General features: G+C 39.7%; 1 protein-coding gene and 1 long non-coding RNA gene across 6 annotated transcripts; one reads left to right on the top strand and one right to left on the bottom strand.

Annotated features, from left to right (window-relative positions):
* The first annotated feature begins 1,700 nt into the window (after positions 1–1,700).
* LOC109416692 (uncharacterized) lies at positions 1,701–216,840 on the top strand. Of its 5 annotated transcripts, none has more exons than XM_062851985.1 (9): positions 2,158–2,299; positions 89,876–90,858; positions 140,129–140,510; positions 179,319–179,387; positions 201,894–201,946; positions 210,548–210,617; positions 210,681–211,169; positions 211,413–211,874; positions 215,433–216,840. In XM_062851985.1, exons 2-9 carry the CDS (start codon positions 90,818–90,820, stop codon positions 215,517–215,519), a joined length of 1,653 nt encoding a protein of 550 aa, XP_062707969.1. In that variant the 5' UTR covers positions 2,158–2,299; positions 89,876–90,817; the 3' UTR covers positions 215,520–216,840. The 5 variants fall into 5 exon arrangements, with proteins under 5 accessions (XP_062707968.1, XP_062707967.1, XP_062707969.1 ...); XM_029873029.2 differs by lacking the exon at positions 2,158–2,299 and adding an exon at positions 61,090–62,051; XM_062851983.1 differs by lacking the exon at positions 89,876–90,858 and having other exon boundaries at positions 1,707–2,299.
* On the bottom strand, positions 108,957–109,415 carry LOC134287115 (uncharacterized). The gene is made up of 2 exons (XR_009997036.1): positions 109,264–109,415; positions 108,957–109,198 (listed from the first exon to the last, which is right to left on the bottom strand). It is a non-coding gene; the product is annotated as an uncharacterized LOC134287115 (long non-coding RNA).
* Positions 216,841–235,675: the final 18,835 nt, after the last annotated feature.

The raw sequence follows: 235,675 nt of genomic DNA, 5'->3' as shown, positions 1-235,675 counted from the left end.
ACGGTAAAACCCAGAACCATCCGTTCCATAAACTAGAAAGATTTGAAATCAACTGTCTACATTCTGAGAATTTTGGTTGAGAAACAGTTGAGAACTATTGCATTGATGATGAAGAACCTAGGCCGGGCGTGCTAGTGGAATACCTGTAAGTAAAAAAAAATCGGGTATACGTATTTCGACCTCAACTTTAAGGTCGTCTTCAGTGTCTTGTCAAAGAATGCAAATTCTTAGTGGAATTAAAAGCAACAGTACTTAACCCGATTTCATTTTTAATAAGTATAATATGAAAGATTTGAAATAGAGTGAAAAATTAAGGTCAGGCATCCGGATAATCCCGAAAGAAGGTACCTTTGACGTTTGGCCATCCATCTCCAGCGCGACGTAGACCAATGTCTTACACATTCTTCCTGACAAAACTGGCTACAAACTGCATGCACAGAGAAACAGACGTAACACTTAGTAGATAATTCATTAAAAATCATCGTCGCGAAAAGAAGCTTCAAACGGATTTAGGGATCTCCAGGACCACATCTGAAAATTCCCTGAAATCCTGCCCTGCCATAGTCCGCCCTGATACCATATAAATCCTTAAGGCCTCCTGAAACACCTTCAAAAATTTCCTGAATATCTCTGCGACCCACGACAGGAAACTAATAACTATTCTGAAATCCCAGATATGCATTTAAACATCTATGAAAACCCCTGAAACCTCCTGAAATGCCCAGATTTCTTCAGAGATTACCCTTAAACACATTTCAAAGCCCTTATGTAACCCTCAGTAACGCCACCAAACGCTTCTGATTGAAAACACTTGAAACGCCCTTAAATCTCCTTGGAACCCACTGAAATTTGTCTGAAAAGTTACTGAAACCTCTCGAGATCACCTGGCCCTTAAATTCCCTTGAGAGCTCCTAAAACTCTCTGAGACCCTAAAATACCCCTAAAATCCATTTTAAATTCCTCTGTAACTCTTTGGAACGTCCCCAAACCCCCTTCAAACGGCCCTTAAACTCCCTGAATCCCCGTAGGACTTTCACGGAACCCTCTGAACCCTATTGAAGCCTTCTGAATTGCTCTGAAACGCCTCTGAAAATCCTGACCTCTGACATCCTTTAAATGTCCTTGAAAGCCTCGAAAATTCCCTGAAACCCACTGAACTGTTAATGAAAACTTCCTGAGTTGTCATGAGACTCCTTGAAACGCATCTTTAAACACTCTGACTCTTTCTGAGACCTCCTCAAACCTTTTGAGAGCTCTCAAGCACCTCTAAAGTACCCTTAATTACCCTGACATTCTTAACTGCCCTAAAAGTCCTTGGTTCACGAGGAAATCAAAAAAAAACTTGAATACCTATTAAAATACCAATCGTGAAGTTGATATACTCGGTAAACAGTTTGCAGTAATTGTGACGAAGCATTTCGAGCATTATGTAAATATTTTTTAGCGTGTTCCCTTGCTCTTTTCCGTTTAGTTTTCATCATGACCTATAGATGGCTTATGACTCTCAGATAGGCTAACATGGCTCACAAGGGATTTCCATGAAGAACGTATCAAACTCTATCTTATTAATTTACAGTCATGCATTGATGAACTCCAATACCATCATCCCACATAATCGTATATCTCATAATTCAAAAATGCATTCTCGGTACGTCGTGAGTGGATGTGCTATGCTTTATGTTTTACCTTGCAGCTGGCAAACATGCGCCTCGGCCGGCCGGCGTGAACCAACTGCATACATACATAAGAGAAGTTATACGCTTTGGCGGTGTTCGATGACGACCGACAGTGCGGGGTTCTGTTGCGTATCGGTTCGACTGAGTTGATTGCACTTTCCCATTTCTTCCAACGATTGTTGTTTAATTTCTGTGAATTAACTTAATTAGTTTGAAACTTGTTTGAATGTTTCCCACACGTGATGCTGCGCGTTAGTGTTTTGAAGCAAGGATATGCATGTTAATGCTCAGAGGAATAAACCACGCGTATATCCGTTCTAGAAAGCCGTAGTGGGTGTGTTTTGATTGCCATTTGTGGTGCAGTGCCCTCGGTTCGTGTGAGATTGTCTGTGACACGGGAGCAGTGCTAGTGCATTAGGGAGAATGGGATTATTTCCAGATCCTCCTTTGACACCGAAATTGAAAAAGAAACTCTTCCGTAGTTCGTCCACTCGGAAGGCCGACAAGGCCGATCACATCAGTTCTGCTGTTGTGGCAGCTGATAAGAAGCATGTAGTCGGCACTTCATCATGTAGCACTGTAGCAGCGCCTCAACAACTGTCGACTTCGTGGGAGTTCATAAGGTAAGTGCAAGTGTGAAGAAGAAGGAGAGATGGAATTGCCGGAAAGCGACACAACTGATGTGATGTGAATGCAAAATGAGGAAACATTAAAAGATGTGTTTGGGAGTAGCTAATGCCATTAATGTTTTCAATGAAGTAACTTTGATAAGTGAAGGTGCAGTGAAGAGCCGTTGAAGTATGTCTAATTCAGAATTGTTTTGGAGTTCTCTCTACACAGCCCATTAAATGCGGAATATTAAAATTTCTACAGCCAAGAGTTATTAATATCCGGCAAGATGGATCCAGTTTCAAGCGTAGAATATAAATCATAGTTACGTTACTATTTTTTATGAACGCTTTGAGCAAAAAAAAAAAAAAATCTACATATTTAAATATAGTTCCAGCATAAGAAAGATCGCCTTGATCTTTCGGCATATGTAGGAAGCAATAGATGTGAAGTATCTAAATAATGAAACTCTTATCGAAATGATTTCCAAACAGACGAAATGATTATAAAGCATTTAATTAAGTGGATTTATTACAGTTTAAACTAAACGTTTATATCAGAAGTAGTCTCTGTACGATAAAATAATATTTCGTTGGTAACTCTGTTTTCTTTGTATTTGCGTGAATTAACTTATGATTAATTTGCACATGTAGTCACAACAAATCACATCAGAGGTTCGAGTAGTTGGTAAGGCGTGCAGGACATGTTTACGCAACAAAAAAAAACATTGTGTGACATTGCGTAATAAAATTATCTTTTCAATAGGGAATTCGTTCAAAAATATTAGTTGAATCTCATTGAAGAGTTGCATTATACATCAGAAATTCCACCAAGAATTCTACTGTGAACTGCTTCAGTGCTCTTTTCAGAAATCAAACATGAAGATCTAATAGTTACCAATGCTTTTTTGTAGAAGGGTATCTACAAAAAAGTCCAAAATATATTGAATTTATCTTAAGAAATCTAACAAAAAGTACAGAAGAGTTAATAACTAGATATATACTTCACTCAAATATTATCCATAAATTCAACAAAAAAAAACTGGTTTCATGTAGGAAATTTCAGCAAAAGTTTAAATCTACGGAAAATTTTGTTAAAAGCTGGGAACATCTGTGAAAAAATTACAGACGGTCCATGGTAAACTAATCTAAGCTTGGAAAATACTTCTTTAGATAAAAATAAAACTACATGTATTCATTTCAAACTAAGTTTCAAAATATATTTGAAATACTTCTTTGAAAGAATCACTGCTACACTTTGCGGACTAGTTTAAATATGTTCTAACTATCTTTACAGTACAGTAAAACCATCTATAATGCGAATGGAAATTGCCCATCATTGTACCAAATGCTTGAATGCACCATTTTTTGTTTTCGAGTTACAGTTAAACGTACCGCACCCATTATTATGTTTCTATGAAATTTAGCAAAAAAAAAAATAGCAATCATATACCAAAGCGTTTTCAGTCAATTTTGACCAATTTTATGAATCTATTGCAGTGTTGTAGCCGTAAGTTCAAATTATTGCTCCATTCATTCATTTATTTAGTATTACATCAAATTCAAGATAAAACTGAATCAACAATATTTCTCCATAATACACGATTCGTGGCTGCCGTTCTCCATCCTCGGTCACGCCCGATACTCGCCAAGTCACGCTCCACCTGATCCACCCACGACTTGTTGTGCCAACCAGATCAGTCGCGAACACCAACTTTGCAGGGTTGTTGTCCGGCATACTTGCAGCATGCCCTGCCCATCGTATCCTTTCGGCTTTTGCCACCTTTTGGATGCTGGGTTCGCCTTAAAGTGCAGCGAGCTCGTGGTTCATCCTTCTCCACCACACACCATTCTCCTGCACACCGGCGAGCTCCGAGTGCTTGCATGGTCCATGTCTCGTGTCCGTAAAGGCCCACCGGTCTCACTAGCGTTTTGTACATGGTGCATTTGGTGCGTGGGTGAATCTTTTTAGACCGCAGCTTCTTGTGAAGCCCATAGTAGGCCCGACTTCCGCTGATGATGCGCCTACGAATTTCACGATTCACGCTATTGTCAGCCGTCAGTAAGGATCTGAGGTAGACACATTCCTCCACCACCTCGAAGGTATCCCCGTCTATCGTAACATTACATTCGTGCTGAGTTCCGCCCACCAGCATGTACTTTGTTTTTGAGGCATTCACCATCATCCGACCTATGCTGCTTCGCGTTTCAGGCAGGTGTACAGCTCTGCCACCGTTCCAAATATTCTGGCGATAATGTCCATGTCGTCCGCAAAGCACACACATCGACCGGATTTTGTGAAAATCGTACCCCGACTCGTCGCATCACACCTTCCAGAGCGATGTTGAAGAGTAGGCATGAGAGTCCATCACCTTGTCGAAGACCCCAGCGAGATTCGAATGAACTGGATAGTTCACCCGAAACCCTTACGCAGTTTTGCACACCACCGTCTATTGTTGCTTTAATCAGTATAGTCAGCTTCCCAGGAAAGCTGTTTTCGCCCATAATTTTCCATAGCTCTGCGCGGTCGATACTGTCGTATGCCGCTTTGAAGTCGATGAATCTGGTATTCACAGCATTTCTGGAAGATTTTCCGTACGGTGAAGATCTGGTCCGTTGTCGACCAGCCGGCTTGATAACTTCCCACGAACTCATTCGTTGTAGGTGACAGACGACGGAAGATGATCTGCGATAGCACTTTGTAGACCGCTTTAAAAATAGTTACCACTCTGAATCTCGCATTCCAAATAGTCGCCTTTTTTGTGAATGGGGCAGATGACCCCTCCTTCGACTCCTCCAGTAACTGTTCAGTTTCCCTGATCCTGACTATCAGCCGGTTCAGACAGGTGGCCAACTTTTCTGGGCCCATCTTGGTGAGTTCACCTGCGAAACCATTCTTACCAACTGCTTTGTTGGTTTTGAACTGATGGATGGCATCCTTAATTTCCCTCAGCGTGGAAGTTGGGTTATTTCCGTCCTCTGCTGCACTGACATCGTCGTTTCCTCCATTTCCGTGGTCTCCCATGCCTACGTTCTCCACGCCATCAAAGTGCTGATAGATGTGCTGCTTCCACCTATCGATCACCTCACGCCCATCCGTCAAGAGGCCTCCGTCCTTATCCCTGTACATTTCTGCTCGCGGCACGAAGCCGTTGCTGGTTGTGCTGAACCTTTGGTAGACTTTCATGGGAATGCCACTGCAGTTCCAATTCTTCGCACTCCACTTCTTCCAGGCGGCGCTTTTTCTACCGAAAGAGGCGGGTCTGCTGTTACCGCTTCTGTTTGTAACGTTCCACGTTCTGTCGGAGTTCTTGTTGCAGCATTACCACCCGGGCTGAGTTCTTCTCCTTTACAACCATTTTGCACTCTTCGTCGAACCATTTGTTCCGTCGATTCCGTTCCACGTAGGCGATGGTACTCTCGCATGCGGTCGTTGGCTGCTTTCACTGTACTCCAGCAGTCCTCTAAAGGGGCCTCGTCGAGCTCGCCCTCGTATGGCAACGCGGCCTCAAGATTCTGCGCGTATGCTGAGGCGACATCCGGTTGTTTTAGTCGCTCTAGGTTGTACCGTGGCGGTCGCCGCTACCCTACATTGTTGATGACGGAGAGTTTTGGGCGTAGTTTGACCATCACCAGATAGTGGTCGAAGTCGATGTTGGCGCCACGATAGGTCCTGACGTCGATAATGTCGGAGAAGTGCCGTCCGTCAATCAGAACGTGGTCGATTTGAGATTCTGTCTGCTGTGGTGATATCCAGGTGTAACGATAAGGGAGACTGTGTTGGAAAAAGGTTCTACATATGGCCATGTTTTTGGAGGCGGCGAAATCGATGAGTCGTAGGTAGTTTTGGTTCCTCTGCTGGCGGGTACTGAACTTTCCAATCGTCGGTTTCAATCTCCTATGTCTTATACAGCCTTTATATGTTGTTGAAAAAAGGTAGAAATCAAGCTATTACTTGATTTTTCATCAAATGTAGCACTGACCAAAACAGAAACAAAACATTAGTTTTGACTATAGTATTAGTAGACCACCATGTGAAAAGGACTGAACAACCATTATTGCACGTCTCAGCTTCTTTCGATAAAACTCTTTGGTTTTCACAGCTGCGAACAACTCAAACAACGATTTTTCACAATTTTTGAAATTTATAACGGAATTCACAAACTAAAATAATGTTTCAATTGTAGCTCAAGGCTTATTACACTTCCGATCAAAAGTTTGAGGACTCCCCCTTAAAAAATATGTCATTTTTTAGGCCCATATCTCCACCAATTTGCGTCCAATTTCCAAGCCCAAGTTCTCATTTAAAAGATAATAATTCAAAAAAAAAAAACTTTGACCATTATATAACTTTGAGGTTAAATATATTACCGCACTTATCTTAAAATTTGGTCGTCCCAATTTACAGCGACACTGCCGTAAGTTTATATTCATTTTTTTTAGAAAATTTGGCAAATTTTGGTTAAGTTTATGTACAAACAATTTTGATTTTTTTTTATTTTAATCATCTCCAAAGTTTCTTTGACTTATTATCCTTTGTATGATATCTAGGGTTTTGAAATCAGACGCAAATTGGTGGAGATATGGGCCTAAAATATGACATGTTTTTGAGGAGGTGGCCCCAATCTTTTAATCGGGAGTGTAAGTTTTGCAAATTTACCATCCTCATGATTAGGTTTGTTTGAAACGCACAATCTTACACTTTCTAGCAAGTTTATGTCATTCTTCTGTTTTCAAATTTTATCTTTTTCAACAGTTTTTAATTTCCGAAAAAGAAAATAAACAAAAATTAAATTGATTTAATTTGCTTAAGTAAATTCAAACCCGTTGTTCAGGTCTGATTTTTTTATTTATTTCCACCATCCTTAATACGACGTGAGTGCCATATTAAGTCAGGTATAGATTTATGATCTATGCATCGCATCTATTATAATCAACAATAATGTGCAAAAATCAATAATATTTTGCCGAGTCACACATCAGACACCCAAAACCGCCAGCCTTTCGGTATGATGTCACCAATTTCTTCATACATACATTCCCATTTTACGATTTCTCGGTGGTAGTACGTGTTGCACCGATATGGAAATGCTTCCTACCGCCGTAGAAAATTTCGACAAGTTATAGCGTCAGGATATCCTCCACAAGTTTACAATCGATATACTCATTACGGTTTTGGCACAGACTACCCGGCTCCAAGAAATGGGCGGATATTGGTCACCGTGTCTCACCCAAGGGTGTGCAGCTACACTTTTGTGTAAGGAAATAAGGTTTTGCTTCATTGCAATGCTATCTGCAGTGTTATGAACCTAATGTTAGCTACGTTTGTCAAATAAAAAAAATGTTTTAGACTTTTGTTTCCCTACCTTGAATCCAACGCAGCTCTGTTTGTAGATATTTTGAACGATGTCTTATAAACATCCAGAGTGCAAACATTTTATGTTGGTAAATCTTTTAAATTGAGTGTTCCTCGGTGCACATAAATTTTGATTTATTTGAACACTTTTTGCACGCAATTTTCCACTGCTTGCTTTGGACCACCCAATTCATAGAAAGAGAGACAATGCCACTGTTTTTGTTATTTGATTTCCTTATTTCAACGCGGACGTTTCAATTTCCCTTTATTCTACTTTTTATTTATGTGACGCGACGAATAAACACCTTGATGGCGGAAGGTAGGTACCGTGGAACGCAAGATTCGCATTTGTCGTGATTGCTTTCCATTCCATGCTTGTTTGTTTAATAGAACATATTTGCTCGAAAGACCGACCCATAAAAGTACCGTGAAATTTCTCGCATGTGGATGGTTTTGGACCTAGGTCAGGTTGGCATACATCCAACATTTATGATAACCTGCAAATCAATTGCTTCTATAAAATATGTTTCTCCATCACCCCGATGAAATAGGAATCATTTTTTTAGCAGTGGCGGGGTAAACGTCGAGGGCGACCGACTCACAAGGAATTCAAAGCCACATCGTCTTCAACAACCAAACTCTATCACTTTGCTTTGTTTGTATGAACGTTAACAAAAACAGCAGGCTCATCAGTTTATGTTTGTTGGCGCAAAATGCGAGACGAGTTGAAATTGGATATTTGCTTAGACTAGATCAGTGTTTCATCAACCATGCGCAAAAATAAACTACTGTGATGTATTTGCATAGCAACAAATTTCTTAAAAGGTACTAATCCTCTATTTATTGGAGCAAATTTCGCTCCTGAACAAACATCTGTAATGATAGAATGACAAATAAAATGTCAACATATTATAACGTTACCAGTAAATTGATATGAAATCAAAACTTACACAAACGTTTATATTCTAACATTTTGTTGATTTTTTATTCCACTTCACGACTTTCAGAAGAATTTTCGAACTGCTTTATATTCTATAAAAATACAAATCATTTTTTGTATGATATTAAAATAATGGTGGATAACGACAACCCTAGGGGAGACTGGGGAGACTTGATCCCTTTTTCTTAATTCACCTGAAACTTTAAGAAAAAACATAAAACTAGATCCGATTTCCGTATAAAATAGCAGGTAAACATCTATTGTAAGATAATACACAACAGAAGGCGTTTAAATTATTGTTAAAGTTTTCAAAACTGTGTTTTTATGGAGGCATGTCTTATGACGTATTTTTCAAAAATGGGTGACACTTGATCCCCTTAGTGCACATGGTTTATTTAAAGGGAAAATAATTCCAGAGTCTTCCTATTCATTTTCTTTTCGAGTTTTCTTGTATTTTCTACGAATATGAAGTGTTTGAAATTGTAAGATTTCCTTAAATTTTTAAGGATTTGATGTATTTTCAAAATGGGGAGACTTGATCCCCATTTTCTTGGTTTGTACTAAAGTTATAATTATCTGACACATTTTATCGTTGAATAGACTAGAATTGCAAGTAAATAGGGGCTTCCGAATAGAATTTTATTTTTCACATGTATAATGTGTGTGTAATCCTCGAGGGATCAAGTCTCCCCATGTCACTGTTGTGTATACTAAGCTGAATTAATTAAAATATGTTAACAACAGCCTTATTTGGATAAATAATTTTGAAAGTATTGTATTCAAACTATCTGCTGTGAAATTTTGACACGATTTGGTTCAATTTTCACAAAGTTATTGAGATTTTTCGGAATCGCCTAAAAGATTTCTGAAGGACTGAAAACAAACCATCAGCCGTTAAAAATAATGCAAAATACAATCGAAATCACTTGTAGCCAAAACATAGTCATTTGTCCAGGAGTAGTTTTGGAAAAAATGTGCTAGAAGAAAAATGTTTTTGATTCCGAGCAAATATGGGGGGAGCAAGTCTCCCCAGAGATCAAGTCTCCTCAGTCTCCCCCATAGGCGAAACTACTGGGGGTGCCGGGGGTGCCAGGCACCCCCTAGAATATGAATCCATTACTATGAAATACGGGGTGATAAATAATGAACTAATGAATATTTGTTTGTAGGGCACCCCCTGGAAAAAAATCGTAGTTTCGCCAATGGTCTCCCCTAATATTCTCGTAGGATTTTTTTTTACTTCACTATTATTTACAATCTCTACATTGTTTCCTAATTATTTTAATCGAATTAAAATACATCATTTAAAAGTATTTTTAACATTCGTTGGAATTCAAGAGGTTTTGACATTCAAGTTGAGAAACACTGATCTAGATGTTTCTATATGATTTCCTTGACTTTGACAACTGAACACGGGGAATTGGTTTGAAATCATATTTCACAAGTTAGCACAAATTCCGGTACCGTTAGCTTTCCCATGTCCACGGTTCCCATGTCAGTAGTTTTAAATATGTTCGATTCAGCGCCAATAAACAAAATAATTAGCAAGCTTTATTAGGAACATACTTATAGTCGCTACGGCACAGCGTAAGATAAATTGAAATTAACATGTATATGCATTGAAGTTGAGTCCAGTAGCATCTCGTGTAGAGACCACCATCGGATCCTAAAGGTACTTAATCACGACTGTCCATTTTGTCTCTTCTACTGAAAGCCTTTCAAGTTTTTATCTTGATGCAGTCACTCATTTAACCTAACCACGAAGGGAGCGTCCATTAATAACGTAGCATTTTATTGGGGGGCGGGGGGCGGATTTATTTTGCTGCATTAGGAATCCGGAAGGAGATCAACAGAAGGCTCCTGAAGCTTTTTCAAATTTATAGAAAATGTGTTCCTTAGGACATACGAAAGCAGGAATATGCGTGTTCCTTTGAAATTGCTTTCAACATAGTCGTCGTCGTCGGCGTCGTCATCGTCAAACTGTCACCAAGCAGAGTTCAAGTCTGTCTGCGGCGCCATCGATAGGTAATAAATTGTTGCAGTTGTTGAACCATTGCATCGTGTCGTGATGAACGGTGGCTGGCTACTAGCCAGTGGCTAGTAGTCGAAGAAAAAATGTGTTAACGTGAGATAGATGTGGCACTCATCATGAGGTACGAGACATGTTAGGGAAGTCCTCGTACGTGTATTTTGAATTTTACGTTTACAATAACGATACGATCTGGATTGTACCAACCATTTCAATAGATGGTGCATTTTCTTACACTTTAGTGGTATATGAAACGTATTTCCAATTGGGCATTTTTATATCTTATAATATCACTAGTTAAAAATTAATAAAAAAAAAAACACTTCACTATTCAGTTTTGCAAAAAGAAAAAAAAGAAAAATATAAATTTTTAAAGAAAAACTAGAAAAGGACGAGCAAATTCCTTTCAATTCTATTATTTTGCTTATCTTCGGAATTTGCTTGTCCTTTTCTAGTTTTCATTTTTTGGTTTTCTTTTTGCAAAAGTGAATAGTGGAATGTATTTATTTTATTTTTAACTAGTGATTCTAGCATAAATGTTCTACTAAAAATTCCAAAGTATTAGTGAAGATCTAATAATAGTTTGGAACAAATACTATTTTTTTAAATTAAGCTGTCGATGCAATCAAATAATTTTGCGTATTGCTCTCAACGGTGTGTAGCTTGTAATTTTGACCAGTGTAATCTACCAAGCTCTTCAAAAAGCTTGTAAAAATTGTGTTATCGCTTGCTTTGAACACATCGCTTCTATGTGGGGTGAATATCACAGAATAATCGATAGACACAAAATTGATTCGATGCACCTCTGCACTTCAATGGATTTGGCTAACATTTTGACCAGTGACTTCTCTCAGGATGTCGCTCAAAATATAAAGTGAGATTTTTTTTTATCATCGTACAAATTGGTACCGTCATGCGGGGCTACTTTTGAAATGCGGGGCTACTTTTGACACTTTTGAATATGGATTTTTTTAATTCAAAATATGGTTCAAATCTGTTTGTTGTCTTTGGGACTATTGTGAAGCAATGTTTTTCCCTTTATTTGGTTGACATTGTTTTTCAAGCAGTCCCTTTATTGCTTGTCAGGATGCGGAAAAACATCGAATAAACCAAAAAAAATATACCATGTTTCAGAACATTTGCTCTGTAAGAATTGTTTCTACAGTTCATAAATTTCAAAAGATTGATCAATTCAAAAGGATGTATCAACGTAGCATATACAATCGAATATGTTTCACCTAAATAAATTATTAATGGTCCCTTTTTAAGGCTGTCTATTTTACATTATCACGCTGTTCATAATACCTAAGGTAATGTTCAATTCAATGGTTTCAACTGGCGTATATCCAGATTGCTTGAAACTAGCAATGATCATTCCAATTTTCAAATCAGGTGATGCAGATTGTGCATGTAATTATCGTCCAATTTCCATGTTATCAATATTCAACAAAATATTTGAAAAACTTCTTGTTAACAGATTGTCTTCATTTTTTGAAATAAATAATGTTCTGTATCCACTTCAATACGGCTTTAGAAAAGGATGCAGCACCACTACAGCTGTTGTGGAGTTAGTCGACTTTGTTACTAAACAAATTGAAGCCAAACATGTTGTTGGAGGTCTGTTCATAGATTTAAAGAAAGCTTTCGATACCTTGGACCATACAATTCTTTTACAAAAGCTAGACTGCTATGGAGTTCGGGGTCTCCCGAACAGACTAATAGAAAGTTATTCGACAGGCCGAAAACAATTTGTTGCGATTGATGATGCAATAAGTGAAACACTTGGAATTAACATTGGAAAGCCCCTAGGAAGCAACATAGGTCCACTGCTTTTTCTTATTTATATAAATGATATTGCCAAGCTTAAACTTAAGGGTATTCCCAGGCTTTTCGCTGATGACTCAGCCATATTTTTCCCCGGTTCGTGTCCTAATGCTATTGTTCATGATGTTGAACATGATCTTCGTGTACTTTTTAATTATTTTTGTACGAATCTCGTCTCACTTAACCTTTCAAAAACAAAATTCATGCTATTTCATTCACCAAGAAAAAAAAACATCACCAATAAATAATCCTAAACTGCATCAAACTGTAATCGAATTAGTTCATGAGTATAAATATTTAGGAATTGTTTTAGACCCAACATTATCATGGGTCAATCACATAGCGAATATTGAGAATAAAGTTTCAGTTCTCTGTGGTATTATAAGGAAAGGTAAGGCATTTGTGTCACAGGCTGCACTTCTATAGTATTATTATGCTTGCATTCACTCTATGATGCAATATCTTAATATAGTTTGGGGAAATGCATGTAAATCCAAACCAGCTAGACTTCAAGTGTTGCAAAACCGTTGCTTAAAACATATTTTCAGTCTTCCTCGATTGTACCCGACAGTTAGATTGTACGAAAATCGAAATCATTCTATCCTTCCAGTTCGCGGTCTGTGTGAGCTTCAAACTTGTATATTCGTTCATGATATTATAAATAATGAAAATGTACACAATAATTTACCTATTACATTAAATAATAACGTACATAATACACGGCAAGCATATCATTTGATTCGCACTGGGGCAAAAACTAATCTTGGCCAAAAAAGAATAACGTTCATAGGACCACAAAAGTACAATTTATTGCCAGATGATTTAAAACTTATTAATAACAGAAACATCTTCAAAATTAAACAAAAACTGCACCTTAAAAGAAAAATAATGAATTCCTGTAATATGATCATATCACCATAAACTTCCTACTAACATTCTTCTTAGTATTATTTCATGTTTTGTCTCGTCTAAGTCCCTTCAAAGGATTTTAAATCCACTGGGACTTTTGTTGCTGCTCCTTCTACTATACCTTAAGTGTTATGTTATAGAAAGTATGAATTGTTTGTGTGTATTAACATTATAAGGTGTCCACTACCAGGAGGCTCGATTGAGCTTTTTGGTGTGGGGGTAGTTGGTGGGCCATTAAGAAAAAAAAAGGTAGCACAGAACCATCGAAAAATGCATATATTTATTGAAATAATGTATGATATGGCATACCACAGTATTGGTACAAAGCGGTTTTCTAAATGACCCTGGAATTTTAAATGCAGTTTTTGTTATAGTTTAAAATGTCCAAAGTAGCCCCCATCCAATTCTGTATGAGATATGTCCGATTGGTGTATGAGCAGCTTTTTTGTTTATTGATGGATTCAGCTCAAATTTTGCATGCAACCTACATACTAACTCACGATTATTGTGTGTAAAAATTGTGGAAATTCGTTCACTACTCCGGGAGTTATAATGTCATAAAATTAAAAAAAAACATGAAAAAGTGTATAAGGAAGCCCCGCACGACGGTATGAAGGTTCTCAGAATTCAATGATTTTTTTTTTCATAGGTATACATATACAGTGATATACATTCGTTTAGCCGAGCCCAAACCTTTTCAAAAAAGTGTCAGGAAACTTATACAAAAGACTTTATGATAAAACTTTTTTATCGTAGTAATAGTATATCTAGTACTGCTTCATAAAAATGTGAAACATCACACTTACATATACACTGAAACAAAAACGAGGGTAAAAACCCTTCAAATGTCATTTTTTGCCTAGACAATCGTTTAGCCGAGGTAAATGAAAAATAGGTTTTCAATAGATTTTTTGCAGTTTTGTGAGCATATTTCGGGGATATATCTCAAGGCATTTAGTTTATGACGTGTTAGCAAGATAATTGACATTAAAAGTTTATTTATTTGTGAAATTCAGAGAAATGTAATAAAAAATGTCTCGATAAGGAGAAGCGATGATAAACAAATTTATTTAAGAAAAATGATTTCTGTAAACACTCAAACGTAATCTAGATTAGCAGTTTTGAAAATATGGCACAGAATTATTGTTAGAAATGTTCAAGTTATTTCATAAAATTTCATGAAAAAATAAAGTATATTGATTTTTGGTTGGTTAAACCTTAAAATGGGATTGATAAAAGCTATAATAAGTGGTGCTGCGTTGAAATAAAGACGTGCTCTAATGCCTGTGGAGTATACCTGTTTGATACTAGCAATACCAAATAAGTTAGAAGACTGCTAAGTGAAAGAACTGCATGAAGTGTCAGAATGTTTGTACCCTGTTTATTTAAAAGCAGATGCTCATACAAAAATGCGAGATATGGTCAAACAATTGGCTTGTTTCATTCAATCTGAAGAAATATTTTATAAATGAGTCTTAGTTTTGAACCACATTCATTTTTAACATGATTTATTCGAAAAGAACGTCTAAATTATGAAGGAAGTAGTTCATGCTAGAGATTTGAATACTTTCGGTTCCATTTCTCGAAATGTGAGCCGTCCAATGTATATTATTTCAGCCAGAATACAGTCTAAAAGCTATTGGGAGTTATTAGAAGACGTAATAGTAGTAAACGCTGTGATTCATGCAAGTGAAGCCATCATATTTCATCGAAACAATACTTAAATACGTGATTTTTTTTATGGTTTGCGTTATTTTTTCTGTTAAAAACATTATTTTCGTAAATTTTCAACCTGCACTCGTCATGAAACTTTCATTAGATTCTTTTGAAACACTTTCGATAAAAATAACAACATCAAATCTCAATTTGGAAACATTTACAATATTATGACATATTTTTATAAGATGCATGTAAAGTTAATATGGCAACACCTTCGAAAATGATCAAATTCAATATTCACAAACCGATCTATAATGCAGGTCATCATACAAAATGATTTTGTTGGATATTTTTCGAAATTTGTTAGTTTTTTATTATGGAATTCTGAAAATTGTACAATTTGGCTAAACGAATGTCTAGACAAAAAATTACATTTGAAAGGTTTTTACCCTCGTTTTTGTTTCAGTGTATATGTAAGAGTGATGTATCCCATTTTTATAAAACAGTACTAGATATACTTTTAATCTTTTGTATGAGTTTCCTGACACTTTTTTGAAATTTTTTGGAAATGTTTTTAGAAATTTTTCTGAACTTCCTAAATATTTTTTTTCCGTTTTTTCCAACTGATTTTCCTCAACAGTGGAATGTTTTGTGGAAAACAATTTTCATTTTGTATTTTTTTTTGATTGCTGAGAAAATTTGCTTACGATTTCACAAAAAAAAAAGATTGTGTCTACGCTGCCGTGTACAGCATGGTTGTCCTATGTTTATAGGGATTCCCATAGAGCATAGGTCAATTATGCTGCACAGGACAGTACGATGTTTCATTCTGAAGTTATGATTTTTCAAAGAAAACGGCTCATATAAAACATCTGGGCAATTTCCACAGAATTGGTCATAGCATAGGAACGGAGAAAAACCACATCTTGAAAATTTCACAGAGTAAAGCTCCTTCCAAAAATATTTTTTGAGAATTTTTCCGGACTTCCTAGATAGTTTTTTCCGACTTTTCCAACTGATTTTCCTCAACCGTAGAAAACAGTTTCCATTTTGTTTTTTTTTTTCAATTTGCTTATGATTTCACAAAAAAAAATGTTTCTATGCTTCGTTCTAGTGTTATCATTATGTGGTGTCTGTGGAAAATCTTTGTTTTTCACTAGAGCTTTCCGGAAAATTAGGCGACCTTGATTTTTTTTCAATTTAGTTTTTGTTTATATATATGTTAACCCTACCTGTGGACTAACTTACTGTCCAAATTTGTCAAGAGATTCCTCCAGGGGTCTCCAGTTAGCCTAGTAGTTAAGACTATGGATCGCCAATCCGGAGATAGCGGGTTCGATTCCCGTTCCGGTCGGGAAAATTTTCTCGACTCCCTGGGTGTAGTGTATCATTGTGCTTGCCTCACAATATACAAACTCATGCAATGGCAGGAAAAGAAAGCCCTTCAATCAATAACTGTAGAAATGCTCAAAGAACACTAAGTTGAAGCGATGCAGGCCAAGTGCCAGTGGGACGTAGAGCCATAAAGAAGAAGAAGAACGTAAAACAATTCCCGGAAATTTTTGAAGAAATCAAAGGTGAAATTTCAAATCAAATATTTAGAAATTTTTTTGAAAACATCGTTGGACGAACTTCTGAAAGAATACCTGGGAAGTTTTTATTATTCGGAGGAATTTCTTTCTGGCAGCAGACCTGTAAGAATAGAAATACACTAGAACTGCAATGGCGCTGTAATTACTTCTTCCATTTAATTATTTTAATAAATTTAATTGCAATAGTTGACTATTTTTAAGTGTCCATCTTGTAGAGGATCTTTTGTTTTGGTAAACAAATTTTATTTGACAATTCTAGTACCGCTACTGACGCTGTAAGTAAGGGCATAGCAAACTAGATGCTAGTCATATGAACAGTCGCGACATTGGGCTTCTGTGGCTAGTTTTTCTAATGCTTAAAGTTTCCATTGTCATGAATGCAATCAACGTGTAATTTAAAATTTCTACACTGGGGAATCAAAATAAAACTAATTATGGAGAATGCATTTTAACACTTACTTATTCATAACTGTGACATGACATAACTGAGAATTTTTACTAAGAAACATAACTGGGCCTTAACTACCGATAATACAGTCGGGTCTCCTTTAAGACGCTGCCACCTACTTTATGCCCACCGTAATTCCAACGTTGTCTTTCAACCAATTTATATAGCTCATTTTCGGTATGTGACGAGCCTATAATATAGCCTTACAAGACAGCTGAGAAATTGCAGTGGCGTAAAGTGGGTGGCAGCGTCTTATAGGAGACCCGACTGTACTTCAAATCATTACAAAAGTTGTAATTAGAGATTAATTTGAATCCTATCGATCCGCTTCAATTGTCCATTTAATCGAATTATAATTGTTCACACATCGGTGCATAGATACCAGGCGTCAGGTGGACGATTAGTGTGTTTATTACTCTGAAGGTAATGCGACGCAGTTCCCTTGATGGCATAATTCGTAGGCGTGATGTGATAGATTGACATTGTGTTGTGAAAGTTGAAAGGAGGAAAAATGACTTTTTCAACCCATTTATGTTCTAACGATGGCTATGAACTGAGTTGTATATGTTAAGTAGAGAAAGAAAGAAAGTACCTAGATGGGAAAATACAAGGTAGGAGGAAAAGGATAAGCCAGGGATTGAACCCAGTACCTTCTGCATACGAATCAGAAGCGAATATACTTGAGACATAGTGGACCACCAAGCTCGTCTTAATGTATGGGGATGCAAACAATTGAAAACTCACATATATTTTTTTCAAATGTTCATAAGAGCGTCAAATATCCTTAAACCTTGGGTTTCATTACACATGGAAAAAAATTTAATGCTAAAATATAGTGTTAAATGTATGTATGTAAGTAGAAATAATTAATACATATTAAGTGAAGTAATTTCCAGGAAGCTTGTAACAATGGTCGTCTTTTTTATGGATGGGGGAATCTGGGGGCATTACCCGTATCCTTAGTATTTAGTGCATGTCGTACTACTCCATTGTTATTGAGAGGCAATGAAGCATCGATTTCTGTACAGTTCCTGTTTTGTTATCCCAGAGGTGTAAGAAATCGATTGCGATGAAAAGGTCCCGTTGTCATAGAGATTTAAATCCCAGTGAAAAAGCACCCCTAATCAAACACAATCTATTTGAACTCTGAGAAAAACAAAACGGTGGTACTGTTATTTATCCATGCATCGAAACTCTAGCCCCATCCATGTCTTGCTTCTAGTTTAGTCCCAAGACAACAAAGAAAAACCCGAGACTTCAGGCTAGTTGCAAAACTCTGTCAAATTAGAGAATGTGTTCTGCAATTAGAATGCACGTGAGTCCTTGAATTACCAGAACTTAACAGTCCTTGATGGGTTAGTACGCAATAAGTTATGTAAAGCATGTTTGTTTTCCTAACATCAAGTGTAGTCTCGGGTGGGCAAAGTCCGATTCTTTAACTATCAGCAAGGCAGAATAAATGCAATTTTAGAAACCGTCACCAGTAACAAGGACTTTGTACCATGAATCCTTATTACCAAAACACATTACCCCAACTTGACAAACCGGATGTCACTAGGGTTCGGTTTGGTAGATCTTGAACCGTAACGCAACACATAAAGGCGATCTACCTACGTTACGGGCTCCGTTAAAGATCGAGCATATTTTAAACCCCCTCAACCATTCATCCATCAGCACGGGTCGCCTGACACCTTGGATTGGGGTTCCCTGTTTAGTGGACTTTTACCCCCGGAACAGGTTGTCCGTAGTGTTATTCTTGGCCAATTGAGACAACCGCTACCGACACTACACAGCTATCTAGGCTGATCGGGAAAAAAAGTTAACATTGATGGTTAACTTCATATGGACCCGAACAGCCGTATACTTGTCCTGTACCTGGTCTGTTTATAAAACCTGCCTCAGATATTATAATATAGGAAAACTTGATGATACTATAAAACTGCGATACCATAATTAACAATAGGACAGATCGGTGAAGTACTAGATTTGTAGTAATGAGCTGAATTTTAGTATGGTGAGAAGGTCAATTCTCCGTTTCTGCAATAAAATAGTGCAAAAAGCGTGGGTATTATGATTCCTTGCCTAATTTGATGCTGTTTGAGCAAAACTTTGGGCAACAGTGCTGTTGTTTTCTCCATTTCTTGCACCATAAACAACATAGTTATCCAAAGTTTTGCTCAAACAGCATCAAATTAGGCAAGAAATCATAATACCCATGCTTTTTCTACCATTTCATTGCCGAAACGGAGAATTGACCTTCACACCATACTAAAATTCAGCTCATTACTACAAATCGAGTACTTCACCGATCGTGTCCTATTGCTTTTTTATTGTATTTATACTTGATATTCCCAGAATAAAATGTGCATTGCTTTGTTCATTTCAAACTGATTGATGGTATCCTTAACTTTCCTTAGCGTAGGTGTTAGTTCATTCCCCATTTCTACTGCACTGATGTGACTGTTTCCTCCGTTGCCTTGGTTCGTGCTTACTTTTTCCGCAGCGCCTGACACCTGACCATTGAATTACTAATTCCACATTCCAGTCGCCTCACATCCGTCTGTCAAGTGGCTCTCGTTCTTATTTCCACACATTTCTGCTCGCAGCACAAGACCGCTGAAGTTCTAGAAGAAATTCCGTGTTTCTTCAGTTGATTACTAAAAGCTTTCTCTGTCAATGACCATTTCGCATTTGTACATCGTGCGGCAGATATGTACGAAGATACTCTAGGCCCAATCAAGTCAAGGAATTTTCTGTAATCAAAAGTTCCTGGACTGACCGGAAATCGAACCCCCACGTGTTTACCGCTTCGGCTATGCGCCCTTCTACTGAATGATTGTTCTAGTTAATTATATTAGTTTATATCCTGCACGCATGCGTTTAAAATATGTGTTTTGTTTGCCAAATTCATTCATCGCATGGTGCTAAGTGATTAAACGTGAAGATGTGGCGACGGAATCGGCATTGTCATTTTTCCCAGATTGCTATATCTAATACGTTTATATGATAGTTTTCGTGTGAAAATTATCAGACCGTTGATTCATTCAAGATACGGTTTGGCATCTCTGGTCTCTGTACGGTCCCCGTTAATGTGCCGTCAAAATCCATCGTTTTGTAAATTTGAATAACAGGAAGTCTCTTGTTTCAAGAGACCGCTATTGGATGCAAGACTCACCAGACAAGTCTCGAAGCGGTCGTTTGTAGATTATTCCTTATATGGAACCAGCCAGCGTCGAAGCGATTTCAATAATAATCGGCTGCACCCGTTCCACACCACTACTACCAACTAGTTCACAGACAGTTATAGGGCCCAGCCAGTGCCACTTGATTCCATACATCAATTTAGCGGCTGGCATCTGGCTGTAGGGCTATGGCGAGGAGGGTTCGGTCTTCCTGGTTGCTATTAGTGGTCGCGAAACACTTTTGAGACCATTCTTTGTTTCGTGGAGTGGCGCAAGAACATGTTAGATACCAACTCCAAGCTTTCAAGATGTTATCTACGATTTACTATAGACGAAACCCGAATGAACTTTGAAGGTGGAGCGTGTGTTTGAGTTGCAAAACAAAATGCTTGCGAAATGTGTGGATAGGCGATGCTGAGATGGAACGAAGGCACACGCTTAAAACCTGATCGTGACGTAATTTGCGAAGTCTCTTCACCCAATAACAAGGGATTAGACGGTTAAGATTGATCGTTTATTAGTTAGCCATTTGCGTTAGGCGTTTGAAAAGGTTTTTGACAAGTCATTAATCAATCGGACACCATTTAAATAATGTAGTTTAAGATTATGGTCGGAGCTGTGAGTGATCATAGCCATTAGGAGGACACGTAAAATGCAAGCTTTTGTAGGTCTAAAATTAAGCCTCATAAAAAAATACTATGCAAGCTGCCCATGCATGTGATACTTTCCAAAATTTAACTTATTCAGGGTAATGATTGTCAATCATTGCACTTCGTTTCGCCATCAACAGTTTGGGGCAGTGCTGAAGGCATATAATCAAAAGACCGAACACATTCTTTCTGGTGCAGGTGCAAATGCTTAGTTTATCTTGCACACTTCGTCAGACAGCGTTTGGTTGGCAGCAGCAACAGAAGCTCATATTAGGCGACAGGTGTTGCCTTTACCTGATGGCATGTGATTGACGTAATTTGTGTGTACGCATACGCATGCTGTGCTGAGATGCAAATGTTTAGTAAACCAAAAATGCATTTTTAATCAAGAAGTAAAATCGTCTTGTTTAAGGACAAGGTATTTGGAGTACATAGCTCAAAATTTCTAGAGCACCGTTTTTTAGAACCGTTGAACGGATTTGGATGAAAATGCATCACGCTAATTCTTCAGTGGTTGTCAATAGCGTGATGCATTTTAACCCAAATCCGTTCAACGGTTCTGAAAAACGGTGCTCTAGAAATTTTGAGCAATGTACTCCAAATACCTTGTCCTTAATGCTAATAGTTACATGAATGCATAGTAAAAATTAAAACAAATTGAAATCGTAATGATAACGTGTACAAAAAAAAAACAAAAAAATATTGATTGATAGAGCATCAATTTCCCGGTTCAACAAACTTCCATACAAGGTAGTTATGAATTCAGTCTCATTAACGATGTACACAGGTGACGACGCAGTGACAAGTGCACCATGCAGGAGCCCACGAGACACATTGAATGTCCCGGCCCGGCATACATAATTATGTTGTACCTATCTGTCTGTCTGGTCCTTTGACTCCTGTGTGCAATCTTTGCCGTTTTCTCTTCCTTGCTCAATCTAATTCTCTCTCTTTCTCTTTCGTTGCTCCAAGAGATTGTCCATTTTCACTTGGTCCCTCTGGTTCTCTGTTGTTGTTATGAATGAAGCATGGATATGGATAAACCTAAACAGTTCCGTCAAATGAACCGAAGCAGCCGTGACTATGGTGACCGCTCTCTTGGTTGAGTCGTATACACCAGGCTTCTCAGACTTTTCGAAACGCCGGGCAACATTACAGTGTATGCCGTCATCATTAATTGGGAGAATATTCTCTGTAAAATACCAGTATTAATGTTTCTTACTTGCACCATCCCCTATCTGATTAGAGTTCAAAGCTTAATAAATTACGAAAGAATTTAACATTAGATTATTACATATTATGTTTATTCAATTGTATTATCTTCTTGATGGCGTTACTTCTCAACGGGTACTGAACCTTTTGTCTCAACGTATATTTGCGCTCTATGGCAAATACAAAGCACAATGGACGTGAAGTCTGACTAGATCGAAGGAATCTAAAGGGTATCATTTCAGAGCATGATCTCAGCGAATACTGTACAAGCTGAGAAGCAACAGAATAATACGAAGCGAAATCAATGATTACGGACACTTGTGAACAGAATTCAAAGCTCGGTACGTGGAACTGTTGTTCTCTCAACTCCACCGAGTGCACCCGAATACTCGCTGATCTACTGAAGCACTGCGGGTTCGGTATCGTAGCGTTGCAGAAGGTGTGTTGGACAGGATCCATGGTGCGAACGTTTCGAGGTTATCATACCATCTACCAGAGGCGCAAAATCGGTCGAGGAGCCGATCTACGAGGGAATGCGCAGGGCGATAATCAACAGTCGATTTTTAAACTTCAACTTCCCTGCTCAAGTCAAGAAATCGAAATCATCATAGGAAATCTAAACGCTCAAGTAAGCCAGATGGCAGAATGACGATTCGAAATTTCAGCGTTCACTTCTACCACTACCAGCGTTCAGCGTTCAGACTCTGACTTCTACCAGGTCCTGATGAAATTGAGCTCAAAATTCTCCATCATCAACAATGTGTGGTATAATCTAGAGCGACAGAAGCAAAAAACAGCGATGAATCACGCAGCAGAGAGTACCATCGGGTACGTATAAACGAGTTGACGGAACGAGCGGTTCAAAAAGGAGTGCAGCGCAATTTAATGTCGCAGCAAGGAACCCGACAGAATGTGGCACGATTCAAACAGAAGTGGTAACCACACTCGGCTCTTTCAGGTAAATCAAACAACACGAAAGTTGTACTAGAAGCTCAACCAACATATCCCGCAACAGATGTGGGCTACGAGCCGGAATATGCAAAGCTATAAGGCTTTTGACGGACGGATGTGAGATGATTGAAAGGTAATGAAGGAAACAGCGATGTTAAAGTAGCAGAAAACGTAACTCCCACGTTGAGGGAAGTAAAGGGTGCAATAGACGATTTCAGCTGGTAGGGGTGATATCGTAGCTAAGCTCATCAAGATGGACTAGCAAAGTTGGCCACCAGCTTGCAACTCTACAAACACAAATACAAATTGTCAGGATCCACGAATCCAAACAGCCGTCCGCAATGGGGGGACTAAAGGGAAAAATTTGAAAATTTGCAGACCCTCTTCTCCCAAGGGGGGACCAAAGAGAAAAATTCAAAAAATTGAAAATTAGCGGACCCTCTTCCACCAAGGGGGACCAAAGAGAAAAATTCAAAAATATGAAAATTTGCGGACCCCCTTCCCCCAAGGTGCTGTCTATTAATTATGTAAGGGTTTATAGGGGGAAGAGGGGTTTGAGAAATCGAAAACAAACAAAAATGTTTAGGGTTCTCATACAAAAAATATTACAAGGGGGGTGGGGCTGTCGAAAAATCGTAATTTTTTTCTTACGTAATTAATGGACAGCCCCCAAAGGGGGTCCAAAGAGAAAACTTCAAAAATTTAAAAATTTGTGGGCCCCCTTCCCTACAAGGGGAGACCAAAGGGAAAAATTCAAAAAATCGGAAATTTGCGGACCTTCTTCCCCCAATGGGGGACCAAAGGAACATTTAAAAAAAAATTGAAAATTTGCGACCAAAGGGAAAAATTCGAAGAAAAATTGAAAATTTGCGGACCTTCTTCCCCCAAGGGGGGACCAAAGGAAAAATTCAAAAAATCGGAAATTTGCGGACCTTCTTCCCCCAATGGGGGACCAAAGGGAAATTAAAAAAAAAATTGAAAATTTGTGAACCCTCTTCTCCCAAGGGGGGACCAAAGTGAAAAATTCAAAAATTTGGAAATTTGCGTACCCACTTCCCCCAAGGGGGACCAAAGGGAAAAATTCGAAGAAAAATTGAAAATTTGCGGACCTTCTTCCCCCAAGGGAAAAAATTCAAAATATCGGAAATTTGCGGACATTCTTCCCCCAATGGGGGACCAAAGGGAAATTTAAAAAAAAAATTGAAAATTTGCGAACCCTCTTCTCCCAAGGGGGACCAAAGTGAAAAATTCAAAAATTTGGAAATTTACGGACCCACTTCCCCCAAGGGGGGACCAAAGGGAAAAATTCGAAGAAAAATTGAAAATTTGCGGACCTTCTTCCCCCAAGGGGAGACCAAAGGAAAAAATTCAAAAAATCGGAAATTTGCGGACATTTTTCCCCCAATGGGGGACCAAAGGGAAATTTAAAAAAAAATTGAAAATTTGCGAACCCTCTTCTCCCAAGGGGGGACCAAAGTGAAAAATTCAAAAATTTGGAAATTTGCGGACCCACTTCCCGCAAGGGGGGACCAAAGGGAAAAATTCGAAGAAAAATTGAAAATTTGCGGACCTTCTTCCCCCAATGGGGGACCAAAGGAAAAAATTCAAAAAATCGGAAATTTGCGGACCTTCTTCCCCCAATGGGGGACCAAAGGGAAATTTAAAAAAAAATTGAAAATTTGCGAACCCTCTTCTCCCAAGGGGGGACCAAAGTGAAAAATTCAAAAATTTGGAAATTTGCGGACCCACTTCCCCCAAGGGGGGACCAAAGGGAAAAATTCGAAGAAAAATTGAAAATTTGCGGACCTTCTTCCCCCAAGGGGGGACCAAAGGAAAAAATTCAAAAAATCGGAAATTTGCGGACCTTCTTCCCCCAATGGGGGACCAAAGGGAAATTAATAAGAAAAAATTAAAAATTTGTGAACCCTCTTCTCCCAAGGGGGGACCAAAGTGAAAAATTCAAAAATTTGGAAATTTGCGAACCAACTTCCCCCAAGGGGGGACCAAAGGGAAAAATTCGAAGAAAAATTGAAAATTTGCGGACCTTCTTCCCCCAAGGGGGGACCAAAGGAAAAAATTCAAAAAATCGGAAATTTGCGAACCCTCTTCTCCCAAGAGGGGACCAAAGTGAAAAATTCAAAAATTTGGAAATTTGCGGACCCACTTCCCCCAAGGAGGGACCAAAGGGAAAAATTCGAAGAAAAATTGAAAATTTGCGGACATTCTTCCCCCAAGGGGGGACCAAAGGGAAAAATTCAAAAAATCGGAAATTTGCGAACCCTCTTCTCCCAAGAGGGGACCAAAGTGAAAAATTCAAAAATTTGGAAATTTGCGGACCCACTTCCCCCAAGGGGGGACCAAAGGGAAAAATTCGAAGAAAAATTGAAAATTTGCGGACCTTCTTCCCCCAAGGGGAGACCAAAGGAAAAAATTCAAAAAATCGGAAATTTGCGGACCTTTTTCCCCCAATGGGGGACCAAAGGGAAATTAATAAAAAAAAAATTGAAAATTTGTGAACCCTCTTCTCCCAAGGGGGGACCAAAGTGAAAAATTCAAAAATTTGGAAATTTGCGGACCCACTTCCCCCAAGGGGGGACCAAAGGGAAAAATTCGAAGAAAAATTGAAAATTTGCGGACCTTCTTCCCCCAAGGGGGGACCAAAGAAAAAATTCAAAAAATCGGAAATTTGCGGACATTCTTCCCCCAATGGGGGACCAAAGGGAAATTAAAAAAAAAATTGAAAATTTGCGAACCCTCTTCTCCCAAGGGGGGACCAAAGTGAAAAATTCAAAAATTTGGAAATTTGCGGACCCACTTCCCCCAAGGGGGGACCAAAGGGAAAAATTCGAAGAAAAATTGAAAATTTGCGGACCTTCTTCCCCCAGGGGAGACCAAAGGAAAAAATTCAAAAAATCGGAAATTTGCGGACCTTCTTCCCCCAATGGGGGACCAAAGGGAAATTAAAAAAAAAATTGAAAATTTGCGAACCCTCTTCTCCCAAGGGGGGACCAAAGTGAAAAATTCAAAAATTTGGTAATTTGCGGACCCACTTCCCCCAAGGGGGGACCAAAGGGAAAAATTCGAAGAAAAATTGAAAATTTGCGGACCTTCTTCCCCCAAGGGGGGACCAAATTCAAAAAATCGGAAATTTGCGGACCTTCTTCCCCCAATGGGGGACCAAAGGGAAATTTAAAAAAAAATTGAAAATTTGCGAACCCTCTTCTCCCAAGGGGGGACCAAAGAAAAAAATTCAAAAAATCGGAAATTTGCGAACCCTCTTCTCCCAAGAGGGGACCAAAGTGAAAAATTCAAAAATTTGGAAATTTGCGGACCCACTTCCCCCAAGGGGGGACCAAAGGGAAAAATTCGAAGAAAAATTGAAAATTTGCGGACATTCTTCCCCCAAGGGGGGACCAAAGGGAAATTAAAAAAAAATTGAAAATTTGCGAACCCTCTTCTCCCAAGGGGGGACCAAAGTGAAAAATTCAAAAATTTGGAAATTTGCGGACCCACTTCCCCCAAGGGGGGACCAAAGGGAAAAATTCGAAGAAAAATTGAAAATTGCGGACCTTCTTCCCCCAAGGGGAGACCAAAGGAAAAAATTCAAAAAATCGGAAATTTGCGGACCTTCTTCCCCCAATGGGGGACCAAAGGGAAATTTAAAAAAAAAATTGAAAATTTGCGAACCCTCTTTTCCCAGGGGGGGATTAAAGTGAAAAATTCAAAAATTTGGAAATTTGCGGACCCACTTCCCCCAAGGGGGGACCAAAGGGAAAAATTCGAAGAAAAATTGAAAATTTGCGGACCTTCTTCCCCCAAGGGGGGACCAAAGGAAAAAATTCAAAAATTCGGAAATTTGCGGACCTTTTTCCCCCAATGGGGGACCAAAGGGAAATTTAAAAAAAAAATTGAAAATTTGCGAACCCTCTTCTCCCAAGGGGGGACCAAAGTGAAAAATTCAAAAATTTGGAAATTTGCGGACCCACTTCCCCCAAGGGGGGACCAAAGGGAAAAATTCGAAGAAAAATTGAAAATTTGCGGACCTTCTTCCCCCAAGGGGGGACCAAAGGAAAAAATTCAAAAAATCGGAAAGTGAAAAATTCAAAAATTTAGAAATTTGCGGACCCACTTCCCCCAAGGGGGGACCAAAGGGAAAAATTCGAAGAAAAATTGAAAATTTGCGGACCTTCTTCCCCCAAGGGGGGACCAAAGAAAAAATTCAAAAAATCGGAAATTTGCGGACATTCTTCCCCCAATGGGGGACCAAAGGGAAATTAAAAAAAAAATTGAAAATTTGCGAACCCTCTTCTCCCAAGGGGGGACCAAAGTGAAAAATTCAAAAATTTTGAAATTTGCGGACCCACTTCCCCCAAGGGGGGACCAAAGGGAAAAATTCGAAGAAAAATTGAAAATTTGCGGACCTTCTTCCCCCAAGGGGAGATCAAAGGAAAAAATTCAAAAAATCGGAAATTTGCGGACCTTCTTCCCCCAATGGGGGACCAAAGGGAAATTAAAAAAAAAATTGAAAATTTGCGAACCCTCTTCTCCCAAGGGGGGACCAAAGTGAAAAATTCAAAAATTTGGAAATTTGCGGACCCACTTCCCCCAAGGGGGGACCAAAGGGAAAAATTCGAAGAAAAATTGAAAATTTGCGGACCTTCTTCCCCCAAAGGAAAAAATTCAAAAAATCGGAAATTTGCGAACCCTCTTCTCCCAAGGGGGGACCAAAGGGAAAAAATGAAAATTTGTGGACCCACTTCCCCCAAGGGGGAACCAAAGGGAGAAATTCAAAAAAATGATAAATTGCAGACCCACTTCCTCCAAGGGGGCCAAAGGCAAAAATTCAAAAAATTAAAATTTGCGGACCCATTTTCCCCAAAGGGGAAAAAAATGCGGACCCATTTTCCCCAAAGGGGAAAAAATTGCGGACCCACTTCCTCCAAGGGGAAAAATTCAAAAAGTTCACAATTTTCGGATCCATTTTCCCCAAGAGGGGACCAAAGGGAAAAATTTAAAAAAAAAATGTAAATTTTCGGATCCATTTTTTCCAAGGGGGCCACAGGGACCCATTTCCCCCAAAGAAAACAATTAAAAAAAATTTGCGGACCAACTTCCCCCAAGAGGGAACCAAAGGAAAAAATCAAAAATTTGAAAAATTTGCAAACTTTCTTTCTCCGAGGAAGGACCAGTGAAAACTTCAAAAATTTGAAAATTTGCGAACCCCCTTCCCCCAAAGGGGGCTAATTGGAAAAATTCAAAAAATTGAAAATTTGCGGACCCTCTTCCACCAAGGGGGGACTAAAGGGAAAAATTTGAAAATTTGCAGACCCCCTTCTCCCAAGGGGGGACCAAAGAGAAAAATTCAAAAAATTGAAAATTAGCGGACCCTCTTCCCCCAAGGGGGGACCAAAGAGAAAAATTCAAAAATATGAAAATTTGCGGACCCCCTTCCCCCAAGGTGCTGTCCATTAATTATGTAAGGGTTTATAGGGGGAAGGGGGGTTTGAGAAATCGAAAACAAACAAAAATGTTTAGGGTTCTCATACAAAAAATATTACAAGGGGGGTGGGGCTGTCGAAAAATCGTAATTTTTTTCTTACGTAATTAATGGACAGCCCCCAAAGGGGGTCCAAAGGGAAAACTTCAAAAATTTAAAAATTTGTGGGCCCCCTTCCCTACAAGGGGGGACCAAAGGGAAAAATTCAAAAAATCGAAAATTTGCGGTGGAAGAGGGTCCGCAAATTTTCAATTTTTTGAATTTTTCCCATTAGCTCCCCCTTGGGGGAAGGGGGTTCGCAAATTTTTAAATTTTTGAAGTTTTCCCTGGTCCTTCCTCGGAGAAAGAAAGTTTGCAAATTTTTCAAATTTTTGATTTTTTCCTTTGGTTCCCTCTTGGGGGAAGTTGGTCCGCAAATTTTTAATTGTTTTCTTTGGGGGAAATGGGTCCCTGTGGTCCCCTTGGAAAAAATGGGTCCGCAAATTTTAATTTTTTGAATTTTTGCCTTTGGCCCCCTTGGAGGAAGTGGGTCTGCAATTTATCATTTTTTTGAATTTCTCCCTTTGGTTCCCCCTTGGGGGAAGTGGGTCCACAAATTTTCATTTTTTCCCTTTGGTCCCCCCTTGGGAGAAGAGGGTTCGCAAATTTCCGATTTTTTGATTTTTGATTCCCCCCTTGGGGGAAGAAGGTCCGCAAATTTTCAATTTTTCTTCGAAATTTTCCCTTTGGTCCCCCCTTGGGGGAAGTGGGTCCGCAAATTTCTAAATTTTTGAATTTTTCACTTTGGTCCCCTCTTGGGAGAAGAGGGTTCGCAAATTTCCGATTTTTTGAATTTTTTCCTTTGGTCCCCCCTTGGGGGAAGAAGGTCCGCAAATTTTCAATTTTTCTTCGAATTTTTCCCTTTGGTCCCCCCTTGGGGGAAGTGGGTCCGCAAATTTCCAAATTTTTGAATTTTTCACTTTGGTCCCCCCTTGGGAGAAGAGGGTTCGCAAATTTTCAATTTTTTTTTTTAATTTCCCTTTGGTCCCCCATTGGGGGAAGAAGGTCCGCAAATTTCCGATTTTTTGAATTTTTTCCTTTGGTCTCCCCTTGGGGGAAGAAGGTCCGCAATTTTCAATTTTTCTTCGAATTTTTCCCTTTGGTCCCCCCTTGGGGGAAGTGGGTCCGCAAATTTCCAAATTTTTGAATTTTTCACTTTGGTCCCCCCTTGGGAGAAGAGGGTTCGCAAATTTTCAATTTTTTTTTAATTTCCCTTTGGTCCCCCCTTGGGGGAAGAATGTCCGCAAATTTTCAATTTTTCTTCGAATTTTTCCCTTTGGTCCCCCCTTGGGGGAAGTGGGTCCGCAAATTTCCAAATTTTTGAATTTTTCACTTTGGTCCCCTCTTGGGAGAAGAGGGTTCGCAAATTTCCGATTTTTTGAATTTTTTTCTTTGGTCCCCCCTTGGGAGAAGAGGGTTCGCAAATTTTCAATTTTTTTTTAAATTTCCCTTTGGTCCCCCATTGGGGGAAGAAGGTCCGCAAATTTCCGATTTTTTGAATTTGGTCCCCCCTTGGGGGAAGAAGGTCCGCAAATTTTCAATTTTTCTTCGAATTTTTCCCTTTGGTCCCCCCTTGGGGGAAGTGGGTCCGCAAATTACCAAATTTTTGAATTTTTCACTTTGGTCCCCCCTTGGGAGAAGAGGGTTCGCAAATTTTCAATTTTTTTTTAATTTCCCTTTGGTCCCCCATTGGGGGAAGAAGGTCCGCAAATTTCCGATTTTTTGAATTTTTTCCTTTGGTCTCCCCTTGGGGGAAGAAGGTCCGCAAATTTTCAATTTTTCTTCGAATTTTTCCCTTTGGTCCCCCCTTGGGGGAAGTGGGTCCGCAAATTTCCAAATTTTTGAATTTTTCACTTTGGTCCCCCCTTGGGAGAAGAGGGTTCGCAAATTTTCAATTTTTTTTTTTAATTTCCCTTTGGTCCCCCATTGGGGGAAGAATGTCCGCAAATTTCCGATTTTTTGAATTTTTTCTTTGGTCCCCCCTTGGGGGAAGAAGGTCCGCAAATTTTCAATTTTTCTTCGAATTTTTCCCTTTGGTCCCCCCTTGGGGGAAGTGGGTCCGCAAATTTCCAAATTTTTGAATTTTTCACTTTGGTCCCCCCTTGGGAGAAGAGGGTTCACAAATTTTCAATTTTTTTTTTTATTAATTTCCCTTTGGTCCCCCATTGGGGGAAAAAGGTCCGCAAATTTCCGATTTTTTGAATTTTTTCCTTTGGTCTCCCCTTGGGGGAAGAAGGTCCGCAAATTTTCAATTTTTCTTCGAATTTTTCCCTTTGGTCCCCCCTTGGGGGAAGTGGGTCCGCAAATTTCCAAATTTTTGAATTTTTCACTTTGGTCCCCTCTTGGGAGAAGAGGGTTCGCAAATTTCCGATTTTTTGAATTTTTCCCTTTGGTCCCCCCTTGGGGGAAGAATGTCCGCAAATTTTAAATTTTTCTTCGAATTTTTCCCTTTGGTCCCCCCTTGGGGGAAGTGGGTCCGCAAATTTCTAAATTTTTGAATTTTTCACTTTGGTCCCCTCTTGGGAGAAGAGGGTTCGCAAATTTCCGATTTTTTGAATTTTTTCCTTTGGTCCCCCCTTGGGGGAAGAAGGTCCGCAAATTTTCAATTTTTCTTCGAATTTTTCCCTTTGGTCCCCCCTTGGGGAAAGTGGGTCCGCAAATTTCCAAATTTTTGAATTTTTCACTTTGGTCCCCCCTTGGGAGAAGAGGGTTCGCAAATTTTCAATTTTTTTTTTAAATTTCCCTTTGGTCCCCCATTGGGGGAAAAAGGTCCGCAAATTTCCGAATTTTTGAATTTTTTCCTTTGGTCCCCCCTTGGGGGAAGAAGGTCCGCAAATTTTCAATTTTTCTTCGAATTTTTCCCTTTGGTCCCCCCTTGGGGGAAGTGGGTCCGCAAATTTCCAAATTTTTGCATTTTTCACTTTGGTCCCCCCTTGGGAGAAGAGGGTTCGCAAATTTTCAATTTTTTTTTTAATTTCCCTTTGGTCCCCCATTGGGGGAAGAAGGTCCGCAAATTTCCGATTTTTTGAATTTTTTCCTTTGGTCTCCCCTTGGGGGAAGAAGGTCCGCAAATTTTCAATTTTTCTTCGAATTTTTCCCTTTGGTCCCCCCTTGGGGGAAGTGGGTCCGCAAATTTCCAAATTTTTGAATTTTTCACTTTGGTCCCCCCTTGGGAGAAGAGGGTTCGCAAATTTTCAATTTTTTTTTAATTTCCCTTTGGTCCCCCCTTGGGGGAAGAATGTCCGCAAATTTTCAATTTTTCTTCGAATTTTTCCCTTTGGTCCCCCCTTGGGGGAAGTGGGTCCGCAAATTTCCAAATTTTTGAATTTTTCACTTTGGTCCCCTCTTGGGAGAAGAGGGTTCGCAAATTTCCGATTTTTTGAATTTTTTTCTTTGGTCCCCCCTTGGGAGAAGAGGGTTCGCAAATTTTCAATTTTTTTTTAAATTTCCCTTTGGTCCCCCATTGGGGGAAGAAGGTCCGCAAATTTCCGATTTTTTGAATTTGGTCCCCCCTTGGGGGAAGAATGTCCGCAAATTTTAAATTTTTCTTCGAATTTTTCCCTTTGGTCCCCCCTTGGGGGAAGTGGGTCCGCAAATTTCCAAATTTTTGAATTTTTCACTTTGGTCCCCTCTTGGGAGAAGAGGGTTCGCAAATTTCCGATTTTTTGAATTTTTTCCTTTGGTCCCCCCTTGGGGGAAGAAGGTCCGCAAATTTTCAATTTTTCTTCGAATTTTTCCCTTTGGTCCCCCCTTGGGGGAAGTTGGTCCGCAAATTTCCAAATTTTTGAATTTTTCACTTTGGTCCCCCCTTGGGAGAAGAGGGTTCACAAATTTTTAATTTTTTCTTATTAATTTCCCTTTGGTCCCCCATTGGGGGAAGAAGGTCCGCAAATTTCCGATTTTTTTGAATTTTTTCCTTTGGTCCCCCCTTGGGGGAAGAAGGTCCGCAAATTTTCAATTTTTCTTCGAATTTTTCCCTTTGGTCCCCCCTTGGGGGAAGTGGGTCCGCAAATTTCCAAATTTTTGAATTTTTCACTTTGGTCCCCCCTTGGGAGAAGAGGGTTCGCAAATTTTCAATTTTTTTTTAAATTTCCCTTTGGTCCCCCATTGGGGGAAGAAGGTCCGCAAATTTCCGATTTTTTGAATTTTTTCCTTTGATCCCCCATTGGGGGAAGAAGGTCCGCAAATTTTCAATTTTTCTTCGAATTTTTCCCTTTGGTCCCCCCTTGCGGGAAGTGGGTCCGCAAATTTCCAAATTTTTGAATTTTTCACTTTGGTCCCCCCTTGGGAGAAGAGGGTTCGCAAATTTTCAATTTTTTTTTAAATTTCCCTTTGGTCCCCCATTGGGGGAAAAATGTCCGCAAATTTCCGATTTTTTGAATTTTTTCCTTTGGTCTCCCCTTGGGGGAAGAAGGTCCGCAAATTTTCAATTTTTCTTCGAATTTTTCCCTTTGGTCCCCCCTTGGGGGAAGTGGGTCCGCAAATTTCCAAATTTTTGAATTTTTCACTTTGGTCCTCCCTTGGGAGAAGAGGGTTCGCAAATTTTCAATTTTTTTTTTAAATTTCCCTTTGGTCCCCCATTGGAGGAAGAAGGTCCGCAAATTTCCGATTTTTTGAATTTTTTCCTTTGGTCCCCCCTTGGGGGAAGAAGGTCCGCAAATTTTCAATTTTTCTTCGAATTTTTCCCTTTGGTCCCCCCTTGGGGGAAGTGGGTCCGCAAATTTCCAAATTTTTGAATTTTTCACTTTGGTCCCCCCTTGGGAGAAGAGGGTTCGCAAATTTTCAATTTTTTTTTTTAAATTTCCCTTTGGTCCCCCATTGGGGGAAGAAGGTTTGCAAATTTCCGATTTTTTGAATTTTTTCCTTTGGTCCCCCCTTGGGGGAAGAAGGTCCGCAAATTTTCAATTTTTCTTCGAATTTTTCCCTTTGGTCCCCCCTTGGGGGAAGTGGGTCCGCAAATTTCCAAATTTTTGAATTTTTCACTTTGGTCCCCCCTTGGGAGAAAAGGGTTCGCAAATTTTCAATTTTTTTTCTAAATTTCCCCTTGGTCCCCCATTGGGGGAAGAAGGTCCGCGAATTTCCGGTTTTTTGAATTTTTTCCTTTGGTCCCCCCTTGGGGGAAGAAGGTCCGCAAATTTTCAATTTTTCTTCGAATTTTTCTCTTTGGTCCCCCCTTGGGGGAAGTGGGTCCGCAAATTTCCAAATTTTTGAAGTTTTCACTTTGGTCCCCCCTTGGGAGAAGAGGGTTCGCAAATTTTCAATTTTTTTTTTAAATTTCCCTTTGGTCCCCCATTGGGGGAAGAAGGTTTGCAAATTTCCGATTTTTTGAATTTTTTCCTTTGGGGGAAGAAGGTCCGCAAATTTTCAATTTTTCTTCGAATTTTTCCCTTTGGTCCCCCCTTGGGGGAAGTGGGTCCGCAAATTTCCAAATTTTTGAATTTTTCACTTTGGTCCCCCCTTGGGAGAAAAGGGTTCGCAAATTTTCAATTTTTTTTCTAAATTTCCCCTTGGTCCCCCATTGGGGGAAGAAGGTCCGCAAATTTCCGATTTTTTGAATTTTTTCCTTTGGTCCCCCCTTGGGGGAAGAAGGTCCGCAAAATTTCAATTTTTCTTCGATTTTTTCCCTTTGGTCCCCCCTTGGGGGAAGTGGGTCCGCAAATTTCCAAATTTTTGAATTTTTCACTTTGGTCCCCCCTTGGGGGAAGTGGGTCCGCAAATTTCCAAATTTTTGAATTTTTCACTTTGGTCCCCTCTTGGGAGAAGAGGGTTCGCAAATTTCCGATTTTTTGAATTTTTTCCTTTGGTCCCCCCTTGGGGGAAGAAGGTCCGCAAATTTTCAATTTTTCTTCGATTTTTTCCCTTTGGTCCCCCCTTGGGGGAAGTGGGTCCGCAAATTTCCAAATTTTTGAATTTTTCACTTTGGTCCGATTTTTTGAATTTTTTCCTTTGGTCCCCCCTTGGGGGAAGAAGGTCCGCAAATTTTCAATTTTTCTTCGATTTTTTCCCTTTGGTCCCCCCTTGGGGGAAGTGGGTCCGCAAATTTCCAAATTTTTGAATTTTTCACTTTGGTCCCCCCTTGGGAGAAGAGGGTTCACAAATTTTCAATTCTTTTTTTTAAATTTCCCTTTGGTCCCCCATTGGGGGAAGAAGGTCCGCAAATTTCCGATTTTTCTTCGAATTTTTCCCTTTGGTCCCCCCTTGGGGGAAGTGGGTCCGCAAATTTCCAAATTTTTGAATTTTTCACATTGGTCCCCCCTTGGGAGAAGAGGGTTCGCAAATTTTCAATTTTTTTTTAAATTTCCCTTTGGTCCCCCATTGGGGGAAGAAGGTCCGCAAATTTTCAATTTTTCTTCGAATTTTTCCCTTTGGTCCCCCCTTGGGGGAAGTGGGTCCGCAAATTTCCAAATTTTTGAATTTTTCACTTTGGTCCCCCCTTGGGAGAAGAGGGTTCGCAAATTTTCAATTTTTTTTTTTAATTTCCCTTTGGTCCCCCATTGGGGGAAGAAGGTCCGCAAATTTCCGATTTTTTGAATTTTTTCCTTTGGTCCCCCCTTGGGGGAAGAAGGTCCGCAAATTTTCAATTTTTCTTCGAATTTTTCCCTTTGGTCCCCCCTTGGGGGAAGTGGGTCCGCAAATTTCCAAATTTTTGAATTTTTCACTTTGGTCCCCCCTTGGGAGAAGAGGGTTCGCAAATTTTCAATTTTTTTTTTAAATTTCCCTTTGGTACCCCATTGGGGGAAGAAGGTCCGCAAATTTCCGATTTTTTGAATTTTTTCCTTTGGTCCCCCCTTGGGGGAAGAAGGTCCGCAAATTTTCAATTTTTCTTCGAATTTTTCCCTTTGGTCCCCCACTTGGGGGAAGTGGGTCCGCAAATTTCCAAATTTTTGAATTTTTCACTTTGGTCCCCCCTTGGGAGAAGAGGGTTCGCAAATTTTCAATTTTTTTTTTTAATTTCCCTTTGGTCCCCCATTGGGGGAAGAAGGTCCGCAAATTTCCGATTTTTTGAATTTTGGGGGAAGAAGGTCCGCAAATTTTCAATTTTTCTTCGAATTTTTCCCTTTGGTCCCCCCTTGGGGGAAGTGGGTCCGCAAATTTCCAAATTTTTGAATTTTTCACTTTGGTCCCCCCTTGGGAGAAGAGGGATCGCAAATTTTCAATTTTTTTTTTAAATTTCCCTTTGGTCCCCCATTGGGGGAAGAAGGTCCGCAAATTTCCGATTTTTTGAATTTTTTCCTTTGGTCCCCCCTTGGGGGAAGAAGGTCCGCAAATTTTCAATTTTTCTTCGAATTTTTCCCTTTGGTCCCCCCTTGGGGGAAGTGGGTCCGCAAATTTCCAAATTTTTGAATTTTTCACTTTGGTCCCCCCTTGGGAGAAGAGGGTTCGCAAATTTTCAATTTATTTTTTAAATTTTTCTTTGGTCCCCCATTGGGGGAAGAAGGTCCGCAAATTTCCGATTTTTTGAATTTTTTCCTTTGGTCCCCCCTTGGGGGAAGAAGGTCCGCAAATTTTCAATTTTTCTTCGAATTTTTCCCTTTGGTCCCCCCTTGGGGGAAGTTGGTCCGCAAATTTCCAAATTTTTGAATTTTTCACTTTGGTCCCCCCTTGGGAGAAGAGGGTTCACAAATTTTTAATTTTTTCTTATTAATTTCCCTTTGGTCCCCCATTGGGGGAAGAAGGTCCGCAAATTTCCGATTTTTTGAATTTTTTCCTTTGGTCCCCCCTTGGGGGAAGAAGGTCCGCAAATTTTCAATTTTTCTTCGAATTTTTCCCTTTGGTCCCCCCTTGGGGGAAGTGGCCCGCAAATTTCCAAATTTTTGAATTTTTCACTTTGGTCCCCCCTTGGGAGAAGAGGGTTCGCAAATTTTCAATTTTTTTTTAAATTTCCCTTTGGTCCCCCATTGGGGGAAAAATGTCCGCAAATTTCCGATTTTTTGAATTTTTTCCTTCCCCTTGGGGGAAGAAGGTCCGCAAATTTTCAATTTTTCTTCGAATTTTTCCCTTTGGTCCCCCCTTGGGGGAAGTGGGTCCGCAAATTTCCAAATTTTTGAATTTTTCACTTTGGTCCTCCCTTGGGAGAAGAGGGTTCGCAAATTTTCAATTTTTTTTTTAAATTTCCCTTTGGTCCCCCATTGGAGGAAGAAGGTCCGCAAATTTCCGATTTTTTGAATTTTTTCCTTTGGTCCCCCCTTGGGGGAAGAAGGTCCGCAAATTTTCAATTTTTCTTCGAATTTTTCCCTTTGGTCCCCCCTTGGGGGAAGTGGGTCCGCAAATTTCCAAATTTTTGAATTTTTCACTTTGGTCCCCCCTTGGGAGAAGAGGGTTCGCAAATTTTCAATTTTTTTTTTTAAATTTCCCTTTGGTCCCCCATTGGGGGAAGAAGGTTTGCAAATTTCCGATTTTTTGAATTTTTTCCTTTGGTCCCCCCTTGGGGGAAGAAGGTCCGCAAATTTTCAATTTTTCTTCGAATTTTTCCCTTTGGTCCCCCCTTGGGGGAAGTGGGTCCGCAAATTTCCAAATTTTTGAATTTTTCACTTTGGTCCCCCCTTGGGAGAAAAGGGTTCGCAAATTTTCAATTTTTTTTCTAAATTTCCCCTTGGTCCCCCATTGGGGGAAGAAGGTCCGCAAATTTCCGGTTTTTTGAATTTTTTCCTTTGGTCCCCCCTTGGGGGAAGAAGGTCCGCAAATTTTCAATTTTTCTTCGAATTTTTCTCTTTGGTCCCCCCTTGGGGGAAGTGGGTCCGCAAATTTCCAAATTTTTGAAGTTTTCACTTTGGTCCCCCCTTGGGAGAAGAGGGTTCGCAAATTTTCAATTTTTTTTTTAAATTTCCCTTTGGTCCCCCATTGGGGGAAGAAGGTTTGCAAATTTCCGATTTTTTGAATTTTTTCCTTTGGGGGAAGAAGGTCCGCAAATTTTCAATTTTTCTTCGAATTTTTCCCTTTGGTCCCCCCTTGGGGGAAGTGGGTCCGCAAATTTCCAAATTTTTGAATTTTTCACTTTGGTCCCCCCTTGGGAGAAAAGGGTTCGCAAATTTTCAATTTTTTTTCTAAATTTCCCCTTGGTCCCCCATTGGGGGAAGAAGGTCCGCAAATTTCCGATTTTTTGAATTTTTTCCTTTGGTCCCCCCTTGGGGGAAGAAGGTCCGCAAAATTTCAATTTTTCTTCGATTTTTTCCCTTTGGTCCCCCCTTGGGGGAAGTGGGTCCGCAAATTTCCAAATTTTTGAATTTTTCACTTTGGTCCCCCCTTGGGGGAAGTGGGTCCGCAAATTTCCAAATTTTTGAATTTTTCACTTTGGTCCCCTCTTGGGAGAAGAGGGTTCGCAAATTTCCGATTTTTTGAATTTTTTCCTTTGGTCCCCCCTTGGGGGAAGAAGGTCCGCAAATTTTCAATTTTTCTTCGATTTTTTCCCTTTGGTCCCCCCTTGGGGGAAGTGGGTCCGCAAATTTCCAAATTTTTGAATTTTTCACTTTGGTCCGATTTTTTGAATTTTTTCCTTTGGTCCCCCCTTGGGGGAAGAAGGTCCGCAAATTTTCAATTTTTCTTCGATTTTTTCCCTTTGGTCCCCCCTTGGGGGAAGTGGGTCCGCAAATTTCCAAATTTTTGAATTTTTCACTTTGGTCCCCCCTTGGGAGAAGAGGGTTCACAAATTTTCAATTCTTTTTTTTTAATTTCCCTTTGGTCCCCCATTGGGGGAAGAAGGTCCGCAAATTTCCGATTTTTTGAATTTTTTCCTTTGGTCCCCCCTTGGGGGAAGAAGGTCCGCAAATTTTCAATTTTTCTTCGAATTTTTCCCTTTGGTCCCCCCTTGGGGGAAGTGGGTCCGCAAATTTCCAAATTTTTGAATTTTTCACATTGGTCCCCCCTTGGGAGAAGAGGGTTCGCAAATTTTCAATTTTTTTTTTAAATTTCCCTTTGGTCCCCCATTGGGGGAAGAAGGTCCGCAAATTTCCGATTTTTTTCCCTTTGGTCCCCCATTGGGGGAAGAAGGTCCGCAAATTTCCGATTTTTTGAATTTTTTCCTTTGGTCCCCCCTTGGGGGAAGAAGGTCCGCAAATTTTCAATTTTTCTTCGAATTTTTCCCTTTGGTCCCCCCTTGGGGGAAGTGGGTCCGCAAATTTCCAAATTTTTGAATTTTTCACTTTGGTCCCCCCTTGGGAGAAGAGGGTTCGCAAATTTTCAATTTTTTTTTTAAATTTCCCTTTGGTACCCCATTGGGGGAAGAAGGTCCGCAAATTTCCGATTTTTTGAATTTTTTCCTTTGGTCCCCCCTTGGGGGAAGAAGGTCCGCAAATTTTCAATTTTTCTTCGAATTTTTCCCTTTGGTCCCCCACTTGGGGGAAGTGGGTCCGCAAATTTCCAAATTTTTGAATTTTTCACTTTGGTCCCCCCTTGGGAGAAGAGGGTTCGCAAATTTTCAATTTTTTTTTTTAATTTCCCTTTGGTCCCCCATTGGGGGAAGAAGGTCCGCAAATTTCCGATTTTTTGAATTTTGGGGGAAGAAGGTCCGCAAATTTTCAATTTTTCTTCGAATTTTTCCCTTTGGTCCCCCCTTGGGGGAAGTGGGTCCGCAAATTTCCAAATTTTTGAATTTTTCACTTTGGTCCCCCCTTGGGAGAAGAGGGATCGCAAATTTTCAATTTTTTTTTTAAATTTCCCTTTGGTCCCCCATTGGGGGAAGAAGGTCCGCAAATTTCCGATTTTTTGAATTTTTTCCTTTGGTCTCCCCTTGGGGGAAGAAGGTCCGCAAATTTTCAATTTTTCTTCGAATTTTTCCCTTTGGTCCCCCCTTGGGGGAAGTGGGTCCGCAAATTTCCAAATTTTTGAATTTTTCACTTTGGTCCTCCCTTGGGAGAAGAGGGTTCGCAAATTTTCAATTTTTTTTTTAAATTTCCCTTTGGTCCCCCATTGGAGGAAGAAGGTCCGCAAATTTCCGATTTTTTGAATTTTTTCCTTTGGTCCCCCCTTGGGGGAAGAAGGTCCGCAAATTTTCAATTTTTCTTCGAATTTTTCCCTTTGGTCCCCCCTTGGGGGAAGTGGGTCCGCAAATTTCCAAATTTTTGAATTTTTCACTTTGGTCCCCCCTTGGGAGAAGAGGGTTCGCAAATTTTCAATTTTTTTTTTTAAATTTCCCTTTGGTCCCCCATTGGGGGAAGAAGGTTTGCAAATTTCCGATTTTTTGAATTTTTTCCTTTGGTCCCCCCTTGGGGGAAGAAGGTCCGCAAATTTTCAATTTTTCTTCGAATTTTTCCCTTTGGTCCCCCCTTGGGGGAAGTGGGTCCGCAAATTTCCAAATTTTTGAATTTTTCACTTTGGTCCCCCCTTGGGAGAAAAGGGTTCGCAAATTTTCAATTTTTTTTCTAAATTTCCCCTTGGTCCCCCATTGGGGGAAGAAGGTCCGCAAATTTCCGGTTTTTTGAATTTTTTCCTTTGGGGGAAGAAGGTCCGCAAATTTTCAATTTTTCTTCGAATTTTTCCCTTTGGTCCCCCCTTGGGGGAAGTGGGTCCGCAAATTTCCAAATTTTTGAATTTTTCACTTTGGTCCCCCCTTGGGAGAAAAGGGTTCGCAAATTTTCAATTTTTTTTCTAAATTTCCCCTTGGTCCCCCATTGGGGGAAGAAGGTCCGCAAATTTCCGATTTTTTGAATTTTTTCCTTTGGTTCCCCCTTGGGGGAAGAAGGTCCGCAAAATTTCAATTTTTCTTCGATTTTTTCCCTTTGGTCCCCCCTTGGGGGAAGTGGGTCCGCAAATTTCCAAATTTTTGAATTTTTCACTTTGGTCCCCCCTTGGGGGAAGTGGGTCCGCAAATTTCCAAATTTTTGAATTTTTCACTTTGGTCCCCTCTTGGGAGAAGAGGGTTCGCAAATTTCCGATTTTTTGAATTTTTTCCTTTGGTCCCCCCTTGGGGGAAGAAGGTCCGCAAATTTTCAATTTTTCTTCGATTTTTTCCCTTTGGTCCCCCCTTGGGGGAAGTGGGTACGCAAATTTCCAAATTTTTGAATTTTTCACTTTGGTCCGATTTTTTGATTTTTTTCCTTTGGTCCCCCCTTGGGGGAAGAAGGTCCGCAAATTTTCAATTTTTCTTCGATTTTTTCCCTTTGGTCCCCCCTTGGGGGAAGTGGGTCCGCAAATTTCCAAATTTTTGAATTTTTCACTTTGGTCCCCCCTTGGGAGAAGAGGGTTCACAAATTTTCAATTCTTTTTTTTTAATTTCCCTTTGGTCCCCCATTGGGGGAAGAAGGTCCGCAAATTTCCGATTTTTTGAATTTTTTCCTTTGGTCCCCCCTTGGGGGAAGAAGGTCCGCAAATTTTCAATTTTTCTTCGAATTTTTCCCTTTGGTCCCCCCTTGGGGGAAGTGGGTCCGCAAATTTCCAAATTTTTGAATTTTTCACATTGGTCCCCCCTTGGGAGAAGAGGGTTCGCAAATTTTCAATTTTTTTTTTAAATTTCCCTTTGGTCCCCCATTGGGGGAAGAAGGTCCGCAAATTTCCGATTTTTTTCCCTTTGGTCCCCCATTGGGGGAAGAAGGTCCGCAAATTTCCGATTTTTTGAATTTTTTCCTTTGGTCCCCCCTTGGGGGAAGAAGGTCCGCAAATTTTCAATTTTTCTTCGAATTTTTCCCTTTGGTCCCCCCTTGGGGGAAGTGGGTCCGCAAATTTCCAAATTTTTGAATTTTTCACTTTGGTCCCCCCTTGGGAGAAGAGGGTTCGCAAATTTTCAATTTTTTTTTTTAATTTCCCTTTGGTCCCCCATTGGGGGAAGAAGGTCCGCAAATTTCCGATTTTTTGAATTTTTTCCTTTGGTCCCCCCTTGGGGGAAGAAGGTCCGCAAATTTTCAATTTTTCTTCGAATTTTTCCCTTTGGTCCCCCCTTGGGGGAAGTGGGTCCGCAAATTTCCAAATTTTTGAATTTTTCACTTTGGTCCCCCCTTGGGAGAAGAGGGTTCGCAAATTTTCAATTTTTTTTTTAAATTTCCCTTTGGTACCCCATTGGGGGAAGAAGGTCCGCAAATTTCCGATTTTTTGAATTTTTTCCTTTGGTCCCCCCTTGGGGGAAGAAGGTCCGCAAATTTTCAATTTTTCTTCGAATTTTTCCCTTTGGTCCCCCACTTGGGGGAAGTGGGTCCGCAAATTTCCAAATTTTTGAATTTTTCACTTTGGTCCCCCCTTGGGAGAAGAGGGTTCGCAAATTTTCAATTTTTTTTTTTAATTTCCCTTTGGTCCCCCATTGGGGGAAGAAGGTCCGCAAATTTCCGATTTTTTGAATTTTGGGGGAAGAAGGTCCGCAAATTTTCAATTTTTCTTCGAATTTTTCCCTTTGGTCCCCCCTTGGGGGAAGTGGGTCCGCAAATTTCCAAATTTTTGAATTTTTCACTTTGGTCCCCCCTTGGGAGAAGAGGGATCGCAAATTTTCAATTTTTTTTTTAAATTTCCCTTTGGTCCCCCATTGGGGGAAGAAGGTCCGCAAATTTCCGATTTTTTGAATTTTTTCCTTTGGTCCCCCCTTGGGGGAAGAAGGTCCGCAAATTTTCAATTTTTCTTCGAATTTTTCCCTTTGGTCCCCCCTTGGGGGAAGTGGGTCCGCAAATTTCCAAATTTTTGAATTTTTCACTTTGGTCCCCCCTTGGGAGAAGAGGGTTCGCAAATTTTCAATTTATTTTTTAAATTTTTCTTTGGTCCCCCATTGGGGGAAGAAGGTCCGCAAATTTCCGATTTTTTGAATTTTTTCCTTTGGTCCCCCCTTGGGGGAAGAAGGTCCGCAAATTTTCAATTTTTCTTCGAATTTTTCCCTTTGGTCCCCCCTTGGGGGAAGTGGGTCCGCAAATTTCCAAATTTTTGAATTTTTCACTTTGGTCCCCCCTTGGGAGAAGAGGGTTCGCAAATTTTCAATTTTTTTTTAATTTCCCTTTGGTCCCCCATTGGGGGAAGAAGGTCCGCAAATTTCCGATTTTTTGAATTTTTTCCTTTGGTCCCCCCTTGTGGGAAGAAGGTCCGCAAATTTTCAATTTTTCTTCGAATTTTTCCCTTTGGTCCCCCCTTGGGGGAAGTGGGTCCGCAAATTTCCAAATTTTTGAATTTTTCACTTTGGTCCCCCCTTGGGAGAAGAGGGTTCGCAAATTTTCAATTTATTTTTTAAATTTTTCTTTGGTCCCCCATTGGGGGAAGAAGGTCCGCAAATTTCCGATTTTTTGAATTTTTTCCTTTGGTCCCCCCTTGGGGGAAGAAGGTCCGCAAATTTTCAATTTTTCTTCGAATTTTTCCCTTTGGTCCCCCCTTGGGGGAAGTGGGTCCGCAAATTTCCAAATTTTTGAATTTTTCACTTTGGTCCCCCCTTGGGAGAAGAGGGTTCGCAAATTTTCAATTTTTTTTTTAAATTTCCCTTTGGTCCCCCATTGGGGGAAAAATGTCCGCAAATTTCCGATTTTTTGAATTTTTTCCTTTGGTCCCCCCTTGGGGGAAGAAGGTCCGCAAATTTTCAATTTTTCTTCGAATTTTTCCCTTTGGTCCCCACTTGGGGGAAGTGGGTCCGCAAATTTCCAAATTTTTGAATTTTTCACTTTGGTCCCCCCTTGGGAGAAGAGGGTTCGCAAATTTTCAATTTTTTTTTTTAATTTCCCTTTGGTCCCCCATTGGGGGAAGAAGGTCCGCAAATTTCCGATTTTTTGAATTTTGGGGGAAGAAGGTCCGCAAATTTTCAATTTTTCTTCGAATTTTTCCCTTTGGTCCCCCCTTGGAGGAAGTGGGTCCGCAAATTTCCAAATTTTTGAATTTTTCACTTTGGTCCCCCCTTGGGAGAAGAGGGTACGCAAATTTTCAATTTTTTTTAAAAATTTCCCTTTGGTCCCCCATTGGGGGAAGAAGGTCCGCAAATTTCCGATTTTTTGAATTTTTTCCTTTGGTCCCCCCTTGGGGGAAGAAAGTCCGCAAAATTTCAATTTTTCTTCGAATTTTTCCCTTTGGTCCCCCCTTGGGGGAAGTGGGTCCGCAAATTTCCAAATTTTTGAAGTTTTCACTTTGGTCCCCCCTTGGGGGAAGTGGGTCCGCAAATTTCCAAATTTTTGAATTTTTCACTTTGGTCCCCTCTTGGGAGAAGAGGGTTCGCAAATTTCCGATTTTTTGAATTTTTTCCTTTGGTCCCCCCTTGGGGGAAGAAGGTCCGCAAATTTTCAATTTTTCTTCGATTTTTTCCCTTTGGTCCCCCCTTGGGGGAAGTGGGTCCGCAAATTTCCAAATTTTTGAATTTTTCACTTTGGTCCGATTTTTTGAATTTTTTCCTTTGGTCCCCCCTTGGGGGAAGAAGGTCCGCAAATTTTCAATTTTTCTTCGATTTTTTCCCTTTGGTCCCCCCTTGGGGGAAGTGGGTCCGCAAATTTCCAAATTTTTGAATTTTTCACTTTGGTCCCCCCTTGGGAGAAGAGGGTTCACAAATTTTCAATTCTTTTTTTTTAATTTCCCTTTGGTCCCCCATTGGGGGAAGAAGGTCCGCAAATTTCCGATTTTTTGAATTTTTTCCTTTGGTCCCCCCTTGGGGGAAGAAGGTCCGCAAATTTTCAATTTTTCTTCGAATTTTTCCCTTTGGTCCCCCCTTGGGGGAAGTGGGTCCGCAAATTTCCAAATTTTTGAATTTTTCACATTGGTCCCCCCTTGGGAGAAGAGGGTTCGCAAATTTTCAATTTTTTTTTTAAATTTCCCTTTGGTCCCCCATTGGGGGAAGAAGGTCCGCAAATTTCCGATTTTTTTCCCTTTGGTCCCCCATTGGGGGAAGAAGGTCCGCAAATTTCCGATTTTTTGAATTTTTTCCTTTGGTCCCCCCTTGGGGGAAGAAGGTCCGCAAATTTTCAATTTTTCTTCGAATTTTTCCCTTTGGTCCCCCCTTGGGGGAAGTGGGTCCGCAAATTTCCAAATTTTTGAATTTTTCACTTTGGTCCCCCCTTGGGAGAAGAGGGTTCGCAAATTTTCAATTTTTTTTTTTAATTTCCCTTTGGTCCCCCATTGGGGGAAGAAGGTCCGCAAATTTCCGATTTTTTGAATTTTTTCCTTTGGTCCCCCCTTGGGGGAAGAAGGTCCGCAAATTTTCAATTTTTCTTCGAATTTTTCCCTTTGGTCCCCCCTTGGGGGAAGTGGGTCCGCAAATTTCCAAATTTTTGAATTTTTCACTTTGGTCCCCCCTTGGGAGAAGAGGGTTCGCAAATTTTCAATTTTTTTTTTAAATTTCCCTTTGGTACCCCATTGGGGGAAGAAGGTCCGCAAATTTCCGATTTTTTGAATTTTTTCCTTTGGTCCCCCCTTGGGGGAAGAAGGTCCGCAAATTTTCAATTTTTCTTCGAATTTTTCCCTTTGGTCCCCCACTTGGGGGAAGTGGGTCCGCAAATTTCCAAATTTTTGAATTTTTCACTTTGGTCCCCCCTTGGGAGAAGAGGGTTCGCAAATTTTCAATTTTTTTTTTTAATTTCCCTTTGGTCCCCCATTGGGGGAAGAAGGTCCGCAAATTTCCGATTTTTTGAATTTTGGGGGAAGAAGGTCCGCAAATTTTCAATTTTTCTTCGAATTTTTCCCTTTGGTCCCCCCTTGGGGGAAGTGGGTCCGCAAATTTCCAAATTTTTGAATTTTTCACTTTGGTCCCCCCTTGGGAGAAGAGGGATCGCAAATTTTCAATTTTTTTTTTAAATTTCCCTTTGGTCCCCCATTGGGGGAAGAAGGTCCGCAAATTTCCGATTTTTTGAATTTTTTCCTTTGGTCCCCCCTTGGGGGAAGAAGGTCCGCAAATTTTCAATTTTTCTTCGAATTTTTCCCTTTGGTCCCCCCTTGGGGGAAGTGGGTCCGCAAATTTCCAAATTTTTGAATTTTTCACTTTGGTCCCCCCTTGGGAGAAGAGGGTTCGCAAATTTTCAATTTATTTTTTAAATTTTTCTTTGGTCCCCCATTGGGGGAAGAAGGTCCGCAAATTTCCGATTTTTTGAATTTTTTCCTTTGGTCCCCCCTTGGGGGAAGAAGGTCCGCAAATTTTCAATTTTTCTTCGAATTTTTCCCTTTGGTCCCCCCTTGGGGGAAGTGGGTCCGCAAATTTCCAAATTTTTGAATTTTTCACTTTGGTCCCCCCTTGGGAGAAGAGGGTTCGCAAATTTTCAATTTTTTTTTTAATTTCCCTTTGGTCCCCCATTGGGGGAAGAAGGTCCGCAAATTTCCGATTTTTTGAATTTTTTCCTTTGGTCCCCCCTTGGGGGAAGAAGGTCCGCAAATTTTCAATTTTTCTTCGAATTTTTCCCTTTGGTCCCCCCTTGGGGGAAGTGGGTCCGCAAATTTCCAAATTTTTGAATTTTTCACTTTGGTCCCCCCTTGGGAGAAGAGGGTTCGCAAATTTTCAATTTATTTTTTAAATTTTTCTTTGGTCCCCCATTGGGGGAAGAAGGTCCGCAAATTTCCGATTTTTTGAATTTTTTCCTTTGGTCCCCCCTTGGGGGAAGAAGGTCCGCAAATTTTCAATTTTTCTTCGAATTTTTCCCTTTGGTCCCCCCTTGGGGGAAGTGGGTCCGCAAATTTCCAAATTTTTGAATTTTTCACTTTGGTCCCCCCTTGGGAGAAGAGGGTTCGCAAATTTTCAATTTTTTTTTTAAATTTCCCTTTGGTCCCCCATTGGGGGAAAAATGTCCGCAAATTTCCGATTTTTTGAATTTTTTCCTTTGGTCCCCCCTTGGGGGAAGAAGGTCCGCAAATTTTCAATTTTTCTTCGAATTTTTCCCTTTGGTCCCCACTTGGGGGAAGTGGGTCCGCAAATTTCCAAATTTTTGAATTTTTCACTTTGGTCCCCCCTTGGGAGAAGAGGGTTCGCAAATTTTCAATTTTTTTTTTAATTTCCCTTTGGTCCCCCATTGGGGGAAGAAGGTCCGCAAATTTCCGATTTTTTGAATTTTGGGGGAAGAAGGTCCGCAAATTTTCAATTTTTCTTCGAATTTTTCCCTTTGGTCCCCCCTTGGAGGAAGTGGGTCCGCAAATTTCCAAATTTTTGAATTTTTCACTTTGGTCCCCCCTTGGGAGAAGCGGGTACGCAAATTTTCAATTTTTTTTAAAAATTTCCCTTTGGTCCCCCATTGGGGGAAGAAGGTCCGCAAATTTCCGATTTTTTGAATTTTTTCCTTTGGTCCCCCCTTGGGGGAAGAAAGTCCGCAAAATTTCAATTTTTCTTCGAATTTTTCCCTTTGGTCCCCCCTTGGGGGAAGTGGGTCCGCAAATTTCCAAATTTTTGAAGTTTTCACTTTGGTCCCCCCTTGGGGGAAGTGGGTCCGCAAATTTCCAAATTTTTGAATTTTTCACTTTGGTCCCCTCTTGGGAGAAGAGGGTTCGCAAATTTCCGATTTTTTGAATTTTTTCCTTTGGTCCCCCCTTGGGGGAAGAAGGTCCGCAAATTTACAATTTTTCTTCGATTTTTTCCCTTTGGTCCCCCCTTGGGGGAAGTGGGTCCGCAAATTTCCAAATTTTTGAATTTTTCACTTTGGTCCCCCCTTGGGAGAAGAGGGTTCACAAATTTTCATTTTTTTTTTTTTAATTTCCCTTTGGTCCCCCATTGGGGGAAGAAGGTCCGCAAATTTCCGTTTTTTTGAATTTTTTCCTTTGGTCCCCCCTTGGGGGAAGAAGGTCCGCAAAATTTCAATTTTTCTTCGAATTTTTCTCTTTGGTCCCCCCTTGGGGGAAGTGGGTCCGCAAATTTCCAAATTTTTGAAGTTTTCCCTTTGGTCCCCCCTTGGGGGAAGTGGGCCCGCAAATTTTCAATTTTTTTTCTAAATTTCCCCTTGGTCCCCCATTGGGGGAAGAAGGTCCGCAAATTTCCGGTTTTTTGAATTTTTTCCTTTGGTCCCCCCTTGGGGGAAGAAGGTCCGCAAAATTTCAATTTTTCTTCGAATTTTTCTCTTTGGTCCCCCCTTGGGGGAAGTGGGTCCGCAAATTTCCAAATTTTTGAAGTTTTCACTTTGGTCCCCCCTTGGGAGAAGAGGGTTCGCAAATTTTCAATTTTTTTTTTAAATTTCCCTCTGGTCCCCCATTGGGGGAAGAAGGTTTGCAAATTTCCGATTTTTTGAGTTTTTTCCTTTGGTCCCCCCTTGGGGGAAGAAGGTCCGCAAATTTTCAATTTTTCTTCGAATTTTTCCCTTTGGTCCCCCACTTGGGGGAAGTGGGTCCGCAAATTTCCAAATTTTTGAATTTTTCACTTTGGTCCCCCCTTGGGAGAAGAGGGTTCGCAAATTTTCAATTTTTTTTTTTAATTTCCCTTTGGTCCCCCATTGGGGGAAGAAGGTCCGCAAATTTCCGATTTTTTGAATTTTGGGGGAAGAAGGTCCGCAAATTTTCAATTTTTCTTCGAATTTTTCCCTTTGGTCCCCCCTTGGGGGAAGTGGGTCCGCAAATTTCCAAATTTTTGAATTTTTCACTTTGGTCCCCCCTTGGGAGAAGAGGGATCGCAAATTTTCAATTTTTTTTTTAAATTTCCCTTTGGTCCCCCATTGGGGGAAGAAGGTCCGCAAATTTCCGATTTTTTGAATTTTTTCCTTTGGTCCCCCCTTGGGGGAAGAAGGTCCGCAAATTTTCAATTTTTCTTCGAATTTTTCCCTTTGGTCCCCCCTTGGGGGAAGTGGGTCCGCAAATTTCCAAATTTTTGAATTTTTCACTTTGGTCCCCCCTTGGGAGAAGAGGGTTCGCAAATTTTCAATTTATTTTTTAAATTTTTCTTTGGTCCCCCATTGGGGGAAGAAGGTCCGCAAATTTCCGATTTTTTGAATTTTTTCCTTTGGTCCCCCCTTGGGGGAAGAAGGTCCGCAAATTTTCAATTTTTCTTCGAATTTTTCCCTTTGGTCCCCCCTTGGGGGAAGTGGGTCCGCAAATTTCCAAATTTTTGAATTTTTCACTTTGGTCCCCCCTTGGGAGAAGAGGGTTCGCAAATTTTCAATTTTTTTTTTAATTTCCCTTTGGTCCCTCATTGGGGGAAGAAGGTCCGCAAATTTCCGATTTTTTGAATTTTTTCCTTTGGTCCCCCCTTGGGGGAAGAAGGTCCGCAAATTTTCAATTTTTCTTCGAATTTTTCCCTTTGGTCCCCCCTTGGGGGAAGTGGGTCCGCAAATTTCCAAATTTTTGAATTTTTCACTTTGGTCCCCCCTTGGGAGAAGAGGGTTCGCAAATTTTCAATTTATTTTTTAAATTTTTCTTTGGTCCCCCATTGGGGGAAGAAGGTCCGCAAATTTCCGATTTTTTGAATTTTTTCCTTTGGTCCCCCCTTGGGGGAAGAAGGTCCGCAAATTTTCAATTTTTCTTCGAATTTTTCCCTTTGGTCCCCCCTTGGGGGAAGTGGGTCCGCAAATTTCCAAATTTTTGAATTTTTCACTTTGGTCCCCCCTTGGGAGAAGAGGGTTCGCAAATTTTCAATTTTTTTTTTAAATTTCCCTTTGGTCCCCCATTGGGGGAAAAATGTCCGCAAATTTCCGATTTTTTGAATTTTTTCCTTTGGTCCCCCCTTGGGGGAAGAAGGTCCGCAAATTTTCAATTTTTCTTCGAATTTTTCCCTTTGGTCCCCACTTGGGGGAAGTGGGTCCGCAAATTTCCAAATTTTTGAATTTTTCACTTTGGTCCCCCCTTGGGAGAAGAGGGTTCGCAAATTTTCAATTTTTTTTTTAATTTCCCTTTGGTCCCCCATTGGGGGAAGAAGGTCCGCAAATTTCCGATTTTTTGAATTTTGGGGGAAGAAGGTCCGCAAATTTTCAATTTTTCTTCGAATTTTTCCCTTTGGTCCCCCCTTGGAGGAAGTGGGTCCGCAAATTTCCAAATTTTTGAATTTTTCACTTTGGTCCCCCCTTGGGAGAAGAGGGTACGCAAATTTTCAATTTTTTTTAAAAATTTCCCTTTGGTCCCCCATTGGGGGAAGAAGGTCCGCAAATTTCCGATTTTTTGAATTTTTTCCTTTGGTCCCCCCTTGGGGGAAGAAAGTCCGCAAAATTTCAATTTTTCTTCGAATTTTTCCCTTTGGTCCCCCCTTGGGGGAAGTGGGTCCGCAAATTTCCAAATTTTTGAAGTTTTCACTTTGGTCCCCCCTTGGGGGAAGTGGGTCCGCAAATTTCCAAATTTTTGAATTTTTCACTTTGGTCCCCTCTTGGGAGAAGAGGGTTCGCAAATTTCCGATTTTTTGAATTTTTTCCTTTGGTCCCCCCTTGGGGGAAGAAGGTCCGCAAATTTACAATTTTTCTTCGATTTTTTCCCTTTGGTCCCCCCTTGGGGGAAGTGGGTCCGCAAATTTCCAAATTTTTGAATTTTTCACTTTGGTCCCCCCTTGGGAGAAGAGGGTTCACAAATTTTCATTTTTTTTTTTTTAATTTCCCTTTGGTCCCCCATTGGGGGAAGAAGGTCCGCAAATTTCCGTTTTTTTGAATTTTTTCCTTTGGTCCCCCCTTGGGGGAAGAAGGTCCGCAAAATTTCAATTTTTCTTCGAATTTTTCTCTTTGGTCCCCCCTTGGGGGAAGTGGGTCCGCAAATTTCCAAATTTTTGAAGTTTTCCCTTTGGTCCCCCCTTGGGGGAAGTGGGCCCGCAAATTTTCAATTTTTTTTCTAAATTTCCCCTTGGTCCCCCATTGGGGGAAGAAGGTCCGCAAATTTCCGGTTTTTTGAATTTTTTCCTTTGGTCCCCCCTTGGGGGAAGAAGGTCCGCAAAATTTCAATTTTTCTTCGAATTTTTCTCTTTGGTCCCCCCTTGGGGGAAGTGGGTCCGCAAATTTCCAAATTTTTGAAGTTTTCACTTTGGTCCCCCCTTGGGAGAAGAGGGTTCGCAAATTTTCAATTTTTTTTTTAAATTTCCCTCTGGTCCCCCATTGGGGGAAGAAGGTTTGCAAATTTCCGATTTTTTGAGTTTTTTCCTTTGGGGGAAGAAGGTCCGCAAATTTTCAATTTTTCTTCGAATTTTTCCCTTTGGTCCCCCCTTGGGGGAAGTGGGTCCGCAAATTTCCAAATTTTTGAATTTTTCACTTTGGTCCCCCCTTGGGAGAAAAGGGTTCGCAAATTTTCAATTTTTTTTCTAAATTTCCCCTTGGTCCCCCATTGGGGGAAGAAGGTCCGCAAATTTCCGGTTTTTTGAATTTTTTCCTTTGGTCCCCCCTTGGGGGAAGAAGGTCCGCAAAATTTCAATTTTTCTTCGAATTTTTCTCTTTGGTCCCCCCTTGGGGGAAGTGGGTCCGCAAATTTCCAAATATTTGAAGTTTTCACTTTGGTCCCCCCTCGGGGGAAGTGGGTCCGCAAATTCCCAAATTTTTGAATTTTTCACTTTGGTCCCCTCTTGGGAGAAGAGGGTTCGCAAATTTCCGATTTTTTGAATTTTTTCCTTTGGTCCCCCCTTGGGGGAAGAAGGTCCGCAAATTTTCAATTTTTCTTCGATTTTTTCCCTTTGGTCCCCCCTTGGGGGAAGTGGGTCCGCAAATTTTTAAATTTTTGAATTTTTCACTTTGGTCCCCCCTTGGGAGAAGAGGGTTCACAAATTTTCAATTCTTTTTTTTTAATTTCCCTTTGGTCCCCCATTGGGGGAAGAAGGTCCGCAAATTTCCGATTTTTTGAATTTTTTCCTTTGGTCCCCCCTTGGGGGAAGAAGGTCCGCAAATTTTCAATTTTTCTTCGAATTTTTCCCTTTGGTCCCCCCTTGGGGGAAGTGGGTCCGCAAATTTCCAAATTTTTGAATTTTTCACTTTGGTCCCCCCTTGGGAGAAGAGGGTTCGCAAATTTTCAATTTTTTTTTTAATTTCCCTTTGGTCCCCCATTGGGGGAAGAAGGTCCGCAAATTTCCGATTTTTTGAATTTTTTCCTTTGGTCCCCCCTTGGGGGAAGAAGGTCCGCAAATTTTCAATTTTTCTTCGAATTTTTCCCTTTGGTCCCCCCTTGGGGGAAGTGGGTCCGCAAATTTCCAAATTTTTGAATTTTTCACTTTGGTCCCCCCTTGGGAGAAGAGGGTTCGCAAATTTTCATTTTTTTTTTAAATTTCCCTTTGGTCCCCCATTGGGGGAAGAAGGTCCGCAAATTTCCGATTTTTTGAATTTTTCCCTTTGGTCCCCCCTTGTAGGGAAGGGGGCCCACAAATTTTTAAATTTTTGAAGTTTTCCCTTTGGACCCCCTTTGGGGGCTGTTCATTAATTACGTAAGAAAAAAATTACGATTTTTCGACAGCCCCACCCCCCTTGTAATATTTTTTGTATGAGAACCCTAAACATTTTTGTTTGTTTTCGATTTCTCAAACCCCCCTTCCCCCTATAAACCCTTACATAATTAATAGACAGCACCTTGGGGGAAGGGGGTCCGCAAATTTACATATTTTTGAATTTTTCTCTTTGGTCCCCCCTTCGTGGAAGAGGGTCCGCTAATTTTCAATTTTTTGAATTTTTCTCTTTGGTCCCCCCTTGGGAGAAGAGGGTCTGCAAATTTTCAAATTTTTCCCTTTAGTCCCCCCTTGGTGGAAGAGGGTCCGCAATTTTTCAATTTTTTGAATTTTTCCCATTAGCCCCCCCTTGGGGGAAGGGGGTTCGCAAATTTTCAAATTTTTGATGTTTTCCCTGGTCCTTCCTCGGAGAAAGAAAGTTTGCAAATTTTTCAAATTTTTGATTTTTTCCTTTGGTTCCCTCTTGGGGGAAGTTGGTCCGCAAATTTTTTTTAATTGTTTTCTTTGGGGGAAATGGGTCCCTGTGGCCCCCTTGGAAAAAATGGATCCAAAAATTTACATTTTTTTTTAAATTTTTCCCTTTGGTCCCCTCTTGGGGAAAATGGATCCGAAAATTGTGAACTTTTTGAATTTTTCCCCTTGGAGGAAGTGGGTTCGCAATTTTTTTCCCCTTTGGGGAAAATGGGTCCGCAAATTTTAATTTTTTGAATTTTTGCCTTTGGCCCCCTTGGAGGAAGTGGGTCTGCAATTTATCATTTTTTTGAATTTGGTCCCTTTGGTCCCCCCTTGGGGGAAGTGGGTCCGCAAATTTCCAAATTTTTGAATTTTTCACTTTGGTCCCCCCTTGGGAGAAGAGGGTTCGCAAATTTTCAATTTTTTTTTTAAATTTCCCTTTGATCCCCTCTTGGGGGAAGAAGGTTCGCAAATTTCCGATTTTTTGAATTTTTTCCTTTGGTCCCCCCTTGGGAGAAGAGGGTTCACAAATTTTCAATTTTTCTTCGAATTTTTCCCTTTGGTCCCCCATTGGGGGAAATGGGTCCCTGTGGCCCCCTTGGAAAAAATGGATCCAAAAATTTACATTTTTTTTTAAATTTTTCCCTTTGGTCTTGGGGAAAATGGATCCGAAAATTGTGAACTTTTTGAATTTTTCCTCTTGGAGGAAGTGGGTTCGCAATTTTTTTCCCCTTTGGGGAAAATGGGTCCGCAAAATTTAATTTTTTGAATTTTTGCCTTTGGCCCCCTTGGAGGAAGTGGGTCTGCAATTTATCATTTTTTTGAATTTGGTCCCTTTGGTCCCCCCTTGGGGGAAGTGGGTCCGCAAATTTCCAAATTTTTGAATTTTTCACTTTGGTCCCCCCTTGGGAGAAGAGGGTTCGCAAATTTTCATTTTTTTTTTAAATTTCCCTTTGGTCCCCTCTTGGGGGAAGAAGGTTCGCAAATTTCCGATTTTTTGAATTTTTTCCTTTGGTCCCCCCTTGGGAGAAAAGGGTTCACAAATTTTCAATTTTTTTTTATTAATTTCCCTTTGGTCCCCCATTGGGGGAAATGGGTCCCTGTGGCCCCCTTGGAAAAAATGGATCCAAAAATTTACATTTTTTTTTTAAATTTTTCCCTTTGGTCCCCTCTTGGGGAAAATGGATCCGAAAATTGTGAACTTTTTGAATTTTTCCCCTTGGAGGAAGTGGGTTCGCAATTTTTTTCCCCTTTGGGGAAAATGGGTCCGCAAATTTTATTTTTTTGAATTTTTGCCTTTGGCCCCCTTGGAGGAAGTGGGTCTGCAATTTATCATTTTTTTGAATTTCTCCCTTTGGTTCCCCCTTGGGGGAAGTGGGTCCACAAATTTTCATTTTTTCCCTTTGGTCCCTCATTGGGGGAAGAAGGTCCGCAAATTTCCGATTTTTTGAATTTTTTCCTTTGGTCCCCCTTTGGGGGAAGAAGGTCCGCAAATTTTCAATTTTTCTTCGAATTTTTCCCTTTGGTCCCCCCTTGGGGGAAGTGGGTCCGCAAATTTCCAAATTTTTGAAATTTTCACTTTGGTCCCCCCTTGGGAGAAGAGGGTTCGCAAATTTTCAATTTTTTTTTAAATTTCCCTTTGGTCCCCCATTGGGGGAAGAATGTCCGCAAATTTCCGATTTTTTGAATTTTTTCCTTTGGTCCCCCCTTGGGGGAAGAAGGTCTGCAAATTTTCAATTTTTCTTCGAATTTTTCCCTTGGGAGAAGAGGGTTCGCAAATTTTCAATTTTTTTTTAAATTTCCCTTTGGTCCCCCTTTGGGGGAAGAAGGTCCGCAAATTTCCGATTTTTTGAATTTTTCCCTTTGGTCCCCACTTGTAGGGAAGGGTGCCCACAAATTTTTAAATTTTTGAAGTTTTCCCTTTGGACCCCCTTTGGGGGCTGTCCATTAATTACGTAAGAAAAAAATTACGATTTTTCGACAGCCCCACCCCCCTTGTAATATTTTTTGTATGAGAACCCTAAACATTTTTGTTTGTTTTCGATTTCTCAAACCCCCCTTCCCCCTATAAACCCTTACATAATTAATAGACAGCACCTTGGGGGCGAGGGGCGATTCACTGTACTGCGTAACTGCAGTGAAAATACACGAATGATAAAAATACACAAAAATACATCAATACACAACAAATGCAAAACTGCATAAAAATACGTCACATTCGAAAAAAATACACCAATTCAAAATAAAAGTGCAAAAATTCTCCAATGCACGAAAAATGCGAAAAATACAACAGTACTAAAAAATACGCCATATTCGAAAAAATACGCCAATTCAAAATAAAAATGCAAATCTATTTCAGTACACGAAAAATACAGTTTCAGCACGTTTCAATTCAATTATGGTAATTATTGTGCAATAAATACAGGAGTTCAGAAATGATGAGATGTTTTTGTGACAGACACAGAGACTGACAATCTACCTGGAACTGGATAGAATTGAAACTTCCGTCCGAAACATCCCTGAGTACAATCCGTAAACAGAAAGCATGGGGAAGTTTCAGTTTCGGTCGGGAATATAATGTACAATGGTTCTAAAGTTTTAAGATAAACTTGTGGCGGATCAAATGCAGCATTTAGTGGACCATATGTGAAGAATGCTGACTACGATGCTGGGGGAAGAGTTTACTATAGCCTATAGCTTCCCACATTATTTAAAAGAGGAATCACTCCGGAGAATGGTGCAAGCAAGAGGAATGTCTGTGGAGATTCGCCCAAGAGGAACATCTTGGGACATTCCCCCAAATCAATTCCAACGAAGATTATGTCTTGTGAATATTCCCAGCGAAATTTCTTTTTAGATTTCTCCCAGAGGAATTCCTTCAGATTCCTTAAAGAGGGTTTCCTTCAAAGATTCTTTTCAGAGAAATTTCTTCGAAGGTTCTTCTTAGAAAACGTTTTTCAGAGGTTCCTACAAAGCGATTTTCTACTAAATGAATTTCTTTTGAAATTCTGTCAGGTTAGCCCACCATGATTTAGTATTTCCCATATACGATTGTTGCTCAGGAATGCCTTCTTCAGTTTCTTCATAAATTCCCTCTACGATTCCTCCAGGAACTTCTTGGAGTTTCCTTTAGGAGTTCCATTCGGGAATTCATCCAAGAGTTGATACAAAGATGCCTTGTGGGATTGATACAAAAGGTCCCTCTGATGATCATGGTGGAAAAATTAGGAGGAATTTGTGGATAACCCCCAGAAGGCATTCCAGGGGATGTCCCAGAAGGATCTCAAGAGTAAAATTCTGGATGAATCCCAGGAAGGGCGTACTCCTCCAGCGGGGGCTCTATCAGACTCACGTCAAACTTCGTTCCGAGCGTATTTAGATCGAAACTCTTAAGATCGGCTCTCAAGTACATTGGAGAAGTTGCCGTTTCCAAATATCAGCAATCTTTCAAGCAAATCAGGTCATGCCATTTCGGGTACTCCTCGAACCGGTCGGCCAGTCCGACGTCCCGGATAAAATTCTGTGGCCATCCATGAGGAATCCAAGGAAGAACTTATGTGGGAAGTCCTCGGAAATACCAGAAAAGTCCAGAAGAAAACATCTAGGGGCAAGACACTGTGCAAACGAGAGTAACTCTGAGAAATTCTGAGTAACTCTTCTTACCATTGTTCGACGAAATTTGTTGAAAAACATCCCTAAAACTGCGAGAAAAGCGGGATATCAGGCAATATTGTTTTGTTTTTGCGATAGTATCAAGCAAAACGGGAGCAATCCGGAGAAATTCTGAGCAACTCTGTGATGGAAAATGTACTCTCCAGCACAGTGTCTTGCTCCAAGGAAAACATAAAATAAACTTTTCTGCTTTCTCAAAAAAAAAACAAACTTCTCAGTATGGTCCTCAGCAGCGACGTAAACCTGATTCGCGCAGTTGCATCCTGCAGGATGTCTATACCGAAAGCTTTACTAATAACGGGGTACTCGCAGGGATACTAAGAAGGTTTTTACCGAGGTTTTTACATGCTCTACTCGGGTAATTTAATCAGGATCAGGAACGATTGTCGGTTTTGTTAAAGACAATTAAATGATGAAAAAAATGTAATACTTCGTCGTTTTGACTTAAAGCAGCAATCGAAATATTAAATTTCCAATTTATTTTCGGTTTGTTTACAAGCTTTCAAGTCCTAAATGCAAAGTGTGAAAAATCGATTAAAAATACACGATTATTCGCAAAATGCGCAATAATTGCATAAATACAAATCAATTATAATTTATTCACAAAAGTGCAAAATAATACACTAATGCAAAAAAATACACGTTATTATACCAAAAATACTCAAATTCGATTTTCAATACACAGGGCTGCATCGAAAATACATGAGTGAATCGCCCCTCGCTTGGGGGAAGGGGGTCCGCAAATTTTCATATTTTTGAATTTTTCTCTTTGGTCCCCCCTTGGTGGAAGAGGGTCCGCTAATTTTCAATTTTTTGAATTTTTCTCTTTGGTCCCCCCTTGGGAGAAGAGGGTCTGCAAATTTTCAAATTTTTCCCTTTAGTCCCCCCTTGGTGGAAGAGGGTCCGCAAATTTTCAATTTTTTGAATTTTTCCCATTAGCCTCCCCTTGGGGGAAGGGGGTTCGCAAATTTTCAAATTTTTGAAGTTTTCCCTGGTCCTTCCTCGGAGAAAGAAAGTTTGCAAATTTTTCAAATTTTTGATTTTTTCCTTTGGTTTTCTCTTGGGGGAAGTTGGTCCGCAAATTTTTTTTAATTGTTTTCTTTGGGGGAAATGGGTCCCTGTGGCCCCCTTGGAAAAAATGGATCCAAAAATTTACATTTTTTTTTAAATTTTTCCCTTTGGTCCCCTCTTGGGGAAAATGGATCCGAAAATTGTGAACTTTTTGAATTTTTCCCCTTGGAGGAAGTGGGTCCGCAATTTTTTCCCCCTTTGGGGAAAATGGGTCCGCAAATTTTAATTTTTTGAATTTTTGCCTTTGGCCCCCTTGGAGGAAGTGGGTCTGCAATTTATCATTTTTTTGAATTTCTCCCTTTGGTTCCCCCTTGGGGGAAGTGGGTCCACAAATTTTCATTTTTTCCCTTTGGTCCCTCATTGGGGGAAGAAGGTCCGCAAATTTCCGATTTTTTGAATTTTTTCCTTTGGTCCCCCCTTGGGGGAAGAAGGTCCGCAAATTTTCAATTTTTCTTCGAATTTTTCCCTTTGGTCCCCCCTTGGGGGAAGTGGGTCCGCAAATTTCCAAATTTTTGAATTTTTCACTTTGGTCCCCCCTTGGGAGAAGAGGGTTCGCAAATTTTCAATTTTTTTTTTAAATTTCCCTTTGGTCCCCCATTGGGGGAAGAAGGTCCGCAAATTTCCGATTTTTTGAATTTTTCCCTTTGGTCCCCCCTTGTAGGGAAGGGTGCCCACAAATTTTTAAATTTTTGAAGTTTTCCCTTTGGACCCCCTTTGGGGGCTGTCCATTAATTACGTAAGAAAAAAATTACGATTTTTCGACAGCCCCACCCCCCTTGTAATATTTTTTGTATGAGAACCCTAAACATTTTTGTTTGTTTTCGATTTCTCAAACAGCTACCGGAGAAGCGGAAGGAAGGGGTAATCTGTCACATTCACAAGAAAGGCGGCTATTTGGAGTGAGAACTTCAGTGCGATCACCATTTTGAATTTCACTTACAAACTGCTATTCCAGATCACTTTCCGTCATCTGTCACCTGAAACGAATAAATTTATAGGATGTTATCATCGATGTCAGATTGACAGCGGCCCACATCTTCACCGAACGGCAAATCTTACAGAAATGCCGTGAATAACGCATCACCTGGTCATTGACTTCAACGCGGTATACGACAGTATCGGTCGCACAGAGCTATTGCACATGATGGACGAGAACGGCTTTTCCGTGAAGCTGATCAGGTTGTTAGAGTTTCGGGTAAACTTTCCAGTTCATTCGGATATTGCCTGGGTCTGCTATAAGGTGACAGACTTTTGTACATGAAATTACCAAGGTTTACTTAATTATAATCATAATTGTAATAATCATAATTTGATAAATAACACTACACGAATAAAATGGTATCATACAGCAATTATACAGAATATTGACAGAATGTCATTTTCCTATCATTCGTATTATCATAATCCTGATTATAAATCGATGATACAATGAATCATATCCATGATAGCAGTTATCATTCAAAGGGATTTTATGATAGACCGAATGGTTTGTTAAGTATCGTTACCATTCAAAAATTCCGATTTTCTCGAACAAAATTTTAACAATATTATTCATTTTATAATCACTTTATCATATTTTTTACGATACAGTGAATAATAAAAACAACATTGAAATATTTCATCAAATCGATTTATCGACCAGAAAAATACACACCCCTGCGAGCACTTACCGGGCACTGTCAAGTTGTTGAATCATTATAGGAATAATTGTTTACATTCGTGGTGTTTTTAGTTATTGCTGGATCGGGAATCGAACCGTGTTATTGATGCTTGCTCGTCGCGTGGTGCCTCACTGTCTCCGTACTAGACCAAATTGAATTGGTGGTCGCGAGTGCGTTAAAGTGGAATAGGTTCTAAAAGATTAAATCCTGCTGAGTTTGCAGACTTGCACGTGGGTGTGGGTGGCCGGACAAGAGGGAAGAATCAGCTTAGATTACGTTTTACCAGCATTGACCGCATCGGAAGGTAAGTGACCTACAGCTTAGCTGGATGCAACTGCTCGCCGGAACCAGTAATCGCCGCAGTTATCAGTCGTCACAACTTGAGCCTGAAACAGCCAGCGCTACAGTTATTTTGTGTGCCGAGTTTCGTTCGTGGTACCACAGAGCAACGTATACTTTCGATATTTTATTCTATTTAAGACCTCGGCTATTTAAACTACTCTGCAAGTGGTCAAAGTGTTCAATGAGCACTTCCACAGTTTTTAACTGAGAGCTTCCTCTGCCAATGACCATTTTGCATGTGTATATCGTGTGGCAGGCATGAAGATACTCTATGCCCAAGGAAGTCAAGGAAATTTCCTTTACGAAAAGATCCTGGACCGACCGGGAATCGAACCCGTCACCCTCAGCATGGTCATGCTGAATACCCGTGCGTTTACCGCCTCGGCTATATGGGCCTCTGCAAGTGGTATTGATTCCTGAAATGATTAGAACCTGCAACTTCCAAGGGGTTTCGTAACTCCGCTCGCGCTCAGGAAAGCAATAATACATGCACGCAATCGTAGTGGAAGAAAAGTGAGAAACACAAAAATGCCAATCATCGGCATTGAAAATAAGATAACAATGAATAATATCATGATGGTGTCCTAATTTAAACATTTAATACCGAATATAGTCAACAAACAGTCTAAAACAGTTTTTTTGTCGCTGCAATTTTGTTTCATCCGATTATTAAAAATTATTTAAACATTATTCAACGTATCATTATGATATGTTCAATGATACTTAAATAATTCTGAATGATTGTATTTTTTAAATCCCAATCATTTTATCATAAAACGATTACTGCTTGTATTGTTATCATTTCACCAATGGATATCGTATAATAAGAACGATGGCATGAATAGTATATATCTATGCGGGTAGTTAACAGCATTATTGAACTCTGTAGGCTGATGATCATTTTTGGTGCAGAATCATGCCCTGAGTTTGTAAACGTAAAGAAAAAAAAATACAGTGGTACATTTTTTTTTCAATTTTTCATACAAGACTGGCGATTTTAAATCAATGTTTGTTCTTTTTTAAGCAAAGTTGCACCGTTCATACATCTCATTCCCCCTAACCAATACTCCGATTGAGCTGAAATTGTTACTGGGTAACTCTCGCTGAGACCGGCCCACTATTTACACCTTGTCTTCAAAAATGTTTAAGGTGCCGATTTTCTGAAAGTCCTTGCTAAAAAAGTAAGGAGAATACATTTGGTTACTTAAATTGATGGACCCCTTGTTAGTTAGAGCTACAACATTTTTTGCAGACCCCTCGATTTTGGTCAAATGGTTGCTCATTTAAACCGTTATAACTCGAAAGTTTCTTCAAAAACCACCTCAAAACGAATTGTTGTTGAAAAGAGGAAAGATAGGCTACTATTTACAATAATAAAAAGTTAGGTCGGCCATATTGATTTTGGCCGCCATCTTGGATTTTTATGCCAAAACATTTTTTTCACCATGATGGCAACCACCGATTTTCAAAATTTTTGTATCAATTGAAAGCTGAGACAAAATATTAGAGATGTCTTATTTTCCTATCAAAAGTTATCTACAGTATTGTAAACCATGCCATGCCCTACTGTAACTTGTCAACACTTTATATTTTAATTGTACGTTGAGAATGAAATTTTAAAATGTTTTTTTTTTCTTATTGGAAAAAATTCAAATTTTTATTTTATTTTTGAAATTTTGCTTAATATCTCGACTTTTATGCAGCAAAAATTGTGGTCGTTGATATAAGTTCACGACTTTCATTTTATTTTGATAACTAGTGTAATTATTAAAACTTATAAAAATCCTCTTTAATCTCGCTCAGAGTTTCTCCATGGGCTTCGATTGCATTGGATCACGTTGTAAGCTACAAAAATGAGAAACAAAATTGTATATGTACAGCGTTTGAATCCTTCTTTTTCGAACAGGATAAAATTGGGAGCGCCCTACTAATTAGATGGAACATTCTCTCAATTTAAGGTTTCAAAATTAAATTTTAATGTTTGCCAACATTTCCAAAACAATAAAAATTGAATTTAGAATCTCGGCTTCCATAACCCACCCTAATACACACCTCCACAATATGAAGCAAAATTCAAAATGTTGTGCCTCCAGGCTTCTACGCAAATTCTTCGTTTGTTTTTGCTGGCAATGCTCACTCGACATAGCATTGTTCCGCTTTCAGCAACGTTCCACTCTCTTGCGCATAACTCTCGCGGTATGCTCTCGCAATCAAGCCAATTCGCCACCCAATAGACTTGCACTTCATCCACCCAACGCCAGTTCGGTTCGAGTGAGTCGCGAGGGGGCTTTCGGTCAGCCTACATGTGCCGTTGTTGCGTTGTCTGAAGGTTGGTGTTCTGGTCGCGGTTTATTTTCTCTGTTCGCTTTTATTCGCTGCTGTGCTGGCGCTTGCTGTCTGTCTATTGTTTCTATACAACATAAACGAGTTCGCAGTGTTCGCAGGCTATCAGCGGAAAAGGAAGATGAACCAGTTGTGCTTGGTGAAACCCGCGACGATTGTGTTCTTTATTCTTGCTGTTGCAAACGGATATTCCTCGCCGCGAAGTTGTGGAACCTGCCCCCAATAGTAGGATACGAAAATAGCACAACTTCCGTTCCACTGGCGATTTTATGTGTGTGTTTGTGTATGTTTTTGATTCCGACGATAGAAGAGAAGTGTCACTGGATTGTGGGTCCATCGAGTGTGTGGACAGCCTACGGAAAACGACATCTCAGAAGTTGATCGACTCGGTGCAGGAAGTGCAAAATCAGCGTGGCCCGTGAGTTAACCGCTGCTGTAGTGCACTGGCCGCAGCCGAAAGGAAGTGGAATCTATTTGTCAGAACGAGGAAAAAACGAAAAGTGTGGGCAGAAGAAATCTTGATAAATTAAACCTAAACTAGCAGACGGGCCAAGGGGCGTCCGTTGTGGAATGAAGTGAAAAAAAGTGCAATTTATTTTGTGCTCATATCAGTTATGTTACGTTGCTGACAGCTACCAAAAGGAAACAAGCTTTCGGTGGATTTTCCAGCGGAAAAAAATAATCATTGTTGAACGACGATTCGAAGGGCTAGGGATCGGCAGCAACCTAGACTTTCTTCAGCTTTCGACTCAGGACAACGTGTTCCCATGGTAAGATTCTCGTTACGGGCGATATAATAGATGATGAAGGAAATCATTCTTCATTACAAGATACAAATGATTTTTGCCGGGTTCTTTTCCATCATCACTCTCTTACTGACAACATCTGCTAATACCGTCGCTCTGAGCACTGGCAATGTAGAACATTTGTTGGGATAAATTGTGCCGGAAATCAGAAAACTTTTTCTATTTGTACAATTTATGACATTTATGTGTACTGTTACTCAAATTGTTACTGTAACATTTCCTTTGAAATCAAAGTGAAAAGTAAATAAGAAAGTATATTAAAAAAAAAACTATGATAAGAAACACCAAAAATAACATATACTGATGCTCAACAGCATTACACATAAGAAATTCCTGTCTTCACTTTAAAACTAATGCAAGTAGGAAAAGGGTCTCCAGTTAGCTTAGTGGTTAAGGCTATGGATCGCCAATCCGGACACCGCAGGTTCGATTCCCGTTCCAGTCGGGAAAATTTTCTCGACTCCCTGGGCAATGCCCAGTGGGCGTAGTGTATCACTGTACTTGCCTCACAATATACAAATTCATGCAATGGCAGGCAAAGAAAGCCCTTCAATTAATAACTATGGAAGTGCGTAAAGAGCACTAAGTTGAAGCGAGGCAGGCCAATTCTCAGTGGGGACGTAGAAAAGACATACCTTAGAGGAAATGATGATTGGTATAGTTACCAGAGCAACATTTTCAAGCACAATAAGTTTTGTGGAGCTTCTGAAAATCGTAGTAAAACCAACACTATGTTTAATTGGTTTTATGATGGTTCTTATGTCACTTGAAAGTCTTTTGATCTAAAACTGTTGCTATAGGTTAAGGCATAAGTTATGCAAAAAATCTACGAAAAAAGAAAATTAAAACTTTGATAAAATGGAAATGAGAAATTCTCAGTGGTTGTAAATTGAATGTCGCTACAAAATACACAACTTTACCTAACTTAACATAGCATACACTCGACTAGAGAATATTCAAAATATTCAAATAAAATTTTCTCAAATTAATACTGAAACTTCTACGGAAATTGTTTTTTTTTTTCAAACCGTTCATCAAGAATTTAGCTTGAAATATTGTTCTGCACTTTCAGTTATCCAAGAAAATCTTATTAATGAACAACAATGTTCCCGTATATTATAACTGGTGAACTCACTATAAACTACGAATTATACAAGAAATGTTACCATAGATTTTTCTAGGAACTGCTAGAAATACCTCGCACGGTGCTTCATTTACCGTTATCAACAAAAATATACCATCAAAACCTGAAACGCCATTCTCTTTCTTCATCATTCCTACACCTCTGGACAAATTAAAAAAAAATCGTTAGACGAAATTTTGAGTTACGCCCTTTTAAAGGGCCTAACCCCTAAAAAATGAGGGTTTCTATATAAAAACATCATATTTCATAAAAGAAGCATGCTTCTGCCAACAAAATTTAAAACGCCATTCTTTTTCTTTATCATTCCTACACCTCTGGATAAATTTTTAAAATAATCGTTAGACGACATTTTGAGTTACGCCCTTTTAAAGGGCCTTTAAAAGGGCATAACTCAAAATTTCGTCTAACGATTATTTTTAAAATTTATTCAGAGGTGTAGGAATGATAAAGAAAGAGAATGGCGTTTCAAATTTTGTTGGCAGAAGCATGCTTCTGTTATGAAATATGATGTTTTTCTATAGAAACCCTCATTTTTTAGGGGTTAGGCCTTTTAAAAGGGCGTAACTCAAAAATTCGTCTAACTATTATTTTCAAAATTTGTCCAGAGGTGTAGAAATGATAAAGAAAGAGAATGGCATTTCAAATTTTGATGGCAGAAACATGCTTCTCTTATGAAATATGATGTTTTTCTATAGAAACCCTGATTTTTTAGGGGTTAGGCCCTTTAAAAGGACGTAACTCAAAATTTCGTCTAACGATTTTTTAAAAAAATTGTCCAGAGGTGTAGGAATGATGAAGAAGGAGAATGGCGTTTCAGGTTTTGATGGTATATTTTTTTTTTTTTTGATAATAACGGTAAATGAAGCACCGAGACCTCATGTACTCCACCACCGATTCCAATATAAGAATAAGTTAGTAAGCAGTAAAAGATATCCTTATATTAGGATAAAAAAAACCCCGCTTGTTTTTTGTTTGTTTCGTTGTTTGAGAATGAGGATTTCTTCCAGAGAAAGTTATTCTACGAATAAACGTGAACCTCTTTTTTGAGAAGCATTTCGAGTAACTATCAGCTTAGCTTAGTTATGCTTAGCGTGGACTGACTGCACATTTTATTGATTGCAGTTCCATGGATTGCCTCAAAACCAATGAAAGTTTCACAACTAATCTACAGAATGGTCAACTGTTTGTGGCCATAATCATTCTCATTGTGCAAGTTTCAAAGCATTTCGGGCGACTATCAGCAAGAGAACTGAAATGTATTCTTCGATTCCGCCTCTTCGGTATTTATTATACTGTCACTGGCGCGACAGTAGATTTCCTAATTGTCTGAGAGATCAAACGCTCAGTGGAAACAATTACCGTTCCGTTTACTGATAACATATCAGGCACCAACGCCGAATGCTTTTTTTTTTCGCGAGGGTGGGATTAAGTCCAGCGTGCATGTTTCGATGAGTAAAAAGTAGCATTTAAGATTAAGAATCCCAAAGTAGCTCGTTTCACTGGAATGCATTTGTAAATTATATATAGCTTTGCTTGCAATTGCCATGTATGTTTATATGTTTGTTGTATTTGTTTACGCTATCATTGCCATGGTAAAACTTGACTAGGGTAAACCGCCAATTGTTGAACCAGTACCTGATTTTTTGTTGTCATTTTTTTTGTGCATATTTTATAGATGCGCTGTAAAAATGATGCAATTCGAATGTTGCCAGATATTCGGGCTCGTTTAGAAGATAAGTATCAATGTCAACTTTTTTGCTTGATCAGCCTGAATAGCTATGTGTAGTGTCGGTATCAGTAACTGACAACTGTTGTCTCAATTTCCTAAGAATAACATTGTGGACCACCTGTTCCGGGGAAAAAGTTTAACAGACATGGTACCCTAATCCAAGATGTCAGACGATCCATGCTGATGAATTAATGCTTGAGGGGGTATAAAAGATGCTCGATCTTTGACGGAGCCCGTAACGTAGGTGGATCACGTTTTCGTGTTGCGTTACGGTAAATGATCTACCAAATCGAACCCTAGTGACATCTGGTTTGTCAAGTTGGGATAATGTGTTTTGGTAATAAAGATTCATGGTACAAAGTCCTTGCTACAGTTTCTAAAATTGCATTTATTCTGCCTTGCTGCGGACTACCCGAGACTACACTTGATGTTGGGAAAACAAACATGCTTCGCATATCTAATTGCGTATTAATTAGGACTGTTCAGTTCTGGTAATTCAAGGACTCACATGAATTCTTATTGCATAACACATTCTCTAATTTCACATAGCTTTGCAAATAGCATAAAGTCCCGAGTTTTTCTTTGTTGTCCTGGGACTAAACTAGAAGCAGGACATAGATGGGGCTATAGTTCTGATGCATGGATAAATATCAGTACCACCGTTTTGATTTTCTCTGAAATCAAAGCGATTGTGTTTGATTATGAACGCACTTTTACTGTGATTTAAATAGCTATGAAAACGAAACCTTTTTATTGCATTCTATTTGTTGAATCCCTGAGTTAACAAAACAAATCTGTACAGAAATCGATACTTCATTGCCTCTCAATGACAATGGAGTAGTACATCATGCACTAAATACAAAGGATACGGATATTGCCACAAAAGATCTACAGTACTGGACAGAACAAAGTGCGCATTATTTGCTGTTTTTCATACAAAATGCTCATGTTTGGGAAGTAAAATCACAGCTTTTAATGCACCGAATAATTTCAAATTTTGTCTGAACATTTTTGTTCGCATATTTGGAATATGATCTGTGAAAAAAAGAAAATATTTCTGAGCAAAACTTTTGAAATATCGCAAAATTCGTATGTCCATGAAAACAGCTAAATTTCTATTTTTAAATTGTAAATATTGAAAACGATAAACGGTTTCTTCAGTAAAGTTGTGTGTTTCGTTAGGCTCATCAACTTTTCAGAAGAACATATTTGTCTAAATATTGAAATTTCAAAATTACTCCAAAATCATTTTTTTTCGATTTTTCTCTAAATAAAAGATTTGCGATAACTTACAAAATCTTGCATGGAACAGTTTAAGTTCTTGACAAGTAAAATTTCAAGTTATTAAGAGTGTCCAGCTAAAATTTGAAATCAACCTGTTCACTAGAAGCTGAGATACAGAACTCCTAGTTTTGGCGTTTTATATGTACTGTAAATACTGATCGCAGTGGCTACAGTGGTAACTTCTACAAGTGTTGTGTAAATTGTTTTGATCGTATGCGCTTTCGGGCGACGTTCGATAATATGATGGTATCAAGAATCCTGGTTCGGGTGATTTCGGTGGAGGATTTGGGGATCATTATCAACACAACTGAAAACTACGGCTTTCAGAACACATCGCTTCAGTGGCTGCCAAAGCATTCTCTATGCTGGGTCTTTTTAAAACATAAATTTAAGATGAAGAGCCAGTTATTTCGTTTGTTTCACTTTTTCTTCCACACAGATAAAAATAATGAGATTTACACGGCATGTAAACTTCATTTTAGTCATGTACACTTAGTGTTGTGACGGTTTATATGATATACCATGTAAATTTGTGTTATTTGTCATGTTAACACTGGAAGTCATGCTGAACTACATGACATATAATGGAAGTTTGCTTGATATTTCATGACTTTTACATGATATGTCATGTAAACTTCTGTTATATCCCACGCTCCAATTGTGTGCATCACACGTCACAGAATTTATCACCCTTCCTTCGATCTGTGTAACGTTTCGATTGGGACATTCAATAACTGAATCCCTGAGAAATCATTAAATGAATTCCTGAACTAATCTCGGGATAGAAACCTAGGAAAAATCAATGAAGAAATTCCGGGAAGAATCCCTAATAGAATGTAGGAAATAACTATGAAGGAATCCCGGGAGGAAATCCTTGACAAGATCACAGAATCCTTAACAAATCATGAAATAATTACAGAAATTATCCCTAAAGAAAACACGGGAACGACCAATGGAGGAATCCTGGAAAGAATCCCGAAAGGAATGTTGAAGGAAATAGTTGAAGTAATCAAGAAAAAAATGCCGAAACAAATCCCGAAAATGCCAGTCAAAGTCAATGTAGAAATCCCTAAGGAATCCTTTATGGAAACCTGTGATATATCTCTAAGAAATTTTTAAAGAATCCCATGAGAAATCAATTAAGAAATATCGGAAAGAATCCCAGGAGAAATGCTCGAAAGAATTCCTGGAGAGATCTCTGAAAGAATTCTTGAAGCACCCCTAAAAGGGATCCTACGAAGAATCCTGATTAGAATACCGGGAGAAACTCCTGGAGGAACTCTGGCACGAATTCCAACAGGATTCTTCGGAGGAATTACAAGATGAAACCATGGAGAATTATCGAGAGGAATGCCGAAAAGTTTCATAGATAGATCCCTGTCATCCTACATCTGTGTCAAGTGTTTCGTTTTTACTGGACATCTTTTCGACACATAGCTTTTATACACTTGAACGGTTTTGTTGATGATTCCATCTTTATATCGCTTCAGGGAGCTGACAGCTCACCAAAACAGTCCAAATCTTCACTTTTATTCATGTACAAATTCGGAATCGTCGTCCTGTAATGCAAGAAACCATGACCAGTTCTTAAACATCTCGTCAAATCATGGATTCAAAGCACATTTATTCACAAACGTATATCAGCGGTTTTTCTAGAGGTCTCCAGCTAACCTAGTGATTAAGGTTATGGATCGCCAATCCGGAGGCGGCGGGTTCGATTTTCGTTCCGATCGGGAAAGTTTTTTCAACTCCCTGAGCATAGTGTATCATTGTACTTGCCTCACAATATACAAATTCTTGCAATGGCAGGCAAAGAAAGCCCTTCAATTAATAACTGTGGCTGTGCCCAAAGAACACTAAGTTGAAGCGAGGCAGGCCAAGTCGCAGTGGGGACGTAGAGCCATAAAGAAAAAAAAAGAAGAAAAAGACACCAGTGGTTTTGGAGATTCGCAATATATTTGGACATTTTTCGCAACTGTCGTGCCTGACTACGTTCAAATGTCAACGTGTTTGTGCAAGGTTTCAGTCCTTCTCTTGTCTGTAATCTGAAATTGCTTTTGACACGCCGCTGCCGCATAAGCCGAGTTCTGGTAAAAATGAGCATTATTGATTGAGAGCTTCACCATAAAATATACTTAGAATCCTCTAAGTGGACAACGCTTTAAAATTTGTTCATGAAAACTTTAAACATTTCTTTTAAGTGTGTTCCGAAACGCACTGCATTCAGACAATTTTGGACTTTTATTTCTTGAAATTTCTTTACTGCGTCTAATATTTCACTTTGAACTAACTGAAACTATGCTCCAAGATTACCATCACATTTTTGATTGAATTCAGGCTATAGTTCTCCTGAGAAAACAAAAATAACCTAGAACTCCTCAAATATTTTCCACCTTTTCTCATAGAGTTTTATTTAGGCAGCTTTGTTTGTTTTCCATCTTGATCGCAGCAGAACTGGCTGACTGAAAATCTATAATATTTTCTAGAACAAGCTATTCGTGAAATGCTTGCAACGGTTATATACCTTACGATAATTCCTACATCATATGATAAACTTAACTGAATCCTCCTGAAACAAAAAGTTCATTATCAGTAACCACTAAACACACAAACAGATACACAGAAAAAAAAATCTACATCAAATCTGGATCCTGGAATGTTTCTACGAGAGCCTGGCTACATTTGTTCGGAAAATAGCAAGATCAAAATTTAATGTGGTAGATTATGCGCCGTGACGCACCATTCCAAGATGATCTTCCCACTTAACGGCTACTCACAGAATGTTTTCAGTGTTTTTGTATAAAACCAATCAATTTCTCAAAGAATTCATCCAGATAGGGATCACAGTTTCTTGCTCATTTTTGAAGTTTGTTCATTAATTCAACAAGAATTCACCTCCCAATGGTAAATTAGAGAGTTTTCGACAAATTCCACTGGATTATTCGGAATTCCTTCTAACTGCCATCCATAACTTAAATATTAGCTTAGAAGCACAGACAAACAGACGTTACGCTCTGATAATTCCCATTGTACATTGATTTAACGGTGTATTTAAAAATTTGATAGTTGGTCAACCAGCCATCCGTGGCGTTTGCATCGTTTTTGTTCGAGCTTGACGTTCGCCCTCAACCGCCACCTAGTTGATGGTTGGTCAAACTCAGTCATTTAGCATTGGGCGAACATGTTTCCGTGACTATGATTTGAAACGAAAAATGTTTGAAGTGTTACGTCTGTTTGTTTGTGTTAGAAGTGTTGTACAATTAACTACATGTACTGTGAATCTCGCCAAAACTTCATTCCGAGCATTCATCACAAATGTCTTTAAAAGATTTGTCTGCCATCCATTTTTGTTTTTTTTTTAACAATCAATATATTTCTGTTTAAAGTTTTTCCTGGAATCCTTATTAAAATTTTACCACACAGGAATTCAACGAAAAACTTAATGACAATTTCAACATTGATTGCTATATGTTCATGAAAATTATTTCTTAAACTCAGTTGCCCCAAAATTTAATTTCTATGTCGTATTCCAACACACTAAGTCTGCCGGATCACTAATGACTCTGTTTTTAAATGTATGAGACTAGAACTCAAGGTCAACACTGATGTCCCATTCTCTAACTTTTGTGGCCTTCAGATTTGAAGTGGCTCGTAAAACATTCCAGCAGTTTTACCAAACAAAGCATCGAACTACATCGTTTCTGACAGCAACACGCGATCCCTACGTCATTTCTATAGGTCACGCTGCGCTAAGAGATTGCCAAAACATCACCTTCTTGATCAATTACTGCCTCCGGGTGCACTAATCATGAGTTGATGCGAAGCCCAAGGCATCACCTTTTACGATCGTTTACGATGTTTATTTCCATACACATAGTTTTTTGCACTCCTACTTCTAACTGTATCCGTCGTTGCATGGAACGGTGGCACTATACGACGATGACTATGTATCACCCGGTCTAAACTGGATCCACCGAATTCCATCATATGCTGTGAAGGGGGCTCTAAAAGGGGTCAAGAGACGCCATCCATTCACCTGTACGGTCCTATCTGCACGCCGAGTGTGTCGATGTGCTCAGTGGTGCGTAAAAATCAATCTACGTCCGATGCGCCCCACGATATCATGACATTTTGCATGACAGCGCATAAAGTCAATAACCGTCAGCCGCCTGTACCTATACAGCCGGTTGTAGGTATATCCCCAGCCAACAACCACCAGTCAGCAGTTTATCCATTCCTGGCAGCATACGCCGCATCCAGCAGAAGCGGCCAACGCACACAAGTACAGTGTACTGCAAGTTCATGAAGGCATGTAATTAATCTTGCTTCATCGGTCCACAAGCAAGCAAGCCGTCCAATTTGCTTTGCCGCCCAAACATGTAGGTGCACTTGCCAGGTATGCGGCTCACTCGTAGGGCTGATCAGATTAAAACCACGAAATGGACTCAGACACATACATATATGGTCAGCGCACTTTTTTCTGACAACATAATTGAGACTGCGTTAGATTTTTTAAAAGCATCCTTAATTGATGATTGAAGTAATTGGGATTCGAATCGTATTTTACTTTACCAATAACTCCAGCAAAACGTTTCTCAACACAAAGAAACAAAAAAAAACTACTTTTCAAATTATATTGGAAATTGTCTTTCCATTATCATACCAATAGAAATATTGAGCATTCATCAACTTATCGATTCAAATAAAATATTGGGGAACCTCTGTTCTGCAAGTCGATCAAAAGAGTCGCCACATGGCAGCCGCCATAATAAAATGAATGCAACGCGAAGCATAAAATTGACTCGTGAGTAGTGCACAAATTGCGAAATGATAAAAAGAAATCTTACTCACTGCCATATGATTGTACAGACTTCCGTTGCCAGGGCTAGTTGGATGTGTGGCAATCGATAGAGCACGTCATATGCGTGAGAAAGGCAAAACAAGTGATACCGATTGGACCGGCTCGCATCGCCCGATAAGTAGCGGTCCGGAATTAAGGCTTCTGTCACCCACTAATCCAATTTCACGTGAGCAGGTGCTACGGGCAAATGATAAACGAACCGACGCGACGGTGAATGGCTGAAGCGGAGGAGCCAACCGAGCGTGGAGTCGTCGAAAGTTTATGGAACGAGATAAGCCACCAAAGGTAGTTACATTCCTGCAGCGGAGTGAACGAACGGGTGATTATGACTACATACATATGTTGGTATTTAGGTGCATTGTGCTGATGGTATAGAGTAACGTAAATAGAGGTGAAATCACCAACGATGGACTGTGCAGTAGCTGAAATTCACTTTGGCAGTCAGTGGCATGTGTAATAATGACTATAGACCATTTGATCGAATGCTTTTTCATCGACTGGGTCGTTTATTCGTTTGGTGCTCATGAGTTAATTCCTGAGCGTTAATTGGAACTACAGGGTGGCTCCTAGAGGAGGAACTCCCAGGAGTAATCCCGTGGAATCCAGGAACCCAAGAAACCTCCTGCTAGATTCATAGGAGAAGATCCTGGAGAAATTCCCGAACAAGAGTACTGGTACAACTCCAGCTTCTTAGGTTGGTGTTCTACGGGCACTTTCACATTTATGTTATTTATTATTTATGACCACTCCTGGTAGATTTTCCGAAAAATTGGAGGAATGTCTGTGAAAACCCCAGATGAAACTTCTAAAGGATCGATCAATTGAAAATCGCTTAATTTCCAAAACAGAAAAAGCACTGATATCAAGCACATCGATGTATATAGGAATGTACGATTCGGATACCTATCCTTATTTTTTTTTTATTGGTTAGTTTTGTCAAACGTGCTTTTTCAGTTTTAAACATGCAATCCCCAAAATCAAATGCCAAAAAGTTTTCAAAAGCAATTTCAAGAAATTGCCTGGATTAAATCCAGAATTCTTTACGAATTTCAAAGAAAGCGACATTTATCCACACACAGTTTTTGAAATTTATATGGAGCGTAGCCTTTGACCACGGTTGTCCTGTAGAATTGATTGATTGATTTATCTTTATTTGAGAGACTTTCAGCCCTTGGCTGGTTCGTCTCTTGTCCTGTAGAAATTTACCTTATACTATTTGGTAGACAAGCAAGACCAGTACTTCCTGTAATGTTCAGTGAATAATCGTCACAGGAATTTAAAATGATCGTTGAAAATATGGTGCACTTTGGAGTTCAGCACACCACAAATACGTTTGAAGCATTTAAAGACATGAACCTTTCTTATCATAATCACAATTTACAACCGTGTTTGAAAGATTCAGCTAAATTAAATTACCTTTAACTTTCTCGTATCGGTTACGGCAGTTTTATCTCGCTTTTGAAATTTATCATCCATGTCATCCGCCTAAGAAAGGGGATGGAACCGTACTGCTGTGCAAGTTTGACCTATATAAGGCGGTGGTGTTCATACATTTGCAACGTTTCACCCGCCCAACCCATCCTCGTACCTCTTGGCACCTTGCCCTTATCTGTAGGCTGTCGGTGCGCCGGCAGTAAATTATGCTTACCGAGCATAAAATTTGTGATGATAACATACCGGGGAACACACCTTACGCTTGTGCATATGTGCCCTGTTGGTATGTATGCGGTTACCAACATACGTATGTACAACAGCAGGGGGGGGGAGATAGCGGGAGTCGGCAGTTGACTAGGGCAAATAAAATGAATATGCAACGAGCCAAAGCCACAACGAAAATGAACTCGGCCCAACACTGTGTGTCTGTGTAAACATTCTGTTGCGGCATATTTATGAGCCAACATCATATATAATTAAATTTCCTAAGAGGTGTTACTCTAAGCATTCATGGGATCGAGACCACAAAGGCACAGGCTACACGGCTGTGACTGTCGGCTACAAATGCTGTTGCTCCAACCTGTGCGAGCATGTGACGAGTTTCGTCTGAAACCTTTATGTAGGTTTACCTACCACAGCAGGTATGGCCGGCACTGTCCTAATGAAGACAGTGTGCCCGATTTTCTGTGCTGGCTGGTGGTCGTGATCGGGGTCCCTGTGACAAGTCCACTGCCAGGTGTAATGGTTGTTTGAATTCTTGCTCTGGTCGGTTTTATGTGGAATCAGTTGTCCAGTGCTTGCACGTACTTATTTTGCAGAAATAAATTTCCGAGATAGCATGCGAGATTAATTGGTGCCCTGTGTCTGTAAGTACTACTATCCCACAGTCAGAATGATACTTGAGTTTTAAGTTCTCATTTGTTAATTGAATGGATGCATGTCTGTTTTGATTAACATAATATTGCAACATTGTATTTCATTAAGCATGTAATATTACGTGCTCTGTTCATTTCTAAAAATAAATGAAACTGCAGGAACAATATCAGCAAAAATGAACTGGATAGCTCACCCGAAAGCCTTACGCAGTTTTGCATACCGTCCATCGTTGTTTTAATCTGTCTAGTCAGTTTCCTAGGAAAGCCGTTTTTATCAATGATTCTCCATAGCTTTGTACGGTCGATACTGTCGTATGCCACTTTGAAGTCGTTAAACTGGTGATGCGTTGGGACCTGGTATTCACGGCATTTCTGGAGGATTTGCCGTTCAGTGAAGATTTAGTTCGTTGTCGATCGGCTGTCGATGAAGCCGGCCTGATAACTTACCACGAGCTCATTCTTTTTAGGTGACAGACGACGGAAGATGATCTGGGCTATCACTTTTAGGCAGCATTCAAAATAGTAATCACTATGAAGCTCTCGCATTCTTGTGAATGGGACAGATTACTTGTTCCTTCCATTCCTTTAGTAGCTGTTTCCCAGATCCTGACTATCAACCGGTGCAGACAGGTGGCCAACTTTTCTGGGCCCATCTTGATGAGTTCAGCTGCGATACCATCCTTACCAGCTGCTTTGTTGGTTTTGCGCCGATGAATGGCATCCTTAACATCCCTCAGCGTGGGAATTTTTTCATTTCCATCCTGCGCAAACGACGACGCCAGTTTTTTTTTTCGTTTCCATGATTTCCCGTGCCTACGTTCTCCACGCCATTCAGGTGCTGATCGAAGTGCTGCTTCCACCTTTCGATCACCTCACGTCCGTCCGTCAAAAGGCCTCCGTCTTTATCCCTGCATATTTCGGCTCGCGGCACGAAGCCGTAGCGGGATGTGTTGAGCTTCTGGTAGCACTTCCGTGTTTCTTGGGAACGGCACAGCAGTTCCATTTTTTCGCACTCCACTTTTTCCAGGTGGCGCTTTTTCTCCCGAAACAGGCGGGTCTGCTGTTTCTGCTTCTGTTTGTAACGTTCCACGTTCTGTCGAGTCTCTTGCTGCAGCATTACCGCCCGCGTTGTGTTCTTCACCTTCAAAACCGTCGTGCACGCTTCGTCGAACCATTAGTTCCGTTGATTTCGTTCCACGTACCTGATGGTGTTCTCGGCTGCGTTATTGACGGCTGCTTTCACTATACTCCAGCAGTCCTCTAGAGGGGCCTCATCGAGCTCGCCCTCGTCTGGCAACGCGGCCTCGAGATTCTGCGCGTATGCTGAGGCGACAACCGGTTGTTTTAGTCGCTCTAGGTTGTACCGTGGCGAACGCCGGGGTTTTGGGCGCAGTTTGATCATCACTAGGTAAGTAATGGTCGGGGTCGATGTTGGCGCCACGATAGGTTCTGACATCGATAATGTCGGAGAAGTGCCGTCCGTCAATCAGAACGTGGTCGATTTGCGATTTCGTCTTCTGTGGTGTTCTCCAGGTGTAACCATAAGGGAGACAGCGTTGGAAAAAGGAATGGTATGGCCGTATTTTTGGAGGCGGCGAAATCAATGAGTCACAGGTAGTTTCGGTTTTTCTGCTGGTAGGCACTGAGCGTTTAGATCTCCTATGATGATCTTGACGTCGTGGTTTGGGCAGCGGGCGTACTTGCGTTGGAGCTGCGCGTAAAATGCGTCCTTGTCGTCATCAGTGCTTCCAGAGTGTGGGTTGTGCACGTTTATCATGTTGAAGTTGAAGAATCGGCCCTTGATTCTCAACCTGCACATTCTTTTGTCGATCGGCCACCAACCGATCACGCGCCTCTGCATATCACCCATCACGATGAAAGCTGTTCTCAGCTCGCGTGTGTTGCCGCAACTCTGGTAGATGGTATGATAACTTCTAAACTTTCGCACCATGAATCCTGTCCAACACACCTCATGCAGTGCTATGATGCTGAACCCGCGAAACTTTCAGTAGATCGGCAAGTATTGTAACGGTTCACCTGAGAGCTTGGGATATTGTCAAGCTATCATTGTTTGTCATTTTCAGTGTTGGTTTGAACCGTGAATAGATCGGTCACCGCTTAATTGTACACTCCAATCTGTTAATAAATCAGTTAAAAACGTCAGTTCAAAGTGCTTCTTATTTCATACCGAGACCGTTTCGTTACATCTGGGGGCTCAACCGGGATATACTTCCCACCGAAGTTAATCGAAAATGGACCAGAAAGTTATTGATCTTGAGCAACGGTTATGTCGGCTAGAGCGGATTGTTATAAAGTTAGAAGCTATACTCAAGAATATCTTCAGTGTCGAACTGCTCCAACAGACAACACCCGAGGAGGATGCCGATGGTGGAAACAATAGCAGTGTTTGTTCGCCACAGTCAATGCAGCTACCTCAGCCATCCACAGTCACACTGGATTCTGTACCACGCCTAGAACAAAAAGGGAGAGAGAATATACATGTACCAGTTGCAAGGGCAGATATCACGATTACGACCAATAACATTCAAAAGTCGTGGTTTACTTCAAACAGTGACTTTTTCACAGCAGCGGAGTTTTTGGAACGGTATGAAAAATATTCACGTGTCCAAAATGCTGGAGCCACTGATAGCTGGATGATCACCATGGTATATGATTGCTTGTCTGGATTACCTAAGACTTGGTATCGGATGTATTCTTACAAATTTGTTAGTTGGGATCTCTTCAAAATGCTTTTCCTGAAGCAGTTTTGGGTAAATCGTCGTCAACGAGAATTCAAAAATCTGCTCCACCATGGAACTTATGAGCAAAAGGGTTTAACTTCCAAAATGAGCACGTATTTTGCGAGGATGCTAAGTAAAGCAAGATACATGACGTTGCCGCCTACGGAACGTGAAATCCTATCTCTGTTAGCCGAACACTTTCCAAAACACATCCGAGAGGACCTGCGCCATGCCAACAGAATTGAAACGTTTTACGACTTCTTGATCGAAGAGGATTTAGCGAGAAACAACAAAACTTCAAAGAAACCGTCGTTTGGGGAGCTGAGGATTACCTAGCGTATCTGCTACACGAACTGTCATTACTTGTTGGACAAATAACACTAGTTTACAGCATTTTTGAACTCGGTAAGCTGATGATCGTTTTTGGTGTAGAATCATGCCCTGAGTTCGAAAACGCGAAGGAAAAAAATTACAGTAGAGCGGAAATTTTTTCGACTTTCCATACAAGGTTGATGATTTGAAATCGATTTTTGTTCTATTTTCAAGCAAAGTCGCTCACTTCACACATCTTATTCTCCGTAATCAATGCTCCGATTGAGCTGATTTTTTTACTGTAACTCACCCACATATAATATGTCAAATAAACGTTAAGAAAGAATTTTTAAATTGTTTTTTTTTCTTATTGAAAAAAAATACATTTCTTCATATTTTTTTGGAAATTTAAATTTTTTGAAGCACGGTTTCGAAATCAGCGTTAAATTATGCTTCAAAAATTTTGGTCGTTGACAGAAGTTCACGATTTTCGTGAGAGCTTGGGATATTGTCAAGCGATCATTATTTGTCATTTTCAGTGTTAGTTTGAACCGTGAATAGATCGGCCATCGCTTAATTGTACACTCCAATCTGTTAATAAATCAGTTAAAAACGTCAGTTCAAAGTGCTTCTTATTTCATACCGAGACCGTTTCGTTACAGTATACGTGTGCTCACAATGAAGTTTAGAGATCGGCAATTCCACGTAGAGTAATGCGGTGCAATAGTTCGCACGGGGCAAAAGTTCGTAGTGGGTCTTTCTTTGCGCACGAGTTAAGAACCCAAACAAATCTGTACGGTAACCTGGGATAATACGCACCCCGGGGCAAAACGCCCTCATGCTGTTTCATTACACAGCGAAACAAAAATTAACTTTTGGTCTGTCTCAAGAGCAAACTTATGTGTCTCTGACAAATTTTGGGCCGCTGAATCCGAATCCGGGCTCAGATTTTTTCCAGCACGTCACAATTTTGAGCTATACCCCAATTTATAGGGCAAAATTTGCGATTTTGGGCTTTTTTAACTGCCAGCCATTAAGCATGGACATATTTTTTTTAAGTAATCAAAAGGTAAATTGGTCAATTAAGGAGTGTATCGTAAAGTAGTTGAAAATGTTTACAATAGCCTTAAAAATAGTTTAATACAACTTTTAAGTAATTTTATTTTTGGAGATACTGTATAAATCCTTGAAAAAAGAAATGGCTTTTATGATTTTCTAAAAATGTTCTTTTAACTGGGTTTTAAACCTAGATTACTGAACACATGTTTTTAAATTTTTGCACACCTTCTTAAAAATTGAAATTGTGAAAAAAGTTTGATAATGTTCGAAAATTGTTAAGTTTTTTTTTTGCAAATATAATAAGCTCTAGAATCCCCATGATATAGGCAAATTTTCTTTTTCAAGAAAAATCTCCACTGCATTTAAGCGCAATTCCTAAAAATGAAAAAAGGCCATTTTTTAGGAGCCCCTTTTTTATGCTCCTCTAAATCATGTTTACGCAAATAAAAAATACATAAAATGAAAAATTCGCATTTTTTTTCAAATAGGGTATGTTTTTTAATTTATGGACGAGTAAGTTAGAGCAAGGAATGGAATTTTATAACCTTTTAAGATATTAAAAGCAAACCTTAAAAGTTTGACCAAAAAATAGACGTTTTTTGGAGTGGACCATTTTGTAGATAAGGACTGTTCAATTTATAAAACGGACAACTTGCTGGTGCGATATGTTTTTTATTTTTCAATAAAATCATCATCAGTTTTTTGCATAACTTTCTATAGCTATTCTCAACTGTAGGAAAAATATAACATTAAGCAAAATGTTCTTTATTGTGTAACTAAAGCGGTTTTCGTAAAACATCAATAAAAACCCATTACTCAAAATTCTACATAACTTTCCACATACTTAACATGTATATTTTCATGAAGTTTTCAATACATTGGAATCTTATACTATTCTACTAAAGGTAAAGCTCAATAGTTGGTCAGTAATAATGCACCAAGCAGTCTCCGGCTTGATATAGTAAGTTGATTTATTTTCATAGAAAATATTCAAAAAATGTTCATTTAAGTCCTGTGTTGCAATTACATCATGGATTCGGCTAGAAATTTGTCCAGTGTAGTAGAATGCTGCTCTCTGAATGATACAGAAGAAAAAATATATATAATTGCATTTTTCATCAAAAAAATAATCCATAAAGATGGTCATATTAAAAAAAATCATACTTTTTGCTCCATTGATGCAGATTTTCGACTCTAGCGAATCTTGTTATTATTTTTTTTTTCAACAAAGTTGGTTCTATGTTATTGTACACCTTGTTTAATAATAATCGGATGCAAAGTTTTTATTTCCAACATCATTGTTATGCAAAATATGCATTAGGTTGCATTGTTATTTGGAAGAACCTTCAAAAAACGAAACCGTTTTGATTACTGTGTCTGCAATAGCGCACAGTAACCGAACCAGTAATGCTATTAAGAAGCAGTTTGCTGCATTTAAAACCACATTATTCCCACTTTCGACTGGATGCATAAAAAAAGTGATTATTCAATACTTTCATGCCCATTTTGCTTTACAATTGAATTTTATTGAAAAAAATCGAATCTTACTTGAGACTTTAATATCTCAACACTTAATTTTCCGATTGAGTTTAAATTTTGCCAGAATGTTTATTACTCATGCTGCTGCAGCATGGCACATACTTTTCTGGTATTAAACACGATATACCATATGTAAACAGTAATTTTATATGTATTTTCAATTTTCAGCAATCGAAAAATTCACCTCAGTTAACACCTGGCCGGTTTTCTATAAAATAAAACTATTTTTATTCGATCAAAAAATGATTTCTATAATGAGAGGTGATGTACTGAACAACTAAACAAGGGTGGTTGAATTTGAACTACGCGTCTTCCTTTTATAGCCATGTAAAGTTGTCCGTTTTATAAATTGAACAGTCCTTATATGAGATTTTTCTATCGAAAATATGAATTTTGAAAGTCGGCGTTGAATGATATGTTATGTGTACATACCTGTTAACAAGCATCAATATTTTCCAGATTTTTTATCGCACAAATTTTATTCAGTACAGATTTTTGAAATGTTGAAAAATCCTAATAAAATTGCATTTTGTGCAGATTTTTATTTTGTGAGGTGTTTTCATTTAACCATATTTTCAATAATACTAAACATTTTCCAATTTTTTTCCAAACTATTCTGAACTTAATTATATTGTGAAGCTTTTATAGAAGAACCGAAATGAAAAGACCAACCCAGCTTCGAGATAGAGCATCCTGAACATTTTCAACTACTTTCCGATACACTCCTTAACATCTAAATTAACAACTTATGCAGAATATTTCGTTTTACCGAATCAAATATGATAGATTTAAGCATTTTGTGTTAGTATGTAAACTTGCATGCAACTTTTGGAAGGTGACTTGTATGGGAAATATCGTACCTATCATAAATCGCTTAAAACTATCAAATTCAATTGGGAAATCGAATAATTTTACATGAGTCGTTTATTTAGATGTTAATTGACCAATCTACCTTTTGATTGCCTAAAAAAATATTTCCATGATTGATGACTGGCAGTCAAAAAAGCCCAAAATCGCATATTTTGCCCTATAAATTGAGGTATAGCTCAAAATTCTTACGTGTTGGAGCAAATCTGAACCCAGATTCGGATTCAGCGGCCCAAAATCTGTCAGAGGCACATAAGTTTGCTCGGGAGATGCATACCGTGTAAAAAAGTAGGAATATGATTTCTCGACAAACCATGCAAAAATAAGAGTTTGGATTTTTTTTGTATGGATTTTTTTTTTGCACGGCCGTACAAAAAAAAAATCCGTGCAAATCAAGAATCGGGTGTATAAGTGAAGTTCCATTCAATGCAAGTAAACTAGACGTTAAATTGAGCCGGACAAGCCCAAGCATGCAAAGAATATTCGAATGAATAGCGTGGAAAACTACGATTTTCCACATTTAGAAAGATTGTCGTGCGCTTCAAATGCAATTTAGGCAATTGCGCGCTGATTATATGGAATCAACCTATTAACTGCCATCCGCCTCCTACTCCTTCCATTTGCTGCCGTTAAAAGTAAGATGGAGACGCCCGGTATTTTATTAGAATTCAAAGCGGAAAATACCAGAGGTCGTGTCTCAAGGTGCGTTTTGCCCCCAACAGTTTTTCAGCACCCAAAACATAACACTTTTTCAAATTGTTAATTTGATTCGGTAAAATTGATATTACGCGGACCAAAAGTTGGCGTCTCTTAGTCAAGTAAACTAACTTTCAAAACGCAGGACACCTATAAAATCATCTTAATCTTAGCTATAGGCCACGTTTGTTTAGGGGGTGCATATTACCCCACCTTTCCCTATGGGTTCGACACATAATCAGGTTGGTTACTTGTCAATAAAAAATGGAATGATTTCGTCATGCTATGGCAATGTTATAGATAAAAATGTGTTTTAGGTGTTTTGATACAATTTTTTTGAACCTTTTGGAATAATTATTTGTATTAACAGCAAGAAGAAGAATCTCCTAACCTCTTGATGTCGGAAAATTGTTATTCCATAGTAGTTCGAGAGGTGCACTCGAATAAACAATAAACTACTAGGGCTTCTTGCAGAAAGGAACATTGTAAAAACCTCGACAGTGGGGTAAATGTTCTCACTAGATTACTGAATCTAGTACATCAATATAGTTACAGAATCTTTGTAGCAATGTTGATTCCGTATAGAAACGACTATATATGTCACATATATATATACACATATTAATGTGTAGTTTGCCCCCTCAAATCGTTCCGGCAGAGAGTTTGAACTTAGTTTTGTAAGAAGATCGATTGATAGGCAAACATTTTGTTCACCCATTTAAATAAAAAAAAATAAAAAATAAATGACTAAAAACATTTTAAACATTTTTTTGGTCATCCTCGTCGTGTCTTTACCGTAAATTTTCGTAGCTCTAATGTTCATCTACTTTACCGGGGCCTTTCATAGCTTAGTTTGTAAATTCACAGTTATATGTTTTTTTTTTCATGTATACTGTATTATTGAATTATGAAGTAGCCAAACGACATTTTTTCTATATTATATCAATGATTTTTCTTTCCAGTTGTTTTGGCGCAGAATCATCGGCCATGATGTCCCAGGTTTTATGACGCATTTGTTGCATCCCGTGGCGTTACGTCTATTCATGCAGATGCGTCACAACTTCCTAGGAAGGAAGACATATAAGATTTTATGACGGATCCAAATTTTTGGACTTAATTTCGTATAAAAATGCGTCATGAGGATCGGGACATCTTGGCTCCGAATCAGGGACGTACAATTTCGTTTCAATGATACAATTTCATGCAACATTTGAATGAGTCACTCCAACCGTTTCATACATTTTTCTAATCACTCGTTTCGTTTAAAAAACTTTTCCACTCATCATAGCACTCGGTAGTCTCCCACCCGGTCGCATTGCTTGTGCTTCACCCGGCAGAGCATTAGTGTCTCACTGGTGCGCGCTAGTCTCTCAATGGATACGGGCGCCGATTAATTGGATTTAAGTGGTCGAATTTGTTATCCTCTTTCATAGAACATAATTATCATTCTATTGGCGTGACCACTATTGAAAAATGCGGTTTAAATAGTGTTTTTAGCATGTTGAAGTATTTCAATGACTCATAAATGAAACGAAAATCCAAGTGTATCATTCCATGTTTCATACACACTTGTTTCTGTAGCAGCAGCGAACGAGTGTGTTGTTGGGTGAGAGATGAAGCATCACAGCAGTCCGTTCGTATGGGAAACGATTTGCTACAGCTTTCGCACGTCATGTTTTCCTTTCGAAATTGCACGACCCTGCTCCGAATATTATAACCCAAATCATGCACTGTTAAGTGGCTTATTGTCGGTCTCACTGCCACTCCCATACAAGATTCGGTTTTATTTTTATAATAATAGACAGGTAGTTTTAAGCCTATTTTCCGATTGATCTAACATAAATTCAGCCAATAATTATTCAGCCTGATGTCCATTCAGACTAATCTCTTGCTGCCTAATGATCTTTGAACTGATCACCTAGCATTGAGGGAATGTATCAGAGTGAATATGGAAGAGGGTCTTGAACTTTTTTTTATCTAAATAATTGCTTCTTTAAAAAATAACAGCTTATTTACATTCCAATAAATAACAAACCATAGGGTCATGTGATGATATATTTTTTGTGTATTCAACTCTTTAATTTCTTTAGTGTTGTTCTAGTTAAACATTGAAGATAATTGCTATAGTACTTTGATTTGGCAGTAGAAAAGCTAAGAAATTATAGAAAATATCAAATTTTGGGGAATAGTCCATTCTGGCAAACGGGTTTCCTTCAAATGATTAATTTTGGAAATGATTTTCTGGAAATGATCTATTCTGGCCAATGGTTTTCTGGCAAAAATCATTCCGAAAAATTGATTTTGACAAATGTCGTACAATCATTCTAACATCATGCTTGGGCATTTGCAATCACAGAAAACAGAAGTATAAATCCTTATAGCGCGTTGACCACCTTAGCTGAAAGAGACTTCTCGAATTGGCGCATGCTTGTGTCAATATCCAATCCAGCTTAATTGGACCATGGAGTAATGATCCGGCGAGAAACTGGAAACCTGAACCTAGTGGGGTGCATCACACTGAACATGTGCGTTTATTAGTAGCTACGACGAAGAACTTCTGGCGAAATAAAACGGGTTCCATCCATTGACTGGGAAACGTGTTTCGTATCCAACGTGACGGAGCCAGTCCCGTCCCGTGTTGTTTTGCTGCTTGGTTGAATTTCACGTCTCAAATACTATCTTTCAGCAGCTGTATTCGTCTTCCGATTGGCGGGTGCACAACGGGCAAATGATTGAAAATGAAACTGTTTAATGAATTATCCACCTTTCAAATCATGATTTGACAAATTAGGCGTAGGGTGTTACTATTTTATTTTAATCATCAGATCATTTAGAGTTTGTCCAAGGCCGCTGGTTTAGAGATTTTTTTATATCTTAATTCTTGTAATACCGTTGAGGACTAGGTTGGAATCGTTTCAGCTTCAATGCACACAATAGAAACACGTGTTTGATAAACAAATTGAATTGAAATTTGAATTATGAAAAGAAAGTCACGTGCTCCGGTGAGAATGTAACCCACGACTCCCGATTCGATAGACGGGCACTTCTTTCCTCAAAGCTACCACTACCGTCCCCTGAAGGCACAGAACTGAACTCGATTCCAGTGAGGTTTGTTCCTTTCCACAATCGAAATATCCTTCGGATGGAATTTGATCCTTAGCTTGGAGGAAAGTAGTGCCCGTCTTGTGAATTAGGAGTCGTGGGTTCGGTTCCCACCGGAGTACGTGGATTTCAATTCATAACTCAAGTCTGGATTTGTTCATCAAACACGTGTTTCTGTTGTTTACATGAATGTCCAAGCAATCAAACGTTGTAATTTCTACTTGGCTTGGTTAGTCTAAGCAAAAATCGAGAAATTAACATCGTAGGAGGAATGCATGTAATCAGTTTCGTACCTTTTATTTCCGCCCTATTTTGCTTATCCTTTGACAGATACGCGTATTTCGACTACCACTTGTAATCTTCCTCAGTGTCAGTTATCCACTCGGGCAGAATTAAAAAGTACGAAACTGATTACACTCATTAAAAGAGGGTATTCTGCTTAGAGGGTTCGAAAAGTCGGTAGAGAGATCGTAGGAGGACTAAACAATAAGTCGATAGAACAAAAAACAGTAATCGCTTTGATTGGATCAAAAATGGAAAACTATTTTAATAACTGTTATTTTGTTTTGTGACGATCAACCCATTACCAAACAACAGATGTCATCGTGCTGCCATTCTATTGGACCCCATTCCCACTGCACCATACTAATGACGAATTAGTACATATTTCAAAGTGCATTCCACAATGTTTCCCTTTCGTTCCGTTCTTTTTCATTTCCAAAACACAAATATCGGATTCGGTCGATTGCCAAAGCATGGGTTATAAATAGTTGCACTCCTTCGAACTGAAGCCGGGCCCTCCCTTCTTCGGCTGTCTATGCATCATACCACCACCAGAAACCACGATCGAAGCTGAAACTCTGCACTCCGTGGAGACTGAGAGTAGGCTAGCTTGGAGTTGCGCAAAATGTTTTTATGTGTCGCTGGAAGTATTTTTTACTCTCTCACTTTTGGTTGGCTGTGGTTTCAACAGAGTTGAGTGCCAAGGGGAAGAGGAAGCCCGAGCGGGGAGTGAATACACAAAGATAATTGGGAGATAAATTTAATGTTTAATTTTTAAATTAATACGCAATCTGCGCAAACCAGATTATTTTTTCAGTTTGAATGTTGACGAACGAAAGAGACACTACAGCAAAGGTTTCTAAAATATCTTTCACATCAAAAGGTTTTAGATAAGATAGTAATATTTTTTGAGCTACACAATGGGAAGCAGATTAAGCAGGAAATTTAATTTTACCATAATCATAACTTCTTGATTTACAAACAAAATCTAAGTCTGTTGTCTGTAACATGCCTCAACATTTGATAGGGTGATCCTTAAACCAATAAAACTGTCATCATTTCAACACTATCCCCTGTTCGGGAATGCTGGGATTGCGGTGGCCAATGTGAGTACTCTCCACTCCACCATATAGGTAGGGTAAACAGGTATAATATGCCCCCCCTAAGCAGAAATGGCAATATATCTGAAACTGGCGCCTTATTCCATCTATTGTTCACTGCAAATTGATGTTACTAAAGTTAGTGAAGTGTTGCATGCGAACTTTGCCTTTGGAAAGGTGGCTATGGAAGCTTTGAAACGTTTTTCGAAAACGTTCCAAAATTTGCCTTTTCAAAACAAACGGGGCAATACGCCCCATCAAAAGAAAAACGTCCAGCCCCGTGATAAAACTGTCCCAGGGTATAATTCCACCACATGCTTATCCTAGGAGGGTCTTTCAACAAGTGTTTAACTGCATAAAAGTTGCGAAGTAACACAAGCGAACAGAACTAGCTTCGTTTACAATGAAGTCAGCTCACAAGAGGTAAAATATTACGCCAAAAGCCTCCATTTCAGACTTTTTGATATTTTTATTGCTTTTCTGTACCAATCCACTAACGGACCAGCTTGATGGCAATAATTCTTCAATATTTAAGATTTCTAATCGATCATGCATTCGAAAAGCGCTTGAATCGCTAGAAAATGAAGAGGGGCGTTTTGCCCCGGTGGGGCGCATTATACCCTTTTACCCTATGCAGTATGCGCACCCACTTCCATTTCATCTTCTGTGTGGAAGCTGTTGTACTATGCTACTCAACTGCATCTCACCATACTTGCAGACGACCAGACACGTCTGTCTACTTACTCGGTAGGTATATGGCACTGAGACTCGAATGTGTGGCAAAGCAAATAAAAAAAACCACGAGTACCGCAAAGTGCTCCCGTTCCAATGTCCGTGCTGCCTGGCGAAGCAGTTCAGTTGTTGGAGGTCGTCCCTTGGTTTCATATTGTGTGACATGTTGGGCATGATTTTTTGAGCCCTTCAAATTGATCCTAAACACCGCTTTGGAGAGGTGATATATCTAGATAAATCAACTGGAGAAATGGATTCCAGATGTCGCATTAGAAATAAATTTTAATGTTATTTCTGTGACTGCAAGCCGAAACCATTAGAAGTTCCATCAAAATCAGTCTTCCAATAAACAAATCAAATTTAATGTTTAGTTTATTTTGCAATGTCATGCTTTGAAGAGCTGCCCGAAAGATTTATTAAAAAAAATGATGTGGAATTCCTTATGAGGAAGACAAAAGGGAAGGGAAGCGAAGGCTAAGCTTTTCCCAGAAATACCAAAAAGAATTCTTCAACAGAAATGTTTGGAAATTGCTCAAAAAATGGCGATAATGAAAGAAGAGAAGAAGCTTTATAGAATACACTAATTTTGTTTCTATGTCTTCAATGCATTACGCAAAATTGAAACCTCTTACATACTTCCAAGTTTATTTTAAGTCACAAATCGATATATTTGATAAATGTACAAATATATCAATATTGACAGTATCACAGTTTACGACACGAAGGTGGGTCGGAAGCAGGGAGGGTGCAGGCACGTCAAACTCGAACAAACTACGCCTACCTAACATGCATCGAGCGGGCCTTCCCAAACAACACAATGCGATTTCGCGGGCCATCCCCATCGGCAACACAAACCGATTTCCAAGCAGGATTCGACCAGGCCTCAGGTCGCGTTGCCAGTTGACACTAACACACTCGTAAAAGATGAGCAGTAGGCCTACCTTGCCGCTTGCGGATCCCCTGGTCGGAAGTGCTTTCACATAACTTCTGGAGTCCCGCAAGGTTCCATCCTGCCTGGGTCCGCTGTTATGGAATGTCATGTACGACGAGGTTAGAGTATTCGGTAGGAGTGGAGATTGTCGGTTTTGCAGACAACATTACGCTCGAAGTCTATGGTTAGTCGAATCACAGAGAACAGACATCCAAGTCCAGTTCCGAAACTTTGTAAGGAATTTAACGGCCATTTGAAATCGCCAACACAAGTGGCAATAGCGTGCGCTGCAATCGGTTAATTTCCCATACTAATTTAATTCACCACTTAAAATGTTTCAATTCACCACTGACTGTGGCAATATGGTGTTTGGCGGCGTAAGTGTTTTCATCATATATTGGTTTGCAACCTTACTCAAGTGAAGATTCAAATCCTTACACAACTTTCTGAATGAAATTTGTTCTAGCCTGGATGTCTGCTCTCTGTGGTCGAATGAAGGGGGACGTACATAAATTACGTCACGTTTTTAGGGGGAGGGGAAGTTTTGCTAAGCGTGACGACCCATACAAATAATATTGAGGTCCCATACAAAAAGTGTGACATAGGGTGGAGGGGGTGTTGAAAAAGGTCGATTTTTACGTGACATAATTTGTGTTTCACCCCAAGAAGTGGAGTTGACTACCACCCACTCGATCAATGTTGTCGAAGCGTGGATGAGGTACAGGAAACTGGAGTTGGCTCACCATAAAACTGAGGTGATGTTTGTGAACAACCGAAAGTCGGAGCAGCAAGCGGTGATTAGTGTAGGCGATTGCACTATCACGTCGAAGTGCTCCGTCAAATACTTGGACGTGATGATCGACGATAAGCTCACCTTCGGTAGCCACGTTGATTACGCCTGTAATAGGGCCTCCACAACCATAGTGGCACTGTTCCGGATGATGTCTTATAGCTCTGAGGTGTACGCCAGTAAGCGCAAGCTTCTGGCTAGTGTCGCTTTCTTCATACTAAGGTATGGCGGCCCGGCGTGGGCACTGCGCTATGTACTGAAAGCTACCGTAGTGAGCTGGAAAGTACTTACAGGCTGATGTGCCATAGGGTTGCAAGCGCGTACCGTTCCGTGTCACACGACGCAATCTGCATCATTACTGGTTTGGTGTCTATCGGCATCCTTACAGGGAGGACATGGAGTGCTTCGAAATGCGCGGCACAAGAGGCATACGCAGAACTGCCAGGTTGGCCTCTATGGTCAAACGGCAGTGCGCGTGGGACAGTTCCACCAATGGAAGGTGGACCCATAGGTTTAGAGGCAACGGTGGAACACGTTTTGTTTGTGTGCCCGTGTTTTCGCACAATGTTTAACCGCATGCTTGCCACTTGCGGAGAGGACACAACTCCGGACAATCTTGCCCAGAGGATGTGTAGGGATGAGTTTGGCTGGAATGCCGTTTCAACGGCCATCACCCATATAGTCTGAGAGCTACATAAGAGCTTGTGCGGGGACTCGGAGAATGGCCAGTTCAGATGCGGTACAAGAGGTGGTCCGGACTCCAAAGGTCACATCTATGATGGACTCTGCTCCGTTCTTACTGTAAATATTTTTGTTGTCTTTTTTCGCAACATCCACAGATTCGAGCAGGGCACAGCCTCTTGGGTTGGTCAAGCGGAGCAGCCGTAAGACATCCAGTGACTACGCGATCTAATTTGGACAAGGGGCCACCTGGGAAGGGTATAATAAATACAGTAGGTAATCTTTACTATTGGGAAGCCCTCGTTTGGCGTGGAAACGATATCTTGGGCTGAAAACCGTCCAGTTGTACAGATAGCCGCTACGTCTTGGCTGTATCTGCCATACTATTCCCGTTGTCGGTGGGTAGGCGGTATGCGTCTGCGCGGCAATATCTTCTACGTGTACCTAGGCATTTGGGATCATCCTTGGAACGGCCTCTACTCGCTGCGGAGATTGGGAGCGTTGGCTATGTGACCTTCCTCTTTGTGGGCAGTTTGGAACACCCAGAATTTCCCATCTAGATATTATACTGTTCATTTGTCCTCAGTTCAGCAAGCATGGTTGATTATGTTATTCCTAGGAAGGCACCCAGGCATGACAGGAGAAAAGTCTTTTGATTTCGTTCCATGGAACGCTGCTTCGAAACGTTTCCCGTACAAATCCTAGGTTCAGATCGTACGTCTTCCACCTTGATAGCTTCGGCCGCAAGCGATGAAATAAAATCCCCTTACCTTCAGATAAAGCCTGATACTGCATAAACTAGAATAAAGCTAACTGAGATACGAGGCCATACGACAATTACAAGGCTGAAGAACCACTACTGAAGTCGGTGTTGCAGAGTGAACTACATGCACTTATTTAAGGGGGATATTATAACGAAGCCAAAACCACACCTCAAAATTTAAAATGAATTATCGTTGCACGAAGTCGTCGCTTGAAGCACATGCGAAGTTGCAGCTGCGAAGTAAATTTGAATCTATTTTTTTCTGTTGCGAATCGTTATGCTAATTAAGAACTACAATAAATCCACTGGTCCAAATTGAGTTGCGACATTTCTAAGTAGGTTAAAAATCAATTTTCGCGAAGCTGGTCACTTCGGATTTCAATCAGAAGCTCATATACAAGTCTCAATAACGACGGATTCCTCTGTAAAGTTGGTCCACGTTAAGCACCAGTAGATGCCAAATTGTTCGACTTTACTAAACATAAACCAATGTTTTGTTACTCAGAATTCTTATTACACATAATAGCCACTTTTCTTGTTACGAATGGCACACTCTATTTCATATAGCTTTCCTTCCGTTGAATCCATGAATCGGCCATAAACTGGTCAGTTCTTCAAAGACACGAAACCAACTGAAAATCAAACACCGTTTTACACATAATAAACAGCGCTTCTCCTCCGACGTGATCGGACGACCAATGTGCAACCAGACGTATCCGATCAGAGAGTGATTAAATGGAAAAGAACTCGGGGCAATCACACGTGAATCAACGCACGCGACCCGTTCAATGGGGGTTTGATGTACGCGCTGTGCGTCTAGCATTCGGAGGTGCATAAATTAAGTGTTTATTTTCTCTCCCTTCCAGCAAGCAGCGGTGAAATACAGCGCTAAGCCGAACGCCTCAGACGTGCATAACTTACCGCGTCAATTTACTTTACAACTGTAGCAAATGTGATTCCGGAGACAAACGGCCAGGCATCAGAAAATCCGCAATCCATACGAAGCAGGCGGCGGCGGAGGGATAGAAAAGGCATTCAACACAGACAGCGGGTCTAATCTAAACAATCTCTAATGGACTATGTCGTACTGCAAGGGCTGCTACGATTCCAAGACAGTAAATACACGCGGACGCCTACTTTGGTCAAGTGTGGTGACTGTTCCCGCGTGTGTGTTGGCGTTAGCGTAGGGTCCATGCACGACAACGAGTTGCATTATACCTGGTGACAGCTGTGACATCTACCAGCGAAAAATTAGCATATGGACACAAATCTTCAATCAATGTTCGCCAGTAGCACAAGCAGATGCATGAAAATGAGTTTATAGAGCTATAAAAATCCAACTATGTGACCGTGAATCTATAAATTCTAAGTATACCATATATGCCGGCAAAGAAACGTGATTTAAGCATTAATTTGAAACATTTAGTTTATCTAAGTGTTCGCAAGCATTCAACTTGAGGTGCCCGGCATTCGAGACGACGAAGAAGCCATTGAAATCAATCTTAGTGCGATGTGAGCCAAGAGAGTCGGCAGAAGTGTGTTTCAAAAGTGCTTTCAAGTGTGTAAACAAACAAACGGATCGCGAGAGCTAAGCCGCGAAGATCATCGGCAGCAGAAGAACCTGTTGATTGGAGGGCAAATGCCTTCACTAGCTACCAGTAGTGGGGCAGCTGTTGGTGTAGTTCGGAAGAAGTGAGGCTTACTCTTGCACAGAAAAAGGGTTTGGCTCAACAGCTTCGGTTTTTTGATTCTAATTATTTATGAGGAAGGCGTGCTAAAGTGGCAGAAATTAGGAAACAGCAGAAAAGATGTTGGGAGCACTCAAGCGGCGATGGAGGACCACGCGAAGGTTGGTGATCTCTTTCGTAATGTTCTCTTTTCAGGTTCTTTTGCTATTATTGAATCAAAATATTTGCTTTTGGAATCTATGATACTAAATCAACGAAGTGTTTTGCAAAGAGCTTCGAATGATGTTGTTCTTTAGTACTGTACATCTGAACTCCACAAGCTGTTATGTCGTATGTTTTTTGCGTATGACAATTTCAGGTACACCAATGACGCATGAATAATAAGATTGCTCTTAAATTCATGTCGCAGTGACGGATCAAAGGGAATATGTATCTGGAAAAATTCCTGAAGTTTTAGTCTGTGTTTTAGTTCCTGCAGAAATTTCTGAAGGAATTCTTGCGGGAATAACTGAAAGAACTCATGCAAGGATCTATGGAGGAATTCCTTCAGGAATTTCTGGAGGAATCACTAAGGGAATTTTAACAGTTCCTATGAATAAGTTAAGAAGAGTTTGTTAAAAAATTCCTTCCTATGTATGAGATTAATAAGTAATAGGCTCCCTGAAGGAATTTATTAAAGAGTCCCTAAAAGAATTTCTGGAGAAACCGCTGCAGAAATTTTTAAAAATTTCGTTACAAAATTTAATGCAGAAATTTCTGAAGTAATTTCCGACGGAAAAGATTTTTTGGAAGAATCCGTGGTAGCATTTCAGAAGAAATCCATTGAGAAGTTTTTATAAAAGTGTTCGTGAAAAAAATTCCGGAAGAAACTAGAGAGGACTTCCTTAATGTATCCTTAGAGGATTTTTATAAGCAATCCCTGGCAGAATTCTGAAAAAATCTTTGGTGAACTTTTTAATCAACCATTGGCAAATTTTCTAGAGGAATCCAAGAAATAATTTCTAAAAAGTAAATTTGAAGTAATTTCTTAAAGAATTTTCGCAAAAAAATCTGAAAGATTGCTTGGTATTTTTTTTTTTGATTTTCTAAAGGATTCGCTAGAGGAATCTCTGAAGGAATCCGTGGAACATTAAAAAAAAATATCCGTAGGGATTTCTGAAAGAATTCTGAAGAATCTAAAGTTTCTTAAGTAATTCGTGGATGTTTTTTCATGAAGAATTTTTTGAACAAAACTCTTGAGATTCTGGATGTTTTTGAAAAAAAAAGAAATTATGAAGAATTTTTTTTCATTAATTTATGAAAGAAATCTAATAATGCTTTAAGCAATTTTGGAAGGAATTCTCAGAAGGTTTTCTTAATGTGCTCTAAATTGAACCCTTGATCATCCGCTTGCAATGCAAACAAATAATCCTCGAGACATGAGGCCGCATCAATATGTGTTGATACAGTATGTCATTTATTATTATTATTATTAATTTATTATTGACACTTTACACCGGGGTGCATTCGTGTCCTATGCCATTCTTTGATTGGGTAATTGCTCATTAGTGTGGGACACGCATGTATGGAAAAAATAAATCCTCGCTCCAGTCGACTTTTTAGATCCCATTTAGGTCCTATATGAACTGTACAAAATTTCAGCGCAATCGGTGAAACTATAATTTAGCGCAAGCAGTTCATAGTTTCCATAGGATTTACTATGGGAAAAGTTGCATTTTCAATCAAAAAATCCCAGAGGTCGCTCTTTGTCTCCTTAATTCAAATCGATCAACGTTTCTTATAGAAAAATCATTTGTGAAACTTTCCTTCGAAGACCGCAAAACGATTGGATGCTTGTGGAAAAAGTTATTGATTTATTGCCGATTAGTGATCCAACGAACGGCTTCTTGTTTTGTTTTATCAGCAGCACTGCTGCTGCCGTTATTGCATGGGGTGGCGGGAGGCATCACCACCCCCAGAAACAGCAGCAGCCAAGGCAGCAGCTACAGTGCTGCTAATAAAACAAAACAAAAAGCCGTTCGTTGGATCACTAATCGGTAATAAATCAATAACTTTTTCCACAAGCATCCAATCGTTTTGCGGTCTTCGAAGGAAAGTTTCACAAATGATTTTTCTATAAGAAACGTTGATCGATTTGAATTAAGGAGACAAAGGGCGACCTCTGGGATTTTTTGATTGAAAGTGCAACTTTTCCCATAGTAAATCCTATGAAAACTTTGAACTGCTTGCGCTAAATTATAGTTTCGCCGATTGCGCTGAAATTTTGCACAGTTCATATGGGACCTAAATGGAATCAAAAAATTCCACTGGAGCGAGAATTTGATGTTTGTCCCATACTATTGCTCATGCTGGTTCAGCCAAAACTATCTTACTATCGTAAATCTCATGGAAACATAGTTTCAATTTGCAAACACAACACCACCAGTATCAGTTCGTCTTCCAAGTGCCATTAATCAAGATGATTGATCACCTGGGTTAATGTGTGGCAACTCCCTCCTGACTAGTTTGCAGTAAATATTAGGATTTTCCAATTTAATTTTTCCACATGAGCTATCAGCAGAACATTATGCATGTAAAAGGATAAATCGGTCCGGCCACTCCGGCAAGCAGTTTCACGCCTTCTGTTTGTCGTTTTTGCATACTTCCTTTGCTGCTTCCTCGTGCAAGCGACCGAGCAGCAACCCGGTACGGACCAGAAAAACCAAGCTTCAAGCTTATAGTTAATGCGACTTTAATAGTGGCTTGGCGCATATTAATAGTGCAACGACCACAATCAGCATGTAACAGAAAGACGGAACAGCCCAGACGGAAAATCCTCGAAGGAATGGCAGAAATGCGAAGTGATTTGAATGCAGCTGGTGAGAACCGTGATTCCACTTAGTGCCATTCTTTGCATTCCCATAGCTCCACACGATGCGGTGTTGGAACTTTTCGAAAAAAAGCACAATAAGGATCACTCGCATTGAACGAACATGCACCTTTCTAGCAAACATCGTTCGAAAATTATACTCTTCGTTCTGCTCCTCTGTTGTTTCGTTTTTTAACCCACCCGTCAAATATCCTGTAATAGTATCCTCTTTCGTAAAGCTTTATAAATCATACCAGCACTTCCAACTTGAAACCCCAAGTTTCAGACTTTTCCTCTATTTATAGCGATGAAATAAATAGAGTAGAAAATAGTAGTTGCCTTTTTCCGGAGTTATGACATTACAACTTTCTTCTTCGTTCTATCAGCAGGAATAACAATGCAAGATTTTTTCTCTTTCGAACCAGCAGACCACGTTTCGGTTTATGATGGAAGAAGGCAGGAAGTGATATTCTTGAGAGCTATAGTCATGCCATGTTGTCGGGTGTCGCGACAGTAACGTAAATCGCCGTCATTTCCAGGGGAAAACCGCAAAATTTGGCGTCAGGAGTCCGACCTAGTTTGCTGTTTGCTGAAGATTTTTTTTATGCATCGAGCAACGTTTTGGCATGGAGATAGCATTCCTGATCGTCTCCGTTGGGTACATAGATACATATAACAGCAGCAAAGATGCATCTTGAGTAAAAACAAGTGAAATTAAATCCTTTTTTTGTTGTTGATTTCTTCAACATTTATAAGAATTAGAAACCAAATAGTTTAGCAAATATGCCAAATGAATTGAAACCTATTGAAGTTGATAATTGTGAGACAATGCAATTCGCCCGTTTCGGACATTGTTTCGAAACCTACAAGAGTGATATGATACATTTGTTTGATATGTTGCAAAAATTCTAAATCTTCTAGGTACTAATGTGACTTTGGGTATTTCTGGCAGTTTTGTTTTCTTCGTCATGAGAAATTTTTATAGACTAAATTACTTCAACCATGGACCACATATAATTCAATTTGTGAGGAAAGCAATTTGTCTCAAAGCAAACATTGAGTTGAACAGGTTTTGTAAAACATCCTATAGTGAAGGAAGAACAATGCTGCCGGAATAGTATGAGCTCCTTGAGTTTTAATTCATTTATGAACTTCTACATGCACTTTTTAAATCGTCATCCTACCTATTGCTTCTTTTGTGTAGCTATTAATTGCTTAATTTTGTATAGTTAGTGTTCAGCCAAAAAAATGCTCATGCCCATCGCATGCTACCAGGAAACTGAGTGCATCATGAAGTTTTAAATTGGTGAAAAATCATAGAAATATCAGACGTTATTTTGTGCTAAGATTTTTTTTTAAATTGTATTGATTCATTGGGTCAATAATGCCGTTAAGTCGATTTAGTAAGAAACGAACCAATATGGATTTCTTTTACAAATTGTGGTGGAATATATGGAGGGTTTGCTTGCATTTTTTGGAGCAGTTTCTTTCAAAATACATGGTGTCGAATTTGCCAGGTCTTCAAGGGAAAGTTGGTAACCGAAAAAACTGACAGAGCTCCTAAACTTTTTTCTTTTGAAAGTAATCTCTAACTCTGAGTATTCCTAAGTTTTTGATGGATCGTGAGAAACTTTAAATTAAACCACTGAAAATTATCTAGGAATAAATTACAATTTCTTGGCGAAAACATCGCAGTGTTTTCTGAAGATTTTGTTTTAGGAAACCCTTGAGGGCATAGGTTCCCAAACTTTCAGGTGTATGACCCCCTTTTTCCAGCAGACGTACTTTTCGCAACCCACCATATAAATTCTCTCATTTGTTGTCTATTACAGTAAAATATACGACTGTTCCTTCGCGACCCCCCAGATGAAGACCGGTGACCCCCCTGGGGGGTCGTGACCCACAGTTTGGGATACCATGCTTTAGGGATTGTATTAATAACGGAATTCATTACCCCAGGTGTGGTCGCTTCGTGTACTGAGTTCTGCCACGCATAAGCAGTACTCCATCCTCATCCAAATACGGCCATAGTTTGTGGATGGAACTTGTTTTAGACAGGGAGTGTCGGGCCTCAGCACAGCCCTGCGTTTCCTGCAATTGTTGACGTTCTTCCGGGTAACCTTCATTCTGCGCTTGCTTCCATGGTGCTTTCTCCGCCTGTTGAAGCTCACTTTGGGACAGCATGCCAAGAACCAATGCTTCTCCCTTATGCTGACGGTTATGTTGAGGTTGTCGACGAAACGGAGTACATATGCTTGTGTTCGTTGAAGTCGTTCCCATTTACTGAAGTCGCTCATCCGGGCTTACGATAATACTTCACCGATTCTGACTGATACGAATTGGTGATATCTTCTGTGATCAGAGTTGATCCAAGCAAAGACCGTTCTCGAATCTTTCCAAAAGAATTTGCGATCGACTTGAAATTCGTGAGAATTGATCACCGATTCAGCTAGACAAGTATCCAGAACTGGTGCGTTGAGTTCTAGTCGAGCAACGGAGAGATCCTTGATTAGCACCACCTGACTTTTGCGGATATCAACGTTACTTCCATCCCCTCAGGGCCAAATACTGCAAAATAAGCCACGCAAGCAACGAACGTCAACGAATACGTGGAGTTGCACCGGTCCGTACACTGTATGTTGGAAATAAAGCCTGTATACGCACTAATCGGGACGCGCAGATATACAGCTGTAACTTTGCAATAGATACAATAAAATTGCTCAAATTTGGCCTAATAATATCTCAAGATGTGTTCATTTCACCTACAAAATTACATGTGAATCAGTGCAGTACTTTTTGTTGTAGAAATGAAAAAGTAGAATGTGCGCCATTGAATTTTGTACAGCCCTTAGTTTTGCTTGTCAGCGCTGTTACTTTTGAATTTGGCGAAGGAAATGGCTGAAATTTTGAACACAAACCTCTTAATCTACAATTGTTGGATAGGCAAAATTTCAAAACAATCGATGCAATATCAACAATTTCATAGACGGCAATTAGTCAACACCCTTTATTGTGTCAATTGTACTATTGAAAGTTCTATACCAATAATCATCAAATTTTGCAGGCATAATATACAAATAGTCAACTATCTTCTGTGAAAATTTCATAAAAATTGGCAGAGAAATTCAAAAGTTATGAATAGGCAAACATCGCACATGAAAAACACGAAAATTGTTCACTAACATTCACCTCTATCAATATCAATAGCTTTCAATTCAATTGATCAATGTTGATGAAATTTTGCAAGAAAGTGTCCGTATAAGTATCATAACTGCTAACGAAATTTCATAATTATCGTTATAGAACTTTGAACTGTAGCGTAAAAAAACCATCTATTATTCGAATGAAAATTGGTCACGATTGTACAAAATGCTTAAAACCACATATGTTTGTTTTCCATCCACAGTTAAAAGTAATGCATCGATTTTAATGAAATTTAGCACTTATTTGTAAATAATAAACATACACCAAAGAGTTCATTTGGTCAATTTACCGAATCATTACAGAGCTACAGCCGTACTACTGTGTCCCGATTATTGTGGAGACAGGCTTTAATTACGTGGAATTCACAGTCCTTATAGTGGTTGGAAGCCACTGATCCAAAGCTGCCATTTGTGATACAATGGGTTGTCTATCAGAGTATCACACTCCGTGCCCGCCACCCATGCATCCTGAATTAGAATCCTTTCATGAACGAGGAAGAATGTTATGTGTCTGAGTGTATCAAACAGGCTCACTACAACCTTGAGCATCTCCCGCTTCGTTGGTACGTATTCCGGACAAAAATTTTCGATATACCCTCCTTCGGTGATATCGCGTATGAAAAAACGTCGGCATTGGGGGTCCATTTCATCCCCAAAAGTGGAATCTGACGATTGCAGTTGTGGCCCTTGGGAACAGCTGCATGTAGTCCTGCGCGTTTAAGTTTTTTTTACAAACTAGGCCGATCTCGGGGAACATGTTGACCCAAATGTGGCAACATCGATTATATAAATTTTGGGGTTTTCATCACGGTCTTCTCTCCACAAAAACCGCTGGGCCTGACGATCTTCAGCTCGAATCAGCATCCAGAGAAACATCTCCTTGGTGTCCCCACTAACAGCTATCTTAGGCTCCCTAAAGTGGCTTAGGACGACAACGAACGTTACAAGCAAATCGGGTCCCTTTAGAAGCACCGAATTGAAGGAAATCCCGTGTACCTAAGCTGCAGCGTTGCTTATAAATCGTATTTTGTTGGGCTTCCTAGGGTTGAACACGATACTTAACAGCAGAAACGTTACACTTCCATTATCAGTGGCAGCCAATTCCTCATTGTCCAATCGATCATTCGGTCTATGCTAGATTGGATTCAACGACTTCCGGCACCTAAACCAGATCACCTGGAAACGGTGATCGATTTTGGACTAGTTGTTCAAAATCTGATAGTTCGCCTCCAAGTGACAAAACAAGACAACCATCTGAACACTGCTTCAGGAACTGGTAGCTAAGCTACCGGCGCAACTTCTACTCGATTGGGCTCGGTATAAAATGCTCAACTCTACGCCGACTCTTGCTACTTTCGGCCCTTTCAGGACAGTTGATTCAAGCTGCTAGCGAAGTTTCCTTTAAAGTACCAATCTGGGATTAAATTGATCGCTTTTAAACAACTTTTGCAGATAAAATTTGCAGCAATTCAAATATTGGCAAAAGAATTTCTGCAAAACTATTGATTGATTGATTTATCTTTATTTGAGAGACTTTCAGCCCTTGGCTTCGTTTTGTAAAACTAGTACCGATTGGATCTCTATAAAACTACGTGACAGAATTTTGTCCAACAAATTTAAAGTTTAATAACTTCAAAAAATAAAAATGGTACTTTGGGGCGAAATTGATAAGCATACAATTGAACACCAGTTAGAATAGAAAATAACCCTCTCCATTAAATATTGATATTCTGAACACGAGTAACGCGACAAAACTCTTACTATGTAATTATACATTCAGACGTCCAATGGCAAATTGATATTTCGAAATTGATCAATAATCACCTGAAGGTATGCATTTCCTTTGAAATAAACTAGTTCAACCGCATTAAACAACTTCTTCAACTAAAACTAAAACTTTTGAATCTGATTCATGTCCAGAATAGCTACATGACATCACAATCAAGCTCATACAAAAAAGTGAACACAGAAAGTTCCCTGGTACTCCTAGTGGCAATCGATTGTTTAGTACCCGCGGTACCCACGGGCCCATATAGCCGAGGCGGTAAACGCACGGGTATTCAGCATGACCATGCTGAGGGTGACGGGTTCGATTCTCGGTCGGTCCATGATCTTTTCGTAAAGGAAATTTCCTTGACTTCCTTGGGCATAGAGTATCTTCGTGCCTGCCACACGATATACGCATGCAAAATGGAAGCTGAGAAGCAGGCTTTGTCCCAATGAGGACGTTACGCCAAGAAGAGAGAGAGAGGTTTCGGCTATGTAAGAAATACATTGAAAACCCGTTAAAAAAGCAATACAAGACTAACTTTTTTTAAAAAATGAAAGGTCCACAATCATCTTAGACATCTATGAACCAGATGGCGATCATAAAGACGTGAAGGAATTGCTAATATTGTATTACAGTTTTGTCCGAGAATGATCAATTTCATCCAACTTATCAATTTGACCCCGGTTTACGGTATTGGTAAAGCAAAAAATATAGTACAGACATATCTGGAGATGTTCAATCTGAAGACTAATACGTCTTTACAATAGTATGCATAATAAAGAAAATTTGTATTTTCTTCTCGAAGTCAACATTTGTCGCGACAACCATTGTCTGTCAATACCAAGGTATGTTTCCAATGAAACATTAACATCTAAATGGCAATCGATATATTGTAGATTATACCCCACATTGGACTATCACAGTATTTTAGTACGCCTAAAAAGTGCGATAAAAGTGCACATTAGCCTCGGATCGTTTCGACGTCTTCGGTGCACTTATTCCTTTATTTACAGACGTATTTACGTAGACTCCAACTCGATCCGACGTGGTCCTATGCTGCAATCACACTTTGAAGGTGAGCACACACTGTTGTGTTAGCTGAATTTGGGGTGCTTTCAGCAATATATTTTATATGAATCCCAGTCAGCTCTGTGATAATAAATTGAAAGTAGACCTGAAGGGATTAAAAATTTCTCCATGGGAAATTTTAAATGTTACAGGAAAATGGTCAGAATCAAAGTTAGCATGAGTTAACAATTGGCTACATTGTTGACTTCAGTCAGTTAAGACCAAATAAACTTTTGAGGGATTTCTCACAAAAGAAAAACAAGTGGTGCTATCGGGATATTGAATATATCAGCACTCATCAAATAAAATCCTGCCGTTCAAATTGGACTGAATATATCGTGTTTTAAATTTTTTATCTTTAAAGTGTAAAAGGGTGAAAAGAGTATCATGATTTGTGTTTCTGGGTTTCATGTCATACTAGATTCACTGAATCACGTTATTGGGAATTAAATCACGTTTTGGAATGAGTAGTGAGTGCATTTTGTTTCGCAAATATCACATTGATATTGCGTGTAATTCAAATTTGAGTTTACATAGTCGCATCTAATATGCAGAATCAGTATGCACTGTATTGATGATCTATTCAGTGTCTGTAAAGTGTTCAATTAAAAGTTTAGCTGAGTCTGCCCAAGTGCCTATAAAAACAATAATGGAAAGGCATATGTAGGGTAATTGATTTTCAATTGCGAGTAAGTTTACCAATAATTTATGAACCAGCTTTATTGCACTCCCTGGGGCATAATCGGCTTAGCTGCGGGCACATCCAATTAAACAAATGAAAGACTACAAACTCATAGATTTACCGATGGCCTCTATAGGAGCCATCAATCCCCCACTAATTAGCAACGATAAAAGCATGGCGAAGCAAATATATATAAAAAAAAAAACTGACCCAAGTAAAAGCAGAACCGGGAGCACGAAAAGCCCTCCGATTCAAGCACTAATAAAATGCACACACGAGCAGTCCATTGATCCGAACGGGGAGGGCCGGTTGTCAGCATGTCGGATCGTGAGTCGTCCGTAAAAGAGCCTAGAAACACGCCCAGATTCATTTAGCAAAATTGAATAAATGCTTCAGGCGGGTGGTGTGGTGGTTCGCTCTTTCTGTGGTTTGTCCACTGACTGGTGGTGATGGGGCCACGGTGGTCGGTACACAGCAAATATAACAAATAAAATACATTATCGCTAGAAACCACAAATGTTTGCTCCAGGATAGATCTCTTGGTTCGGGGAAATCACCAACGAATTACTTTTTGTTCGGAGGACCATGCTAGAAAAAGCAGTGTACTTATAAGCAACATTATGCGGGCGAATTATAGAAGCGTACAATGACGCCAAGAGCACTATTTGAAGGAGCAAAATCATGGTTGTATTTTTGTAGAGGATTAAGGCACAGAGTTAATGCTTTTCTTGAACAAGCTTTCACAGTCGACCTAACCACCGAATCAAGCGCTCTGAATGCTCCCGAAACTAAGTTCTCTGCGAAATTCTCTGGATCCTGGAAAATTGGTAAATGTGTATGAATAAATGATATTTGGATGGAAACAACATGATGATTGGTTAAACAACAAGATCTGTCAGCTAGAGACTACATCCCTTCATTGTACACTCTCTCCCGCATGCAACATCGACAATGCCACCATGAACAATACAATGTGCCTCACGGTTGAAAAGTCGATAAATGAGTAGAAAATAAATAATTCTTCGCATGCCCTCCTTCGCAAGAGCTTCCGATACCTAGTAGTTCAACCAGCTGAGCTGGTGATGCACGAAGCACGGTGAGAATGAACCGTTTTGATGATGCTAGAAATTGTTCCTCGCGGAGCCACGTCATTCCTGCGTCTGTCTACCTATACCTATCGAAAATAAATACCGAGCGCTTTTCCTTCGTGCAGCTTCTGGACCGGGGATTGGTTTGCGATGGGCGCTTGTTTTTGTGTTCTTGCCATTCATCCCCAGCTAGACACGATCAATAGCATAATTTGGGGGCATTCGCTCTCAATAGGTCTTTCGTCTAGAGAGGCGCCCTGGACTTTCCTCTGGCAGTCGAACCTCTGATGATCGGTCACGTCAGCCAGCCAGCGTGAAAAAAGGTGTGGGAGAAACATGTCTGTCTGCTCATTTCTGCTCGCTACTTTGGTTCGGGTTTGCCTGTTTGCTGCCAATCTCTAATGCTATTACAATTTTCCCAGACCTCCTCTTTGGCAGAAAGTCACGAAAAAGGTTTAATTTTAAGTCGGTATGTAGAGGGGCTATTTCAATGTTTTCTGAAAATTGCTACTTTCTGCAGATTTCAGCACCAATTTATGGAAAGTTGGAATGGTACAATATGTTATTTGATTTTATTTCGAACTCCTTAATTACACAGCAAGTACAAACAGTTGGATGAATCTGCGTATAAAGTATTACAATCGATCTTTACTGGTTATCTTATAGATTGATGTGAAGTACTCTCGATATAACGAACTCGATATAACGTACATTTTACTTCGAAACAGTGAACAAAACTTAAAAGATTTAATTTTCCCCAGCCAAGTAAACAAAACTAACAAAGTTATGACACGTGTTTATCCACGCTGAAACTTAGATCGTTTGATAATTTAATTTGGCTGGTTTTACAATATAAATTTTGATCGTCTTTCTTTGTTTTTATTAAAGAGACTTTCAGCCCTTGGCTGGTTCGTCGCGATATAAATTTTAAAAAACACAACTGATTTTCATGACTTTGCATGCAGAGTTGCTATCGATCGAGAAGGGTTTGCTACAAAACTGGATAATACACCATATTCTGTTATTGCACGGGGATGATGACTTCTCGATGAATTATGAAAACATAAGTGTTTGATAAAAAAAAATATGGATTTTTTTACATGGCCGTGCAAACAAAAAATCCGTTAAAATCGATACTTGGATGCCAAGGCAAATAAAACGTAACTGATTGGCATCGCAATCGCAACTCTCAGCATTGTCTAGCTGAATACCCGCACGTCTACAGCATCCGCTATATGGACCCTACTGAACTTACTAAAAAATTGAAATAATATGGCATTATCTAGGTTTAGCAGAAACTTCAAGTTTTATATAAACATGACAGCCAAACTAACATTTCACAAGAACTTTTCTTATCAGCAAATTGCGCATGTTCTTCTTTCCTCTTGATCCCCAGCATTGCATAAACTTAGCGTAAACATGCGTCCCCCACATCCAAAGCATTATTCCCATCCTTTTCCGTAAATACCAAACACACACTCGAGTCCAGCATCATTGAATATTTGCTGTTCCAGAAACACGACAATCGAGGCGCCATGTCATCATAAAATCTGTCCTTTTTATCATCCGAAATTGTTTGCGTAACCCAGAAAAGTGACTATTGCTCCGACGAAGCTGTAGGAATTTTATGCTGTTCCGTTCGGCGCGTGGTGGTGGTTGCTAATACACCGCACATCATGCTGCTGCTGCTCTCCATGCGCTCGCTCCCATAAGTGGGGCATTATTATGCTGCATGATGTCGCCTCGTTGCCGCGCTTCCTACTCAGAGCTAGGAGCCTGTCAAATATCGCACCGTTTGGCTATGTACTACAACAATACCATGGCTCCAAAAAAAAAAAAAACGGATGGAGCCGGCTGGGAATAGACATACCGCCGGGAGTGCGATATTATCTGCCGAGTTTGGGGTGTGTGCGATCCGATAAACGGGAAATAAATCAAATAATCGTTGTCTTGTGTTGGCCACGAGAACGCTGCTTCGGTGGAAAATATTTGGACAATCGCTATTTTTCTGCATGGGATTGACAGCCGGGGAATTCAGGAGAGACAATGAAGAATGTTACGGGAATTTGACTATGTAGCGCATAAAATAAATGTATCAACAATAATGTTGTTGGTGATGAAGAATTTATGAGTTTTTGCAGGGTTGCAGAGAAGCATTTCAAATGACGAGCTTGAAGATCTAGTTCTAGTGGATACCGCTTCTGATTTATATGCAAAAGGACCTTTCAATCCCTGGCTCGTTCCTTTCGTTTGACTTTGTAACTTTCTATCTACTTCCTGTACTGCCGTGTGCTGCATAGTCCCATGTTACTTTTTGACGATTTTGACTTTTTTATCACCAAAAGGTCTATTTTTACGTATACTTTCAGAATCTATTCTCGATTAGTATACTTTGTTCAGAAACTCCATGAAAACAACATCAAGTCAATTTGTACCATGTTCAGTTTCGTCATTATAAGTTGTCCCATGTTCCATTTTGAAGCATTAGCTGCCCCATGTTCATTTATTTTTTTCTCTCAAAAGCTTTCCGAACATCTCTGAAGAAATCCTGTACATTCTCCGGATATCCTAATAGCATTTGTGAAATTCAACATGGGGCAGCTTATGATGAAAATTACAACATGGGACAGCTTATACTGAACATCTTACATGGCATGGGACAGCTTATGCCGAGAAAATCTCGAAAATTGCTAGATATCCCGGCAATACAGTCCCCCCAGAGTTTAAAGTCTTAAAAAAAAACAAAGTAAATTGAATGTTTATGAACCTTTTTGTTCGTATTTCAATGATAAATACCAATTCTAACGTTATGCTGATGGATTCACTCTGTGTTTCATTACACTTGTTCGTGGAGAAGGAAACAATGCTGAAACTTAAAACGCTGTTTTGGAAAATAGGACAACTATGCTGCACACGGCAGTGTAGGGAGGAGAGTATTTCTCTCTGAACTATAAACGTATGTTCCTAGCCATCGCTAGAACTAGAAACGAATTGAAGAAATCCGTTTCCCTACCTTACAACTTTCACAACACAGTGTAAAATCAATCATATAACGCCTACAAGGTATGCAATTAAGTGAAATGTTTCGCTTCACAGTAATTTTTACATATACTATCACTTTACGCCTGGCATCCACGCACCAAAGCGTGAACCCTTATGCGAAAGATAAACATCGCACAATCCGGCATCTGCGTGACCTTGTGCAGGCGCAGAGGACTCAACGGACTTTTGGCAACAAGCGATTTCAATCATCATTTCAAGCCTAACTTTACCAATAAAAACTACGAACGGAGAAAATCGAAGGGGAAGTTCTCTGTTCCCATAGCAACTCATACATTGAGCATTTCCGAAACGTGAAAAATCCGGGTATTTTTTCACAAATTATCCCCAAAGTAGAGTGATACAAGTAGTCCCTAACGAAATTCAGCGCCTCATGTGTAAATCCCAGACACGAATGCCACATAAGTGGTAAAGTGTCTTTAATAAATATTAATAATAATAATGTGTAAATCTCTTTTTTATTTACATATGTTGCATACGGTGTTTGGTAAAGTTAGGCTTGATTTCTCTCCCCAACCCCGCATTGATCTGAAACCTGGCATAGCAGGCGTCGTTGTCGCTTGAAAAATAGAAGATCATCAATACTCACACACTGAAGATGCCTGTTAATCCCATTGGTTCCATGTGTAAGTGTAGCTGGTCTGGTGATACTGGAGTAGCAACTACGGGCGGTCATTCAATTTTCATTTTCATTTAGCTGTAAATCGAATTTGACATTTTTTATTTAATATGCGGGTAATTATCGCTGAAACCAGGCCGCAATTTACATAAAGTCTGGGATTTTCAATTTTTCTTGCTTTTTCGCTAGAAAATGATAAAAAAAGGATGAAAACCACTTTGGTTGGGTTAAATTGATGGACCCCTTACTTGCCAAGGGGCTGACAGAGTTACAAAAATGACGATTTATCATGAAATTGCACCTGATTAGTCGCGAAATACCAATTCATGTTGTAACTTGTACAAAACTTCACATTTCTATGAAGGGAAAGTATAGACCTTTCATTTGAAGTTAAAACATTTTTGGCGGTCATCTTGGATTTGGCGGCCATTTTGAATTTTATCATTAATTCGCAATTTTCGCTGTGTTCGCAACCACCGATTTCAAATCTGAACTCATCATTAGGAAGCTGAAAGTCTAAGCTCTTCAAAACATTAACGATAACAGGATCGACGAAATCGCGTGCATGCGTGTTGCGATTTTAATAAAATGTATGGGAGATTGGAAGACTAATTCACGTTTTCATCGATATTTCATTGTTGTGGTCAATTCACACAATTCACATAATTAATGTTTTGAAAAGATTCAAATGTTTCAGCGAGAATTACCCATGTATAATTTTAAATCTTTTTGCATGAATGAAAAGCTAATCATGTAATAGGGGAACTTATGTATGTATTTTCGGCAGTTTTGTTCTCTTGTCATGGTTTTTTTTGCAACCTGTTGAACTAAGAGTTGGCCACAAGGATTTTTCAACCGAGATGAGTTATATGCCCAAATTTCAGGCAATTTGGCCCAAAAAAAATCTCCATGACGAAGAGAACAAACCTGCCGATAAAAACCTTCGTCACCCTATCTTTCGACTATCTGTACTTGAATTTTGACAGCTGGATGAAAGTCGAGATATACAGGGGATACTCAAAATAACTGGGACAGGTAAAATTTTCACTTTTCAAAAAATGTTCAACTAGCTGTAACTTTTCGAAAAGTGCATCAAATATTCCTAAATTTTTACTGTAAGTTCATCAACTAGTTGTGTATCAGTAGTCAAAATTTGGGAAGGATCATTCTACACAAAGCTATAAAGGTTCTAGGAAAAGGTATAATTATCCGATAGCCAATTTTGAGCTGTTATATCTCCGGATTCAATGATCCGAATGCAATGATCCGAATGCAATGAAATTTTGACCATTTATGACTTATATAATGAGCTATTGAAAACATTTGACTAAACCTAAAATTCTTCACACGAAAGAAAATTATTTTTCTAATATAACACCAATTTTTCCAAAACTTCAGCATCGTTTCAAAATTCGAGATAGTTATTATAGTTCATTTGAATTCCCTCTAATTGACTTGAATTTTATTATCTTCGTGTTTCAAAGGTAAACAACCAAATAGCCGGCATTAAATTGGAAAAGTAATGGGATGCATATGAAAAATAGATAAATTTACTGAAAAAAACATGGAATAAATAAAATCGCCATAACTTTTTTTTTCTTATTAATAATTTCAAATAAGGTCAACTATTTTTCAAAGTTCATTATTTTAATCATAAATAATCAAAATTTCATTGCATTCGGGTCATTGAATCCGGAGATATAGCAGCTCAAAGTTGGCTATCGAACAATTATACCCTTTTCTAGAATCTTTATAACTTCGTGTAGAATGGCCCGATCTTTTCCAAATTTTGACCACTGATACACAACTAGTTGATGAGCTTACAGTATAAATATTTGATGCCCTTTTCGAAAAATTACAGCGATTTGAACATTTTTTGAAAAGTGAAAATTTTACCTGTCCCAGTTATTTTGAGTATCCCCTGTAAGTGAGTTTTAGGGACAATCTTCTTAATGTTTTGCGAAATTTGACGCAATGCAAAAATGACGCAGGATTTTTTTTAATAAAGATGAAACAATATAAAAATACTTTCTCAGCTATCATTTGAAATATAAGATGTTAGTGAGTTCTGGTAGGATAAATGCGAATCATAAAAAATGTCAAATTCGATTTACAGCTAAATGAAAATGAAAATTGAATGACCGCCCGTAGTTGCTACTCCAGTATCACCAGACCAGCTACACTTACACATGGAACCAATGGGATTAACAGGCATCTTCAGTGTGTGAGTATTGATGATCTTCTATTTTTCAAGCGACAACGACGCCTGCTATGCCAGGTTTCAGATCAATGCGGGGTTGGGGAGAGAAATCAAGCCTAACTTTACCAAACACCGTATGCAACATATGTAAATAAAAAAGAGATTTACACATTAATATTATTAATATTTATTAAAGACACTTTACCACTTATGTGGCATTCGTGTCTGGGATTTACACATGAGGCGCTGAATTTCGTTAGGGACTACTTGTATCACTCTACTTTGGGGATAATTTGTGAAAAAATACCCGGATTTTTCACGTTTCGGAAATGCTCAATGTATGAGTTGCTATGGGAACAGAGAACTTCCCCTTCGATTTTCTCCGTTCGTAGATTTTATTGGTAAAGTTAGGCTTGAAATGATGATTGAAATCGCTTGTTGCCAAAAGTCCGTTGAGTCCTCTGCGCCTGCACAAGGTCACGCAGATGCCGGATTGTGCGATGTTTATCTTTCGCATAAGAATCATCAGGATAAATCAGCTAAATCGGAGCATTGGTTACGAAAAATGACACGTATGAGGTAAACAACTTTGCTTAAAACATCGATTTGAAATCATAAGCCTTGTATTTTTCTTTTTTCCTTCGCGTTTCAGAACTTAAGGCATAATCTTACACCAACAATGATCAAGCTAAAAAATGCTGCTAACTAGAGTGATTCAAAAATTGTGCACATGAGCAAATTCTCCTATTATGACTACCACTGCAATGGTATAAATTACTTGCATACATAAACTGCAAAAGTCTGCCAGCAATGCTTTTGTGAATTCTTGTCATAACTCCTATACGAATTTTGAGACCATTTACTCGTAATTTATTTATTAATCCTTTAAGAAGTACATGCTGCATTTTTTCTGGAGCGTTCTTTCAAAACGTTTGCGGTAATTTCTGCACAAATTATTTTGGAAATTTCATGCATTTTTGAAATTCCTGCCATAGGTACTCTGGAAACGTTTTCCGTATATTATTTGAAATCTTCTTAGATTATTTATCTGGGAATTGATTCTGTAGTTGCTTTATCATGTTCCCGAATTTCGGAAATTGCGGAAGTTTTTTCCATAGGAATTATTGACCAAATTTTGAAAGAATTTCCGTATGAGTTCAAAAAGGTTTCAGAAGAAATTGTCAAATGAATCCCCAATGGATTTGAAAAGAAAGAAATTAACTAGGGGCGGGACAGTCCAGATGAATATTAATGATATTAGCAGTATTAGAAAGTATTAATCCAAGAGCCAAATGCTTTTAAATCAAGTAAGCCATGCGAAAACCTTTGACAAACAAGCAAGAACGAATGTCAAATTTCTCCAAACACCTGCCAGGGCCCAACCTCGCATAGTTCTAGCTCCAAGGATAGTCCTGTTGTTTGAGAATTGTATACAGGTTCCGGTGTAGCTGTCATTCTATATTAATATACATCAACATTTATGTCTAACGTGACATCAAAACTCCATGAATTACTTGAGTTTCGTCTTTTCTATCGTACCGATAGGATGCTGTATGTATTTTGCATCTAAGATTGATAGATCTAATGAAGAGGTTCCTGAAGGGATTCGTGACTACAGGTCAATAAAGCAGCCCACATGAAAATACTCCATCGACATGGTATTTCCATCATAATCTCTCTGTATTTAAATTACACGAATGGAAAGTAAAAGCATGTAAAATGAGTTTGCAGCAGTTTCTATAAGCTGTACGAAAACGAATTTATATTTGTGTTCGATGGCGTCCACTAGGGTTGATCGTAAGTTTAGCAAGTATACGGTTTTGAATTCTCCATCTGCTGTGTGCTCCAGGAGACGAACACCGATGTTTTCCCAGAAGAACTTCATATAACTTTATCACACATCGGTGGTGGACACATCGTTAACTTCGAAGCATCTCTGCGTTGCATCGCACAAAATCGTAGCTAAAACAAATTAATGATTCTTTACATTTCACCCAGATAAATATGAAATATGAGAAAAAAATTACCGTTCGTGTTTCCATTTCATTGACAAAAGTGGGATTGAAGATAAGTCATGACATACCAAAGAAAAAACGCTACAGTTTTTGATGAGGATTAGCGATCTAATATTTATTAGGAGGTAATAATCCCGGTATTAAGAGGTGTCCCGCCCCTAGGAAATTAAAAGACACGGACAACGTCTTCAGCTTTCGGCTGTACAGACTGTTTTGAACTTAACATTAGACAACGGACAACGGAGCATGCACCAGTGGAAACGGGGAAGAAACTATTCTCACGAAAAGTTTCAACGCCCGAAGCGGGAATCGAACCCTCACCCCATAGCATGGTGCGATTATAAGCTTGGTGACCCAAACCGCACGGCTACGAGGCTCCACGAATTATTAATTAACAAAGAATTATTAATTATTAATTAACAAAGAATTAGAGATGAATTCCCCTTCAGGACTCTACTCTCTAAACAAAATAAAAATTAATAACGAAAATAAAAAAAAATCACTAATTTTAATGAAACTGCAATGGAACAATGAATTTTATAAGGACTTGTAAAAAAATTGTTAAGGAATTCCTAAAAAAAAGTAATCTAAAAAACTGAAAAAGCCAATTTTAAAAGAAATTTTGATTTTTTTAATCTATTCGAAACCAAACCTGTTATGACACCAATTAATTTCTCATTTCTAACAAAAAAGAAACAATATTATATTCTGAGAAGGATCGGAATGAAAATATTAGCATACGCTTAGTAAGGTAACTGATATTTTATAAAAATCACTGTACAATTTCAATTCCCCTTTTTTGTGCTTTTCCATAATGAACAAAGTGCCTTAAATGAAAACACTTGACACCTTGTAACATCTGAACAATTATTACATCTTTTGACAACTCTTGCGTCACATGTGAGCTCCCAGAGATGCAATTTTTGCTTTCACATGACCGTGTCTAATTGCTTCCTGCTGCGCGGTTTTCTCATACTCGTTCAATACCAGAGAACAACATAATTTCATGTTCATATTCTTGTACGCCACCCCGTGATGCCTTAAGCAGCATTTTCTCCATGTTGATACAACGCGACATCAGTAGTGTCGACAATGATCCAGTGTATCTACTTACTGACTGTCTTGCTCAGCAACAACCTTTCCGAGGGGGGAAGAAATCGGCACGCGTTATGCTTCGTGAACGGGTTTAATTAGCATCATAAGTTCTGGTGAAAAGTTCGAATCTTTTCACTGACTTTTCTCCAGGCATTTTTTGTTTTCATACATATGGTATGGCAGAAAGAAATCTGGAACCGAAGGAATACTTGCGTCAATTACATACTTTTATCGAAATCACTTCAAGTTTTTTATTCGTTGCTGCTGGCGAGATAATACCAACTCGACTAAGTATAAGTGCATATTTTCGATGGAAGGAGAATTTTAATGGAACGTTATCTGCAGAACTGCTTGTTTGGAGCGCAAAGTTCCGTTTCTGTCCGCATTTTTGTTGGTTTGACTTGGGGATATCCCCCGTTGAAGAAAGTGGAAGCTACGAGTTGAAAGCGGTCACTGACTGATCGTTGAGCCCTTAAGTACAGGTTTCTGGCTCAACGAGATTGGCATTTCTGTTCGGTGGACCGAGTGCTGACCGAGGCATCCGGATTCACTAACCTGTAGAAATTAATAATTTCAGCTCTAAAAGGTAGCTGAAAGCGAAAACTGCAAGCAACCGAAGTGGGATGATCCCGAAAACGGCGAGGAACACTGAATCAAAGCAAAGAAATCATTAACGGATTTGAATAAATTTGCATCCATAAGTAGCAGCTTGGAAAGGTGAACGGATTTGAACTGCTGCTGGTTCGGGTTATGCATTTCCCAAAATGGACATGCGTGTGATAGAAAACAAAGTGCCCTTTCGCTAATGCTCTCTCTTGCTGTGGTTTTGATGATGGCTCAGCCTTTGAAGGAGTGCACGACTTGTGATTTACTTAAATCACGACGAAACGAAATGCGCTGCTGGATCTGTCAGTGGGGGCATGCCGTCTGGCTTAAGTACGCTTTAAAATACATTACGCAGAACTTAATGACCCCGGCTTCATCGTATCAATGACGAACGAGTTCTTCCTGCATCAGAGACATGCTTCAATTTGATGCGATGAGTATGATGACGTTTATTTATATTCCTTTCCCCAGTGCATGGAGAAACGGTCCGCTGAATGTTTCATCACACATATGACTCACTAAAACGATAATCACAAACAGCAATTACATATTTATAACTCTATCCAAGTATCATTTCGCGAGGTTTGCCTCTGCTGATGTTTGTCTGGATGTTGTGTAAATTGGCTTAGAGTGGACGGTCTACACTGCAACATGCATATATTGGAAGTTTCTGTTAAATGCACCCATCTGGGTAGAGTGTAATAAGATATGAAAACAAATGTCGTTATTAAAATAAAACTGCGAAAACTGAAAAACAGTTTTTAGCAGGAAAAATATATATAAGTTACATTGATCCTCTAAATTTGCATGGAAACCGATTTCGAAAACATTGCTCCTTAAAAAACAGCAATTTTCGAACCTTCTAATAGATTTTTTTTTTCGAATGAGTGTATACAATCAGATTGGTATCTTTTTATTTCGCCCTGTCTTGCTCATCGTTTGACAGATACGCATATTTCGACTTCCACTTGTAATCTTCCTCAGTGACATTGAGGAAGATTACAAATAGTAGTCGAAATACGCGTATCTATCAAAGGATAAGCAAAACAGGGTGGAATTAAAAGGTACAAAACTGATTACACTCATACGGGCATTTAAAGGTTAAACATACCGCTTTAAAAGAGGATTTAAAATGTATTGTAGTGATACTTCGAGCTATTTCTGGTTTTTTTTTTCAAGCTTTAATCTACAGTGCTAAATATCCTAGAAAATTTCCAAGATGTACAAAAAATTAAGTCAATTGATTTGAACTATACTTAGTTGTAGTGGAAAGCGTCAATAATAGGACCCCTTGCCCAGATGGTCCTACACACCCTATACCACCAACGTCACTAACGTGAAGTATGCTTTGGCACAAATCTTTGGCTGTGGAACTAAGGTAATATGACGCACCGCAAAGTGTAGCTAGTTGAAAAATAAAAGAGAAATTTACTTCAAATGACACGGCTCATTTCGCACTTTCGTATGCATCTTGTGTGGGGTAATGAGCATTATGAATCGAGCGCAAATTACGATACGTTGGAGCAAGCCAACGTCAAACCATCAAATTTTTTCTAGAGTTAAGATTTGAAAGTAGTGGTCACCCATAAGAAGGAGCTGATAAACATTAGCTTCACGTAATCTTTGTATGGTACTTTAACCTAGTTGGAGCTCTTCACGGCGTGACCATGTGCTTAAAGATGAGAGGAGGCATGCCTTTATATTTGATATTCCGACGGCAATTAAATCACCGTTCGCAACATTTGATGTTTGCCATCAAAAGGAGCACCTCAATGGTGATCTGGTAATTGCAAATGACTCCGTTGGAAATATGGGTTACACGGACCACATGTTATTGTGCGATGTTAGTTAAAACTGCTCAAATTACTCGAAACGAAATGATAAAATACTTTGACATAGTCCCTACAAAATCTTTACTACTTAATTTTGATAGTCTAATGGCTTTATCGGTAATTTTAAACTCAAAGTGTACAGGAGTAAAGATCAAAGTCATAATAAAATACTAGATTGTATTTTAGGTGATTTTCTACCGGACAACTGTTGGCTTTCTCGGCCAAATAAAGCCGGCCGAAACGTCGGATAATCTAAAACTAGCCGTTTAGATTGACCCTAGACCGAGAAAGCCAACATCTGTGTACTAGATTTTAAAGTATTCGCGAACAAGTGTCAAAACTGTAGGTGTAATTAGGCATAAAGGCCACATTTTAATCAATGAAACTTCTGTCATATGACCCGGCTTGGTTGATGGGTTCACACCATTATGCCAAAACTAGCGCCTGTCTGATCTAGTAGAAAGTGTAAATGTTTTGGTAGTATTAATGTAGTTCAGAAAGTACACTAAATTTCACACAAAATTTCAAAAATATCATATCTTCCTCGTTTCACTGGTGAATTTGCCAAGGAGCTCGTTACAGAATTCCTCCAGAGATTGCTTGAGTATCTAGGAATTCTATTGGGAGTTCCCCCAAGATCTCCAAGATCCACTAAAGAATTGCTCATCGTTGATGAGTCATCGAAAACTTCTCCGTATGTTATACACTAAAACCTCTTTTTATGCGTGTTATTTTTATGCTCTTTTAATTTATGCACCTTTTTTATACCCTGCATAAAAGAGGGAAAGCTACTCAGAACCAATATTTTGTATATTAATATTTAATAATGCCGGGAACTATTCCAACGGCTGCCAAGGGGTGTTTACATAGGAGAGCAAAGGAAGGATACAGGTTTTTTTGTGTGTTTCCGAAGGTCTCAAATGCGTTACATGGGGTCCGAGTGGGTCTTAAGGGGGTTTCGGAGCCATTTCAGGAATTCTCGGAGCATTTTAGGCTGGTTTCAGCGGCGTTACGGAGGCGTTTTTAGGGGTTTTAATTTAGGAGAATTTTTTGAGGCATTTCAGGATGTTTCAGACCATTTTCGGCGTGATTCAGAGGCGTTACGGAAGCGTTACGGAGGAATTTTCGGGGTGTTCGGAGCTTATCAGGTGCGTTACATATAGGGTCCGAGGGGGTTTAAGGAGCATTTTAGAGGCATTTCATGACGTTTCAGAGCATTTTCGGCGGAAAACGCGTTACTTAAGCGTTACGAGGAGTTTCCGTGGGGTTCGGAGCCTGTCAGGTGCGTTACATGGGGTCCGAGGAGGTTTAAGGGGGATTTTGAAGGCATTTCAGGACGTTTCAGAGCATTTTCTGCGAAATTCAGAGGCGTTACGAAAGCGTTACGGAAGAGTTTCAGAGGGTTTAGAGCCTCTCAGGTGCGTTACAAGGGGTCGGAGGGGCTTTAAGGGGGATTTTGAAGGCATTTCAGGACGTTTCAGAGCATTTTCTGCGGAATTCAGAGGCGTTACGAAAGCGTTACGGAAGAGTTTCTGGGGGTTTAGAGCCTCTCAGGTGCGTTACATGGGGTCCTAGTTGGTTTAAAGGGGATTTTGGAGGCATTTCAAGACATTTCAGAGCATTTTCGACGGAATGCAGAGGCGTTACTTATGCGTTACGAGGAGTTTTCGTGGGGTTCGGAGCCTCTCAGGTGCGTTACATGGGGTCCGAGGGGGTTTAAGGGGGGCATTGGCGGCATTTCAGGATGTTTCAGACCATTTTCGGCGTGATTAAGAGGCGTTACGAAAGCGTTACGGAGGAGTTTTCAGGGGTTTAGAAGCCTCCTAGGTGCCTTACATGGGGTCCCCGGGGGGTTTAAGGGGGATTTTTGAGGCATTTCAGGAAGTTTCACAGCAGACTCTGAAATACCTTAATACGCCCCTCAAACCTCTTGCAACGCCCTTTAAAGGCTCCTGAGATCCCTTGAATTGCCCCTTAAGTCCCTTGGAACGCCCCTGAAACCCACTTAATGCTATTGAAATATCCCAGAATTCCCGGTAATCCCATGAAAACACTAAAAAATCTTGACAGAACACTCTTTAAAGGCTCCTCAAATCCCCCGAAACAACCCCTTAAAACGTCCCTGAAGCCCCTTGGAACCCCCTTTTTGAGCTCTCTGGGAACTTTCTGGAAACACCCTTAGCCCCACCTCAACTACCCAGGAGCAAGACCTGTTCTCGCGAAAAAGATTCTCTAAAGCCCAAACTTAATTTATGCATAAATTTCCCTCTTTTTATGCCTTTTTTTAATTTATGCACATTTTTAATTTATGCAGTCCCAGCCATGTGCATAAAAAGAGGTTCTAGTGTACCGATAATTTCTGCAGTTTCTACCCTTCGTGTACCTTATTATTACACCTTCTTATTCCTTATCGGATTCCTATGTAAATTTCTTCAGGGCTTCGTTGGAGATGCCGGCATTCTTTCAGGAAGAAAACAAAAATAGGGATTTTCTCCAGGAACTCGATCGAAGTTTTTTGAATGTACACTTAAGGAACACAACTACAAAATGGGATTTCTTGCAGAGATTCCTGCCAGGAATGCTTGTTATATTGTTTGAGCAACTTCTTCAAGGGCACGTGTTGGAATTTTGCAAGTCTTGTTTTAGATTTTGTTTTCAGAGATGCCGTCAGGAATTCATATTTATCCAGGTATTCCAATGAAAATTTTTCCAGCAAGGTTACTGATAGACGAAAATTCTCGCGAAAGCCAAAAAAATTATTTCAGTGTGTATCGTCCCAAATGTTCATCATAAAAACAACAACTCGTTCATCTGCTCACAAAGGCGTGAATGAACTCATCCAGCGTGAGTGAGATGCCCGCCAACCAACTGGAATGAAAATTGAGAGTGCGCTCTCGAACTATATTCCATTCAACTGCGAAAGATCACCTGCTCGAAAATATCGTGTTGATTCTCAGCTTTCATTCCGATTCCCACTCACGGCGAAAATATCGTCGATTATGGAATCGGCAAGAGCATGAAGAAAGTTTCATCAGAAGCCCGTTTGTGTGCATTAGCGATCGGGGTTATTCAGAAATAAAGTTGTGAAGTTGTTTGGTAGATCGAGGGCTGACCTGTAAGGGTTCGTTCAAATATTACATTAGGGGTGATACACAAATTATGTCACGCAAAAATCGACCTTTTTCAACTCCCTCCCCCTCCCCACTATGTCACACTTTTTGTATGGGACCTCAATATTTTTTGTAAGGTTCGTCACGTTCTGCAAACCCCCCCCCCCCCCCTCCCCTCTAAAAGCGTGACATAAATTGTGTGTGACCCCTAATGGGGAGGAAAGAGGTCTAGCATTGCGTTATGTTTTATGCAAAATTTTGAAAATTTACTGATACAGTAAACGTTCGCTCGGTGCAAACGGTTTAACTGCAATGCTTTTTAACTGCAAGTCCGGTAAGTGCAACAATTTTGCAGTTATCGCACCGCTATCCGTCAAAAACAAAATGACAGCAGGATCCCGATGCACTTTTAGTTGCATTGTGGCGTTTCTGAAGGCATTTTGGCTGCGTTCGACGCCAAATGACAGCAATTTGACGTTGTTATTTGTTGCAGTTAGCGAATTTCATTCGATAACTGAAACGTAAACACGTTGCACTTATCGAACGTCTACTGTACAAAAGTTGTTTCGTGAGGAGAGGGAGGGGCACTAAAATTGTCAAATAATGCTTTCCTTTCGATTGATTAGCAAATATGCCACCAACTAACTCTCAAGTGCATGAAGATTTTTAATCTCGGAATTGATTAATTGATAAATATTGGTTTGGCGAATGGTGTCTCGGTAAAGTTATGAAATATCTCAAGGATTTACTTGATTCGTAAATGTAACAATTCCGATGAGCGGGACAATAAAGCAAACAACTTTGTCCAATACATTATCTCTCTATCTAAATGATCAGGATCATGATATGTGATGCATGAAATTTTAGTATATTTGTACAACTTTTGATTCCTCCCTTCTCCCTCATAGCGCATGTTTTTTTAATTATGTAATTTACGGTCCGTCCCATAATTGTAGGGGAGTCTACGCTTCCTAAAATACTATGGCAGCATCTATTTATTACGAAACGCTAAAATCGGCATTTTAAGTCTCCCTCCCCCCTCCGTAAAGTTTTTTTGTATATTTTTTTTTTTGTATGGGCCGTAACGCTCGGCCGTATTTCCACCTCCCCTAGAGTGTTACGTAATTTGTGGACGGCGCCTATGTACATCTTTTCTAGATACTCCCTTATGCTCTCTACTAGTGTATTTTGTATTACACAATTTACGAGAACAGCCAGTTCTTGCTCGATGGAATGACCTCGCCAATGGCACACACCCTTCGGTTTATTAGCTAGGTATATAAAATACCGTTAGAGTTGCTTACCAATCTCATTTTATTGTAGCGCAATATGAGTCTTACATATGTAAATGCATCAAGGTATAAAAATGTGTATCTTTGGTGAGCATTGTTTATAAACACGGTATCGATACCACGCTGCTTTTCCTTTAAATCGGCACTCGTGGTGATAAATTATCATCAATCGCGGTGAGAAATATCACCCGCGATAAAAACTCCTCGAGTTTTCACTTTCTTCGAATCGTTTATTTTCGAGCAGCTGTGCGAGAGTTGTGATCGATGAATGAACACCACTTCAAGAACATGAGTCACTTTGTTTACATGCGCCACTGCAACCAGCGAGAGTTTTCCGCAGCTAGAGAGTGACAGCTGAGTTCATTGCATTAGCGATCAAAATATACACGGTGAGCTTGAGAATGCCTATCGGTCAAAAAATCGTGGCCAGTGCTGCACGATACGATAATTGGTAACCTTGTTTCCAGGGATTCTTTAGGGGTTTCTTTGGGAAAACCATTTATAAACTTTTTGGGAAATTCATTTTGGATTTTTTTTCAAAGATTTTGGGGGAAATTTTTTGAGATGTTTGTTGGAGAATTAATCCTTTCTCCAAATATTTTCTTGATAAATGCTTTAGAAGATTTCTTCAGGGAACCTCGGGGAGTTTCTCAAAAAAATATTGTTTAATGCTCTCATGAAACCATTGGAACTTCTTTCAGAATACCTGCTGGTAGTTCCTCCATTCCATTGGAGATTTTCTTCAGGGAATCCTTGGGAGATTGCTCCAGGGATTTCATCAAGGGTTTCACTAAATATGTTGTCGGAAATTCTCCAACAAGATTTCAATAGGGAACATTCCATAAATTGGTTTTCGTAAATCCTTTTTGGGAATGCCATGTATGGTTTTTGGTATCCTTTTGGAAAATCAATGAATGTTTCTCCAAGGGTTCATTCGGAAGTTGTTCTAAAATTTCTCTGTAGATTACTAAGCAAACTTCCTGAAGGATTAATTCAAGTATTCTGGATAGAATTTATTTTTTTATTGTTTTACGGGAATTGTTTAGGATTAGCTTTGGCAATTTCTGTAGATTCCTTTGGAGTTCCATTTTTGTTTTTTTTTTTCACTTTGTAAAATTGGGAGTCTCAAACAGTACCAGGAGATGGAGAATTTAATAATGTAAAGATGCAGTAGTTTCCAGGTCTACCAAGAACCGACAATGTTGGGAAGAAGCACAAGTATATTGTCAGAATTGACATCTGAGGCAGCATCACAATCAATATCCTAATAGATGTCCAGAACTCAGTGGTCACCAATCTGGGGTGACGGATCATAATTCGTTGCCATAAATCTATATCATTGGCATTGCTCCTTAGAACGTAGGAACGAAGAACCAAAAAAATAAATACAACCTAACGAGACCACTCCCGGCTTATAACATAGGTGATCCCTGATTGGAAACTGGTCCTAGAGATAGATACGAAAAGATCCTGGAGCAACCAGGAATCTAACCCGTCGTGGACTTACGAAATCTATGCACGTTTACCGATTTTATCCTGGAATATTACTATGATATCTAAATGATTACCCAACGAGATTCCACGGTCACTTACATATCCTTCATACTCTTAAGCCTTTTTAAGCGCGCTTTGACATTGAGCTGCATTTGGCTTCGGCCCATTTGATCTTACACCCTACTTGGCAGAGCGTCGTATCGCATCTTGCCAGCAAATAAAAACATAAATTTCGAACAATCGGTGTCTTTCAGATTCCCTCGGCGTGATTTGATTGACCAAGTGGGCCACACTATTAGCCATATACCTACGCACGTCTCGATGCAATTGTGAGTAATCCACACCAAGTTCGTTGCACCGTCTCTGCTAATGTAGCGGATCTCCTTTGGGCTCTTGTTCGCGGTCGCTCGGCTGTGCGGTGGGACAATCATTCAATTAAATCACTGCTGGCTGATGCTGCGCTGCTGTATACATATCTCGCGCGTAGTAAGTAAACTCGTTTAATGCTAATAGAAATCAACTGAATGGTGACAAGCGCGAAGGAGACAAACGCGCTGAAAGTGAAAGTTTTTGTGAGTATAAATCTAGGCTTACACAGTACTCTGTACTGCTGCTGATGAACGTATATTTGCGGAAGAAATTTATTCCTTCAATCGTTGAGTAACGGTGTTTACACTGGATGGTGGTTTTTCATCACTGAACGAGGCGCGATGCAAAGAATCTGTTCCCACCAGAAGGGCAACACGGCGGCTGCGGCAAACGTTGGATGCACTGCACACAGCTGATGGTGAGGATTATCACAGCTCGCCGCGATGCGGTAATGATGAACGAACCGCCCATGGCATAAGACAAGACGAGTAGAGACAGACAGTTACTGAGAAGTATATACAGAACCACGGCCGTTCGTCCCACGTGGGAAAATACAAATGCTGATGGTGAATTGAAGAGTTACTAGCTGATGAAGGGTATTAAAGAGTACTTATGTTTAAAACACGATTGTGACTTTTATGAGATATCTTCATTGAATGGGATCTTTGCTGGAGAAGCGCTGTGCTACTGTTAAAAATCGCTTAGCATTTCACATTATATGCCTTGTGCATTATTCGTTGGCCTAGTCATCATAATCTGGGCGGCTTGTTTGGTATAAAAGAAATCAATTTTTGCCGATGTCTTTACAGTTTTTCTAGAGGACAAATCCAAATAGTGTTAACGATACACGCATACTTTCACGGAGAATATAATTTTTTAACAAATCTTTATGGAATCAAAACATGGCTGTATAGAAAACCCTTCACAAGTGACAAATATTTTGCTAACAGGCTATCAGCTCAATCTACAATTAAACTGGTTAAACTCGGATTGACTTAGGGTCTGGGACCATTTGGGCGGGGGGCCTATTTTGGGCATTTCCTGCTATAAGTCAGTCAATTTCAAACCAATTGACTTGAATTTTTGAACATGGCATCTCGATCGGTTCAATATTGTGTGAATTATAACAGCAAGTGCCCAAAATAGGTCCTCCTGCTCAAATGGTCCCCGACCCTACTTACTTTACTGGTCAGACCAAGGCCTGCGCGTCCTCTGCTGTACGAAGCAGTTGTCTCCATCCTACTCGGTTCATGGCTCGAGAACCATTTTGGTCGGGTTAATATCTGACATCCTGATGACGTGACCCGCCTACCGTAGCTTCCCGATTTTCGCGGTGTGATCGATGGTTGGTTCTCTTAGCAGCTAAAGCAATTCGTGGTTAATTCGCCTTCTCCAATTCCTGTCTTCCATCTGCACTTCGCCGTAGATGGTACGCAGCACCTTCCGTTCGAAAACTCCAAGGACGCGTTGGTCCTCTGCACGTAGGGTCCATGTTTCGTGCCCATAGAGGACAACCGGTCCAATCATCGTTTTGTTGATAGTCAATTTCATCTGACGGCGAACTTTGTTCGGTCTTAGAGTTCTGCGGAGTCCAAAGTAAGCACGATTTCGATCCACAATGCGTCTCTGAATTTCTCTGCTGGTGTCGTGGTCGGCGGTCATCACCCAAATACACGAATTCTTCAACCACCTCGATTTAATTACCGTCGATAGAAATTCGGAGTGACGGGCGCGGTGATTCTTCCCTGCAGCCCTTTGCCATCATGTACTTTGTCTTCGACACATTAATGACTTATCCGAATCGCCTGGCTTCATTCTTTATTCGGATATACGTTTCCGCCATCGCCTCAAATTTGCGAGCTATAATATTAATATCATCAGCGAAACCAGCGAAAGCAGCTGAACGGACTTCATGAAAATCGTTCCACTCGTGTTTATCCCCGCTCACCTTGTTACACCCTCTAAAGCAATATTGAACAGCAAGCACGAAAGACCATCACCTTGCCGTAACCCTCTGCGAGATTCGAAGGGGCTTGAGAGTGTCCCTCCCAAGTAACAATCCTAATTCTATTTGGTTTTATTTGTTTTATGATAGTTTTATCGGAACATTGTATATTTTAGTTTATCTTATCGGAGTTTCAGCTGAGCACAACTATTCTTCATCAATATGTGGTTTTAAAACACTCAAGAACACTTGAGGTTCAGTTCATAAAACCATAAACACAACAAGAACTGTTGAACTTATTTTCAGTTTTATAAGGTTATTGTAGTTATCTTCAATCATCCGTTCTTGATCAAGAGCAACTGTTCTCGCATGAGAACAGTTTGGTACATGAAAAATACAAGAAAAAATTCAAGCATCAGATTTTGATTATCACCGTTCTATTATTGCTGCCAATCAAGAACACCTACCCGGAAACCCAACCGCGACGCGGTGCAGTGCCAAGTTCCTCCGGTTGCAGCATTCGAAATGAGGTTGGTTTGGCCATCCAGGACGTCGATTCCCTTGTAATCGGGAGTCAAATAATCGACCTGCAAAATCACTTACCTGTTGGAAATGCTGACCGGAGGAATAAGGCGCTGCACTACATCAAGGCCGGTTCCTGAAAAAGGTCTGCCTGGTTGGCAACGGTACCGGGCTGATGATTAAATTTATCGCACGAAGTTCACAAAATCCACCGCGGTGCGATAATTTGTTGTTTGTTTACAATTTGCCGTCACTGGCGTTGCCACGGGGGGGTTTTAGGGTTAAACCCCCCCCCCCCCCCCCCCCCCCCCAACAGAGCCAAAAATTTTGGAACAAATTTTCAGTATAAAGCGCTTTGCGACGAAAAAATTTTTCGGCTGCGCCGCTGTTTTCAAACTACGAATACAATTGCTCATTACTGTTTACAAAATGTAAGTGGCAAATCAAAAAAGGTTTCATTGACCGTTGAAAACCCCTCCCAGTGACAATTTCTGGCTACGCCACTGTTTGGCGTACATGATTTATGACGTTCTCGGCGGAGTTTGCATAAACCTACATCAAGAATGTTATAAACCTGAGTACTCTTGAGTAATACTTCTTACCCTTGCATAAGATGTAATAAATTAAAGACGTTCTTGATGGAGGCCAACCAGGCTGCATTGAGAACGTTATAAATCCTAGTATCCATGGGTTATGCTTTTAGCTCTGGCATGAGTTGGAAGAAATTTAAGACGATCTTATGGTGATGTCGATTAAAACCATCGATGATGGACCGATCACCGGCCTAGATTTCAATGGATGCCATGTTGAGAAAACTCATGAGCAATGTTCGCATGACCTGGAATAATATTTTTTTTAAATTTTATTAGTGCGTTATAATGGAAGCGCGTTGCAATTTTTGGAAGTATCTTGCAACATATATAGTATACGATGAATTTTGCTTGGCATTTGACATCCTTACTACATCCCGGAAATATTTCCAATTTGTGTAATAAAATAATCCCGATTACACTAATGTGTCATTTTCATTGTGTTTTTAATTTCAATTTAATTCACCAAACTTTTCTGTCTACATAAAAGCTGCATCAGCAATAATACTGACAAATTTATTATCGTTTTATATAGGGTATATGTACCATTCCTTGGCCTAATTTGCAAGCCACTTTGACAATTTTGACCATAACTCATGAATTAATAGCACTAGAAATAATATGTTGACCCTATTACACACTCTAGGCAATGCATGTTTCACCAATTGGAAGTAAACAAACGTAAATATTCAAGAATTTACTTGATTAAGTTGAAAGGATTCGATGCGATGGTATGCAACGTTGGTCTATGGTACAAAAATTGGCCTATTAGTGGATACAACGTTGGCCTATTGCTTTCCATGCACTAGGGCCACTAATTATCTCATTTTTTCAATATTTCTGCCGAAGTATTATCTCTGTTTGTTCACCAATCTTACTTTTAAATTACATTTTCGGAGCCAAATTTTCAAAAAAACTATAAATAAAGCACTTAAACTAAAGTTCTTTCTTAATTTAGTAACGAAAACAACGCAACCCTATTATTGTGTTATATTTTTACTGTCACCGCACACAAAATCTTTCTTCCTGTTCGTTCTTTCTGGTTCTTACGCAAGAAATGTTGTTGACGTCTTTTTATCGGTGTTTTTATGTAACTTTACGGATGGGCCAAGATTTGGGTACATAGTGAAAAAAATGTCCTCAATATTCGGCCCACATTCAATTTGTAAAATAGTTATTATTCGTTGAAAACAAATACACAAGCTCTAAATAGCGCCTCTGACCGTCGGATCAAATGTTTAGTTATTGAAAAGTCATTTCGAAAAGTTCCAGAATCATGCCATTTATGATCATGTGTATAGACTACCCACTAAGCCGAAGAATCATGGCGTCTACAAAAGCTAAACAAAGTGATAATTTCATTCAATTTTAATGTTCCAAAGTGCTAAAATTGAAACAAAATGTTGCAGTTGTTTGTCGCATAGCTTTTCCGATATCCAGTTATGCGTGTTTGTTTGAGTTTTTGGTTTACGTTGAGATAGGCCGAACGAGGGGACTATGCCAACAAAGCATCCCGATACCCTATGCCGATTTAAAATCGATGAACGAGTGATGTGCGGGCACGTTGTATTTGCGACATTTCTGCAAGATCTGACGGATGGCGAATATCTGGTCCGTTGTAGCGCGTTCACATGAATAGAGCCTAATATTGCGCAACGATCTCTCTTACAATCTATGATAGACGGCGGCATAAAATTTGGAAGAGTATCTCTTAGGCAGCGCTCGAACGGAAGGTGTTGCGTACCATCTACGGTGAAGTGTAGACGGAAGAGGGGACTTGGAGAAAGCGAAGGAACCACGAGCTGCATGCGAAAATCTGTAGGCAACGGTGATCAGGTCACGTCACGTCGACGTTATGTCGGATAGCAACCCGATTGAAATGGTTCTCGAGTGCCGGCACAAAAAACGTGGTGCGCAGTGTGCTAGGTGGGTCGATCAAGCGGAGGAGGATTTGCGGACCCTTCGAACTGGAGACGCACAGCCATAGACTGAGTAGAATGGAGACGACTCATACGTACAGCAGAGGACATGCAGGCCTCAGTCTGGCCGATAAGGTTAGTAGGGAGAGTAGGTTCGAAGCGTGATAAGGGCGATGCCCTCGAGATCAAGACATACCGAGTTGTAACGGTTGACTATAGTATACCTTGGGATAGTAGAGACATTGATACAAATGGGTTTCAGTGACGGGAAGACGTATGCACGGATGAAAAGAGAAAGCACGAGATAATTCGATAGACTCGGGACTTTGCTCGGGACTGAACGGGGAGTCGGTCAGTTGAGTTCGGACGGTAACCACGATCGGTCGGCTATTGAGCTATAAAGTTTTCAGAGTGTTCATCGGGAGGCGTAGAGTTGAAAGCCAAATCGTACACGAGTCTATGTACAGAGAGGTAAGGCGATGAGAAGCGATTCCAAGTTCACAGATCTTGGAGCCGACGAACGCAGCACTGGACGTACTCGTACCGGCGAAATTATCCTAGAACACAAGCAGGACAAAACGCGTAAGGAAGCCGCCTACAAGTGTCTGGCAGAAAAGGTCCTCGATGAGGGTGTAGAGATGAGGGCTCTAACCGCTGGAGTGACTCTTAAAATCAGAAACATGACGAGATCACTGACCCGACGCATTGCGGTAGCAGTGTGAGATACAGGTGGCCGCTACTGCAGCTGTTCGGCTACGGAAAGGCCCGGCGGGGACACATGTGGCTTTGGCTCAGCTACCTGTGAAGGACGCCAATGAGTTCGTTGAAATAGGGAAGCTGAGAGTGAACTGGTCGGCATGCTCGGATGCTTCAACTGTTTTGAACCAGGACACAAGTTAGGGGGCTGCATAGACTCTGACAGGAGCAAGATTTGTTGGTGATGTGGAGGGGAGGCCATAAAGCTGCACAAAACTTCCCAAGTGTTGTGAGTTGTTTCGCGTACAGCAAGCAATCGACAAGAGGCCCAAAGTGCTCGGCCATCAAAATTTCCTCAGTTGGCAAGTCAAAGTGCAGGTAAATCCCGAGCAGAAGGAAATACCCTACAAATATCTTGCAAAGAACAACCTGTGCTCTAATACCTAAAAGTACTATTATTATATTATGTACTCTACAAAATTTTATGAGAACATGACAATAACAATTCGAGGTATTTGAGCATAGTTTGCTATTGATGTGGTATTTGTTGATTTGGCAGTGATATAACTGAAGAATATGTTTTGCTATTACACCATGGAACTATCGAACAAATGAACAATTTTATAACAAAACATGTTATTGCTTTGCTATTCAATACTTTATGGAGAACAATACAACACTCTAAATTTTAGGTATGCATTCATTATTGAAATAACACTACTTGTTATTTTCTAGGTGTTATGCATACAAAATTATGGTACACTAAAACCTCTGTTTATGCATGTTTTTTTTATGCACTTTTAATTTATGCACCTTTTTTATGCCCTGCATAAAAATAGGGAGAGCTACTCAGAACCAATACTGTGCATAAGAATATTTAATAATGCCAGGAACTATTGCAACGGCGACCGGGAGGTGTTTACAGATGAGAGCAAAGGAAGGTTACAGGTTCGTTTTTGGGCGTGTCCGAAGGTCTCATGTGCGTTACATGGGCTCCGAGTGGGTCTTAAGGGGATATCGGAGCCATTTTGGGAGTCTCAGAATTTTAGGCTGGTTTCAAAGCCGTTATGGAGGCGTTTTTAGGGGTTTTGGTTTAGGAGGATTTTTTTATAGACATTTCAAGATGTTCCAGATCATTTTTGGCGTGATTCAGAGGCGTGACGGAGGAGTTTTCGGGGTGTTCGGAGCCTCTCAGGTGCGTTACATGGGGTCCGAGGGGGTTTAAGGGGGATTTTGGAGGCATTTCAAGACGTTTCAGAGCATTTTCGGCGGGATGCAGAGGCGTTACTTATGCGTTACGGAGGAGTTTTCGGGGTGTTCAGAGCTTCTCAGGTGCGTTACATGGGGTCCGAGGGGGTTTAAGGGGGATTTTGGAGGCATTTCAAGACGTTTCAGAGCATTTTCGGCGGGATGCAGAGGCGTTACTTATGCGTTACGGAGGAGTTTTCGGGGTGTTCAGAGCTTCTCAGGTGCGTTACATGGGGTCCGAGGGGGTTTAAGGGGGATTTTGGAGGCATTTCAAAATGTTTCAGACCATTTTCGGCGTGATTTGGAGGCGTTACGGAAGCGTTACGGAGGAGTTTTCAGAGTGTTCGGAGCCTCTCAGGTGCGTTACATGGGGTCTGAGGGGGTTTAAGGGGGATTTTGGAGGCATTTCAAAATGTTTCAGCCCATTTTCGGCGTGATTTGGAGGCGTTACGGAGGAGTTTTCAGGGTGTTCGGAGCCTCTCAGGTGCGTTACATGGGGTCCGAGGGGGTTTAAGGGGGATTTCGGAGGCATTTCAAGACGTTTCAGAGCATTTTCGGCGGGATGCAGAGGCGTTGCTTAAGCGTTACGAGGAGTTTTCGTGGGATTCGGAGCCTCTCAGGTGCGTTACGTGGGGTCCGAGGGGATTTAAAAGGGATTTTGGAGGCATTTCAAGACGTTTCAGAGCATTTTCGGGGGATTCAGATGCGTTACGGTAGCGTTACGGAGAAGTTCTCTGGGGTTTCAAAGCCTCTCAGGTGCGTTACATGCGGTCGCCGTGGGATTCAAGGGGGATTTTTGAGGCATTTCAGGAAGTTTCAGAGCAGACTCTGAAATACCTTAAATCGCCCCTTAAACCTCATGCACCCTTTAAAGTCTCCTGAGATCCCTTGAATTGCCCCTAAAGCCCCTTGGAACGCCCCTGAAACCCACTTAATACTATTGAAATACCCCAGAATTCTCCGTAATCCAATGAAAATACCAAAAAATCTTGACAGAACACCCTTGTAAGGCTCCTCAAACCCCCCGAAACAACCCCTTAAAACGCCCCTGAAGCCCCTTGGAACCCCCTTTTTGGGCTCTCTGGGAACATTCTGGAAACCCCCTTAGCCCCACCTCATCTGCCCAGGAGCAAGATCTGTTCTCGCAAGCTAGATTTTCTAATTAAAGCCCAAACTTAATTTATGCATAAATTTCCCTCTTTTTATGCATTTTTTAATTTATGCACATTTTTAATTTATGCAGTCCCAGCCATGCGCATAAAAAGAGGTTCCAGTGTATTCGTTTTTGTTATTTTGCCTCTTATGCCCACCTAATGAAGGGCATATCGAGGTATGATAGTATTCAGCATTAAAACCTTGATATGTTATTCAGTAGCTATTTCTTTCTGACCGGGAGTAGCTAAATCTGAACCACTGTTACGCAACCCAGGCACTGGTGTGTCCAAAAGTCGCTTAAAGGAGGATGCATGCATACCGAGCACCAGTCGGTAACGGCAATTGGGTCACAGATAAATCTAAAATTGTGGTAATATACCAAATACTCAGTCCAGGAGTTGTTGGTTACATTTGACGAGAGTCTTTTTCCCCAGCTGCTATGCACCTCCTCGACGATCGACAGAGCAGTTTACGCATTTGGTGTGCTTTAAAACGGCAGATTTGACAGGACGATGACCAGCGGTAGTAGCGAGTGGCTTCAATGCATAGGCAATGGAATGAGGAAGCCGCTTCAGGAGCCAGTTGAATTGGATCTTTCTACTTGAGGAACTAGTCATGCTAAATGACGATTTGGCTTATATTGGTACTGGTCCTTTCTGGAAATGCAGTGAATATTACTTGCTTATGGACGAGAAATCACAAGAATTCTTACATGTATAAAATGTTTGCAACCGTAAAGCAGGCCCTGTTTTATAGACTGTTGCAGAAATTATAAATAAACTAACGATTGACTGCCATTTCAATTTGACCACAATATTTAAAAAAGTTTCTTCTAGCTATTAGAGTAAACATTCTAATGAAGCAAATAATACCAACTTTGTTGATGTTTCTTATAGAAGTTAAAAAAAAAATAGGGCTCTGTAAACTATGTAGATGGTTAAAATTTTAAAATGCACAAAGTGGTCAAAAAAGTAGCATATTAGAGAACAGAAAAATCTCACAAATAAAACATTAAATTTCCAAACCCCATGAAAGTTTCTGTTTCGGTAAAAAAAAAATTCTCGATTAATTAACGCAATTTTCTTTGGAATATTTTAACAAGAATCATAATTACGGACTTTTTCCAATGCAAAAATGTTTGCTTCAAGTTTCTAAACAATACATCCAGTAACAAACTTTAAGCAAATGAATATCTTAATTACTGCTTACTCCATTCGTGTTTATGGTATGATGACAAGCTTTGCCATCTGAAGGATCAAAGGGGCTGGAAAAATAAATTAGTTTAAAACAAATGTGTTCAGAAAGCCAAGAAACGGTAGGTCTTATGTCCAGTAGAAAACCTGAAAAATAATAAACTTGATGTCAGAAAAAATGGTGTTCGAATTCTTTATCGATTTTCAAAAATTTTGATGAAGGGACTTCTTAGACAACTTGTTGAGTAAGCGAAAATGATAAAAAGTTAGATTAAATTTGGTATTAAGTGATAAATAATAATGAAATCATTTAAAAACACCTTTGTGCAAATGAAAATTTTGAAGAATGAAGTTGATTGTTAGAGAACTCAACTGTTCTTCAAAATATCATGACGATTGACTGGAAATACAAAAATATGGGTCACAATATGCTGTATTCTGAATAAAGTTGGTTAAAATCATCAACTGCTCGTTTTATTTAATAAACAATGTGTATTTATCATTTGGCTAGTTGGCCCAGTCTTATTGGGGTCTACAGAACTTCGTATGCAAACCGGCTTAGAATTTCGGGATGTATCATAATTTTATCAATCTTCTAAATAAAACCATCTTCTGACTTGTCAAATAATTGTTTTGAATATTTTTCACTCTCAATGTTTGATCGTCAGAATAAATTATGCTTGGTTATTTATCCAGCCATCAATTGGAAAGATGCAGATATGGAATTCAGATTTGTTTTCCTATTTAATACGTGTCAGGAGACATGCCACGGAAAATTTGTGGTGAATGTGACTGTGATAATGACAAAAACTAAGTGCACCACACAAACTATGCATAATTTGGAAGTTAAATGCATTAAATTTACTCGGTGGAATTGGGTGCACTAAAGGTTTTTTCAACACAGCGGAGTATAAAAGACATTATGTAATTTTTCTGACAAAATAAAATCAGGGAAACGTGTTGTATGGTTTAATTTGATCTTGAGCTGTACGTGAAATCATAAAATTGAGTAATAATTTTTCTGTATTTACATGAATTATCCCGGCTAGGCGACATATTTTTCTGATAAAACTCTGTGTTCCTGATGATTCCTCCAATAGAGCTTATGATAGAACTAGCGGTTTTATCACAGCATTTTTGCCTTTCTTAGTGTTCTGTAGTGTACTGGAAAGGCTATATGTTCACTCCAAAAACGACTTTTTGATAGAAGGCCCGGAGGGTCGAGTCACATATACCAATCAATTCAGCTCGACTAATTGAGGTGATGTCTGTGTGTGTGTATGTATGTGTGTGTGTGTGTGTGTATGTATGTGTGTATGTATGTGTGTGTACAAAAAAACTCACATCACTTTTTGGCAGTAAACCTCAACCGATTTTAATGACCGATGGTTCATTCGACGCGGAATCTGGTCCCATTGTTTCCTATTGAAAATGGTTCGAATCGGTCCAGCCGTTCCGGAGTTATGGCCATTTAGGTGTTCCGGACCGGTACCCCAGGAAGGGGCCGGATATGAAAATGCTACAAACCCATGCATGCGACACATCAAACCATGGCTTTTTCGATAATATGATCAACGGTAAGCTAGAAAACAGTCTCAGACCATATCTGAACCCGTAGTGTTCCGGAACCGGCTCCGGGTGTCCCGCCGGAAGTGGTCAAATATTAAAATGCTACAAACCCATGCATGCGGCATATCAAACAGCAGCTTTTTCGATACCCTGATGAACAGTAAGAAGGAACACATTCTCAGACCATATCGGAAGCGGTAGTATTCCGGAACCGGTTCCAGATGTCCCGCTGGAGGTGGCCAAGTATAAAAGTTAACCAAACCCATGCATGCGACATATCAAATAGTGGCTTTTTTGACATCCTGATGAAAGGTAAGCAGGAAAATATTCTCAGACCATATTTGAACCGGTTGTGTTCCGGAACCGGTTCCGGGTGTCCCGCCGGAAGTGGCCAAATATAAAATTGAACTAAAACCATGCATGTGACATATCAAACCGCGGCTTTTTCGATAACCTGATGACCAGTATGCAGGAAAGCATTCTCAGAACATATCGGAATCAATAGTGTTCCGGAACCGGTTCCAGATGTCCCGCCAGAGGTGGCCAAGTTTAAAAGTTAACCAAACCCATACATGCGACATATCAAATAGTGGCTTTTTTGATATCCTGATGAACAGCCAGCAGGAAAATATTCTGAGACCATATGTATCTGAACCGGTAGTGATCCGGAACCGGTTCCGAGTGTCCCGCCGGAAATGACCAAACAAAAAAGTAAACCAAGCCCATGCGACAAATGAAATCGCGGATTTTTAGGTATCTTGATTTGGCAAAAAAAAAAGGTTCCGGCCATATTTGGAACAACCGGTAGTATTCCTCACCGATTAAGGGTGCCCCATCGGAAGTGGTCAAATGTAAAGGAGAACCAACCCCATAAATAGCTGTTTTGGTAACCTGATGCACGGTTAACAAGAGAAACAATCATAGACCACATTCTGGAAAACCAATACTGTGCCAAAACCGGTTCCAGGTGCTCCGCCGGAAGTGGTCAAATGTAGAACGGAATCAAACGCATACACACCGCGCATTGAATATCGGCCTTTTCGATGACGCGCAGAACGATCAGCAAGAAAAGTCTCAGGCCACTTTAAGACTACCGGTAGTGTACCGGAACCACTTTCGAGTGTCTCACCAGAACGTTAGCAATGAAATAGACACATTCTACCGTGACGTTACAACGTTTTGACGCATTCGGAGTCAGATTTTCCTCTATATCTCATGAAAACGAGCGTAAACCGCAAAATATTTTTTCATATTCGGATTCCTTGTAAAATTTCTGATATATTTGACCTATTGAACATTTGGTTTTCATTAGAAAAACGTGTTCGAAATGCGTATTTGTAGCGTGACGTTACAACGCGCTAGAATCCGACCCTCTCTAACGCTCTACCAACATTTTAAAAAATCTGCTCGGTTTTTAATGATATTCTGAATTTTTTTTCCACCATTGAAATTTATTGGTTTGTTCTTCAATTCAATGGAATAAAACATTCAAATTTCGGATTTATTTTTGAATAATCGACTTTCACATTTCGTGACGTTACAACGCCCGTTCAGTTTCAAACAGGGTTCTGCTCGCGTTGTAACGTCACGAAAATGCACAACATGTTAGAATCAGAATAATCAGCCAAATTTACCCGAATTTGTGAATATATCATTGCATTATCTTCACTGCTTCAACGGGAACTTTATTCTATTGAAAATCCGTTTTGTGATAAATGGCTCGGAGGGCCAAGTTATTGCTAATCAATAGTATGAATACTCCTTCATGAGGGTTAATGACACCGGCACCCATCTTTGGTTTAGTATCACCCATATTCTTCTAGTTTTGTTCCAAAGACTAGCACGCTGAGATCCATTATTTTGCACCACCAGATATTTAAATTTTTTCAGCATATAACTCATCACGCCGTCGAGATAAGGCACATTCTACCCGCTACCGTGACGTTACAACGTTTCTACGCATTCGTAGTCAGATTTTTCACTAAAATTCATAAAAACGACTGTAAACCTCAAAATATTTTATCATATTCAGATTCCTTGACAAATTTCCGATATGTTTGACCTGTTTAACATTTAGTTTTCATTAGAAAAAAATGTTTAAAATGCGTATTTGTAGCGTGACGTTACAACGCGCTAGAATTCGACCCCCTCTACCGTGCAACCAACATCTTGGAAAATTTGCTCGGAGTTTTATTTTAAACTGAAAATTTCTCCCACTATAGAAATTTATTGGTTTGTTCTTCAATGCAGTGAACTAAAACATATACATTGCGGATTCGTTTTTGGATAATCGACATTTACATTTCGTGACGTTACAACGCCCGTTCATTTTCAAACGAGGTTCTGCTCGCGTTGTAACGTCACGAAAATGCACATAATTTTTGAATCAGAATAATCAGACAAAATTGCCAGAATTTGTGAATATATTATTGCATTATTTTCACTGCTTCAACGGGAACTTTATTCTATTAAAAATCCTTTTTGTGATAAATGGCTCGGAGGGTCAAGTTAATGCTATTAGCAGTATGAAAACTACTTCATTAAGGTTATTGGTACCCATCTTCGGCCTAGTACCACCCATATTCATCTGATATTCATTACTTCGCACCGCCAGATATTTAGATTTTGCAGCATAAAACTAATCACGCCGTCGAATCAAACATTTTTTCAATAATTTATGCAATGTCATTGATTCAATTAAAAACGCTTTAAGATGTGCGAGCAGTTATTGTACCAAAGACATACCTGAGGATCTGCATACCACTTAGGGGCATCAATTTCTGTGATTCCAGAGATTACTTAGAGAGTTAGTGTCTTTGGCAAAGTTGTTTGATAAGTCCAAAACTTACAGCTGATTTACTATTGGATGTGAGATTCAGACACACTGGGCGACGCAAATTAAAAGTTTACAATAGTTAAGAATTTCTCAAAATGTTTTCAACAAATTTTGACTAGCTGAGAAACTATTTTTTGACAAAATTTTTGGACACTTTATAAGAAGTTACAACATGTTGAATATTTTTTGAATAAATGTAAAGTGCATGATTTTTCAAAATTTCAACTACCACTAGTCAGTTAGAAACATGAACCAAACGGCTTTTAAATTGAAAATTCTTGACAAGATAAACAACTTTTCCAAAGACATCAACATTCTAAAGTCTAAAGTCTAAGTAATTAGAGTCCTGAGATATATGAGTTTCAATTTTGTAGGTGTTACGTCTGTTTGTCGGTGATTCTTGTTACATCAAAAATAGATGTAACACTGATGTTATGTCCATCCCATATATTTCAAGATCCTAACTATTTAGACAGTTGGTGTCCTCGACAAAATTGTTTGGCTGGTCAAGAACTTTCAATTGATGGGCCGTATGATTTCAAATCCTCCACTAGGAGGCGCTAGAGAGCATACACATTTTTAGTTTTACTTATCTCTCTCTCTCTCTTCTTGGCGTAACGTCCTCAATGGGACAAAGCCTGCTTCTCAGCTTAGTGTTCTATGAGCACTTCCACAGTTATTAACTGAGAGCTTCCTCTGCCAATGACCATTTTGCATGTGTATATCGTGTGGCAGGCACGAAGATACTCTATGCCCAAGGAAGTCAAGGAAATTTCCTTTACGAAAAGATCCTGGACCGACCGGGAATCGAACCCGTCATCCTCAGCATGGTCATGCTGAATACCCGTGCGTTTACCGCCTCGGCTATATGGGCCCTTACTTATCTCAGGATCGTGATTAATTGGAAAGATGGTTGCTTTATTAAAGTTGTTTGGTAGATCACTAGACTTTCAGTTTAATAGCCGTATGGTTTTAGTGTCTGCCACACAGTGGTGGTAGTTGCAAATTTTCAAAAGCGTGCAAATTTTATTGATTACCAAAACACATTCAACAAGCCGTAACTTTTTGTAAAATATATCAAAAATTCTCAAATTTTGACTGATAGTTCCTCATCTTGTTATCTGTAATTTCTACAATTTTGGACTTGATTGGTTAGCTCTGCACTAAGATGGAGCGCTTTAAGCAGAATCATATTTTTGACGGTGTTCTATTAACTCTTATATCTAAGGAATAAGTGAATCAAATCAAATTAAATTTTGAAAGTTAAGAATTATATATTGATCTTTGATTACAATTTGATTTGAATACAATATGTCCAAAGTGAAAAAAGTTCCAGCTCGTAGAATACTTTCAAGAAATTCTAATCCCTTGCCTGCTTTTGCAAAATGGAAACTAAAGTCTTCTAGTAGCAAAATCTCGCATCTATTGGTAAATCAACTGCAAGTCCTTTACTTACCAAACAACTTTGCCGAAGAAATCGTATTTCTATGTAAAAGGGATCCTGAGATGTATGAAATTTAAAATTTGGGTGTCCGGCCATTTGGCCGAATGCCGTTTGGCCGAATGCCGTTTGGCCGAACGCCATTTGGCCGAACGCCATCTGGCCGGAAGGGTCGTTTGGCCGAATGCCGTCTGGCCGAATCATGATCAAAAGAATTCGGAGGAAGTTTTTGACACTCTAGCTGCGAATATGATTATCAGAAGTATTTCCTTTTTTTAATCATAGGCTATTCTTTCGAGTTATACTGAGACGGGGAACAGTGGTATGGTCACTTGGCTTCATCATTCGTTTTTCGGCCAAACGGCATTCGGCCAAATGGAATTCGGCCAAATGACCCTTTCGGCCAAATGGCGTTCGGCCAAATGGCATTCGGCCAAATGGCGTTCGGCCAAATGACCCGGAACCTAAAATTTGTAAGTTCTCTAGCGCCGCCTGTTGGTGGAACTTTAAACCAAACTATCCATCAACTGTAAGTCTTTGACCAACTTAATAACTTTGTAATTTCGTCAGTGTTTCGTCTGTTGGCCACTCATATCACAGAAATTTTCGGTTTGAGTGATATTAGATTACGATTAAAAAATTTTACAATATCGCAGTACAATTACATCGTAGATTTTGGCCAAACACCATCTCCTCCGTCCTCCAAAAGTCTACGTAGTTTATTAACCGACAATGGTACGCAATTTATAAACGATATCTCAAAAAAGAGCTTATACACAACAAGAACGAAACTGTTTTGAATATAGAACTACGTTTGTCCAATTCAGAAGCCGTCCAAGCCAGAAAGATTTGGTCTTTTCCACAGAACTTTTTTTCGTGACGTTACAACGCAAACTTCAACCAGGTGAAACTCAGGCTTCCGTGAACCGATTTTATTTTTTTTTAATCTCATTTGAAAGATCTTTTCGAGTACAAAGAGTATACAAAATTTCATATTTGTAACATTTTCCGTATTCGAATAAAATTTAATAATGTTGATTTTTCGTGACGTTACAACGCAATAAAAACCCATACTATGATCAGCCATATTTCAGAGTTGTAAAGTCTTCCGATTAAAAATCTCTTTATGCTAAAAAATCTACATATATTTATCTACAAATGATGGAAGACTTTTGAAAAATCAGTGTGTTGGTGTTTGAAATACGATAGTTTGGATGAAAAGTGTGCCTAAAAGACTTAAAATCACGATTTTAATGTTAATCTTAATCGTCGTTCAATTTATATTTATTGTCACACTAATATCATGTCGAATACATTTTTGGATGACAAAAGTAATGTAGAATGTGATAAAAATGTCAAATATGTCATAACTTAACTTTGAAAAATTGGTATTGATGATACGGGGCCCGTAGAATGTGTCAATAGTCTCAGACTATATTTGGGAGACCCGGTGTGCTCCGGAACCTGTTCCGGTACCGCATCGAAAGTAACCAAATATACCATGCAACATATTACATCACGGCTTTTTGAATAACCCGAGGAACGGTTAACTAGAAAATAGGCTCACACCACATTACAGACTACCGGTAGGGTTGCACAACCAGCGTTTGGTGCTTCGCCGGAGCTACAAAAGTAAATAAAACCAATGCAAGCGATAAATATGTGTAAGAGAACAAAATCTTACAAATTAAACCCACATACAAACAGACGTCGCACTATACTCACTACATATCGCTCTTGTTTTCAACGGTCAATAAGATATAGCCCAAATGTTCAGAAAAAAATTTGTGATCTGTGATTGTGTAAAGAGTTATAGCTTAGCTTGTTAGTATCGTCTTGATATTGATCAGCCTCCAGTGTTAGCGAAAGTGCTCAACAAAGTGCTCAAGCAGTCAACTGAGAAGTCTGATATTTTTCAGCCCTGCTTATACGTTGGACATAATGTCGGACTATGTGCAATCAATAAGTTTTAAGTCAATTCAAAGATGTCTGATAAAATGCATGCTTTTCTATAAAAATATTCAGATTCAGAAACACTGACTTACGTTGCCGGAAAGATTGTGAGAACATGTTCGACGAGAAAGGCACTATCACCACTAGGTGGATTAATTTGGGTTTTTTGGTTTATGTTACGGCCACGAAATCTTATGTTGGTTTTATGCATTGCCTCACAGTTTTGTGTATTTGTTTACAAAAAAATCTCTCCGACAACAACCTTAAGGGCGGACGGGACGGTCGAGGAAATATCCGCCATTGCTCTGTTTCTACTAAGATGGTAATCTCAGATTCTACTTTATATAATGGAACAAAAATCTATCATTGTGTATGCTCACTTGCAGTGCATATGCTGATTGTTTTTCAACCTCATCTGTGCGATAGAAATCGAGATTACCATCTCCAAAATCACGAGGCAAATTGTTAGAAAGAGAGGGAAGATAGGAAAAATAACACAGCGTCCCGATTCACCTTAAATGCAAGTTTTATTGAAATGGTATATAATAAGTGATAAAACCAATTAATGTCTACTTGCAAGTCTTTAATTGAAGATGTTTATAGATGAAGTTATATGATAGATTTATGGAACGTCAAAGGTTCAAAGTAAAAAACTACCACATAAAACTAATTTAGAACAACTAGCTTTTTTACATGCTCGTATAAAATCAGGATAAAACATGAATAAACCTTCAAGGCATGCTGATTGTTACTTGGGATTGTCCCTATATTTCAGAAACATTTTTTGGGTGGCCATCAAACTAAAGGGTGAGTCGTTAATTATTGTGCCACCCTACCTTCAAGTGATTCGCAAATTGTCTACAGTTAACGAAATGAAACCAAATTTTTACTGTAGTTTCGTATATGTATGTATTTCAACTTTTCGGTATAGGTTCAAATTTAGGATGCGTTTTAGTGAAATTCACGACATTTTCAATTAACGCCCTCCATGTGGACATGTTCAGGCTCCACTTGCAACAAATAATTAAAGCTCACTGGTTTGTTTATGCGCATCGTGCCTGGTTTTCACCCAGCTCCAAGCTTATGTTTCACTGACAACCATTCCTGAAACCTATTGACGAACATTAAGATGATCCGATAATGTATAATCATCAATTGTTCCAAGGCGCGATACCATGATTTTAGATTTTAGCATGTGATTGTACAACATCTTTTTTAGAACTGTGAACTAAATTTATTCTATATCGAGCGGAATCTCACTGATAACTACTCAATTCATTTTATGTAAACAATAGACTCTAAGGAGAAACTGTACAAAATTTGGTTGATTTTGGTGAAGTAGGAAAAAAGTTACGTTAGTTTGAAAATGGCACAATAATTATCGACTCACCCTTTATCACACTTTTAATAACATAGAAGGGTTACAAGAGCGAATGTATAGTTTACATATCTACAAGGCCAGGTCATGGTTCAAAATATTAGGGTTCAATTTCCTACAATACCCACACAATTGCACCAAGCTTTCCTGATCAAATCCCGTACCTGGGCCATTTAACCCACCTGCATATTTAAAAAGGTCAACACAAACCAAGTAATGATTTCCTGATCCGGTAATTATTTCTCCGGAATAGTTTCCATCCCGTACCTCTTCCCTCTTAACTTGGAAAATATGTAACATAGCACAGGTTAGGGCTCTCTATAAAATTTGAATATGAATGCCGCTAGTTTTCGCCTCCTTGCCAAAATATTTCTCTGCCATGCCACAGAACGTAGACCACAATTATGCTAGTTTGTAAATTAATATTTTGCATAATGAAACAACTTTTATAATTAACTTCGTGCCCAGAAGTCAGTCAAACGTTGCCCACCAATCGTCGGGATCACGAAAGGAAGCAAATAAACTTACCCATAAATTCCGAAGGAGAAACTTGGTGAAATAGTTTTCTGAGGGTCAACCCCGGCTGGTTTTCGGGTCAACACTTGAACTACCAACAAAGTGATTAAATTATTTGCATACCAAGTGGGCACAGCTTCTCCTTGGACGATGGTCGTCGGTTCTGAATTGGTGGGGGAAGGTACTATTTCTTAGTAGTGGGAGGTATGAGTTTCGCATTTATCTGTCTTTCTTGTGTTCGTCTTTCCCTTCGGTATCGTACCCTCTTATAACTATTTTGGTTCTGGATTCATTGCAGAGGGGTATTCAGACTATACACAGTAAGGAAATTTTCGGTACAACGTTGTGCGGGTTTGGATTCTCTTCAGTGCATTACTTATTTGATATATGTAGTACTTCAAGTAAAATCATGTTTTCAATAAACAATGGTTGAATATACCCCAAAAATAGTACTACCACAAACTTTTTTTAGAGTTGTGCATCTGATATTTTAGTCTGAATATTTAGGATTAGCAAAATTCAAGCTATTGTTTTATCCCATTGCTCATACTAAATGTTTACGTGAATTTTGAATAACTAGTTGGTTATGTCTTTTCATCCATCCATTCCAAAAACTTGACATGCTTACGTTATTCCTGCTGGCGAAAAAAAAGCGAATTACGGCCCAGCATTATTCACAAACATTCGCCAGGCACGAGCTGTCATAAAAGGGGACATGATGAATCGCAACTCGATATGTCCCACCCGCACACACGATCGGTCTCCACCCCTAGAGGGTGCTGCTGCTGCTGCTGCTTCACAGAGTCCAATTAGGAACGTTTTGCGAGTGCACGCACTCGGGTGAAATTGAAAATTAATGTGTCTATCTGATTTTGACGGGCTTTGGCCAGGATCGGGTATTATATGACGTCCGCTGCTCGACGAGGGTTCTTGAAAGGTTTTATTTTTCCCTTTCAGCAAGTTCGTTTCTCTTCAAAGATTACCATTCCACCGTGAAGGGAGGGAGCCGTTTGTTTGAATTACGAAAAAAGATGACGCATTGGTTGGTCCTGAATAGGCCGTCGGTGAACTAATATATGAGTTAGACGAGAGGATGTCGTTCAGTCAGTGACAGTTGATAACAAATTTTGCAAATGAAAAAATCCCTTTTTCCTGAGACTAATGTAAACAAAAACATCTAAGAGCGTTGTTGATCCAGTCGACAAATTGCAAGAAGCAATATAACTCAGAAATCATTATTCTGTCTGAATTTGACAGTGTGACGAATTTTCATGTCTTTCTTCATTATAGCTAGAATAACACTAGCTGACAAGAATATGTTTCCACTTCGTGTTTGCCTCCCAGATGATAAACGTTTTTTTTTATTGCTATCCAACGCTCCTGGTCTTGATTATTGTAGGCTTTCAGAATGCCAGCAAAGCAAAAAATAAAACAACTGTACATGGACCACAGTAGTTCATTAATTCATTTGATTTGTGCCTCTGAATGTAGTTACTAATTTCAAATTGAAATTAACGATGTTTTACGTTAACTGTTAGGAAAAAACTGCATGTCGTAGGGTTTCACTGCTGTCGAACAACATACTCATTTTAATTTATTTACCTTTCGTAAATGAGAACAAACTTTAATGTCTGATTATTTGTTTTTCATTTTTCATGTACCAAACCATTCAGCCCATGCATTGTGCAAACACCTTGCACCGGTTCTTTATTTGAACAGATTATCATATATGTATGGGATACAAGCATGCATCTGTTATTCCACTAATTAGCATATGATCCGAATGTACACAACTGGTGGCGCGCTTAACGAAGCATGATTAAGTGTTACATTGTCACTACATCTTCGTCGTGCTCTGCTTACATGGTGTCTGACAAGAGTCGATGTACCTATTTATGTTCTGCACATTTATACGCTCCCTATTTGAATTGAATGAAGCAACATAAGCATCGAATCAACTTTGCATACCCAAGGCTTTATTCAAATGGTCTTGGGGTAATTTGTATTTACATCGTATATGACCATTTTGAACGCAACTATAGTATATATACGAAAGGAGGCCATAAGTTGAACTAAAATACTAATCGTTTCTCCATTCAAATTTTATTATCATTGCAGATCTGTATCAGCTGATAACCAGTACGAGGCCGACAGAGAAGGTTCGAATGAAATAATTCCTCCGACGCGGTACGTTGAGTTCCTCAAAGCAGAACGGGATGAGATGCTACCACCCCGATACATCGAAGTGCGCAAAGGACGAATAGTTCTGGAAACACAGAAAGTTATTGATGCAGCAGACATCAAGACTGATGGAAAAGATTCATTTTCACGGTTTGCGAAAAGCAAATTGGTGCTCGGTTCGCCTACGATACCGGAACCTCCTGATGGCTACGTACGGCCCATGATACGAAGTCAACCTCAGTCACCGGTGCATGAGCGTGGAAAGTCGGATAGTATCGGAACCAACTGTTCTTCTCGGTCGGAGCCCTGCAAAAATGCGGTAAGTGGAGAATTTCTGTGCCTGTGGTACATTCCATATGATACTTGAATACAGCTTCGTTAATTTCGCTTAATTGCTTACATTGTTCAATTTGGATACAAATTGATATGAATAGAAATGGCTAACATATGCAATGATTAAAAGCATGAACAATCTTACCTTACTATTGCAAGGGCGATGTGTATCAGACTTCAATTCTGAAGTATGTAAGTTACGCAGTTGCGTTTACAGCTTTTTATGATGATCTGTCAAAAAAGAAACATTGCTAAACATATTGCTAAAGTTTTCCCAATATTGGCCATCAAACTTGTTAAAATAATCTTTGGGCACAATATGTGCACACCTAAAAAAATCATGTAATTTTAGGTGTCCTGAACCTGACATATACGAGTGTCTTCAAAGACACAAACTTAGAGGTCAAAACATGTAAATTTACGTCTCCTAGGACTTATATTTTCTTAGCGTCTAGCAGTCGCTAGAACCGATCTGATGAATAAAACATATAAAAGTATAATATTAACATGCCTGGATTCGAACTTAGGATCTACTGATTGTGAGCCACATCTCTTACCTCTCGACTATTTCACCGAGTTGGAAGGTGGCAGATGAATGTGATACTGATTCTACGTTTCTGGTGAAGTGGATTTGTTGACATCTAACGCAACCAACCAGGACTTACATGATGCGCGTAAAATTGAGTCCAATTTGTGATTCAGTCTTGAAAATGTTTACGTTCATTGATGTTTCTGTCTCGTGCAAATTTCAGAATTTTTAAGTGTGTGCCATTCCATATGAAGCGACAAAGAAAAAGTAAAAACGACCTAATTACGATTCAGACATTTTATACTTCAAGAATTTATTGTCATCTGTCATAATATTCTCCCATTGTTGAAGATCATACACCTAAACCTTGATTTACGTCCACTATTGGCTTAGCGAAAAAAATTCTACCGACAAAATAATGATCAAAACACACATTTTTATATTTTTGTACACTTCTCCTAATCACGAAGATGTTTAAAAAAAAATATAAAACTGTTGAGTTGGCTCATTGTCTTAGCGATAGAATTTTTTGTCGCTCAGCCAGGCATGGACGTAAAAAAAGGACAAGGTGTACACAGAAAAAAAATGTAATTAAAATTCAGCGAGAAATCATGCACATAAAGGGAATGCTACAGTTAGTGCACTTTTACATGAGGTATAATGTAAAATTACATTACCGTCGTGTAAATTTCCGCCAACCATCGCGTAAACCATCATGGACACCAACCGGTTACGTGACGCAAATATAGTTTAGCGTACTCATTACGAGGACCTGGGATCGAATTCCACATCCGACCAACTCTCAAAGTGTTGGTTCTTTCTTCGAAAGGGAAGTCAAGCGTGGGTCCCGAGATGAACTAGATCCGTGTTAAAAATCTCGTTAATAAAAATAGATGTTTTGGACTTCGATATAGAATCGCACCAGGGGTTACTGTTCTGAATTCTTAAAGCTGAGAAAAGATTTTATTACTTTGGCTATTCCACATAAACAGGCAGGCTACTTACAAACTGGTCTGCTCTAGTTTCTAGCCCAACAAATATTTATTACCGGTCTTCGATGGGGTGGCGATCGGTATGCCTATAAAATGGTTTTATCTAGGTGATTTAGATTAATTTATAAAACTTTTTTAAGGATATAAAATAAAATGATATGATCGTCAAACTACCTGAAAACTTCTACCCATCTATGTTTTGTCTATTCAATTTCATAACAGTTTCGTTCATAACTAATCGGACGAAATTAAATTACGAACGTATTCAAAACATGTGTTGCGACGGCAATTTTTGTATTTGGGTGAAACTGACAACTTTTATCATCCAATAGGAATTAAGTGTACTAGAGTTGTTATTAAATTTAGTGTTAAGTTGTGCGTTAAGTCGGAGAATCCGTTAGAGATTAAGAAACTGTCATGTAAGTTATTTATAGGAAAAAAAACACTGTTAAACTATAAAAAAAAAGAAAAAAGGACACGTCTTCGGCCAGAGGCCGCACAGACTGAACATTACTAACATTAGGCAACGGACAACACATATAACACCCAGTGGCCCAGTGGAGAATTTTCCGTTTGACGAAAAGTTTTCGCAGACTGGAGCGGGAATCGAACCCACACAATGCTTACCGCCCGGCCACGAAGCCCACGATTAAAACGAATGCTTTTGAATACAGCATTGAAGTTGTCGTGAAAAAACGCTGCTCTCGATATGTGTTTCATTGATCCAGAGAAAGCTCGCGCCAACAGCGTGCAAAAAATAGTTTTCTACCGTTTTTCGACTGTTAATTTCATCTTCTACTTATGAAATTGCACTCATTTCACTCTCTATTTACTTCACCATACTGTGCAATACTGATTGTGATTGAAAATCATCCACATTTTCGAATTGTGCACATAAGAGATCTAAGAGATCTCGAATAAAATCTGGAACTGCTATTGTTAGACACAAAAACCCTTAACAGTTAAAACATTTGCAAGAGTCGCTCAAGGCTAATCAAGGCTAATCACCTAGGCTTCCTGTAACCCTTAATCTTCATGTATGGAAGTTGTTAAAATGTAAGATGTGATTTGTGCTTTGAACAAAGCCTGTTTGATTGTTACTATTGAAGTGACTTCAATGCTGCGTATGCTTGTTTATTTTTTTTCAATCGCGGGACATTTTAACGATTAAGACAAATGCGGAACATTTCGCGGGACATAATTTGTCGCGGGACATTTGGCCAAAACGCGGGACTGTCCCGCGAAACGCAGGACGTCTGGTCACTTTAAGGTAGGCCTATATTAATGCTTAAAAAATTGGGCACAGAAAAATGAAGAATCATCTGTTTTTATAATACAGTGTTGTAAAGTGCAGGAAAGATACATTAGAACATACCCTTCAAGAGAAATGTACAGTCAAACCATATTAAAGGATGAAAACAAATCGACAGCGGGATGATTTATAAACAACCTTTGAATGTTCTTTAAGAAAAAAAAAAGTAATCCCTGAATAAACCCCTGGAGGAGCTTTTGCAGAAATCCCTTGAGGATTTTTTGAAGGAAACTAAGAAGAAATTTGTAAAGGATTCTTGGAGGAATCTTTGGAGAAATTCCAGGAGCTATTTCAGAAGGAATTCTAGGAGAAATTTCTTGACGAATCCCTAAAGGAAGCTCTGATTAATTGATTGATTGATTAATTGATTGATTGATTGATTTATTAGTCTTTATCTTAAAGACAAAGAAGCTCTGGAAAATTCATGTAGGAATCCCCGGAGGACTCCTTGAAGAAAGCTCTAGAAAATTTCTGGAGGACGCCCAGGGGGAATCCTATGATAAATTCTTGGAGGAATTTCTGGAGCAATCCCTGAAGGACCTTCGGGAGGCATTACCAAAGGAATGCTTGGAAAATGTTTCGCCAGATTTGGGTTTATGCTTTGGACCGCAGGTTTCTGCAAGTGCTGTGGCGAACAAGTGCGACTCAACCTCTTAAGCGATACCAGCTCACCACGGTGGCCTATGAGACGTCCTGCGCACCTCTCCTGGCCACACGTGTGCTTAACCAATTGGAAGAGGACGAAGGACACCAATATCCGCTAGGTGCAAAGGTCATACCGGAAAGATTCTACATGGACGATGCTCTTTAAGGGGAAGACGACCTGGAAACTGCTGTTGAGATAGTGATACAGCTGACGGAGCTACTGCAGCTTGGAGGCTTCAACTTGAGAAAATGGAGACTTCAATGACCATTGGATTCTGGCTCACTTGCTGGATGAATTGAAGGACTTCGCACCGGAAACTGAAATCGACGGTTCCGGAAACATAAAAACGCTTGGTTTGGTGTGGTCGCACGTCAAAATCCCATCGCTTCGGCCCTCCAACAAGGTCTCGAAATGAGTGGTGGCCTCCGAGATGGCACAGTTATTCGACCCGCCTGGACCCGAAAGAGGCAGGTCTGCTGCTTCCACTTCTGTTTGTTTATTGTTTATTGTGTACATTCATCGGACGCCTTGGTCTACATTTCTGTTTGTATCGTTTCACGTTCTGTCGGGTTCCTTGCTGCAGCATAAACGCGCGTGCTGCGTTCTTCTCCTCCAAAATCTCTCTACACTCCTCGTCAAACCATTCGTTACGTCGACTCCATTGATGGCTGCTTTTACTGTCCTACAGCAGTCCTCTAGAAGGGGCCTTATCGAGCTCGCCCTCGTCTGACAACGATGCCTCGAGATTTTCCGCGTATGATGAGGCGACATCCGGTTGCTTCAGTCCTCATCATGGTTGTACCGTGGTGGCCGCTGATACCGTACATTAATGATGACGGAAAGTTTTGGGCGCAGTTTGACAATCACCAGAAAGTGGTCACAGTCGATGTTGTCACGATAGGTCCATTGTCGATATTGTCGAAGAAGTGCCGTCCGTCAATCCCAACGTGGTCGATTTTCGATTTCGTCTGCTGTGGTGATCTCCAGGTGTAACGATAAGGGAAGCTGTGTAGGAAAGGGGTGCTACGTATGACCATGTTTTTGGGGGCGAGGAAATCGATGAGTCGTAGGGCGTTTTCGTTCGTCAGCTGGTGGGCGCTGAACTTTCCATTAGTCGGTCTGAATTCCTTCTCCTGGCCTATCTGAGCATTTAGGCCACCTATGGCAAACTTGACGTCGTGGCTTGGGCAGCGATCGTACTCGCGTTCGAGCTGCGCGTAAAATGAGTGAGGGCTGAGCACGCTTATTATGCTGAAGTTAAAGTATCGGCCCTTGATCCTCAACCTGCACATTCCAAACCTGCGTCAGTCGTTCGTGATAAAATCAGAACAATACTGTATTAATATCAAAATGTTATACATCTTGCTGCTAAAACATATCATGTTTTCGGTTTGTTTTCATTTTTATATTGCTCGGTAGGTATTCTGAGAGAGACATATCTCACACTTGCAAATGTATACAAGAAGATATTCGCACCGACAACAAAGTGTTAATTTTGACTGTAAACGAACCTACCTCCATACCCTAATTTAATTTAGCGTGATAGTAATCATTGCAACCGTTCCCACTCGCTTGCCAGCTGACATTTGCCTGGCTCTGGAAGTTGCTTCTTTCAAAATTGAAAATATTTACCTACAACGGAATGTTTCTTTCCTCTCGCATGTAGTGAATGCTCTCCTACGTTCTAATTTTACCGCGCATTAAAAAGAATAAAATGACAAAAACGGCTCCTCAATAAAAATAGCAGGATGTTCTTCCAGCCGGAACACTTTCGAGTCTTGTGATGTGCACCTCTCGCAGCAGAGAAGCACCCAGCGCATAGTCAGTCGTCGGCAGAATTTCTGTGTTTTGGAAAACGTTTGTTCCACTCTGATGAGCACCTCCGGAGACCTTTTACCCCATTTCGCTGCGTTGGGTATGCTTCCCCCTTCTGGTTGGACCGTGTGAAAGTGGAATAAAGGTTACGGAAGGTTATTGTTTTATATTTTATTTAACAACTGTTTTGCTTAAAAGCATTAATTGCATCCGTCGTCATTTGAATTGGGTCCAGATTTAATTGGCGGAAGTGGTTTTCGCCTTTATCAATGCTTTTTTCTCTATGTTATTCTCATCTCGTCACAGGTACATTACTGGCTATGGTAGTATCTTTGCGGGGTTATATAATATTGGACATGATAGCTATAAGGGTGATTCAATAAATTAATGTTCAGAATCTCCTTAAAAAAATTTAGCCTGATTTGTTGAAACTGCCAAAGCTCTTCAGATTGTTTGAAGGACTAGGGTATTAGTGGTGATACATAAATAACGTCACGTAATAAATCGACTTTTTTTAACCTCTTACCCCCTAATGTCACACTTTTTGTAAGACACTCTTAAGTGGACATTGTTAAACTAAAATAAACCAATTTTGATCTAAAATTTTTGTGAAACTTGTCGAGTTTACTTTCAATTGTGCATACATATTTCAGGGGCACGACAACAAATAACGTGTGTATACATTACTGCTTTTCATTCTCATACATAAAAAGCTTACAGTAACTAAGATCAGGCAAGACTGTCTAATAATGTTTGAGCAAGTGTTTGAAATAAGTGCTCTTGGAGGAATGTGTAGAATGTAGAGGGAAAGGTCAGCTTTTGTGACGCCCATGTTCGGATTATAATTTATTTAAAAATGGAAAATTGCATCCACAACTTAATTAAAAAGAAAGCTTTGTGTCTTGATATAAATTGTAACAAAATACTATCAAAAATTTCTCTTAAAACAATGTTTCGATCATGACGAAACTAATAGGTACCTGATTAAACTGTCCAAGTCCAAGTATGAATGGAATAGTGCCAACACTATGGCGTAGACGTGGACAAGCTTTATCGAGCAACAGATTTATTTCCGGTAATAAATTCGCTTCGTACCGGCTCAACAACCGAAACAGCTTGATCATATCCCACGTTGACCGACATATTCGTGGGGTTTATGGCTCGAAAGCTGCTTTTTTTTTAATGCCTACAACCTCCCACAACAACTTGGCATGTTTAACAGTCCAGCACGTGGGAACGGAAGACTTTTGTTTGTGGCTTCTTTTGCGCGCGGAAATAGCTGCTTTTGTTTGATGATGTTCGTCACAGGTCGCGAAAGCTACGAGTAGTCTTTTCTCCCTTTCGGAATGAATCTATGCGTTACCGTTTGAGGGTTAATGGGCCACTTCAATTACCATAACTACCGTATCGGTGTGTGATTTTGCGTATCTTTGTGGGAGCAGCATAACATATATGTAGACAGGAAATCCCGTGTAAACAAGCTTGTGAATGTGAGTAATGTAGGTGTTGACTACTAAAACTGTTTGATAATAATGGAAGAATACTCACTGAAAAAACATTCATGATAACATCAATTTTCAGTTCACATTCACGGCTGGTGTTCCGCTCAAGTTGGTGAAGGAACACCTTTTATGTGTTGATATATTACCTTTGTTCTTTCATGCCCCTAGGTGAACACAGCTAAAAAGAATGCAATTCAAGCAACGACTTTTAGTGGCTTTTACATAAAAAGTAAAAGAACTTGCCCCAACAAACTGTTATACTTCCTGCACATTTCTTTCCATTGCATATACCGTAAATGATTTCTCAGAAAACGTCGATAATCTGTGTAGACAATGTATTTCTTGCTCTCAAAAGAATGAAGGAAGAACGAGGCAAAAATGTTTCGGGCAACATGAGTTACAACTCTGTGGTTCTGATATTTTGACACCTGGCAAAGCTTACCTTAAGTAGCGAGCATAAATTATAGAGATGTGTTGGTCTTGCTGTGCTCACCTCGCACATATTTATCATTCCAAGCTCAAACCATGTCATGTTTCTGAGCAAGCGTTGATTTTTTTTTTCATTATTATAGAGCTTTGGCATTTCTTAGCAAAAATTGATGAAAATTTTCAGATACCCCGAGCAGTCGGAATGTCAAAGTGGATTAGGCTCTGTGGATCTCATTAGCTGGTTTTTAAAAGTTCATTATATAAGTCATAATTGATCAAAATTTCATTGCATTCGGTTAATTGATTCCGGAGATATAACAGCTCAAAGTTGGCTATCAGATAATTATACCTTTTTCTAGAATCTTTTTAACTTCATGTAGAAAAGGCGGATCTTTTCCAAAATTGGACCACTGATACACAATTAGTTGATGAGCTTACAGTAAAAATTTAAGAATATTCGATGCCCTTTTCGAAAAGTTACAGCTAGTTGAACATTTTTTTAAAAGTGAAAATTTTACTTGTCCCATAGGCCGTCCCTTATTTTGCAAAATTTAGAAATGTCATAAGTTCGTTAGTGGAAAATGATCGTTTTAGCTAAAAAATGATCGCGTTAAAATTTGAAGTCCGTATCTCAAGGCTAAGTGGTCCCTCAAGGGGCCTAAAGTTGACAAAAATTGTATGGGACCAAAAAAACATGAAATTTTTTTCGACAAAAAAAATACGCTACTCTACTAAAACCGGTGCTTTTAGGATCCTAAGGGGCCAAAAATGTGCTTAGATTTGCGATATCTCTACTCGTTTCCAAAATATTAACAAAAAACTACTGAAAAATCAGCATTTTTGATAATTTTTTTTTAGATTCCGAAGAAAACTTACCCTATTTTGTTCAATAACTCAAAACCGAGTGGAGATATCGCAAATCTAAGCACATTTTTGGCCCTATAGGGTTCTAAAATCACCGATTTTAGTAGAATAGCGTATTTTTTTGTCGAAAAAAATTTCATGTTTTTTTGGTCCTATACAATTTTTGACAACTTTAGGCCCCTTGAGGGCCACTTAGCCTTGAGATACGGACTTCAAATTTTGACACGATCATTTCTTAGCTAAAACGATCATTTTCCACTAACGAACTTATAACATTTCCAATTTTTGCAAAATAAGGGACGGCCTATTGTCCCAGTTATTTTGAGTATCCCCTGTATTTGTACCATCCTAATGAGTCTGCTTCGGACGTACTGTCAGTTGTGATGATTCAGGAACCTCCTAACTATACTACAGGTTCCAAGAATCATCGCGTTCAGGATGCTGTTCAGGTCCTTCTCCAATTACAGCTCGTTTAGGAAGGGACATTAGGAGAGATTTAGGGGCAACTCCGGTTACTGAGAGAACAATCGGAATTATACGGACGTCCTCCAGGTGCCACATTTGCTTCAAGTCCTCCGCTAGGTTGTGATACTTGGTTATCTTGCCGGAGAACGTTGTTTAGACATTAGGACAAAGGATGAGGGTTCCCCGCTTCATCCTTTTGTCGTAAACCATAATGTCGGTCCGGTTGGCACGAATGAGGACGTCCGTAATTATCGCGCGATCCCAGTACAGATTTATGCAACTATTTTCCAGAGCCGAATCCGGCTGGTACTTGTAGTAGGGTATAAATCTGTCGACCAAGTTTAGCTTTAAAGCAAGCTGCTGGTGCACAATCTTGGCAACTTCGTTGTGTCGATCGTGGTAGACTGATTCAGCTAACACTGCACTGGACAGCCTGCAACGACTTGGTCGATCGTTTCCCCTACTGTATTCCCGAGCAGAGGGGAATATCAAACTAATAACTATCAAATCACATAATCTGTTTTTATATCTTGTTTTGTTGTTATTAACTTATTGGTGGGTTCGTGGTCGTGCGGCTAGTGTCACCAAGCATTTAGTCGCATCGTGCTAGGAACGCGGGTTCGATTCCCGCCGCAGCTGTCAGGAAAAGTTTTCGGCTGTGCCACTGGGCGTTGCATGCTAGTCCGTTGTCTAGTGTCGTGCTTCCTTCAAAGAGCAAATAGCTCACTGGAAGTACTAAACGTGTCCGTGTCTTTTTAAGGCATTACTTTTCCATAACATTTTTTGTTTGGCAATCTTATTTTGTTATGATCAAGCTATTGATATACACCCATAAAGTAATATTTTAATAATATGTTTTGTTATGGAACAAATTTAGTTATTATTATACCAGATTTACATTGTTAACAGCATATCATCTAATTAGTTCCTCTAATTGGGACTGAACGAGCTTTTCAGCTTATTATTTCATAAACACTATAATAATTATGACCTGTTTTATATTCCTTTATATACGTATATTCGTAGCTATTCCATAGAAATTCGATATAGTGAACCTCAGAATATTGTTCTGCTTGATGAGTTTGTAGTTCATCAAAACTACTTAGAATCATACTTTTTTTTAAATTTCGTCAGGTTTGAGTGACCCACATGCGTACATTAGCGTGGGGCTAATTTTGAAAAACCTCTTCGGGATATAATTTCCCAAGTGGAAAATGATTTTCTGGTCGAAATAAGTGAGCTGTGCAAAAATGAGCGATTTCGGTCGATATTTAGGGGTGATGCAAAGGGTTTAAGTGGAATTTTCAATTAGTTTTATATAATAACTAAAAACGATTTTTGATATATTCTAAACGCTTGTTTTGATATTCATATAGAGTCTTGTACCATTTGGGCAGGTATATCTATTTTGGGCACTTGATGCTATAACTAAGTGAATCAATTGATTTGAATTTTAGTGTAGGGTTTTTGCACATAACTCATCGTGTGCAGATTAGGTATAAAATTGATTTAGTTATAGCGGCAAGTGACCAGAATAGGCACACCTGTCCAAATGGTGCAATACCCTAGCACTCTATTACTTACTTTGTTATTAGTTTGATATCATAACTAATTTTGCTTTCGGATAGTTACCAATAACTTCAAAATAACACTTTTTGTTATTGGAATATTTTCCAAATTTATTGTTATTATGTTGTTATCGAAACTAACAAAACATGTTATTAAATTGGTCTTCCAGGAGTATTTTTTTGTTATGATTTTTGTTATTTTGCCGCTTATGACAGCCAAGTTTATAACATAGTTTGTTATGTTAATAACATGAAAAGAACTGATTTCATTATTCAGTTATTTTGGCAAAATAACACATTTTCTTATGCTGTTGTTATTCCCTTCTGCTCGGGGCACTTCCTACAACGGTCCCCCACGTCTTTGTGCAATATGTACCGCCGATAGTACTTCGTAGCAATTACCTGGTCCTGGATGGCTACCATGAGACTTTCTGTTTCCGAGAAGAGGCCACCATGCACCAGCCACGTGTTCGACGCCGCCTTAACGATGTACTCGAGCTCCAGTTGATGGGGGTGCGTGCCATGCAACACCTTCTCCTTCCACTGCACAGTGGCTGATTTCGTCATTTTAGCGCGCTTAATTAATAACTTTTTTACTATGAAGTTTAGCGTCATGGTGTCTTCGGGAAAGTTTTTCACTATAATAAGGAGCTTCTTTTGAGCTTCTGTGAAAAATGATCAATCCCCCTAAAAGTGAGATAGAAAATTTATTTTTTGAATTTTTCAAGATACGAGGTTGGTGTCTTCACAAAAGTTGTAGAAAATGTAGTTTGGAGCAACTTTGCCCAAGACACCAAGTTTGTAACTCCGTTACTTTTCAAGATACGTTACGTTTTCTTTCATCAGCCCCTTGAAAAAGGTTTTTGCGCAATAACTTCCTAAAAATTGATTCTACAATTTTCTCATATTCTACAAAGAGTTATAGATAATGGAAAAACACACAACTTTGCCGAACATGACATCCCGCTAATTCCAAAATTTAAATAGTTATAACGGTTTTTATAGTTTTTTGGGCCATATTTCAAGCATATATAACTTAGCTATAGGCAATTACATGCAAATTTCCTTTTACGCATGTGAAAGTACATGTAATTGCCTCTCTTAGAAAGCCAAAATCATCAAACTGTAAGAAACTGTAAGATGGTTTTTGTATAGAAACTTACATCCATTTATGTTACTCTTATATGGGATTTATATATATTTTCAACATATTTATTTGACAGTTCATGTCAGCTTGCATTTTTATTGTTATTGTAAGTGTGTGTTAATATTAAGAAAGGTTTGTTGTGTATTCTGGATCATTCATGAAGTACGTTACATAAAAACTCACCAACTACTTCTATTTTCTTACTAACCATAGCTTAACTGCCTTAAGCTATGTTAGTTTGGGAAGCCGAAGTACTCGCGGCTGTTTCGAGGTTAAGGATTGTTCTTCATCATCGGATTTGTGAATTGCGCCGAAATCGTTATTTTGGGTCAATTTCACATCGAATCCATCCACACTAGCATAAAAAAATATTATATTTTTCTCTGCTTCGATATAACGTACCCTTCGACGTAAGGTACGAAGAGAACATTTATTTGTACGTTATATCGAACAGTATCTGTATTCTATTTTACCAGACGTTTCCGGGTCCCTGACATAGATAGCCGCCAATAATAAGAAAAACTTATTAAAGGATTGAATCAAATTTTACGATTGCACAATTGTGTTACAGCTTCACAGCAGATAACGGTACGAAGAAAGTATGTCATCCAGCAATTTTCTTTTATTGAACTTAATAATGAACCTAATTCAGTTCGACGCAACCTATTAAATTCCAAACAATCTTGAAATAATTACTTCTAGCTGTGCCCCTGCAGCTACGAATTCTATCGCATTCTATGCCGTCATCGAAATCCTCTGCGATGAATGCAGAGGAACTCACTGTTAAAAATACCAGCCATCATTTAGAAGCAAAGCAAAGAAAAAAATAATAATGAGCATGCAAAATAAACCGGAATGTGTAAATACGCACTGTTTGGCAACAGTCCGCCGCCGCCGCTGTCGCCGACTGACCGTGGTTGGTGGTGATAGAAGCAACGGAAGAGAGCACCATCCACCACAACACCGTCATAGCATCATCATAAGCCATCATCGCATCGGCCGGCGGAGGGCCGGGGAAGCAAAACAAACAAAACCATTTCTGCTGATGCAGATTTTTGCCTCGACGACGACCGAACCGCACGCTTCGGCATGATTTGGGATGGAGTGGCCCCCACTACCAACCAGACCCGGGGGCCATGTGGGTACGCGTGAAGAAGAATATGCCAGTGACAGGAATAAATGACATTAATCCGCTTTTTCGAGTTTTATTTATGCCCACTCAAATTTATTATCAGTATAAATTAACCGCACAAATTGATTCCTGCGGTATTGTTTGGAACCGTTGCGTAATGTTTTGAACATGATGGGCAGGAATCCTGTTATTTACGTACTGTTAGAATTGTGAATCATGATAACGGTTCGTTTAGGGACAATAAAAATCATGGTTTTTGGTCATTATCAGATGTGTTTTTGTTTGAAAATAAGTAAGCAAGAATGGTTTTAATCTTTATGTGTTATCGTGTTTCACAAAGCCCTAACAACACGGTAGAGCGATATAGCTTAGCAAATTACCGTACTGCATGGTCATGCTAAAAATGACTGGGTTCGACAGACTGCTTGAGGGAGGAGATAACAATAACTAAGCATTTATTCTGAAAATAAAAATCAAGCGATACTCGATATTTTGATAACTATTTTTATATGCCCCATCAAAATGCAAAATCCAGCCAAAAATTGTTGAAGAGAGAGGAGCCAAAAAGTCAAAACTAAATCTGTATCAGCCTAACAAATTTATGAAACTGTGGGCATGTGAGAATAACAGAATAAGCTATTATAGGAAATTGAAAATAAAATAAGCACGAAATAAGCTTTTCACAGATGTTAAAGCTACTGAATAGCAACATTTGCCATTGGGTTGTTGAAACATATCAAATATTGACATTAAAATGGCAAATCAAGTTTATTAAATGCTATGGTTAGGAATTGCAAAACATACCATTATTGAGTTATTGAAAACAGCACAATGAGTCATGAAATAATTCTCTTTACATTCAAAATATTTCAATATTCCAATAACAAAATAATAGTCGTCTTAGTTTTCCGGACGAAAAGTAAATTGCAAACCAGGGAACGAAAAACGGATCACGCCGAAAAACAAACGCTTTGTCCTAAGCGGTGCATGTCGGTAACAAAGGCGCTCCGCAACAAACGCATGTCAGGCGATGAGAGCAATAAAACAAACATCGCTTGCCGTGCGTGTGCTGATATTCCGGCTTTGCTGCTGAAGTTTTCGACCCACATTATCGAATTCATAAGCATTTGGACGAAATATGACTCTTGCAAACCTCAGAGTCTAGTTTCAGTTGTAAAACAATGCGAAAATCACGATGTGAATAGAACGAGACAAATAGTCCTACCGTTTTTGTTTTGAACAAACTCGGAAGCGATTTTGTCATTATCTGCTAACGAAAAAACAAAGCGTTGTTGCTGTGCCCTCTTTGTTGCCTATTTTACGCTTGCGGTGGCATATTTTGCGTACACTGTTGCAAACTAATATCTTATATTGGAAGTTGATTGAAAAATTAAACATTCAATTGTTATTTTTCATAGTTTTGAATTTAACTTGATGATTTTGTGGCTATATCGGTCTTTTTCCATTCATAGTATAAGGGAGTAGAGATCAAAGTGGATAATGAAATGATAGATATGGGTAATTCTCGCTGAGACCGGCCCACTATTTACACCTTGTCTTCAAAAATGTTTAAGGTGCTGATTTTCTGAAAGCCCTCGCCAAAAAAGTAAGAAAAATGCATTTGGTTACTCAAATTGATGGACCCCCCGTTAGTTAGAGCCACAGCAATTTTTGCAGACCCCTCGATTTTGGTCAAATGGTGGCTCATTTAAACCGTGATAACTCGAAAGTTTCTCCAAAAACCACCTCAAAACGAATTGTTGTTGAAAAGAGGAAAGATAGAGCTACTATTTACAATAATAAAAAGTTGGGTCGGCCGTATTGATTTTGGCCGCCATCTTGGATTTTTATACCAAAACATTTTTTTCACCATGAGGGCAACCACCGATTTTCAAAATTTTTACATCAATTGAAAGCTGGGATATTTATACAAAACATATCAAAAAATTAGAGATGTCTTTTTCTTCTTTTAAAAGTTATCTGCCGTTTCGTAAATTATGCCACTTTTGCGCACTGGGCCCGTTTACATAAATGCAGCTATATTTCGCAATGTTTACGAACACGAATTAAAATTCTGAACCCACTAATGGAAAGCTGAAAGTTTAAGCTTCTCAAAACATTAAAAAAGTTATAAAAACAATGCCCGCTTCATTGAGAAACAGGCAAAAACGGAAACGAACCTCCAATTTGGCCAAATTTTGCGGCACGCGCCTTTGTGTATACCTGCAGGCGTAAACTCGGATGCTGTTGTATGTCTTTGCCGGCGCGCTTGGAAATGTATGGAGAAAACGTGGCTTAATTTACAAAACTGCAGATAACTTTTGAAAGAAGAAAAAGACATCTCTAATTTTTTGATATGTTATGTATAAATGTCCCAGCTTTCAATTGATGCAAAAATTTTGAAAATCGGTGGTTGCCCTCATGGTGAAAAAAATGTTTTGGTATAAAAATCCAAGATGGCGACCAAAATCAATATGGCCGACCCAACTTTTTATTATTGTAAATAGTAGCTCTATCTTTCCTCTTTTCAACAACAATTCGTTTTGAGGTGGTTTTTGGAGAAACTTTCGAGTTATCACGGTTTAAATGAGCCACCATTTGCCCATATAGCCGAGGCGGTAAACGCACGGGTATTCAGCATGACCATGCTGAGGGTGACGGGTTCGATTCCCGGTCGGTCCAGGATCTTTTCGTAAAGGAAATTTCCTTGACTTCCTTGGGCATAGAGTATCTTCGTGCCTGCCACACGATATACACATGCAAAATGGTCATTGGCAGAGGAAGCTCTCAGTTAATAACTGTGGAAGTGCTCATAGAACACTAAGCTGAGAAGCAGGCTTTGTCCCAGTGAGGACGTTACGCCAAGAAGAGAGAGAGAGTAGCTCTATCTTTCCTCTTTTCAACAACAATTCGTTTTGAGGTGGTTGTTGGAGAATCTTTCGAGTTATAACGATTTAAATGAGCCACCATTTGACCAAAATCGAGGGGTCTGCAAACATTGTTGTGGCTCTAACTAACGGGGGGTCCATCAATTTGAGTAACCAAATGCATTTTTCTTACTTTTTAGGGGAGGGCTTTCAGAAAATCGGCACCTTAAACATTTTTGAAGACAAGGTGTAAATAGTGGGCCGGTCTCAGCGAGAATTACCCATATGGTAGAATTCGCTAGGTAGCGAACAAGTGTGAAAATTTTATAGAAGGTGAAATTAGGCAAGTAGGCCATGTATTGAACTAATGTATCGAATGCGTGAAACTTCTGCCGAAAAAGACCGCTATAGCCCCAAAATCATCAAGTTATTAATAGAATACGGTCGATAAATCAGAATATGATATAAAAAGTTAGGCTTAAAAAGAAAAGTTTTCATCTCTATGCAAACCGACTGCTACATGTAAGGCCTAGCATAATAGTTCACGATCGTAGCTCAAACCCACAACTGTAGTGCGGAGGTGAAATAATGAAACGAATTTGTTTCCCGTATTTGGTCACCGAATTTCTTTGTAGCTGATCGTAGGAAAATCAATCGTTTTCCTTTCTGCTGAAAGAATCGACTTTCGCCAGCACCTCCCACATCCGCACTGTTGAAAACAGGGCCTACGGAATACCACTCTTCCAGCAAGGCGAGTAAAACACTGAGTTGAACTTTGCTCCATGCTATAAAGCTATACAAAAAAAAACATTTTTTTTAAATAACATTAATTAGAACATAAAAAACACTTACATCTACGGTGCTTTCTACCGTTCGGTCTCCTGTTTTCACTTCTATTCAGTGACATGTATGACGGAACGGAAATGACAGAAAACACAAAGTATGAAACAATACACATGTATACACAATCTACTCCGACACTGCGCAGGGGTTCGCAAACTATATTCTCACGTAACACTACCGATCGATAGAATTTGTGATGAAAACAGAATAATACATAGGCAATCGGGTGTCTGAAACTTTTGCCAGTCTTGGTAAGGTGATATTAACTACCAACCAAGCCGATCTGTTTAAAAGCACAGGTCGTACGGCAGAAGTTTCACGCATTCGATACATGGCCTACTTGCCTTATTTCACCTTCTATAAATTTTTCACACTTGTTCGCTACTTTGCGAATTCTATCATATCTATCATTTCATTATCCACTTTGATTTCTGAGTAGAAAAAGACCGATATAGCCACAAAATCATCAAGTTATTAATAGAATATGGTCGATAAATCAGAAAATTTTGAATATATACTAAATGGCCAGCAAATGACATCTTTTGATACAATATTCTCGAACGGGATTCTCGAAGGACAAAAGATCGAACAGGAGCAGATCGAACATTTTTGCTCCAATTCATCAAAAATGAAAATACTTTTTTTGATACATTTCCCTCCAAATTTTACACTTCGACTTTTCTTTTGACCTTTTGTCATTTATTCATTATATAGGGTATTGATCTATGTATTGATTCCCTCATTAAGCATGTAGCTCCCATTTTCATTCTACGAAAAACAAAGGATTGAAGCGCTGTTTGTTTTGTTTTGTTTGAAGTGAGCACGCATGAAAACAAAATGAACGGAATCAATCAGTGTCGTTATCTCTTGTTTTCAAATAGGATGAATTTGGAAGCGTGAGATTACTGATGGCACTCAAACCCTACGAAGCATTTCGCGAAAGGGCATTTATTATTTTCTGTTCAAATGATAATTTGATTTTGTACTAATTCTAACCACTTAAAAGATCATTCGCACCGCTGGCCCAAATGTGAAAATATAAGAACAGGAACATCTGAATGGTTAGATGCAAGGCAATTGAAAGGTGGAAGCAGCACTTTCACCAACTGAATCGTGAATACCATACCATTAAATGACAAATTATGGACGCAACTGGCTATTCGGGAAGTTTATAAGATTGCTTGAATCAAAGACAGAGATTTTGAAAACTTCGAGAAGCGGATCCATCTGGCTTCTTTGCTTATAGCTACTATCGCCTCAAAAAAAAAATCAAAAAAGATTGTTGAAGAACAATCTAGATTTAAGGTTACACGGCCTGAAGGGCCTTATCATCAGGGGTTGCCCAGCCATCTGGTCACGGCCACGGAAGTCATACGGGGCGGGTTACAACCACCTCCTTTTCCAGGGCCGGCTCTGACAGGACTGATCATGGCAGATACTAAACATCGCGTTTCACGTTTTACACATTTTTTTATCTTCTTCTGTGTGTGGTGTGTCTGGTGTGGATTGTAGGCTGGTCGGTCAAGCTATCTCGGGATCTCGAACTGCTGTAGGATGATATGCTTCTTGGCGTAGGTTGACTGATCGAGGTTTCTCAGCCGGAATCCAATGGATCCTATTGGAACACGAGGGATAGGGGTTTTAGGATTTGGAGTACACACTTGAGATGAACTCTAACGTCATACCTTACTTGCTCGTTTAGCAAACACCACTCTTCTTTCCAAGCCCGTGCACAAGGGGGGTGGGGTGGTCTTGGAGGTTAAACTTCTCATTGGGAAAACCCCTCCCTTAGCGCCACTTCTGTGCACGGGCCTGCTTCTTTCCAACTTCACTTGATTGTAGTAAAGGAATTATTCACTCAAGTAATTGTGAACTTAAAAAAAAACTTGGTCGTATCACTCCAGAGGTTCAAGTCGAAAAGACTAGAACCCCGTTAAGACCTTCCCTAGACCCTTTTTATCGTCTTCCCAAAACCTCCTCGATTCCACTCTCCTGCTCCTACTCACATTCCCAATGCCTACTTTATCCCTCTGGCATCCCGGGATTCCTTGATACTTGGACCATGCTCGAAGAAGAGTATCCGATAGTCGAGTTCTAGAGACAAACTAGCTATACGTGAAGGTCTATAACCCTTAGAGGCGGTTGTGTAAACGGACGGGAAAATACAGATGCTGGGTCGTTCACGAGGACGTTTTAAAGGTATCCCTGCCATATCCGGCGAACAGCATTGGCAGAAAAAAATCCAAACGATCAAGCCAATACTGACAAATTCAGCAATCCTTGAAAGTCAAGCGATTTTTTTCCCAAATTAGTGGATTCCAACGATCGGTACCTCAGTGTGGTTGTTTCACCTGCTAGTACACACTACCTTTTGCCCGTGTAGTTGCCGGCTTAGAATAGCACTACGGACCCCCTGTTCCGGGGGTAAAAGTCCACCAAACAGGGAACCCCAATCCAAGGTGTCAGGCGACCCGTGCTAAGGGATGAATGGTTGAGGGGGTTTAAAACATGCTCGATCTTTAACGGAGCCCTTAACGTGGGTAGATCTCCCTTTTGGGTTGCGTTACGGAGTAAGATCTACCAAACTGAACCCTGGTGATATCCAGCTTGTTAAGCTAGGGTAATGCGTTCTGGTAATAAGGATTCATGGTACAAAGCCCTTGTTACTAGTGACAGTTTCTAAAACTGCATTTATTTTGCCTTACGGATAGTTAAAGACTCGGTTTGTCCTCGCCGAGACTACACTTGATGTAAGAAAAACAAACATGCTTTGCGTATCTAATTGCGTAATAACCTACTAAGGACTGATAAGTACTGGTGATACAAGGACTCACGTGAATTCTTATTACCGTACGCATTCTCTAATTTAACAGCGTTTTGCAACTAGCCTAAAGCCCCGGGTTTTTCAATGTTGTCCTGGGACTAAACTAGAAGCGAGACACGGATGAAGCCAGAGTTCCGATGCATGGACAAATATCAGTTCTACCGTTTAGGTTTTCTCAGAAATAAAATCGATTATGTGTGAACAAGGGCGCACTTTCGCTGGGATTTATTTCCCTGTGAAAACGGAACTTTTTCATCACATTCGATTTGTCGAACCTCTGAGGTAACAAAACAAGATCTGTACAGAAATCGATGCTCCATTGCCTCTCAATGACAATGGAGTAGTACGACATGCACTAAATACTAAGGATACGGGTATTGCTACAAAAGATCTAAATACTGGTCGCAGTGGCTCGTCCGAACAGAAAAAAAAAACACACACACTGCCTTGCAGGCTCAATATTTTTTTCCTCCCCTGTTGGGGCAATTAAGCCACCGCGTCCAATAGGCTGAACTTTTGGCTCAATATACCACATATGTTACCGCAACTACAAAGCACTGTCAGCTATGCTTCATCCCTCATTGTAACGTGATGAACATCAATTTTTATAGTGAAAACTTCCTCCCACCGTATTATTCCTGTGTTGGCCACCTTTAAGATGTTGGATTCATTCTAGAGTGCAACGGTCTTGTAGTTCATCCTTCGCCGGATCCTGGATCAGTTGCTTTATCTAAATTCTCTGAAGTAGCCTTCGCTCTGCCTACGTAGCGATCAAAAACATTCAAATGTTTTGCCATTATAAGCTAAATGTCTAATTGAGCTTCTTTGTTATGTACCAAACTTACAATCATACTTGTTTATTACAAGGATAGTAAAAATATCGCTTGCATTTACATTTTTATTCATTGTACTACGGAAGTTGCTACCTTCTCAGTGTCAACACGATCATAATTTTGTTGTTCACGCAAATGGGATGACCATCAGGCATTGGAATCATGATAATATTCGAATAAATGGACTAAATACCTGTAGCTTAATTCTCTAGAGTTTAAGTTTTGCAGCCCCACTATTAAGACGGGTAGATTTGTGAAAGACTCGTACCATGTCCATCAACTGTAGGTTCATCTATAAACACATTAAGGTTTGAGAAGCTACCCTATGGCCAATGTCTGGCCATAATGTCTACCATTAACTGATGGTTCTAGTAATTTGCATAAAATACGCCATGTATTCCCCGTGGGTGGTGATGGTTCAACAGGGAAGAACAGAAGAAAAAACAACGGTTCCGAAACCAAGATTTATCAATAAAAGAAATCATAAATAAAATTGCGTGTAACGTCATTAGTCTGCAAAGGTACAACCATTTTCATATTTTTTCGTACGTCTGCTGACTCATGCAGTTAAATATAAAACACGAAAACAGGTTTCCCTGTCGCTCAGAAAAGGGTGTTTCGACCTCAACTTTACGCTGAATATTTAGTATTCATGGAACGCCAAATGTGGCGAGAAAGGGTGAAAGCCGGAGCGAGCGGGGCGGGGTACAAAAAGCTAATATATGAATGAATTCACACCAGTCTGCTAGTCTCCAATCGCCGTGAATTGCCGGCTGCCTCTGCCTATTAAACGCACATCGCGTCGGTTTTATGGGATACTCTAGTGTCCTCTAGATATGGCAATGTTTACTTTTAAATATATGTTCTCTCCTAGTGGGGTTGTCGGTGGCGAAGGCGACTGGCCGTGAACACGTTTCGGTATGGTCTCCGCTAAGTAATTTTTCTAACGCTGGATTACTATGGCGTCAGGGCCTGCCTATGTACGAATGTATGGAACTAGGAGCGCGCCCATCGCCAGCAGGGAACGCCTACACCTGTTTCGTCACGAATCTAAAACCATTTGCAAAGTCAAGATTATCTACTTTTTTCGAGTACCTATGTGGAAAGAATTATGCAGGAGATTTGTTCAGGTCCAAAGTTGCTGTGTTTTGTCTTGCTGGAGAGTGCCAATCAACGTCAAGTGTTTTCCCACCTTGACCCTCTATAATTTCTTCATGTTTCATTTTTGGAGATTATCAAGAGCTATCTCTTTGAATGGCGTTTTGTGATTTGTGTAAATGATGAATATCTAACTGTGCATTTTTTGTGAGTTTTATCTGATGTTTTAGCCATCATTCAAATTTGTTTCGCTAATCAAGTTAGACAGTTCTACCTATTTTGCCTTTCTCGTACACTAAGTGTACTGGAAAGGCTATATGTTCACTCCAAAAACGACTTTTTGATAGAAGGCTCGGAGGGTCAAGTCACATATACCAATCAACTCAGCTCGACGAATTGAGGTGATGTCTGTGTGTGTGTGTGTGTGTGTGTGTGTGTGTGTGTGTGTGTGTGTGTGTGCGTGTGTGTGTGTGTGTGTGTGTGTGTGTGTGTGTGTGTGTGTGTGTGTGTGTGTGTGTGTGTGTGTGTGTGTGTGTGTGTGTGTGTGTGTGTGTGTGTGTGTGTGTGTGTGTGTGTGTGTGTGTGTGTGTGTGTGTGTGTGTGTATGTGTGTGTATGTGTGTGTACAAATAAACTCACATCACTTTTTGGCAGTAAACCTCAACCGATTTTAATGACCGACGGTTCATTCGACGCGGAATCTGGTCCCATTGTTTCCTATTGAAAATGGTTCGGATCGGTCCAGTCGTTCCGGAGTTATGGCCATTTACGTGTTCCGGACCAGTACCCTTGGAAGGGGCCATACATAAAAAAGTAACAAACACATACATGCGACACATCAAACTGCGGCATTTTGGATAACCTAATGAACAGTCAGCAAGAAAACAATCTCAGACCATATCTGAACCGGTAGTGTTCCGGAACCGGTTCCGGGAGTCCCACCGGAAGTGGCCAAATATAAAAGTGAACCAAATCCATGCATGCGACACATCAAATTGCGGCATTTTGGATAACCTGATGAACAGTCAGCAAGAAAACAGTCTCAGACCATATCTGAACCGGTAGTGTTCCGGAACCGGTTCCGGGAGTCCCGCCGGAAGTGCCCAAATATAGAAGTGAACCAAATCCATGCATGCGACACATCAAATTGCGGCATTTTGGATAACCTAATGAACAGTCAGCAAGAAAACAGTCTCAGACCATATATGAACCGGTAGTGTTCCGGAACCGGTTCCGGAAGTCCCGCAGGAAGTGGCCAAATATAAAAGTGAACCAAATCCATGCATGCGATATATCAAAGCGCGACTTTTTTGATAACCCAATAACCCAATGGCCTTATAACCCAATAACCCAATGGCCTTATATGAATCGGTAGTGTTTCAGAGCCGGTTCCGGGTGTTCCGCCGGAAGTAGCCGTATATAAAAGTTGATAAAACTCTTGCATGCGGCAAATCATGGCTTTTTCGACAACTTGATGACCGGTTATTGAGGAAGAAGGCTAAGACCACATTATGGACTGTCAGTAGCAGAGTTTCCCATTGCTCATGTGTACATAAATGTGGCAGCCAGCCTCCCACCAAATTGTCTCCCAGCTCTTCAAAGTCGCAGTGTGCTGCGCTGCTAGGAGGCTCACGAAGTCTGGTGGGTGCGAGCTAGGCGCATAGCTCCCGGGGAGCCCGTCTCATGCGCCGCGTGAGCTGTTGGTATCTAAGGTGAAAAACAACTTCTTGGTAACGAAGAACCTCAACAGCTTTTTTTTCGTACACAACTCAAGTGTCTGGTTGGTCTATACGATACGACTAGGGACTCTCAATGCAAATGTTAAGGTATGGTCCAATGCACGAATTTATGCTGGCCTGCTTACTCTCACGCGAAATTTGACGTTTGAGCGGTGCCGACACCGCTCAAACGTCATATTTCGCGTGAGAGTAAGCAGGCCAGAATAAATTCGTGCAGTGGACCATCAATTCTCGTTCGTTTAGGATTTTTTTGTCGTGAAATTTTCTAATTTAATCAGCGCATGAGACGAAGCTCATGAGACACATTTTAAGAAAAATGAGGCGCACAACTTTCAGTCTCACAATGTACAGTGCTCATGGGAGCTCGCTTGCAATGTGGCTCCCGTACCTGGGACTACAGCACGTGTACATCAACTCTGGTCAGTAGTGCCGAAACTAGTTCCCTCCGAAAGCGGATAAATATATGATTGAACCAAACCCATGGCTTTTTTGATAACCTTATAAACTTTAGCAGACTATTTAAGCGACTATCGGTAGTGTTTCGCAACCGGTTCCGGGCCGGAAGTGACACCAAACCCATGCATGCGATACCTCAAATCACGGCTTTTTAGGTAACATGATGAACAGTTGCAAGAAAATAGACGCAAGCCCTATCAGTGTGTTACGGAACTGATCACGGGTGTCCCGCCAGAAATGATCAAATGTAAAAGAGAACCAATACATGCGACATATCGATGACTTATTCAGTAACAAGATAAACGGTTAACCAACAAATAATCTCAGACCATATTTGGGAGAACCGGTAGTGTTCCAGAACTGGTGACAAGACGAGTAACGCATCGGAAGTGGTAAAATATAGAAAGGAACTAAACCATAGTGGCGTTTTTGATAATCTGATGAACGGCCAACAAGAAAATAGTCTCAGGCCACAGTAGTTCGGAATCGGTTGCGGGTGTGATTTGAAAGAAGTGAACCAAAACCATGAATGCGATACATAAAATCGCGGCATTTTCAAAAATTTGCCGAACGGTTAGCAAGAAAATTGCCTCAAATCACATCAATTTCCGGCTTTTCAGGTCACGTGATGAACAATTGACAAAAACATAGTCTAAGACCATATTTGAGACAACCGGAATCAGTTCCAGGTGTCCCGCCGGAAGTAGTCAAACGTAAAATTTAACCAAACCCATGCAAGCTGCACATCAAATAGCGGAATTATAAAGGTTAACAAAATAAATGTCAAAGCGATAAATCAAATTGTGGCTTTTTTGATAGCATGTAAACGTTGGGTAAGATTATAAATGAAGAAATGATCAAAGTCTTCATATATGCGAGAGAACGAAATCTTGACCAAAGCGATCTCTTCAAATCACACCATTTCAGATTCCTGCGGTGTAAATGTATAGTAGGATGGATCAACGTTTTATATAAAAATATAATTTAATCGCGTCAACCTTATACAGTTTTTCAATCTCCAATCTCCTTATGCTTCTAAAATAACTGCTCACAATTTGGGTGCGGCTGGTTGAGCCCTCACTCTTTTCATTGCGATTGAAATTTGAATGGAAAATTTACATTTTCTGCATTTTCCTCGTAGGAAGGTCAAATTTTACATGAATCGTGTTACCAATGATAATAAAATATACAAATATATATGTAGCCTAAAGTGTGCTGAAATAAACATTGGCGAAGATCACAAAGTGATCTGTGATTGTGAATAAAGTTAACCTTCTTCAAGCATTGGCTGACGCTCACCCCGCTGCCGTAGTGGATGGAATGGGGTCACAATGACCCCAATACACGACTAGGGTTAAGGTGGTCAAGCAGTCAACTGAGAGGTCTGATCTTTTTCTGCTCTGTTTTGTTGTTGAACATAACATCGGAATATGTATCATCAACAAGTTTCGAAAATCGTTAAAATTGTTGGTAGTGTAAAGTGTTTTCAGGATTCAGGAACATTTTGGCTAACGTCGAAGAAAAGTTTATGAGTACATATTCGACGAGAAAGGCACTATCACCACTAGGTGGATTAATCTGGTTTTTTTTTTATGGCGTTCGAACTATTTCTGATTCTCCACATTATTTAAATGAGGTTACTGTTTATGAACAGTTGGTCAAGTTTGATATTTGAAAGTGCATGTGTTTTATGCATCCACTACAAGTAATGTAAGCAGTCTAACTATTCTTAAAAGTCAAATCCCAAGAATATATCAAAGGTGGAAAAGATAAAGTACATTTTTCCAACCCATGTTCCTCCCATTCACTTTAGTATATCACAGCTCCTCAAAGTGGCCGGGAAACCAACGAGGGACGAGCAGAAAAGGGAAAAGAACATCAACAATCGCAAAGGAAGATCAAACGACTGCGAATGAGTGGTGTTTTAGACGGTGACGGCAGCATAATCATAATGCGCCCATGCTGGGGCCCCACGACCATTGATCATTTCGTCACTTGGCGCGACGGCGACGACGGTTTGTGTTTGTGCCCGGTGCCACACTGTTGCGGTCGCGTTTTTTCTTCTATTTTCCTTGGATGCTTCTTGTTATTTTTATGCTTTAATGAGAAATTACGAAAATAAACAAAGCTCGCCATCAGGTTGAGAGAAACATAATAAGAATTGAAGGATTTTCGAAGACTTAATGGTTTGGTGGGGAATGTATGATTTAATAAGCTAATCGGTTCTCTACTTGGTGTTCAATTTCTGGCTTAGAATTGAGAGCGTTGGTTAAATTTTGAAAAAGACGTAGATTCAATATCATATTTTCAGTGCTCGAGCACTGATGGCCAGCTTCCTGAATGTTGAACCCATCAAGCGACAATTGTATGACGGTCTAGTTGGTCTCATCGACTCGTACGAGCGAAATCTTCTAAAGCTGCGAAAAATTGGACTGAAGACAGACGTCTGCACTCGCTTGCTTATGCATATTCTGTATGAACGTCTCGATGTTGACAAACAACGGCATTGGGAGCGTGCTCACAACTCTCGTGATGCACCAAAGTACTTGTTGCAGTTTCTGCGGGACCACCTCGCCACCCTACAATCCCTGGTATCCATGAAATACCAAGGTTCGGACTCACGTCAAGATCATGGGAAATGGACGGACAAGTCCAAAGTCGGTTTGACACTCACAACTATCACGATTCAGAAGAAAGTATGTCCACACTGTCCGAAACTAGGTCTAAAATCCTCTCACTCTCCTTTCAAATGCGAATCCTTTATCAGTATACATCCTTACCAACGGCTTAAATCAGTCAGGAAAGCTGGTTTGTGCCTTATTGGTACTAGCTCAGCTTGTCGTGTCTGCGGTCAAAAGCAGCATACGATGCTGCATTTGCGCTCAGCAAGCAACGGACAAGATCACTGGCAATCGCAACCCACCAAACCAGCCATTCCACAAAGTCAACCAACAATCGTTTCCTTGAGAAATTCACAGTTACCAACGCACGCTTCGCTAGCCCGTACTACTTCCGGAAGTAGTGTGATTCTTCTCTCGACTGCTGTCGTCAAGACAGCTGACCAGGGCACCCTCCACAGTATATGCCCTTACTGTGCTAACCGGAGCAATAGCGCGGTGGACCTTGTGTTTCTCCGAGACAATCAGCTGCCCTTCTTCAATCTCATACTTGAGGCTGAATAAGGGCGGGATTATGAAGATGTTATTAATTAGTTTAAATTTTCACCTATATGGTTTCGCATTATGCGTTTTACACAGGGTATTCTGTGCATCCTCGCCTTTGGCGCACTCAAATCGATACCGATATGGCTTTATTGTTGCTGTTTTTTTTTCTGCTGTGATTGTTAAGAGTTTAATCTTGCCTAGTTTGGGTAGTGGCTACGGTTAGGATAGCTCAGATCAATCTTCAGCACAAAAGAACAGCAACGATCAATCTTTGTAGACTTATGCAAAATGGTACAGCCCAAGTGGCGTTAGTCCAAGAACCTTACTTTCGTAAGGGGAATTTCTATCTTGGAAACCTTGTGAATCCGGTGTTTGCTACTTTCAGTAAAAATGAAATGGCAAACTCACGTGTCATGCCTCGAGCATGTGTGCTTGTCAACAACGCAATCGTTGCTACACTCATCTCTGAACTAACTACCAGAGATGTTTGTGCTATCACAATCGATGTATCTGTTGGAAACCTCAACAGGAAATACGTTTATTGTTCGGTTAATTTACCGCATGATAAACCATCCCCTACGAATGCTTTCAAACAAGTCATCGCATACTGCACTTCAAAAGGCCTTCCGCTAATTGTTGGTAGTGATGCTAATGCTCACCATATAATCTGGGGCAGCTCAGACATCAATTTGAGAGGCTCCAGTTTGATGGAATACTTAAGTAGTACAGATCTTGGATTACTTAACATAGGCAACCGCCCAACCTTCATGGTATCTGGTAGAGAGGAAGTGTTAGACATAACGCTTTGCTCTAGCAGAATTAGTCATGAGCTGACCAACTGGCATGTGTCAGATGAAGAATCTTTATCTGACCATCGCTACATCTTGTTTGAACATGTGAATGTTACTTCGCAAACTTTGCGTTTTAGGAATCCCCGGTCAACCAACTGGGATCTCTTTACCGATTTGGTTGCAGTCAAATTTCATGAATATGTACTTGTTTGCAGTTTTGCTACAGGGTATATTCCCAAATCCTGGCGGGATATTACTGTGAAGTTTATTCCGAAAGTGGGTCGCGCGTCGTACGAAGAAGCAAAGAGCTTCAGAGCTATCAGTTTGACCTCTTTTCTTCTGAAATGCTTAGAACGCATAGTCGATCATCACATCCGTGATGTTCATCTGGCCAATGTGCCTCTTCATGTGAACCAACATGCTTACCAATCTGGAAAGTCCACTGTGACTCTTTTACACAAAGTTGTTTACGATATCGAGAAGGTATTCGCTCAAAAGCAATCCTGCTTGGATGTTTTCTTAGATATCGAGGGTACCTTTGACAACGTGCCTTTCGATGCCATATTGGAAGCCGCACGGGGTCATGGTATATCTCCAATGATTTCCAATTGGATTCACCAAATGCTCAAAAACCGACATCTCTTCTCGACATTACGTCAAGCGGCGATTAGGAAATTGAGTGTTTGTGGATGCCCCCAAGGGGGAGTCTTATCGCCACTTTTGTGGAATCTCGTAATAGATACGCTATTGAGGCAACTCAATAATGGCGGTTTTCCTACTTATGGTTTTGCCGACGACTACCTAACATTGTTAGTTGGTATGTGCATCAGCACCCTTTTCGACCTGATGCAAAACACTCTTCAGGTAGTTGAGGGTTGGTGTCGCCAATATGGCCTTTCGGTAAATCCGAATAAAACATCTATTGTTCTTTTCACGGAAAAGCGAAACCGTAATGGTGTTCGACCTTTACGTCTCTTTGATGCTGAAATCAATGTGACTGAACAGGTAAAGTACGTTGGAGTCATTCTTGATTCCAAGCTTTCCTGGACACCTCATGTTAAGTTCAGAATCAAGAAAGCTTGTATGGCCTTCAGGCAATGCCGGCGAACCTTTGGTACAACTTGGGGTCTAAAACCCAAGTATATCAGATGGATTTACACAACTGTTGTTCGTCCAATATTGGCTTATGGATGTCTGGTGAGGTGGCAAAAGGGCGAAGTGAGAACGGTCCAATCAAAATTAGGCCATCTCCAAAGGATGTGCTTAATGGCGATGTCTGGAGCGTTCTGTTCAACTCCTACGGCAGCGCTCGAAGTGCTCTTTGACGCTGCCCCACTACACATTTATCTCAAACAAGAAGCTCTTTCTTGCACTTACCGTCTATGGGTACTCGGTTTACTAGAGGAAACTCCTGTGAACCGCAGTTCAACACACACCTCGTTGTTTCCACTTTTGGTGAATTGGGACAAAGTTGTCCTTGCTCCAAGTGATCTTACAATTGTTTGTAATTTTCCATATAGGACATTTTCCACGAAATTCCCTTCCCGGGAAGAGTGGACATCTGGTTATCTGGAGAGAAGTATTTCAGACGGCATCGTATGTTACACTGATGGCTCCCTTCTCGAAGGTCGAGCAGGTGCTGGTGTTTATTCTCGTGAGCTAAGGCTGTATCAGTCTTATTCACTTGGTAGACACTGCACCGTTTTCCAGGCCGAAATTTTTGCTCTTAATGTGCGGAGTGCAATCAGTACTTCAGCAGCACGTAATGGGCAAAGTAATATACTTCTGTTCAGATAGCCAGGCTGCTATTAAAGCACTTGCTTCGGCCAACTCCAGGTCGAAGATAGTTATCGCTTGTCGAACTCAAATCGAGGACCTGAATTCAGCAAACGCTGTTCACCTTGTATGGGTACCTGGCCATTCTTCCATCGCTGGAAATGATTTGGCTGATGAGTTAGCTCACACTGGAGCATCGCATGACTTCATTGGCCCTGAGCCAGCTATTCCGGTATCCAAGTGTTGGGTGAAGCTTCAGATTGACACCTGGGCTGCCACTCAGCACAAACAATACTTGAATAGTTTGGAGTCATGTCGTCAAACAAAATTGTATTGTACTGAGCCATCTCTAGGGGTGGCAAAGTATCTAACAAATCTGTCAAAGCAGAATTGCAGCATGCTGGTCAAAGCATTGACTGGCCACTGCCGACTCAGTTATCACATGGCGAATATTGAGCAAGCTGATTCATTTGCCTGTGATAGCTGTGAATCCGATTATGGAACTTCGTATCATTTAATATGTAACTGTCCAGTTTTTGCACAATTGCGTTTCCGAGTACTCGGGAAACACTGACTTCAGAAACCTGAATCTTCAGGACGTTCTGTTGTTCTTGACCCGCTGTGGTAAAGAGCTATAGGCTCTCTTTACGCTTTATGCGTTATCACAGTGCCCTTCTCAGGGCGCTGTTTGAACCCATTGTGGTACGCTTTTGCGAGTATGACGATCCTATTCCCTTACCTGTCCCTTCCCATGTCCTATCCTCTTTCCTTCCCTTCTCCGTCAGGTAAATGATGAATAGGCTCGTGTTCATGGCGATGGCACAAATTTCCCGAATGGAGGAGAACGTGCCTTTAGAGCCGACCTACTGATACCTGATACCTGATACGTCGGCAGAATGACCCGCTTTATCTCCAAGGTGTGGATCCCAGTGCTGCTGTATTGAAGCAATCAACGACAGGACAGCAATCGTACAGCAATACCACTGGTCAAGTGAAGTTAGCTTCTTCTTCTTCTTCTTCTTGGCGTAACGTCCTCACTGGGACAAAACTGCTTCTCAGCTTAGTGTTCTATGAGCACTTCCACAGTTATTAACTGAGAGCTTCCTCTGCCAATGACCATTTTGCATGTGTATATCGTGTGGCAGGCACGAAGATACTCTATGCCCAAGGAAGTCAAGGAAATTTCCTTTACGAAAAGATCCTGGACCGACCGAGAATCGAACCCGTCACCCTCAGCATGGTCATTAGTGTGGGACACGCTTGTATGGAAAAAATAAATCCTCGCTCCAGTCGACTTTTTAGATCCCATTTAGGTCCCATATGAACTGTACAAAATTTCAGCGCAATCGGTGAAACTATAATTTAGCGCAAGCGGTTCAAAGTTTTCATAGGATTTACTATGGCAAAAGTTACACTTTCAATCAAAAAATCCCAGAGGTCGCCCTTTGCCTCCTTAATTCAAATCGATCAACGTTTCTTATAGAAAAATCATTTGTGAAACTTTCCTTCGAAGACCGCAAAACGATTGGATGCTTGTGGAAAAAGTTATTGATTTATTACCGATTAGTGATCCAACGAACGGCTTTTTGTTTTGTTTTATCAGCAGCACTGCTGCTGCCGTTGTTGCATGGGGTGGCGGGAGGCATCACCACCCCCAGAAACAGCAGCAGCCAAGGCAGCAGCTACAGTGCTGCTAATAAAACAAAACAAAAAGCCGTTCGTTGGATCACTAATCGGTAATAAATCAATAACTTTTTCCACAAGCATCCAATCGTTTTGCGGTCTTCGAAGGAAAGTTTCACAAATGATTTTTCTACAAGAAACGTCGATCGATTTGAATTAAGGAGGCAAAGGGCGACCTCTGGGATTTTTTGATTGAAAGTGCAACTTTTCCCATAGTAAATCCTATGAAAACTTTGAACCGCTTGCGCTAAATTATAGTTTCGCCGATTGCGCTGAAATTCTGCACAGTTCATATGGGACCTAAATGGAATCAAAAAAGTCGACTGGAGCGAGAATTTGATGTTTGTCCCATACTAATGGTCATGCTGAATACCCGTGCGTTTACCGCCTCGGCTATATGGGCCCTATATGAAGTTAGCGTCGAAGCTGGAAATTCTGTCTACAGTTCTCATCAATGATATTCTTCGCACGAGAGGACGTCTCCACCATGCAGATGCCGTTTTTTTCCAATTAGGCAAGATTCTTAACTTTTTTTTTTCTAAATCGAGGAAAATAGATTTTTTGTTGATTCAATGAATTTAGATTTTTTGACGTTTTCGTCTAATTGCCTCTTATTAATATTTTTCGCAGCTCACCATGATTTTATCTTGTATTCTAACCGTGAGACAAAGCTGAGAATAATAGTCATTTTGAAAAAATGAGCAATGAACTACTGCAGAAGTTGTCCAAATCAGAAAGATTAGGTCTTGTCGACGGATTTTTTGTGACCTGGAAACGCAAACTTAAACTAGGTGAATTTCAAGGCTACAGTGAATTGCTTTTTTTCTAGTCCCATTTTAAACAGCAGCAACACCATTCCAATAATGAAACATGGGTTCAGTAATAAGGATTCTAGCATGTTCCTTGCGTAGGGGGATTAGGGGCATAATGGACACCCGGGGCGAAATGGACACCCCTGTTATCGCCGAAACCGTTGACTTTCATGTTAAACTTTGAATTCTTATGTGTAAACTGTAAAGGAACAAGTAATGGTTCTATTGCTCAGAATTACCATTTATATTGCTCCAACATAACAAAAATATCATTGAAAATTAAATATGTTTTTCATATGGTGAAATTCTTATAATTTCGGAGCAGCAGTAAATAAGGTATTACGAGTGTTGGAGTGTGTCCATTCTAAAAACAATTGAATTGTTATCTTATCTACATGCATAGGTACAGATATTTAGCAATGGATAAAGTATTTTATTTTTGATCAGAATTTATTTAAAATAGCAATTTTAATGTCGTAGTCGATTCGGGGTGAAATGAACACTGGCAATTACAAAAGGATGTACGCGCATTGCATACTGTTAGGCGTTTTAGAGAGTTTGGAAAAAATCAATCCGATTATTTTAGCCTAAAGTTTATTTAATTAACTTTGATGTTATGTAAACTCGTCTTAGATGGAGTATTATATCTGTGGTATTGATCTCCGTAGACGAACTCCTTAACTGGTCGATGTAACTAAAGAACTAGTATAACATATGCAGGGGTGTCCATTATGCCCCGATGGGTGTCCATTTCGCCCGTACCTCTCTGGCCAGCTCTGAAAAACACACGGTTTACAATTCATTATTTCTTCACAATAAAGACACCTTACCTGCTGTAATTGATTGAAAGACGTAGGAAACAAGTTAAATTTGTAAGTCAACTGATAATATGTTAAGTTTTACTCTGTTATACAGGCCTAACGTACCGTAATCCGGGGTCAAATTGATCACTTTAAAACAACTTTTGCGGATAACATCAGTGCCTGTTCAAATATTGCCAAAAGAATTTCTGTAAAACCAGTACCGTAAAACGGGGTATCTTTGATAATGCGGGTAACTTTGATAGTGCGGCAGGCATTGTGTAATTTATCTTATAACTATGATTCCTTCAACCAGTTAAGAAAAAGGTAAAAATAAATCAATTGGGTTTTTAAATTAAGAATAATATATTGATTTTTTGGTTTTATTCGAAAGAGCACCTTTTTTTAAGCCAGTATGTTTTTTTTCAGATTTTTCAAACTTTATTTTGATACCTAATTTCAATTACAAAAAGATTTTTTGAAATCACCTTTTGACAGCTGGGCAACTGCTTGACAGCTCCGCTCAGTACGAAATGCGACGAGGGGTGATTCGACAAGTCGCTCCCATACAAACTTTAAATCGATTTTTAAATAGGTTCCCGGGCATCAAAGTTCATGAAAATTTGGATTTCGGCTCAGTTTGGCATGTAGATTGTGAATATGGAATTATCTCAACACCACTAAAGAAGCCAATTCTCTACATATGAAAGTTCATCTTCGACGAATTTTCAGTGAAATCTAGTTTATATACAATTTTTTGGGCAAAAAAAAAAATTGTTGATATTTTTGTCATTTATCAACCCCTTCAAACAATCTGCTATACGACTTCGTTAAAACTATTTTTTCAATGAATGGACTCTTATTCTTAATAGACTCATCATAGTAGATTCCAAATCTGGCCTTGAATATCTTAACGAAGTGTGTTTTTTACGAAATGGAAGCAATTTTGTAAATTGGGATAATAATCTCCATACATTGATAAACGCCTAAAAGTATGCAATGCCCTTGTAATTTCATGTAAATAAATATGTGTTGTTCAAAATTTGTCAATAAAACATTAAAAACTACTCAAAAAAAGAAAACTAACTATGAATAGCATGTAATCATGTGTTGATGTACCGTTAAGCATTTATTACTACAAAGATAATGATTTTTGATAGCTAAATTTATTGTGTTTTGCACTCATTACTCCACAAACTCATTTTATGTGTAGAATTTAGTAAAAAATCAATGTTTTGATATAAAAATTCTATCTAATATATTCCGCAAGCCTTCTCTCATCATTTTCATACTCCTAAGATTTCAATCTGTGATTATTTTTTGAGATTTGATGTGTTTTTAGGGCATTATCAAAGTTACCCCAAAATCAAAATCTGATTGTCGGTTATATGAAAAACTAAAAGTTATCCAAAATATTTCAGATTATCGAATCTTTCAATTGCAATTGATAACGGATACCCCAGTACTTGTTTTAAAAATATAAAACTCGGGGAAATACTGTTACATGTAAAAATATTGAGAAAATGCGCTGAAAAACTATCAAAGTTACCCCATTTTACGGTACCCAGTAGATCTCCATGGAACCATGTGACAGAAATTTGTTCAACAAATTTAAACTTTAAGTTAAATAACTTCAAATATTAAAACATTGGAAATGCCACTTTGGGGCGAAATTGATCAGTATACAATTAAGCATCGATTGGAAAGGAAAAGTTCCTCCCGAGCAGAGGGGAATATCAAATTAATAACTACGAAATCACAAAACCTGTTTTTATATCTTGTTTTGTTATTATTGAATTATCAAGGCATTACGTTTCCATAACATGTTTTGTTGGACAATCTTATTTTGTTATGACCAAGCAATTGGTATGCAGCCCATAAATAACATTTCAATATTACATTCTGTTGTGGAACAAGTTTGGTTATTATTGTATTATTGAGAGTGCACACATACTTTATGGTATTGCTATCTAAACTAAAACAAATTTTGAAACAAAACCTACGTCATTCTACAACGTTATTTACAGCATTTGAGGGAAAGCAACTGCATATTCACTCATCAATTTGTCTTCCTCTTCCATTTATCATTACATCCAAACTGAGACAAAGTGCATGCCCCATATCACTAGCTAGTATTCCGTGGGAAAAAGTTTGCATAATGCACCAAAAAAACTGTTTAACGATTTTTTGAAAAGTGCGCAAAGTTAGGCCCTAGGTGCGCAAAGTATGGTACGCTTACGGTATCACATTTGATAAGAGGTGTGGTATATTACGTGACATGGAGATGCTGTAATGTGTACAAAACAAAGTCCCTGCTGGGCGGCGCGAGGTTTTGCTAAATTTCTGAAATTGACTGAGTTGTAGCTGAAAAGTACCCAAAATACCAGCCACTGCCCAAGTGGCGCAGTACCCTGCATACATCTAAACGAGAACATAGCAGAACATAGCAGAAGAAGAACGATGGTGTTTTGAAAAATCCTATCCCTATCACACAGGAGAAGATTTTAAAATGCCTCTATAAAATCTAAAACAAAATCTAATTAAAAACGGTTTCATGTACGGTGTAAGACTTTGGACGGACTACATATTGAACGTATAAATTTAAATTTAACATTTTTCAAATTCCACGTGTATGGCAATTCAGTAACAAATTTTGAAAACGACGTATAATCAATGCTACACCATTGATTATACGTCGTTTTCAAAATTTGTTACTGAATTCAGGTTTTTTCTTAACTCACGATGACCAGATCGGTTCAGTCGGATTTGTTTTTGATGGAAAAAATAAATCTGGATCAAATGAGATCAATATTGTCAAAATCGGAGAAAATTTATCGCAGATATAACCATTACACAGTTTACCTGCTTTATTTTATTGTCTGCTGTTTCATATTATGAAGTAAAAAATAAAGGCATTGCAATATCTAGAAATTTCATCAGACTCTTCCGTATTTTTTATTTTATTCATTGCTATAATTTGAGTTTTGGGTAAATATAGCATCATAGCTATTGATATGTTTATCTTTGTATTAATTTCCTTTTTTCAATATCCCAGTCCCGTTACGGTGCCAAATTCCTATCACTTTTCTACGATTCCCAATTCTTATAGGTTAAGTATAATTTTAGCTTCAAAAAGTGATACATCTGCAAATGAGTTTTTTTTATCTCAAAATTGTAAACTTAGTTGAATTTATATGTCATTTTAACAGTACTGCTATTCTAACCTCTAATTATAACGTCAAAAAGTACCGAACAGACTATGTATTACGAAGTAATGAATGTTAGTGAGAGTGGAGATAGCAAATATGGTACCTACTAAATAATTCTAATCAATAAAAATGTCAACTATACAGACAATTCTGCTCAATTGGTGATTGCATTTGTCTATTATAACTTTTTTCTTTCGATCTATTATTATTCGATCATATATTGTTTGACATTATGTCATAAATATCTTTTTTCATTACTAAAAATAATCCTAAACAGAATAAAACTAAACAGCATCTGCAGAAGTAATCATATCGGCATATGATATAATAACCTTTTACCTTCGCTCACGTAGGTACATGTATAATCGCCGTTCTCACAACGCGAACAAAACAAAAAATAAAATAAAAATCATCTCCGTCCGGAAAGAATCTTTGTCGCCGCCAAAATACACCCCATGACGAAGCTCAATCATAAATAGTCGACTACCTAGAACTTTTTCATCGTTCTCTTTACTCCTTGGAAATAGCCGACGACGGGCCATGCCACCACTGTTATTAGTGTTTCAGTGCGCATGTCTGCGCACCGCGATAGCGCTGTTGGTAAGAGAGAGAGGTTCATTGTTTGATCTTGCATTCAAATCTCTGTCTATTTTTGTCCTGCGACTGGCAAACATGAAATGGGGGAATGGGGAAACTGGCAATACGTAGAACCAGTAAAGCTTCTATCGTCCCTCACCGCAAGTGCTGTGATAGCCTCATTGGTAAAGGCGACTGAAAATTTACGATAGCAGGATTGGAGGTTCAAATCCCGTCCATGTTTGTAAGTTTTATAATGAAATCGAAATTTTTTTATGTGATCTATTATTTTCTAAAAATAGAATAACACACTTAAAATCATTACCCAAAAATGAGTAAAAAAAGTTAGTTTTTACCCTAATTTCTAACTCTAACTCTAACTCTTTAATATCAAAATTTGTTATTGAAATATTTCCCAAATTCACTGTTATTAAGTTGTTATTGCCACTAACAAAACATGTTATTAAATTGATTTTTCAGGAACAAATTTTTGTTATGTGACTTGTTATTTTGCCGCTTATGACAGACAAGTTTATAACTCAATATGTTATGTTAATAACATGAAAATTACTAATTCCATTATGCAGTTATTTTGCCAAAATAACGCATTTTGTTATGCTGTTGTTATTCTCTTCTGCTCGGGCTTCACCGCTTAATTTTGCTTTTCTAAAACCGAATAACGCGTCTAAAATCTTACAACTAGTGAATTTAATATTTTAAATGCAAAATTGAATTTCGAAATTTCCCCTTAAACGCCTAAAGGTAGGCAATTTCATTTAAAATAAATGATTTCTATTACAATAAATGCCTATTTCTTCGTAAAATGAACTTTTTATAACACTTTCATGTGGAGCGGACCTGGTGTGATGGTTAGAACACTTGACTATCACGCCGAGGACCTGGGATCGAACCCCACTTCCAACAAACTCGCAAAATGTGAGTTCTTCCTTCGGAAGGGAAGTAAAGCGTGGGTCCCGAGATGAACTAGCCAAGGGCTAAAAATCTCGTTAATACAGATAAAAAAAAAAAAAAACACTCATGTTCTGATTAGCTGCTCAACATCCCAACCAAGGCTCCACAAAAATGTTAAAACAGAGAATTCACGGGAAGTCCTATTACCAATTGATTATTTAGCAGCAATGATTTCAGCTAAATGAGAAATACATTGTAAATTCCTTGAAAAAATAAGGCAAAACTAACTTTTTTCTAAGAAATAAAAAGTCTACACTCATCTCTAGACATCTACGAATCAGATGACGTAAAAAGTTTTAGATCATTACGAAGCTTAAGAGTTCCTAGTATGGAATTACAATGTAGTACCCGAGTGATCAATTTCACCCCGCTGATCAATTTGACCCCGGTTTACGGTACTCACTTGCTTAGGGTGTCCATTATGCCCCTAATCCCCCTACTAGCACTTTCCAGTCTTCGAAGAGTTAGTACATACATGGATCCCTAACCCAATTTGATTTCCTTTGCATTGAGTTTAGCCTCAGATGGTGATGTTTTTAAATATATGTAAAGCAAAATTGGTAAACTTAGTTTTATTCGAAAACTGGAAGTAACCACAAAACCAGTAGCAAGGACTAAATGCTATAATTCCTTGAATTACCAGAACACATATTCCAAAATTGAAAAATAGGATGACACTAGATTTCGGTTTGGTGGATCTTTCACCAAAACGCAACCCAAAAAGGTGATCTACGCACGCTACGGGCTCCGTTAAAGATCGAGCATATTTTAAACCCCCTCAACCATCAACCTCAGCACGGGTCGCTTGGCACCTTGGATTGGGATTACCTATTCAGTGGACTTTACCCCCGGAACAGGTGGTCCGTAGTGCTATTCTAAGCCGGCAGCTACACTCACAGTTACAACCGCAACTGTTTCCACAAGCATCCTTAGCCTCCGAAATTGAACAGAATGATTTCCAAGTCATGTTGATTAACTTGTTAAGAATCATATTGCTGGCAGTTTAGTTGTGCTTATTTGTCTTGTCGATATGTCAATTTTAGAGAACTTATGGAATAAACTTGAATGTTAATTGTCTACAAGAGTAGTACCATTCTTAATAGCTAAACTTGTACTGTTGAAAATGCTTTGACATCCATGTGCACAACAGAACATGTGCTCGATGAACAAATTGAGATTTGAATTATGAAAAGAAATCCACGTACTCCGGTGAGACTCGTACTCACGACTCCCAATTCGCTAGACGGGCGCTTCTATTCCTTCAAGCTACGGAGTCACTCGATTATCTTTGTCGACAGTAGGCCTAGAACTGAACTCGATTCCACAGTCGCGCATGGTTATCTTCATTTCTCTTGACAATCAAAAATAATTTCCTCTCCCGCTATTCTTAATTGTCAAGACAAAAGAAGATAACCAATCGCGACTGTGGAATCGAGTTCACTTCTAGGCCTACTGCCGACAGAGATAGTCGAGTGACTCCGTAGCTTGAAGGAATAGAAGCGCCCGTCTAGCGAATTGGGAGTCGTGAGTACGAGTCTCACCGGAGTACGTGGATTTCTTTTCATAATTCAAATCGCAATTTGTTCATCGAGCACATGTTCTGTTGTGCACATGGATGTCAAAGCATTTTCAACAATGTAATTTCACATGGCTTGATCAGCCAAAGCAAAAATCAAGAAATTGACATTAGCTAAACTTGTGTTTGTACTTAATGGTTTCAGGTAATCATCACAATAACAATTTTAGAAAACGCATCTTTTTAATTATCAGAACATACATCTTTTGGTTTACCTTACATGACTGTATGAATACTTTTTACATTTTTAATGTGTTACTTTTATTCACAATCTTATTAATTCAAATCATATTTTCAACAGCTTTCTAATCCTAGCATGTTCTACTATTCCCAACTCTATCTTATCAGTTGATTATTTTAATTTGTTTCTTACAGGACCTACTTGAAGCCAGAATAGCTGAACTAGAAGATGCCTTATTACGACTACAAGATAGGGTAAACCAAGTGAGTATCCCGAACCATTGCATTGGTCACGCTTGTCCCTAACCAGGATTCGTACACAACAAAGCCTAAACAAAGGCGAAAAATGGTTTTCCGACATCAAAGCGAACCGAATCGCAGTAGATTTACCGTTAATCTACCCGTTTGGCCTTCGACGATGGAACCTTGAGTGAAAGTATTTATGGTTATGATTTGATTTGACACTTTGGAGAACTTTACCAACACATAATCTTGTGCCGGAATATAAGCTTACCAGTTCAGAAAAATCGTTACGAAAACGAAACAGAAGAACCCAATAAAAATCGATTCCAAACCTCCTTCGCCCAGAACCGACACTTGCACTTCGGAACACATTTTCTGTCATTTTCCGGCCGTTTCCCCCTTTTACTGTCATTGGAAAAATCCTTCGGCACAGAAAAAGTAAGAAAAGGGGACGCGTCGGAGCAAGACGAGGAATATCGTGTCGTCTTGAGGGGGGAAGTCTCCAGCGGTGGTTCTCCCCTTTTCGGTTGGACGCAAGCGAGTGACCTTTCAAGTGGAAAATAGGGATGGTAAAATGAGCTTCGAATTTATTTTTCTTTTTCTCTTCCTTGTGTGATGAAGATTGTTCACTTTAACACTGATTTACTCTGGTAATTGAATACAGTTGAGCTGCTTGGGCATTTCTGAGCTTATCCTTTCACGGAATCTTCCTGGTGGGCAATGAAGCTTGAAAGTAAGGATCAATGCTTGGAAACAATCATCAAAGTTTGACAACAAACAGTTTTAAAAGTTTGTTTATGTTGAAACGATTATTTGCTTTTAACTTTAACAATAGTCTTTTGCATTGATCTGTTGAGTTTGAAAATGCTATAGATACCCCAAGCCAACAAACAATTGTAAATAACCACTTTTCTAAACTTCAATAGAGCAATTATTCATTGAACAAATCAATTCCAATTGGCAGAGTTACATAGATTGCAAACATGACTAACTAAAGCACGTTACCCAACAAATTAATTGACCGGTACTTCCGATCCATCCAATGAATAAATTACGACTGCCCAGTTCGTCGTTCCAGCTCGTTTTTCAGAGGAATGATATATGTATTTGTTTCTGTACTATAAAACTGCACCCTGGAACCGTAAAACATCCCCTAACTTGGTCGTCTTCCGGCTACCTATCATGTTGTGATGGTCAACAAAACGTCTCTTCTGGGGGCTGGGCAAAATGAAGAACGACGCCAGCCTGTTCTGGTCCAACCCATTTACGGTCTTTGTTATTGTTTCGGGTTTTCCAAAACAAATGTTCCATGCCGTTATCATCATCCTTCCTGTGAACAATCTCCCAGAGTTGGCAACCACACAGGAGGAGAGTTTTATTGGGTGGCTTAAAAATTCCGTCACTAAGCAAACTGATACCGTCATCATCTTCGTTTGGATCCGGACTATGCATCATATTACAAGTTTCGTTAGTTATATGCGTAGATATAAAATCTCAGCTCCCCCGAGGGTGACAACCGTCCGAAAATGAATGTTATACGCAAAAGGAATGATTTCGGAGGTCAACCTTTTCGGTGGTTTGCGCTTGCAACGAAACCATTTTGAGGACAGAAACCTAGTGGTTTGATGTTTGTGGCTGTGTGCGGAGAAGGGTGGACGATAAAATCATGTTTTATGGAGAGAAACATTATCTGCATATCGAATAGTCGTGATGTCCTGTAACAAGGATGAACGGATTAAACCCACCGGAAATTTATGCTTGAAGTTGTGGCTTCACATTTTGCGCCATTCGAGATGTAAGTGGGCGAAAAGGGTATGCAAATTGAGAGACACAGTGAAATGGTTTTAATGAAACTTCCTCGACATTAATACTTTCGATTCTGTGATGCTTATTCCTTATTAAAGTTGTGTGCATTGATATGTTTAATTTCGCAATGCCATCTACTAGAAGATCATGAAATCTGTCAGAATTAAGTTTTCCTCGGTTCGTGGTAGCAGTCTTTTAGCTTTGATTGCATCCTACATTCGTCCCACGAATCTTGCTTTCTGCTCCAGAACTTGGTTGTGTCAACTTGTGTGTGAATAACTTGTGTTAGGTACCTTCTTTGCATATACTCTGCTGGCTCATTTCGATTTGAACGATTTCCAATTCACTAGTGTAGAGTACAAAAAACTCGTGATGCATCTTAGTGATTACACACCGTTCTTGTTTGTATTTAACAACTAACGCTATCGTGATGGTGGACAGGGCAGGGACGGCGATGCTGTTGAGTTTGTGGAGGTATTCGTTTTGTTAGATCCTTGCTAATGACTGGCGATAACATACATACATACATATACACATTTGCACAACATTGCTATAGTGGCGAATACATAGTACGCCACTCCCCTTGGAATAGTACGCCACACCAATGCTTGCCAATTCACGCTCCACTTGGTTCGACTATCATGCTCTTTTGTGCAGCACGCCTTCTTGTGCCAAACGATCAGTCGCGAATACCAACTTTACAGATTTGTTGTTCGGCAATATTCCAACATACCCTGCCCACAACACCCTTCCCAGTTTGTCCATCTTCTGGATGTTGGGCTCGCCGCAGAGTATAGGGAGCTCTTGGTTCATCATTCACCGTTACACACCCTTCTCCTGTACACCGCCGAAGATCGTCACACGGCAGCTAAGCACACGGCGCTCGAAAATTCTGAGAGCTTGCAGGTTGGCTATTAACCGATTACGCGCCTTTGCATATCATCCATTACGATGAAAGCTGTTTCCAGCTCACCTGTGTTGTCGCAGTTCTGATAAGTGGTATGATTACTTCTAAACATTCGTAACATGGATCCTGTTCAACACACCTCCTGCAGCGCTACGCTTCTGCCCTTTAGTAGATCGGCAAGTATGCGGGTAGAATTTCCAGGTATTCTTCAACCGCATGCAGCCGTTCACGGCCGTTTTTTCAAAATCGGTTTTCGTACACATGTAGAGTATGGATCAAGGTATCTTCTGTTTTTTTTTTTGTGGTGGAAAAAGTTTTTCGTTTTTGCAGAAACCATTTTTAAACAAAATTTCACAAAAAATGGTTTCTGCAAAAATGGAAAACATTTTCTACCTAAAAAAAAATCAGTAGATACCTTGATTCATAATCTACACGTGAACGAAAACCGATTTTGAAAATATTGCTTCGTTATTTTATAAAAATTCAAAAACCAAAAAAAATGAGGAAATGCTTCCAGTTTTCCCTTAAATTGTTTTTTTACTGAGAAAATTGCATTTGATTACAATGTATTATTTCTATAATTTTCACTATTTTTCTAAGTCTGGTGCAATGAGTTTCATCACAGAGGGCTGAAATTTTGGGAATCTGGGTTTGAATCATCTGATTATAAAATGGTATATAAGATAAGTCATTCAAAGCAAATAATTGTTTATATTTTTGGTCCACGGAGTCGCCGGCCTCTACCTGGTCACCTGCTGAATTTTGTTTTCGCTATTCTACCAACATTCGCACTACGTGACCAGTCCACTGAAGTCTGTCATATTTTAGACGTTTCACAATACGATATTATAAATTGTGCGAAGCACTTTGCGCTCAAAAACTCCGTAAGCTTTTCAGCCTACCTACATACATTTATTTGTTTAACATCATTAAGACAAGGCATAGTCAACAAAAGTACGCCACAATACTCGTTTGTGGCTGCCGCTCTCCATCCTCGGCCGCGCCCAATGCTCGCTAGGTCACGCTCCACCTGGTCCACCTCTCGTGTTCTCTGCGCTCCACGCCTTCTTGTGCCAACCGGAACAGTGGCAAACACCAGCTTTGCAGGGTTGTCGTCCGGCATTCTTGCAACATGCTCTGCCCACCGTATCCTTTCGGCTTTCGCCACATTCTGGCTGCTGGGTTCGCCTTAAAGTGCAGCGAGTTCGTGGTTCATTCTTCTCCGCCACACACCGTTCTTCTGCACACCGCCGAAGATCGTCCTTAGCACGCGTCGCTAAAAAAAACTCCGAGTGCTTGCAGGTCCTCCTCGAGCATGTTCCATGTCTCGTGTCCGTAGAGGACCACCGGTCTAGTCAGTGTCTTGTACATGGTGCACTTAGTGCGTGAGTGAATCTTTTTATACCGCAGCTTCTTCTAGAGCCCGTAGTAGGCCCGACTTCCGCTGATGATGCGCCTTCGAATTTCACGGCTCAAATTGTTGTCAGCCGTCATTCTATCGTAACATTACTACCCAGACGGATCCAGTCATGTTCGGTTCCGCCTACTAGCATGTACTTTGTTTTTGAGGCATTCACCACCAGTCCGACCTTTGCTGCTTCACGTTTCAGGCGGGTGTACCCGGGTAAAGGTGAAATACTGACGATCAAAACGTGATATTGGTTTGATTGATATAAGAGATAAAAGATCTGAAAATAATATCTGAAAAATGTTCCTGGAACATCTGCTGCTATTGGTTAGATCTTACAAGATCTAATTATGTTCTGATGATGATGTTCCAGGGGTAAATTTTAGATATTATTTTCAGATCTTTTATCTCTTATATCAATCAAACCAATATCACATTTTGATCTCAATATCAAAATATGCTATTATTGAGCTCTTTTCCTCTATCCGGGAGCTCCAAATGTTCTGGTGATAATGTCCATGTCGTCCGCAAAGCACACAAATTGACAGGATTTTGTGAAAATCCTTCCCCGGCTATTGAGCCCGGCTCGTCGCATCCCACCTTCCAGAGCGATGTTGAAGAGCAGGCATGAGAGTCCATCACCTTGTCGCAGTCCCCGGTGATATTCGAATGAACTGGATAGTTCACCCGAAACTCTTACGCAGTTTTGCACACTGTCCATCGTTGCTTTATTTGGTCAGCTTCGATACAGTCGTATGCCACTTTGAAGTCGATGAACAGGTGTTGTTAATAAAAAAAAAATACATTCAACAAATTCAAACATATCCCATCTAACACTTGCCTAGCCTCTGTTCCTACTCGCAATTATGTAGTTCATCTTGGCAGAGATAATTGTTTTTCATAAGGATCTAGTGGATTCATTTGATATTTTTCGATTCTCGCTTGAGAAATTAGCTCAGAATCCTGTTTTTTCTGTGGTCTTATTGTGTTTCAGCTCGTTCAGAGCTTTCTTAACCTCATGCAGTGTTGATGGTCCCACTGCTTAGCCGTCATCAAATGTGATAATCCTCCTGTTTCTTAGTACGCCTTCATTGTTGCCTTTCAATAAATCTTCAAAGTGGTTTTCAAACTACAAAAATATAGTTGGCTCAGAAATAGAAATGAGTGAATAGTGGAGAATGTTATTCTACGTCGTACACCGATACTGAAAAAGCTTGAAGGATGGTTTACTGTGGTAGCAGAAAGATGTCATAAATGGATGTATCAATAAGAAAGTGTGGTCAAGCATTAAACCCCAAAAATGGTTTTCATTATATCTTGTTGATAAAGCCTTTGGTACCCCTTCCTCTACCTGTTTGAAATGACGAAGGCTTCAGGAAATGCTCTAAAACTTGAGTATACAAGAGGGAGACATTTTTGGCAATATTAAAAACTAATTAATCTTTTATAAATCATTCAGCGTGGATGAAATTTCATATCCTGTGGAGTGACCCTTTCTTTTCTGGCAAATTTCGTCGTCCCCTCGTTCATCCTAGGGGATTATGCTGTTCTTAGTTCATATCCCGTAATTATGATCTATCAGTTTCAAAGGGAAGCAACTCCACCCCTATTAGGTATATGTATCACGAGAACGATAGCGCACCTTACTTTAAGAGCGTTGTGCAAAAAATTAAGGAAAACTTCACGGTTTAAAGAACTCCCTGGATGTGGAGTGGATCACATTAATTTTATTTGAATACTTTGCACATCGACCGAACTTAGCTAAGTGTGGAATGCTTCAATGGCAACCAAGTGTGTTTTATGACTCAACCACTTGCCGAAGGAAAACCCATTGACACCAGCGTACTCTGCACTGTTTTGGGCTTTGTTCATGTCAAGGGCGGGGAAATTCCCCTTACTGTTATAATTGATTCAACAGCAATGTACGATGGGGTTCGTTTCTTTTCTATGGTTTTGGGGATAAATTGGGTGCAAAAAATATTATTTTCGTTGCCATTGACTGGAATGCGATCGATAGCTTGAGTGAAACATATTTTGATTATGATGAATTATTGATGAATTATATAAAATTAGTGTCGTGGTTCCCGGTTGCAGACGATTGTATTAGGCAGCATCCATTTATTACGTAACGCTTAAATCGACATTTTTAGACCACCCTCCCCCCTCCGTAACGCTTTTTTGTATGGAAATCCTAAAATTTTTGTATGGACCGTAACGCTCGGTCATACTCCCCCCTCCCCCTGGAGCGTTACGTAATTTGTGGACGGCGCCTTACAACCTCGTAATTACGTTGGAAAACCCTCTAACTGTGTACATAACAATAAGGCAAAATAATTGAATATCTTGGGATCCGCACATAAACGTTGTTTGTTGCTCACTTTCGGCAAGTGAACCGTTCTCAAGTAGGTACCAGCCTACTTGGTTCAACCCAAGGTTCAACCACAAGCGCCACATCTATGCTTCTCTAGGACTACTTGGATGGATGCACGGAGGCGGAGAAGAAGGACTCTTGGTTACTTCGTGTGTTTACGCATTCTTACTTCATAAAGCATGCTTTGGTTTAATGGAAGTGTAAATGAGATCGAATAAAAGGAACACGTGCGTATAAAATTTCAATGAGCGTTTTATGTGGGCCTTCGTCGTGTGCTGTAGCTGTGAATGGGTGCGTACCTACGCTACTACAAAAGGGATCGGAAAACGCTCTGTGAGTAAGTATTCGAGGCAATGCATGTTCTCGGTCAAATGGTTGGGTTGTGCCAGTCAGCATTAGGAAAATGGAAAACGAGATTACATAATCGAAACATAATTGCTTTGCTTAGCAAGTGCTCTTGAATGTTGAGAGCAAAGGAAATACTAAATATGGGATTGCAAGCTGACGTTCACAGAAACGTGTTATCAACCTACGTTCCTTATAGTTGAACTGTGCATGTAGTTCAGAATATGCCACTTGGTGTTATGGTTTTCTATTGTTCTTAAACCCACATAGCTGGAATGAAAACTTTAGAATGATTTTACAAATTTTAGTCTGCCGTTTGGATGCTATCTATAAAATACTTACCTATTTAGTATAAGGAGAGCCTACAAGCAACTGTCACGATCTATAGAAAAATAAATAAAGATTTCATACAAAAAATCGCCACGGAGCAGAGAAAACTTTCGATTCTAATGTTGACTTAAATAAATGCAACCTTACTAAAATCACAAACGACACAAAACTTTTGTGCTACTACTCAACCCAGACACCAGTGAAACTAATTATCCATTTATTGCAAATTAATCAAAACAAGATCTGAACATTGGGGGAGCAAAATTTCCCGATGGCATCAATTCTGGGTGGCCCTTAATTGATTACACCCATTAAGGCAAATTATTGATATGGCTTTGCCCTGCTCTCCGTCATCAGTTGGTTCCTTCGGTATAACTGCTTTTGGGTTCCGCAGTTTTGTCAATCTGACCCAGCAACCACTTGTGCCACGAGAGATGTAATTAGTCAACATTTGGTTCAGTCATTCGGTTTCTGGCAATCTCATGGTGGAGAAATGCTCTGCAAGTCTGGTCTGCAAATCTTTATGGCCAGCAAGTGTTCCGATTAAACGATCAATCACACCGGATGGTGTTTGCGCGTTGTCATCATTGAGTACTTCAAGCCAGTGCTGAAAAATTCATTTCGGCATATCTAAATTCAATCACCTACAGCTCATTTTAGAAGCTGAACCTGGGAATATGGTACATGAAAAACTTGTGCGGCTGAACCAGTTCTGCAAGAAAGTCACGGAAAAAAACGCTATTTTTCGAATATTTAATGTAAATGTCACGGACTACCTTCGAAAAATGCCAATGATATTCACGGTGAACTCTCAATTTTTTTCATGTTTTTTGCCTCATAAACCTTCATTGGGTGAAAACTAACAGAACAAAACAAAGACGATCAAAATCGGACCTTCCGTTCGCAAGTTATGCGCGGTCCCACGTATGCCAATGCATTTTTATAGAATGAGAAAATCTGCAACAAATACCCAAGAGCCCAAGTAACACACTTGTCACCGAAGAGTCACGGCGGCGCAGGTTTTTGTTGCGCAGTAGTCACTGTGACTTAGTTCTAGCAAGTAAGTATTTATTTGTTATAAGTAAGTCACTGTGACTTCTGCGCAACATAAACCTGCGCCACCGTGACTCTTCGATGACAAGTGTGTTACTTGGGAGGTGGTTCCTCGGGTGATGTGGGGATCGACCCACTAAAAACTCATTCTCTCTCTTCCTTACCTTCGCGGTACGCCCGTTAGGGATGACTTCGAAAAGGGGGGGACCGTACATGAGTACACTCTAATAGTAAGCGTTCCACCAGCTATCGCCTTAAGTTGTTCACTCTCCCCTGGAGGCTCGGGTCCTGGCTAGTACTTAGACTACCCGTTGAACTCAAGCTCCTGGATGGGGAAGGGGGACCAACTCAACTAGCTGTTGTTCGGCTCGCCATTTACTCTGTAGTTCAAGTACGATTCGAGAAACCGTGGAAGTAACGGAGTCCCACTTGTACGCCCCCATACACATCCTTTCAACAATGTTGTCAGGCGTGATATCTCTACCGCATACCTCCTGCATACTCGACCTTTGCTCCACGTAACGTGGACATTCAAAGATCACATGCTCCGCGGTCTCGTCGCAGTCTGCACACTCCGGACATGCGGGGGAGCCTGCATGTCCGAATCTGTGCAGATACCACCTAAAGCACCCATGGTCTGACAGAAATTGAGTCAAGTGAAAATTCACCTCGCCATGGGGCCTGCTCGTCCACTTGGACACGCTCGGTATGAGCCTGTGTGTCCATCTACCCTTGCTGGAGGAATCCCATTCGCTCTGCCACTTCAGCATAGACGAGGTTCTGGCGATACGCCTCGCGACTCTTATGCCGCATCGCTCGAAGCATTCTTCATCCTCTGCCACCACTAAAGCTATGGGCATCATGCCCGCTTGCACACATACCGTGTCCTTTGAGACCGTGCGGTATGCGCTCACCACCCTAAGGCACATCAGCCTGTGGGTACTCTCAAGTCGCTTCACGTTTCGATTAACCACTAGCGCCTTCGACCATGCAGCGGCGCCATACCGTAGTATGGAGACCGCTACTGCCGCGAGCAGCTTACGCTTACTCGAGACTATTGCCGAGCTATTTGACATTATCTTTGACAATGCCATTATGGCCAGCTTGCCCTTTTGCAGGCATATTCTACGTGGCTTCCGAATTTCAGCTTATCGTCGATCATGACCCCCAATTGCTTCAGTGAGCGCTTAGAGTTGATCGTGCATCCACCTGTGGTGACCACTGCCTGCTGTTCAGACTTGCGGTTGTTTACCACCACCACCTCCGTTTTGTTGTGCGCGAGTGCCAAATGTCTCGACTCGACCTCATCCAGTCCTCCACTATGCCAATTGCATGAGTTGCTGTCAGTTCCACTTCCTCTATCGACTCGCCGTATACCACAAGGGTAATATCATCGGCGAAGCCGACCAGCTTTACGCCCGGTGGAAGTTTGAGCCTCAATCAGGGATGGCAAAAATACTTTTTTCTCTTTTCCGTTCATCGATACTGGCAGTAAAATAAAAACAAAACAGCGGCAGAACCAATACCATCAGACGCCGCGCCGATGACAGTCACCCAACTAACAATTGCAAGTCACAAACAAGCAAGCTTGCTGAATTGTTGCTTAATAATGGTAATGATAGCTGAACTAAAATTATGCTCTACACATTACTGTTTAAATGATTTTTCAATTGAGAATGTAGTCAATGTTCGACTTTCCTCATCGGTATCAACAATGATAAATTAAAGCACTTTTCAAAAGTTTAACAAGAAATTTATTCGACAAGCATTGATTCCTTAACAAAAGAGTTTAACAAAACATTTGTCTGCATCTTATTAAGCTGATGTATCAATAAGCATATGCTCCTGAACAATGTGTCTTTCACTTGTCAAACAAACGCCTTCAGCCCGTCATAGTTTGACTCGGAACTTTGTTCGGATTATGGGATAAATCATGGCTAAAACTGTTTAGACAACCAAGTTATTAAAAAACCATTATTTTAAACGAATCACATAAAATAAAACAGAATAGAATTATATATGTAGTTTAACATTGAGTGCCAAGAGACGTAATGAACGTAAAAATGAGACATTTATTTATTATTATTAGTCTGTAAAAGATATCTTGTACCTTGATTATTATATGTTTTATCTTCCGCAGCAGTTCGATTTTACGAGACGCTTGGATCGATGCATTTGACATTTCAATGCTGTCTGTTTACTGAATATTGTTCCCACAGTCACCTAGACAACCAAACAACATTCAGAAGTCGACACATTTCAAGTATCCCTAAACATCCTTATGCACTATTTATTCAACACAACATCAAGATTCCGTGACAAAAGCATAAATAAAATAATTGCCTAACGGATCTTCGATTGAGCATGAGTAGAATACCTAAACAGATGCTGTGAATGCACCATGTCCAAGACCATACCGCACCACATATTGTCATACATTTTTAAAGATCGATATTTAATAATAAATATAAAAACATATTCATATCGCAATTAGTACGTCTGGAAACAATATCTTCAATAAGGACCAACACTTTTTGGCCGCATTCGATACAAGTTTTCTCACCGTGCGATAAAAATACTGACAGCGGAATCAGAATGGGAAACACGTGTTTTGGGCTGAACAGCTGTTGAGTATAAGGCGTTGTTCAGCTGATTACCACGTGCTGTGCTAATTCACCACTGCTGAACACAAGTTCAGGAGTGATCATTATTGAGTCATGGGAAGATTATGTTTTGCTTTGGGTGCTGCATCTCACCATCTCTAGGATGGCGCAGATAGGAAGGCATGCGGCTGGCAATCGACAGGTCTCGAGTTCTAATCCGGATTTAGGTAATTTTATATGTAATTCTCATTTCATAATAGGTGTTCTCAACATGAGAGCAAATAATTACTCTCGTGAGAGTTCAACATTTTTGCATTTTATTTATTTTCTATCATTTTTGCCTAAGCTGAATAACAACTTTCCTGTACATTTGTAAAACGCTTTGAACAACAAAAAATTAAGTTGGTGCACAACATGATGCTTTAAAACTTCTCCAAATTTGTGTGAACAAAACCCGAACAAAGGTTGTACGTGAAAATAATTCAAATGTTATTCAACATTATGCTGAATAAATTCGTCATGATGGTGCCTGTTAAATGTGTGATTGTTAGTTGGGCAAGCAGACGCTTCATGGTTTTCGCTTTCCCACGAAAATATTTATGAGCAGTCATGCTGAGGCGGGTGATTGGGAAAAATGTCAAATATTTTCAACTGCTAATAACTCACTTGTTTTAATACATAATTTAAATCGATTCGCACAAATGGCTAGTGCACACTCCTAGCTTTGTGATGCATGTAAAGAAGTTTGTCTAGAAGCGGTTTGAAATGCAGAAAAATGCGAAAACGGGAGAGACAGAAATTTTTGTCGTCGTTGTGCTAGAGTACTGGTGCTCTCGCGCTTGGAAACCGTTTCGAGGAAGAAGGCTGCAGGAAAAAAATGTTATGACATTTATTTTTCGAAAAGTTTGAGTTTGGCTGGGCCTATGATGTTCGTGTGGAAAAATGTCAAATGTACCGCCGGTAACCGTTTCTTCCAGTACATTTCTCATCCCTGGCCTCAATACGCCATCATACGCCTTGTTCTATAGTACCGGGATGGACCCCTGCGGAACCCCTGCGGTGATGTTGTAGCTCCTCTCGCCTTCCTCGGTGTCATAGATTAGCACCCTATTCTGGAAGTAGCTCTCCAGTATCCGGCATAGGCTAACCGAGACTCCTAGGTGGTGTATTGCGCACTCAATTGAGGCAAAGCTGACGCTGTTGAACGCATTCTTAACGTCCAGCGTGACGACCGCGCAATAGCGGATTCCTGGTCGCTTCTTTTGAAGTGCTATCTCGGCCGTTTTGATTACAGCCCTAATAGCGTCCACCGTCGATCGACCCATCCTTAAGCCGAACTGGTCATCCGAGAGACCAGAGTCATCGGGTTTCTCGGTATAGACCATCAGCCTCGACAGAATGATCCGTTCCAACAGTTTTCCAGCGGTTCCCCATTCCACGGCCCAGGCATTAAAGTCACCCACTATTACCACCGGCCTTCGTCCTGTTAGCACGGTCATCATACAGCCCAGCATCCACGTGAAATGCTAGATCAGCCACCGAGGAGGCGCATAACAGCTACAGAAGAAGACCCCGTTTACTTTGGCGACCACGAAGCCCTCGTAGGTATTAGACACCAACTCCTGGACGGGTTATTTACCCGTCGTCCATATCGCCACCATTTTTCTGGACCCATCCGCGACCCAATTGGCGTTGCCGGCGGGTGCTCGATATGGGTCCGTTATGATGGCAATATCCGTTCACCTCTCAGAAAGCGCCTGACAAAGGCAGTTGCTGAGTTGCGTCACAGTGGTTCAGGTTCAGCTGCGTTACCTGCACTTTGATTTGTTCACTGCTGCTTTCTTGAAGGCTGGGCACCTTGGACCACCCGTTGGATGTCTGATGTTCACGGATTTTCCGGTACAAATCAGGCAAATGGGTGGACTCGTGTGCAGCCTCGTACCTTACGGCCTACGGCGCCGCATCTCCTACACAGTTTGCTCCTGTCAGGGCCTTTGCAGTCCCATGACTTGCATCCTAGTTCCAGACATCTGAAACGAACCTCCGGGTGCTCGTGGAATGGCAGATGACATACGCACCAGCCTTAAGGGAGCTACTTAAACGAACTTTTTTTACGTCCGCTACAGGTAACTGCACCAAAGCTACCTGTGTCGCTACCGGCCCTTTCCGTAGCCTAACGGATGCGGCGGCCACCTGCACCTCGCAATGTTGCCGCAGTGCCGTGACGAGCTCTTCCACTTTGGTGACCTCGTCGAGGTTTTTCACCTTCAGGGTCGCCTCTTGTGTGAGAGCCCTCACATCTACCAAATCGCCAAGGACCTCTTCTGCCAAACTTTTGTAGGCGGCGCCCTTGCACTCCTTATCGCGCTTTAGCTGCAGGATCATCTCGCCCGTACGAGTACGTCTGATACTGCACAGCCAACACGAAGTCCTATATGATGTAGAATGAGATGCTCAACTGGAGGTCATATGCGTGCATGCTTCCATTTGACTGCGTGTAATGTATAAGCATATCGCTTCCACTTAAGCATCATATTCAACGAGATATGCGTTCGTGTGTTGGCTGGGTTCACACGTTGGCTTCTAGATTTACGAGCTTGGCGTCGCTTTGAGTTACCTCCAAGACGTTCGAGTATTTCACCTGTTCGGACTTAATGATGAGCGCGTTGCCTTCCTTACGTTTGCGCTCTTTTGCGTCTTGGTTTGACGTCCCTAGCTTCTTCTTCTTGCGGCATTGTCTTCTTCTTCCGCTCGACCTTCGTCCAAGGGGTGCCCTAATCTGTGGTTACTCGTTGATGAGGGCCTACCAACGGTCGCAACCCCGTGTTCCCATCATTCCGGGACGGGCAAGCCTTTTCAGGTCCACCCTTCCCAGTAGGGTGGCCCACACTTATATGAAAAACAAAAAAATCGAATGTCAAATCTTACCTCCTGAATCAGTTGTTTTGGACTCTCAGAAGCTACGTTCAAAATTTGAGCGAAATGGGGTAAGTCTGAGCTGGCACTCAACGAGCTTAAAATTTGTATGTGAAAACTCGTCGAAATGTATGCAGAAAATTGAGGTTTCCAGCTGCTAGATGGTGCTGTAAGCATTCAATAATTAAACAATTTGGTATTTTTGTAGGTTACTATATGCCTAACAACTTTGTCGAATACCGCAAAGAGCTCCTACTTCCCAGCTTTCCGGCACACATGGCTGGAGTCCGACGTGCTGGCATTATTGCCGACCTTCGGGCTAAGTAATCGCCTGGTTTTGCGGCTGCCTCACGCGATTCTGCGAGTGCTTAACACGAGTAGTCGCATCCACCACACCTTTTGGACTACCTGCGAAAGCGAAGGTTTCCGTCTGGGTAGACTTCGTAACCTTTACTTTCACAAGTTCCGCCGCTGCTGTAGTTTTATCCACGATATCCACGATTTATTCACGAGTCTCACGTGATTCTTCTTGGTCTCGTCCATTGACTTACGAAGTCACAACTGGGCCGTTTTCAGGTCCTTACTAATGTTGGACTTCTTGGACGCAAAGTCGATGATCTTGCCAAGCTGCTGCTCAGTCACCTCGATTGCGGGCAGCCCATTTTTTTGGATGATGGCCCTCAGAAACCACTTCATCCAGTACCTCCACCGGCTGGCTTGCCGGAAAGTGGACCGGAGCTCCCACGCTGCGTGTGCAGCTTCCCGAAGCTATATCATTGCTTCTCCTTAACGGAGACCTCGCCAACCCACTCCTTGCGAAGGGGTTAGCATCGTCGCTACCACTATCTATGATTTGATTGTTTATTAGTCTTCATGTTTAAATCCCACAAGTCGCACGAGGGAAAAGAGGTCCACTACGCCAGAGCCCTGCATTAACGCGGTAAGGGACGAAATACTGTGGGGAGTGCCCAGGTACTCCACAGGCTCCGTTAATGATCGAGAGTCTTTCTCACCCCTCGATCACTCATTCCTCGGAACGGGTCGATTGCCACCTTGAATTGGGGTTAGTAATCCTATTCTTAGCCAGCTACTACTAAAGTCATCAACTTTGGCAGGCACATTGTCATCTAAAAATAGAAGATCACCAACGATCACACACTGAAGATGCCTATTAGTCCCAAGCAGTTATCTCATTGGTTCCTTGTGTGAGTGTAGCTGATCTGGCAGTTCTGGAGCAGCAGTTACGAGTGTCCAATCAAACTCAAACTCAAGCTCTTGCTTACTAATACCGTGATGAAAATTTGCTAGTAATTTACTGAAATACTTTCCTGGAAGATGTTAGTTTGCTCGTCTTCTTTTCATGGAACATTCATGCGAACAATGTGGTGAAATTGTTATACAGGTATACCTCGATTTAGTGGACATTTCAATTTTTGAAATGTCTATAAAATCGAATTTTACATAAAATTGAAGCAATTTTTTTTGTTTTATTTTTATGTAAATTTTATGCCAAAATGTACCAAAACATATAAAAATTGCATGAAAATTGAGTTTTCGATAAAAGGCTCGGCGTTTTTGTCATATATTAGTAATTCTCGCTAAATAACGAATAAATCACTATCTCGCTTTTTTGATACGATCGAAATCTTTTGTCTGCAAAACTATGTATGGTTGATTCAAAAGCCAATATTTTGAGCAATGGACATACACAATAACGTTATTTGCATAAATGTCCCAATAAATTGAAAAAGTTCCTAAATTCCTCCAGGCATCTCAACTTCCTCAAAGGGTTCCTTCGGAAATTTAAAGATTCGTGACAATGACAAACACCTGATAGAGCGTGATTACAGGTTGTGCTGTATTTGCCGAACGATCTTTCTGTACGAGTAGTGTAGGTCTGTGCCGCTATCTGCTTGGTCGTCTTTTGTTGCAATTCTGGGGTGATAAATTAAATTAAGTGGACCCAGAATTTTCAACTTGATTACGACGGTCTCCGGATAAAACTTTCCACATCAAATCATGTTACAGAATATTTCAGAAAATCTTCCATGTGTTCCTCCAGAAGAGCCACAAAGAATTTTTAACGAAATTTGGCAAGATTTGCTTCACCAATTCCTCCATGATTTTTCACAAATCATTTCAGAGATTGTTCGAGAAATTCACACAGGGATTGTTCCAGAAATTCCTTTAGCCATTTATTCATAAATTGATCTAGGCATTCGTACGAGAATCTTTTGGAGCTTTCATTAGAAAATCTACAAAAAAAATCAGAAATTCTTCTATTCTATTTTGATTTGCGGAAACTTGTCCAAGCATTTCGCCAAAAAATCCTTCACGGATTCTTTCAAAAAATCTTTCATGAATACGTTCTTCATAGATTTGTTTAGATATTCCTTTTATTCTATAAATTTCACAAAAAATTCTATCAAAGCGTCTTGCATGATTTACTTCTGAAATTCTCCCTTTTTTCCAAAAAAAATATCCATGAATATGAGTAGAAATTCCTCTATAGAGGAATCTCTATAGGGATTCTTACAAAAATGTGTTTAGAGATTCCTTCAGAAATATCTTTAGACATTTATTCAGAAATTTCCCCAGAGATTCCCTTAATAAACATTCAGCGATGCCTTCATTTTTCAGAAAATGTTTCAAAAGTTCCTTCAAAAATTTGAACTGGGATACTTTGGAAATTCTTCCAAGGATTTCACCAAATATTCCCACAGTTACTACTACTAATTTCTTCAGAATTTTCAGAAAGAGATGTGAATGATTTGTTGCAGAAATCCCTCCTTTACCTTTTTTGAGACTGTTTCAGTTTTTATCCGAGAAATCTTTCGGAAATTCCTTTAAGCATTCTCTCAAACGATCTCCCAATGATTTATACCAAAACTTTCTCCGGGGGTTGCTTTAGAAATTGCTTCAAAGATTTTTTTAATCTAAATTTTTGTAAAAAAAATCTTCCTGGGATTTCTCTAGGAATTTCTCCAGGGTTTCTTAAAAAAATGTGAGAACCATTCGGGAATTTTCTCCAGGCATTCCTATAGAAACTACCCTGGGAGTTCCTTCACATTTTTCTTCAGGGGTTCTTTCAGATAATCTCCCATGGTTTTTCTTATACATTTTTATTATAAATTCGACCAATAATTTCTTCAAAAATATCTCCAGATTTTCCTCCATGGATTTCTTCACAAATTTCTCCAAGGATGTTTTTAAACGAACTTCTACAGATTTTTCGATAAATCTTCCATGGACCCTTGCTGAAATCAATCCTAGGATTCGTTTAAAAAATCTTTCACGAGCTCTTGATAAAATCTTCCATAGATTTTTAAAGAAATTCTGTCAGGGACTTCAGGAACTGCTCGTAGATTTGCTTCAAAAAATCATCCAGGGAATCCTTACGATATTCAGTCAGAATTTTTTCACAAAATCTTCTAGAGATTCCTCTAAACTTTAGAATGTCATTTAGAAATTTCACCAAGAACACCTTAAGAAAGTCTTGCATGGATAGCTTCCAAAAATGGGTTCAAAAAATTTTGCATAGATTGTTCCAGAAATTTATCTACGAATTTCTTCGGATTTCTTTAATAGAGATTCTTCCCGATTTTTTTTTCAAAGCATTTATCTCGAAAACCTTTCATGAAGTTTCTTAAAAATAGTCCATAATTTTTTTTAGAATATGATTCACGAAAACATTGAGAATCAGAAGCTCAAAATTCTTTCAAATTTTTCCTTAGAAACATTCTAAAGAACTGTCTCCAAAGATTGCTTTAGGAATTCTCTACAACAGATTATTAAGGAAATTCCCAAAATTTATACACATTCCTTTTGGTACTCCTTCAAAATATTTCTCTATGAGAAATTCCTTCAAGAATTTCTTAAGAGAGTCTTTGGAAATCCTCAAAGAAAATTTCCTACAGATTTTGCAGACTTCTACAGAGGATTGCTATGGAAAGGCTGAAAGACATTATTGCAAAGATTCCTGCTAAAATTGACACAGAGATTTCATCAGAAATTCCGCTGAGTATTCCTCTGTATTTTCGCAGAAACTCTTCCAGGATTTCCTCCAAGCATACCTCTATGAATTTCTATATGGATTTATCAAGGAGTTCATTTAAAAATGTTTAGGATTTTTTTTGGGGATTTCTCCAGGATTTTTTTTTTTTCAACAATATCTCAAGAGGTTTTGTTAGGTATTCCACCGGGAGTTTCCAGTTATTCTTTCCGTAACATCCTCAACAAATCCATCTATGGATTCTAAAAATATTCCTTTTTTTTTCGAAATTCATTCAAAAATTTATTTAGAATTTTCTCCAGATTTTTTTTAAATTGCTTCTGAAATTTCTTCAGCGATACTTTACCAGCAGTTTTTTCAGGAATTGCTCAAGCGGTTCCTTCAGAAGTTCCTCCAGGAATTCATCCTTGGAAATGTACACGTGTAGGGACGCTGTAATCGGGGAATCTTGACTAACTAGCTCTGATTCTACCATGACAGCACTAGAAATAGTTTATCACACATTTTGTCATGTGGGTCTAATATGGGTGCTCCACAAAATAATTTATTAATATAAAGTGCTCCACGAGTCAAAAGGGCTGAAAACCCCTGCATTATAATTCATCATGATACAAACTGCAAGTATTAAACTGATTGAAAATTACAAATTTTATTTAAAAAAAAAGTACATAAAATCGAGGTAAAATGTACATAAAATCTAAATACATAAAATTGAGGGTCTATATAATCGAGGGTCCACTAAATCGAGGTATACCTGTAATTGCATTAAAATGTAGAGTTCAGTCGCTTTTAAGAGCCTGCAACCCAGATAACTCATAAAGATATCTCACTGGTTCATTGTGAAAATGTAGCTGGTCTGGTAACACTGGAATAACAACTACAAGCGGTCGATCAAACTCAAGTTGACATTTGTCTAGCCTAACATTAACTAATTGTTTAAAGAAATTATCTTAAGAATAAAAAAGCAATAATTTTTGAAGAAAATTTGAATTGAAATCCAATTTACCAATAATTCCAAAGTGTACGGCCCCTATCTTTGAAGATAGAGCTATTTAATGTGCTGATCATGATATTGTTCAGTATAAAATAGTAGTGGTATCAATCATTAATAGTTTTTACAGAAGTGAGATTGTGGGAACAGTAATGGTTATATTCAAAGCAACCAGTTCCTGCCTATATTTTTCTTTACTTTGATAAAAACCCCATTTGATCCAATAAACTGAGCATTTATCAACACAAGCGATACCTACATATCATCCTCGGATTGATGCCTATCTCCACTGACAAATATTGGCCCAGGAGTGATGGACTTTCTTAAACCTTCCTATTGCATCACGTTGGGAGCAGCTCGCTGACGTAGTGTACGGTTACAGTGACCCTAATGCAAAAGGAGGGTTCATGTAATGAATGAATGAAAGTTTTGCCAAAGTTTAAATCTTAAATTTCTGCATTTTACGAGTCTGACCGTAATGGAAAAGCGGCAAACCAAATTTTCCGCTTCCGTTTCCTACTTTTGATTAACTTGGTGGTTGCGTTGCCGTTGACGGTCGATGAGGACGACGACGACGGTTATGGTCCTTGCGTATCCATCTTCCCATCCATGGCTGCTGATGTCCCCGTTTCCATCCATCTGTAATAGATGATGTCACTCAGGCAGGCAGGCTTCCGTTCCGTTGCAGTCAAACCCAACACAAAAGGCCTTCTCCGCTCATTCACATCAGTCGTATTATCTTCGTGTACTTTTCGTCTGGCAGTGCTATCACTATACCTACTGACTGGCTGGGAAATGAACAGTTCCATTGCGGCGTCATTCTGAGGGACCATTTCCACAGCGTAGTATAAGAGAATAGTGTCGAGGAGGGGAGGGGGGGGGGGAAGTACCGGATCAAAACAAAAATGCAACGGGAGAAAAACTTGTGCTGAAAGTCACTCAACTGGTTGACTGAGAGTGCTCCCGTTGGCTGTCTCAACCCTTGGTTTATTTAATTTTGCACTTTAGTACTTTATGTTTGCCTTTACAGTGTACAGTTACTCACACCATGTTCATGGGGATACCCGTGTCGTGTTTGAAAAAGGTTCCTTCACTTGGTTCTTAATAGTATATGAAGCTTTTAATTCTTTTGATTTTCCAACCCAGCTTTGACGAATAGTACATATGTTTCTCGGAAGAAATCGGGTACACTCATTATTATTATTTTTTTTTCAAAGTATTTCAAATTTTTTATATTGTGTTCAAATAGTATAAACTTTTAAAAAGAGACAATCACATTCAATGAAAATGTGCTTTCTTTTTGTTCTTCTTGGCGTAACGTGCTCACTGGGGCAAAGCCTTCTTCTCAGCTAGTGTTCTATGTGCACTTCCACAGTTATAAACTGAGAGCTTCCTCTGCCATTGACCATCTTGCATGTGTGTATTAGCGTGGGTCATCGGAACCGTTTTCTCAGATTAAAGCTTTTTTGGTTCCGTTTCGAGTCCTCAGTATCTGTGCAAAATTTGAGCACGATCGGTTGCGTCTACACTTTGCGCATTGCAATTGAAATTTGTGTGGGATTTTGTATGGGAAAACATATTTTTTTTGCATTTTTGTCATAAGTTGAAAAAGTTTGTCTGAAACGTTTTAACCGATACTGTAAAATGATTGCCTAGGATGTTCTGAAAAACTTTGTTGAAGACCGCAAAGCGATCCGATGCTTGTGAAAATAGTTATAACCAACGAACCGCATGCATGTGATGTGCATCAGATCACTTCGCGGTCTTCGACAAAGTTTTTCAGGACACCCAAGGCTATGTTTTCCTTGTATTGGTTTTATGGTTTTAGAAAAATTCAAGCTTGTTATGAGAGAAATGCAAAAAAGTGTGTTTTCCCATGTAAAACTCCATACAAACTTCAAACGCGATGCGCAAAATGTAGACATAACCGATCCCACCCAAATTTTGCACACTTATTTGGGTCCTGAAATGAGATCCAAAAAGCTGTGATCTGATGAGATACCATTGAATTTTTCTTTTTTCCATAAAAACGATGACCCACTCTAGTGATTATCTTGTAACAGGCACGAAGATACTCATTGACCAAGAAATTCAAGGAAATTTCCATTACGAAAAGTTTTTGAGCCGACTGCTGAATACCCATGCGTTTACCGCTATAGCTAAACATATAAGTTCTTATTATTATTATTTGATTTGATTGATTTGTCTTTATTTTAGAGACTTTCAGTCCTTGGCTGGCTCGTCTCCCTATTATTGTTTCTTTATCATAGAGATTTTCAGCCCTACGTTGGTTGATGTCACACTTTTAACACACAATATTGCAACCGTGATAAAGAAACAAAGCATTTTGGAACTAATTCGTCGAACAGATTAAAATGTTTATTATCAAGGGGCAATGAATTACAATACAAATTTGACCTTTTGAATAGGTGATCGGTTTGTATGAAAGATGTAGCTAAGTTATTTCTACTCTATTGAATTTACGAGTTTCAAAATGTTTTGAAGTAATTCAATGATCATCCCTATTTGCGGTTGAAAACGTGCGTAAAATGTACTCGATGTATATGTCTACAGATCCATGATAATTTAGTAGCTGTCTCCTCGTTGTCTCGTTCGTTCACAGGGTGTGTTTACCTTTCGTGTTATGTCGTCTGGCTTTTGATGCTCACATTTTCGGTTCGCTGAATTGTTTTATGTGGTATGTAGCGTATGTGGTCTTACACCCAGTTGTATTTATTATAGCTCAGCTCCCGTGGCGTTCCTATCGTTCTCCAATGCCACCAGCTAGGAAGCTACGGTAAAACCTGTCGACGTCGAATCCTGAACACATTTTATGTATACATAGACCAATAGATGTCCAACCACGTTTAGGACGGTATCGCTCAAGGTGTCACTCCAAGGGAGGAAACACTCTGCAATAGCATTTTGCATGATATTTAGTAAAAGGGAGATTTCCTTCTACTGTGGACACCATTGCTTTGTTCGTGTGGAAGATGCCTAGCAAATAAATAAACGAATTCGAATGATTTCGTTTGATTGCGGCATGACATTTGACCAAATAGTTTTTTTCTGGATGCAAGCTTCCTTCATCCCCAGTCATTAAATTTCTTTTTTAAGCTTAACCGACTTCTTGAAATGCATATTTTTTGCATTATGTACAATATACATGTTAAGTTTATCAAGACGAAATTCCCAGAAAACCTTTACCCAAACAAGGAATCGAGTCCACGTTAGTCAGTTTGATAAACCGCCTCCTTGCTCGCAAAGCTAAATGGAAATCTTGTAGAGTGTGTACACGAAATTGAAGATAGGTCTCGTGCTGCGTTAAATGAAATGGAAAGATAAGGGAAATGTCTTTTGCAGCAGGAGGGTTTCATCGGGAAAAGCAATATGAAAGAACTGTTTTTGCTAATAATTCAAACTTTCAATGTAATGCAACCAATAAGTGCTAATACAAATAAAATCTGATTAAAGAGAATAAGAGTTAAACTGTAGCAAGAGAATATTTTGAAACTTTCGAGTTCAATTATATATTCGGCGTTTTAGTTTTCTCCATCATGATGAGTTTTTAGCGGATAGACTTCCTTAAACTTGGACGAATTATTTTGTTTGGTTGGGAAAGTATTGAATTCATTAAGTTTTAAAACAACCTATGACTAAGAGAACGAAGCTGCCATAAATAGCATAAATTCCCCTACTTAGAAAACGATTCCCCAGTTCTATGTTCAGAATCTGTCAGCAAGGCAGCAACCAACTCATTTAATTTGATTTTTTTTTCATTTCAGAGCCAATGTAATTCGCCTACGCTTGAGAAAGAAATAAAGGAGCATTTAGAAATGTAAGTATGCACTACAATGTTTTTAATTCAATAATAAGGCAAACATCGCGTAATCGCAGAATATAGTGCTGACAAATTCACACTACAGCGTAATTTTTCAAATACTATATTTGCAAACTAAATGTTCACTTGCTGTGTCATCAACTCTACAATTCTCGGGGCAGCTCTATTTGCAAAACGTACATCTATTTCATGTTACAAATTGTTTATCTTATTAGCAAACCTGTCAAGACGCTCGATATGTGTGTTCTGTGCAAACAGTTTCTCCTTGCTCTTGGATGGCAGCATCCAGTCATAGAGGACGAACAGTATTTATTCAAATGCTGTGAAGATTTCCTTGAATGATGATAACTACTTCGCATATATGGCAAATTTCAGGGAGCAGTTGACCCACAGTACTGAAGCTTTTGCAATTGTGCAATGCTGCTCGTTGTCTTAAACATACATGTTTTTCTTATCAAATTGCTAAAATCTTCTATTATACCAAGGCACTGGAGTCAAACTCAAACTGAGTTTGTGAAAACACCATTACAAGTTGATCCATATTTGCTGGAAAACTGTTATTACGACTTGGACGGAGATATGTCCATGTATGCTTGTGTTAGGGTGGAGAATACAGGATGCTCAGAAATGTAGACTGAAAAAAAAAATGGTTTTTACGATACTAAATTGATATTATTTTTAATGTTCGAATAATCTTTTTGAAAAAAAAATAACATCAGATCTTTATATTGCCATAAAAAGGCATCAATTTGTTCCAGGTCAAACATAACTATGAGTCTATGATACATAGTCTCTTTTAAATCTCGTTTAAAAGCTGTATAGCAAATTGGTCAATTTTTATTTTTATTATAATGCATTTCAGCAATGAGTTTAATGGAATTCCTTTCTTAAATTTTCTTTTTAGTTTAGTTTGTTATGCTTTAAATCCATATCTTATGTTCTTGTCTAGTATTATGCACATTTTCTTAAGAATTCTGCATAAACTTTCGTAATTTAACTTCAATGATGCAACATGTACCCATCATTCAGCAAAATAATCCCAAAGGGTTTTACTTGTTGACTTAAGAAAATTTGGTTTTAACTACCTTCCACCAGCCGGAACACCCAATTCACCGAACGCATTAGGGGAGAGGATACCAGAATGCGTAACAAACAGGGAAAGCCTTTGCTGTTGACCCTTTGTTTGCACAGCATCAGCTTTTTCGTTGTGATGAACAATAATCTCTTCGGCAAACACGCGCCAAAATCAGAGAACATGGCTGCACGTCTGCTTTTGGTAGCGGGTGGGATTCTGTTGGGGAGATAGCGAATGCATGAACGTGGTAGGGTTGGCCTGCTCGATCTAGAAGATTGGAGCTGGAACAGATTCTGATGCGGCGTGTAAGCTAACCAAACAGACAAGTTACGGAAATGTAAACAGTTTTTCTTCCTCGGATGCTTCCGTTATAAGAGGAAAGGTAAATCTCGTTGTCTGTCAGTAGACGGTGGGATTGACATGGATTGAAATCATTATTAATATTGGGAAACGAGTTTGTCGGCAATTCATATAATGATGGTGAAAAAAAATCTTGATGGAATTGAATAGGGAGGCCCAAATGCAGGGTTTGGGTGATAAAAATAACGGCTTGAACTAATTTTAGTTCGGTAAATCTGCTAACCAAGTAGGATATTTACGAAGAGTGCTGAAAAAGTCTAGATTTGTAACGTTTTGCATACAAAATCTATGTGTGAATTGCAAAATCGTTTCCGAAGCTGGCCACACTTTCGTAGACTTTTGTGAAACTTTCAAAATATGTAGACATATTCAAAGGAAGACACTTTGATGGCCGTAATAAACTCACCACATGTATGATCTTACACACAGGTTCTGTCCGAAGCGTTTTGCCACTAACTTTTGGACCATCCATCTAGCTCACTGTAGTTTACAGATAGTGGGGCACTTTAAAACCAATATTCTACTAGACTATGCCCTATCTCGATGGCGCTACTTTTCACTCGATAGGTTGCTGATGTTGTCCGAACTCCATGACGACGTTGCGTTGTCTTCACAGTCATCTGCTACTATGTCAATCAGGAAGTTCAGGAATCCGTTTTACGAAGTTCTGCTGCATATCTACAGCCGTGTTTCCGAATGGGAAGTAGGCTGTGGAGCCTCGTAGCCGTGCGGTTAGGTTCATCGAGCTTCTAATGGCACCATGCTGTGGAACGAGTGTTCGATTCTCGCTCCGGGTGATGAAACTTTTCGTAAGAATCTTCGTATCAACTGGTGCATGCTCCGATTTGCGATGGAAATCTCGATCGTGTGGCATTGTTTGGCGAAAAAAAAACGAAAAGTGACGCGTGTTTGGGACAGTTGCGATAAAGATCTCGGTCGCGTTGCATTGTTCGAAGGAAAAACTGACACGTGTTTGAGGCAGGTGCACATTAGTGTGGGTCATCGGAACCGTTTTCTCAGATCAAAGCTTTTTTGGTTCCGTTTCGGGTCCTGAGTATCTGTGCAAAATTTGAGCACGATCGGTTGCGTCTACACTTTGCGCATTGCAAATGAAATTTGTATGGGATTTTGTATGGGAAAACATACTTTTTTGCATTTTAGTCATAAGTTGAAAAAGTTTGTCTGAAATTTTCTAACCGATACAGTAAAATGATAGCCTAGGATGTCCTGAACAACTTTGTTGAAGACCGCAAAGCGATCCGATGCTTGTGAAAAAAGTTATAAACAACGAACCGCATGCATGTGTTTATGTTTTAACATGTAAAGGAATAACAATAGCAACAAAATCATGCTGTTTCGCCAAGCAATGTCAACGCTATAACTATTCATACGCCTCAGATCACTTCGCGGTCTTCGACAAAGTTTTTCAGGACACCCTAGGCTATGTTTTCACTGTATCGGTTACACGGTTTTATAAAAATTCGAGCTTGTTATGAGAGAAATGCAAAAAAGTGTGTTTTCCCATGTAAAACCCCATACAAACTTCAAACGCGATGCGCAAAACGTAGACATAACCGATCGTGCCCAAATTTTGCACACTCATTTGGGTCCTGAAATGGGATCAAAAAAGCTTTGATCTGATGGGATACCATTGAATTTTTCATTTTTCCATATAAACGATGACCCACTCTAGTGCACATTGTCCTTCCTCATGAAGTGATGAAAATGGATGCCATCAGTATTGCAGAAAATTGAAAGAGTCAAGGAGTGGTAGCGGTCATCCGACGACATGGAACTCGGTAAGATCATTCCGATTTTTTTCTTTACATCCTAGAAAGAGTTGGGGAAATTTCGCCAATGCGTTTTCATAAGGACTCCTGGAGTCTGGTAATATCTGTAAATTAATCTTGTAGCTCTGGGGCTGACCTCATATTGAAGCAACAACCATTGAGCAAATAAAAAATAATTGGCTTAATGACCTCAACGGTCGTCGGTCATAGGTAACTTGAAACTACATTTAGTAAAATACGTACACCGTGTCCAATAAGTTCTCATACAGAATCAAATTTAATTCATTTCACATCTGTAATAAGGATTTTCAAAGTAAATTTATTTATTGAAAAGCCAACTAACATACATCAAATACAGCATATGTTTCGGAAATAACTGTCCTTTATCCTTCTCTGCTGATCGCTTATGTGTCGTAAGTCCATTTCAGCTGGCACGCACGCCATTTCATTGGTATTTCGTCGTATTTTAACGAGTAATGGTTTTAAGTTGAAACAAATTAGGTTCCTGTCCTCCCCATCGCTAGTAGCATCCAGACTAGAAGAGATAAAAAATATAAGATCCTGTATTGGTAAAGTACGGAGCCGTTTTATTTTGTACAAAATAAAACGTAAATTAAACAAGAATGCCCATTTACCTGTTTCAATGAGATTTGTTGTGTTAAAGAAGTATGGGTGCATCTTATCTGGTTGATTCACACCATTCTCACTTATTAAACAGGATTGTATTCCTATTGTGGTAAATTTTGTCCAAAATTTACGTTTTATGATGTTTATCTTTGATATAACGGTTATTTTCATGAAAGTCAGCCCAAGTTGAGCTAACTTGCAAATATCTTACCATATCATCAATTAAATTGTATTGTTTAAGCCTTAGTATATCCATTTGGTACATAACTTGGGATACAAACTCAAAATTTATTGTTATAGACTCTACTTCACTACCATAGAATGAAAAAACTTTTTGGATATTTTTCTTGCGTGCCTTCTTGCCTTGGGTTCAATCCCTGGCCCGTCCCTTTTCATCCTACTTTGTATCTTTCTATCCACTTCCTCTCACTCTCTCTCTCTTCTCTACATATACAACTCATGTATATTCATATGTTCATAGCCATCGCTAGAACCAGAAACGAATTGGAAAAAGTCGTTTCCCTCCCTTCCAATTCCCACTCACAGCACAGTGTATATAACGCCTACAAGTTATGCAACCAAAGCGTGCTGTGCCGCTTGACCTTATTCACCTCATTCACCACACAACCTATACACTATAAAAATAACCCCTATCCATGGATCACATCACCGACCCAACGGTGACTCCCAGATCTCCCATCCTTTCCGACTAACAAATACCCCAGTCCGTGCTGCGTTGTGGGGATGCAGAGGTGATCTCGGTCTTTAGTAGCAACAACCAGCACACTCTAACATTCCTTTCCCTTCCCAACTGACTATAAGGACGTGGCCGGCGCCGGTATTGATCCAAAATGTATGAGCTGCTAGAATTGCACTTTGAGAATAAGTGGAGTGTCCCAGCCCTTATACATTTGGATCTCAGTGCAATTGGTACCAGCTCAGATCAATAACGGAGTAGCAACCATTGACATGTATAGTCAGATTTGATCGTTGCTGCTGCTGCTGCTCATTTTTCTTGCGTGCCGGAGAAAACGGATTTCAGAAAACGGAAGTGTATTGCTAGGCTTATAGAAACAAATAGAAAATAAAGTTATTCTAAACCGTATGCTTTATTTAATCAGTATTATGTGGCCTTTCAATACATGTATACATTTTGGAAATATGAATCACATATGTGAAATAAAAATGATATTTTCTAAATTTGTATTTTGTATGAGAACTTATTGGACACGGTGTAATCCGGAAATAGCTATCTAAGCTTGAAAGTTTATTCTCCGTATACTCTAGCTTCAATACTGTGAGAAGCGCGCGACTATTTTCGTGAGTCGGTCGGTTTTCTCGGTAGGGAGATGGGGACGCGGACATTGAATGCGAAATCAGAAGCGCGCGATTACTTTCGTGGGAAAGTCGGTTTTCACGGTTGTGTAAACGATCAATGCGGTGACGCGTTTAATTATAGGGTTTGTGTTCCATCAGTAATCTCACGCTCCCAATTTCATCCTATTCGAAAACAAACGATTACGACACCGATTGATTCCGTTCTTTTTGTTTTCTTGCGTGCTCACTTCTAACAAAAAATACAAAAATAAGAAACAAAACAAACAGTGCTTCATTCCTTTGTTTTTCGTAGGATGAAAATGGGAGCCACATGCTTAATAAGGGAACCAATACCCTAGAACGATCGTTGACGTATGTGCATTACCCTTACTATCGCGACCAAATAAATCATAATCGGGATGAAGACCGTGTCGTGTATTTTCATATAACTAGTGAATCATATCACCTACCAAAGGTGGCTCCAAGACCCGAGCAGAAGAAAATAGCAAGTGAATAACATATCAAGGTATTTATCTTAAATACTACCATACCTTGACATGCCCTTCATTAGGTGGTAATAAGAGGCAAAATAACAAAAATGAATACCAAAATTTTGTATAAATAACACCTAGAAAATAACAAGTCTTGTTATTTCAATAATGAATGCATACCTAAAATTTCAAGTGCTGTATTTGTTATTCCAAAGTTATTGAATAACAAACTAATAACATGTCTTGTTATTGAATGTTTCATTTGTTCCATGACTTCATGATGTAATAGCAAATCTTGTTCTTCGATTATTTTCACTGCTAAACCAACAAATACTACATCAATACCAAACTCTGCTCAAATACCTCCAACTGTTACTGTGATGTTCTCATAACATTTCGTAGAATAACGCGGCAATAACAATTTTTGGTATTAGAGCACATGTTGCTATTCGCATGGTATTTGTAAGGTATGCCCTTCTGCTCGGGGATGCACACCTTATCCTACCCTACTAACAAATACTCCTTCCCGAGACAACTATGGGGATGCTGTGAATTCCACGGTTTCTAGTAACAACGGTTGTCGAACTAACATTCCTACGCTTTCCCGATAACTGTAAGGACGTGGCCGGCGCCGTTATTGATTTTCAAACATTGAACTCTTGAACTGTGCACATTGAGAGTGTGTAGCTAGTCCCAAGCACCATTCATTGAATCTCTGTGCAATTTCGATTGTTCTGGTCAATCACGGAGTAGCAACTACGATGTGTACGGTTATCTTTGCATTGCTTTGCGTATCCACTGGTGGCTCCGTATGTCCCTTGTGTAGTGTTAAGTTTCATTCAGTTTGTACAGCCTCTGGCTTGAAGATGGTGTCCGTGTCTTTTTTATCCAGTTTAGAAGGGTCATGCCGATTTTGCCAACAGACTTTCAAGCAACTGTCTCGGATGGCCGTAATGGTGGCGCAGCTTCTTATTTACTCTTGGATGATTTCTGGATAAAGGAACTTCAGTGTTTCCTTCAGCCGCATCAGTTTCTCATGGTCTATGTACTCACATCTAGCTTTGAACGCTTTGTAGGCGATGTAGAACAATGACCACTGTACTGGTTTGCCCGAAAGCTTGGGCAGCTTGTCAGTATGTTAGCCCTTACCTGGCAGCCAGTTATGCTTTTGTCGGTCTGACCTGCTGTTGCCTCAGCCCGTTTTGGCTCCCGTTGTCGACCTGCTTAAGCTATGTCCAAAGGAAAATATTATAAAAATTGAATGTACCTCGAAGTTTATTCGCTACAACCATATTTTTGGACCTCTAGATTTAGAATATGTGCGGCTTAAAATGTTTCATCTTGGGTTTTCCCCATACATTTTTATATGGGATGAAATTGACCTCAAAGTGACGTTTGTCGACATTTATTTGGGAAAATAGGAAACAAAAAATCAAAAAATTTAAAAAAAACCCAAGATAAAATATTTTAAGCCGCAAAGTTTCTGAAACTAGTGATCAAAATCTTCGATCCTAGCGAAAACATATGGGGTACATTCACTTTTCATAATACTTCCCTTTGGACATAGCGTGATCATCCACTGTGTCAGTGGATAACTGACACTGAGGAAGATTACAAGTGGTCGCTGAGAAGCTGGGAGACACGCTATGTCCAAAGGGAAGTATTATGAAACGTGAATGTACCCCATATGTTTTCACTGGGATCGAAGATTTGGATCTCTAGTTTCAGCAACTTTGTGGCTTAAAATATTTTATCTTGGTTTTTTTTTTATTTCTTGATTTTTTTCCTATCTTCCCAAATAAATTACAAGCCTTTTCGTCCTTAGGAGAAATGGAACTCTTACTGTGGCAATCCAACTTTTCGCAGACTTCGTCATTCTCGTTCTGACCGTCGGTAGCTTCGTCGTCTTTTGTCACGAATTTATTGACGTTCAAATTCTTCAGCTTTAACGCGTTTTGGTTAGATTTGCCGGAAGGACTTACAAACAAAACGTCCGCAATGTTTTTCTGCGCCGGTTTTAGAAGACCTTCAGGTCCGAAAATCCCGCTAACTCCTTGTCCATGTCCGCCATCAGCTTCTCGAACGACTCCCAGCTCGTTTTCATCCGCTCGACTTGACCCCTCTTCTGCTGGAACATCCTCGCTTGTCATACACTTCTTTCTTCTTCTTCCTCAGCGCTGTTTTGTAACTGCATCCCCATCTTCTTATTTTCTAATGTTCGCCACATTTATTTCTCCTTCTTCTTCCACCTGCATTTCCGCTTACAACTGGCGTAGCCACGGAGGGGGGGGGGTGTATTAGGGTTAACCCTTCCCCCCCAGAGCCAAAATTTCTGGAAAAAAATTCCAGTATAAAACGCTTTGTGATGAAACAATTTTTCGGCTGCGCCGCTATTTTGAACCTACGGCCAAAATTCAGTGTATATATTCAAGAAATGTGAGTGTCAAATAAAAAAAAGGTATTTTTGAACATCGAAAACCTCTCCCAGAGCAAATTTCTGGCTACGTCAATGCCGCTCACTGATTTCATATCAGGCTTTATCAGGCTCTTCGGTTTGCTTCTGACTGCGAGGCGAATGTGGCCGAGCATTACGGCCCATACAATAGTTTTAGAATTTTCATACAAAAATTGTTACGGAGGGGGGAGGGAGGGGGTAAAAAAATACGATTTTAGCATTACGTAATAAATGAATGTTGCCTTGTAGCGGTAAAGTGTCCACTATACCATTGCCCAAGTAGTAGCACCCTATAATAAGAATTTCTTATTAGGTTTTATTTTTTTACAGGATTTCTTGACAATTTATTAAAAAATGAAAACATTTTTATATTCTTGTACTAAACACAGTTAAAAGATATAAAAAAATCTAGACTCTATGCATCTCTGTGTGTACTAACACAGCAAAAAAAATTACTAATTGATTCCTCTCATCTGGTTACAGAATGAATAAAGTAATTAAAACTAAGGATAAGCGAACGATACAAGCATGCAGAGAGCACAAAACACTACAGGTAATACTATTAAAATAACTCACATTCAATCTTAACTATTCACAATGTCTTCTAATTTACTAGGCACGCTTTCAACGACAGGAAAACAGTTTGCTTATCCTTCAAAACGAAAATAAATCCCTACACCAAAGAGTGAAACAGTACGAAGCTTGCCTTGACGACATCATGAGGAAGGTGGTAGATGCCCTGGTGGCGGAGGATTGTTTAAGAGACGAAGTTTCTATTCTGAAAAACCGCGTTCGAGATCTGGAAGCACAAAATGCGGCCCTCACTTCCAGCCCAGCCAAAAGCCGAGACGAGGGGTATTGCACGATGAGCACCGGTCAGCCCCAACCCACTCAGGAGGGTCACCTGGAAGAGTTGCCTGAAGAGCCGGAGCAGTGGTTGGTTTCGGCAGAACCATGCACTGCCGAGATGGAAGATTGGAGCATGTCACAGGAAGAATTGGCTACAGCCCTGGAAGAGGACGGCCACGAGTGGATCTGGAATTCAAGCTTTCTTACCACCAGCGAAACACAAACGGAAGATGTATCTGCACTATTACAGGAACAAGTAAGTTTTAATGGAGTTAATTTATTGGTTTTGGCAAAGTGGCACCTGCGAGACGGAAAGTGAGAATGGATTTATTGTTTTGGAGATTATCGTCTGGCGGCAGTATCCAGTAGTAGATAAAGTTTGTCTGAAAAGTTTTGCTGATAGCATAGCGGTAGAGCAAGGGAGGGGAATTTTTTCGCACTAAAACTTTGAAAACATGCATCAAATATGTGCTTATGCATTTGTATTTCTTTTTTCCAGATAGTGTACTCGGAAGACGAGGAAGTAGCATGTACAAATTTTACTCGAGATTTTTATAGACTGGTAAGTATAAAGTCTGAAAGCAATCGAAGCCTAAAGTCGCCGACGCCAGTGGACACCACGACTAGCAGCAGCGACGAAAACGAAAGACTGACGAGCCCCACTCCCAGCGAGGCGGGTCGAGCTCAAGTTCATAGCTGTTCCTCCAGCGAATCAAGTGATGTCATCACGGAGAAACATGAACCTTCGCTTCCCTCACCACCTGCTTCACCACAACGGCATCCTGTGACTGTTATCCATCCGGCTGCAACGACTGACCTACTTCAGGATGTGCTAATCACATGCCACAATCAGCAAAAAATGCAACAAAACAATAGGAAGTTTCAAAAAGACGGCACCCAGTCTGCGTCTCCCACGTGGCGACGGAGCAATGGCTGGAGGCGAGTTCCCAGGAATAGTCATGTGAGTATCAACATCTTCTGATTGTTGTATTACTTCGCCAGACTGTGTTTTCATACTTTTGCTGGCGTGCTCGATAGATATGGTTCAATATTTGACAGTTCAATAGGTTGATTTGGCTTCACTCTTTGCGGAACAGACTCTAAGCGCGCCTACGTTTTTTTGTCCCGTCTATAATTTCTTCTCGAGCACCAATTGGGATGCGGCTTTGGCTTCTCGTATTTTCATTCGCAGTATCACACTTGTCATGGAGTCATGGCTGCGTAAGTTCTTGTTGCGCGAAGGGCACTGTGACTTACTTCTAACAAATAAACACTGACATGCTAAAAGGTCTCCAGTTAGCCTAGTGGTTAACCCTATGGATCGCCAATCCGGAGACGGCGGGTTCGATTCCTGTTCTGGTCGGGAAAATTTTATCCACTCCTTGGACATAGTATATCATTGTACTTGTCTCACAATATACAAATTTATGCAATAGCAAGCAAAGAAAGCCCTTCAATTAATAACTGTGAACTGTTCAAAGAACACTAATTTGAAGCAAGACAGGCCAAGTCCCAGTGGGGACGTCGAGCCATAAAGAAGAAGAAAAAGAATATGCTAGAAATGAGTCACAGGGCACAACCATTTAAACGCAAAATTGCGCCATTGATTGTCGACGAAACACAAGAACAGAAAGACCAAGTTGATTTCACTTGAAGAAGACACTAACCCCGTGTCGAAACGTTGGGCAGTTCCCAACAAACATTTTTGCTGTACATGAGTGGAACACACCACTCTTCAGCAAACTTTAGCTTAGGAAAATGTTATTCAACTAGTTCTGTTTCTTGGGTTAATAAACATCGTTTCATTATTAAAAGACTGCGTAGCCGTTTCTAAGAGAAAGTAGTAAACAATCTTTCAAAGCGCAAGACACTCATAAAAGCATCTTAATCTTTGTTATATGGCCACATTTGCCCCACCGCACAGTGGCCGGAAGCCGGACAAAACCTCAAAAATCGACTTCAATATTTTATTTTTCTAATATTTTTCTCCCATTAAAGATACTTCAACTAAGAAAACCCCAAATTTTCAAGTCATTTGGTCAAAAATTCAGTCTTGTAGATTTTTTCAAAGTTGAAGTTTTATGTGCTACAATATTAGTATTTATTGTCTTTATTTTATGAGCTTCCTTTATGAGTTCGTTGTAAAAGTTAGGAAGACTTGAATAGTGTGACAATATTTTTTATGTTTTTGGGTATAAATAACCATAACATTTCAGGGATTGTTTGGGATTTAATCACAAATTTTGTATGTTTTTACAATATGCAAACATAGTGACTTTTAAGAAATTTTGGAGAAAAACTTCGTATTACAGAGATACAGTACTTGTTTAGGAAACATCAGAAAACGACGCCGTATCCCGGATCTGACGTGCAATTCTGTCTAGTTTTTGGCTATATAGGTCACTGTTTGCGCATTTTTGCGCTAAGCGCGAATTTTTTTTTTTTCTATCAGGTCACAATGGAGCCGCATGGTTGTGGAGGAAGTGATATTGTTTGAAGTTTAAATTTAATCTTGACCTAGCTTAATTTGACTTCAGAATACTAACAGTTTAGTGTAGTTTTCATTAGTGTAAGAAACTTTCACCAAGTCAGATGGTCATAGGAATAGGGGGAGGGGGGGGGGGGGGGGTCTGATAATGTAATTGCCACAGCTTTGACGTTTTTAAATATTATTATTTTAATATTATTTTATTTTTTGACAGAAAAACCCAAGAAGGTGGGATATCCAGTTAAAAATAGTAAGCTGCAGAGGAAAGGAGTGATGACTAAGTAGCCTTTATTCACTTAGACACTACCTACATGTTGCTTCACCAGATACAACTAAACATTAACCTTCAAAATAAAAGAAAGACAACAACAACCGTGAAAAACATGTAAAAATAACTACGAACCATTGCTCATTGATTTTCTTAAACTGGTCGTTTCTTCGATTCATCTTAATCGTAAGAATTGCTCAACAACCTTGGAAGCAATCTCTTTATGAACTTCTATCGAAGATTCAATATACAGTGACACAAATTCGTCGACATCTTCGCGTTTCTTTTCTACGCGCACATCGCTACAGTTCAAAGCATCAATCATCTATAAAATATAAAAGGAATTCACTAAACGGCGTAAAACGCTACGTTAAATATTTTTCTGCGTAAACGTTGCGATCAACAAGGCAATCTTTGAATATTTTAATCGCAATTTTATGAAACGTACATTTTACGCTCTTTAGTGAAACCCCTTATATTGTTTTTTTTTTAAACTTGAAGTTTTATTGTATGTTATTCATGTGGTTTCGTTAAACACATTTCTACTAAACGACACCTAGAGTGATAAAGAATTTGAAAATATTTGCTGGAACTCTACTGTTCATCAATATGATTACCGATCTCTGATGATCGTTTACCAAAAACTCCCTTCAATATTGCGGATATGAATTGTGTATTCATTATAGATGGGGTAGTTTCGGTTGCTTCGACAAGTGATAGCACAGATCGTTGTACCTTACAACCCAAACTCGGAAGAGCATATTTGAAGTTGTTGAAACGAGATTGATAAAAAGCCGTTCAAATTTTACGCAGTTCACTATATTAGACTATCCGACCCCATAACGATTGAATTGACACACCCTCCGTGTATCCACCGTAAAATGTCATGTGGTCTAAGGGCAGTCCCTGAGAATAGACCACGTTTTGTCAGCCAACATTGGTGTGTATCTGAATTGATCCATTGGAAGGAAACGTAGGTAAACGATTTTTTTCTAATGATTTATGTAGTTTTGTAGATTTTGGTCCACCCTAACAGCAACAAATACACAATTATAGTTTATTTCAATACCAATACATGATTTTAGAACCCCCAAATGAAAAGGTTAATCAAAATCTACGTTCAGAAAGCACATCGTGATAGCTTATGATAGATTATTTTTACATGCTTTCCATAATCAGCAGATTTCAAAATTTTGAACTACCCTAATATAGTAAAATCAAAATATATGAAAAGTCCTATATCAGAAATAGATTTAGGGAACTAAAATCATCATAACCTGTGAATTTTAGCAATTTCGGTTAACATTTGAGGTTTTGTCCGACTTTTGTATGGAGGCCCGCCACTGTGCACCGTCCACTACATAACAGGGAGATGCGTTTGATAAGAAAAAAAGATTTATACATTGCAAAAATAAATCAATACTCAGGTTGGAATTGAACCCACGACTCCAATTCGCTTGACGCAAAGCAAAAATGTGTGTAAGGTACTCATCTAATAACATCTAAAGGTTGTCATGTTGTGCAAATCAATATTGTAATTGCTGCTTGACTTTGTTAGCCTTAGTGAAAATCAAGAAACTGATAAACATACTTATTTTGAGAAGAATGAGCCACTAACGTAATTCGTTTTTTTTTTAAACTATCATTAAAAGTACATATACTAATATCCATACTTATTTTGAGAAGAATGAGCCACTAACGTAATTCGTTTTTTTTTTAAACTATCATTAAAAGTACATATACTAATATCCATTGCCTTTCAGGAAACGCACATCCCTGTTCCAATTGCCTCGAAGGATCGCTTCAAATCGCCACCACCTGTGCCCGTACGAAGGCATTGCGCCAGCTAGCCATCTTTGTACTATGTAGACTAAAACAAAAACGAAACATGCAACAGAAACGTAACAGGTCTGACATCGATCAGGAATTTGAAAACTAATAAATCGTTACAGCAATGACACGAACTGTTTAGCTTTAGGCATTGAATTGTGATAGTACATTTAACAGAAACAAAAATAATCGCGACAGTAAGCATAGGACTCATATATCATCTAACTAATCACTGCCAATTTCATTGAATCGCATTGAGCGCTATTCACAGCCTCACGTCGTGAAGGATAATGTTGTAGGACACCAATCAAATTGCTGGACAATAAGACAGAAAGTAGAAAGTTGATTCCTATAAAGCAAGATAAAAGCTCTAGAAGATAACTGCTGCCTTGCGTTACGGGTGGTAACGCAAACGCATCGCGCGTTAGCACAAACGAAGAGTATGGTTGTGATCTTCGCTGAACTTGAGCACTGAACTAACGTTAAAACGATATTTCTGAGGGGAGATGAAATGAAATACATTTTTGCAGACAATACACATTTTTGATCATTTTAAACGTGAAATTCGTAGGAACTCACATCGTAGGATAAATGCAACCGACAACTTACGAAATCTCAACTTCAAGTTAATGTTTTTATTTGCTAGTCAAACTAGCATTTAATTGTTTTCTGATTGAAAGCTCTGCAAATGAAGCTAAAAGTGTATTTTCGTGGTTCCTTATTAACATCTATAACAAATTCATCAGTTATTCTCATGGTTTACGAGCAAAATAAGCTTCACTTTGTTTCAATCGTAAAAAATCTGTTATTTAATTGTGGATGGAAAGGTAGAATAGAGAAGTACAAATGTCTGGTTACTCACAGTAGTGGTAGCAATGGTAGCAGTGTTCGAAAGTCAAGTTAAAATTTCATATCCAAACTAACCAAACTTAAAATCTATTCCATCTAATGTGTAGATCCACGCCCGATTGTTTTAGATTGCGTTTATCTGGCATGATATCAGTAATGAATTCACGATTCATTCGGCGAGTGACTAAAATGTAAAACTTTGTAACTAATCGACTTATATAAACCATGTATTATACAATATTTTTGTATTTCTCGAACTAGCATACGTTTGTAGACTTTCTATGTATAAAAGTAAGCCAAAACATTCAAACGGTTCTCATAGTGTTTCAAAAAATACAAGAACAGGTGTAATTTATTCGTTGTTTGAATTATACAAATAAACGGTATATATTCTTTCCTCCTGAAAAATATCTATTTATGATAACTTACAATAACCAATTGTTTATACGAAAATTGTATGAGTAATGGTCGAATAATATTGATAAAAATCAAGGCAATGAATACTTCTACATATTTGAAAGAACGTCCAAACTAGTTTTTAAGCGTCTTCTTTTTCAATCTTATTCACTTCGTTTGTGACATTAACCGTTGGTGACGACGTATATTGCGCACTCAAAATTTGATGTTCATTTGGTTCTATTTTCTTCAATTTTTACTCGATTTTGATGAAATTTTGACAGATCTCATATGGATCAATAAGTTTTTTACATCTGAATCATGAAGTATTCGTATCTTCGAATCATTAGAGGTCATTTGGAACTATAGTAGCCTGTTCCGGATTTCGAGGTACCGTAAAACTGGGTAACTTTGATAGATTTTTTACACGCAGTGAATTTAGCAATAAAATCACAAACTGCGTATTTTTTTGTTTTAATTGTACATCAACATATTATTGTTACGTATATTGAGTTCTCTTTTTGAGTTGCTTTAGAAATTTATATTAACAAATATTGGACACATCAGTTCTAACTACATGAAATTACAAATCATTGCATCCATTTAGGCGTTTACCGATTTCCTTCCCAATTTTCAAAATTGATTTCAATTCGTGAAAACACACTTCGTTAAGAGCAAAGTGTGGCGACCCATACAAAAATTTCAGATGTCACATACAAATGTGTGACGTATTGCGGTGGGGGGAGGGTGCGGAAAGTGGACAATTTTTGCGTGACGTAATTTATAGGCGTTCCCTTCCCCTCTGTGGAGATCAATTTCAAAGTGTACAAACTATTCTACACAAGGTTCAAGCAGACCTATTACCACAAAAGTTACAAATACAAGAATGTTTCGACCATACCCATTAGTATTATTATTCAAATTTTGGCACTTCTCAGCAAACAATGCTGGAAACATTCACCTACCTTGGGCAATCGGAATGTCAAAGCGGATTAGGCTCTGTGGATCTCATTAGCCGATTTTACTTATATCCTGAAGAGTCTGCGTCAAATGGTCAGTTGTGATGATTCAGGAATTGCCTAACTATACTACAGGTTCCACGAATTACCGCTTTCAGGATGCTGTTCAATTTCGGCTCGTCTAGGAATCTCTGGAGAGATTTAGATACAACTTCCCCAGTCAACACATGATCGCATATGATGTTGAATAGGATGCAAAAGTGGAGGCGATATACGCACACTTTACACGTAACCGCGTGGAAGCATGTACGCATATGGTCTCCATTTTAGCATCCTATTCAACACCATATAAGACTTTGTGTTAGCTGGGTCGGTTGCCGAGAGGACAACCGGAACTATACGGACCTTCTCCAGGTACTACTCCAACTTCTCCGCTAGGTCGTGGTACTTAATTATCTTGCCAGAGAATGTTGATTGAACATTATGGTCTAACGGTACAGCGATGTCGATGAGGGTTGCTTCATCTTTTTGTCGTAAACCACAAGGTCAGGCCAATTGGCACAAATCAGGACGTTCACAATGAATTCGCGATCCCAGTACTGATATATGCAACTTTTTTCCAGAATCGAGTCCGGCTGGTACTTGTAGTAGGGTAAATCTGTCGACCGAGTTATCCTTTAAAGCAAGTTGTTAGTGCACAATCTTGGCAACTTCGTTGTGACGAAGCTAACACTAACTTCTAACATTGGACAGCCTGCAACGACATGCTCGATCGTTTCCTCTACTGAATTGCACTTCCTACAGCGGTCCCACACGTCTTCGTGCAATATGTACCGCCGGTAGTTCTTCGTCGCAATTACCTGGTCCTGGATGGCTACCATGAAACCTTCTGTTTATGAGAAGAGGTCACCCCGCTCTAGCCAGGCGTTCGACGCCACCTTATCGATGTGCACGAGCCCCAGTTGATGGGGGTGCGTCCTATGCAACTCCTGCTTTCACGCTCATCTCGTCAACGGTCTTGATGTCGCAGTTCAGCTCCTGCACCAAATGCAGGACGCTGCAACCGTGGTTAGCTTAACATACAGTGCGGTACATTTCATGGCGGTTCTGGCTTTCTACGAAATATGCTCGTAACTGTAGGATCTGGGAGACACATAGTGCCAGGATATTGGTGACGCTTCTTCTTCCAACTGCCCGTGGCAGGGTGACTCTCTCGATGGACGACTTTGGGTGGCGCATGCGGTGTTTGGTGAACGCCACTCGTACTGCTCGTTCTGACGCCTCGAGGTTATAGACTGTTTCAGAAATTATAAATACACTAATAATTAACTACCATTTCTATTTGAGCACAATATCCAAAAAAGTTTCTTCTAGCTCTTATAGTAATCATGCTAACGAAGCAAATAATACAAATTTTGTTGATGTTTCTGGTAAAAGTTAAAAAATAGGGCTCTGTTAACTAGATGATTAAAATTTGAAGTTGCACAAAGTTGTAAGAAAATGTAGCATAGTAGAAAAGAAAAAAATCTTACAGACAGGCTTGTCCGCACTGAGCGCATGAAAATTCTGCTCTTTGGATTTACACCATCAAGCACATCATAAATTAGAAATCTTTTCATCTAATCAGATAGAAGGATGTTTAAATATTCTAAATGTCATTTCGAACTGTCAAAAAACCGCACCGCAGCGCCGCACTGGCCGTTCAAAGTGAAATTCACTGGAGTGTTTTCACCCGGGTGAAAATCTCTTTGCGCGCTCCGTGTGGCGCTGCGGTGCGGTTTTTTGACAGTTCGAAATGACATTTAGAATATTTCAACATCCTTCTATCTGATTAGATGAAAAGATTTCTAATTTATGATGTGCTTGATGGTGTAAATCCAAAGAGCAGAATTTTCATGCGCTCAGTGCGGACAAGCCTGCTTACAGATAAAATATTTAATTTCCAAACACAATAAAAATTGCTGTATCAATATTAAAAGATATTTCTCGATTGGTAAAAGTAATTTTTACTGGAATATTTGATCAAAAACCACCATTACGGGCCTTCTCAATACAATTTTTTTTGTTTCAAATTTCTCAACAACACCAGTAACAACAAACGTTAAGCAAACGAATGTCTTAATTACTGCTTTCTGCATTCGTTTTTATTGTATGACAAGCTTTGCCATCTGAAGGATCGAATGAGTTGAAAAAATAAGTTAGTTTAGATTAAATGCGTTCAGGAAAGCTAAGAAACTGTGTGGTAGTTCTTATGTTCCGTAGAAAACCTCCAAAAATAAGAAACTTGATCTCCAAAAAAATGTTGTGAAAATGCCTTTATCGATTTTTTCCAAATTTTGATCAAGGCATTCCTTAGTCAACTTGTTAAGAAAGTGAATGTGATAATTTTTTATATTTAGTGATAAATCATGTTGAAATCATTAAAAAAACACCTTTGTGCAAATCCAAATTTGAAAAAATTAGTTATTTGTTAGATAACTCAACTGTTCTTCAAAATATCAAGACAATTGAAAGGAAATATAAAAATATGGAGTACAATATGCTATACTCTGAAAGAAGTTGGTAAAAATTATTAAAACAGTTCATTTAATTTAATAAACAAAGTGTATTTATAATTTCTGAAACAGTCTATAGTCTTGGTCCACTTTACCACCCCAAAGCTGTAGGTCAACAGGGGCACAGCAAACGTGTTGATCTGCTTCATCTTGTTGCCGACTGGCAGAAAGTTCCTCAGAACACAGTTGACACGATACAAGAACTTGTCCTGCAGCTCCTTCTTGTATTTGTACGCCTCGCTTTCAACCGAATTGGACTGACCGATATTTTTCAATTCCAAACGCCATCCGGATGTCGTTTCTGAACACTGTCACAAGCTGTAACAGTTTCTGCAGCCTCTTTACTTCCACAAACAGATTCAGGTCGTCCATAAAGAAGGTGTGGGTTCCCAGACAACCAGAAATCGCATAAGGATGTACGCTGTACATCGTATAAAGTACTATTTTAACTCACTATCGCATATATACGCATAGAACCGTCCATATACGGCTGAATGACAATTTTCATCGCATATGATGTTATTTTTTGAACTTATTGCGATGTATCTGGTGAAATCATATAAGAGTGAAAATTAACTTTAATAATGTATAAGGGGCTGTCCATAAACCACGTGGTCAGGGGGGGGGGGGGGTGTTCGGCCAATAACCATTTTGTATGAACGAATAAAAAAAATGTAAGGACTAATGACCACGCGGGGGGGTTGAGAAGTCCCAAAAAAAAATGACCACGTGGTTTATGGACAGCCCCTAACTACATCGTAGTAGACGATATTCTGTTTTATTGCGACGAACTTTACTTATTCGCAAAAGAGTTCGAGCGGACTCGAAAAGTGTCAATTGAATTCGCATAATTGCGCACTGCGATGATTATACGACTTCGCTTGGTACTTTTCTTATTATGCCAGTAAAACTCGCATTGGTGTACAAGCTAAATCGCATAAAAGTAAAAAAAAAAACTCGTTAAAATGTGCTTACAAACTCGCATAAGCTAGAATCGTTAACATTGGTATATTGCGATATGATATGTGACAACAATGAACGAGGTGCTGTTGGAGTGCCAAAAAGCTACAAGAAAGTTAACAGTCATAATTATGGTTACAAAATAAGTTATAAAGTCATCATTTTTGTTTTAATGACCTGATAAGTTATAATGGGTGGTGCTAGCAAGAGAGAGGTAGTGATAATTGTGCGGGAAATCACGTTTCGTCATTTTGAGCTCTAGATAGCGCACGGAAACCAAGTGCATTCCAACACTGAGGTGAGTTAGAAGGTCATAACATCTAATCAGTGTGATTCATAAGTAGTGTTTGGTGTTCAGTGTAAAGCGTGACTTGAAAATCCAAAGGTTCTTAGCTTGATACTGAGGTGACAAGAATTGTTTTTTTTTCGAATATTATTAAGTCGCATAAGATGATATATTACGTCGCAATAGTGCACACCGTGCATCGCATAAGATTTCGCCTGAAGTCATATAGCTTATATATAGGTACTTTTACTGTCATATAGCTTATATATAGGTACTTATGCGATGTAACTTTACCGCATAAAAGTACGTATAACATGAACATAAACTTCATTATACGTGTGCATTGGTTGTCTGGGTTACTCTTGTACACCAGTTGGTAGCCATATTTTCATTGATTGCGTGCTCTGATGAGGGGGCTTTCGCAAGGCAGAACCATAGTGGACAAAAGGTATCGCCTTGAAAAGTTTCCCTCCTGATGCTGACCGCTACACAGCTATTCCGTTGGTAATTTGTAGGGACGTGCTCCACATCACAATCGCGTGTTGCATCATTCCGATGACGTACTAGTCTACGTTGTACAACTGCAGTACCTTAATAAGGTACGAGTGTGGTACTGATTCGTACGCCTTCTTGTAGTCGATGTACGCCATACTCAGGTTCCTCTGCTTTTCGGTGGCTTGACCCACAATGATTGCATCTATGATGACCTGATCTTTGCAGCCTTGCATGTTTTGCGACACCACGTTGTCATCACGGTCATCACGTTGATGTTTGCTGGATCAGTTGTGTTTTAGTCCTTTGCCAGCATTCCGCCATCCGCCTGTGAATCGTCGTGAGTTTTTTTTTTACCGTAAAATGGGGTATCTTTGATAATGCGGGTAACTCTGATAGTGCGACAGGCCTGGAATAGTTTATCTTATAACTATGGTTCCAGTTAAAAAAGGCAAACATAGATCAAAACTATACATATGAAAGTTCATCTCAAACGTATTTTCATCAAAACTGAGTTTATATTTATCTTTTTGGGCAACAAATAAACAATTGTTGATATTTTTGTCATTTGTTCAAACATTCTGCTGTACAACTTTGTTTCAACTATTTTTTTAATGAATGGCCTCTTATTCTCGGTAGATCCATCAAAGTAGATTCGAAATCTGGCCTTGATTCTCTTACCGAAGTGAGTTTTTACAAACTGGAATCAATTTTGTAAATTGGGACATAAATATCTATACACCAATAAACGCCTAAAAGTATACAATGCCCTTGTATTTTCATGCAGTTAATTCGGTTGTGTTCAAAATTTGTTTATAAAACATTCAGAAACAACCCAAAAAAAGTGAATTCAACATAAACAGCATGTAATCATACATTGATGTACGGTTAAACATATATTTTTACAAAGATAATGATTTTGATAGCTAAACTCACCGAGTTTTTCACTCAGTACTCCACACACTCATTTTTATATGTAAAATTTCGTATAAAATCTATATTTTGCTATATAAATTTAATCAGTTTTTTTTCCACAAGGCTTCTTTCATCATGTTCATACTCTTAAGATTTCAATATGTGATGATTTTTTTTAGGATTTGATGTGTTTCTCAGGGCACTATCAAAGTTATCCCAAAATGAAAATGTGATTCTCGCGCATATGACAAATTAAAAGTTACCCAAAATATTTAAAATGATCGGACCTATCAATTGCAATTGATAACTGATACCCCAAAATATACAATTAGAGGTAATACTGTTACATAGAAAAATATTAGGAAAATTTGCTGGAAAACTATCAAATTGTGCACGAAATCGGGCCCTGGTGCAGCCCAATTTCTGGTATACCGGGTAGCCTCACGTATATGGTGGTTACTACGACCGTGGCCATGTCTCCAATTCCATTACACTGTCACTCTTCTTCAGCTAAATACATCCCATCGTTGATGTGCTGGACAGAGTTTACCCATAGATTGGCCCAGAACTGTGTGACGTCGTCAATCTCCGGAAGGCCTTGTCCATGATTAGACTTGTCGTTTCGGATGCCGTAGTAGAACTCTCTTACGTTAATGTTGAACGTTCGGTTTTGTTCTGCAGATCCTCGAGGCTCTGTACGGCCTTCAAGTACTGTGGAAAATATCCTAGTTTGGGATGCTTACTGCACTTGTTACCCAATAGGAATTCCGCAGCTTTGGTAATCGATGCTGGGACATGGGGTCTGTCCCACGGAACTGCGTGACTGCTGTGGCCATGTGGAGCGCTAGTTCATCTCGAAGTTGCTGTCGTTGTATATCCGCTGTTGTTGGTTCTGGAGCAGTGGATGCAGTCGAATCATGACTTTCACTTGCGTTCGATGCATCCAGCCCAACAGAACTCTTTCTCGACGTATCGCTCGATTTTGTCCTCTCCTCTCCCAATTCCCTTTGCGCTTACAATTCCTCAATGCACTCCGCTTCTGCAGCTGTGAGCATATTATGAGACACAATTCCAGCATCCCTATTTGTCGGACATCCGTCTCCATCCTCGTGCAGACCAAATCGCAGCGAATCACTTCAAAATACAAATTTATCACTTACTAGCTGTCCCGGCAAACTTTGTCTTGCCAAGCTACGGTGGTTTGACAACTGTTGAGGTCATTGTGGCAAAGCACTCTAGATTGGTTTCATTTCGTTCATGTTGATTTTCTTCCCAGTTCATAAGAAATCAGTACTTTATGAATTTTCTTACTTTCTTGATAGATTTTCGTAAATTTTAATACTTATAAACAGGCCCGGATTAAGGATTGTGGGGTCCCGGGGCCCGAGCGGATGTGGAGGCCCTTCTGAGAGATGACCAACAATGTTTTTCCTTATTTTCGAACAGTACTTGAGCAATATGAAAAATAAAGCTAATGATAGCAAGCAAAAAAGGTTTTTGTGGGGGCCCCAAAAATGTGGGGGCCCGGGGCCCGGGCCCCCCGGCCCCCCTTAGATCCGGCCCTGCTTATAAACATAGCCACCATGAATACGAATCAAACCATGCAAGAGCCATCCTGATCGATTCAGCCGTTCGTGAGTTTTGTTGCCTCAAAGGGACTTCAAACTCATTTTTATATATATAGATTTATTTCTTCCAAGTGGCTTTTTATATAAACCTTCCGACAATGTGAAAATATGTGGTCAAAATTTACATTGATTTAGCAAAATGCATTGATTAAGAAACCTTAGGGGAGACTGAGGAGACTTGATCCCTGGGGGACTTGTTCCCCCCATATTTGCTCGGAATCAAAAGCATTTTTCTTCTTGCATATTTTTTTTTTCAAAACTACTCCTGGACAATCGACTATGTTTTGGCTACAAGTGATTTCGATTGTAAGTTGCATTATTTTTAACAATTGATCGAAAAATCTCAATAACTTTGTGAAAATTGAACCAAACCGTGTCAAAAATTCACAGCACATAGTTTAAATAAAATACTTTCAAACTTATTTATCCAAATAAGGCTGTTGTTAACATATTTTAATCAATTCAGCTTAGTATACACAACAGTGACATGGGGAGACTTTATCCCTCGAGGGTTACACACACATTATACATGTGAAAAATAAAATTCTATTCGGAAGCTTCTATTTATCTGGAATTCTAGTCAATTCAACGATAAAATTTAAGGAAATCTTACAATTTCAAACACTCCATGTTCATCGAAAATACAAGAAAACTTGAAAAAAAATGAATAGGAAGACTCTGGAATTATTTTCCCTTTAAATAAACCATGTGCTCAAAGGAGGATCAAGAGTCACTTATTTTTGAAAAATACATTATAAGACATGCCTCCATAAAAACACAGATTTGAAAACTTTGACAATAAATTAAAGGCCTTCTTTTGTCTATTAACTTGCAATAGATGTTTACCTGCCCTTTTGTACGGAATCGGATCTAGTTTTGTGTTTTTTTTCTTAAAGTTTCAGGTAAATTAAGAAAAAGAGATCAAGTCTCCCCAGTCTTCCCTATTATTACTTCTGAAACATTCTTTTTCTTGCAAATCACAACTTTGACAATGTGTACCTCCGAAACCATAGCATATAATGCACCGATATTTTGGAATAATCTAAGTAGTGAAGGAAACACGTCCAACTCGGTGCAAGAAGTTCTTTATTGTGACATAACGTATTTTCATAACAGCAAAGCCTACTACAGTTCGGCCATCTTGACAACACACATCGTCCTCGATGTGAACAACCACTTTATTGACTCCACCAGGCCCAACGACGTTTTCCTTAGCTCCAACTCCATCGGCACAAAATCTTCACAACAATCACTGTTAATAACAAGTTCACGCAATAAGGTATTTGATTCAGATGAAAGAAGTGGACGAAAATGGTCGCTTCGTTGTGGATTTAGGTAAGGCACAATTTTGTTTACCTGTTGCGCCGGGAATGGGGTCAAAAACCCTATTCCAATATCCTGATTATTTTCATGCTTTGAGTTCACAAAGGCATTAGCAAGGCATTTATTCATTCATTTATTAAGTATTACATCAAATTCAAGATAAAACTGAATCAACAATATTTCTCCATAATATACGGTTCGTGGCTGCCGCTCTCCATCCTCGGTTGCGCCCGATGCTCGCCAAGTCACGCTCCACCTGGTCCGCCCATCGTGCTCTCTGCGCTCCACGCTTTCTTGTGCCAACCGGATCAGTTGCAAACACCAGCTTTGCAGGGTTGTTGTCCGGCATTCTTGCAACATGCCCTGCCCACCGTATCCTTCCGGCTTTGGCCACCTTCTGGATGCTGGGTTCGCCGTAAAGTGCAGCGAGCTCGTGGTTCATCCTTCTCCGCCACACACCGTTCTCCTGCACACCGCCGAAGATCGTTCTTAGCACGCGTCGCTCAAAAACTCCGAGTGCTTGCAGGTCCTCCTCGAGCATAGTCCATGTCTCGTGACCGTAGAGGATCACCGGTCTTATTAGCGTTTTGTACATGGTGCATTTGGTGCGTGGGTGAATCTTTTTCGACCGCAGTTTCTTCTGGAACCCGTAGTAGGCCCGACTTCCGCTGCAAGGAATTTATGTTTTATGTGAATTTAACAACAAATATTAGACATTATGGAGCTGTGAAATTGACACCACTATTTGCCTAGAGACAGAATCCCTCGTACACTTGTTAAAACACGAATGAATTTCATGCAAGCAAAAGGTCAGAAAACATCTTTACAGTCATACTCTATTTATCTGATTTGTGCCTCTGCAATTAGAAATCAAATTTGAAATGAAACTTTTTATGAGAAAACGAGATACCAAGCGACCCCAACAAATTGAATATCCACAATAAACTTCCCACCATCTTCAATGTTTCGTCAGAGCTTTCAGGATAGGTAGTTCGTTTCCCCGTGTCCAATAAAAAATTCAATAAACAATAGGTAGAACGACCCCCCTAAAAGTTTACGGTTCTACCTCCCCAGTTTGGCTGACGATTCAGTTTCGTGAGCCGATACACATTCTGCATCGTTTATTTTACAAATTACGTTATTTATTATACGCTATCAACAGGTGGGTCCCACCCGAACAATGAACAAGGAGTAGATTATGTGCGATAATTTATTGCCAGCGCCTGCTCGGCCCCAAATTGGCACATATTGCCAATCGAGTGACACGCTTTCTTTATTCGCGACCTTTGTCATGAAGCTACTTTGTGGATGGAAAATGTATAGGATTTTGTCATTGGCGGCATGCGGTTGAGTTCAGAATAATATGAACATATCAAATGAAAAATGGCAGGGACACGATAGAAAGTGTTGGTGTCAATACTTTCGACTGAGTTTGTAAATTTTGGATACTCCCATTGATACCAAGGCATCTTGAGTCATGACTCTGTAATGAGTGCCAGTATCCTTTTATACTCAAGCAGTGCAAATTCACATAAATTAGTTTCTCTGCATATTGGTTATTCAAGCAAACATAATTCTACCTTCTTGGTGGTGCTTATGGTTTGGATATTCAAAATTTGTTTTTCGCACTTGACCTATCTTTTACATTCAATTTTCTTTCCTTAGAATTCAATACGAAAGTCTCATTAATTTGCATTGATAAATGGATACACCTACGACTCGACCCGCGTTTGCTTCACTGCCTCGTGAGCATCGTGGTTTTAAAAATTCCTCCAAGCGGTTGGCATAATCCTTGTATACCATTTGTCTGTTTCCTAATTCACAGAGTGTCTTTTTTGTTTGTTGTCGCGCGCTGTCCTAGACAGTAAGTAGCCCTGCTTTGGGACATTTAGAAATAAAAAGAGAGAAAAAAAGTTGCATGCGAAAAACCCGTCTTGTCGCATCTGGATTATTGCCTGCCGGAAGCGATAACAAATGGGTCACCGCACTGCGACTTTCCACTTCTAATTTTGGCTAAGTAAGTGTTTTTCTTCGACTTTGGTGGTCACTTTGTTGAACGGTTTAAGCTAAATTAATGAAACACTGTTACTTAGACAAATAAGCTGTGGGAGTGGAATTATGGTGCCTAACAATCCTTTGTTCCTAGGAAGCTGAAGCAAGTGCTTCAGTCTCATTGGCTGCAGCATTGTGGTAGTATGAATTTCAATATATCTTAGGAAACTTAATGTAGCAGCAAATTGAGAAATCTTAAAAAAGGTTACAAAAAATGCTTTTTTGAATAATTGGGTTTTTGACCACATTCCCGGCACCACAGGTAAACAAAATTGTGCATTACCTAAATTCACGACGAATGTTCTTTTTCGTCCACTTCTTTCATCTGAATCAGATACCTTATTGCGTAAACATATTGTTAACAGTGATTGTTGTGAAGATTTTGTGCCGGAAAGTTGATTTTGAACGAGTTTACTGCACCTAGTCCAGTGCCAATTCTCGGTACCACTTCGGCACCCATCTTTGTGCCGACGAAGTGCAATCGCCTGCGTGTGATAATTCTGGAGCTCGATTTGAATAGGTCGTATGTGCTTTTGTCGATATAAAATAAAATATGGCAGATATTTTGCAAACTTTTAATGATGGACCAGAAAGCCTGTTTTGTAAGGATTCTGATTTATGTATAATCTTTGCTCAATTTCAACGGTTTTCGCTATAATAACCGAATCCAACTGATCGAATTTTTAATCGACAAAAGCACATAGGACCTATTCAAATCGAGCTCCAGAACTGTTTTGAGCATTTGTGCGGCTTCAGAGTGAACGTGTAGCTAATTGACTGTGTATCCAGTTGCGGAAATGTTGCGGGAGATGATTACCCACGGAAGTGCGTTTGGAAAATACGCGGCAAGTGATATTTTGATTTGTTTTTCTGTGAGGTGCTGGGAATTGACTTGGGTGCCCAAGTAGTTCGAAACCCTACATACAATTTGGTGTTGATTTCACACTAACTAAAGGGACAACCGCCCAACCATCACAATTACCTACACGGAACCAGAAATCAACCCAAATATAAGTTCTTTTCACTCATATCGGCTCTTCCGTGCGAGAACCCAAATTTGGCTATACCGCGTTAAAGCTCTGAGTGGAGTGGGTAGTTTCCGTTTGATCCCGGCAGAAAATTGCAACCCATCGCAAAGTTCTTTCTACCTAGCGTTGACTTTCGAAGTACCCTAGTGGGTTGAAATAAACCTACTTTTGAGTAAACGGCAAAAAACACAAATTTGGCTTCTCGCACGGACATTATCGGCTAGGTAGCTGCTTCTCGCTTTGTTTTTGACAACATTGCGAGCGGGAGAGCGAGAAAACAACCCACTGCTGGGTAAAAAGTTCAAGCGCTTTACTTAATTTTGCGTTCTTTTAACGTATTTTTTTAGGTAATCTGTTTTTTCCGTGTAATCACTTCTGTTTTATATAGCCCTAAACAGTGTTGCCAGTTTTACGCTAAATCACCACCACAACATATCACCACCCGTAAAACTGGTAACGGGTCTGAATAATTGGTTGCCGTATTCACATGGAATGACGAACATCGGATCTATAACAATACGATCAGTTGTTGAGTTTGCTTGTTGCCGGCAAGCTGATGAATGGTACAGTGTAGGCACTGTTGTCGCCGCACGATTGTTTATGCAGACGCCACCGGGATCGGAAATAACAGGCACCATTTCTATTATTGAACAATTAGTATCCACATTGCTGTGCCATCCCTGCTTGCCCTAGTTTGACAGCTGGACAGGTGTAGAAAGAAGAAGAAGAAGAAGAAGAAGAAGAAGAAGAAGAAGAAGAAGAAGTATCCACATCCCATCTGTAGCCTACGTTGCAAAGAGGACTTCGAGCAAACTGTTGCTCTCCCGATCCGCGTTCTATTCCTTCAGTCCTGTTTATTATGCCTTTCAAGAAAAATCAGAATATGGCGATTATCTGCCTCTGGCTTCTGATATTAGCGCGACAGTCACTAATCATAACAGCGTCACCAGATTTAAAAGTGTATAATTCCATTATATGGGGTTTGACAGCAAGAACACTCATTCCACTGAGCCACTTGTGCAATACATTCAAAAACATCTGTCACTTCGCGAAATCCACGTGCTTTTGTTTTTGGCGGGAACACTTTCTTTTGTTTTGCCTTGCGACTGTCATGCGGCGGTATGCCTTGCGAGCGTACGACCGCCGCAGGACTCTAATAAAAGATAAGCGCGACAATAATTTCTTGCCATTTTTGATCGACGACACAGATGATGGTGTTGTTGTCAGTGGTCTCGTTAAGGTTTCGGTTTGTGTAAGAACTTCATTTGCAGTCGGTTGTGTTCAGAATGGGTGATGAATTTTAATTGCATTGCCATACTTTTCACACACCGAATTGCATATATGCAGACATCATACATACATATCTCGCGTTTAGTATCATACGGGCGTAACTACAATGATCGATTTCTCTTCACCGATTTTCTCTTTGGATTATTCCGGGCAATACGACCAATATTCGGATGATAATTCGATGTGTTTCGATAAAGGACGTCTAGGACTAGCATCTAAAACAACAAAATCAACCGAAAATGATTTGCCGGCCCAATTATTAACCAAAGAGAAAATCGATTAAGAGAAATCGATCATTGTAGATACGCCCGTATGATACTAAGCGCGAGATATGCATACATCACTTTCACATTGTTGCATCTTTAAAGCTTCTCTTTTCTCGCAAAACTCTTACTGAATTCTTCTTGTTCCTTCTATGAACTCCCTTTCGATTTCAACCAGTCCGCGGTCATATTATTCTTCCTCGACACGTTTTGTCGCTTCCTCCCCATGCTTCCTCCAAAACTTGGTTTGCTCCTCGAGCTGTTCAATTCTCCGCATTGTATTCTTCATGCCGTATTTACTGTACCGTGTAGCGGACCAACAAATTCATTGAAGAATGTTGGGACGAGTCACCTTTAGCACGAACACACAATAATTGAAAGCAGCATTTCGATCGCAACTTCAATGCTGAAATTCATACATTTACTATTAAAAAGAAATTAGTCATAAATGATCCAAATTTCATTGCATTCGGTTTGTTGAAACCGGAGATATAACAGTTTTCGCTGTTCGGATAGTTGTACCTTTTTCTAGATTTTTTCTTATTTCGTGTAGAATTTTTTTTTTTTTACTTATTCGTTTATTTGGAAGGCTCGGGCGCCACTTGGGCATAACAGAGCCGAAATCATCTTTACATTTTTTTATGTTGATTTCACATGTTGTTTTTTTTAAATTTATACTGACTTAATACTAGGTTAGTTTTGGGAGCCGAAGTACTCGCGGCTGTTTCGAGGTTAGGGATAACAAATATATAAAGTTGGAAAGGAGGGAATTAAGGGACTTATACTAAATTACTTGCTATCTTATACTAAAAACCTTGATGGGACCGACTGTCCTGATCTGTAACGGGACTAAACAGAAAGGGCTTTATCGGAAGACAACGACAAGAAGAGGACAAACGGAAAGGGGGGCAACGAAAGACAGGGAGCGAACAACAAAACCAAATTTCGGACAACGAAAACAAGGAACGTACGAGATCAAATTCTGACATCAACACGTTTCAAAAACTGGTAAATAAGATCCATGTACTCCAAATCAAGGCCTGCCAACACTTCTCTAACGGGTTTCTGTTGTTTTCCTCGGACCCGGAGAGTTTCATACAGCTCAGATCTGACTTCACGATGCTCATCGCATCCCCACACGACATGTTCGATATCCTGGTAAGCCACGCCGCAGACACAGAGATTGCTTTCCGAGAGCCCAATACGGAAGGTATGTGCGTTTAACAAATAGTGGTTGGACATCAGCCGACACATTACACGAATGAAATCGCGGCCTAAATCCAACCCTTTGAACCATGGCTTCTTCGATACCTGCGGAATGATGGAGTGCAACCATCTACCCATCTCTCCATCTCTCCATTTGTGTTGCCAGCTGATCAAGGTCTCCTGACGGGCTAATGCAAAAAATTCGTCGAAGGCAATTTGACGCTCGTAAATATCGCCTTCGCTAGCGCCCACCTTAGCCAGAGAGTCCGCTTTCTCATTACCCGGAATTGAGCAATGTGAAGGGACCCAAGCTATGGTGATGGTGTATGAGCGTTTGGACAAAGCACTCAAGACTTGGCGAATTCCATTCAGGAAGTACGCTGAGTGCTTCATCAGTTTCATTGACCGAACAGCCTCCAGAGAACTTAGACTGTCGGTAAAAATGAAGTAGTGCTCAGGTGGGAGAGTGCGAATGTACTCTAAGGTGTAGTATATAGCCGCTAGCTCAGCAATGTATACCGAGCATGGCTTTTGAAGCATGAAGGTGGCGCTATGAAATTCGTTGTAGACACCGAAACCAGTCGAATCATCGGTTTTCGAACCATCTGTGAAGAACTGTCTGTCCCCGCTAACATGCCCGAACTTACTTGCAAAAATTTGTGGAATACACACGGAACGAAAAGATTCTGGTATTCCGGTGATCTCATCCTTCATGGACAGATCAAAATCCACAGAGGAACTGTCGAAGTCTGAGAAGTTATCACGATTGGTGTTAACCGGAGATGGGCTTACCTCCAACGTCATGTACCAGTAGTACACACTCATAAAACGAGTTTGAGGGTTCTGTGCAAGCAGCTTTTCGAAGTTTTCAATGACCAATGGATTCACAACCTCGCATCGGATGAGGAACCGGAACGATAACTCCGCAAAGCGGTCTGTCAGAGGCTGTACACCAGCAAGTACCTCTAAGCTCATAGTGTGAGTTGAGTTCATGCAACCTAACGCGATCCGAAGGCAACGGTACTGAACCCGTTGAATCTTCAGTAAGTGTGTTTTCGCCGCGGATTGAAAACAGAAGCTACCGTATTCTAAAACCGACAGAATGGTTGTTTGGTACAGCCTGATCAGATCTTCCGGGTGTGCTCCCCACCATGTTCCGGTAATAGTTCGCATAAAATTGATTCGCTTTTGGCATTTTTGTATCAGATACACAATGTGCTTCCCCCAGGTGCATTTAGAGTCGAACCAGAGACCAAGATATTGAGAAGACATGCTATGAGTGATTGTCTTACCCATCAGAACGAGCGGAAACTTAGCCGGTTTGTGTTTTTTAGAAAAGACAACCATCTCAGTTTTCTCCGGAGAGAACTCGATACCCAGCTTGAGAGCCCAAGTGGACAAATTGTCCAAAGTATCCTGTAATGGTCCTTGCAGATCAACTGCTATTGATCCCGTCACAGAAACAACACAGTCATCCGCAAGCTGTCTTAACGTGCAATTTTCCATGAGACAATCATCTATGTCTCTAACATAAAAGTTGTAAAGAAGGGGGCTTAGACATGAACCCTGGGGGAGACCCATGTAACTAATTCGTGAAACTGTCAAGTCACCATGAGCAAATCTCATCTGCTTCTCAAACAGCAAATTATACAAAAAGTTGTTTAAAATTGGTGAAAGGCCACTTTCGTGGAGTTTGTCGGAAAGAACATCGACACAAACTGAATCAAAAGCCCCCTTAATATCCAAAAACACTGAGCCCATTTGCTGTTTTTGAGCAAAGGCAAGCTGAATATCTGAAGAAAGTAACGCAAGACAGTCGTTCGTTCCTTTGCCTCTGCGGAAACCAAATTGTGTATCTGACAACATGCCCTTCGATTCAACCCATTTGTCCAGTCGAAAGAGAATCATCTTCTCCAACAACTTCCGTAGGCAAGACAACATCGCGATTGAACGGTACGAGTTATGATCCGACGCGGACTTCCCTGGTTTTTGAATAGCTATCACTCTCACTTGCCTCCAATCATCCGGAACGATGTTGTTATCCAGGAACTGATTGAACAAGTTCAACAAGCGCCTCTTAGCGACGTCGGGGAGGTTTTTAAGCAAGTTGAACTTGATGCGATCCATCCCTGGAGAAGAATTGTTACATGAAAGGAGAGCAAGTGAGAATTCCACCATCGAAAACGGTCTATCCATGTCATCCCTATCTTCGGAAACGTTACGAATTATTCGCTCCATGGGTACGGAATCTGGACAAACTTTTTTTGCGAACTTGAGAATTCACCGGGGAGAGCTTTCCCTATCCTCGTTAACCGACGACGCGTTACGCATTCTTCTCCCGACGTTCCAAAGAGTTTTCATCGAAGTCTCGCGCGACAAGCCCTCGACGAAGCGACGCCAATAACCGCTTTTCTTCGCCTTGATCAAGTTCTTAAACTTGCATTCAAGGGAAGCGTACCGCTCAAAGTTTTCGACCGTACCGCGTTTACGAAACTCTTTAAACGCCGCGGATTTCTCGCGATAGATTTCTGTACACTCACTGTCCCACCATGGATTGGGAGGTTTCCTACGAACCGACGGACCTGGTACTGGCCGACGTTGTGCCTGAAGCGCGCTACCGATGATCAGTTCTGAGAGAAACTGATACTCTTCCCGCGGTGGAAGGACTTCTACAGATTGCACACCGTCGATGATTGCTTCCGCGTACTTCCCCCAGTCAATGTGTTTCGTGAGGTCATAGGTGATGTCAATAGATGGAGGCTGTTGTGGGCCATTGGAAATAGAAACAACGATCGGCAGATGATCACTACCATGGGGATCCTGGATAACCCTCCATGTGCACTCCAGCGATAGTGAGCTCGAACAGATTGAGAGGTCTAATCGGCTGTCTCTAGGACTGCCATCTTTAGCTGGAGGTGCCACTCGCGTAACTTCCCCAGTGTTCAAAATTGTCATGTTGAAGTCGTCGCAGAGGTCATATATCAAAGATGAACGGCTATCATCGTACAGTTCCCCCCAGCCTGTACCATGGGAGTTAAAATCTCCCATCAGCAGCCGTGGCTCAGGCATAACCGAGCAGATGTGAGCGAGATCTCTGCGAGATATCGCAGTTCTCGGTGGAAGATAAATGGAGGCGAAACTTAGGCTTCTCCCCCGGATAGTCACTGCACATGCGACGGCTTCAATGCCTGTCATCGGGTGTAAATCGACTCTATAAAATGAGTGCTGCTTTTTGATCCCTAAAAGCACCCCTCCATACGAGTCGGATCGATCAAGGCGGATGATATTGAAATCGGTAAAAGGTAGGGTCACATCAGGTGTCAGCCATGTTTCGGAGAGCGCAAAAACATCGCATTGTAAATTGCTAAGTAAAAATTTAAAAACGTCTAATTTCGGTACTATACTACGACAGTTCCAGTGTAGCACAGAAATCATATCTTCGACCTCGGTGGTTAAATTAGCCATCGAAAGATACGATTGTCGCAAGAAGAGGCATTTTAGAAGCCAGCTGCTTCAAAAGAGGGGACACACAAGGAAGAAGTCCTTTAATAATGTTCTTCACTGAGTCGGGAGCATTGAAGAAGTTCAGAATGATGTCTACGATGCCAGACAGTGTAAACATCGGAGCACCAAGGGGTTGTTCCTGGTTCTCTGAATGCTGTCTCTCTGGCTGAGAAGTCGAAAAAATTGGAACATCTGGGATTTTTGATGTTCCTGGGAGCGAAGGAAAGTCCCGTTCATCTTGGATTTTGAATCCAGGAGGTGAACGTTTGGTGCCTTTCTTAACACTCCTAGAATTTGTCACGGTGGGTTGGGGGTCACTGCTAGGCAGATTCCGAGGTTTTTTGGTTGGTCTCTGGAGCCTCATCCGTTTCCTCGTTTCACCTTTGAAAACAAAGGGAACCCCGTCTCCAACCTCAGAGTCAGAGCCCTGATCATCGAGAGACAAAGACGAGTAGATGTTGCGTGATTCA

This window comes from Aedes albopictus, chromosome 2 (genome assembly GCF_035046485.1).
Source record: "Aedes albopictus strain Foshan chromosome 2, AalbF5, whole genome shotgun sequence".
NCBI lineage: Eukaryota > Metazoa > Arthropoda > Insecta > Diptera > Culicidae > Aedes > Aedes albopictus.
Note: the sequence above shows the minus strand (reverse complement) of the source record. Positions and strands in the feature narration are given on the sequence as shown.

What these genes read in the sequence shown, in the direction of transcription:
- LOC109416692 (XM_062851983.1), top strand. Translation starts at nt 2,100, where the DNA reads ATGGGATTATTTCCAGATCCTCCTTTGACACCGAAATTGAAAAAGAAA. An exon ending in ACTTCGTGGGAGTTCATAAG is followed by an intron (nt 2,300 to 140,128) that starts GTAAGTGCAAGT and finishes TTATCATTGCAG; the next exon opens with ATCTGTATCAGCTGATAACC. An exon ending in ATAAAGGAGCATTTAGAAAT is followed by an intron (nt 201,947 to 210,547) that starts GTAAGTATGCAC and finishes ATCTGGTTACAG; the next exon opens with AATGAATAAAGTAATTAAAA.